We start from the raw sequence: 272,500 nt of genomic DNA, 5'->3' as shown, positions 1-272,500 counted from the left end.
TTGGATACTGTGAACACGTTTAGCTAAAAAGACTGCCGCTCCAGTTTAAGCGTTTATTGTTGTTTCTGCAGTTAAAAAGACAAAGTTGACCATCCTGGCCATACTTTCGTTATTTTAATAATTTCTTTATTTTTATTTTATTAATTGATCACTCAGGGTGATCTAATTTAACTATTTGTGACTTGTGTTTTGAATATTTGTTCCCCTGCACTTTAGGCATTTTGCACACATTTGTTCTGCTTCTTGTGGTTTGATTCTGACTTATACTTTTATAATAAATAAAAATACAAAACGAAATATTATGTTCTTAATTGTTGAATATTTTTCAGTGCATCGATGTTGCGCTGTAGGCCTACATAGAGCATGCTCGTACAGGCAATTCAGCCGATTTAATTTGATTTGCATGTGAAATGCAAATCCTATCTGCAGTGTGGCCTTTCTGCAGTTATTTATGTTATTTCTTAGTTTTATTGATCCAAAATGTTTTTATACATTTTCTTCTATATCTTTGTGTGATGTTCTGTACATCGCGGCTTTAAAATGTTAAAGCCCCGCCCCCGCCCACACATGATTCGACTATTAGTCGACTATAGGCAGGACCTGACGAATCTGATTCGACTATGAAAATCCTTAGTCGGGGACACCCCTAATATTTTGCTTTTGACATTTGAAATTTAATCAGAGAAATCATAATTTAAACAAACTAAAACTAAATTTAATAAATATGAATTATTTTAATACAATTTTTAATATAATAAATTGCCACTTCTCAAGATAAAACTTTATATAATTTTTAGATTTTAAAATATTATATAACAAAATGGCATATAAAATACAGCATATACAGGTCCTTCTAAAAAAAATTAGCATATTGTGATAAAGTTCATTATTTTCCATAATGTAATTATAAAAATTTAACTTTTATATTTTAGATTCATTGCACACCAACTGAAATATTTCAGGTCTTTTATTGTTTTAAAACTGATGATTTTGGCATACAGCTCATGAAAACCCAAAATTCCTGTCTCAAAAAATTAGCATATCATGAAAAGGGTCTCTAAACGAGCTATTAACCGAATCATCTGAATCAACTAAAAAAGGGTCTCTAAACGAGCTATTAACCGAATCATCTGAATCAACTAATTAACTCTAAACACCTGCAAAAGATTCCTGAGGCTTTTAAAAACTCCCAGCCTGTTTCATTACTCAAAACCGCAATCATGGGTAAGACTGCCGACCTGACTGCTGTCCAGAAGGCCATCATTGACACCCTCAAGCAAGAGGGTAAGACAGAAAGAAATTTCTGAACAAATAGGCTGTTCCCAGAGTGCTGTATCAAGGCACCTCAGTGGGAAGTCTGTGGGAAGGAAAAAGTGTGGCAAAAAACGCTGCACAACGAGAAGAGGTGACCGGACCCTGAGGAAGATTGTGGAGAAGGACCGATTCCAGACCTTGGGGGACCTGCGGAAGCAGTGGACTGAGTCTGGAGTAGAAACATCCAGAGCCACCGTGCACAGGCGTGTGCAGGAAATGGGCTACAGGTGCCGCATTCCCCAGGTCAAGCCACTTTTGAACCAGAAACAGCGGCAGAAGCGCCTGACCTGGGCTACAGAGAAGCAGCACTGGACTGTTGCTCAGTTTTGCATGTCATTCGGAAATCAAGGTGCCAGAGTCTGGAGGAAGACTGGGGAGAAGGAAATGCCAAAATGCCTGAAGTCCAGTGTCAAGTACCCACAGTCAGTGATGGTCTGGGGTGCCATGTCAGCTGCTGGTGTTGGTGCACTGTGTTTTATCAAGGGCAGGGTCAATGCAGCTAGCTATCAGGAGATTTTGGAGCACTTCATGCTTCCATCTGCTGAAAAGCTTTATGGAGATGAAGATTTCATTTTTTCAGCACGACCTGGCACCTGCTCACAGTGCCAAAACCACTGGTAAATGGTTTACTGACCATGGTATTACTGTGCTCAATTGGCCTGCCAACTCTCCTGACCTGAACCCCATAGAGAATCTGTGGGATATTGTGAAGAGAAAGTTGAGAGACGCAAGACCCAACACTCTGGATGAGCTTAAGGCCGCTACCGAAGCATCCTGGGCCTCCATAACACCTCAGCAGTGCCACAGGCTGATTGCCTCCATGCCACGCCGCATTGAAGCAGTCATTTCTGCATAAGGATTCCCGACCAAATATTGACTATTGAGTGCATAACTGAACATAATTATTTGAAGGTTGACTTTTAAAAAAAAAAACACTATTAAAAACACTTATTTTATTGGTCGGATGAAATATGCTAATTTTTTGAGACAGGAATTTTGGGTTTTCATGAGCTGTATGCCAAAATCATCAGTATTAAAACAATAAAAGACCTGAAATATTTCAGTTGGTGTGCAATGAATCTAAAATATATGAAAGTTTAATTTTTATCATTACATTATGGAAAATAATGAACTTTATCACAATATGCTAATTTTTTTAGAAAGACCTGTATATATGTGTGTGTGTGTGTGTGTGTGTGTGTGTGTGTGTGTGTGTGTGTGTGTGTGTGTGTGTGTGTGTAAATTGCCATCTTTTGTAAACAAATATTTAATATAATAAATTGCCATTTCTTAAGATAAAACATAATTTTTAGGTTTTATATATATTATAAAATAGTATATATTTTGCACTAAAATTATAATAACGTGTGTGTAATATATATATATATATATATATATATATATATATATATATATATATATATATATATATAAAATTGTATTTACATTTATTATAATAAATTGACATTTCTTAAAATACAACTTTTATATAATATTTATCATTTATATATTATATTATGACAATACAACATAAAAAAACTGTGATATATATATATATATATATACACTACCGTTCAAAAGTTTGGGGTCGGTACGATTTTAAATACTTTTAAAAGAATTCTCTTCTGCTAACCATGGCTGCGCTTATTTGATTAAAAATACAACAAAAATCAGTTATAGTATTAAATATTATTCCAGTGTAAATCAGCTGTTTTCTGTGTGAATATATAGTAAAGTGTAATTTATTCCTGTGATCAAAGCTGAATTTTCAGCATCACCAGTGTCAGTGTCTTCAGTGTCAAATGATCCTTCACAAATCAGTATAATATGAGGATTTGATGCTCAAGAAACATTTATTATTATTATCAATGTTGAAACAGTTGTTGGTCTGTCAGTTGTACAGTTTTTTGATGAATAGGGTTAGGGTTAGAATCTTTTGTAACATTATAAATGTCTTTACTGTCACTTTCGATCAAATTAATTATTCCTTGATAAATAAAAGTATTGATTTCTTTCCTTCAAAAAATAAAAATAAAATTCTCACTGACCCCAAACTTTTGAACGGTAGTGTATATATATATATATATATATATATATATATATATATATATATATATGCACACAAACACATGTACATACACACACACAGGAATGAATTAGTTATTATTAACAGCTACTAATTTAATACAAATATTTAAATTAACCTGATGTCCTTGTCTTGCAGTAGATTTGTTTATTCACAGGTTAAATGTGACTCTGTTTTGATGCGTTTCATTTCTCTTCTGTCTTCAGAGTCAGTTCATCGAGCTGTGCAAGACTCTCTACAACATGTTCAGCGAAGACCCGAGCGAGCAGGAGCTGTATCACGCCACCGCCACGGTCACCAGTCTCCTCCTGGAGATGGGAGAGGTGGGAAAACTCTTCAACTGTCCCAACAACAAGGACAACGAGGAGGAGGAGGAGGAGGACGACGACGAAGAGGACGACCGCATCCCAGTGCGCATGAGCAAGCGAGAGAGAGCGAGACACAAACCTAGCGATCCCGAGATCAACTCCTGCATCACGGGCCCGTTAGACATCATCAAACCAGAGGATTCGTCACCCAAAGACACGGGCACGTCCTCCGCCATGCTCATCTCAGACGACGAGACCAAAGACGACACGTCCATGTCCTCGTACTCCGTCCTGAGCGCCGGCTCCCACGAGCTGGACGATAAGCTTCAGTGCGAGGACATCGCGGACGACACGGTTCTCATACGCAACGGCGGGACGCATAGAGGAGCGGTGCATCATGGGAGAGGTGGTCTCCCTCACAGCGCCAGCGTGGATAAGGACTGGGCCATCACGTTCGAGCAGTTCCTGGCCTCTGTGCTCACAGAACATGCCCTGGTCCAGTACTTCGAGAAGCCCGTCGAGATCGCAGCAAGAATTACCAACGCCAAGAACGTTCGCAAGGTGGGACAGCAACACATGTCCGTCAGTGACTATGAGATCTCGCTATCAGGCTAACGTGCCACAAAAAAACTATTACCCCTCCATTTTACAAACTGTAGTTCATCCAAAAATGAGAAATCCAGCATCATTTACTCAGTCATGTCGTTCCATGATTTTTTATCTTCTGTGAAACACAGTTATTTAGTGGAAAGTTAATGCTAGTTTTTTACCCACACAATGACAGTAAATGGTGACCATCTCCATCAAGCTAGAAATTGACAAAAAGCACCATAAAAATTGCTTTTTCTTAAAGGGATAGTTCACCTAAAAATGAAAATACTCGCCCTCGTGTCATTTCAAACCCGTAATATTTTAGATCACCTTCGGAACACAAATGAAGGTGTTTCTAATGAAATCGGAGAGCTTTCTGTCCCTCCATTGACAGGCTACGCAACTTCGTCGCTTCATAAAGTTCATAAAGAGATCGTAAAACTAATCCATATGAATTGAGCGGTTTAGTCCGAATTTTCTGAAGAGACTCGATCGCTTTATATGATGAACAGATTTAATTTAGATTGAGTTCATGAATATATGTGAATAAAAGCCTAAATTCAATCTGTTCATCATGTAAAGCGATCGAGTCTCTGAAAAGTTTCTGAAGCGTCAAAGTTGTAGTTGCGTAGCCTGTCAATGGAGGGACGGAAATCATTAAAATATCATTAAAAATAGCTTTATTTGTGTTCTGAAGATGAACGAAAGTCTTAGGGGTTTAAAACGACATAAGGATAAGTAATTAATAGCATAGTTTTCAACTATCCCTTAAACCATACAATAGCAAATAACCACTTAAATTCTAGTTTGTTCCTCGCACAAACCTATTGAACGACTCGGATGTTTTGTAATAATAATTCATTTGGCCACTTTTATTGTCATTAGGAGGTCAAAATCTCCAGTCCCCATTAACTTGCATTGTATGGAAATGAGCAGCATGGACATTCGGCTAAATATCTCCTTTTGTGTTCTACCTTAAAAAGTCCAAATTTGGATCAACATGAGGGTCAGCAAATGATGAGAGCTTTCATTTTAACTGGCCTCCTGATTCATCTCCTCTAAACCAATAAATCAGAGCGAGACTTCAGAGGCTTCATGTCTGCGTGAGCTCGTTACGGACCGACTGTAACGAGTTTCCCCGCAGGCTCGTCATGTGACCAACAGAACGACCTTTTTACCTGTACAGAGTCTAATAGAGGAACTGTTGGATAATACAATGTGCTTGATGTACTTTATATACAGAAATGTTTACTAATAGTATCTAATACAGTTAGACTGTTTATCACAGTAATCGTGACTAGAATAGCTCACTAGTCTGAGAAAAACATTTTCTTAATCCGTATTTTTAGGTTGTGTTCCAATAAATGTATCTAAAAAAAAGTTTACTTGGGGAAACAAAACTGCGTGCAATCACATGAAAATATATTGAATTTATTCATTTTTATTTATTTATTTTTTTGGGAAAAGGATGAACCTCAATAGAAATGTTTAGATTTATGCTATACAAACAATGCCATTTTAAAACACATTTATTTGGAAGAACAATACAATTAAACGGCATACTTTAATATATATATCATATTCTCTGAAATAGCCTCGTGCAATCTAGATATTTTTACTTTTTAAAATAAGACAAAAATACAGATTAAGAGAATGGTTTTGTTTTTACAGTATAGTAAAGCATCTTTAATGTGAGAGCGTTCACTGGAATAATGGGGAAATGCGTACGTGAGGTTTAACTGGGACGTGAAATACTGGGATTGTTGGAACGATGTGCCACAAAATCACCTGTAATTTCCCAGATTTCTCGTTTCTCTCTTCTCTCACTTCCTTTGCACCTGCACTTTGGGTTTCTCTTCTTTGTAAAAAGTGAGAATGTTCGTAACCTGAAGTCTCCGATATGATGCAGTCCATCTGTGTATATTAATATCTGACGTTCACTGTTTATTATAGTGTATCCTGTACTGGTTTTCTCTTGCTGTGTTCTCACCAGGCATGATGTCTGTGCACCTTCTCCTAACTTTTTTTTTTTTTTTTTTTTTTTAAATAGACGAGTTTCTACTTTATTTTATGCTGCTGTTTTTAAGTTTCTGTTTTTTTATTGTGAATTGTTCAAATTGACCTGTAAATGATTCAGACCACTTCCCGGAATTAAACGTATAAAAGGAAACGTCCTGTCCTGTTGTCAGACACTCTTCAGTTCTGTTTCATTTGCTGCTTGGCGTTTCCGTGAATGAGGTACAGAAAGTGGTGTGAAACTATTAAAAAGCAAGTAAATCGTCTCGGTGAAAGAACCTTTAGGAAGTGTTTTTGCTCCATCTCAGGTCAACCAAAAGTTTTACCCAAGTTTTTGAGACATGCTTAATGTCATTTAAGACCCCGGTTGATGTGGTTTCATTGTTTTTGATCAATAAATCTTAAACCGAAAAAAAAAAAGAAAAAAAAACATTTGTAGTGAAATTCTGTAAGTTTAAATAATTTTTATTTTTTTACATAGAATGGGTAAGAACAGAGATTTAGGCTGAATAAAGCTTCCTTTTAACCTTTAAACTTTTCGGTGGACAGGGAACGCAAAGTTTCTGGGGGACATTGTATGTCTCTGGGGGACATTTTATGTCTCGGGGGACAGGGAACACAAAGTTTCTGGGGGACATTTTATGTATCGGGGGACAGGGATCGCAAAGTTTCCGGGGAACATTTTATGTATCGGGGGACAGGGATCGCAAAGTTTCCGGGGGACATTTTATGTCTCGGGGGACAGGGATCGCAAAGTTTCCGGGGGTTTATGTCTCGGGGGACAGGGAACACAAAGTTTCTGGGGGACATTTTATGTCTCGGGGGACAGGGAACGCAAAGTTTCTGGGGGGACATTTTATGTCTCGGGGGACAGGGAACGCAAAGTTTCCGGGGAACATTTTATGTATCGGGGGACAGGGATCGCAAAGTTTCTGGGGGACATTTTATGTCTCTGGGGACAGGGATCGCAAAGTTTCTGGGGGGACATTTTATGTCTCGGGGGACAGGGAACACAAAGTTTCCGGGGGACATTTTATGTCTCGGGGGACAGGGAACACAAAGTTTCTGGGGGACATTTTATGTCTCGGGGGACAGGGAACGCAAAGTTTCTGGGGGGACATTTTATGTCTCGGGGGACAGGGAACGCAAAGTTTCCGGGGGACATTTTATGTCTCGGGGGACAGGGATCGCAACGTTTCCGGGGGACATTTTATGTCTCGGGGAACAGGGAAGGCAAAGTTTCTGGGGGGACATTTTATGTCTCGGGGGACAGGGAACACAACGTTTCCGGGGGACATTTAATGTCTCGGGGGACAGGGAACGCAAAGTTTCCGGGGGACATTTTATGTCTCGGGGGACAGGGATCGCAACGTTTCCGGGGGACATTTAATGTCTCTGGGGACAGGGAACGCAAAGTTTCTGGGGGACATTGTATGTCTCTGGGGGACATTTTATGTCTCTGGGGGACAGGGAACACAAAGTTTCTGGGGGACATTTTATGTCTCGGGGGACAGGGAACGCAAAGTTTCTGGGGGGACATTTTATGTCTCGGGGGACAGGGAACACAGTTTCTGGGGGACATTTTATGTCTCGGGGGACAGGGAACGCAAAGTTTCCGGGGGACATTTTATGTCTCGGGGGACAGGGATCGCAAAGTTTCCGGGGGACATTTTATGTCTCGGGGGACAGGGATCGCAACGTTTCCGGGGGACATTTTATGTCTCGGGGGACAGGGAACACAAAGTTTCTGGGGGACATTTTATGTCTCGGGGGACAGGGAACGCAAAGTTTCCGGGGGACATTTTATGTCTCGGGGGACAGGGATCGCAAAGTTTCCGGGGGACATTTTATGTCTCGGGGGACAGGGATCGCAACGTTTCCGGGGGACATTTTATGTCTCGGGGGACAGGGAACGCAAAGTTTCTGGGGGGACATTTTATGTCTCGGGGGACAGGGAACGCAAAGTTTCCTGGGGACATTTTATGTCTCGGGGGACAGGGAACGCAAAGTTTCCTGGGGACATTTTATGTCTCGGGGGACAGGGATCGCAACGTTTCCGGGGGACATTTTATGTCTCGGGGGACAGGGATCGCAACGTTTCCGGGGGACATTTTATGTCTCGGGGGACAGGGATCGCAACGTTTCCGGGGGACATTTTATGTCTCGGGGGACAGGGATCGCAAAGTTTCCAGGGGACATTTTGTGTCTCGGGGGACAGGGAACGCAAAGTTTCCTGGGGACATTTTATGTCTCGGGGGACAGGGATCGCAAAGTTTCTGGGGGACATTTTATGTCTCGGGGGACAGGGAACGCAAAGTTTCCTGGGGACATTTTATGTCTCGGGGGACAGGGAACGCAAAGTTTCCTGGGGACATTTTATGTCTCGGGGGAGAGGGAACACAAAGTTTCTGGGGGACATTTTATGTCTCGGGGGACAGGGAACGCAAAGTTTCCGGGGGGACATTTTATGTCTCTGGGGGACAGGGAACGCAAAGTTTCTGGGGAGACATTTTATGTCTCGGGGGACAGGGAACGCAAAGTTTCCGGGGGACATTTTATGTCTGGGGGGACAGGGAACACAAAGGTTCTCCGGGGACATTTTATGTCTCGGGGGACAGGGAACACAAAGGTTCTCCGGGGACCTTTTGTGTACCTCACAGACTCCAGCAGAAGGGTTGTCTTTTTCTGCTTGGTCATGCTGAGTGTGAGTGTGACGCTGCTGAGAGTCCTGTCCACTAGAGGCCAGTAGAGAGACGCTTTCTTCTGCACATGTTTGACTGAGTGTTTCAACTCTGCTGTCTGTGAGAGTTCAGGGCTGTAACGAAGGCTGTGATGTCCTGGATGAATACCCATGCACTCCCTGCTCTCTCTGTCGGGCCACCGCTGACGTTCAGAGGGTGTGAGTGGAGCCGTCCAATCAGACGCTAGTGTCCCCTGATCGTCCCAGCACAGGAGACACTTGGCACTCGAATAAAGACACCATGCTGTCTTCGTCAACAAGCCTTGCGTCATTACCTGGCAGAAACCCTTCTCTCAGCTTTAATTCCCTCAGCTCTTCTTTTCTCCGAATCAAACCCCCCTGTAAAGAAAGCTCTTTAACATGCTAACGCAGTGTCCCATCATTAACCTCTTGAAATGTCAGCTGTTTATCTGTTCCGGTTATCCGCTTACCTATCAAGGATTGTTTGATCTTTAACCTCCTATCTTTTGTACTCTCGATCCAAGTATTGTGCCATAGATTGTAAAGCAATACAAACAGTCAATCATCCCTGTACATTTTGTCGTTTATGAATTAACCAAAAATCAAAGTCTACTTTAATCTGCACACTCGAAAAGCAGCTCTCTGATGCAACTTAAGCGTCCGCTTCATTAATGCACTTGTGTGTGTGTGTGTGTGTGTGTGTGTAAACTGCATTTAAAACATGGTTATTCCTTCAGCCTTTGAGGTCAATATTATAAATGCTGTTTATTTTTTCAACATTCTTTCTTGTTTCTTTATGTATTTATATATTCATTAATTTATGCATTTGTTAATTTTTTCATTATTTATGTTCATTCATTCATTCATTCATTCATTCATTTGATCTAATTAATAGGTTAATTAATAATTTTTTACAAACCCAGCAAAAGGCAAGAATTTTTACTATTATGATTTATTATTAATACAGTAATAAAATATAACTATTATTCATAATAATAATAATTATTATTACTTTTGTTTTATTTTTATTATTTATACTTTTAATTTAAATATAAATTGATGGTCCATTTACACGACACCATTTTCAACTAAAAACGTAAAGCGTTTTATGCGTCTTGGCCGTTCATTTACACGACAACGGCCTGAAAACGCAAACTTTTGAAAACTATTGCGTTATCGTCTGTTGATTCGTCAAACCGTTCTCAAATAACGTGTAAATGAATTCGATGAAGAGCATGCCAGAATGAACGTGAGGCTTTATCTCCGCAACGAATTCTGACCAAACTTGGTGTGTGTTATGACACCCATGACCTGAGGTTACCTGCATAGTTTTGGCGCAGTGCCACCTAGTGGTCAGGAGATATGAAAAATGGCTATTTTTGCTTATAACTTTTGAAAGGTTTGCCAAAAATCACAACTGGTCACTGTTGATTTGGTGCAGCATGCCGAGTCGAACGATAACGATACATTCTTAATTGTTCGTAAAATGCGGATATTTTACGGACGCATTAAGCGCAGCGTTACAAAACTCTGAATGTGTCTTCGGCTCCATGCCCTGACACAGCACTCAAAGTTTCAGGGCAGCGCCACCTTGTGGTCAAAAGTTATAATGAAATTTCCAAAAATGCTGGTAACTTTTGATTAAATTAGCCTATTATAATACTGGTCTTAATAGATTCCTTGGCTCATGCCGAGAACATGGATACCAAGTTTGAAGTCGGCTGAACTTCCTGTCCGCCATTCTGATTTTCTTTAAAAACGTACTTTTACTCTTATTACTGAGCTGAGCCAAATGATCCGGTTCGGTTCCCTAAAAAGATCCGGAATTCCCATCATGAGGAAACAGCCTATTAGTCACGTGGGTTTAATGTGCGCTACGTCAGAATTTATTCGGCAAATGCATTTCTATCTTCCATTATTTGCATTAACTCTCAAAAACCACCTCAAGCGAAAGTAAAAACTTTTTTGCGAATTTTTTTTTTAACCAAAATATGACGTTTCCATCTCTCATTTCTGATGCGATACTTCAAAATGCGCATAAAAACAGGGTGATTGAAACATAGCTATTGTCATCTTACTCTGACCACACCATATCAATTTGGTCACAGCGCCACCTATCGGTCGAAAGTGATAAACCATTAAAATAATATCACTAGTGACTGTATTTATGATTTTTCAGCCATTTTGAATAAAATAATCTTAAAATGTATTTAATTGCTCATTGTCGCAGTTGGTTTGACACTCCCAGCCATGTTGGCATGTTTTATCCTGTTATTTGCCCCTGATAATTGCTGCTGCAGCTATATTTATTATTATTATTATGACCGTGTGGACCAGATTAACAGCCACCAGAACTGGACGTAACGTAAGTCTCAGTCTTGATGTACCTGTGATAAGCGGTGGTTCATGAGAGAGTCAGCAGATGCTGAAGATAATGATCCAGCTGCATCTGGTGGCTTTTGTCTGGGCTCTTGCATAAGGTGAAAGCCTGTTATCAGTCCTCATGAACTTCAGTCGCACCTTCACATGACTCAGATAAACATTAGACCACCGCTGGAGCGCTCGCGAGTGGGAATCACACCGTACAGTGAAGCTCAGATTAGATTGACAAAGACACTTTACTCTGTAGTGTTACGCTATATATTGATTTTTGAGTAGCTGATATGTTTTTCATTGCATTCAAGCAAACATGCAAAGCTAGAATATCCCCCTCCCTCTTTCAGTGAATTGGTTCTGACGGTTTTAGGAAATCGGTTCATTTCAGTGCATTGATTTGCTGGTTCATGACTGTCAATGGAATAATCATGACAAACGTGATTTTACTCCTGCTTTTGTTTTATGTAGCAAAATGTTTGGTTGAGTGATGTTAATCACAATTCACCATTTATACCATCTGATATATTTATTTATTTATTTATTTTGGCTAGGTTAAAGTTTAATGCTGTCACTCTAATTGTCTTTGTGCCAAAAAAATACTAATCTGTTTTTTTATTATTATTATATAATCTGACATTATCTGAAAGATATTGCTCTCTTAAAAAGCTTTGATTCAGTAAGCTACTTTAAAAAAAATAGTTGATCTGTATGAGATTAATATTTGTAATATTTATATGGTTATTTAAAAAATGAGGGTTTTTTGTAATGCAGTGGCAGAGAAATTAAATTTTAACAGTTGTTTATCTGTATGCATAATTATTATTATTAATAATAATATTGTTAATTATTATTGTCTTAATTATTCATAATATCTATATATTTAATTTAAATATACATTTAGCATTTATAGTTTTTGCTAATGCAGTGGAGGAGAAATCACAGTTTAATTCAATTTTAACCATTTAATTTTGTTCAAATTGAATGGTTGAATGTAGGATTATTAATAGTTAAAATTAATAATTATTATTATTTTGATTATTTATTAATAATATTTATATGGTTAATTGTAATAAAAATGTAGCATGTATAGTTGTTTAATTTATACTTTGCTAATGCAGTGGCAGAAATATCACAGTTCAATTTAAATAATTTTGAATTATAATAATAATTATTAATACTTGTATGTTTAATTTAAATATGCATTTATCATTTATATTTTTTTGGTAAAGCAGTGGCAGAGAAATCACATTTTAACGGTCCTTTGTTAATATTGATGGCTCAATTTAAAACCACATCTGCTCAAAGAACCAGAGAGGTCTTTGACTTTTAATGATATAAAAGTCTATAATTGGAGCACTTTTAGTTTTAGTGGGCATGCCATATTTGTCAAGGAACGTACAGGTTGTTACTATTGTGTTTGATTAGACTTGTGCAGTGATTGAATGTTCCCCTCCATCCGTTAAACAGAAATTTATAGACATTCCTAGAGGTTTGTTGTTTGGTTTCCCACCCTGCCATGAAGCCAATCATCTTTGAGACCCCGCAGGACGGTCCCGGCTCTACTATTGGCCGAGAGCGTTGTTGATCTCCTTCAATGCGTCTGCACTTTCATTATTAGCTATATGACAAACATCATCTCCAGTCAGCGTTGCAATGAACAGATATAATACTATCATATCATATATTATCATACTATCCTGTTTAAAGCTGAAGGGGATGTTTTTACACACCAACACGTTGTAATTGTAGTCATTCATTGATGCAAAGATTGAAGTTTTGGCCAGCTTTGTGTCCACTGAGTTATCTGAAAGGCTTGTTTATCTGGATGTGGGATGTTTTGGACTCTGTGCTGGAGGGTGGACTTTGTGTTGGCCAGTAATCGTTCCCAGAGAAACACCTCCCCGAGCGGAGGAGGGAAAAGCCCGTCTTGGAGAATGATATATAAAGAGGGAGCGAACCCGTCCTCTTCCCTCCAAAGCGCCGGTTTTCATCCTCACAGCCCTGTCACTCCATCAGACAGAGGAAATCACTCGCAGGTCAGTGTGTGTGTGTGTGTGTGTGTGTATAAATCAGAATATGAGTTTATAATCAAATATCAAAATTCTGAATAAATATGGGAAATATCATTATATTCTTTAAAATAATGTAATGTATTATTTGTAATGCTATTCATATTGTGTTATGAAAGTAGCTGCAATACTCTGATCTTTACCTGGAGATCATTTGCATGTGTTGTAAATATTTACACCGCCGGTTGAAAGCGCAAGTTTATATTTCTCATGATTTTACAAACTTTTTGATCAAAAGGCTCCTGCTGAAATGCTTGAAGTTAGTGCTGCAGACCATTATGAATTGTGCCTAGATATGAATTTATTTAAGAAATATGTTTAATGGATGAGTATGGAGTGTACTGTGCAACAAGTGTGTCATTTAAAAGCATCCCAGGATGCACCTCAGTTTTTCTCAAAGGTATGACTACTATATTAATGTAAACTGTGCAGGATGGTCATAATGAAGAATGTGTGTGTGTGACAGCGGTCAGTATGGTGGGTCTGAAGCCGACCGATGTTCCTCCTCCTCCGGTGGTGAAGGTCCTCAGTGCAGGAATGGCCGGCTGCATCGCGGATCTGGTCACCTTCCCTCTGGACACGGCTAAAGTGCGCCTGCAGGTACAGACGGGACGTCCCAGCACAGCCTCTGGACTCTGAGCTGATGCATTACTGTGTTTGCACCAATAATACTTCTATATATATTATTATATATAAATAATCTGGGTAGTTAGGAGTTTTGTTAATTAATTTATTTCTTTGTTTAATATTTATATTCATTTTTTCAAATTTGCATTAATAATATTTGTATTAATAGTTCAAATTGTAAAGATTTCTGAAGAATATATTATTAATATAAAAAATCAGTTTAAAATTATTATAATCTGTTCCTGAATATGACTATATTAAACGTTATATATAATACTATATATATATATATATATATATATATACATATATATATATATATATATATATATATAATTGTATTATTACATAATATATAATAATTTAAAATTGTTAATCTATTTAAAATTTATATATAATCTTTTCCTGCATATGATTGATTTAAATTACTATTTAAATATATAATATACTATATTATGTTTTTGCATTAATAATATTTTTATGAATATTACATAAATAATCTGGGTAGTTTTGGAATTTTGTCAGGTATTAACATTTAAAATTGTAAATGTTAAAATCTAAGGCACGTTTATAAAAGCTACTTGCATGTCTTAATTGAACCAAGAACTAATCCTGGCTTAATCTAAACCCTGTCTGTGCAACCAGCCCTATATATATATTAAACAAAAACACATTTTTGTTTTTAAAGTTGTGTTGCGATATTTCTTTCATTATTACATATACGTGCAACTCAAGTATTCCTCTGATCACCTGTATTGCCCCAGATCCAGGGAGAGAAGGCGGTGACGGGCGCTGCTAAGGGCATCCGTTACCGAGGTGTGTTCGGGACCATCAGCACCATGGTGAGAACCGAGGGCCCGCGCTCGCTCTACAACGGCTTGGTCGCAGGTCTTCAGAGGCAGATGGCCTTCGCGTCCATACGCATCGGCCTCTACGACAGCGTCAAGAGCTTCTACACGCGGGGCAAAGACAGTGAGTTCAGCTCTCTAACACACATCCCCGCACAGAGAAGGCGAGAGTACGATCTGTGCGGAGACGAGAGTGTGAGAGTGTTGGGATGAAGGTTTGGTTTTGGCCTTGCAGACCCTAACGTGGGCGTGAGGATCTTGGCAGGCTGCACCACGGGGGCGATGGCCGTGTCCGTGGCTCAGCCCACAGATGTGGTGAAGGTGCGTTTCCAGGCCCAGATGAACCTGCAGGGTGTGGGCCGACGCTACAACGGGACCATGCAGGCCTACAGGCAGATCTTCCAGCTCGAGGGGCTCAAAGGCCTGTGGAAAGGTGTGTATTCTGCCCCGAGAGAAGCTGTTACCAAAGCCCTACACTTTTATTAACTCAGACTCTGGCTAATATTGTATAGCCCCTTCAAGGGGGTCCTTTCAATCACTGATTGTAAATAACCTGAGCCACACATGCTCAAAACAAGACATTACACAATAACACAGAAAAACAAGAAAAAAACAAACTCAACAAGACATCATTCACAGCATGCCCCCCCCCCCCCCAAATTATACAATAAATTACATGAATACATTGACAATAATAATGCCTCATAGGGTATTCACATGACATTACAGCATTTTAATGAGCCCAAATTTACTACAATATCAATTAAAACATGTACATGGTGTCTTTAAGTATAAAAATAGTGCCAATTTAAATTAATGTAAAGATGTAATGGATTTCAATGACAATGGAAGGTTATTCCAGTCCATAGGAGCTTTATAACAAAACGCTCTTCTAGTGGTTCAATGGAGCACAAAACTCGCGGTTTCGATCATATTACGGGTTTTGATTCATGGAGCGGATAATTTTTTTGGATCAGCAAAAAAAAAAAAAAAGTAACGCTGCTTTCCATTTATTACTTAAAACTAGGGGTGTAACAATATATCGTGTCACAATATATCGCAATACAAAAATACATCAGTATGTATCGTGGATAGTGACAATCTGTATTGTGGATAGTTTCTGTGTGAGAAAAAAATTCAAGTTTACAGAGTTTTGGTGTCAGTACTACATTAAACTACTAACTATAATGTTGAATATAATGTTTAATAATGCAACTGGGGAATATTTGTGGGTCCTGATAATGCCAAATGTTACCAGTAAAAGTGGCCAACATTATTTTAAATATATCTAGTCAGTGACAGAGTGCAATATTCGTCTAAAATAATTCAGTATTTTCAGCTTCAGGATCATGAATATTGTTATTCTGGTGTCTCTGTTGTCCTGTGCTTTGGGTTTCCAGCACCAAGTCCAAGATATTCATTTACACCCACAATGTAACACCAAATTTAGCATTTTAATCAACAGTGCATTTTGTGTTAAACTTTTATCATATGTCTTGGAATATCGCATCGTGATATGTATCAAAATCGTGACCTGAGGGTATCGTTACACCCATACTTAAAGGAGAACTCCGGGCAATTTTTAAGTTAATCTTGATCGTTAGACCTTTGTGAGTACTGACTATAGGAAAAAAAACTAACCGGATTGGTGCTTGCTACGCGGAGCTGCGACCGCGAATGCCCAGAGCTCCCACCCAGCTAAAACGGCAGCTATGGGGGGATCGACATAAAGAGCGTTTTTGAGCCTCTTAACAGACACAAAATGCAATTAAAATGTCTGTCCAACATGAACAGGGACCCTACATGTGAACAAGATGTGTTTAGCAACTTAGCCATTGTTTCAACTCACCTAAATAGTCTTTTAGACGGCAAGCTGTAGTCTCGCGCTGCAGTCCAGTGCTGTAGCCGGAAAAGGTAAATAATGTCCAGGTGGGAGGAGCGTTGATCATGTGCGACGAGTTATGATCAGAGTTGCCTACAAGTGAAGAAGAAATGGCTCCTCCCACCTGGACATTGTTTACCTTTTCCGGCTACAGCACGGGACTGCAGCGCGAGACTACAGCTTGCCGTCTAAAAGACTATTTAGGTGAGTTGAAACAATGGCTAAGTTGCTAAACGCATCTTGTTCACATGTAGGGTCCCTGTTCATGTTGGACAGACATTTTAATTGCATTTTGTGTCTGTTAAGAGGCTCAAAAACGCTCTTTATGTCGATCCCCCCATAGCTGCCGTTTTAGCTGGGTGGGAGCTCTGGGCATTCGCGGTCGCAGCTCCGCGTAGCAAGCACCAATCCGGTTCGTTTTTTTTCCTATAGTCAGTACTCACAAAGGTCTAACGATCAAGATTAACTTAAAAATTGCCCGGAGTTCTCCTTTAAAGCAGCACTAAGTAGGAATTCCGTTTTTGTCAAACAGCGACCCCTAGAGTCGCTGTGGAGTACTTGTACTGTCGTGAATAGCACTCACTCAGAGATGGCTCGCACTCACGGCCGGATCCCCTCCCCCTGTACACCGGTACCTGTTCAGTAGGATGGATGCTGTAACGAGTGGAAATAAGGTGTGGCCCCTTTAAGAGCTGCGCGCGCCCTGTTTAACTGTCGGCAGTCTGTATTGTATGTGCGCCTCGAACACCACATGTATACGGCGCCGGGTTATTTCTGTTTGATGCTCATTTTATCAGAATTTTATCAGATCTGTTTTTTGCCGTAAAGCAATTCGTTACCTCGCGAGACCTGATATCACACGATACCTGATATGGGATATGGGACCCGCCGGCCCAAAGTTGCAAGGGTGGTTTTGCGGCTCACAGGCACCAGGGGGGTGCGAGACGACCACCATTCAACACGAAATCAGTAATATAAACATTACAATGACTCCAAAGCTGTTCGGTTCAGGTAAAAAAGTTACTTAGGTCACCTTTAAAAGACACTTTTAAGTTCTTCGATACTACAGCAAAAATGACTAGCCCAACTAATAAAGTTCAAACATTATTAAAGGCAAGTGAACCATCAGTAAAAAAAAGATCAAATACACTAATACAACAAAGTTACAAAGTAAGGTCTCAATAGTTTATTCAGATACAGACACGTGGGCTAATAATCAAGCCTAAATCTAAAATAACACTGTATAAATTAAAAATAGATCAATCTTTGTTAAAGCTGTGATCTGTTCTTTGATTAGGTATTTATAGGTTCTTGTCACTTTAAGACCTGATGCTTGGATCCAATATAATGATACGCATCCCATTTCCTTCTCAACAGATTAGTAATTTATAATCTATTTGTTCGCATCTTGAAGCACATTACATTTGAAAAAATGTATTTCCAAGATGTGCACAGCATATATTCAAAATATATTTGGGCCAAAATAATGTTCTTAATCCTAATTTGCATGTGTTTTTCTCATGCCAGCTCTGGCTTTGCTTAAGAAACAACAGCACTGAGTATATCTTATCTTATCTTATCTTATTTATGTGTGATTTGTGTGAATACAGGAACTCTGCCGAACATCACGAGGAACGCCCTGGTCAACTGCACAGAGCTGGTGTCTTACGATCTCATCAAAGAAGCCATTCTCAAACATAAACTCCTGTCAGGTAAGAGCCACGACTGAAAACTCACAGTACGCGAACCCTAAAAAAGCCAGTTGGATATTTCAATAAACAGGACGAGCTCTTTGATATGTCGCTCCCAACGGTCCTGTTCATAAAGCATAACATCTTGTTTTTATTTAGCATTTTTACTAAGCACATTCCCCAAAACTCAAAGCATATGCCAGCGTGTGACGGAGCCTCGAAATCAGGCCAAGAGTCCATAAGGCGACACAGCAGGAGCGTCTGTGATTGGTCAAAAGCTCACACGCCCTCCTTTTACTGTCCAACCTCCAATAACCAGTGTGGATCGTGTTGGAATCAACCAGTACAAACCACTTCCAGCAGATAAGATAGTACTGGTGCCCAGCTAACCATTACATGACATCAGCACATCTGTAGTGAAGGCCTGTGACAGCACCAGTCATGTCAGTGTTAACTTACACTACAATTAGAAATGCTACCTTGCCAACTAACTGAAATGGTTCCTTTTTTTTCTTTCAATTATCAACAAAGAATTTGAAATGTTTTAAAATAGTAAAATTACTCAAACCAAATATGAAATTACAAAACTACTAAAACTTCAAATGAAATTGGAAAATATAAAAATATATTTTTTAAATATATTTACAGTTTTCATTTTAATTTTAGTTAATTCTTTATTAAAAAAATTTTTTGTCATTTCTTATTTTTTTTTTTTATATAACTTTATTTATTTATTATTATTTCAATGAAATGATCGCATTATATTTTAGTTCGATAATGTTTTTTGTTTAATAATTTGTGTTTTTAGAGGATTTTATGCTACTAAATTATATGGAATAGTTATGATCCATGTATTACCTGAAAATTAATTTTCCAACTTGAGTCTGTCCTCCAAAGCTTTCAAGATTTATTACAGTTTAAGTTTGGTCTCTTTTTAAAGACGACACATTTCAGATTATTGCTGAAACAAACAAAAAAGGTTGTAGAAGTTTAAGTTTATCAGTATAAAAACTAGTATAATTAAATTTAAAATGATATTTTTAAATGATATATGACAAAGTATATATTTTTCAAAAAATATTTTACTCTTGAACTCTGAGAAAATCCATGCCATAAATCTAAACAAGTTGTGCTCCAAATTTGAGGTTGATATCTCCAAAAATTATTAGTAAGAGATTTTGTTTGGGAGACGTTTACCAAACGTTTGCACTAGATAAAATTTGTTTGTTTTCAATTCGTTTAATTTCCGATGCGGTCAAAAATGTAACCTTTTCAAAAGATGTGCATGATTTTTTTGTGTGTGTGTGTGTGTTCACATAGTAAGCGCCAAAACCTTTTCTAAGTTTCGTACCGTTCTGATGAAGTAAAAAATGCTACATTTTTCGTAAAAAAAATTTCGGTCAAAAATAACTCAACAACTCAAGAGGGTTAAACTAAATGAAAATGAGAAATGTTGCAATGAAATACATTTTTTTAATATTTCACTTTATTTCAGTTAACCTGTTATTGTACATTTAATGAATTTTTAAAATGTTTTAGTTAACTATAATAACTTGCACTGGACACATTGAACAAGAGCCTTCAAACACACACATATCAGTAATATGTATTCCTGTTTTTGCATCGCAGACAATCTTCCGTGTCATTTTGTGTCTGCGTTCGGCGCCGGTTTCATCACGACCGTGATCGCGTCCCCAGTGGACGTGGTGAAGACTCGCTACATGAACTCTCCTCCGGGTCAGTACAGAAGCTCCATCAACTGCGCCTGGACGATGATGACCAAAGAGGGACCAACCGCCTTTTACAAAGGGTGAGCGAGCACACACTAACACTGATCCTATCTGTCTTGCATGCCGTTTACGACTTATAGGGCCTAGTATACGACTGTGATCAGTGTAAAGGGCCGTACACACCGGGATGAATATCGGCGCGCGTTATTCGCCAGCGTTTTTCAACGCGTTTTTTGTGTTCACACCCAAGCAATTTTCGCTGACGATGAGCCGAGTGAACGTGCAAATTCATTCCCTGACATTAGATGGCGCTTAATGTAAAACAGGAATAGTCCTATGTTGTAGTCGCTGTCGCGTTTGTCATATAGTTCTTTATGTTCCGACACCAACGAGACCAGCAGCTCTACATTCATCTTGCCTTGCATCTTTCATCTTTCTCGTCTTATTTCTTCCCGGCAGTGTAGACGCTACTTGGCGTATATCTTCTTCGCCGTTACGTATGTGTGCTCGGCAAGACCGTTTTGTGTTTGAGCGCCCCCAAGTTGTGTTTTACTGTAACTTCAGAAGCTCCAGACACGTGAGCAAAAGCGCCAATCTCATTGGTCGAATAGTTTTTGACGCAAGGCGTCAAACCAAAAAAACGAACCCGCGGTGTTTTTAAATAAATGCCGTTTTTACGCGTGGCGTTTTTCGCGTCGGTGTGCACACTCACATTGGCGCCCTTTGTTTAGTCACGAGGCGTTAAACGTCGGCCTGGTGTGAACAGGCCTTTACATTACGAAATTTTATTGGAGACTACTTTCACATTTGCATCATGGTTAAATAAAGGGGTTACACTTTATTTCGATAGTCCACTTTAGACATTCTACTAACTATAAGTAACTTTTTAACTAAATGTCATCTAACTCTCATTACAGTGTAGTAGACTGTTAGGTTATGGTTAGGTGTTAGGGTTAGTAGAATAAGTTGACTTGTAGTTGCCAAGTCTGTTGGGGGTCCAACAAAATAAAGTGTCAGCAAATATTAAGCAGAAAGTCTACTAATCCTCTAATGAGAGTTAGCTGAGATGTAGCTGCAAAGTTACTTATAGTTAGTAGAATCTCTAAAATGGACTATCAAAATCAAGTGTTACCAATAAAGGTGAATAGTAATAAAACCGGATCTAATACTGTTTTTTTTTATAAGCACGCACTGAGGTTTTGTTGTCTGTCGCTTTAAATGCTCAAGCTCTTTGACAGCCAATCAGAATCCATCCTGCTTTAATGTTGTTATTGTTCATCAACTGGAAACAAAACTCATTTTGAAAGCGATTCCAACGATATTGTTTCTCTGTGCCGTTAAAGATGTGGTGTGACCCACAACCATTCTTTTATTAGAACGATTTTTGTTCTCGTTATAGTTAACAGACGAAACTTCTCTCTTTCTCCTCCAGTTTCGTTCCATCTTTCCTGAGGTTGGGCTCCTGGAACGTGGTGATGTTCGTGTCGTTCGAGCAACTGAAGAGGGCTATGATGATGTCCCGGGACAGATTCGAAGCCACCACGTAGAGGCTAAACTCAAACTCACATCCTTTCAAACACACGGACTCACACGAGCGGCTGTTTTAAACCCCTCTGGCGGGACGATGAAAACCAGATGCGCAGGCGCAGAAACTTCCACTTGCAGACTTCCGCTTTGATGCATCCCGTACTGTTGCCTGTTCAGCTTCCAATGAGCATTTACATCAGAATCAGATCATGATCGTCATCGTTTCTCCTTCAGGGCATTTTTCATGTATAAATAATTATGAAGCCACTGAACAACGATTGATCATCCATCACACATAATGAAATGAGAGGATATTCTGAACCTCATCACCCCCCTTGATACGTTAATGTACAAAATGTTTATGTAATATATTTATCTTTCCTCATTTTTTTAAGCAATTAGTGCTTTGTTTAAAGCAACCATTTACCTTAATGTTTATTTAACTCTAAAACTTTTCCAACATGTAACCCTGGAATGACCTAGAAAGTGAGATTGCCTCATCACTGGAAACCTATAAAGACACAAAGATACGCATGTATGCATCAATAAAACACCTTTATACACCTTCTGGATGTCTTTATGGGGACTGTGGAATATTAAGTTGTGATACTATGTGAAATAAGATTGATATTCAAAGAAATATGAGTTTACATTCGTAGAAATCTTTAGGCCTGCATTCATACTGATGCAAATCATTTTCGATATTTACAGTTAAAGATTTTTAATGTATTAATTGCTTTGTATTGTCAATGTGTGAAGAGCTTGTAACGAAACTTAAAAAACGAGACCTTCGTCACCTTCCCCGGATTCCTAGGTTGCCTATGAAAGCCCGTAGACTGTTTTTTTGAGGACTCGGGGGCGTTTTTGCCGGGAAAACAAAAAGGCTTTACGTTTACACGCACGTGATCGCTTCCATTCAATGGCGCATGAAATGAACAATATTCAGGATAATGCCGAAAGAGCGATTATTCTGTACTAATGTCGCTAGTGTCACGCAAAGAAGAGATTATTCAAACGGTCTCACATAGCCAGATATATTCTAGTCCCAAATATACCTTATAATCAAACTATCATCATCGTGTGATTTTACTTATTTACCTCGTCTGTTGACATGATGCCGGATAATTGCAGGGCTGGTCCAAACGTATCCATATCGCTATGATCAGATGCGTTCACCTCACATATTTACATGTTCATCTCTAACCGTCACTCTCGGCAGCGTGGACGGCGTCAGGATGTTCGTTAAATGTATATCGCTTCAAATGTATTTTAATAGAATTTTTATATAAAATAGCCTAGTATTTCAATCTAAAATAGAAATTCAATATAAATATATATTTATAAATAAATATATTATATCTATCTATAAATTATAGGAACGTCTGTCTGTCTGTTTATCGAATATCTCTCAAACCACTAGTCCGATGGATTTCAAACTTGACCGGTGTCTTGCTACGGGCACGAGTAAGTGCAGGGCCGAGTTTGACATTGTTTGGATTAGAAATGCAAAATATATTGTTAAATATGTCTGTAAAAGAAGCACACATTGAAGTTGTGGTTTAAAAATAAACATTCTGACAGCTAAACATTAAGTCAGCCACACTGTTTACTTCTGAAGTAATAAAATAGCGATTCTTTTCGAGAAATGTAGCTATTCTTTTCAAGGTTGTTATTATACAATGTAATTATACGTTTATTACAAAGTAATTATACATTGTTTACATTGCTATTATACATTACAATGTAATTATATTTATTACAATGTAATTATAGCCTACATTTAATACATTGTTATTACACATTACAATGTAAATATACGTTTATTACAATGTAATTATATATTACAGTGTTATTATACGTTTATTACAATGTAATTATACATTACAGTGTAATTATACATTTATTACAGTGTTATTATACATTTGTTACATTATTATTATTATTATTATACATTTGTTACATTATTTTGTTACATTATTTTTTTTTTAAAGTATCGATTCTTTTTGGAAAAAGTAGCGATTCTTTTTCAAAAAGTAGCGATTCTTTTTGGAAAAAGTAGCGATTCTTTTTGAAAAAAGTAGCGATTCTTTTTGAAAAAGTAGCGATTCTTTTTGAAACAGTAATGTAAAAAATGTAATTATACATTTGTGACAATCTTATTATACATGTATTACAATGTAATTATACATTTATTACAATGTAATTATACGTTTATTACAATGTAATTATACATTAATTACAGTGTTAGTATACGTTTATTACAATGTAATTATACATTTATTAAAGTGTTATACATTTGTTACATTATTATTATTATACATTTGTTACATTATTTTGTTACATTATCCTTTTTGAAAAAAGTAGCGATTCACAGTAGCGATTTAACTGAATCTGTAAGTCAGCTACACTGTTTAATTCTGAATTATATATTTTATTCTGGTGCGCTTAACGTTATCGTTTTCTCAGAGTTTAGGCTCCTGTGTAATAGTAGCCTAGGCTATTAAGCAACTCAAACATACCAAACCAACAATTACTAAAAACACACAAAAACTGATTTTGCACGGGCATTGCACTAGTAAAATAGAATTTTAATATAAAATAGATTTTCAATATAAAGTAGAATTTTATACATTTTAACAAAATTCTATTTACTTACGAAAAAGACCTTTAGCCCTATCAGGCCCTTGAATCCCGTTCAGTCTTCTTGTACATTATGTGTGCACGAGCAATGGCTGCAGTTTCACTTAACAGCCACCGGTGTCGCTAATAACAAGAGTTTATGAAATCTATATATAACCCCTTTTAATATCTATGATGTTCATTGGTTAAACTCATTTTTGTGACACAACAATGTAATAGCATTTTGCTTCTTAGCCAGATTTGGCACGATTTCAAATATGGCAGATTTTATGACCATATTTGTACATCACAGGATAAGTTAAGATCATCTAGTAAAGGAAAAAGGGTGAATACAAATGATTACATGAAATGGTGACCAGTTATAGGATGGAAGACGTGCAAAAAAATCATGAACTGCGTTAATTTCATTTTTTTTCAAAACTCTAATATTTTAACTAATTCTTATTGCCAAAGCTCTAATGAAAAGAAGCAAACATTGCGTAATAATGTTCAATCACTAATTTTATTCTTCAACATCAGGTATGAATCCAACACTATAAAATTAATTGGGTAATAAGGAATAAAAAGTCACATCTTCAAAACCAAACACCGTTTATAAATAAAACAACACAGTGTTACATTGACATTTGTGCATAAAAATGCTGTACTTTGGAATTGAGTTGAGGTCTGAATAATAATATTCACAGAACAGATTAGACATTAAATACGTGTTTATAGGCCACATCGAAGAATTGTGCAGAGGATAACGACGGGTGAGGGTTTAATACAACTTAAACGCATTTCGACAAGCAAAGAGGTTGAATCATCTGCATACAGAACGGAAACAACTTCCTAACATCTAATGAACAGAAACGTCAACTTCCTGAGATGGGTAAACATTAAGAAGCAGGAGTCATGTGTGCACGACCAAAACGTTCAAGTGTGACGGGGAAGTTTATAATATCACTTCTAAAGTATTATTAGTAATACTTGACAGTGTAAGTCTTTTCCCTGACCGGGTAAGTGTAGCTAAACAACCAGCTATGTACCCTTGATGTACACTTTACACAGTTGTTGCTTAATTATTTATATTCAAATAACGTTTCATGCACGTTGTACATTTCTCAACTAAAAACTATCATGAAGTCAATGGAAAAAGAAAACAAAATCAACTGTTGCGGTTTCCCATTGTCTTTGAAATGATGCTGGAATGCTGAAGTCACTTTTCCGGGTCCCCGCTCATGATGAGCGTGACCTCCGGCACCTGAAGTTGCCCTTTGACCTTGTCGTGAAACTTCTCTCTGTAGCGATTGAACTCCATGATGCTCTCCGGCTCCTCTTCCAACCAGAACTTATCGAACTCGTACGCCAGGTAACCTACAAACAGAGACAGAGGAAACACGAGACCTAAATTGAGAGGAGTTTCTGAGCGAAAAACAGGTCAAAAAAAAAAAAACCCCTTTTTTTTTTTTTTTTTTACATAAAAGAAACGTAAGCCTATTTACTGTAATATAAGGTGAAAATGTAATACTTTATAAGTAATATGTAATACTCAAATAAGAATAAATGCAGTATGACTTACGCACTTATGAAAAAAACTTTTTTACTCAACATAGACTTCACATTTCTGCTGAATTTAAAAATGTTTTTTTTTTACAGTATTTTTTTTTAAATATTTTTTTTAAAGTAACGAGAACGAGAAAACGAAGCAAAACAATATAGCAAAATATAATTTCTAATTTTTTATTTTGGAATGAATATTATTAGACCATGATTTTGACCAATTTTGTCTCTATCACTCTTCTAAAAAAAAAATGTAATACACTATTTTTAAACATTTCTATGGAAGTGATTTTATCTTGATATATTTTCAAATATAAATCTATCTATAACGTGTGTGTGTGTGTGTGTGTGTGTGTGCTCACAGTAGAACTGATGGAAGTCCTGCATTTGTGGTTTTCCAGAGACTGTGTTATAGAAATGAAGCTTCAGAGCGTCACTCTTCATCAAGCTGTACGCCATCTCAGTCAGATTGATGCCCACTATGGCATACGAGTACCTGCAATGACACAAAGAAATTACAACAGCTATCAATTTCACTAACTTTGTGAGTGATGATGCGGAGTAACACTGAGTGTATGCCGTAGAGGACTTACCCTAGTGTGGGGTGATTCGCATGTGACAGGACCTGTCGGGCCGCGTCGGTGTATTTCTCACTGAAAAAACTGAGGAAACAAAGAAAAGCATGAATGATCAAGGAAGCAACGGGATGAAAACATCCCCTTCCTGTAATTCATCATATTCAGAAAGGTTCCTCATACAGAAGGTTTGTGAGTCCCAGCATCCCCATCCCTCTGAAGTCAGTCTTCGGGTCATCGCCCTGAAAGCCGATGTCTCCCCACTGCTTCGTGATCCTCGATTCCAGCTTCTCTGACGGCATCAACAGCTCCCACAACTGGAGGAGAGCAAGCAAACACACACACACACACACACAGCAGTCAGAGCTGAAGCTCAAATCATAGTCCGGTATGATATCAGACTGTAAATCATGGATCACCTTCAGAAGCATGTTCTCATGTTCCTCGGCTTCAGAGTCGAACACCTCTTTTCTTAGTTCCTCAACCGCCTCAAACAGATTGTTATATCCGTTGATTTGCAACAAGCATTGACGAAGATTCACCTTAAACCTGTAAGAGATGTAAAACTGCTATTAGACCTAGATAATATCCACAACATACACATATCTAAAGTTCATTCTGTTTACAGCTGGTATTAAGATGCGTTTCGGTCGATCGGATCACAAGTGGACGACGCTAAATACAGGGGAAGAATGTCTTAATGTATGAATATTTATTAAAAAAATGCTTTGATATTAATTTTAATATTCATTTTGTTTTAATTAGGGAAAACTGATTATTTCCAACTAGATTTTTACATGAATACATTGCAAAATATTATGTTGTTGATCTTGTAGTTTCTGAGCAGTTTTTTTTTCCTTGAAATATTGTTATTTCAGATTAAAGGATAATTTTTTTTTTTTTATGTGTAATTTGTATTTTGAAAAAAGTTTGTTAACAATAAATATACTGTTAAAAACAAAATCTTACATAAACATTTAGCTACAAACTTGGCAACAGAGGCTATTTGGTCAAAATGATGGTTCCTATAATCAGAAAAATGACAGTTTATGCCGTTTCCGAGCAAAATATATACATTTGTATTTAATAATTAATAATGTTAAAAAAAAAAAAAACAGATAATCGCATATTGTGAACAAAATAAAAAATGTGAATGTCTTCATTCAGTTGGGAAAATAAACTTAAAAGTGAAGTTAAAGCAATCTTAATAGAGCCTCACTTAGGATTTTTCTGCTCCTTGATTCTCTTTTCCCGGATTATTTGAGCCAGATGGTCCTCCAATTCATTCTCCTTCAAAGACAAAGCTGCTCGCAATACCTGACCAAACACAAACGTTTAAAGTGCACTATAAAGTGAGTTAATCAGATCAATCTTGGCTAAAGATTGTGGTCCACATCAATGTTTAGCTAATACTCAGATAATAAAGTGTTGAAGCAAACAGATTGTCTTTACACATACCTTGCTTTTGGAGGACTTCAGAGAATACTCTACAAAGGAAGGCATAAACGACAGGTTTGCAAAAGTGATGCATGGCAATTCAAATACTGTCTTAAAAAAACACATTTCAACCAATTATAATCACTACAAACTGGTCACTGCATGAACACAACTTACATTTTTGGTTAAACGATACCTTGAAAGGGATAGTTCACCCAAAAATGAAAACTGTCATTATTTACTCACCCCCATGTCGTCCCAAACCCGTAAGACTTTCGTTCATCTTCAGAAAACAAATGAAGATATTTTTATCTTTTGTCCCTCCATTGACAGTCTACGCAACTACCGGTTTGACGCTTAAAAAATATCATAAAGAGATTGTAAAACTAATCCATATGAATTGAGAGGTTTAGTCCAAATTTTCTAAAGAGACTCGATCGCTTTATATGAAGAACAGATTGAATTTAGGCTTTTATTCATATATCGGTACCTCAGTGGTTCTCGCACGCCAAGCGACCATTGTGTGTGTGCTGATGAATGTTTATGTGAATAAAAGCCTAAATTAAATCTGTTCATTATATAAATATTTCACTCTTCAGAAAATTTGGACCCAACTGCTAAATTCATATGGATTTACGATCTCTTTATGAACTTTCTGAAGCGTTAAAGTGGTAGTTTGGAGGGACAGAAAGCTCTCAGATTTCATCAAAAAGATCTTGTGTTTGGAAGCTGAACGGAAGTTTCACCTGAGGGCGAGTAATGACCGAATTTTCCGTTTCGGGTGAACTATCCCTTTAACTATTTACCGTATATAAATTTTAAGGCATACACAAACAAGTCTAGTCCACACATATCCTCGTCGTCACCTATCTGTGATGTCCTCAGAGCTCCGGCTTTGCATCGGGCACAAATGCGCTGTAACTCGCATCTTCCAGTGAGAATCCGGAGGAAGCATTTCAGCCAGAAGCGCAGACAGGAGGAATAGAAACATTGCCAGATATACCCCAACATCCTCTGAAACACAAACATCACCCGTTAGTTTCAGTCCAACTACTGCACTTTCTCCCACATGTATTATTAGGCACACAACAGGAATGCAACGTACACAATATGGACACTTTCCATGCATTTTCTTAGACTGAACTGCATACAGCTCATGCACACAGCAGCTCTTACTGTCTCTATGTCTACACATAAATAATGTACACTTCATTCATGCAAATGAGCTGCTGATCCTTGTACTCGGTCAAAACAACAAGCATTCTGCTAGGAATAAGCATTATTAGTAATCTATTAATCAATAAGATCTGTGCATGACTGTTTACACTGTCCACCATCGAATCAGCCCTCAGAACTCACACAAAGCACACAAACTTTTCAACTACACGACTAATATAGCTTATACATAATCCAAAAATTATCCTTTAAGGATACCAGCCGGACAACAACACAACAGGTTGTTCATGCACGAGACATATTGGCCATCAAAAACACAAATAAGCCGCTTGAATTCAAGTTCAACTGATAACGCAATTCACATGACACTGCCTCCGTTTATACTGCTTCACGTTGAATCGCTGCTTTTTCTACCATTCAATAATATGTACTAAAGATGTTATAAAGTGCAGTAACTGTATGGATCACACTTACTAGCAGTCACTTCGCCCGGAAATGATTCGGATTGTTGCGCATGCGCAGAATAACCCAGAGGGCGCAAGTGAGCCTTTCTGTGACTTTTTATTCTCAATACATTTATCTTTACTATATAATATACATAGATCATTTAGAATATGTTATTTATATAAAAACTACACTTATCTGTTTGAAAAGTGTTAGAGTAAGAATCACTGATCTAGATTAGACCCGTCTAGACCTTATTCACAGCAGCGCCATCTTTAAAAAGCGAGGCTGAGAGGGATTGACATGAATCTCCTCAGTGGGCTGTACTGTTATTGAATGTGTTATTGGATTGTTCTGCTGACAAAACAATGCAAAATAATCTTTTCAAGAAATTTCAGTAGACAAAAAACTACAGACAACATGTGCAGAGGAAAATTATTAATAGTATGGCAATCCGTTTTATCTTAAAATGTTCCCAGCGCTACTCGTCGTAATTCCATTTTTACTAGTAAGAATTAAATAGCTCTCAAATTCAGTTGTTACTAGTAAGAATGCAATTACAGAGCTCTGCAATTATACAGATCGTTAATGTGTTTTCTTTGACCAGTAAAAATTGAATTAGTGAGCTCACTAATTGTTATTGTTACTATAAGAATTGAATAAGTGAGCTCTCTAATTGTAATTGTCAGAATTGAATTAGTGAGCTCTCTAATTGTAATGGTTACTAAGAATTGAATTATAGAGCTCTGTACAAATGAATGGAAGTCAATGGAGACATAATTTTTACTAGTCAATTTGTAGAGATCTCCAACAATTGATTAGAGTAAGAATTGACAATTGTGACTAGTAAGAATTCACCTGTAGAGCTCTCTTATTTAATTCTTACTACTAAAAATGCAATTTCAATGAGTAACGTTGGGAACATTTTAAGATATGGCTTGCCATAATCTGAGCTTTTTACAGCAGATGCTATTGAAAACATGTTCCCACATCCTTTGAATATCCAAAGATATTTTAATTGAGACTGCACTTACAAAAAGCAATTTAAGCTAATGAAAAATGTATAAACTGAGCATAACTAGTAAAATGTATCCACTTAATTTTACATAGTTTTGCATAAAGCCACCAATGATGGGGAAAGTTAATTGTAAAACTAATGTGTTAGCTATATTGCGTTATAAAAGTAACTCTGATATTGTGTTGTAAATTTAAAAGTAATGCGCAACTTCATAGTTACTAAAAAAAGACAAAGTAATTGATTACATAACCCAAACACTGAAAACAACAAAGTACAGAAAGCACTTCTTAGTTCAGTTCAGTTCTATTTTTTGGCGTGACAAGTCTTCTGTGAACAAAAATACAACAGACCAAACACAAACCAGTTTTTTACTAAAATAATTAATGAATTATAACCTAACTCAGGAAAAAAAGCATACAGGGAAACAAAGTAAATAGCTCACTAGTACAAATCAGGCCACTCACACACCCTGTGAAGTGCAGTGCATTTAGTGACAGACAAGAGTAACACCGTAACAATCAAAACTTGTGGTTCTCTGCATGTATTTTACTTCTATATCCATCAGGAGGCACTAGCGAGCTGAAGCGTAGTAATGGCAGGTCCAGAGAGCGGTGGCCATCTTTGGGGATCCTCATGGGTGGAGGTGGAGGTGGAGGCGGGAATCTGGACGGGTTCGCACCACTGCCGTCATCATTTCCGGTGTTATTGTTGTCATCGCCATTAGCAACAGCATTCACGACACTGCTAATGCTAGTTTTCTGACAGCGAAGCAGGAACACCCGCCTAAAGTGTCGACGGTATAGATAAAAGATCACCAAAAGCATCAGCAAGATGAGCAACACGAGCAGGCCACAGATGGCGTAAACACCCCGGAGGATTGTGGGAGATGTATCGTTACAGTCTAGAAAGTGAGTGGAGAGGAAAATTAAGTTATGAAAGGCAACAAGAGAACAGTTTTTGGGAAAATATATATTTTTTATTTAATATGAGAGCGGACTAATCACCCATAAACAGTGTGGACCTGTCAATATAAACTTCTGAATATCAGTCTCTTACCAGGTTCGGGAGACGCCGCGCAAACGCTCGCTCCCTTGCGGTAACCATGGAGACAGCGACAGGAGTACGAGCCAAAGTGATTCACACACTCGGCGTGAGCGTCACACACCACCATTTGTGTCTCACACTCATTGATGTCTGTTCAAACACACACAGAAATTGACAGACTGATTACCTCTAGACTAGTTCTTAAATGCAGTCTTATGAGAGTTTGGTGGCCCCAGTCACTAGATGAGTAACTTGTAAGACAAATCTTAGCAGTTTATGCAACCGGCCACGGGTTGACCTTTGGATCAACTCTACACCTCAGTAAGGAACTGACACAGCAATTGTCCTTCAGAGGTGTGTGTGTGCGCGTGCGAGTGAGTGTGCGAGCAAGTGAATGTGTGAGTGTGCGTGCGTGCATGAGCGAGTGAGTGTGCGAGCGAGAGAGTTTACGAGCGAGTGAGTGTGTGTGAGAGATGTTTCTTTGCGAGCGAGTGTGCGTGCAAGTGCGCGTGCGAAAGAGTATGGGGTTAGATTTCAATCACAATTCTGCGCGCGCAAGATCACATTTTGAGCGTGCAAAAGGGAATGAACTGAGTTTTGCGCGGAAATGTTCGTCTCGCAGATAAGAAAATATTTCGAGCGAACGAAAATCAATTTTGTATTTAAATTAAGTATTTGGATGTGCGCAGACGTTCTCTTTCGCATGTGCAGTTTCACTTTCTTACTCCTCTCATACCAGCCCTGAGTGCTCTCTAAGCGCAGAAGCTCGCTTGCTCAACACAACCCAGCGTTACAAAATGCCATAATTCCAGCCAATCAGAGATGAGGCTGCCAAATTCTGATTGGCTGGCTTGACAACCAATCACAAGACTCCCTGCATCACCAAATGTGGAAGAGGAAAAATACATGGTGGAAGATGTTTATGTGTTTGATTTGTTTAATCACTTGAACACTTCAATTTAAGTTCAAATGTCTAATCAAGTCGTATTATTACTGTAACCTACATAATGTCCCAGTGTTTCCTACACCTCAAGTGGTAGATCTAACTTCTTTCTGAACTGCAAGTTATGTAATTAACATTGAATATGAATGTGACCGAGCCGGGGTCTCAAATGTTACACGTTTTCAGAAATGAAGATGTACATACTTTTCCCCTTTTAGTGAGATAAGTGTGTAAAACCGGTACATCACTCGCATCAGAATAAAATAAATAAAAATAAATCATAAACGTAGAAATGCAATGTAATAACGTTAAAATAATAAATTTACTTTATCCTTGGAATTATTTAAACAAAAACATTCACAGCAGAGATGTTCTGTAAAAACCGTACTAAAAAAATATACTGTATATTCTTATAAACTATTTAGGATGGATAGTGTACACATTGGGATGCAGGCTTGTTCCCCTCACAAAAAAATAAAAATCTAACTATGCGAGTAATTATATAGACTTTTTTTATATAGATATAGATTTTCACACAGTTATATTTGCATGTTTGCATTGTTACCCACATGTCCCACCCACATTTTTTTTTTATGAGGGGAACAAGCCTGCATCCCAATGTGTACACTATCCATCCTAAATAGTATTTAAGAATATTTTTTTAACGTGTAACATTTGAGACCCCGGCTCGGTCACATTCATATTCAATGTTAATTACATAACTTGCAGTTCAGAAAGAAGTTAGAACTACCACTTGAGGTGTAGGAAACACTGGGACATTATGTACAGTAATAATACGACTTGATTAGACATTTGAACTTAAATTGAAGTGTTCAAGTCATTAAACAAATCAAACACAAACATCTTCCACCATGTACCGGTATTTTTCCTCTTCGACATTCGGTGATGCAGGGAGTCTTGTGATTGGTTGTCAAGCCAGACAATCAGAATTTGGCAGCCTCATCTCTGATTGGCTGGAATTATGGCATTTTGTAACGCTGGGTTGTGTTGAGCAAGCGAGCTTCTGCGCTTAGAGAGCACTCAGGGCTGGTATGAGAGGAGCAAGAAAGTGAAACTTTGCACATGCGAAAGAGAACGTCTGCACACATCCAAATACTTAATTTAAATGCAAAAATGATTTTCGTTCGCTCGAAATATTTTCTTATCTGCGAGACGAACATTTCTGCGCAAAACTCAGTTCACGCACATGTGAAATGCCCTTTTGCGCGCTCAAAATGTGATTTTGTGCGCACAGAATTGTGATTGAAATCTAACCCCATACATAGCTAGGTTTCTGAAAGCACAGAGGAACCTGAAAAGTCATGTGACAAGTGTGCGATCACCTTCAGTAGAGACCGATGCAATGACGCCCTGAGTTCTGCTGGTTTGGGATTTGATGGTTCTGTCCTGTAGCTCCTGCAGAGCCGACTGAAGATCCCCTACAGTGGCCTTCTGAAACCTCAGCCACACGATGAAGAAAACACCAGAACTCAACCTGCAAACAAACCCATGGATTGTGTGTCAGCAGACCTTCTAGAAGAAGCTCCCAGTGAACATGCTTCAGGAAGTGCTCACTTCTTCAGTCGTTTGAAGTCCAGGCTCTTCAGGGTGAGAAGTCCACACGCTTCTCGCATCTGTAAACCAATTTTGAGCCCAAAAGTAGCCAGAATGACAACAATATTCTTAATATATAAGGGAATCACAATATTTAGTGAATTTGTGTGACCCTGGATCACAAAACCAGTCACTAGTCGCACGGGTATATTTGTGGCAATAGCCAACAATACATTGTAAGGGTCAAAATGATCGATTTTTCTTTTATGCCAAAAATCATTAGGATATTAAGTAAAGATCATGTTCCATGAAGATATTTTTTACATTTCCTACCGTAAACATTAAAAAAAAATATATTTTTGTGAGTGGATGCCAGATTCCAGATTTTCAAATAGTTGCATCTCGGCCAAATATTGTCCTATCCTAACAAACATACAGTACATCAATGGAAAGCTTAATTATTCAGCTCAATTATAAATCTCAATTTTAAAAAATTGACCCTTGTGACTGGCTTTGTGGTCCAGGGTCACATATAAGGAATCATAATGGTGAGCATCACCATGTGCTCGAGAGCAGATCTGAGGGAAGAGGATCCTTCATGATGTCCAGGCTCCAGACGGACCTCGACACCCGCCTCCAGCAGCAGCTCTGAGTGGACAGATGATGTCACAGCAATATGCAGAACTTTGTTATTTTGATTTTAATGATAAGTGGCAGCTGAATGTTGAGGTTAATGTGGTACTCGGTCTGAAAGCACGTCTCACCGCCAGGTAAATGACTGTAGTGTGTGACATTTCCTGAGGTCTGCTGGTAGTGAGCTTTCTCTGTGGATGGAAACAACGGTTAATGCAAGAAAACCCAAGGTAAAGCTAAAATGTCTGGGTCATATTTAAAACTAATAATTATTATTACTAACTTTTTTAAACAATAAAATCATTAATATTGGTAATATTACCTTTTGGATGATGATGATGGATGATAACAACAATAAAAATGTATAATTATAATTATTAATAATAATGATTTTTTTATTATCTTTTCAAAACATGTTCTAATAAAATCATTAATATAGTTAATATTACCCCTTTGATGATGATGATAAAAATAATACATATTATTATTAACTTTAAAAAACAAAAATAATTACCACTTCGATGGTGATTACGTTTATTATTAATTTTTTAAACATTAATAAAATCATTTATATTACCCCTTGGATGACGATATTATTATTATTGTTATTATTAACAATAACAATAATTATGATTAACTTTTTATATATTAATAACCTCATTAATATTTTTAATATTACTACCCCTTTGATGATGAAAATAATAATAATCCACCAAATTCTGAATGAGATAAAAAATATGTATTATTATTATTGTGCAATATTAACCATATTCATTATTTTATACGCAATAATAAAATAATTAATAGGTAATATTACCCCTCGCATAATAATAATAATTTAGGCCATTTTTAATTTCTTTAAGTAATTTGAAAATGTTGGTGTGCTTGATTGTCATGAAAATAATTACAATAGGAAAACTCCCCAGCGATGGTCATAAAAGAGTCTCTCTTTATGCCATACCTAATGCTTTTTAGATGTAAAGAATGTAACTGCACCTTTAGATCTGCGGTGTAATTTGGGTTGTGCGTCCAGTGTGTCGCCGCTCTCAGTCCCTGTCGTCTCCATAGAAACGTCTTCCCCGTCATCCCGCTGTCCCACTCTCACCCACCTCACTTCCCCAACACCAGACGCCATTTTGGCTCTGTCCGGCTCGGTCTCATCGGAAGCGCGTGCTTGTGCGTCCACATTCCTGCGCGTGGCAGACGGAGAGCGAGCGACGGGTTTAACAGCTTCGGTCCAGATGTGTGGCATGCGAGTGTGTGCGCTGAGTGTGTCTGTGTGAGCAGCCTGGTATCTGGAGCGGATTCGAGACGGTCCACTTCCCGGTTGGTTTTGCTGGGTCTCAGGGGCCCACCGTCTAGCTCCTTCTTGTGACGTTGGAGAAAAATCATCATCATAGTATGCATCATCATCGGATGAAACCTCACCGTCGTAACCAGACGCTAGAACGCGAGGAGCTGAATCCATAGTTGAATCCGCGGGACTCTTTTCCCAGGATTCCCTTTTCCCATAATGGAGTTCATTAGTCTCTGAGGTGGTCCCGAACGCCCCTGACCCGGTCAGACCAGAAGAAGTGGTTAGGTTGTTCAGACCTGGCGGAGCATCCGTAACTGCATCCGCTTCATCTCCATCTAATGCTGCTTCTACCACGCCTATAGGGATGCATGGGAAGAGAAACACAGAGTGCAGCTGGTGTCAACATCTACACATCAGTCTACTGAAAAAATACAAATAAAAACTCACCTTCATACATACGTATTTATTTTTTATTGAAGAGGAAAAACATGCACACTAAAATCTATATATTCTATATAAAATATCTAAATATTTTCACTGAACATTAAAAGGCAATACATACACTCACCTAAAGGATTATTAGGAACACCATACTAATACTGTGTTTGACCCTCTTTCGCCTTCAGAACTGCCTTAATTCTATGTGGCATTGATTCAACAAGGTGCTGAAAGCATTCTTTAGAAATGTTGGCCCATATTGATAGGATAGCATCTTGCATTTGATGGAGATTTGTGGGATGCACATCCAGGGCACGAAGCTCCCGTTCCACCACATCCCAAAGATGCTCTATTGGGTTGAGATCTGGTGACTGTGGGGGCCATTTTAGTACAGTGAACTCATTGTCATGTTCAAGAAACCAATTTGAAATGATTCGAGCTTTGTGACATGGTGCATTATCCTGCTGGAAGTAGCCATCAGAGGATGGGTACATGGTGGCCATAAAGGGATGGACATGGTCAGAAACAATCCTCAGGTAGGCCGTGGCATTTAAACGATGCCCAATTGGCACTAAGGGGCCTAAAGTGTGCCAAGAAAACATCCCCCACACCATTACACCACCACCACCAGCCTGCACAGTGGTAACAAGGCATGATGGATCCATGTTCTCATTCTGTTTACGCCAAATTCTGACTCTACCATCTGAATGTCTCAACAGAAATCGAGACTCATCAGACCAGGCAACATTTTTCCAGTCTTCAACTGTCCAATTTTGGTGAGCTCTTGCAAATTGTAGCCTCTTTTTCCTATTTGTAGTGGAGATGAGTGGTACCCGGTGGGGTCTTCTGCTGTTGTAGCCCATCCGCCTCAAGGTTGTGCGTGTTGTGGCTTCACAAATGCTTTGCTGCATACCTCGGTTGTAACGAGTGGTTATTTCAGTCAAAGTTGCTCTTCTATCAGCTTGAATCAGTCGGCCCATTCTCCTCTGACCTCTAGCATCAACAAGGCATTTTCGCCCACAGGACTGCCGCATACTGGATGTTTTTCCCTTTTCACACCATTCTTTGTAAACCCTAGAAATGGTTGTGCGTGAAAATCCCAGTAACTGAGCAGATTGTGAAATACTCAGACCGGCCCGTCTGGCACCAACAACCATGCCACGCTCAAAATTGCTTAAATCACCTTTCTTTCCCATTCTGACATTCAGTTTGGAGTTCAGGAGATTGTCTTGACCAGGACCACACCCCTAAATGCATTGAAGCAACTGCCATGTGATTGGTTGATTAGATAATTGCATTAATGAGAAATTGAACAGGTGTTCCTAATAATCCTTTAGGTGAGTGTATATATGTATGTAAAATGTAAAAATGTGTATGTAAAAATTATATGTATGTGTTTTTAGATATCTTATGGAATACACAGTGTGTATATATATATATATATATATATATATATATATATATATATATATATATATATATCTCAGTATATATTCCATAAAATATCTAAAAAATAAATAAAATAAACAATTTAAAGATTTTTTACATAATAATATTAATTATTATTATTAAAATGAGAGCAAGCATTTTAGCATATTTAGCCCCTCCAAATTATTAAAATATTTTCAATGAAGAGGAAATAATTATATATATTAACATATATTTTATAAAACTAAACATATTTTTATAAAATATAAAAAAAATGTTATACAAATAATAATAATCTTAAAAATAAGAATAAGAGAGCAGAGATTTTAGCACATTTAGCCCCCAAAATATCTAAATATTTTAAATGGAGGAAATATTACAGCGGGATAGATAGATAGATAGATAGATAGATAGATAGATAGATAGATAGATAGATAGATAGATAGATAGATAGATAGATAGATAGATAGATAGATAGATAGATAGATAGATAGATAGATAGATAGATAGATAATGTATAGTATATGATATACAAGATATGCATATAGCATATTATATTCTTACAAACGATTTGACAGCACTTAATTCTAGAGAGTGAGTGTGTGTGTGTGTGTGTGTGTGTTATAAATAACTCCCTCACCATCAAACATGAGATCAGGAATATCCAGTGGTCCGAAAGCTTTATAGCGTCCGTAGAAGCCCCTGTAGGGGGCGGGCGGGTCGCCGTCGATGAGCAGCACCACCTGGACAGTGTTGGACACCGAGGTGTACCTGGCCTTCCTCCAGCACCTCTCCAGGACCCTCTGCCCCCCCGCAGCCGACGGAGACTCATCCAGGTGGATCTGATCGCTCTTCAGCTGACAGGAGTCCGGTGTCGTGAAGTCCTCCAGGTACAGGTCCACACGCTTCCCAGGATGCACCTGGATGGTCCAGTTGCACCACACGGCGGGGTTTGAGCACAGGTAGTCGGGGGAGAAGAACTCACCGCTGTCAGCGTGCAGGACCTGATGGCAGCTCCGCAGGGCATAGAAGGCGTATTGCTCTCGCCCTCCACCTGGAGAGAGAGAGAGAGAGAGAGAGAGAGAGAGAGAGAGAGAGAGAGAGAGAGAGAGAGAGAGAGAGAGAGAGAGAGAGAGAGAGAGAGAGAGAGAGAGAGAGAGAGAGAGAGAGAGAGAGAGAGAGAGAGAGAGAGAGAGAGAGAGAGAGAGAGAGAGAGATAAGCACACCTATCCCCCAAAATATTTTCATTAAAGAGTAACTCTACTGGCTATATAAAGGAATAAAAAAAGATAAATTAAAATAATGTTAATAAATACATATATTTATTTTACAAAATTAACATTTAATTTCATAATTTCTTTTTAGCTTTACCGTAATGTCTCACACAATGGTCATTATTAAATGACTCTTATTAAAAGGTTTAGTTCACACAAAAATATTAAATTCTCACTTACCCTCATGTCATTTCAAACCTATAAGACTTTCGTTCATCTTCGGAACACAAATGACGATCTTTTTAATGAAATCTGAGCGATTTCTCTCCCTCCATTGACAGGGTACGCAACTAAAACTTTGAATTGATATTAAACAGCTCAATTCCATATGAATTTATGAGTTTAGTCCAAATTTTCTGAAGAGACACGATTGCTTTATATGATGTACAGATATAATTTAGGATTTTATTCACATATAAACATCCATCAACTCACACATCAGTTGTGGTAAACTGAAGCTCAAGCATGTTCTCTTGACGTGCGTTACGCAGCACGTTTGAGCTTCTGTTTATGTCCGCTGATCAATGTTTATATGTGGATAAAAAGCCTAAATTCAATCTGTTCATCATATAAAGCGGTTGTGTCTCTACAGAAAATACGGACTTAACCGCTCAAAATATGGATTAGTTTTATGATCTCTTTACGAACTTTCTGAAGTGTCAAAGTGGCGTAGACTGTCAATGGAGGGAGAGAAATCTCTCAGATTTCAACAAAAAGATCTTCATTTGTGTTCCGAGGATGAACGGAAAGTCTTACGGGTTTGTAACGACATGAGGGTGAGTAAATAATGACAGAATTTTTTTATTTTTGGTAGGCTAAGTCTAAAGCAAGAGCGCCATATTTTCATTCGTGCAAAAAGTTCATACTTATCATGTAAATGTGACTGACAGCCGTTTACCTGCGAATGCGTGGCCGTCATTTCTGTTGATCTGCCAAAAACAGAGAGTATGAGAGAGATGTGAAGCGATCAGATGATTTATGATGACGAGTTACTCACCTCAGCACTGTTTATCAAACGCGTCAAATAGATTAATATCAGAAGAATACATCGAGTCATTTTAGAATTATGATCGTGAACTGTCTACGTTGTTTTCAGTTGTTTGTTTTAAAACATAAACGGAAGAAGCTGCCAGCATCACCTGTATTATATCTGCAGTTAATGAGATAAGTTTACCTGTCGCGCATGACGTAATGACATGCGACGCTCTCTGGATCCAACAGAGGGCGCTGCTCGATCACGTAGATGATAACGTAAGCATAATATGAATCAAGCTCTGAATCAACATGTACCAATGCTACATTTTTCTGAATGTCATAATCATTTGTTGTATTCATTACTTAAAAGCTCATTGTTTTTTGTATTAAATTATTACATTGTATACCTTTTTGCTAAACTGTGATTTTGTACATTTCAGAAATAGCCTACATAACAGTTACCTCTGATAACAGATCACTCTAAATTGTAATGTGGACTCGTGCATTTTCTGTAAAGCTGCTTTGAAATATGTATTTTGAAAAGCGTTAAACAAATAAATGTGAAGTGAATTTAAATATGACGATGATATCATAGCAAAGTGCTTGAAGAGAGTACTCTGAAAGTATATGTTCCCTACATGAAGATATATGTCGACTTTATTTTTAATCTTAAAGTAAGCTTGATAGTACAGCAAACGTTTGCTTTAAATATAGCCTCAAACTTGTGTACTTCTTTGGGTTTAAATCCCAGGTAATATCTCAAATAACCTGCAGTATTTTTGAATGAATTGTGAGGATGTGCCACCAGGATCATCATGTGATCAAAAATGACTTCCTGCTGCATCCGAAATCACATACTCTCTTGAGTAGGTACTAATTTTGAATAAGTAATTACTTCACAACCACTAAAGAAGTACGTTTTATATAAGATGTGTAGGATGAATGAATCTGGCCGTACTACCTTTGCCATGTTGTCATTATCATGTGCCCTACCAGCGCTTTACTGCCATTCACAAATCCTCTCCGTGGCCTCATGGGATAGTAAAGTGTCCATCATGCACACTTCAGAATCTCACCGAAAGTAGGAGGTTATCCGGGTACTTTTTGCCTACTCTTTATGAGTACTTAATTCAGACATACTTCTTTTGTCATTGTTTTTCGCCTATTATATAATAGGGAAGTATTCGATTTCACATGCAGCCATTGTTTTTTTGTTGTTTTTCATTTGTTTGTTTTCATTTGAAAAATATGACAAATATGGACACAGCAGAACTTTATTAGGATAAACCAGTCTATGGGATAAACACAAAACACGGAGTGCTTAACTGTGAAACGATAAAGACAAGTTTCACATATAAGGGTCAAGCCTGTTTCAGAAGGTTTCATTTTATCCATGATTAAAAATATGTGAACATGATTACAACTCATAGTGAACAACATACTGAACTTCACACTAAATATTTCACGGAAATCCCATCCTTAGAGCTCCCTATGGAGTTAACAGAGAATTATACTGTAGCCTAATGAGATTTGGCTAGACTTTGAACTTGTCTCATTCAGCTCTTTGTGTGTGTTGGACATTGCCCTACAACAATGGTCCAAAGGTCACAACTCACTTCAACAAACAGCACACAAATTAATAAAAACATCTAATATTGTTTGTTACAATACACACCTAACAAGTGTAATTGGCGATCAAACAAACAACAGCTTCCTGAGAATATGGAGGTTTAATGCAATAGAAGTCAAACAGCTCATTTCTGGTTTTCCCAAACACAAATAAATAAAAGCAACAACATAAAATGACACAAAATAAACCCTTTAGCTCATTCTAGTTATGAAAAAATACACTCTGATTTTTCACAATGCATCATATTTTAGTAATTGTGCGTAAATAAAGGCAGGAACTGTGTAAATGCAGCACAATCCCTCTGAGACGTTTAATGCACGATGTCTTTTTTAATACACTTCCTGGTCTCATTGTGAACGATTCATCGGTTCACATTATTCCAATGAAACTTGGACTTTCTTTAAAGTCCCCCTGTAGTCAATAATTGTATCTCTTAAAACTAATCTTTGATCACCAAAATTACATATTGGAAGCGTTTTTTCCTTGATTTTTTTTTATCATGCCTTTAAATATCTTGAATGTAACTCTTCTGTTGCTTCATTTAGTATAGGCGGTTCTATGAATATGCAATTGAGCCCTGCCTCCACTCACTCACAGCAGCTCAGAGATCCACTCGTTGACGATCACACGTTGATCTGATTGGTTACAAGGTAGTGTGTGACGTCAGAAACACCAGCGATTTCAAACTGTGTTTTTGAGACTGTCTTTGGTTCACTGCAGTTTTAAGCAGAAAATACTCAGCAATGAATTTACACATGGTTTGTCTTAAAGCATATTAAAAACACCACATAGGCATTTAAACAAAATTAAAAGCTTGATTTTCACCACAGGGAAACTTTTAAATATAACTTGCTCCACCCCTGAAACAAAGTCCCTTTCAGGTGGCATCACTGAGTCCCTCTCACTTTTAAACCCCGTCCTACTTGTTTTTTTAAACTTTGAATACATGCCGTTCCGAAAGTTAGACGGGTTGCGAATGCAATTTCTTGCATGACCGCTGTGTCGCACTGTAACAACTTGACACTGTCTACACTGAACGTGTCAAAGTAAAAGAGTTAGCATGTGTGGAGTACGTCAGCAATAGAACGGGACATCAGTATACAGTCGTTGTCTCTTCGGTGTAGACAGCATTACTGATTATAATGAGCTCTATTAGCTTTTGCCACGTCGCTTAGTGCCTTTCGTGTCCGGTGTAGACACAGTGGTACAGTTCACTTTAGGGTCATTTATCCAAGACCAGATCTTTATCATGTCCTGTGGGCTCCTGGGATGGACCAGAATCAAACTTTTGTAAGCACATGGATTCTCTCTGTTCTTCTGCTCAATGTCAAAGGTCTTGAAGCCCACGTGTTTCTCCGGTACCAGTCCCAGTCTCTGCAGACACATCCCCGTGAACACGTCGTCAATCGGGTACAACATGACCACACGAGAGATCTTTCTTAATCGCAGTCCCAAATTTCCTGAATACAGGTAGCCTCCGCCACCCGCGTATGGAGGGTAACCCCCCAGAAACACACTTTCAGGGATATAATACTTGAGGTTTTTGCTCCGGTGTGGGCCGGCATTAGTGATCACGTCACCAATAAACAGATCCTTTGTGCTGGACATCGAAAAGTTGCCTAGGTAGGTCAGAATATGGTGCGTGTTGACGAAAACGTCATCATCGCCTTTGAAGACGAATTGAGCAGAAGCGCAACGTGTCCCAAACCACTCCAAAAAAAGGATTTCTTTCAAGGTGAGATTGAAGAACGAGTCCCGGTAATCCCATTGCACAACGTCGCCGTACAACGCTGATTCGTGCTTGACCATATCCGACAAGTCCGGGAAGTGGTCCGTCGCAGTCGTGTTCCCAAGTAGGAAGACCGTGGCGATGCGCCGGCCGTCGAGGACACCAGCGCGACCCCATGATTCCCGGATGGCCTGCCGTCGGTCAAAATGTGGCGCAATGGACTTTATCACAAGCAAAAGGTACGGCGGTTCCAAACACACTTTGGGTGCATCCGTTATCAACGGGTACGTCCTACATCCCATGTACAATAGGAAATCCTGGAATCGCTGTGGTAGGGAACTGAAGTCTTCAATCTGTGTCAGCACTCTGTCGTTTGGCCGGCACGGACTTGTGCGATTCAGCCAATACGGGATTCCCTGAAAGTCACGAGGAAGCTCGCTGCCATTCGCAAGGGGCAGGTAGTAGATGTCGTCCAAACGCTCCTGCTCCCGATTCCAGAACGCCTTACTGACTTTTGTCATCTTCCAGAACACTTTGGGCATCATTTTCTCCCGCTTGGAGATGACCTGCTCCTTCCCGTAGCTTAGGGACACTTCCACCACGATGTAGATGAGGAAATTGGCTAAAATCAGCACTCCGAGCAGCTTGGTCCTATTCCAGTTGCTATTCATTTTGAAGATGCCCTGGCCACCTATAAACACAGAAGTAGATTCATTACCTATTGGGATACAGTGTGGAAACAGAGGTGTGGATGGTCTACAGAAAATGGTGGAGAAAGTGGGATGGGCAAACCTCAATGACCTTGAAAGTGTAGTACATTGGATAAAAAGTCAGTTAGTGTGGACTTCATCCCAAACAGAATGTGTTCAAACTAGTGCTGTCAGTTAAACGCGTTATTAACGGCGTTAACACAAATCCCATTTTAACGGCGTACATTTTTTTATCGCGAGATTAACGTTCTTTTTGGCCTAGCAAACTTTGTAGTTTTTTTCACATGCTGTTACAACAACTAGTAACGTTAGAAAAACTACAAGACCACACCGGATCTAGCTAGACCGGAAACAAAACAACAGGCACGCCGCACACACTTGTTTGGGCTTTTGAGCCGGCCAAATAGTATTAGGGTAACGTTACGTTTTGAGTGGATGGCGAGCGCGAGACGCCGAAATGGAAGAGTTTACTTTTAAAAAGTTGCCAAATGGTTCCATTGAATTCGCGTCAAACGCGTGAATGCACCAAATAAAATCAATTCGCGCGAATGAGGCGAATTCGGGTCTACCGCGACGCGGTAAACGCCTCATTCACGCCGCATGATCTCTAGACGCGTCTTTACATTGACTTAACATTGAAATCACTCGCGCCAGACGCTCTATTCGCGTTTGGTGTGAACGCACCATTACTGTTGTTCATTCTTTCTGAAATAAGAGGCTGGGTTGATGAGCCTCTAGTGAATAAAGAGCAGTGGCCTGACTGCTATGTTCAAAGAAAACTTGAGGAAAAAGAAAGTATTAAGCCATGGTTTAACTGCACTATAGGTCTAGTTTACCTTACATGTGCACTTTGTAATTTTATTTTGTATCGCCCTGTTTTGATCCCTTAGAAAGGGCTGTTTGTGTGACTAAAAGTATTTTTTCACCCTTTTATTGATGGACAGTGTTACATTGTGTAAAGATTATTTGCTCCAAGTGTAAATGTTAGTGTGAAATTAAACACTACAGTATATGCCAATGTTGTTTTCAATAAAAAAACATTTGCACAAAGCAAGCCAATCCACTTTTCCATGTTGATAAGAGCATTAAAATGAGAAAAAATAATGGGACAAAAAGAAATCAAGGGACATTTGTAATAGATAAAAATGTGCGATTAATTGCGAGTTAACTATGACATTAATGTGATTAAATATTTTAATCGTGTGACAGCACTAGTTAAAACCTCAACCATGAGAGCTCTTTGCAAAACCTTTACTGATACGGTGAATTAAGACTCTATTTACTGAATGACAGTGTGTTAAAATCATGAATATCAATTTTGATCTGTGACACTTACATACTTGGTAATAAATCTAATTTATTTCCACATATGTAAGTGGCCCAGGATCAGAATTGAAATCCATGCATTTATACACCAAGGACGATAACGATAAAGTTTTAATAATCATTCTAATTCTGAGAATAGGGAAGTCCTCAACTATTTTTTTTCCAGCTGATGAACTATAAAAACATTGAGAGTCAATCAGAATCACATGACTTTAAAGAGCTCGAGCATTTAAAGCAGCAGTGTGCGCTAATAATTAAGAAGACAAAGTTAGAATCACTGAACCTTTATTCTAGAGTCACTTGTCTTTATAATTATCGTTCTTGGTGTGAACAGACCTTTATTTTCTTAATGCAGGTTCCTGTTTTTATTATGCACCATTCATTACATTGTTGAATGTTATTTCAAATAAAAAACAATGTCACCCTAATAAAGGGACTTTCTCCATGCCACAAATTGCTCTTATTTTAATTTATTTTCTTTCTTTTTTTCATTAAAATAACTTTTTTAGCTTATTATTTAACATATTTAGAAAAAAACAGCAGCAAAATTGTCTGAAAAATTAATGTCCAATCATGTTGTGGGCCACATTTTAAACGTCATCTGAACAACTGTACAAACAAATGGATTTGAGTATATAACTAGAATTGAGCACTAAAGGTTTATGGTGTAAGTGCAGCACATTATTATATCTCAACCCAAAAAAAGACAAGTGAAAAGAGCTTCCTGGAATGGTACATCCAGAAATTAAACTCGTCATTGTTCACTCACCCATATCATTACAGCTCTTTTCTACATACACTCACCTAAAGGATTATAATTAGGAACACTATTAGGTCCCAAGCACACAATTATAATGTTCTCATTATGATTTCATGCAGCCTATATGACAGCACATGTTGCACTGAACTCTATTTTCCTTTTTTGAAGTGATTCTAATCATATTTCAAGCAATTCAAATTAAAACCATCATGGCGAACAGTTCGAATCTGAAGCGTTTCAGCTGAAGGAAATAATTAATTATTTATCTGCTTTAATATATCGGCCAAATTTAATGATAACATTAAAAATGAACATATATCGGCCCGATACCGATATGGTGGCCGATATATCGTGCATCCCTAAAAACAATAGCACAATTAATGACTTTTGAAGTCAAAATCATAGCATTGTGCATGAAAAAAATCAATTTAAGCCTTTCGACACACAAAGCTGAAGGCTTTCAGAAGGCTCAGAATAAAAACTATTTTTCTGTGTACCACAAAAACAGTAAAAACAGCAGCAAGTTTGAATTACATAAAGATGAGTAAAAACAGGACAGAATTTTAATTTCTGGATGAACTACTCCTTTAAGAAAGCGTCAGCTATAACATAGATGTCAGTAAAGCGTTAAAGTAACGGTTGGTCCGTGACTCACAGCGAGGGCATCTGCAGGGTAAGTCTAGGGTGAGATCCATGAGTGAATCCGGTGGGAAGCGTCCAGGGTTTCTCCTCCTGCGACTGTACCTAAACAGTAAGGGATGAACCTGCTGCATATCAGCCAATGTTTCATACCGAAACCAAGGTATCTCTTGATCACAGTCTCCACAGCATCCAAACATTCCCCTTTCAACCTGTTTTCTTCCTGATATGTCTTTCTTTCCTTAGTGCTATATGTCTTTCTTTCCATAGTGTTTAGTATCACCCTGAATTTCATGTAATGTCACAAGCTTCCTTCTCTCATTCCTCAAACACATCATGTGTTCCTCATGACACCAATTACAGATGTGCAGCGTCAGACTCTCGTGTGGCCAGACCTTTGACTAAACAGCTCTGGTATTCAGTTTATTTTGTCTCTCTAACCCCGGAAGAGACCGTCTGACTGGCACGTTAAGCAATTGATCCATAGTTTAGAGATGGTTTATGTAGTTGCAAAGCAAAATAGAGGCCAAAAGTCTATATTATGAGCCTCATGATATTCAGCCTCTAAACATTTTCAAAGATTTGACGTCAGCTTGTCATATTTTGCAAGCAATACGCATCAGATGGCATCACGTGATGTGTCGAAGACTAAACTCGAAAAAATGTATTGCAGGGCAACAGGTCCATTTTATGAGTGTAATTTGATCTTTTCCCAAGCATGACGTTACCTACACTCCAACAAGGAAAACTTTCCACACTGTGACTCAATGCTATCACTTCTCTAGACTTTTAAAGGGGTCATATAATGGTACATGCACTTTTTCAAGTTGATTGTACTGAAATGTGTGTTGGCAGTGCCTGTACACAACCATCATATAATGATAAAAATCCATCCAGTGTTGTTTTAATCTCCTTATATGTTTTTCCCTGCCTCAAATCGAGCCGTTCAACCGTGTGACGTCACACGCTCGGAAGCCCCTCCCACGATTGTTGATTGACAGCAGCGTTTCAACACAGACCCGCCCTGAGCGAGCTGTCACTGTCATCATAGTCCGCCATTGTTGATACGCTGGAGCAGAATGGCGTCTAAGCGATTGTGGTGTTCTGTTCTTGGGTGCAATAAGGAACACAGTCATTTTGATGTTCCTGAATCCGAACCGCTGAAGACGCAGTGGCTGAGTTTTGTTTTCGAAGGGAATATTCCCCACGAGCAACGTCAATGATTTCATGTTTGCGCGATTCGCGAATCTTTTCTCAGCAAACTGCTTTATAAACGAGGGTCAGTATAAAGCTGGTTTTGCTAAGAAGCTGCTCCTGAAAAAAGAATCGGTACCAGCTATTCGTGTTCCTGATGAACCTCCAGAAGAAGTGAGTGTAAAATTGTATTAACCTTTATTTTAATCATCGCTTCACGATGAATGCAGCTAAGGTTTACACTCAGGGTAAGTTACATTACGGCATGTTTTCTATGTACGACGTTCTCAATATAATTCATAATCCCACGTTTATAATGAACAATGCGTTATGGTTATTGTGTTATTACAAATTGAGTACGTATACATCAGTAAAAACATAGCGTTCGTACATCTCACTAAGTTACTCTACCCTGCCAGTACATACAAAGATAGATCAAAGTGACATTATGTTAACCAACCATTCAGAAACGTCCTGTTCGAGCCTTAATTGTCGAACTTCTTTGCGGCCGCCATCTTGTTCCGGGTGCGACTCCGGTTCAAACTGATACGGTTGCACAGATGTGTCCTCAGAGACTCCCGCTGCCATTCTTACTCCAAAATATACCCTCAACTGTTGTCAAGGCAACACTCCACGTGCGTTGTGTCAAAACGCCCGCAGAACAGAGAGGCGGAGTCAGTGAAGCTCATTATCATTTAAAGTCATATGCACTGAAACGGCCTGCTGAAAACAGAGCTGTTTTTGACCAGGTAAAATGAGTGTCTTCTTACAACACTAATGAAAATGTTTAATTCAAGTATATTACAAACTTTTCATTTAGACCCTAAAGAATCAAATTAACTTGTATGAAAATGGCATTATATGACCCCCTTTAATAGTTTTTTGGTGCAAGAGCTTATTAGCCGAGTCCAATCCAGACACAATCACACTCCCTCTCTGTCGGCTCAGCCCTCTTCTTTACAGGCCACATGCATGTTTCGTGCAGCATTTAAGGCCCCATCCACACTACTGCGTTTTAGTTTAGAAACGGATAATTAAAACGAATACGATCTCCATCCACACCAGCGTTTTATCTGCGTATTAGAATTGATCTCCGTCCACATTAAAACGACTGAAAACGCGGATCACGTGACCATTCACCAACACTGGGCATGCGCGTGCCGGTGTAAACACAACTTCATTGATAAAATTATCCCACCATGCTCTGGGTTAACCCCAAACCGACGCTCCATGTACGGTCAACGCCGCCGCTGCACACGGGAATTGTCACAGATCGCTCGAATAATAGCTTGACTCCGGCGCATGTAGGCAGTTACAGCGTTGTGAAATGCAGAATTTACTTGTACAACAGCTGCTAGCAAAGATACACGCCATGACTGATGACACCCAATCATAGAGCCGAGCGTGAGCCTCTACTACGTCATCGTTTCTAAGTCCTCCGTTTTGACCCGTCTACACTAAAACGCCCTCCGGAGAATCAAAACGGAAAACGGATCGGCAGCGTTTCTAAACTTCTCCATTTTGGGTCTCCGTTTTTTCCGTTTTAGTGTGGACGGGAGGTGCAAACGTAGCAAAAGGTCTCCGTTTTTAAACGAAAACGCAGTAGTGTGGACGGGGCCTAAGAGTGCTAACACATAAGTGACTGAGCAACTGCTAGATTGGCAATGGAAATCAGAATGCAACAGAGAAAAAGAAAAATAATTGAGAAAATCTGTAAATTTTACATCAGAACTAAAATGTTTTTAGGATGCAATCACTTTTTAAATTTAATGTCATACTAAAGTGTCACACACCATTACAGTAAAGTACACACATATTAATCTGTTAAAATACAGTTTTTTAAACAAACTGGGTGGTTTAAGAGGGGTGGTTGATTATGACTTCACTTTTCTAACTTTAGCTAGTGTGTAATGTTGCTGTTTGAGCATAAACAACATCTGCAAAGTTACAACGCTCAAAGTTTAAAGCAAAGGGAGATATTTTCTTTTAAAGAAATTGCTTTTTAAGGACTACAACAAATGGCTGGTAAGGACTACACAAGCGTCCTCCCGGGTTATTGACATCACAAACCCTAAAATTTACATAAACCCCACCCATGGAACACGATTTATAGATTATCATGACAGAATATGCTAATCAATGACTAGAAAATAACTACACATAAGCTACATAAATTCATCAACTAACCATTCAGAAATGTCCTGTTGCATTCTACATGTTGCCACTTCTTCTTGAGTCTCTCCATCTTTGTCTGACTCGGGTTTGAACATAAAAGGCTAAAAGTGTTTGAAATTATCAGTGCATGTCTGTGTGAGGTGAAAGGACACGAGCTGTTGAAGCTCCGCCTCCTGTGTCGGGAGCTGCAGCTCATTTGCATTTAAAGGGACACACAAAAACTGAGCGTTTTTGCTCACCCTCAAAAAGTGACAATTTTAACATGCTATATAAAAATATCTGTGGGGTATTTTGAGCTAAAACTTCACACACACTCTGGGGACATCAGAGACTTATTTTACATCTTGTGAAAAGGGCATTATACCATCCCTCTAAGTATTTTGTGATATAGGCTATATGATATCTGTAATAGAATGCGTAATAATTGCAATGTACCACCATTTCGTGCCCTGAGATAGTCTTTTCTTCTCTATCGTGAGTGAAACAACAAACAAATGTAAATAAAGAACAAATGTAGGGCGGGACTTGATTTTGTCCATCGGGAATTGATTGGATCATTGTGATTTGCTATTGGTCAATCACATGTGAGTGACACGTTGCACCAACAGGTTGTTTGTTCGGACAGTTTATTTGAACTAAATTTGAAAGCGTTTAGACCGAATTATAAGTTAACAACTTGGAACATGAAAAGAAAAACATTGCTACGTAAAGGCTAAAAAGGAGAAAATGTTGTTTTCCTTTAGATATATTTGTCTCTTTCTGAAAACTGTGATTTTTAAGGTGTAGTCAACTTCCTGGAGGCATAGACTAATGCTTCACTCTACTGTAAACAGCAATGAGGTGTGTGTGTGTGTGTGTGTGTGTTCATTAGATCTTGGAGTACACACATGTTGATACTCCTGTCATTCCAAGCACTTTCCACAGGCGTCATGGTTTATTCGCTAAAGCTCAGGTACCCTATTTATTTAAACAGTGTTGAAACGGTGAATGATCCTTAAAGCAATAGTTCACCTAAAAATGAAAATTCTGTATTTTTTCACCCTCGTGATGTTGTGGCAAATTCTCGATCTTTGGTTCAATTCTTCAAAGTCTGGTTCAGGTCTCAGAAGAAATCTTTCAGAGTCGAAGTTTCAGGTCTCAGAAGAATAACTTTATTGAGCAGTTCAACAAAGTGAGATGACGGCCACTCATCTGATCTTTCATGGGCCAGTGCTCTAGTCTTATACCTTTTTCTTATCTTTAGTATTCAATTAGCGTTTGTATTAGTATCTTTTTACACCATGGGCATCTGTATTAGTATCTTTTCACATAATGGGCATCTGTATTAGTTTTTCTTTTCACACAATGGACCTCTTGCTTTTAGCAGTCGTTTACTCAATGGACATCTTGTTTCAGTATCTTTTTCTTGGTGGTACATCGTTACATTGTATACAATATGTTTCTCTTCCAGTGCCTCCCAACACCTGCATCTGTGCTACAAGTCTTTTGGGTACTTTTCCACTCTCTTGTCCATGTCCTTATGTGCCCTATCCTCACATGCCCTGTGACCTAGTTTTTCTGCTTGGCATTACAGCATTCAGACCTGGTTTTCTCTAACATTACAGCATTTTATATTCAGACCCATGTATGAGACATGTATGAGACAAATGAAATTCCCCAACACATCCCCCCTTTGGGACTTTCTCTAGTCCCACCTTCAAACCGTTCTTACCCAGGGTGTGTGCTCATGAACAGATCTCTCTCTGCATTACCTTTCAAACATGGCCAACCTGGACCATCCAACTTTATCAATAGACCTTCATCATAAGGGCACACTCTGGAGGAAGAGTAAGACCAAACATCTCCACCCCCAATTGGCTAGAGTGGAGTAAAAGATCTCACCTTCCTGTCACATCATCAGTTTAAGGGGATGTTACTTCAGGTTATCAAACATTCAATAACACAATCACAGTGTATGAACTTGAATTCCAGCAGCTGTCCCACGTTGCCAGAGGAACTGCGCAGGCGCTTCCGGTGGCCTGGAGTGCTATCTGGGTTGCTCCATCGTTGCCAGAGGTGCCCAGGCCTTGCCTAGAGCGCTATCTGGTGTTGGAGCAGACAGCGGGTTTTTAAACCACCAGTTGAGTCAGCTCTTGTTTCTTCAACAGACGATGACCGCGCTTGCAAATAATTCCTCTTTTGCACTTATAACTATATACATGTTCCAATGGTCTAATGCATGTAAGTTCTAAATTTCTTGACTTGTTACAGGAATATATAAGGTATTCAAAAATATAAAAGTTTAGTAAGTGAATAAAGTGATTAATAGTAATAAAAAACATTCTTATCTTTTTCCCATTATTTCTTGTTGCATTACCTCGTACCACGGGCAATGACCTGCTTTAAACCTTCTATCGTCCCCTCTCAAACACATATTCATAATTGTGACAGTTAGTGTGATTATATATAAAATTTCTTCCGTATGATTATATAAGTAAAACATGCAAAAAGATTATATTGGTTATATGAGTAAATATATTCAGAAAATAATATGAGTAAATATATTCAGGAAATAAGGGCCCTTATATAAAACCAAAGGAATGTAGAAAAAACCCCTCTAACTAACTTCCTACTCTACCCATGCTCTAATTGTTCTAACTAATTTTATCCCCAAATCAAAATACACAGTGGGGCTATCTCCCTATCTTGTCAAAAACAGAGTAAAAAGGTTATCAAAATCAAAAGTAATTAAGGTACCCTTATTCCTTGCTTCTTCACCCAACCTTTCACAGGAAGTCATCCAGTTCGTCCAAGCCTGGGCCAATTGGATATACTCCTGAGTTGGTACATCCAATGTCAATGCCTGATGGTTTCACTGACACATTGATCATTTGTTTTGCAGCTGCACTGGCCAGCATGGATCTGAGAAAAGGCACAATACAGCAGAGCAGCACAAAAACAACACCAATAGTCACTGCTATTATTATTCCCACCTCAATAAGCCATTCTTTCCATGATCCAAACATGGAATCAAGTCAGTATCCTGATTGTAATATATGTTCTTATTTGGCGTTATCCATATTCAAGTCCTGCTGCTGCCTCGTCTCTAGCTTTAAACTCATATGGTATCCATCTTGGCTGTAACCTGTCTATAATAACCAACATGTATCTTCTTCCTCTTACTAATTCGGTCATGTCTTCACAATCCATCACTAGATGCTTAAAAGATCCTTCTGGAACTGGAATAGAGCCTATTGGGGTTGCTGTTCCTTTTCTGACATTATTTTTTGCACAAATTTCACATTCATTTAAAAAAAAAATTAATCTACCCTTGTTTGTAAGTATGGGGACCAAAATCCTTGTCTTTTAATCTTCCTTATCATTTCCCCCCTTCCACAGTGATCAAAACTGTGGGAATCCGGAATTAAAATGTTAAGTGATGGGGTGGGGGCTATCATGTGGCCTTCATGTGATCTTCATATATTGTTTGCATCTCTTGTCGCCCCCCTTTGCTGCCATAGGTATATCTCAGGTGGTGTTGCTATAGACTCCATTAGGGCAATACTTTCTACGGTGGGGAGAGGCTGGATCAGGACTTAGGGTGCCATTACAGCTAATTGGCATCCAGAGGCTTGTTTTCCATGCATATCAGCCGCATTGTTGCCTTTGATGACAAAGTCATTACCTTTCTTATGGGCCTGGCATTTAATTATGGCCAATTTTTTAGGAAACATCATAGCTGTAATCAATTTAGTAATTTGGTCTCCATGTTGAATTGGGGTTCCATCACTCTTTTTAAATCCTCTTTTTTCTTCCACACTGCACCGAATAAATGACATACGCCATGGGCATATGCAGAGTCAGTATAAATGTTGGCTGCTTTGTTTTTAGCCAATATGCAAGCTTCAGTAAGTGATTTAAGTTCAGCCAATTGTGCTGAGCAAGGTTTCTCACAATGTTGACTTATCACGAGAGTAAAATTATCTCCATCTTTTTGTACAACAGCAAAACCAGCATGGTTACCTAAGTGGTCTCTAAAACATGAGCCATCAACAAAGTAGTCTACGTCTGCATCAACAATTGGTGTTGATTCCAAACCTGGTCTCAGACGAGTAAAAGCTAGAGAGACAGAAACACACTTATGAGGTGTTCCTTCCCCCTCCAGCGGGACAAAATTAGCTGGATTTGTTGTGGTACATCGCTTTATCGTGATATCAGGATAAGTTGTCAATGTAGAATATGCTAAGCATCTGGCCTGTGTCAAAACAAATCGTCCTCTTTCTAATAATTCAGCAGTCTTATGATGAGTGTAAATAGTGTTTAAATCCTTGAGGCATTCTAATGTATGTATACTGTTTACCTTGGTAAGTGAAGGAAAAAAGGTGTCTGCTTTCTTCCGCTAATGGAACGCTGAAAAATGCAGAACAGAGATCAATCACAGTGAAATAATTAGCAGCAGGTGGAACATTCGTCAATAGCGTCGTGCACTAACCTCCACTTTGACTTGTTGGCTTTTTTAACTGGTAAAATTGGGGTATTACAATAACTGATTGTCTCAATCAGTACTCCTGCCTTAACCAATCCATCAATTGTTTTCTTTATCCCTTCCACTGCTTCACGTTTCAATGGGTATTGTTGCTTTCTTGATAATTTAACTCCTGGTTTAACTACAATTCTAATGGGGTTCTGATCTAACTAGGCCTACATCTGTGTCATGTTTTGACCATAACTGTGCAGGCACTTGTTGTTTCATTGCTGAGATAAGCTCATCCATTCTAGACTTCGCTTTTCTCTACTGTCTCAACTATCAATTTTGGAATCCCTACCATTTTGGTTGTGCAGATGATTTTAAGATGTGTCATATCTTTTGTTTGAAAAATGAAAGGGTTATCAGTGGCTTCCCAAAGCCTTCCTTCTGCCTTTAACATCATTGGGCCTAGATCTTGTGCTTGACTCCCCTCATTTATAAATAATGTAACATGTGGTACTGAATCATCTACTCTAAACCAAATATTAGTGAATTCACAGTGTTCAATTTGTAACGCTGCTCCCTCTGGTCCTACAATTATATAATTTGAAGTCAGACACACAGTCTGTCCTTTAGTTCCTTCTAACCACTCTTTTTCCATTTTTGGATCTCTAAGGGGATCATATCTCATTGTACAATGGAATTCAGTTTCTGGAGGAACTGGTTTCTGAAGTTGCTCTTTTATATATCTTCCCCATTTTTCAAGTGTATCCCCTACTCCCCAATCTATATTCCCTATCCAGAATATGTTTGTCTGTGGTTCTTGTTGCTCAGCTCTACCCATAACTGTCATCTGTTTTATATCTGCATTTTCTATGTATATCCCTTCAGGAGAGCACCATATCTGTAATTTTAGTTTGCATATCGCATCTCTACCCAACAAATTGACTGGCGTTTGATCTGACACTAGTACAGGAATTTTTATTTCAGAGTCTTTGACTTTTATGCTGACTGGGGCCTTCATTGGGATTAGCTGCGTCAGTCCCGAAAATCCTACTGTCTTGACATATTTTCCAGACCTGGGGAGGTGAGAGGCATAATTTGGGCTCAAGCATGTGAATGTTCCCCCTGTGTCAAGCATAATGGGTATTATCTTGTCCTCTATTTTAACCCGCAGCATAGGTTCTTGGTCAGCATTGGATGATAACATTGGCAGCTGACCCCTCCCCGTAGGATTTTCTGGGCATCCCTAGTATCCTTGGTCTGGACCACGCCATGGGTTGACGGCTCCTGATACTTGGTGCTGTTGATTCTGAGGTCTCTGTTGCCATGGTTGATTCATCTGATCTTGCGATTCACCTTGAGGCCATGGGTTAACTGGATAGAATCTCTTGGTGTGTCCAGGCTGGTTGCATCCCCAGCACATGACTTGTTGGTCTGGGATTCTCTGCTGGTTGTTGTATTGTCTTCCTCTTCCTGGCATTGTTCTGTTTCTGTTGTCTTGGTGTTCAGGAAGGTAGATCACAATGGGTGCACTTGGTTGTTGTGGTTGGCTGGCGTTATGCAGAGTGTTCTGACCCATATTGGCTGGTGCTTGCTGTACAACTTGTGGCACTTGACTTGGTATGTTCACAGCAGCCATCACTGCAGACTGATCTTCAACTTCCTTTACTGCAGCCTGTACTTTCTTCTTTTTACTAATCAGTTCATCCAGCTGTAGCTGAGTCAATTTTCTTTGAAGCTCTCTTTCTTGATTCTTCAGCTTTAGTTCATTCTTCCTGTACTGTTCCACTGCGTGAGCCACATGGTCGTTGAACTCCTTTAATGTCTTTGAGCCTAACCCGACCACATCTTCCAGCTTGGCTTTTACAGAGGGAGGCATGGCGTCAATTATGGCGGATCTGAACAGTGCTGTTATTACTGGATCCCGTTCAGGGTCTCTCTCCAGCTCTTGCTTCCACTTTCTTAACTGTCTTTGAACATAGGAGACTGGATTTTCTTCATCTCCTATTGGTTCTCCTTTTAGCATCTTCGGATCCATCTGAGTTTGATAATGTTCTCGAAGAGCCCGCCATATTGCAGCTCTGTGCCTGTCCAATGGTGTGGCATCCATCCTGATCGAATCGACTGCAGCTCCAAGTCCAGAGGCTTTAAGGATTTCATTAGTCTTTGCACTTCCAACGCTCTTTGCCAGCAGGGCCTTGACATCTCCAATGGCTAGTATCTTTCCCATTGTCTCTTCTTCCAGCAGTCTGATCCATTTGCCAGCCCCTTCATGTAGGTCAGGGAGGCGGGCTATCAGTCCCTCCAGATCTTGTCCTGCCCATGGCACGTACTGTCCTTGATGTCCTTTGATCAGGATGGGGCATTGTAAGAGATCTTCTTCCAGTTGTTCCTCTTCATCTTTATATGGACTCAGTTTGCATGCTGGTATCTCTCTCAGATTGTCTCCTCTCCTCCAGTGTGGTTCGCTTGGGGGTGCTTCTTCTAAAAGGAGGGTTCCAGACACATGCTTGTATTCCCTGTGAGGGCTGGCTGAATGAGATCTTCGTCTTTGATGTTCCCGAAGTCTCTGTTGGTCCCTTTTCATGGAGTCTCTTAGGAGTCTTCGCATGGCTTCAGCTTCTTGGTCGATCTGTTCTTTAGTTATCCGTATGTCTCGTTCTATTTCTTCTCGGTCAAGTCTGGCTCGTTGTTGTCTGTCAACCTCCACCTTCTTCCCTGTCTTTCCTCCGAGTTCCTGCAAAGCTTGACTTGCATGGAAATACGGGTTAGTCAATGTAGGGCTTCCGTGAGCATCAATCAGGTGTTTGAGGTCTAAGTCACTTCCCTGACTCCCCTCATGGCTAACAGCATCCCATCTTGATAAAATTAGAGGGTCACTCATGTCTGCAGCCTCTGCTCCTCTACAGTCCTGTTTCACCTTTCTTTCTTCTTCCTTCTCATTTTCAAAATTCACTTTGCCTTTTATAGCCACTGTTCCAGTCACTAGTGGGAGCTGTTTACCAGTCAAGTCATAGGATGGTGCATATGGGGGTGGGGTCTCTATTATGCTTTCTTTTTTCCCTACTCTCTCTCTAAGTTCTTTTATCAATTGTGCTCCCTTTTCTTTAAATAAATTTAACACCTCTTGTTCTTTTCCCCGTTTCTCATCTCTTTTCTTGCTCTTATCATGGGCTTTGTGATTTTTTATCAGAGCTCCCATTTCCCTACACATAGCCAAATCAAATGTTCCCTCTGCTGGCCACTTAGTATTTAATTTTTTGGTCCTTTTTTCCCACTTTTTTGACAAGGTTTTAATTGTATCCCTGCATATCGGATATTGTGATGCAAGCTGTTCTACAGGGGTCTCTTCTTGGGGTGACACCGAAGCCATTGTTTCAGCACCTAAATATTTGTACCCTACTCAATTAGTTTAAGGCACAATCACTTAATTTTCTACTTATGTCTAACAATTCAGGTATTTGTTTTGTTTTCTTAAAATATTTCAAAATAATTCGTATTGGTACCTTAGACAATGGCTTTGCGTCACTTCTTCTAGCTTGTTCTATGTACTGCGCCGCCAAATTATGTTCTCCCCCAGGTATATTAATTCAAAAGGCTGTGTTTTCCCCAAACCACTGGCCTCGTACAGTTATATCTCCTTCCCTATACAAATAAGTAAGAGATGGATTAAATTTGTTCAGGTGTGGCCTCAGGGTTTCAAGAGTTAACTGTTTTTTGATCACATTACGCCAATCCACTAAGGGCCATTCTTGCTCAAGCTGATCCAAGTTTGTTATCTTTGTCGATTTTTAAAGAGCTCACTTTTCCTTTGGTCTGTCAACTCCTGTCTCTGCCCTTCGTTATCTATAAACTCATTTTCTAACCAGAAGTGATTCTTAATGTCTTTGGTTAGTTTTAATGCCTGTTTAAAATCGTACGTCTTCGTCCTTTCTTTCTCTCTATATTCTCTTCTCCTCTGCCTCAGAATGATCTCTCACTCTGGTCTACATGTGTTTTCTTTTTTTCTTTTTTTTTTTCTTTTTTTTTTTTTTTTTTCTTTTTTTTTAAGATGTCAAAGAATAAAAAGGCTCTCCTTCTCTAAAGCTCTCCTTCTCTGTCACTTCTCTCCCTCCTTATTTCTTTATCTCAACTCAGATACACTTAGTTTGTTAGTATATTCATTCACACACCCGGGATTTCATTCACACACATACACATACATTCACTCGCTATTTGATATCTTATACTAAATGCGGAAAACAATGCTTCGTTACTCAGTTCTTGTCCAGCAAAAACTGTGTTTCTCTGTCTGGATCGCAGCGCTTACAGTCTGGCGAGTGGCCAAACAGTCGACACAACCAATTTCTTTGAATATTTCTCGTTCTCTGATATTTATATCTTTGTACTCTTTGTTCACTAATTTGATTTTTATCATCCATTTAATTAAAAATAAATTGTCCGCACACTTAAATTAAGCCAATTTAAACACCAAGCTTTGGTCAAAAGACCATCCTCAGGGCATCATCATCCATTTAATTCTCAAAGCTTTGTTTCTCCATAATTTTTTATTTTACTAACTTAAACTGTCACTTGCAGTTCAACTTTTTGACGGTAAGCTCAGAATTTTGACAAATGATTTGCTGATTGGCTATACGCCCAGATTGGCTGTACGCCCGGTTTGGCTGTACGCCCAGATTGGCTGTATGCCCGGTTTGGCTGTACGCCCAGACTGGCTGTACGCCCAGATTTGATCTGCAGTATATCTAAAAGTCCCCTTTTGTCTGTGTCTTCTCCTGAAGCATATTATTCTTGTACTTTTAATCAGTTTGTTCTATCTCAGTTATTTTATTCTGTTTCCTCAAAATCTATTAGTAATTTTTATTGAGTTGATGTACCTCGTGCATATATATATATATATTTAATTAACCTCTCCCTACACTGCCCTCCTTACCGCTCAGTTTTAGTAAAAATAACCAAACACTCAGTGCACTTTCTACATTTAAGACAAACAAAACATCCAGAACAAACAAACAAATAATAGACTAACAGCCCCCCAAGTGCACTACACACACATGCATTTTTCACGTTGCAACACTCACACCCACACGCACACACACGCTTCTCACGTTACCACACTCACACACTTTCACTGCTTTTCCTAATATACTAATAGACTTTACTTTGTGTCTAGAGGTTGTGTCTCTTTGTCAGGGTCACAGAGCTTGCAATCTGGCAGGTGACCAAACAAACGACGAAACCAATATCTTGGGATATTCTTTGCTTTATAGTTTCTATATTTCTGGGATTTCTTTTCGCCAATTAGATTTTTACCATCCATCAATTTCTTCAATTATTTTGTTAATTCATAGTTTGAAGCTTCTTATTCACTGTGCACAATTTTATTACTGTTGTTCTTTCTCCCTCAACTCAGTCTCTCTCTTAACAGTAGCTCAGGGGCTTTTTGGCAGTGTGCCCAGTTTGACTGCAAGGCCACTCCGTCTGCTTCTACAGTCAGAAGGCACCCCTTCTCTCTATCTGGGGAATTTTTACCTATTCTCTTAACTTTTTCTTTAAATTAATCACCTGTTTTGATCAATATTTTTATTAAACTGATATATTGTAATTCAATGTTCTCTCTTTTCTCTCTGCAGATCTTCCACTTTTTACGCTATCCCTCAGCCGGCACACTTTTACACTTAACAACACTAACAACAATTATAGCGTTTCTTTATCTTTGTCATTCATACAAGCAAATTCACAGCCCTTCTTGTGATCTGCCCCCTATAGCCCTTCTTATAGGGTTTTTAACATTCACTCAGGTAAAATACAGCCCTTCTTGTATTGTTACCCCCTGTAGCCCTTCTTACAGGTTATTTAACATTCACTCAGGTAAAACACAGCCCTTCTTGTGATTTTACCCCCTGTAGCCCTTCTTACAGGTTATTTAACATTCACTCATGCACTCATTCACACACATGCGCTTCTCCAGGACCTGAAAGCTCGACTCTTTCTCTTTTTAATTTAATTTATTCTTTTAGGTTCTTTTTGGTGGGGTCTTTTATTTAAGGCCGTTACCACCCAGGCGCTTACCAGGAGCCTCACAAAGCAAAAATATAAGCAAAAAGCTGCTTACCTTATTTTTATTGGCGCCTTTTGTTTTGTGAGACTTCTGTCAGCATGCCCACCGTGGCTACTCCGACCCCTTCTCCACTCCTGGCTGGCTCGCCAAATATGTTGTGGCAAATTCTCGATCTTTGGTTCAATTCTTCAAAGTCTGGTTCAGGTCTCAGAAGAAATCTTTCAGAGTCGAAGTTTCAGGTCTCAGAAGAATAACTTTATTGAGCAGTTCAACAAAGTGAGATGACGGCCACTCATCTGATCTTTCATGGGCCAGTGCTCTAGTCTTATACCTTTTTCTTATCTTTAGTATTCAATTAGCGTTTGTATTAGTATCTTTTTACACCATGGGCATCTGTATTAGTATCTTTTCACATAATGGGCATCTGTATTAGTTTTTCTTTTCACACAATGGACCTCTTGCTTTTAGCAGTCGTTTACTCAATGGACATCTTGTTTCAGTATCTTTTTCTTGGTGGTACATCGTTACATTGTATACAATATGTTTCTCTTCCAGTGCCTCCCAACACCTGCATCTGTGCTACAAGTCTTTTGGGTACTTTTCCACTCTCTTGTCCATGTCCTTATGTGCCCTATCCTCACATGCCCTGTGACCTAGTTTTTCTGCTTGGCATTACAGCATTCAGACCTGGTTTTCTCTAACATTACAGCATTTTATATTCAGACCCATGTATGAGACATGTATGAGACAAATGAAATTCCCCAACAGTGACATTTTAGATACATATGGATTTTTTTCCCAACACACATTTTATTTTTTATATTCAACAGATAGGCCTATAATTTCTTTACAATGAAAGAAACAAGAAAAAGCCAAAAGCACCATAAATGTGGTCCATAATGTATCCACTTTATTCAGCCATATAGCTTTATGTGAGAAACAGACTGAAATTTTTACCCAAAATTTCAAATATGTTGCAGGTTGGACATCAATAAAAAATATTATTGGTTCTCAAGCCAAATTTCCTGATGTCCAACTAGCTGCATATTTTTATTTTTTTCACATATGGGTCATACAGATTATGTTATCACATGCTTAATTTGCGGGTGGGACACGTCCCCACCCCTTTTTGCCAGTGTTGATGTAAACATCTCGCTTCACAGATATAATGCAAAACATATCCAGATGACGTTAATTTATAGATATAGTAGATGTAAGAATGAAACTATCACATTAAACATTAGTTCTCAATACACTATTGAAATTGATTTCTGGGCATTGTAATGGTTTTTTTTTTTCTACAATTGTTTTTGAACATATCTGATATAGCATTGTATTAGCAGCAACATTCAGTGGTCACTGTAGATGTCGAAGGATCTATGTAAAAAGTCTTTAATTGTACTTTTGTTTTCCACAAAATAAATAAACTCATACAGCTTTGGAAAGACAAGATGCGAGAAAATAATTATTAAAGTTTCATTTTTGGGGCGAACTAACTATCCTTTTAAGGATTTGGCAGATAGATAGATAGATAGATAGATAGATAGATAGATAGATAGATAGATAGATAGATAGATAGATAGATAGATAGATAGTTAGATAGTTAGATAGATAGTTAGATATACAGACAGACACACAACAGTTAGAAAGATGACAGACAGACGGATCATAGATCGATAATTTGTTGAAATTAATAATAAAACGATCAAACTTTTATTTCCCCTTATAAATAAAGTGACTAACAGACCTAAATTAAAACATTAATATGCAGTAGGCTAGTCTATATACGATCACCATCGTTATTTTTTAATTCAATAGACGGATTCTATCTATTTAGGCATTTTATTTGTCCTAACTCGTAACTCAATCTAGTCTGATTTACCTGTACATGTAGGTACGTGCAGTTGCGACTCTTCTCACCTGTATAACAGCGACTCACAACTGATGTTTCTTCAAAGAAGGGACATTTTCCTCTGTCCTTTGCTCTTAGTCCACCGAACGGAACCTCTGTTGTTTATTTCTTTAGGAAACTTGAAAGTCCGGTTTACAGTTAGTCTCCCATGCTAGCCGTGCCAGAGAGCGGTACCGTGTGTACTCGAGCAGCAGGTCAGAGTCTCCTCAGACCACGGCCGCGCGCACGGGCACGGGCACGCACGTGCACTGTGCACAGGTTGAGCTATGCCAATGCAAATTTTGTATAATCTCACAAACAGAGTTAAGCACGGCGAAAACGCCCGTTACTATTTGCGATGTGCACAAATTATGTTTAGCTTTACATGTACTGATATCAACAGGTTTGGGGGTGGGGTTAGGGTTGATATCATCACCTGCTTATTTACTACTGTGTCTACTCTACAAGATGTCCTCAACGAATGTCTCTCTCTCTCTCTGTGTGTGTGTGTGTGTGTGTGAATTCCTCAGATTACTGCCTAAAACTTGCCTCAGGTGACAGGGTAACAAACCCATTTTCTTCACCTTGAAAGCACATTATACATATACACTTAATGTGTATGATAACCCCATTCAGTTAGGCCTATTTGAACTTATTTCATACCTTTAACTCCAATTGTAGTGACCAGCTGGGGATTTTGAACTCAAGTTTTCAAAAATTAAACTTAATCAGTTGTCTTGACTATGTGTGAGTTGAAACAAAGGTTATTTTCAAGTTGAGTTAACTCATGTTTTTCAAGGCAGATCAACTTTAGTTTCTAAGTTTAACCGATTGGAAATGCAAAAAATGCAAAACATGCAAAAAATGGCCAATAATGAAGGAATGACATTTAATTAAACATTTCAACACTTTTTCTTTGTCCCACTATACGCCCTATAGCAGTCATTTTAAAAATATTTTCTGCATTACGTGGAAGGAAAACATTTTATAGTCTATTTCTTTTTTATGATTCACTTATTTTGAAGAATTCCTTAAATGGCTTTGTTACCTAAAAGCAGTGGGATATGAATGCAGCCACCATAAACAATATTGCAAGTATCATGTAATTTTATTTATTGATATATTTCACGTTATTAAAGTATTTAATTTTTAAAGTTACTTTTAGTATTTATACCTATGCTAAGTAAAAGTAAAATTAAGCATAGGTAATGTATTAAAGTCGCCCTCTGCTGTTTTTAATATTAGTATTCTGACAGCAAATGTTATAGGCACTCAATTTCACTACAAATATAATATATTCTTTGCTATTTTTATTTTAGTAATGAGAATCATTTAAAGTAAGAAAGATCAAATGTTTTTTTGTTTGTTCAAATCAAATATTCTCCTGATATTTGTTAGTCCTATCTCAACCTAACAGTATTCTATTCTATTCTATTCTATTCTATTCTGCACAATAAACCCAGAGTGGCAGCATTAACAGTTGGTTCTGTCAGTATCAGGCTTGTAAAACGAACAAATGACTCAGTTTTCGAATGAAATCATTAGTTAGCAGCACATTCACATAAGAGCGTCAGCTTCTGCCTCAATGTTTAAACTTGCGCACCGTCATAGGTTTCTTCTGAGATGTTTACCTTGCTTCATTCATCACTAGTTAACTCATTTGATACTTTTCAAAGGCCACAATTACACCCATTGTCTTCTCATCTGAATAATTGATTGGTTGTCCACCTGCTCATAGGCTGTTTAAACCACACATTTGTTGTAAATGACAGAACGAGGACCATCTGTTTGAGGTCGAGCAGCAACAAAAGCACACTGATGTGTTTGGTCTATGATGTCTGGTTCACGTCCAGATATTCACACCTGCGCGACCCGAGACACGTCTCAACCCGTTCACCTGATGGGTGTTAACGCTTCTTAAATATTTAAACAGAATGGGTGGCATCACAGTTCATCAGTCTCGAAACACAGGCAGAATAAAAATAAAAGATAAAGGTGTACAAAGTAGCATCCAAAATTTAGCAACATCAAAAGTCAGTGAATGTTGTCTTTATATCTTTATAAAATAAGACATTTTTATATATAAAAACAATTATATGAGATTATATGATTATATGAGGTTGGCAATTTTATTTTCTAACAATAAACACTGAATAAAAGTAAAATAATATATATTTTATACAAAAAATTGGCATTTAAAACTAGCTTTTTGTGTGTGTTAAATTATGGTTTATCTAAAATATATATTTTTTTACAACAAACAAATGGCATTTGTATCATAATAGACACTTATTTTTATCCTAATCATGAACAACACACCATTTTTCTTTTTTTAAATATGGGAACAGTGGTCTTATCTATAAATAAGTATAGATTAACAACATAACTTCGATTTGACTTTCAGAATAATGACCTTCGCTCAAAAGCACAGCCGTAATAAAGACGGATCATGATTGTAGTATATATCTGCTGTTCCTAGAACACGAAATCATTTCGCACACATAATAAATATTAACTCGCACACATCAAGAAGATTTACAGGTCCATGTCAGATCATTCAAGGTTATTACTTCATTTAGTTATTAAGTGACTATGTAAAAGCACAATTATCCCTGTGAAGTGAGTAAGGGAGTGTTCACACTTGGCAGGTTTGGTTCAATTTATGTCACACTTGTAGTTCAGTTTGCTTGGTTCGTTTGGTCCGGACCAAAAAACAAACATTTAGTCCTGGTCCTCTTAGCGTTCACATTGGCAATTTAACACCGAACCTAAAGGCACAGGGATACATTCACTACCTGATTGGTCGGCTTTTATTACGTCTATTTTGCAACGGAACTTACCGAACATCCAAAACAACGCAATGTGGTTCTGATGCCTACAGTACCGAACTGAGACGAGCAACATCGCGACTATGACGAGAAAAACAGGAACGCTTGAGCTTTCTGTCCTTTTTATGGTCGCGTCTTGTGACATCACGTCCTATTTTTGGTTTGTTTACATGTGTTTGGTCCGTGTTGTGTTCATATTTCAGTCGAACCGCACCAGAGTTGGTTTGGAGGCAGCGTTCACACTTATTCAAATGAACCGCACTAACAGACCAATCACACCAGAGTTCGCTTTGATCCAACCAAACATGCCAAGTGTGAACACGCCCTAAAATGAACTCTGGTGCGATTGCTCTGTTAGAGCGGATCATTTGAATAAGGGTGTATTCACACCTGCCTTGTTTGGTTCGATTGAATCGAACTCTAGTTCGTTTCCCCCCTTGGTGCGGACCTTTTGGGCAGGTGTGAATACAGCAATCGAACTCGGGTGCGGACCAAACAACCGAACCGAGACCCAGCTGAAGAGGTGGTCTCGGTACGGTTCCTAACGAACTCTGGTACGGTTCGTTTACGGTGTGAACATGAACCGACCCAATTGCAAGAAAGCACTGCGCCTTTGAGTGAACAGGCTTCCGTAGTCGGAGTTGCGTTATGGGAAAGTGATCTGTTGTAGCCTACATTTGATAAAATGAGTCGTGGTTTGACCTGGAGCTTCGAAGAGACGAGCTGCCTTATTAACATTTGGGCAGATGCCCATGTAGCACAGAATAACACAAAATTAGTAAAAGAACAAATATTGCAGTACGAAATATCTCCATGCTGAGCCTTTTTTGCACTTCCTGACTTCCCTACTTGAGAATCCTTGTCCAATGAATGGACGACCTTAGCACACGTGTGGTTTTGTTGACAAATTTTGGTTCACTTGCAAAAAGAGCAGTGTGAAAGCGAACCAAAAAAAAAAAAAAAAAAAAAAAAAAATTGAGATATGAACACAACACGGACCAAACACATGTAAACAAACCAAAAACAGGATGTGATGTCAGTGTGACTGTGTGAACGCTAAGTGAACCAGAACTGAATGTACCATTTTATTTTTTGGTCCGGACCAAAAGAACCGAACTGCAAGTATGAACACACCCTTAATACACAGAAAATAAATCCTGAAAATAGGGACTGCAAAAAACTGCATGGCACTAGCAATGCCAATGTCATCATGGGTTTGGCTCCCGGGGAACTAATACTCAAAAAATGCAATGTAAGTTGCTTTGGATAGAAGTGTCTGCCAAAATGCATTAAAGATTGCAAAAGTATTTACTTAATGCTCAAAAGTAAAGGAAGTATTTCTGTATTATAAAAATTCAAACGAGTATGGACTACAAATGAGTATGTTTACGTGATGAAATAAGTGGGTTTGTCGGATCAATGAAACTGGCTCTTTCAAAGTGTTTACCCTCAAAAGCAGATTAGCTCAAGATATGACTTAGACAAACGTTCATAATGTGTGTAAAGGGTTTGCGGTGGTTGCTAGGATTTGAGTAGAGCTTTCAAAACACGAGGAAGACTTTGGACGGGCCCATTCAAGCGCATCATTCACAATGTTCCTGTGTCATGTACGAGCCCCTAAAGGGAAAAAATTAGGATGGGAGATTTTCTTTTTCAAAATCTTTTGTCTTCCCTCGCAAAGATTCAGGGGCTCGTAGTCACGTCTATCAAACTATATTAGTGGAAAACTAACACTGAAATAATACAGAACCTAAAATACTGTGAGAGGAACACTTTTTTTTAATAAACTCACAGATATCAAAGTTTGAGGTTTGACAATGATTATTTATGATGAAAATAACAATACAGCACTTAAACACACATTCTCTCTCTCTCTCACACACACACACACCTATGAACACGCAGATAAGCTCTAGCTGCGATGCACGACGCTGTCGATGCTCTCCTGAAGCTCTGCCATCTTCTTCAGCACCAGATTCACCTTCTGCTCATCAAACTCCAAACACACAAACTCAGAGCTCTGAAGTAGAGAGAGAGAGAGACCGTTTACATTCAGTATGAATGGTGAGGCTGAAGTGACCCAAAATCATTTTCAACAACACATGACGTGTAATATCAGAGCTGCTGCTGACTCGGCTGTTGCAGAGTCCACCCGCATCCACCCAGCGGTGTCAGATTCACTGCACGGACAACACTCTAAAAGTAGAGAATCGACATCAATCCTCGGAATTCTGCACTTGTCATTTAGAATCAATAAATAGAATGTTTTTAAATAATCAGATTCCAGTTTTCCTGGAATTCTTGATTCTGATTGGTCAGTCAGCATTCCGTGAACAGGTTTGTTTGCACAGTGATGCTGGACTGTTCATCATTGTCTGAACTGGTTTCCTACTGAGTTTCTTATCCCTCATATCACTTGTGAACCAATTTTATGTCCATCAAATCGCGTATTGAGTAGGTACTACTATTTGAATTTGAATTTACTTCATGTAGAAAAAGTTTGTTCTATATAGTATGAATATGGGTAGTATGAACGAAATTCTGTCGTACTACATACGCCATGTTGTTAAAGTCACGTGACCCACCAGTTACGTCGCTTCACCTCCATTCATAAATCAGATACTACTCTGTTGGTGTACTGTTTTTCACATGCAGTAGGGAAGTATTTGTTTCGGACAAATACCATTTATAACATACCATTTATCTTTTTTAAAAATGGGAACAGTGGGCTTATCTATGGAAGATTGTTTCCGCCACTGAATTAAAAAAATAAAATAATAATTGCAACTTTTTATCTCACAATTGCGAGATATAAAGTAGCAATTCTGAGAAATAAAGTCGCAATTGCGAGAAAAAAAGACTTTATAACACATAATTGCGAGTTTATACCTCGAAATTCTGACATCTTTTCTCAGAATTGTGAGATATAAACTCGCAACTGCCAATTCTAAGGAAAAATAAAAGACTAATTTTTTTCCTCTCAGAATAGTTTATATCTCACAATTCTGACTTTATAACACACAATTGCGACTTTATATCAATCAATTCTGACTTTATATCTCGCAATTCTGACTTTATAACACGCAATTGCGACTTTATATCAATCAATTCTGACTTTATATCTCGCAATTGTGAGAAAAAAAGTAAGAATTGTGAGATAAAAAGTCGCAATTACCTTTTTTATTTTTCATTCTGTGGCGGAAACAAGCTTCCATACAGGAGAGTTAGTAGATTAAATTAACATTGGAGGATTTGACCTTGAAAAACTGTGTGTACTGACGTCTTTCCGCGGTTAAAACAACATTCCTTCTGATGTTCATTCATGTTTATTTGACGCTATAAATTAACTAGAAGGAAGAGATGATCGGTTCACGAGCAGCTTTAACTGAGCGATCTGTCACGACACATTAAAGAGACGAAACTGTATTTATTGTTTAAATTTCTTTTAAAATGACCAAATTTGAAAGTTGAGACTTTGTATCATAAAGTAACCTGCTCTGTCCTGTCTGTCGACTTTAATTCATGCAATTCTGACTTTACAACACGCAATTGCGACTTTATATCAATCAATTCTGACTTTATATCTCGCAATTCTGACTTTATATCTCGCAATTCTGACTTTATATCTTGCAATTCTGACTTTATATCTCGCAATTCTGACTTTATAACACGCAATTCTGACTTTATATCTCGCAATTCTGAGAAATAAAGTCAGAATTGCGAGATGTAAACTCGCAATTGTGAGAAAAAAAATCTGAATTATGAGATAAAAAGTTCCAATTACCTTTTTTATTTTTCATTCTGTGGTGGAAACAAGCTTCCATACTTATCTATTCTCAACATAACTCTGATCTTTGATTCTGGGAAGTATTTGTTTCGGACGCAGTGCATTTCCTGGGAAAACCATGAACTTAAAGTACATTTAGCCTACAAACTGGCATAGGTTCTGATCAGTATGCCTTAATTACAGGGCAGCAACAAAATAATGTGTTAAAGCTTTTTTTTTGTTGGTAAAAATGATCCAGAAGGGCAGAAGAATGGGACTGACAAGAAGAATGGGACTGATGAAGAGCGGGAATGACATCAGATGACATCAGCAGCAGATCATTATGACATCATCAGTCGCCGAAGCGGCTTCTATGCAGTGTCTCATTCACACACAACAGAACCAGAGCATAATATAACCCTAACCCTGAACTAACCTGCAACTTTAACACTACTTGCACTGGTGTCTCCTTCAGGAAAGGCAAATTTACCCAATATATAAATACACTACTGTTCAAAAGTTTGGGGTTCGTACAATTATTATTATTATTTTTAAAGAAGTCTGCATTTATTTGATCAAAAATACATTGAAAGCAGTATAATTATGAAATATTATTACAATTTAAAACAACTGTTTTCTATGTGAATATATGTCAAAATGTATTGCTGTGATCAAAGCTGAATTTTCAGCATCATTACTCCAGTCTTCAGTGTCACATGATCCTTCAGAAATCACTCTAATATGATGATTTGATGCTCAAGAAACATTTCTGATTACTATCAATGTTAAAAGAAACAGTTGTGCTACTTCATATTTTTGATAAAACTGTGATAATATTTTTTATTCTGGATGAATAGAAGGTTTAAAAGAACAGCATTTATTTGAGATATATAACATAAATCTTACTGACTCTAAAACTTTTGAATGGTAGTGTATGTACACATTAACAATTATAATTAATTACATAAATATTTCATATTGTTCATTGATAATTCATGTTTGTTCTTAATACATTATTGACTAATGTCAATTTATGTGACTGGCATTATTAAACATGTATTAGTACACACAGAAAATAACCCTAGATTAATAAGACAAGGAAATACATGAACCTAGATTAATAGATGCAATAAAAGTTGTGTCCATTATTGGGTTATGCAGCAATAAATAAACCTTATAGTGAAGTGCTACCAGGTCCCAAATACTGGTGATCGGTTGAAAATACTGAGGAGTTAAAGGCAATAGAAGCAGATTCCAAAACGAGGAACACACACAAGAATAATTGTAATTTGACCATCGGGTGCGGATCCTTAAATCAGAGAAAATGATTGGGGCGGGTGGATGATTTGTATTTAGCTGCGGATTCGGGTGACGTTGGAGCTCATCCGCGTACTCTAAAGCAGTCAGACTCTGCCAGGCGTTAACAGCTCGGGGTGAAAACGGCTAACGTGGTTTATCAAGTTAGTGGTATTACCTCCTGCATATTCCATTTGTGCGTGACATGAGCGCGTCTTCTCCAGGTCGTGCTTACCAGGTTGTTCATAAAAGCCGAAATATGCCCCGATGTAGGCTTTTAAAGTAGTTGGAGCATTTTTTAGTACTTTCACTCGCGTCTCGCCTCCCTCTGCTGTTGTATGCTACCGCGACAAAGCACACACGCCACAAATGACGTCAGAAAAGCGTCAGTACATTATAATCGGTTATGGTCTATTACTGAACCGATACCAAATCGTCCTCGTCTGCATCATGATGCATCGTAGAAACGATTAATTTTGACACCCCTACCGTGTCGGTGTCCAGTGTCTGTGCCGGTGTCCAGTGTCCGTGTCCAGTGTCCAGTGTCCGTGCTGGTGTCCAGTGTCCGTGTCCAGTGTCTGTGCCGGTGTACAGTGTCCGTGTCCAGTGTCCAGTGTCCGTGCTGGTGTCCAGTGTCCGTGCCGGTGTACAGTGTCCATGCCGGTGTACAGTGTCCGTGCTGGTGTCCAGTGTCCGTGCCGGTGTACAGTGTCCATGCCGGTGTCCAGTGTCCGTGCTGGTGTACAGTGTCCGTGTCCAGTGTCTGTGCCGGTGTACAGTGTCCTTGTCCAGTGTCCAGTGTCTGTGCCGGTGTACAGTGTCCGTGTCCAGTGTCCAGTGTCCGTGCCGGTGTACAGTGTCCGTGTCCAGTGTACGTGCCGGTGTACAGTGTCCGTGTCCAGTGTCCAGTGTCTGTGCCGGTGTACAGTGTCCGTGTCCAGTGTCCAGTGTCTGTGCCGGTGTACAGTGTCCGTGTCCAGTGTCCAGTGTCTGTGCCGGTGTACAGTGTCCGTGTCCAGTGTCCAGTGTCTGTGCCAGTGTACAGTGTCCGTGTCCAGTGTCCAGTGTCCGTGCCGGTGTACAGTGTCCGTGCCGGTGTACAGTGTCCATGCCGGTGTCCAGTGTCCGTGTCCAGTGTCTGTGCCGGTGTACAGTGTCCGTGTCCAGTGTCCAGTGTCCGTGCTGGTGTCCAGTGTCCGTGCCGGTGTACAGTGTCCATGCCGGTGTACAGTGTCCGTGCTGGTGTCCAGTGTCCGTGCCGGTGTACAGTGTCCATGCCGGTGTCCAGTGTCCGTACTGGTGTCCAGTGTCCGTGCCGGTGTACAGTGTCCGTGTCCAGTGTCTGTGCCGGTGTACAGTGTCCTTGTCCAGTGTCCAGTGTCTGTGCCGGTGTACAGTGTCCGTGTCCAGTGTCCAGTGTCCGTGCCGGTGTACAGTGTCCGTGTCCAGTGTCCAGTGTCCGTGTCCAGTGTCTGTGCCGGTGTACAGTGTCCGTGTCCAGTGTCCAGTGTCCGTGCCGGTGTACAGTGTCCGTGTCCAGTGTACAGTGTCCGTGTCCAGTGTCTGTGCCGGTGTACAGTGTCCTTGTCCAGTGTCCAGTGTCTGTGCCGGTGTACAGTGTCCAGTGTCTGTGCCGGTGTACAGTGTCCGTGTCCAGTGTCCAGTGTCTGTGCCGGTGTACAGTGTCCGTGTCCAGTGTCCGTGCCGGTGTACAGTGTCCGTGTCCAGTGTCTGTGCCGGTGTACAGTGTCCGTGTCCAGTGTCTGTGCCGGTGTGCAGTGTCCTTGTCCAGTGTCTGTGCCGGTGTACAGTGTCCGTGTCCAGTGTCCAGTGTCCGTGCCGGTGTACAGTGTCCGTGTCCAGTGTCCGTGCCGGTGTACAGTGTCCAGTGTCTGTGCCGGTGTACAGTGTCCGTGTCCAGTGTCTGTGCCGGTGTACAGTGTCCGTGTCCAGTGTCCAGTGTCTGTGCCGGTGTACAGTGTCCGTGTCCAGTGTCTGTGCCGGTGTACAGTGTCCGTGTCCAGTGTCTGTGCCGGTGTACAGGTTCCGTGTCCAGTGTCTGTGCTGGTGTACAGTGTCCAGTGTCTGTGCCGGTGTACAGTGCCGTGTCCAGTGTCCAGTGTCTGTGCCGGTGTACAGTGTCCGTGTCCAGTGTCTGTGCCGGTGTACAGTGTCCAGTGTCCAGTGTCTGTGCCGGTGTACAGTGTCCATGTCCAGTGTCCAGTGTCTATGCCGGTGTACAGTGTCCGTGTCCAGTGTCTATGCCGGTGTACAGTGTCCGTGCCGGTGTACAGTGTCCGTGCCGGTGTACAGTGTCCGTGTCCAGTGTACAGTGTCTATGCCGGTGTACAGTGTCCGTGTCCAGTGTCCAGTGTCTATGCCGGTGTACAGTGTCCATGCCGGTGTACAGTGTCCGTGTCCAGTGTCTGTGCCGGTGTACAGTGTCCGTGTCCGTGCCGGTGTACAGTGTCCGTGTCCAGTGTCCAGTGTCTATGCCGGTGTACAGTGTCTATGCCGGTGTACAGTGTCCGTGTCCAGTGTCCAGTGTCTATGCCGGTGTACAGTGTCCATGCCGGTGTACAGTGTCCGTGTCCAGTGTCTGTGCCGGTGTACAGTGTCCGTGTCCAGTGTCCAGTGTCTGTGCCGGTGTACAGTGTCCGTGTCCAGTGTCTGTGCCGGTGTACAGTGTCCGTGTCCAGTGTCCAGTGTCTGTGCCGGTGTACAGTGTCCGTGTCCAGTGTCCAGTGTCTGTGCCGGTGTACAGTGTCCATGTCCAGTGTCTATGCCGGTGTACAGTGTCCGTGTCGTTGTACAGTGTCCGTGCCGGTGTACAGTGTCCGTGCCGGTGTACAGTGTCCGTGTCGGTGTACAGTGTCCGTGTCCAGTGTACAGTGTCTATGCCGGTGTACAGTGTCTATGCCGGTGTACAGTGTCCGTGTCCAGTGTCTATGCCGGTGTACAGTGTCCATGCCGGTGTACAGTGTCCGTGTCCAGTGTCCGTGCCGGTGTACAGTGTCCGTGTCCGTGCCGGTGTACAGTGTCCGTGTCCAGTGTCTATGCCGGTGTACAGTGTCTATTCCGGTGTACAGTGTCCGTGTCCAGTGTCTATGCCGGTGTACAGTGTCCATGCCGGTGTACAGTGTCCGTGTCCAGTGTCCAGTGTCTATGCCGGTGTACAGTGTCCGTGTCCAGTGTCCGTGCCGGTGTACAGTGTCCGTGTCCGTGCCGGTTTACAGTGTCCGTGTCCAGTGTCTGTGCCGGTGTACAGTGTCCGTGTCCAGTGTCCGTGCCGGTGTACAGTGTCCGTGCCGGTTTACAGTGTCCGTGTCCAGTGTCTGTGCCGGTGTACAGTGTCCGTGCCGGTGTACAGTGTCCGTGTCCAGTGTACAGTGTCTGTGCCGGTGTACAGTGTCCGTGTCCAGTGTCCGTGTCCAGTGTCTGTGCCGGTGTACAGTGTCCGTGTCCAGTGTCTGTGCCGGTGTACAGTGTCCGTGTCCAGTGTACAGTGTCTGTGCCGGTGTCCAGTGTCCGTGTCCAGTGTACAGTGTCTGTGCCGGTGTCCAGTGTCCGTGTCCAGTGTACAGTGTCTGTGCTGGTGTACAGTGTCCGTGTCCAGTGTCTGTGCCGGTGTACAGTGTCTGTGCCGGTGTACAGTGTCCGTGTCCAGTGTCCGTGCCGGTGTTTGTGTCAGTGTCCATGTCCGTGTCGTTGTCCAGTGTCTGTGCCGATGTCTGTGTCCAGTATCCGTGCCAGTGTCCATGCCAAGTCCGGTGTTCATGTCCAGGTCCAGCATCCCTGCCGGTGTCCGTGTCCAGCTTCCCTGCCGGTGTCCGTGCCAAGTCCAGTGTCCATGTCCGTGCCGGTGTCCGTATATCCATGTCCGTGACGGTGTCCGTATCCATGTCCGTGCCGGTGTCCGTATATCCATGTCCCGTATATCCATGTCCGTGCCGGTGTGGTGTCCGTGTATCCATGTCCGTGCCGGTGTCCGTGTATCCATGTCCGTGCCGGTGTCCGTGTATCCATGTCCGTGCCGGTGTCCGTGTATCCATGTCCGTGCCGGTGTCCGTGTATCCATGTCCGTGCCGGTGTCCGTGTATCCATGTCCGTGCCGGTGTCCGTGTATCCGTCCGTGTATCCATGTCCGTGCCGGTGTCCGTGTATCCATGTCCGTGCCGGTGTCCGTGTATCCATGTCCGTGCCGGTGTCCGTATATCCATGTCCGTGCCGGTGTCCGTATCCATGTCTGTGACGGTGTCCGATTTTTGATCATGGATAATAGAATAGTCTCCACAATCTGCTTTTTAAGAAATATCGTAGTATCGTGCAACAGTGTATTCTATCAGTTCAGTTCTGGCGCTTCTGTCTCAACATACTGTACATACATGCGACATACATTCACATCACATGTTATGGTAGAGCTAGAGTTACACTCACGGGACACTGCAATTCACAAAAGTTGAGCATGTGATTTAAAGCCTTGCCGGTTACACATTTCATTCGTGTGCTGATAAGCTGTTCTAACATGCGCTTTTCTGAGCGCGTAATGTACACCCAAGCGCATACATAAGTATCAATGTATAATTTATACAGTTAAGTCTATGTACTGTAGTGTTTTATATTTATATTTGTTCATTCAATTTCTTTCTTGAATACTTCTGTTAAATACACCACCTGTAGCTGAAAAAAAAGCAATGTTTATTTCATTTGTATATTATATGTACACTCACCGGCCACTTTATTAGGTACCCCATGCTAGTAACGGGTTGGACCCCCTTTTGCCTTCAGAACTGCCTCAATTCTTCGTGGCATAGATTCAACAAGGTGCTGGAAGCATTCCTCAGGGAGTTTGGTCCATATTGACATGATGGCATCACACAGTTGCCGCAGATTTGTCGGCTGCACATCCATGATGCGAATCTCCCGTTCCACCACATCCCAAAGATGCTCTATTGGGTTGAGATCTGGTGACTGTGGAGGCCATTTTAGTACAGTGAACTCATTGTCATGTTCAAGAAACCAATTTGAAATGATTCGAGCTTTGTGACATGGTGGAAGTAGCCATCAGAGGATGGGTACATGGTGGCCATAAAGGGATGGACATGGTCAGAAACAATGCTCAGGTAGGCCGTGGCATTTAAACGATGCCCAATTGGCACTAAGGGGCCTAAAGTGTGCCAGGAAAACATCCCCCACACCATTACACCACCACCACCAGCCTGCACAGTGGTAACAAGGCATGATGGTTCCATGTTCTCATTCTGTTTACGCCAAATTCTGACTCTAACATCTGAATGTCTCAACAGAAATCGAGACTCAGACCAGGCAACATTTTTCCAGTCTTCAACTGTTCAATTTTGGTGAGCTCTTGCAAATTGTAGCCTCTTTTTCCTATTTGTAGTGGAGATGAGTGGTACCCGGTGGAGTCTTCTGCTGTTGTAGCCCATCCGCCTCAAGGTTGTGCGTGTTGTGGCTTCACAAATGCTTTGCTGCATACCTCGGTTGTAACGAGTGGTTATTTCAGTCACTGTTGCCCTTCTATCAGCTCGAACCAGTCTGGCCATTCTCCTCTGACCTCTGGCATCAACAAGGCATTTCCGCCCACAGAACTGCCGCTCACTGGATGTTTTTTCTTTTCCGGACCATTCTCTGTAAACCCTAGAGATGGTTGTGCGTGAAAATCCCAGTAGATTAGCAGTTTCTGAAATACTCAGACCAGCCCTTCTGGCACCAACAATCATGCCACGTTCAAAGTCACTCAAATCACCTTTCTTCCCCATACTGATGCTCGGTTTGAACTGCAGGAGATTGTCTTGACCATGTCTACATGCCTAAATGCACTGAGTTGCCGCCATGTGATTGGCTGCTTAGAAATTAAGTGTTAACGAGCAGTTGGACAGGTGTACCTAATAAAGTGGCCGGTGAGTGTATATGTCATGTATATCTTTGCTCTTCTCTTTTAATAACAAAGAAAATAATGACAAAGTTTTTTATCTTCGCCACTTTGGCCCAAATGTCTGCAATTTTATTTTATTTGATATTTTGTTACCTTGTAAGGCTTTGTTTTTAAATAGGGACATTACTTTGGCTGTAATACTCAGTCACTTGCAAAATAGTAAAACCAACATGGAAAAGAATCACACGATATATATATATTTGCCATATCGCCCAACCCTAATGTCAAGCCCCTTTTGTTTAGTCACAATAGCCATATCACATAACCTGTAACCACAGCTAAAGTAAATATAATTACATCGGAAAGCACAATTGACAACGATTTTTTAATAAACAAGCTTTTTAATTTTATTTTAATTAAGGTGCAAATTCATCTGTGCAATCTAGTTGCTGGAAAACAGAAACATGATCTGATATCTCACACTACGGATGTGACAGACAACTAGGCAACAGCTCCATCCTGAAAAATGATGAAGGCGTTTAGGTTAGAAAATGCCATTTTCACTCTTTTTAATAACTGGATTATACACTATATAACCATATTGGACTGTGGATGTGTGAAAATCTCGTTTCCTTCTTGCCGGCCAAACACAACACGGCACTGAGAATGATTCGTGGTTTTATCATGCAGTAATTGATCTCGTGACCCAGAATGAAGAATCAATCTCCTCTTTTAGCATCTTTGTGGCCGTGATGAGGGACCCTTATGCTCTCCAGCTGCTCCGAAGAGAATTGAATACCCAACAGTCCCCTATTCTCTGAGCATGAATCATACGGCCTGTAATGCAGCTCTCTGCACACGGCACCAATGACACCAAACAATCAGAGCACTCAGACAAACACAAACAGTCTGAGAGCCACTTACAGCTGATAGGAGGATCCTCTTACAGTGCACAATGTGCATTCACACAAAAATACGAATAAATTATTTATCGTATAAAATGTCTATCGTTAGAGATTTTGCTATATCATGTATATCACAGCATGCAAATATACACGTACCTCAAAACTGCTGACACTTTAGTGAGATGAAACGCATGAAAGAGACAAAAGAGATGGACTTGCTTGATGTTAAAAGGAGTTATTAAGTGCAATAAGTCGTAAAAAACAACTCGAGTGCTCGCGCTGAATGGCACAGTAATGGTTCAATGGTTCACAAAACTCACGGTTCGGATCATATTATGGTTTTTGCGTCACGGGTCAGACAATTTTTTGGATCAGCTAGAAAAAATATATTTTGGGGGTGGTTGGGGGGGGGGGTAACTTTAGTTTCCATTTATTACTTAAAGCACACTTTAAGTACTCCTATACCACAGCAAAAACTACTAGTCTAACTAATAAACTAATAATACATTTAATAAACTTTAAACTAACTTTAAAGTTCAAACACTCTTAAAAGTGAACAGTCAGTACAAAATAAGAACAAATAGACAAATCACAAGCATAGATAAATACAACACCCACCCACAAAATAAATAAATCAAAAGAATAAGAAAATCAAAAAGAGAAAAGAAGGCTGTCATTCTCGTCATTCTCGTCTTGCCCCGCTAAGGTTAAATGATAACATACAGCGGATATTTCGGATAAGCATCTAAAATTTGCAAACGGAAAAAAACTTGATTGGAAAGAGCGGATGATGATCGGAAAGATTTAACGGCCGAGTAATGGCGGCTAATGTCACTAATGGCTTTCTGTTTCCTGTAACCCAGACCTCTTGATATCAGGGGAAATAAAGACATGGATTAGAGCGCCATCAAAACCTCATGCAGTTCAGGAACATTTTGAGGACTTTGAACGGGCTACACACTTATGCTTATGAGGGTGTTTCTGTAAATAACAAACAGTTTATTATATGATGTCCAGTGTGATATATCAATTTAGAGGTGTGTGGATGGAAAAAACTATAGTTTTACTGTAATAGTGACAAATAAATGATTGCTAAATTACTGAAAATTCATAAATGAATGACTAAAATTACATATATAATAAACAAATGAATATAAATCTATAAATGTAAATTTAATATAAATGTAAACGCATATATATAATATACAGTAATCAACATTTGAAGTGGATCAAAACCTTTCATCAAAGTTATACGTGAATTACAACAAAACTCTTTGATGAACTTTTTTGATCCACTTCAAATGTTGACTACTGTAATAAATAAACTATAATATAAATGCAACAAAATGTATTTATTTTATTAATATTACATCATTAATAATCAAACCCCAAGGTGGTAAAAAGGAATTTACATTTTTAGAGTGTTTTTCCACTTACACTGCAGAGTAGTATATTTTCATAATTATTAAGTTGGCTTGTGAGAGCCAACTTACTGATGTTGTACTTAAACTTAATATTATTATTATTCTTCTTACTCAAAATTTACAACTCTAACTCCTCCTAGAGCTTTAACTCCACATACTCCAAACTCGGCACGGACACTCAAACTGTTCTGACTCGGTATGCTATATCTTTTCTAACTGATCGGACTTACGGTTTTCCTAAAAATGACGATCAAAGTCGGAAAAAACTCCCATTGACTTTACATTGCGGAATCTTCAGATTTTCAAACTCCCCAACTGTCAAAAATTCAAATGTAAATCCCTTGAAACCCTAGACTGAATCAAACTGCCATTCTATACACTATATGAGCCAATGAGACTCATTCAAACTCATAAACTCATCTATCTATGACACTTATCCATCTATCTATCTACTTTAAACTAAATTAAACTTCAAACTAAATTAAACTTTAAACTTCAAACTAATTTAAACTTCAAACTTATTTAAACTTTAAACTTCAAACTTATTTAAACTTTAAACTTCAAACTAATTTAAACTTTAAACTCATAAACTCGTACACTTATAAACTCATACACTTATAAACTCATGAATTCATACACTTATGAACTCAAACTCATAAATTAATAAACTCTGAACTCTTACTCATTTAAACTTATAAACTCTAAACTCATAAATTCATACACTTATAAACTCATGAACTTATAAATGCATTAATTCATACACGTATGAACTCTCATGAATTCATACACTTATGAACTTTTAAACTCATAAATAGTTCACCATAGCAAACACCCAGAACACTCTAGCAACTGCATAGCAACCACCCAGAACACCCTAGAAACCAACTGAAATACCTTAGAACACCCTAGCAACACCATAGCAACCACCCACAATACCTTAGAACACCCTAGCAACCACATAATATACCTTAGAACACCCTAGCAACCATACAGAACACCCTAGCAACCACCCAAAATACCTTAGAACACCCTAGCAACCACCCAAAATGCCTTATAACACCCTAGCAACACCCTAGCAACCACCCAAAATACCTTAAAACACCCTAGCAACACCATAGCAACCACCCAAAATAGCTTAGAACACCCTAGCAACCACCCAAAATAACTTAGAACACCCTAGCAACACCATAGCAACCACCCAAAATACCTTAGAACACCCTAGCAACACCCTAGCAACCACCAAAAATACCTTAGAACACCCTAGAAACACCCTAGCAACCACCCAAAATACCTCAGAACATCCTAGCAACACCCTAGCAACCACCAAAAATACCTTAGAACACCATAGCAACACCATAGCAACCACCCAGAACACCCTAGCAACCACCCAAAATACCTTAGAACACCCTAGCAACCACCCAGAACACCCAAGCAACCACCAAAAATACCTTAGAACACCCTAGCAACCACCCAAAATACCTTAGAACACCCTAGCAACACCATAGCAACCACCCAAAATACCTTAGAACACCCTAAGAACACCCTAGCAACCACCCAAAATGCCTTAAAACACCCTAGCAACACCATAGCAACCACCTAAAATACCCTAGAACACCCTAGCAACCACCCAGAACACCCTAGCAACCACTCAAAATACCTTAGAAACCACCTAGCAACCACCCACAACACCTTAGCAACCCACTAGAAACACCCTAGCAACATTTAATTACTTGAAACTATACTTTGAACTTTAAACTATTTAAAACTTTAAACTACTTTAAACTACTTTAAACTAATTTAAACTTCAAACTACTTTAAAATTCAAACTTGTTTAAACTTTAAACTACTTTAACTTTCAAACTAATTTAAACTTCAAACTACTTTAAAATTCAAACTAATTTAAACTTTAAATTAATTTAAACTACTTTAAACTTTAAACTAAGTTAAACTATAAACTACTTTAAACTAATTTAAACTTTAAACTAATGTAAACTTCAAACTACTTTATACTTCTTCAAACTTTGCGGTCCAAACTTTCACAAGCCAACTTAAAGTTTGTCTCGACGAACTTTTTCTAGTTAATTATGCTTTCCATAGATATTCAATGTAGCAGTTTCAGGAAAACCGTCATCATGGAAAGCACAGCTGTGCAGTTACAGAAGATGAATCAAAACCTCTGAACATCTGTCAGTCAACAAGAATTTACCTGTGCCATGGTATCATTTGAATAAAAATAACTTTTCTCATTTCACCTGCAATTTGGACTATTATACATAAATACAATAGGCCAGTTTGCATTACACCGACTGAATAAATAGTGCTTATACAACACTTGTCCGGTGGGTAGTTAATGCACATGCAACAACATGCCGTGCTGTCGACTCGATTATACTAATTATTGGTGCAAAAAAACATAAAAACAATGTAAGCTATGCAGTTCCCAGAAGATGATTCAAAACCTCGGAACAGCTGTCAATCAAGAATGAAAAAATGTACCTGTACCATGTAATAAAAATGTCAAAACTGGTATGAAATATTTTTTTGGGCTTAAGAAAAACTTGATACTTAATATCTTCTATATTAGCTTCTACCTAAATCTTGCTCCTTCACTAATGCAAAATAATTCCACTACAGTATAATGCTATTTGTTTAAAATCAATGTAAACTCTTAAAATACTCTCAGATTTCAACTTTGAGGTTTTTCCACATACTTTTCTCCACACACACATCGCTGAACTAAGTCCAACATGTCACAACTACGTACCAATGTGCAGTACAACACAGACAGGTGTGACTTCATTTTTTTGGGGCATGTCTACACATATTCATAGGTGTGTGTGCGGTTACACCAGGCCGAGAACCCACATTTCCCAAGTGTCAAAAGTGATCATCATCAATACTCTCAGGCTTTGTCCGCACTAATACATTTTCATTTGAAAACACATTTTGTCTCTCCGTTTTAGCCTTTCATTCACCATGAGGTATTCAAAAACCTTAGTTATGTGTATTAATGTATATTACACCGGCATTGTTGTGCCTGCCATTTACTTTCAAAGTGTTACTAGAGATTAATGTTCCTTTGTAGACTTTTCATATTGAATTCCTCGCAATTGCTGTCCAGCCGCAAAACATGATGACAATTGACCGTTCGCAAAGACCCGCCCCCTTTAGTTACTGTTGCTATGTCCGACGAGCCACGCCGCTCTCACGCCACACAACATGTTCTCGCGCAGTGAAAAATACATTGCGGACTAAAGAGGAAACTGACAACGCGTCGACAGACAGGACAGAGCAGGTTACTTTATGATACAAAGTCTCAACTTTCAAATTTGGTCATTTTAAAAGAAATTTAAACAATAAATACAGTTTCGTCTCTTTAATGTGTCGTGACAGATCGCTCAGTTAAAGCTGCTCGTGAACCTATCATCTCTTCCTTCTAGTTCATTTATAGCGTCAAATAAACATGAATGAACATCAGAAGGAATGTTGTTTTAACCGCGGAAAGACGTCAGTACACACTGTTTTTCAAGGTCAAATGTTAATTTAATCTACTAACTCTCCTGTATGGAAGCTTGTTTCCGCCACAGAATGAAAAATAAAAAAGGTAATTGCGACTTTTTATCTCACAATGCGGACTTTTTTTCTCACAATTGCGAGTTTACAGTCAGAATTATAAAGATATAAAGTCAGAATTGTGTGATCTAAAGTCGCAATTGCGTGTTATAAAGTCAGAATTGCGAGATATAAAGTCAGAATTGATTGATATAAAGTCAGAATTGCGTGTTATAAAGTCAGAATTGTGAGATATAAAGTCAGAATTGATTGATATAAAGTCAGAATTGCGTGTTATAAAGTCAGAATTGATTGATATAAAGTCGCAATTGCGTGTTGTAAAGTCAGAATTGCGTGAAATAAAGTCGACAGACAGGACAGAGCAGGTTACTTTATGATACAAAGTCTCAACTTTCAAATTTGGTCATTTTAAAAGAAATTTAAACAATAAATACAGTTTCGTCTCTTTAATGTGTCGTGACAGATCGCTCAGTTAAAGCTGCTCGTGAACCTATCATCTCTTCCTTCTAGTTCATTTATAGCGTCAAATAAACATGAATGAACATCAGAAGGAATGTTGTTTTAACCGCGGAAAGACGTCAGTACACACTGTTTTTCAAGGTCAAATGTTAATTTAATCTACTAACTCTCCTGTATGGAAGCTTGTTTCCGCCACAGAATGAAAAATAAAAAAGGTAATTGCGACTTTTTATCTCACAATGCGGACTTTTTTTCTCACAATTGCGAGTTTACAGAGAGGATTATAAAGATATAAAGTCAGAATTGTGTGATCTAAAGTCGCAATTGCGTGTTATAAAGTCAGAATTGCGAGATATAAAGTCAGAATTGATTGATATAAAGTCAGAATTGCGTGTTATAAAGTCAGAATTGATTGATATAAAGTCAGAATTGATTGATATAAAGTCAGAATTGCGTGTTATAAAGTCAGAATTGTGAGATATAAAGTCAGAATTGATTGATATAAAGTCGCAATTGTGTGTTATAAAGTCAGAATTGTGTGATATAAAGTCGCAATTGCGTGTTATAAAGTGAGAATTGCGAGATATAAAGTCAGAATTGATTGATATAAAGTCGCAATTGCGAGATATAAAGTCAGAATTGATTGATATAAAGTCGCAATTGCGTGTTATAAAGTGAGAATTGATTGATATAAAGTCGCAATTGCGTGTTGTGAAGTCAGAATTGTGAGATATAAAGTCAGAATTGCGTGTTATAAAGTCAGAATTGATTGATATAAAGTCGCAATTGTGTGTTATAAAGTCAGAATTGATTGATATAAAGTCGCAATTGCGTGTTATAAAGTCAGAATTGTGAGATATAAAGTCAGAATTGATTGATATAAAGTCAGAATTGCGTGTTATAAAGTCAGAATTGATTGATATAAAGTCGCAATTGTGTGTTATAAAGTCAGAATTGATTGATATAAAGTCGCAATTGCGTGTTATAAAGTCAGAATTGCGAGATATAAAGTCAGAATTGATTGATATAAAGTCAGAATTGCGTGTTATAAAGTCAGAATTGATTGATATAAAGTCGCAATTGCGTGTTATAAAGTGAGAATTGCGAGATATAAAGTCAGAATTGATTGATATAAAGTCGCAATTGCGTGTTATAAAGTGAGAATTGCGAGATATAAAGTCAGAATTGATTGATATAAAGTCGCAATTGCGAGATATAAAGTCAGAATTGATTGATATAAAGTCGCAATTGCGTGTTATAAAGTGAGAATTGATTGATATAAAGTCGCAATTGCGTGTTGTGAAGTCAGAATTGTGAGATATAAAGTCAGAATTGCGTGTTATAAAGTCAGAATTGATTGATATAAAGTCGCAATTGCGTGTTATAAAGTCAGAATTGCGAGATATAAAGTCAGAATTGATTGATATAAAGTCGCAATTGCGTGTTATAAAGTCAGAATTGCGAGATATAAAGTCAGAATTGATTGATATAAAGTCGCAATTGCGTGTTGTGAAGTCAGAATTGTGAGATATAGTCAGAATTGATTGATATAAAGTCAGAATTGCGTGTTATAAAGTCAGAATTGATTGATATAAAGTCGCAATTGCGTGTTATAAAGTCAGAATTGATTGATATAAAGTCGCAATTGCGTGTTATAAAGTCGTGTTGTGAAGTCAGAATTGTGAGATAAAGTCAGAATTGATTGATATAAAGTCGCAATTGCGTGTTATAAAGTCAGAATTGCGAGATATAAAGTCAGAATTGCGAGATATAAAGTCAGAATTGATTGATATAAAGTCGCAATTGCGTGTTATAAAGTCAGAATTGCGAGATATAAAGTCAGAATTGATTGATATAAAGTCGCAATTGTGTGTTATAAAGTCAGAATTGCGAGATATAAAGTCAGAATTGATTGATATAAAGTCGCAATTGCGTGTTATAAAGTCAGAATTGCGAGATATAAAGTCAAAATTGATTGATATAAAGTCGCAATTGCGTGTTGTAAAGTCAGAATTGTGAGATATAAACTATTCTGAGGGGAACTATTCTGAGTTTTTTCCCTTAGAATTGGCCTGATAACTCGCAATTGCAACTTTATATCTCACAATTCTGAGAAAAGATGTCAGAATCTCGAGATGTAAACTCGCAATTATGTGTTATAAAGTCAGAATTGTGAGATAAAAAGTCGCAATTATTTTTTTTATTCAGTGGCGGAAACAAGCTTCCATACTCCTGACTGCTTAGTTGGACAAAAATTCGGCTGATGGCGGATTATGATTGGTCAGATTGCCTGTCAATCAAACTCCCTGCGAAAGATCAATTGCGTTTTGGACCATGCGATTGAGAGTGCAGCCTGGACACAACAGTGTGTGGTGGGATATTTATGAATGTGATATTTTGATAAGAAAAGGATTGTGCCAGAAAAATAGCGTGAGAACTTTAATACATCTGCTCTCTCTCTGTATCATCTCGTGGGATTTCATTACGTTTTACGCAAGTGAAGTAAGGTGATTTAAAGTCATCATGAAATCAAAACTGACCCGATTTACTTTGTTAGCGCACATTGCTAGTCTTATGGTGGCCGATTAATCTGTGAAAATGTTGTTTGTCGTAGTAATCTTTAATCAAAACCGTAAAAAAATGTGCTTCTGCTCTGGAATGGCATTCCTTCTTTTGGGTTGAGTATCTCTAACCACTTCCCTCCAACCGTCAGTCTGCTATGAGCGAGGGATGGAGAGGAGGTGCGCTAACGTAAAACCTGCCCTCTATTCAATATTCGGTTTCACTTGGAAATACGTCACAACACGAAAGTGGGTTGCAACTTCCAGTTCATTAACTTTAAGCATTTTCCCTGTGGATTAGAAACACACACTTCCCTGATTTTAGCATGCGGAAAACATGCTTAAGTCGAGCTTATAAAACATTGCAGTGTGGAGATCAACCCCTCACTTCTCACCTCTCCGGTGCGGCCGAGCTCTTTCATGATCTTTCGAGTTCATTCAGAAACGAAACACCGAAACTATTTTCGTTGGCAAAATATGACAAAAACAGGGAATATTGTGTCTAAAATGTAAGTATATTAAAGGGTTCGCTCACCCCAAAATGAAAATTAGGTCAGTAATTACTCGCCCTCATGTTGTTCAACCCCCGTAAGACTTTCGTTCATCTTCGGAACACAAATTAAGATATTTTTGATTAAATCTGAGAGCTGGATCACTCCTCCATAGGCTTATAAGGGATCGAAACTGACCGGCCCAGAAAAGTTATGAAAGACATCGTTAAAATAGTCAGAGTGACTACAGTGGCTCAATCTTAAGTTTATCAAGCGACGAGAATACTTTTTGTGCGCAAAAAACAAACAAAAATAACGACTTCTAGGAGTGATCCAGCTCTCAGATTTAATAAAAAATATCTTAATTTGAGTTCCAAAGATGAACGAAAGTCTTACGGGGTTGGAACAACATGAGGGTGAGTAATTACTGACATAATTTTCATTTTTGGGTGAACTAACCCTTTAACTTCTTGTTCATTAAACTGAAAATCACATTTGTGAATCATGCTGATATTTGAAGAAAAAACAGCACTCTTCGTGCGATATTGAATAACTATATTAAATTATATAAATATAAAAGACAAACAGAGGTAATTTTGCCCTTTATCTTGAATATTGAGGGCATTCTAAATGCATTTTAATAAACTAAATCACACAGTGAAAGCGTAGACTTTAAATGCTCACACACAGTACTCTAACCTACTAGACTACACATAGTGTGTGATGTATGTGTGCGCTCTCTAGGTGTGTTTTTGTAAAGTGAGGGACATACTCGATATTGTCAGATCGCACACCGTTAAAACAACCATCACGATATTATCGTAGACGATATATATATCACACACCCATTGTAGACGTAGCCTCAGCCAAACACACTTCCCTGATTTTAGCATGCAAAGACATGCTAAATTCAAGCACCAGAGCTGGGCGGTGAAAAAAAACCTCTTTTGTGCTTTTAAAACACTGCAGTATGGAGATCATAACTTGAACTCTCATTTCTCACCTCTCCGGTGCGGCCGAGCTCTAGCTCCACCAGTGCCACGGGGCTGTTGGACACCTGCCCCCTGCTGGCGGACGTGTGCAGGTCCACCCTCCACTTCAGGCCCCTGAGGCCCGGCTCCCAGCGACTCTGAGCCAACAGACTCTCTCGCACCCGCGTCCGGTGGGTCTTCCAGAAGCGTCCCAGAGCGGCCGCCTGCTCCGGGCTCACGCCGCCGCCACCCTGCCTGCGCGTCTGCGCCGTGAGGAACGCTTCCAGCTGAGTCTGATCCATGTCCGCTGATGCCATGGACTGCAGGAGGGACAGACAGATCAGCTTATATGGGGGTAGTATGGGATGAATGCTGATATTTGGCATTTTTAATTATCAGTATCGGCCGACAAGTTTTAGTGTTTGGCTGATAGGAGTCAGACGCAGACTTTTATTTTGACAGCGCTGAAGACGCAGATACACAGGAGCTCATTCTCCGTCTTCATTTGATTACCGTCTTCGTTTAACACTAATGTACACTATAATCTTCTCTCATATGACCTGTTATTTCCCAATGTTTCTCAGGTCTGAACAGAGCTTGGGAAAGACAGATTTAAGTATAATCCCTGTGTTACTTGGAATAACCTGCTAAATATTTTAAAGTTGCTCATGGTCCCATCACTAAATTAATTTAAGTTACTTTCGCGATATAACGTAACGTTATATGTGATAATATAAACTGGATCTTATGTTATTTGTTGCTGCCTTCTTTGACAAGTCACTGTTTAAAAGTAATTTTGCATATGTATGGAAAATTAGACCGAATATTAGACAGAACTACTAAACAAAATGAACAGTATATGAAATGTATTATAGAGTTTGCCTTACTGTTAGTAAAAATAACAATATTGTAACTTTTTTTAAACTATTTCTTTATTTGAAAATTAGGATAACAGAACCAAAACGCTTCTAAAGTATAAATCTGTTTATTTTACATATTTAAAAGAGTATTTTTGTATATTTATTTGTAAATTATTATCCAATTATTTGTAATTTAGTAATTATGTAAAACAAATATAAATCTTATTGCAGCCAGCAATTGTTATGCATATGAGTTATTTACTATCTTTAGATTACCACATAATATGAGCTTTATAATATCAGCCATCAAAAAATCCATAACGTCGATTAGTATACCGTAGTTTACACTGAATACTACCTGAATGAACGCATTGTGGAATGATACACGTTCAGCAAGTGACATCTAACGACCTGACAAACTAGCATTGGTGCTGCAAGAAATCTGCTGCTCTCTAGCGGTGGACAGACAATGCAATCTACACCGGCATTTAGTTTTAAACAATTAAAGTTCTCTATGAAATGTTTCCGTTAGTATTTTGGTGCAGAAATATCAATAAACGTCCCCGTTATAATGTAAAACTCGTATAGTGAGTGAGTGTATACCTTGAGAAGCGACCTCATCTTGTCATGCAGCGCGCGGAACTCGTCCTGCGTCGTCTCGGCGTAGAGCTCATTCTTCAGAAACTCCTCTGTGATTTCTGTATTGCCGTAATAAAGTCTCTGTGTGATTCCGTTCAATAAAGCGCTCACACATCGCTGGCTGTCCGCGTCAGCCATGTTGGATGTTGACAGGGCGTCATGTGATCGGCGTCACGCGCAGCGCGCGTTCACTTCCGGTGTTTTTCTGTTTAATATTTACCAGAACCGTTAAATATGATATACACATAATCCTCCTGGGACCCAGGAATAGACTTTTGTCCACTATAATGTCCACTACAATGGACAAAAGTCCACTACATTATATTTTAGTGAATTTATCTGACACCATACACGTCACAGTTTAATGCTGCGTTCCAGGCAGGTTTTTGAGCACGTAAATCACGACTTCAAACCACGACTCACGACTTTGTAGCATTCCAGGCCAGTCACGCCAAACTACCTGAGCGCAATATACATACTTATTTTTTCAGACACATAACATTGTAATACATAATCGTGTGTATATACATACTTATTGTTTCAGACACATAACATTGTAATACATAATCTTGTGTTGTGTGTATTATTATCATTATTATTATATTATTATTAATTTGACTGCAACGTTATATTGTCCTAAAGTGTATTCTCACTGTGTACCGCCTGCAGAAACACTGCATCCGTAGGGGCTGCCATTGTTGTTTTGTATGGTTTTGCGGGCTATGTGACGTCAGAACTCGTAACTGGGAGTAGGCTACATCGATCTAGTACGAGTTCACGGGTGGGAAGTCACGGGTTTGACTGCCGTTTCAGTGCACTTTCACGGGTATAAGGTTGGAAAAACACGGGTTACAGGTTGCCTGGAACGCGGCATTAGTCTGGATCTGCTGCAAAGAGTTTTACCATGACAACAACTTCTCCTTGATCTTTAAAAAGACTGACTTAATTTAGTGATCAAATGTACCACTCTATTGGAAATATGATAATATTTCGTAATTATTATTTAAATATGACTTTTTTATTGTTTGACATAAATCAACATCTCAAGAAAATAATCGTGTTTCTTATCAAAATATGACTTTCTGTTATGAAACAAGGCATTGATTTTATACGTCACTGTAGAGACCCCTGGGGCCGCATAAACCGCTTAGACTAGTCTTACAAGTTAGTCATTGATTTTTTTTTTCATAACTTTTTTAAGTCAGTTACATAAAAACGTACATTGGCCTAATTTGATACCGAAAAGTAAGACTAACGTCCCTTGACTAACTGCTGATGGGTCATATTAGATCTTAAGACACAGCCTTAACATAATGACTAAGTTTATGCAACTGGCACAGGACATAAATCATGTTTATCAGGCATTTTGGGAGACACAACAAGTGAATAGGGAAATAAATTATAAATCAATATTCCTATGAAATATTAGATATTATTATGAAAATGTTTCCAATTATTACACCCTTTATTACACTTCTTTTTTCATAGCATGTTGGCCCAAGAACACATTGATATGCAAATTAGATACAGCTTTTACCCACATATTGGATAAAGGAAGATGGTATATCAATTAATTCCATTATATCTTTCAGAACATTGTTGAGAATCATCTTTATACAAAGATTGGTTTAAAATAAAAAACCTGAAACCTAAAAATTGATTGGGCAATGAAAAAAAATTCCCATTGTTTTTGCCAGAGGCTACATGTCATTTCATGTCATTTTATGACATGAAGTCTTGGTGAACTGAGTCCTAGTGTCCTCTACAGAGGATATAGCATAACATGAATAAAATATATTTTTTCAAAAACGTTTTTTTCTACATTTGTTTCTTATGCACTAAACATAGATCATAGATGCTTCGCTGCCTTTGATATCCCACAATCCTGTGCGTTCCATTTTGTGACAGTTGAGCTAAAAAAATAAATAAAGATGGTGTCTGAAAGGTGCGTTTGATTGTCAGTTTGTGTGTAAATGTACGTTTTTCCACTTTTGATGTCATTTCTAGCGAGAAATTACTATTGTAGTCATTAAATATTCACTTAGTTTTCACCAAAGCTCTCTCTACTTTGCTGTAGTAGATCATTAAACCGTTACGTTGCCTGTCTGAAATCAGTTTCGTGTGGTACCTTCGTGCGCACACAAGTCATTGCCTGATAATTTTCCAAATAATTTTTATAATTTATAAAAAAAATAACCCCTTGCAGCCATAGTTTTTAAGAGTACGAATTTGATCAAGTAGCCTTATTTTCAGTTCAACCCTTCCAAAAGATCGACCTAAGGAAAATACTTTAAAAAAAGGAGTTATAAAAATGTAATGGTCCTACGGCAGCATTTTTCTATTTAAAATGGAAATGTTACTGTGAATGTGTGTGTTTCTGTACAGAAATTTCAAAAGCCGAAAAGAGGCGCATACAATCAAACTGTCATCAGTATGGATAGTGGGATGAATCAACAGCACAAGTGCAGAAAGAAAGGTCATTTTGAGTATTACAATTTTGTAATTTTTTTAATGATAAAGTGACCATATATAAAATGCAAGGAACAGAGATATTTTCATTAAATGCTTAGATAAAAAATGTAACAGCAATAAAGTGCTTTAATACACAATTTAATACAACATTTTTAAGAGTCTTTAGATATTTAAACTCACACAGTTGTCAACCCTTATTTGACCCAATTACCATTCAATGAAAGTTACCAGATGTACACTCAGTGAAATACAATGAGGGAACAACAAAGCGGCACCCGTTCACCAACAACATCCCCAAGCTGTAACACATAGAATACAGGCACATTCAGGCATGATTTGATTTCTTAAGCCTATTATGTCTAACATTTAATAATTAATTACTCTGATTTTGTCCTATGAAACAAAAACACTAGTAATTACAGTACACTAGTTGAACTTCTGTTCAACATGTCATGCAACATGTTGAAAATTGGAATATATTAAAACATACATAAAGCTACTCAATAAGCAAAACAACCCCTAAATATTATTTGTTCCATAAAATATTACTAAAATATATTACTATATACTTATTTTTTATATATATTTTGTGTATTATTATAATTAGCATGTATTTCTCAAAAGCATTGTGAGCTAAGTTGATCGGAGACACCATTAGTGGCAATGGTTCGATCTACTAAGGTTTACATGGAAACGCAGCATAATTACTACAATCATAAAGTCTTACAAAAATACTTACATCATCTTCAAATCAGAGGGGTTGACTTTGGGTTTAGGTACCCTGTTACAAAAGAAGGCACAGACTCATGAATGTTATATTTAGTGAAGATATACTTCTTATAGTTAAAATTTCTTTAATTTGCTAACAATTTATTAAGGTGTAAACACATTTGTTAATATACAGAACTATCATAAATAAAATAATTTTATCCTATTTTGAATTAAAGTTTTAAAACACTCTGTAGCTAAAATAAGATTGTAAGCATGTTTTTGTGTTTTGTTAATGTGTTTGTTTGAGCTTGTGCGTACTTACAAGTAAGTATTTGTGTTCATCAGGGTTTTCAGGCAGGCAATGTCATCTGTGATGTCATCATCCAAAAAAGCTTTGGTAGAAAAAAAGTTAAAAGTTCATATTTATATCTGTATTTAGTAAAAAAAAATTAAAACATTTGATATGTTTTTTTCCCTCTAACTTACCAGAGCATTTCATGTTGCAAATATTGAATGATGGCACCAGGCCGGAATCACAGGCCCACTGATCACTGAGCTGAAACACTCCATACAGGCGCCAGACAGGCCTCTTTGGCTCCTTCTCAAAAATGGGCTTTGGGTAAAAAGGGAAATTCTCATGGGGTTTGGGTAAAAAGGGAATGTGACGGCGGCGTCTCTGGGGTGAGGAACTCCTTGGGGGGATGATTGTGCGAGGCTTTGATTTTGTGGTGGGCCTTGTTGTTGAGCCAGTGGTGAGGCTTGTTGTTGAGCCTGTAGTGGGGCTTGTTGTTGAGACTGTAGTGGACTCTGTGGTGGGGCTTGTTGTTGAGACTGTGGTTGGGCTTGTTGTTGAGACAGTGGTTGGGCTTGTTGTTGAGACAGTGGTTGGGCTTGTTGTCGAGACAGTTGTTGGGCTTGTTGTTGAGACAGTGGTTGGGCTTGTTGTTGAGACAGTGGTTGGGCTTGTTGTTGAGACAGTGGTTGGGCTTGTTGTTGAGACAGTGGTTGGGCTTGTTGTTGAGGCAGTGGTTGGGCTTGTTGTTGAGACAGTGGTTGGGCTTGTTGTTGAGACAGTGGTTGGGCTTGTTGTTGAGACAGTGGTTGGGCTTGTTGTTGAGACAGTGGTTGGGCTTGTTGTTGAGACAGTGGTTGGGCTTGTTGTTGAGACAGTGGTTGGGCTTGTTGTTGAGACAGTGGTGGGGCTTGTTGTTGAGCCTGTAGTGGACTCTGTGGTGGGGCTTGTTGTTGAGCCTGTGGTGGGGCTTGTTGTTGAGCCTGTGGTTGATCCTGTGGTGGGGCCTGTGGTAGGGCTTGTTGTTGAGACAGTGGTTGGGCTTGTTGTTGAGACAGTGGTTGGGCTTGTTGTTGAGAGAGTGGTGGGGCTTGTTGTTGAGCCTGTAGTGGAGTCTATGGTGGGGCTTGTGGTGGAGCCAGTGGTGGGGCTTGTTGTTGAGCCTGTGGTGGAGCCAGTGGTGGGGCCTGTTGTTGAGCCTGTGGTTGGGCTTGAGGTGGAGCCTGTGGTGGGGCCTGTGGTGGGGCTTGTTGTTGAGCCTGTGGTGGAGCCAGTGGTGGGGCCTGTTGTTGAGCCTGTGGTTGGGCTTGAGGTGGAGCCTGTGGTGGGGCCTGTGGTGGGGCTTGTTGTTGAGCCTGTGGTTGATCCTGTGGTGGGGCTTGTGGTGGGGCCTGTTGTTGAGCCTGTGGTGGGGCTTGAAGTGGGACTTGAGGTGGAGCCTGTGGTGGGGCCTGTGGTGGGGCTTGTTGTTGAGCCTGTGGTTGATCCTGTGGTGGGGCTTGTGGTGGGGCTTGTTGTTGAGCCTGTGGTGGGGCTTGAAGTGGGACTTGAGGTGGAGCCTGTGGTGGGGCTTGTTGTTGAGCCTGTGGTTGATCCTGTGGTGGGGCTTGTGGTGGGGCCTGTTGTTGAGCCTGTGGTGGGGCTTGAAGTGGGACTTGAGGTGGAGCCTGTGGTGGGGCCTGTGGTGGGGCTTGTTGTTGAGCCTGTGGTTGATCCTGTGGTGGGGCTTGTGGTGGGGCCTGTTGTCGAGCCTGTGGTTGGGCTTGAGGTGGAGCCTGTGGTGGCGCTTGAAGTGGGACTTGAGGTGGAGCCTGTGGTGGGGCTTGTTGTTGAGCCTGTGGTTGATCCTGTGGTGGGGCTTGTGGTGGGGCCTGTTGTTGAGCCTGTGGTTGGGCTTGAGGTGGAGCCTGTGGTGGGGCTTAAAATTGATCCTGTAGTGGGACTTGTGGTGGGGATTGAGGTGGGTCTTGAGGTGGAGCCTGTGGTGGCTCTTGTGATGGAGTCTGTGGTGGAGCCTGTGGTGGGTCTTGTGGTGGAGCCTGTGGTGGGACTTGAAGTGGGACTTGAGGTGGAGCCTGTGGTGGGGCTTGTTGTTGAGCCTGTGGTTGATCCTGTGGTGGGGCTTGTGGTGGGGCCTGTTGTTGAGCCTGTGGTTGGGCTTGAGGTGGAGCCTGTGGTGGGGCTTAAAATTGATCCTGTAGTGGGACTTGTGGTGGGGATTGAGGTGGGTCTTGAGGTGGAGCCTGTGGTGGCTCTTGTGATGGAGTCTGTGGTGGAGCCTGTGGTGGGTCTTGTGGTGGAGCCTGTGGTGGGACTTGAGGTGGCTCTTGTGGTGGGGCTTGTGGTGGAGCCTGTGGTGGCTCTTGTGGTGGGACTTGTGGTAGGTCTTGTGGTAGGACTTGTGGTGGGTCTTGCGGTGGAGCCAGTGTTGGGTCTTGTAGTTGATCCTGTGGTGGGGTTTGTGGTGGTACCAGTGGTGGGACTTAATGTAGGCTTTAAGGTAAAGATAGATGGCTGTAGTGGGGTGTCATCAGGCTTGTCCTCAGTCATGGTTTTAATACAGTTGGTGTTGAATTCTGAGTCTTTGGCCTTGCAGACAACTGCCTCAGATAGAAAGAAACAGATGGAAGAAGGTAATGAAGGTTTTAGAAGCCATTATGTGACATGTCAATATGGCATCTGAAGACTGAGCAAGAAAAAAAGGGAATTTGAAAGAAAAGTTAATCTATTACTCACGTCTAGCTACAAGATCTTTCGTGTCCATGTTTTCTCCCATGACCTTAATCTCATGAAACCGAGCTGCCTCCAGCTTTGCCTTCAGCTCACATTTCCTGAAAATACGTCCCTCAATCACACTGGACACCAGCAGAACCAGCGCCAACATGGCCAACATCTTCACTGGGTTTACGCTCTTCATCTCTCTCCTCTCTGATGTCTGGAGATTAAACAAGGAAAGTGAAAGCAGAGATAAATTTAAACGTTTTGTTAGCCCTCTCATACCTTTTTGCTGAAGTACATCTATAAGTCGGTTTGTATTTTGCTATATTCACTTATAGTTACTGAGAATTCACCTTAATGTGATTGTGTATCAAGCTTCTTTTGATGCTTTTTCTTGTAAATGAAATGAAAAAATAGCAGATTTTAGCTCTATAAACATATATATGGTCAAATAGATTAAAAAGTATACATTTTTCAGAAATATTGAAAAATGAAATATTGAATAAAGAAATATTGTTTGTTATTAGACAAAGTACATCTGTAAACAATTTGAGCAAAGAACCTGCAATCATACAAGGGCAAAAACCATATTTTAATTAGTCTTACCAGACGTTTTGTTGTTGGAGATACAGATGAATGAGAATCTTTAAATGTTCCTCAGTCTTCACTGTCTGTGACCCATCAGACTTATATATGTTAGAGTTGCCTCCACCTGCAGCTGCACCTGTGCTTTTGGTTCGTCCCACCATTATTTACTTTTTTACTAAATTATTTCAACATGTTCCAGAAAAGGGTGGGCTCTCCCTGCTGAGTTTTGGTTCCTCCCAAGGTTTCTTCTTCATCCACCCAAACCAACCGTTCTGGTGTTTTAAGGCACTATATTCTGTAAAACCGTTTTTGGAACAAAGAAAACAGCTTAGGCAGGTTGAGTTACTTCCTTTGAATTCTGCTTGACTTTAGATCATGATGTTTGGTTGCGCAAAACACACACACAACCAAAATAATTCAAATTAAAACAAGAAGGTAATTGATCTTTTACAGCTGGATATCCAAACTGCACTGCTCATATGTACTGTGAAAAGCTCTATACAAATAAATGTGAATTGAATTGAATATAATAGAGCACAAGAATAATCAAGAGGAGAAGATAAAAAAAAAATTGAGCTTTTAAATCTTTACTGTTTTCTTCTTTGGGTGGATTTGTCATCAGGGTGGACCTGACAATTTCATGTCAAGCCTGTGAATAAGACAGTTCATTAGTGGTTTTGCTCAAGGCACCGTCATTTGAATAGCTCTTTCTAGAAAGAAACAATGGTTTTGACAGATTTAAAAACATTGAAGTTTATAAAACCTCCTGCATGGGACCTATAAGAATAAAAATAATAATAAAAACATTTTTGTACAGCACTTTTCATACATGGAATGCAACTCAAAGTGCTTCACAAGCATAAAAACAAATTTCAATGTCAATATAAAAAATATTCGAAAACAAAAGGTTCACAATGTAAAATAAAGAAATTGGCAGTAGTTTGACCTCAATATATCAATATAAAATATAAATAAAACGTATTTTAAATTTCTTTATAAAACAACTTTATGAGAATCAGAAGGTAAAATAAAACATAAAACAGACTTACACAACTCCAGTCCACACCATATTGTTATCCTGATTAGCAACTTTAAAAAGATATGTCTTGAGTAACCCTCCCTTTAAAAATATGAATGCTGCTATCCTTTTTAAGCTGGCTGTTATTAAACCTCTTATTAAAAAAACTGCAACTTGATCCTGGAGAATTAGTCAATTACAGGCCGATCTCGAATCTACCCTTTTTATCAAAATTACTAGAAAAGGCAGTATCCTCACAACTATGTTCCTTTTAAGAAAGAAATGGTATCTGCAAGGTTTCCAGTCAGGATTTAGACCTTACCATACTGAGACAGCTCTCATTAGAGTTACAAATGATTTGTTCTTATCATCCGATCGTGGTTGTATCTCTCTATTAGTGTTACTCGATCTTAGTGCTGGATTTGATACCATCGACCACAACATTCTTTTAAATAGACTTGAAAATTCTGTTGGCATTAGTGGAATTGCACTAGCATGGTTTAAATCATACTTATCTGACCGTTATCAGTTTGTAGCAGTAAATGAAGAGATGTCTTATCGATCAAAAGTTCAGTATGGCATACCACAAGGCTCAGTACTAGGATCGTTGCTGTTCACTCTGTACATGCTAACCTTGGGAGATTTCATTAGGAAGCATGGCATTAGTTTTCACTGTTATGCTGATGATACTCAGCTCTATATTTCTTCGCGCCGTGACGAAACGCACTAATTCACAAAATTAACAGAATGCATAGCTGATATAAAAATGTGGATGACTAGTAATTTCCTACTACTTAATTCTGAAAAAACAGAGATTCTAATCATTGGCCAAAAAACTTCCTCACTTAATAACCTAGAATACTGTCTAACACTTGATGGCTGCTCTGTCAAGTCCTCATCGTCGGTTAGGAACCTGGGTGTGCTCTTTGATAGCAATCTTTCATTTGAAATTCACGTTTATGTAAAACCGCATTCTTCCATCTTAAAAATATATCTAAATTACATGACATATCAATGAAAAATGCGGAACAGTTAGTTAATGCGTTCATGACCTCAAGGCTAGATTCACGTCTTCAAGTCCTTCACGTCTATTGCGATCTCAAAATTCTGGCCAGTTGATACCTAGAATATCAAAATCAACTGCTGGTGGTAGATCATTTTCCTATTTAGCACCTAAACTTTGGAACAGTCTCCTTAACGTTGTCGGGGAGGCAGACACACTCTGTCAGTTTAAATTTAGACTAAAAACACATCTTTTCAACCTGGCATACACATAGAACATTATACATTTCTATTATTCAAATCAGTTAAATGATTATTAGGGTACATAGATTAGGTCAGGCGGAAACTGGGACACTTCCTAAAACACCCGATGTACTCGTTACATCATAAGAAGAATGGCATTTACGCTAATGTTAGTCTTTCCATTTATTCTGAGGTTTACTGAAGTCAGCCGGATCCGGGCCGTATCCAGATCAGACAGTGTACCTGCGCCTGGACACGTCCACAACGCATCCCTGAAGTGCCAGCCTCATCAGCCCTCTGAAGGCCTCATCGACACCTTACCAAACTCATCTCCATACCGGCGTGATGACTCCGACCTCCAACCAGATGGAACTGGAAAAATATTGTGAAAATTCTGATCTAATCTGACTTCTGACTTGTAATGTTGCCTGAATCATAATCATACACTGTTCGTTCATTGGCCAAAGGAGAACTGGCCCCCGACGGAGCCTGGGTTCTCCCAAGGTTTTTTTCTCCATTCTGTCACCTGAGTGAGTTTTGGTTCCTTGCTACTGTCGACTTTGCTTTTGGCTTGCTTAGTTGGGGACATTTAATATTCCAGACTGATCTCATGAAATGGCGTATGTATGACACGCCAATTCGTATTTCCATTTTTGGCGTGCTATCAACACGCATAATCGCTTTTCAGCGTGTTTATCAACGCTGTTGACTTAACGTTACATTACTGTATATATAAATATATGACCTACCCCAACCCCGTCCCTAAACCTACCCGTCACTGGGGTTAATACCATTTATGAGTCTTCCCCTACCATCCTAGGAAAAAAAATATCGCTCCCCAGATGTAGATCTACATTTTGCTTAGTTTCGCTCGGACATTTAACGGTGTGTACATACACGCGGAATCACTCGGACATTTAACGGCATAGACATACACGCAAAAGATGACGGTTCGTTTCGGCGTGCACATACACCTGGATAGCTCAAAATGCGTATAGATAACACGCGTATGTTTGTGCGTGTATGTTTACGCAAAGTCATGATGTCATGTTGAATATTCAACAATATTATTGATCTGCCTTACTTCAGGTGGACGATGACGCAATTTTCTTCTAGAAACAAACTTGTATTATTTTCATGTTATCATATTATATATATTATACATATAGTATATATATTGTATAAATAAAGGTGACTTGACTTGACTAGCCTCTTTCACTTCATTTGGTAGGCAATTCCAAATTTTTGGAGCATTGTGGCTAAAAGAAGTACCACCAGATCATTTATGATTTACTATAATGTGTCAAAACAAAAGACCAGCATTAAAGGATCTTAAACTACGATTTGGGACGTATCTCGACAGACAGTCTGAAATGTATAGAGGTGCCAGATTATTTAATAAATGGGTTTTATAAACCAATAAAAGATCCTTAGAATCAATTCTTTGATGAACTGGTTAACCAATGCAATTCCATTAAAACTGGTGTAATGTGCTCTCTGCTTTTTAAATTCATTAGTACTGCTGCATTTTGTCAATTGTAACTTCACTATAGAACCCTTAGGCAACATAGCATTACAATAATCAAGATGAGTAAAGATAAAAGCATGAATGAGTTTCTTAGCATCATCCAAAGATTAAAAAAGGACGAATCTTGGCAATATTTCTCAGATGCAAGTTTTTGTCACTTGATTAAAGCAGCACTAAGTAGGAATTCCGTTTTTGTCAAACAGTGGAGTACTTTTTGTCGCTGTGGAGCACTTGTACTGTCGTGAATAGCACTCACGCAGAGATGGCTCGCACTCACGGCCGGATCCCCTCCCCCTGTACACCGGTACCTGTTCAGTAGGATGGACGCTGTAACGAGTGGAAATAAGGTATGGCCCCTTTAATGGTGCGTTCACACCGGACGCGAATAGCGCGTCAGGCGCGAGTGATTTCAATGGTAAGTCAATGCAAAGACGCGTTACGCGCGTAAAAAAATCCTGCGGCGCGAATGAAGCGTAGAGCGCGGCGCGGTAGACGCGAATACGCCCCATTCGCGCGTCAAGTTCGCGCGAATGGGGCGAATTGAGCGTCTGGCGCGTTAAGCGCGTTACGCACGAATGATTTAGTTAGTGCTATTTGTGCATTCACGCGTTTGACGCGAATTCGCGTCTGCCGCCCGAGTTGAAAAATCTGAACTTCTGCGTCAATTCGCGCCGCGTTAACCAATCAGGAGCCTGGCTGCTTGCTGCTGTCACTTGGTGAAGTATCTGGATGCTTCAATAAATTATTTTGTAATATATGACTGTGGTTCTAATGCACAACAAAGCAAATATTTTATCACATAAAACTTGATTTCAATATATGAGACATATTCATTTTGTATTGAATGCTATTTATTCCATATCTAGATTATATGAAATATTATTATAATGTAAAGACAACCAACATATAAGTTCGTGTCTGGACAGTGATGTGTGAGAGAGAGAAAAAAATCACAGTACAGATTAATCACTTTTGGAGGCTGGCTTCATTTATTATCAAAACAAAAATAAATGACAGATTAGGTGGATGCGGGCGAAGGTAAACCTCGCGCCGGGATGTAGAGCGCGGGCTCGACAGGCATAGACCACTCGAGGCCGAGGGCTTATACGGCCTACGCTGTCCCCGTCAGCGTCCTCACCGTTAGGTCCACCAAACCTAGCTCCTGGAGCAAATTGTGAAACTCCTGAAACCCTCCGGAGGCTCTGGTGGACCCGAGTACAGCGACGATGCCCCTACGCAGCTGTTTCTGCTCTCCAGAGCATATACGAGCGGTGACTCTCTCGAATAATGCTTATGCTAATGCTCGATAAACATTTAAAAAGATGGCCGCCAACGGGTTTCGAAACTTTCGCCTCCGGATTTCGCCTTTCGCCTCACCCTTGCAACTTTGGGCCGGCGAGCCGCCGGCCTCAGTGTTAGGAAGTATCGTGTGATATCAGATCTCGTGAGGTAACGAATTGCTTTACGGCAAAAAACAGATCTGATAAAATTCTGATAAAATGAGCATCAAGCAGAAATTACCCGGCGCCGTATACATGTGGTGTTCAGCTCTTACTGTGCGTTCACACCGGACGCGAATAGCGCGTCAAATTCGCGTCTACCGCGTCTGGTTTGACGCTTGACCACTTTGTGTTAATTCGCGTGTCAATGGCGAAATTGACGCGCGTAAAAACAAAAGTTTGAAGCGAAATTGACGCGCGTCAATTTCGCCATTGACACGCGAATTAACACAAAGTGGTCAAGCGTCAAACCAGACGCGGTAGACGCGAATTTGACGCGCTATTCGCGTCCGGTGTGAACGCACAGTAAGAGCTGCGCGCGTCCTGTTTAACTGTCGGCAGTCTGTATTGTATGTGCGCCTCGAACACCACATGTATACGGCGCCGGGTAATTTCTGCTTGATGCTCATTTTATCAGAATTTTATCAGATCTGTTTTTTGCCGTAAAGCAATTCGTTACCTCACGAGATCTGATATCACACGATACTTCCTAACACTGAGGCCGGCGGCTCGCCGGCCCAAAGTTGCAAGGGTGGTTTTGCGGCTCACAGGCACCAGGGGGGTGCGAGACGACCACCATTCAACACGAAATCAGTAATATAAACATTACAATGACTCCAAAGCTGTTCGGTTAAGGTAAAAAAGTTACTTAGGTCACCTTTAAGTGCATTTCTGTCCTCTGTAGATGGCATCTTAAATTGGCATTGTAAAGTTTTTAGACAAAAAAAAAAGCGAATGTAAATTTATGAAAACTGTTTTTATATTGACTGATTTTCTCAGTTCTCGCACATGCGTCGTGGCGCCCTCACTCAGAGGCCCACACAGAAGAAAATGACTAGTTGAATGAAGTCGTTATTTTGCGCACAAAAAGTATTCTCTTCACTTGATAAACTTAAGGTTGACCCACTGTAGTCACTTGGACTATTTTAACGATGTCTTTACTAACTTTTCTGGCAGCCTGTTACCTATAGCAGCCTGAAGGAGTGATCCAGCTCTCAGATTTCATCAAAAATATCTTCATTTGTGTTCCGAAGATGAACGAAAGTCTGGAACAACATGAGGGTAGCTAATTAGTGACATAATTTTCATTTTGGGCTGAACTAACCCTTTAAGTGAGCAAAGTGTGATTTTCCTTGATGAAAGAACATTTAAAATGATACTTCTTAACACTATTGTCACCTTTATGTTTAGTTTTGTTCATTGACTTTCAGTGTGTTCATTGTCACGTGTTTCCTTGTTCAGATTCCCGCCACTCATCTGTCTCCTTGGTCTCCGTCATTAGTTCGTGTCAGCTGTGTGTAATTAATCGTCCTCGTTTTTCGTTGTTCACCACTTAAGTTGTTCCTTCTTCTGCACTGCTTGTTCGGTCTACGTTGCGTTTAGTGTGTGTTGCCCATCTTTTCCTAGTATTTTTTGTATTACTCTCTTTAAACTTCGTATTGGAACTTATGCTTTATCTTCGTATGCCTTCCAGCAACCACCCGTGAGTGACAGTTTTAGTGACTAAACAAACAGTTGCCTATAATTATGAGTTGCTGAATAGAAATAAAGGTGTGGGAGTTGGGTAGTTGGCAAATCATAAAATATGTTTTGAGTTGATCAGGGTTGAACTAGGTTTTGCTACCTCAAGAAACCATGTTCATAAAAAAAAACATTGTTCAACTCCTCTAGATATTATGCCAATCCTGATGAGTAAGAATAACTATCTTATTTCATAACGTGAGTGACTGGGTTAGTGGAATCAAGCAGTTAGATAGGCTATTTGTATTATATATGATTTTAGAATTTAAGAAAGATTTGTGAAATAATTAACATCATGACAATTACGATAAATAAGAAAAATAGCACAAAATCGACGTTTCAGCCACTGTAAAAATTATTATTGAAATCTACTCAATAAAATTGTGGCAACAGATTACAAGCAATATTAGTAATTAAGGACAGTGCTGCTATAATTAATAAAATCAACCTAACTCAGAAATTGGGCTCTATATGAGTTCAGTGATTCAGGTCAAATGATTGTGAAATGATGATTATGTTAAAACATAATCAACACCATCAGATCACCTTTTCTATTTGTTCAGCTGGCTGTTATAACTCAGCAGCCAAACAAAATCTAAAGTTAATGATTTTAAGGGTCAAGAGACCAACTAAAACGAACACTGATCACCATAATGGTGACTTAAAAATGACAGTTTTCTCCTTCAGTGATTCTGCTTGTTAACATCAGGTGTCTTCAATTGTACTCATTTAAAATGATTAACTTTTAAGGAGTTATTTTGATTAATTATTACTCAATTCTAATTTGTTCAGTAATTGAATGCTTGGCTATAAAGAGATGTGTCTTTAATCTAGATTTAAATTAGGATCGTGTTCAATTTAATTAATATTGCTTGTAATCTGTTGCCACAATTTTATTGAGTAGATATAGCGTATTCATTTTTACAGTGTAGGCCTACTGATAATTTTTTCATGATCTGGCCTAAAGGGCATATTATCTGTCAAATAATGAAATAACTGATGGATACATCTGAAGATAAAGGTATAAAAATAAAAAATAAGCAATGTACACCAGTCTCAATAGCAGTTGCAAATGTATTTCTATTAAATACATTTTCAGTGAACAGATGAAATGAATACATTTACATTTATCAGATTATTTTATCCAACGTGACTATTAGTCAAGTACATTATAGGAGAATTTAAGTATATTTGTACCCTTATGAAAACTAACCATGGTTTTACCACAGCATTTGCTGTAAAACCATAGTAGCTAACAAAATGAACCATGGTTTCACAACAACCCAGGTTTAACCGTGGTTTCAAAACCTATGGTTATAGTCATGATTAACATAATTTTACTCTAGTATTACAGCAATAATAGTTGAACCACGGTTTGGGGGGAAAAAAACATGGTTGGTACAGTTTTACCATAGTAAAACCATAGTGCTTTTCACGATACAAATAGTTTCAAAGCAGCTTTACAGAAAATGTATGTTTAAGGTTACAATCGCAAAATATCCTTTAATCCGTCAGAGGTGACTGCTACTCACTGGAGAGCATCTTCTGGCAACAAAATAATGCCCATAAGATAATACAAGTCATGTTCAGTTTAACAGACAAATTTATGCTATCCTTCATCATTTTTAAAGGGCAAGTTTGCAGATTTTCAACCCGCTATTGTTACAATGATGGTAATATGTAAATTAATAATGTTTACTCTTTCTCTGAGTTACGTGTGCTGAGATATTCCTGTTTATTTGTCAGCAAAACTGTCATGCAAACCTTCCCTTTAAGACAATTTGCCCGGTTTCACAGATGAGGCTAGTCCCAGACTAAAATGCATGTTTGAACTGTCTTAACTGGAAGCAACTTGCACTGACATATCTTAAAATATGTCCGTCCCATTGTTTTGCCTCAAGATGCACACCAGTAATGTTTTTTTTCTTCTAAAGTACATTTTAAAAAGCTACTAAGATGATGATCGTGCACTTTTTACTATTTCATCACATATAACTGCAGTGCAAGATTATGAGATGTGTTAATTGAATGCTTGGCTATAAAGAGATGCGTCTTTAATCTAGATTTAAATTAGGATCGTGTTTCTGGGCCCCAAACATTATCAGGAAGGTAATTCTAGAGTTATGTCAGCATTTTTATATTTGAATACTATACATTCTTACAATACAAACGTCCTAAACATTTCTGAGTATTATCAATGTTGTAAACAGTTGTGCTGATTAATATTTTTGTGTAAACCAGTGTAACAGGTAACAGCCCTCTCTCCAGGACACTCTCTCCTAAACTAACCTAACCTAACCTAACCCTATCATTGTTAAATGATTCATTGTTAAATAGACCCAACATATAAACAACATATGTTTACTGTTCAAAAGTTTGGGTTCAATGGGTTCATATTTTTATTCAGCAAGGCGGATTAAATTGACCAGGGGGCTGTTCCATAAATGAAGCTTAGAAAAGCGGGGATTAAACTCCAAAACCGGACTTGAATGAGCCTAACAAATAAGTTGGGGCTAAGGTTCCATAAAAGGTAATTGAAGTTCACGCAATCTCACTAATTTGATCCAGGTTTATCTAGTCTAGATAATTGCGTGTGCACGCGTTTCTGAAGCAGCCCTAGAGGTCGATCGTGGATCAAATCGATCCACCATCAAACAGCGTATATTTTGTGCTGTTTTATGCGTTTGTGATATGTTTTTTTCCCCTCAGTGCAAAAATGACATTTTACAGTTATATTCTCCCTCTGTAAATGTTAGAAAGTCGTGCAAATGTATCTATTTTGCTGCTAATCTTCATATTGAACGAGCGCTGCTGCGCGCCAAATAGGAGCGCAATAATTCTGACTAAAATATACATTTTGCTTGGAAAATTAATATGCGATATTTTATAACACTAGAAATATCTTCTAATTATAATAATTTCTCTTTAGGATGTTGGATAAGTTGCAGTGAACTTCTAGCTCATTACACATATATTTTATACATAAAAAACAGAAATTGAACAGAAGTAGCCTAATTCTGTAACGGTCACCAGCTGGAGTCCCCTTGAGAGCCACCAGAGGGCACTCCAGATAAGACTATTATCACTCACAAACTACATTTCCCATCCTCACTGCCCGGATTAACCATCAGTTATCACTGATCACATTCACCTGTACCTCATTCTCTGATTGCATTCACCTGTGTCTCATCATCCTGTTAGTCTGTCTATTTATACCAAGTTCATTCATTCACTCACCGCGAAGTCTTGTTTTAGTGTCACACTGCAATTCTGAGCATTCTCCCCGTTTTCTTGACCAAGGTCTTTTTGGATTTCTTGCCTGTTTTGGATTACTCTTTTGCCTCTGACCCCTGCCTGCTTTGTGTGTTTGTTTGTACGGACTGCCTGCCTGTGTTTGACCTTGCCTGTTTTGGATTACCCCTTAATAAAACTGCATTTGGATTCTCCACCTTCGTGTCTCGGAGCAGTTTCGTGACAGAAGACTTCGCCAAAATGGATCCAGCAGATTGTCTCATCCACCTTCGCCAAGGTAACCGTCCGATTGAGGATTTTGTCAATGAGTTTTTTGAGCTTAGCCGTGGGTTGAACTTTAATGATGCTGTCTTAAAGGACATTTTTCGCCATGAGCTTATTAACTACCTCATGCCTGACAATACCCCTCACTGGACTCTAGATCAATATGTTGACCTTGCCATTTTACTGAGCGGCTCAATTTTTACTGTGGGTTTGGTGGACGAGGAGACCCGCAACCCCACAGTACCAGTAAAGTCCGAGCCTGAGCTTCACGTCAGCCACGTCCAGCCAGAGCTTCACGTCAGCCACGTCCAGCCAGAGCTTCACGTCAGCCACGTCCAGCCAGAGCTTCACGTCAGCCACGTCCAGCCAGAGCTTCACGTCAGCCACGTCCAGCCAGAGCTTCACGTCAGCCACGTCCAGCCAGAGCTTCACGTCAGCCACGTCCAGCCAGAGCCCTCACCGCTGGCCGCGTCCAGTTCAGGGTCTTCACAGCTCCACGTCCAGTCTGCCCAGCCAGAGTCAGTTCACGTCTCACCTGCCTGGCCTGGGAATCATCACGTCTTGCTAACCATCAAGCCAGCCACTGGATCGGTCTATGGACGTACAGGACCGGTTTCCAGCGTGGGCGATCCCCCGCTTATGTCTGCACGCGCTGCCAAGAGGGCCATCGTTCAAGGGTTCAGTTCTGCTGATCCAGAGACTGTCCACGTCACGTCTGCACAGCCAGAGACTGTCCACGTCACGTCTGCACAGCCAGAGACTGTCCACGTCACGTCTGCACAGACTGCATTGCTGTCAGTCACGGAAGCCCTGCGGATCACAAAAGCTGCTTCCAAATCATCAGTTCTCATTCTACTGGACCTGTCTGCTGCCTTCGACACTGTGAATCATAAGATCCTCTTGTCCGCCCTCTCATCACTGGGCATCACTGGAACCTCCCTCAACTGGTTTGAGTCCTATCTCACAGGTAGGTGCTTCAAGGTCACATGGAGAGGTGAGGTATCCAAAGCACATCAACTGACCACAGGGGTTCCTCAGGGTTCAGTTCTCGGACCGCTCCTCTTCTCCATTTACACCACATCACTGGGACCCATCATACAGGCACATGGTTTCTCTTACCATTGCTATGCTGATGACACCCAGCTCTACCTCTCATTTCAACCAGATGATCCCACAGTAGCTGTACGGATCTCAAGCTGTCTGGCTGACATCTCGGCATGGATGAAGGAACATCACCTGCAGCTCAACCTGGCAAAGACTGAGCTTCTCGTCCTCCCTGCCAATCAGTCTCTACAGCACGACCTCACTATCCAGCTAGATTCTTCCTCAATCACCCCATCAAGGTCGGTCAGAAATCTTGGAGTAATCTTTGATGATCAGCTGACCTTCACAGACCACATTACAAAGACAGCTCAATCATGCAGGTTTGCTATGCACAACATCAGGAAGATCAGGCCTTTCCTAACTGAGCATGCAACACAACTTCTCGTCCAGGCCCTGGTCATTTCTAGGCTTGATTACTGCAATGCTCTTCTGGCTGGACTTCCATCATGTGCAACTAAACCTCTACAAATGATCCAGAATGCTGCAGCTCGTCTTGTCTTCAACAAACCCAAAAGGGCCCACGTCACTCCTCTGTTCATCTCTCTGCACTGGCTACCACTCGCTGCTCGCATCAAGTTCAAGGTGTTGACACTTGCTTACAGATTGACCACAGGATCAGCTCCCTCCTACTTCCACTCACTACTACAAGTCTACATCCCTACCAGAAGCCTACGATCAGTCAATGAGCGACGGCTCGTGGTACTATCACAGCGGGGCACAAAATCACTCTCCAGAACATTCTCATTCACGGTTCCATGCTGGTGGAATGATCTCCCCACCCTCATCCGGAATGCAGAATCCCTGACAGCATTCAAAAGACAACTGAAAACTCATCTCTTCCGGGAGCACTTAACATAACATAAAAAAAAAAAAAATCCTTTCCTCTAAATCCTCGCTTGCCTGGCTTATGCTACTCCGAGCTATGTCTGAACTTTGTATTTTGAGCACTACTTGCGTTGTTTTTGCCTCTTCACGATGACTCGCTTGGTTTAGTCCTCAGTTGTAAGTCGCTTTGGATAAAAGCGTCTGCTAAATGACTAAATGTAAATGTGCACAGCCAGAGACTGTCCACGTCACGTCTGCACAGCCAGAGACTGTCCACGTCACGTCTGCACAGCCAGAGACTGTCCACGTCACGTCTGCACAGCCAGAGACTGTCCACGTCACGTCTGCACAGCCAGAGACTGTCCACGTCACGTCTGCACAGCCAGAGACTGTCCACGTCACATCTGCACAGCCAGAGACTGTCCACGTCACTTCTGCCGAGCCAGAGACGCTCCACGTCACTTCTGCCGAGCCAGAGACGCTCCACGTCACTTCTGCCGAGCCAGAGACGCTCCACGTCACTTCTGCCGAGCCAGAGACGCTCCACGTCACTTCTGCCGAGCCACTGTCTACGGACAAGATGGCCGCCTCCGAGCCTGTGTCTACGGACAAGATGGCCGCCTCCGAGCCTGTGTCTACGGAAAAGATGGCCGTTGTCACAGAGTCTGTTCCTGTTCCTAAGCCAGAGACGCTCCACGTCACTTCTGCCGAGCCACTGTCTACGGACAAGATGGCCGCCTCCGAGCCTGTGTCTACGGACAAGATGGCCGCCTCCGAGCCTGTGTCTACGGAAAAGATGGCCGTTGTCACAGAGTCTGTTCCTGTTCCTGAGCCAGAGTCTGTTCCTGAGCCGGTGTCTGTTCCTGTACCGGAGCCAGTGTCTGTTTCTGAGCAGGTATCAGTTCCTAGTCCTGAGCCAGGGTCTGTTCCAGAGCAACTGATGACTGTTCCTGGGGGGATGCCTGCTCCTGTTCCGTGGCCGCCCGAAGGGAGGTCTCCGCCATGGTTGCCCGAAGGGATGTTTCTGCCCTGGCCACCTGAATGATTGTCTCCGCCGTGGCCGCCCGAGGGTTCTTCACCGCCGTGGCCGCCCGAGGGTTCTTCACCGCCGTGGCCGCCCGAGGGTTAATCACCGCCCTGGTCGCCTGCACAGCCTGCTCCGCCCTGGTCGCCTCCACAGCCTGCTCCACCGCAGTCTCCAGGTCCTCTTCCGCTCCACGGGCCTGGCCCTCCATCCCGCCCCCAGGTCCACCTCCGCTCCACCTCCCTCCTGGACAATTTGAGGAGCGTCTGGAATCCGCTCCTTAAAGGGGGGGGTATGTAACGGTCACCAGCTGGAGTGCCCTTGAGAGCCACCAGAGGGCACTCCAGATAAGACTATTATCACTCACAAACTACATTTCCCATCCTCACTGCCCGGACTCACCATCACTTATCACTGATCACATTCACCTGTACCTAGGGCTGGGCGATAAAACGATAACGATAATTATCGCGATATAATTTTTCTCGATAAAACGATATCAAGAGGTCGATAAATGTTCGATAATGTTTATGCGCCAAAAGCGGAACGAAACTCATTTGAACCGCGCGCGCCTCCCGGACTGTTTATCCGCTCGGCTCAAAGTCCAAACGGCAGCGCAGCGCGAGCTCACCTCTATGGAGCTCACTAGCAGACGCGTTTACTCTGATCGTCTCGCTCACGAGATCCAGTGAGAAGCGCTTGAGTTCAGCGAAGAACACAAATGTTTAAAGGCTGATGAAACACCGCTGACAAACAGGAGAAACACTGCGCGCAACAATACAGTCAGAATCTGAATTGATACTGAATCCATTTAGCCTACCATGGATTTACTGTAAGGTTAGCCTAGTGATATTAACTGCACCATGAAATGTGGGATATACATATTGAATTGTAATTTGTATAATATTATTAATGTAGACAATGTATTAAATGGCTAATGGAATATAATTATAGTATTTAATAATGTATTTAACTGTTAGGCTACTGTTTTTCATACAAATACCATAGAAACCATAAAGTTACATTTTGCCATGATAGTGAGGTGCTATAAGTTAGGCTATGCCTGGTTTTATCTGTGGTTATCATGATCTAAATGCATGGTACTGGATGACCAATGGTTAATTTTAATAAAACTCAAACAGTCAGAATATTACATTTTACCAAATAAAAATGTGTTTTTTTAAACAGATGTTACTGTTTTTGTTAATGAACATAAATTTAACAGAGTAGTATTGGCTTGAGTTAGTATGCAGATTTACTGTCAACTCACTGTCAAATATGCATTTCGAGACAAAACATGTAATTTGAATATTGCAGGCTGCACTGCAAACTGTGCTGAAGAAATATTTTTCTATTCAGATATTAATTTTGTTAAGGAAAAATGACAAATGTTTGAATGTTCTACCTCAGATTTGTGAAATGTTCACCTGTTTGTCAAGTGTTTGTCATGATATGTTCTGACAGTAAAAAGTTAAAACCACAATTAACGCTCTGGTTTATACAACTTTCACTTAGGAGCAAAAATCTGCCTTTAAACTTGAAAGAAATAAAGATTTGACATTTATCGTGATAATTATCGATATCGACTGATATATAAAAAAATATCGTGATCATTTTTTTGGGCCATATCGCCCAGCCCTACCTGTACCTCATTCTCTGATTGCATTCACCTGTGTCTCATCATCCTGTTAGTCTGTCTATTTATACCAAGTTCATTCACTCACCGCGAAGTCTTGTTTTAGTGTCACACTGCAATTCTGAGCATTCTCCCCGTTTTCTTGACCAAGGTCTTTTTGGATTTCTTGCCTGTTTTGGATTACTCTTTTGCCTCTGACCCCTGCCTGCTTTGTGTGTTTGTTTGTACGGACTGCCTGCCTGTGTTTGACCTTGCCTGTTTTGGATTACCCCTTAATAAAACTGCATTTGGATTCTCCACCTTCGTGTCTCGGAGCAGTTTCGTGACAAATTCAGGGAAGATTTTTTTTAAGAAACTAAATATAAAGATACAAAATATAGTTTTGGGTATAGGACCTATGCTACTTTATAAAGATGATATATACTTATTTAGAATGCTGAGAATTACAGCTTTTAATGCAATAATTTTTTGAGAAAGCAAGAATCCCCAGTTTTAAATGAGTGGTTAGATTTAGTTTCTAAAGTACATTATGGAGAGGATAACATTAAATTAAGAACAAATGTATACATTTTGAAAAGATATGTGCAACTCTAAAATCAAAGAATATTCCATAAAATAAAGGAATATATATTGGCCTACATTAACTACATTTTTATGTAACCTTCCCTTTTATTTGTAGTTATTTGTTATTTTATTTACTTATTTAATATTGAATATTTGATATTTAAATAATATTACTTGAATAACTATTAGGAATTATGTGTCATTCATTATAAGAGTTTGATATATGTGAATGTTATATTTTTATTAATATTTTTTTATTGTTTTATTTATATGTATGTGTTGGTATTATCACAAAAGAAAAAAAGTAGAAGGAAAAATAAGGAATATTTATTGGGGGAAAATATGATGTCTTTAAAGGAACTGTCCATTTGTATAATTGTGTTAAATGTGTTTGAATTGGAAGACATAATAAAGTACATAATATATATATATATATGAGACAGTGTAGAGAAAGAATTCTCTGATAACCGAGGCACTCCTTAATTAAAATGTCTTTATTACAAAAATGACATGTCCTAAACGGACAACTTTAAAACGCCTTATATATATGTGTCTATATTGTCTATATTGTAGCCTTATTTAAGTTGATTTTCTGTATACTGTGTATTTATAAAGTCCAATAATGGTATTAGAGACTGTCAGTGGTAATATCATTGTGTTCTTGTCGGTCAGTGTTGAGGATCTGTGTAACAACTGAGGCTTAGCCTGACAGTTAGCCTGCCCTGGACCAGGCTAGTTTCCCAGCATAAGTTGCCAGGGTAACTGAGTTTGAACCTTTTTAAGTTTGATTAATGAAACCGAATCTACCAAAAATAAGCCTGACTAACCAAAATAAGCCTTGCTTATACTCTAATCTTGGTTTATGGAACAGCCCCCAGGTGGATGGTTACTCAAGAATTCACTTTACTGGGCCTGGGACAGACAGAACTGGGACAAACACGACCAAAAGCTGGTTAGCGTACAGTGCATCACGTTGCTTAAGATGCCAGCAGCGAGAGATATGAGACTCTGCTCATATACATTTTTACAAAGTGATCGTGAACATATAGTGGAATAAAACTCAGAATAAAACATACATTAAAGAAAATATAAATCACTGTCTCTGTTCTCATTTCTCTTATCACTTCACATAAATACAGAGAAACTATAAACTTAAGTAACCATCATTTTACATATTTTTGTATAAATGAAATACTGAAAGTGAAGAACGCTGACCTAAAATGGCGCAGTTACACAGTTCAGCACGTGTGTGCACATAGCACGTGTGTTAATGCTAACACTAAATTTAGCTAACATATTTTTACACAGAACATGACAAATCTGAATAAAACATAGCTGGGACAAACACGACCAAAAGCTGGTTAGCGTACAGTGCATCACGTTGCTTAAGATGTCTTAAATGAAAATAAACAGAGAATCGGAGTTCACATGCAGGTTAACACACACACTCTCCATTTTATCATCGCAATTCGCAAATAACACATTTGACTCGACTGACAGAACTAGTAACTGACAGTCAAATGAAGTAAACTTGTGTGTAATATAAAAGTCCTACCTTTGCACTTGAAAACTATCTAAACTCAGTTTATATGAAGCACCGCTTATTAGCGACTTACCAGCAGCGAGAGCTAGCTATAGCTATGTTTCCATCCACACGTTTTTATCCGCATTAAGTGATATCGAATGAAAAATGCCTTATGGAAACAGTAAAATTCGATTGAATTTCATGAATATCGACTCAAATGAAATACGATCGGTCTCATCGGATTTTATCTTGATCGATAAACGGCTTATGCGATAAACGCGGATGGAAACGGTATTATGGTGCGATCCATTTTGCCTAGTAAAACTTTGTTCGCAAATGTTGGCTTGAATGTTGTGCAATTCGGTGAGAAATTGAATGGAAACACCTTAACATGTCTCAAATCAATTCGATATACCAATTTGATCGCAAAACAGCATGTGACGTCATTACGCACAGGTTTTTATCCGCTTTAAAGCCATTTGATGGAAACACACTTTCACCAGCTTTATTCGCATGAGGTTTTTTACCGAACTTCAGATAATTCGATTGACAAGTGGATGGAAACATGGCTATATGAGACTCTGCTGGTGGTGACGACGTAGCTCCGCCCGCAATATCACGCACACAAATACGAGTGACGCAACAGCCAATGTCGAGTTTTCCCAATTAATGCATGAATTTAACAGCGTTATTTAAACTCTGCTACATATATGTATTTTTTTCATACATTTTATTTTCTGCCAGTTAAACATGCTGCAATAAAAGAAAAATAGCACACTTCTCAACAAGCTGCATGTCATGTGCCTCCACAGTCGTGTGGTAAATCAGAAGAAACCAGCACAAGTCTATTTGTGTGGATTGCTAAAGTAAACCGTATTGGTGTAACATTAATATTTCACTTTCAAATTGTTATATAAAACCATCTAGATAAGATATAATCCCTGTTTATCGTCCAGTGTAACCTTTGATTTGTCCTATGATGTTGGTGTTATAAATGTAAAGTTGGTTCTAATCATTTTGAAGCAGTGTTAATATTTGACATTTTGATTGTGTTGGCAATAGGAACACAGTGTAATAGATAAAAACTTTTCTGAGTTATCCAGCAGTGCAGAGTGTGAAATATTCATTGTTTTCATGTATCTTTACAGAAGTCATATTTGAGTTAAAGGCTATCTTTGAGAGATTTTTAATATAAATATGCATTACAAATACAAGCCTAAAATGCAACACTCAATGTTATACAATGTAATAGGATTCCTTGCTCAATCTTTCTACCAAAGGGTCCATGGCCTAAAAAAGGGTAAAGACTCCTGATATTGATAAGGTATAAACTAAGAAAAAAGTAATATATATTTAAAACTGTAGTTTTTTTTTTTTTTTTTTTTTGAAATGCAGTAATTGTTGGTTACACTCTGATTTGGGATGTTAGCTTTTACTGTTGTATTGGTCTATATAAACTATTGCATGAGAAGGTGTGGTGGTACAAACTCAAAACAAGGCCAGTAACAAAATCTGAGTTCAAGACATCTCAAATATCCTTAAATAAACTTGTAACATCAACTTCTTTCCAGAAGATCACTCCCACAGCACTCCTCATTATTGGCCTTTATGAAGCACCTTTGATACTTGATTACACCAGAGAACAACTGTTTATGGCACACAATAAGGAACAGCTCAGAGGGAGAAATTACACAAGGAATATTCATTCTCTTCCCTCAAAGACTTCATAATACAGGCGGCACTGACAGTGAATTATGGAAAAGATGGATTTATTCTACATTTTATTTATTTTAGCCTGTCTTCATGTCCACAATGTAAGGAGTAATATTGGTAAGTCAGAATTCATTCATAACCGGCGGAAGTTCAAATGTTTGGATGGGAGGCAGAACTTTGCTGACATGATGACGCTGTTGTTTATCAAAAAATAAATCTGACAATGTACATCAAGATTTTAATATCTACCTACCTGTTGTTTAAAAACATGTTTTACAGGACAAAGGTTTTTTAATGAAGTAAAATGCTCGTCAGGATTTAGTGTTGATCTGTTTACATTTCCTATATTTAATATACACTGTATATTAAATATATTTTACCGTAAAATATAGAACTATATTTTAGTACACACTGTTCAGCTCACTCTCATTCTACATTCTTTAAATTGCTGCAATCTCGACAAATAATTGATGTACATAAAGAGAAGATTTGAGGATGGCAGTTGAGCCATGTCACTAAACCATTTCAGCAAAATTTCAGCATTTCAGAACAATTTTTAACTGAATGCTTAATTTGTCTTATGTTGTCTTTTATCCGTTTATTAAGTGAAACCAGTGACCGTCTCAAACACAGAGGTATGTTTAATTACACAATAGCATAATCCAATCATTCAATAAAACATAAATCATTATAAAAAAAAAAAATTATTTAGCAAATAAACTTTCATTATAAAGTCATTTGTGCATTTCAGATAAAAAATACCCGGGAGTTAGAAGTTCAGAATGTCAATGACAATCCTCCGATCTTCCAGAGTAAAACATACAGTGCCACAGTGTCAGAGGTGTGTGTAATGTCACATCTTTAAACAGCAGAAGTGTGTTTAGTCACTCAGAGACTTACATCTCTTTGTAAACTGTCTTTTGCTCCAGGCGACAGCTGTGGGTTCAGATGTGCTCAGGGTTATAGCGGAAGATGCAGATGTTTCTCCAGAAAACAACAAAATTATATATTCTATACTGGTGAGTCTAAACTGAGTCTAATGTAGTAATTGATGTATAACTAACATAATAGGCTTTCACAAAACTGAATTACTGGTGACCGTGACATGTTCCAGGAAATACATTTAACTTGGACTGGAATTTGCTACTTGCTATTGCAAAAAAGCAACGGAAAAGACATGTTAATTGCTTAACAGTATGCACCCCTATATACAGTGGAAAACTGTAATAGCTCTCACGGGACATTTCATGTAATTTTTACAGTAAAATACTGTTAAATGTATGGATTTTGGAAGTACACTTTAAAAAAAAAAAACCTTACCGTTGCATTTATCGTACCTTACCGTAAAAAAATACGGTAGCAATTTTTATGTTTTACATCAAATTTACGGTAAAAACTGGCAGCTGTGGTTGCCAGTACTTTACTGTAAAAGAATACGGTAGAAATATTTATGTTTTACAGCATTGAACTAAAGTTTACGGTAAAAAACTGGCAGCTGGTTGCAAGCGATTTACTGTAAAAAATATGGTAGTAATATTTTAGGTTTTGAAAAACAGTCTCTACCAGTTGATCTACGAACGAACGCCGATCCAAGCCTACTGTTCGCGCTCACCTTATCACAACTTATAGCTCGTTCACATCTCACCAGCGCACTTGGATCGGCGTTCGTAGATCAACTGGTAGAGACTGTTTTTCAAAGATGGCTCCTGTCTGTATACGCGAAGTTGACTGTATGTTTAAAATATCTTCTTATTAAACTGTCTGGACACTGACAAAGTTCTCAATGCTTCGGTTTGAAGGTAGGGACCCTCATTATGCTACCGTGTTAGTGTGGGGCTATTTTGAGCCTTGTTAGTGGTATTAACAAGCGATTTTTATTTGTCATTACACTATGCCCAATATACTACCGTTATACTAGCTTTATAGGCTAAACTGTTTTTAGAGATAAAACTATTTACATTCGATAATCATGAAAACAAATCTCAGATAACGGTTGACTAGGTAACAATGTGTAATTAGACCAAAGGTTCATTTTGCGCCGGAGTTCTCCTTTAATATTTCAGGTTTTATGGCATTGAACTTCAGTTTATGGTATATACTATATATACAGTAGATACAGTAGTTCAAACCTTTTTTGCACACAACGTTTTTAAAATTCTTCAGATTATTCTGAATTAAATTCAGATTCACAACACTGATTGATCACATGCTGTAGAAGCATAGGGCTACTACCATCAATAATGTAAAATTAATGACCCATATAATGAAAGATAAGACTCTATATGAGCTCAGTGAATCAGTCCATTACATGATGATTATGTCATTATCAAGCAACATCACCTGTCTCTTCTTCTCTCTGATTTTCTTGCCATAACCAACGTGTCTTACAAACATAGTTACAGCAGCCAGAGATATACTAATGTTACTAGTCAAGGGTCAAGAGCCCAACTAAAGAAAACACTGATCACCATCATGGTAACTTCAAATGAAACAATAAACCATCAACATCTAAACCTCTGTTAATTCTCAAACATAACTGTAGACGTCTGACAGAAATTAAGTAAATCTGATTAGTAAGTGAGGCTGGTAATGCTGTTTGTGGAGTTGTTTAATCCTCCTCTGCTGAGATCTTCAGAGATTTAATGTTTTTTCTCTTCAGTTGATCTAAGGCTGTGGCCGAAATCAGTTGCAGTTTTTGTGTTTCTGCTCGTTGCTTCTCTTTTTTCTGTTCTTGTTGTTTCTTGTCCAGAATTCCCTACGTGAGACTTCACATTTGATGTGATTTCATTTAAATAATTATGTTTCTTCTTAGTTTTTGTTATCAGTTATATACATTTGGGGTTTATATTACATTATATATTGTTTAATGAATATTAATGGCATTATTTTGGAGTCATGTGTGTGTCACCCTGATGTTTTGTATTTGTGTGTATGGCTTGATGGTGATGAACTTTGAATCATCATGTGGTTTTCTTTTATTACCGCCTGTATTATTATGGTGGTTATCAGAATATTACAAAGATATAAAACAGAATTTATTACTTTAGTGAAATTGAATTATAACATATCGGTTCATGAAATATAAGGGTTGTCCCTTGAAAACTAAAAGGTTACTACTGTTTTTTTTATGGTAAAGTACTGGGAACCACAGTTGATGTATTTTACCACACATTTAAGTCCTGCTGATGTTTTTTTTTTTTTTTTTTTTTGCCGTAATTGTAAGTCTAAAGTAAGGTTTCTACCATATTTTTTTAACGGTAAAATACTGGCAACCAAGCTGACGTTTTTTTTACAGTATATTTCACAGTTTTTTTTACATTGTGTTTTTTTTTCTTGCCCGTAATTTTAAGTCCCGTATAAAACATAAAAGGTTGCAACCATATTTTTCACGGTAAAATATTGGCAACCACAGCTGCCGTTTTTTTACCGTAAATTCAAAAAGTTTTTTTTACAGTGTGGACAAAATGAGTGAGTGCACAATTAATCAATATTTTTGGTCCAATTTTCACAAAAGAGAAAAACAAAATTTAAGACATTTCAATATTGTTAGGTATGGACAGATGCAGCTGCAGATAAGGCAGCTTTATTAAGCCAAACAGTACAAAATCCAACAGGCATAATTCAGAACAGGCAGAGGTCAGGCGATCAACAAACAATATAACACAGTAGAGGCAAAGAACAATATCTCCAAAGAGATACCAGTATAAAATCAAAAAAGCAAGAGAATACAGATCACAAAAATACAACATCACAACAACATGGAATGAGCGTATACTTCACAAAGAGTGTGAAGATGTGAGTCTCTTTATATAGGGTATTTGAGTATGTGTGTGAATTGATATCAAGTGTGTGATCTGAATTTGAGTGTAATAATGTTTGGTTTGTGTTTTCTTATTTAAATTACATACCCCTGACAGCCTCCAGCACCAGATGAACTTGAAGTGAGAAGTGACGGATACATCCGTTTGACACAACCTCTGAACTACGACAATGCTCAACAGCACATCTTCACCGTGCAAGCTAAAGTAAAGACAAACTCTCTGACATCCTAACCTACATTTTACTAACTATTGTTCTTAAGGAATAATTTGCCCAAGAGTAATAATTATGTCGTCATTTACTCACCCACATGTTGTTCCAAACCTGTACACACTCAGAAAATAAAGCGGGGCGGTACCCTTTCAAAAGATACACCTTTGACCTTTTTTACTCCTAAAGTTTGCATATTACTACCTTGAAGATACATAATACCTGTTGAAAGGGTGCCACTCCATTGCCCTTTTTTTCCGAGAGTGTAGGACTGACTTTCTTCTGTGGAAAACTAAAGCAGATGTTTAGTATGATTGTCCAAACTGCTTTTTCCCATACAATGAAATATACATTTTTGGATGAACTATAATTTAAAGGTAGATAGTAATACAAACCCTATGTTTATTTGCAGGATATAGGAGATCTCAGTGACACCACAACAGTTACAATAACAGTTGAAGATTTTGACAATCTAAACCCTTATTTTGATCACAGTCTCTACAAGGCATCCATTAAGGAAAATCAGGTAAATGACGTCATGATCGACATTTAAACGCATGTCTGACCAAACAAATGAAACCCTCCATGTCTTTTCTGTCCATGCACAGGTAGGACAGTTTTCAAACGTCACTCCTGAGGCCATAAAAGCTCAAGATGGCGACACGGGCATCAACGAGCCTGTAGTTTACAGCATAAAATCAGGTGCTATTAACAGAAGATTTCTAGGTTACACAAGTACTGAGTAATATTGAGTAACTACATGTACTTACTATAGGGTTAGGGTAGGATTATGGATTGGTTTAGGGTTAGTTGTATGTAATTATGCCTAATTTACTGTTATTACTATGGTAAGTACATGTAACAAGGACACTAAAATAAAGTGGTACCGATTTACTCGTTTTTTGATAGGCAGTCACGACTTGTTAGATCAGGCATTCTGCAGACTTTAAATCAGACATGAAAATAAAGTGTTGTAAGATTACATTTATTTGAATGAATTAGAGAGAGAGAGAGATGTGTGTGTGAATTACCTGCGTCAGTGCAGCATCTCTCTACTATTAAGGAAGCTGTGAGTTTAATTACATCAAAAACAGCAATGTTACCACCTTCTTGCTGAGTAATGCATAGCGATTCAGTAGCAAAGCCATTTTATTAATAAAAGTCGCGGGCAGCTTTGACAGCCCGATCTCACGGCAATTCGTACGAATTTTACTAGGTGGCTAATTCGTACTAATTCATACGACCTCACTCGTACAAATTCATACAATTTTTGCTAATTCGTACATATTTTACGAGTTACCAAATTCGTATGAATTCGTACGAATGACCTACCCCTGACCCTGCCCCTAAACCTACCCATAACGTGGGTTTAGACAAATCGTACAAATTCTTTCGAGTGAGGTCGTATGAATTAGTACGAATTAGCCACCTTTTAATCACTCGTACGAATTCGTACGAATTGGTCGTGAGATAGCGTTGGCTTTGACAAGTTTCTGTGCTCCTGAATGTTTCTGTGTGTGCACAGCATGATCTCCAATCTCTGTGTGCAAGTGATGTGTGTGATTCTGATTCAAGTTTCTGATAATAAAACGGCAAATATCCACATTTCTGTTCCAGTCCTTCCAAATGAATATCAGAGCAACTTTGACATTGATAGAAAAAGTGGAGTCATCTCTGTGAAAACAGCACTAGACAGAGAGGAAATCGACCAGATAACTGTTCACATTCAGGTATCAGACGTTTCTGAAGACATTCATGAATCTGAAGAATTTCAGTATTTTGATAATATTTTCTAATCAGTGTTTCCTTTTGTAAATAGGCAACTCAGCAGTATGATGCCAGTAAGACTGCTAACGCTGTGGTGTCCGTCACCATTGAGGATGTGGATGACAAACCTCCAAAATTTGACCAGGATGAGTACACCGTATCTATTCTGGAAAATTCACCACAGTATCAGTTGGTTCTTCAGATTACAGTCACTGATCTAGACATGGTACTGTACTGTTGTTCCTGAAATGGTGACTAAAATGGTGAAACTCATGAAAACTAGGGGTGGAACGGATCGCAGTTGATTCGTGATCCGTACGGACCAGGCCCCACGGTTCGGCACGCGTGTGATTTGCAGATTAACTGCCAAATTGAACCATCATAGAGTGAAAGTTTATAATTTGGACAGCCAATTTACACATTCAAACAATTTTAAACGCAGAAGAAGAGGCGAAAATCGGGACTCACAGTTGCACACAGTTGAAGTGCACGCACAGAGAGAGAGAGGGACGCATTTCAGATAGCGTTAGAATCATAGATATCCATAATAAAGGCTAGATGTCTCGTCTGCGCTGCTGGCAAATGGAGGTCGACGTCTGCACCTGGCGGCCATCTTGTCACAGGCAGCTCGCTCACTCGTAACATTGTTTTAAATAACCATAACTTGCTCAATTTTCTACCGATTTTCAAACGGTTTGGTTTGTTATAAACGTCAGAGATGTAGTTATGATACTGCAAACGTATGAATAATAAGTGTATAAATAAATAATCATCCAGAATTATAGCCACGTTAATAACGTTTGTAAGAAACCAAACCGTTTGTAAATCCGTCAAGATTTCAACGAGATAAGAGTATCTGTGATCGTGCTGATCACTCATCTTACATCAGGTACCACAGAGCCCGCCAGAAAGCTTGCCTGTGACAAGATGGCCGCCGGTGATGATGATCCTTGCCCTTAAACGGACACATAAAAAGAAAATTATGTCAAAATACCCGTCTAAATGCCCGTCTCGCCACGGATTCTCTCGTTTATGTCGTAAGTGAATAGTTGAGAAAGAAGACGGATGTTTGTCAGTATTTTGTTCAGTGCAGTCGGTCTTAAAGTGACAGACAGCACACACCTAATAGGCTATTCCTACTGCTGTATGTGTCATTAATATTAATAAAACAACAAAATACAACTTTAACAAAGATGGAACTATATTTAATTTCTATAGTGCACAAATAGTGTTATTTTACATTTAGGCCTAATTATTAATTTCTGTACCTGAATATACTGTAAGACTTTTGTAACTCTGTTATTTATTAGGTATTCATCTCTGCTTGTAATTTGTATATTTGTCTTTATTTTATTACTGACTGTTCACTTGTTTTAAATATTGTGTGAACTTTATCAGTTAGGCTAGTAGTTTTTGATGTAGTAGCTCAGAGGTTTTTTAAAGTCTAAGACAGTGACTTACCCAATGGCACCCAAACACCGTCAATGATCTGAACCGTGAATTTTGTGATCTGTTCCACCACTAACGAAATCTGTCAAGAAATGTCTGGTTATATTTGACATTTTTATTGAAATGTGAAGTTTAGAAATGCAAGTAGACAAGACATAACACTTAAATCTCTTTTCTAACTCTCCAAGTCTTCAACCTTAAAACTGTTATAAACTAAGTTTTTGTCAAGTCAACATTCCAAGTTTTTATGTACTTAGCTTTTCTAGTTTTCTCTCCGATCAGGGTGGGTTCTCTAAAGGCCACTTTATCATGGTTAGCGATACCTTCGTTATCAACAATCAAGGAGTAATATCACTCCGGGGCGATGCTTCCTTGGATAGAGAAACTGTAGACAATTACATCCTACAGGTACAAAGCAATCACATTAATTTCTTAAATCCAACTAGTTACAAAATGTTCAGGATGACTATTCACTCTGAATGGGATGCTTGCATTGTCTTTCTCAGGTTGTAGCTGTAGACCAGCCTGTCGATGGTTTAAGCTCCACAGCTCAGGTCATCATCACTGTTCTGGACGTCAACGACAACAACCCACAATTCCTTCCTCTCCCAGAGCCCATTGAGATTCAGGAAGGTGCGTACACACCCTCATCACCTGGAGAGGTGTGCAAAATCTCAGCCACAGACGCTGACATTGGAGACAACGGTCGTGTCACCATCACTACTTCCTCACACAGTGAATTCTTCAGCTTCAGAGAGGTGAGGACATAAACCTATTGACATGACAATGTATTGTTAGATGTTCAGATCTTCCTTAATTTTCTAAACATCTATTCCTTTATTTCATTCCTTCAGGATGGGACTCTACTAGCTATCGAGGAGCTGGATCGAGAGACACAGGATGTGTATGATGTGGTCATTGTTGCTATGGATCATGGGATGCCACAGGGAAATGTAATTTGTAATGCGACTGTGTACTTCAATGCAGTTTTTAGTCTCTTCATGGACTGCAAGTGGATATTGCAAATGTAGAAAAAAAAGTCACTGAACTATCAAAGAACTTTCTCGAAATGCAAGCTCCAATCTGTTCATTAGGCTTTATATACGGTAGTCAGAGTGTAAATATCTGCCAGGATACAAATTGTGACAAATTACAAATGACAAAAAATACAAATTCAAAGCTCTGGATATCTGATACTAAAGCTAAACTCTACAGGAAAGTGGATCTCAAGGCCAGAGTTGAGAACCCCTGCTACAAAGGTTACAAATGACACATATAGCAAACCAGAGGCAGAATTATTTATTTATTTTGCTCTGTAGATCCAACAGTGTTGATATTCAAAGCTCTTGATACCTGATACTAGTACAATCCTTAATTTAGATACTAGACATTGCAAATATGAACTTTTGGTCTGCACTACAAAGGGTTGCTTGGGTTCATTTTCTGCAGAACATCACCACAGTGAGGGTCAGTATCACAGACGTCAATGACAACGCTCCAGTTTTCAGCTCTGACACCTACAGCAAAAGCATTCTGGTTAAAGACGCCAAGGTTGGAGAGGTGCTGCTGACGCTCTCGGCCACAGATAAAGATGCTGGAAACAACGCGCTAATTAGTTACAGGTAAGCTTAAGACTAAACTCCCATTTCTTTAGGATCAATAATATGAAGGATAAACCATGAACACACTTACATAGATCACTACTTTAAGACAGATGCATGAATGTTGTCTTTCTGTAGTTTCTCTGAAGGCTCCTCAATAGTCGCATTGGATGCTGACACAGGAGACATCACTTTGACCTCTGACCTTAGCGAGGTCACAGAAGACACGCTGCTAAACCTCACTGCTATAGCGACAGATCATGGAACACCACCAGAATCTGATGAAGGTTTGGGCTTAGTTTGCGTAATTCCTTTAGTGAATCTGGCGTTAAAACAATGCAGATAATGTGGGCAATTCTTATTGGGAGCCATTAATTCCCCCTTCAGTATTCAAATCTTATCTGATAAACAAGTCAAGATTAACATCTTTCTTCTCTCTGTAGCCGAAGTCTTGATCTACTTCAAAATTGCTCCTTTCACTGAGAGTGTGAGTTTTGAAAGCTCCTCCTACAAGTTCACAATAAAGGAGAATGAACCTGAGACCTCAATAGTGGGCAAGGTCAAGTCATTAACAGGAAGTCCACTGGCTACAGTCAGCTATAACATGAAGTCACACAAGCATGTCTTCTCTGTGGATGGTGAGGGAACCATAAAAGCTCTGAGACCGCTGGACAAGGAGGAAGAGGAGTGGTACATCCTCACAGTAGAAGCCATAGACTCCAGAACTCCTCCAAACACTGCAGAGACAACGGTACTATCCTTACTTAAAATTAAGGCCAGAAACAAACTCTACACAAGTACACAATTTACATTAATACATATACATATATATATCAGAATGCAATGACACAAGCTTGTGCAGCTACAGGTGTTAGAAGTGTTTGCATTCCCATACTTAGAATAGAGTATGTTTCTGGCCTAAGTCTTACTTTTCAAGCACATCAAAGTCAAAGTTTCTCTTCTTAAAAGAAAGCTGCCACAGGGCTCATTTATATTTGACTTTCCTTCTCTCACAATCTTCAGGTCAGCATTCAGGTTGAGAACGTGAATGAAGGTCCTGTGTTTGACGCTGAAATATATGAAGCAGAGATTTTCAGTATCTCTCCATACAAATTCCCTATAGTGAAGGTCCAGGTGAGTGTGGCTAGGCATAGACATCAGATATAAATGCAGTGGATGTACTCAGATCTATTTTATAATTAGTGGTGTTCGCGAAGGCAAACATTACTGTTACAATTGTTACTGTTTTGTCTCCTGACATATACAATTTGATGTCTGAAATGTTTTCCCCAAAGCAGCTCTTAGAAAAAAGGTTCAGTGAGGTTTTATTTAGAACCCTAAAATTCCTTACTCAATTTTAAAGAACCCTTCATATTTAAGGAGAAATACTTTCATGTTTAACAGGTTATTAAAAAAATTCTGTTGATAACTTATGTTTATGAGCTGCTTACTTTAAAAAATATAATTAATATTAAAAACTAAATCCATAAAATGATCCCCTGATGGGATCCCCTAAATGGTTTGAATGAAGTGCCTGACTTTTTTTTTTTTACATTTGATTTCATGATTTTATTGTAGTTAAACTGGTTGAAATGTGTTGGTGTGTTCCTCAGGCATTGGACCCTGATGTGGGCGAGAGCTCAGAACTGCAATATTCCCTGCTGGAGTCCACAACTCTGCTGGATGTGGAGGCAAGTACTGGTCAGGTCTACGTACTGGATGCATCCACATTTGGAGGCAATCTGTTCACCTTTCAGGTTAAAGCCACTGATAAACATGGGCTGTTCATGACTACAACACTACAGGTGAGCAGAAACAGAGAGAAAAAAGAGAAAGCTTTTGTAAGTTCAAATGACCAATGGCATTTTGATTGAGACCTTTACAAAGACGGGCTTCTTGTGTTTGCCACATGCAGATCGAAGTAAAACAAAGTTTTGACAGCATCGCAGTCATTTCCCTAAACCGGCCCATATACATAGTGGAGAAGAATATACCAGAGATGGAAGAGTGAGTAATCTATGTTTGTTATTGAAACTTGCACGTGTTATTAAGACAGAATAAGAGCATTTCCATTTGTGAAGTGTTAATGTGCTTTGAGCTAAGAGTGTAAATGGAAACATGTTTAAGAAATAATTCAGCCACAAATAAATTTAAAAATGAATTATTTTACTCACCTCATGGCATTCCTAATCTGTGTGTTCTGCTATGTTTTCACTGAAACACAAAAGAAAATGTTCATACAGCTCTTTTCCATACAATGTCATACAGTAAAGACCATTTCAAATAAGACAAAATAATTGTTTTTTTTCTGTTTTACAAATTGGACTGAATTGGTACTTCTCACCTGCTCTTATTGTTCTATAAACCATCTGATAGTGTGTTTTTTCCTCAGTTCCATGGGGAAAGTTTTAGGCTGGACTGTGAAAATCCTCAGTGTGAGAGCTGAGGATGGGAATGAGAAGCGCACCATTCTTAGAGAATCTACTGCCAAGACTTACGTCAGTTTCATCGCCATGGACTCCAGTGGTGCGCTCATCCAAGCCACGGTGGTCAAAGAGTAAGTTGAACTAATATCAGTTTATTCAGACTAATCTGTAAAAAGATTATGTGGAAATGTTTAATAGCTGATAGCCTTGTGGTCAGTGCTCCGATTCGTTTTAAAACTGATCTGAGATCTGATCATCTGAATACATTAATTTTCATTTTAACTTGTCTTTGACTGATCACGAGGCTCCTATCACATCCTGAAATGTTAACCTAATGTTTTTGAGTAATTTATCAAACTTCCCTGAGCTTCCTCTCAAACCAAAAACAGGAGAAAAGGGTTAGGGTAACAGAGGTAATTGTCTATATACCTGAGACCGTCGCATACACCCGTACACAATCAAAGATACTTTGGTGTAGCCCCCTGTGGTTTTGTATACACTTAAATTTAAAGTAACGTTTACTTCAGGCAGAGGTATGGCCACTACTACAGATATAAGTCGACCAACATTACTTCTCTTATAATAGTTTTGGATTGGCTATGCCATGGTTTCCCATGTACACTTATCTAAAGTAACATTAAATTAAAACAGAGGTAAGACACACCCAAATTTAGGTTGGTCAAGCAGCATTTTGCTAGCCTGACGTCGTCATACTCAGATTCTAGTCAGAATGTGAGTGATACTGCTCCATTGGGCTGTGATTATGGGTCGTGTTTCAATTGAACCAGGAAAGAAAATGCCTCTGCACTCAATTGGATAGACCGAAACCCGTAGGAAGGACCGCAAAACATTTTTCCGATCGACAAATGCATTGATCACGGTTCTCCGTTCCTCTTTTAAAATGAATGCGCTGTCTACATCTTCTATAACAGACGCGATGGCTGAATCTACACATCTAAATTCTCCAGCGGCAGCCATTCTTTGTTGAAAACGAATTCAACCCAAGCGCTCTTTGGTGATGTGGATGATTACGTTACGGTTGATCATCTGATTTTGCGGTAACATACGAATCCGTTTAATCTACTTGGGAAAACAATTTCAGAGCAAATCAGAATGTTTACAATTTTATTATGTCAGGTAAATGTATCATGCCAATTTCATAATCAGTTCAAAGATAATCAATACAATAACATCAAAATGCTCAGAGATAAAGAGTAAAGATGTAGGCTAAACCCGACATTTAGAAAAATACATAATGCTGAAGTCTTTGAGGTCCTTCAACATTATGGGCTGATCTGAGTTACAGAATCGCGCCGAGCCTCTTATTGCATTTCTTTAAGTACTCAGACCGAGACATTTGCTAACAATGGGAATTTGCATTCAGAGTTTACACCTTTTGGGAGCAGAATGCCATTTGCCTGGAAGACACACCCTCCTCTGCGTGCAACTTATTTCTAAACTGTTAAAAACTTTATTACCTTTTAGTTTACTTCTTTGGGAATGAGACCTTTGTACCAGTCACACTGAGACATTTCAAAAGATACCAAACATGTATAGTGTTGTATGATACCGTAATTGTTCACATTAAACCATATAGATTTTTTGGGTGAATTTCAGGTGATCTCAGCACGATAGAGAGAGGGAACGGGGGAATGGGGGGTCAAGCGAAAGAGATGTAAATTAGGATGATGCTTAGGTGAGACTTGCGTCTCGAATGGTGATGCTAATTTCACAAGAGAGAGTTCAAATGTTAATTTCTAGAAAGGTCCTTTGTCTTCTCAGGGAGTGATCGTTCCTTACATATTTTCTTACATATGTAATTATAATAAGGATGAGAGTGTTATGGGCAGCATCTGAAATATCTTCACTCCCACAGGAAACTGAACAGTAAGAGCGAAGATTTAACATCTGAACTGCAGAAGGTTTTTGGACCTGGTTTGGTAATCAAAGTGGAGGACAGTTCTGGAGACTCTGGAGAATCCAGTCAAACCATCAAATACGCTCTCATCGCTGTCAGTGTTGTGCTGGCTGTAGTCAGTGTGACTTCAGTGGTGATGATTGTCTATCTTGTCAAGTAAGATATTACTGGCCATGTAACTGCAGTTTCATCTATCTATCTATCTATCTATCTATCTATCTATCTATCTATCTATCTATCTATCTATCTATCTATCTATCTATCTATCTATCTATCTATCTATCTATCTATCTATCTATCTATCTATCTATCTATCTATCTATCTATCTATCTATCTATCTATCTATCTATCTACCTATCTATCTATCTATCTATCTACATATCTATCTATCTAATATGTAGTGGGTGTGTGCGTGTGTAAGTGAGTGAGTGAGTGAGTGAGTGAGTGAGTGAGTGAGTGAGTGAGTGAGTGAGTGTGTGTGTGACAGAATAAACTATGCTGTGGTCAAATGATTTGAAAATAATTCCTAATTGAAAAATAAACTTGAGTCAGAATAGATTTTCTTTTATTTGATTGATTTAAATTGTCTGTTCTGTTTCACCTGGACTGCCAGTAGTAGGTACAGCTTTCCTAAAATGCCATAATGTGTTGTCTTTATAGTGATAAAATGTTTCATGTTGAACATTGCTTATGTTTTAGGGGTAATTTTTTCAAAGTGAAGCAAATTAATATGTTTGTTAAATTAGTTATAATACATCTTTTTGCTGCCTCAGGGAAGAGGGCACAGATGAAACTGAAACTGAAAGAAGACACAGTATTGACCACGTTGCTGACTTTAACACGTAAGTGCCAAAATATTGTTAAATATCTGATACAAATAGTTTGAAAAGATTGTTCTCAAATACAAAATATGCATCAGTTACAATGTTTTTATCTGCATTGATTTGTTCTGAGATGTTTGACTAAACATGTTTCTTCTTTTGTTAACAGAGACCAAGAACTAAGATAGGTAAAGCCCCCTGCTGTAACAACAAACTCATATAATTCATTAAGTATCTAAATTCTTATTTATAATTTTGTCCTATATGTATTCTGTTTTCTAGGATGAGGATAGTAACAGATCCTGACAGACAATCTGAGAATGGAAGTGATAATCGTGGAAACAGCATCTCTGCCCTCTGAAAACACCCTGATGGATCAAAGCTCCTCACTTCCTCTCAGTGGTGTACAAGACTTAGTGAAATGCCTTTTGTAGGCAGGCAGCATTTTTAAGGTTGACATGGACGAAAACACCATCGGGTGACAGAAATCAGGCTCTGGGCTTCAGCATTACAGGATTAACATCTCTGATCATGTGTCCTCAGTTCCAGGATCAGCCATCATGTGACTCATACAATGACAAACTCAAGTCACAACCAAGCGGCAAACTTCCGGTCTCTCTCTTGAATCCAACACGGAAGTGACTTAAACTGCAATTCATCGACTGGCCGCTAGAGACAGCTGTTAAGACACATGTAGCACTGTAGTAGAGCAAACAGGAGAGATGGTGCTGGATACGCCACAGTCATTGGATTGATTCCCAAGGAATACAAGAACTGCCAAATTTGTAAATGTAAATAAATGTATATTTTTTAAAATATAGCCTCTTTGTCTTTAATTCACATTTAGCATTTGGTAAAAAATAACAAACATTAAAAATGTTTAACATATTTTGTTACATTTCCAGATAAAATATCAAATAAAATAAAAACAAGATCCTACAATTACTTCTTTGAAGTGACCATCACATTTAAATTTTAATAATGGTCTCATAAAAGGGCCCTTAATGAAGGGTTTGGTTTGGAATTTTACTTCACATAACACACATTCACCAAATTGTCCAATTGTTATTTTTGCTGATGTATTCATGTGTATTGGGTTAAATGGTGGAAGAAAAGTTTGCAACATTTGTTTTATGAAAATGTGTCTTACACATTTCCTTTGGGAAGATTTCTTATGTGTCTCATAAAACTGTGAGTTAAGTCTATCTATATAAGAATAATTATGTAACAGTGATAAGATGACAATAAAGTAACTAATATGCATTTTTACACAGACCACAACTACTGTGATTGGTCAGGATGGAATCTGTGGTAGCTTTGTATTCACATTCAGAATTAATAGCCTGGAAGCTTTTAATGAAAGCAGTGAGACTGATAAAACACAAACACTTTGAGAAGACCACAACAATAGATGTTAATATTGATTAGGCATGTGGAACTAAAGGTTGTTGTTTTTTAAGTACACGGAACAAAGACTTTTACAACTCCTGGAGGGAAACAACACATGCAACAGCACCCTCTGCATGTCAGGAGGAGCAGAGTGCGTAAAAATTCAAAGACATTTATCTATAGACTACTAGAGCATCATATAGAAAAACAAATAAAAAGCAGTGCATGAGAATGCAAAACTTGCTCTGTGTAAACCGGCCCTAAGGCAGCTCCCTATGGGAGTAGGCAGTAAGGCAACTTGCTAGATTTAGGAACAGAGCAAATACTCCCAATCACGGGCGTCAAGTGCAACTACTCTGAGTGTGTGTGATCGCTAACTCCATACTAAAAGACTTGCTCCCTTTTTCCATCAGAAAACGAAAGACACATATAATACAGATTTCTAAATGTGTGTTTAAATATATAATTTTATGTTAAAAAAATAACTGTGCGCACATAACACATAAATCATAACTTCATTGCTGGTCAATGAATCGTAACTTTTTAACCTTACATATTTATTAAACTATAAAAATTATTTATTCAAACTTGTATATCTTATTCTAATGAATATATTTCAACAGGGTTACATTAACTACATTCGTTCCGAACCAAAATCGATCAACTAAGATCCTTATGCGTGCATGACATCGATCCTGTGATGTGACTATTTTGCGGATACGCACATTGCGATATCGATGCTAAAACGTTATATCGTGCTGCCCTAATCATGTTTTCTATATTACCAGAGATAGAGAAAAATCCTACTCCAGTATATACGTGTCCCCAAAAATGTTGGTACTCAAAAGCGCTTCCCTCCACGTTTTCAGGTGCGTATCATTCATTTTTACCACTCATGCGCACCAGTTATGTGCACCCCTGGATATAGATTGCAGATATGCTGTCCGAAGCAGGCCTGTCAACCAACTCAGTGATGTATGTAATATAAACACAGCTCGCAACTATTCCCTGAATAGAATGGGAACATATGTGAAAACTAAAAGCAAAATCACCACATGAATGAGCGTATTATTTTGCTGTTTTTCTTCCTTTCTTTCTTCTCTTTTTTTACACACTCATTACAGAATGAGCCAACGATGGCTCTGTAACATCCAGTTTATAAAATCGAACAAAAGTGTGAAGTGAAGCCTAACTTGTTGCCGCACAAATGTCCTGAACTGAATGCCCTTAAACAGTGCCCATGAGGTAGCCATACCTATGGTAGAATGAGCTCTCAGCCCTTCCGGAGAACTGAGACCCATTTTATTATAACCTAGCTTACACTACCCAGTGGGACAGGTGCTGATGTGAAATAGGTTTACCCTTATAAGAATCAGCCCATGAATCAGCTCTTCCTTAGTATCTTTGTTCTGTCCACATAGTGAAGCAATGCACGGACAGGGCAACGGAACAATGAAGCCGCTCTTCTTCCGATGAGGAAAATCCCAGCGGATGAAAAGCCAGTAAATCCACCTGGTTACAGACTTGAGCTGATTCACTCACTTTAGGGACAAATGCTGGATTAGTTCTGAGTCACCCTTGAGTAATCACAGTGAACAGCCTATACGAGTTATGAACCAACAAAGCATGAAGTTCTCTAACCCGCCTCATGGTCAAAAGAGCCAATAATAAAGCAACCTTTAGAGAAAGGAGCTTTAAATCAACACTCCCTATGGGTTCAAAAGGGGTCTAATGACCACGGACAGATCCCACGGCGGAATCAGCGAACCCTGTTCATAAGCCGCACACCTCTTGTAAACCTGCATACGAGTGGATTAAGTGTCTCAGTCAATCCCCACATTGCACACAGAAATCGCGGCAAGATATACCTTTATTGTAGAAAAGGATCTTCCCTAGTCTGAAAGCTCCTGCAGAAAGCATAAGACATCCGCAACCAGACAGAGGAAAGGTAAAACGTGTTGGTGCGCACACCATTGCTCGAACACATTACATTTCCATTCATAATGGTTTCAATCATCCTCGAAGATAAACACGTAATGTTTAAGTGTAACCTCTCACGGGGAGGAGCCACTTTGTCTGGGGCTGGGTGAAAAATCTCCCCTCGTGCTTGTGAGAGGAGGTCCTTGCACAACGGGAGAGGCCAAGGCAGGTCGCACAGGAGTTGAATTATCTCCATCAGCCACAACTACCCTGGCCAGTTCGGGGCGATCAGTATTACTGAGTGACTGTACTCTCCAGAGGTGTAAAGTCCAGGTTCAGAAAGTAAAAGTCCTCAGTATTTTGTTCCAATCACCTGGATTTGTTAATTAGCACAGTTTTTCAGCCAGGAGATATAACTAATTAGTGAAATCAGCTGGCTGAGTTCATGGGTGGAATAAACATATGGCAGGACTTTTACTTTCTGTCCCCTGGACTTTACACCTCTGGTACTCTCTTATGGCGGCCATACACTGTGCGATTTTCGTCCGATTTTGAGCCGAATTCTGACTCGTGCGACTCTTTTTCGGGTCGGACCGATTTTCAGCTTTGTCGTGCGTCGTGCAGTGTTCGTGCAGTGTACAGGGAGAAACGAGAGGCGATTAACCTCTCCCGATCGACAATCGGATGGTCGGATGAATTTCTGGCATGTCAGAAATTTGTTGTCGCTCCTCGTGACTATATCGCACAGTTGAAGCAAAGCTACGAACCGATTGCCCTAAGCTCAGTGGTTTTTCCCCCACTGCGCCTGCGCGAAAACAGAAGTTTAACCATTTCATCTGCAGCAAAAATAAAATTAAAATAAAAACGAAAAGATATAATTTTTGTATATTAAAATAATACAAAACATTTGCTGACCACTCTCGGGACTAATGAGAGCCCGAAAGAAACTGTCCAAAACTTGTATAGGCTGTGCCCTGATAGGCAAACCTGAGGAATTTTCTGTGTGCCGGCTAGATGTCTATGTAAATCTTCTTTCAGATCGACTGATGTACACCAGTCTTTGGGACGAATATAATGACAGACTTTTGAGCGAGAGCATTTTGAATTTGTACTTTCTGAGGTGTTTGTTGAGGTCCCGCAAATCCAGATTGTCTCAGCCCACTGCCTGGATGCACAGGGAATGAGTTTATTATTTTCACACCACACATGTCCTTTTGAAAACTGCCCTCTACCCTCCATTGTTTGTAACCCCGTGGGAGGAGGGGGGAGAAAGTCTCTGTGGGGCACTGAGGGAACCGGTGCCAACTTCACAACTGAAATGGCCATAAGATAAGTTGCTCTTTATTATATAAAATCATCAGCATAACATAATAATAATAATCTTTCTTAAATGTATGTACAGTGTTTATTGTGTGTGATCTTTGACTTGTTCTGTAATGTCACTAAAATGCTGCTGTAATAAATATAACGCTGGTTCTGATAAACAAGGCTCATATGACTAAGCAGTGATAAGTGTCAGGGTTATGTTCTGTGTTGTCTGTCTTCATTTTTGTTCACCTTCTGTTTGCTCATTTTCAGTTGACCCAGTTTTTCCATGTTTCTTTATATCATCTCCTCCACCTGTCCCTTGTTTTTCAGCTCATTAGTCCTCGTTTGGTTCAGTATTTATTGTCCTATGTTTCCTGAGTTCTTTGTTCTCTCTGAACATTAGTAAAGTTTTGTAAGCCTGTTTCTCTGTATCTCCCTGAGTTGTTTGTATTAAAGACTGTTCTCTTGATATTTCGTCTTCGTGAGTATACTCTCGCAACATTCTGTGACAAAAAGATTGTGTTGACAGTAGAAACATGGAATAAAGGATATAGATTTTATATATATATATATATATATATATCGTTGATATAATTGCTATTCATGTTACAGTCATTATTAGGATGATCACTTCCTCAACATCCTATTTTGTTTTAATGAGCGATTGACTCTTCATTCTTCTTCTTATTATTACCTCACCCACTTACTAAATAAGTAAATAAACTGATGTGAAATATTGACTTGAGTTGAAATTATTCCGTTATATGACAAGAAAGAATGTGAAGTGATACAAGAGGCACGAGTACAGTGTATGAGATTGGTTGCCAGGGGCAACAGCCAAATATGCAGTTCAGAATGTTGTGATTGACCAATCAGAATCAAGTATTCCAGAGGGATCATCATAATAAACAAGAATAGACCTGGATTTCTGAACCCTTTGCATAAGGAGGAGTGGTAAGATTAAATAGGTTTAAAATCTCAGCTATCCTCTGATAAACTCATAACATGAAACTGCTTCCAGAAAAGCCCTCCCACATTACTCCTCATTACTGGCCTTTATGAAGCACCTTTGATACTTGCTTACACCAAACTGTTTATGGCATACAATAAGGAACAGCTCAAATGGAGAAATTACACAAGGAATATTCATTCTCTTCCCTGCCAGCCTTCATAATACAGGCGGCACTGACAGTGAATTATGGAAAAGATGGATTTTCTCTCTATTTTATTTATTTTAGCTTGTCTTCATGTACACAGTGCTAGGAGTGTTATTGGTAAGTCAGAATTCATTCATAACCAGCTGAAGTATACATTTTAAATTCAAACATGTCGATGTGAGGCCTAACTTATTTTAAAAAGATATATCTAGTTACTATTTATATTATTTAGTTTTATCCATTGTCTACTGTTAAAAAAAAAAAAAATTACAGGACAACAGTCTTCTAATGAAGTAAAATGCTTGTCAGGATTTAATAGGAAACCACTTTATTCTGTAATATGTGTTTAATATTATGATATGAAATGATTTAAGATTAAATTACATGAGTAATATTCATTTTACAATCATAAATCAGAATGACAACCGTCTTTTCACTTTGTCACCATCAGCATAATAAAAATAATAATGAAAAATTTAAATTAATTTTAAAACTGTATGCTCGTTTAAATTGTAATACATCTTGTTTTTACTGTATTGTGTGATTTAGTGTATTTTGTGCTGCCATTTTGTGCTTTATGCGGTTTGTTAAGTCCTCAAACCAATGACTTGTTTGTGTTTAAGGTACTTTACCTATAGACTGTGCAGCTGGAACCAATGGCAGAATTGGGAACATCCAGGAGGGATATGAAGGTGAGAAATGTCCACAATATCAGATGCTTATTTTCACATTTGCAAGCAAAAAAATAAAAATAATAATTAGGAGCAAAAATGTAATTACTTTATTTCAATGTAAATTATATTGGAATTGATTTGTATTGAAACAGCTTAAAATAATCAGTGTTGGGAAGGTTAATAGGTTACAGATTACAAGTTACCCTATTTAAAATGTAATAAGTAGTGCAACTATTTCAATTACTATTTCAGTACATCAATTAGTTATGTACTTTAGTACTAAAGTAATGTAACAGATTACATTTGATTACTTTTCTAATCAAACTAATTTTCATCACTCGTCATGGTGACAGAATAAAGCCTAAAGAACCAATCAAAAGCATCAGAATAGCATCGCTTTACTAAACAGCCTTATAGCAAGAGACATTGTGCATATTAAAAACAGGCAACGTAACAAATTAATATAATTCAACATATTCTTAGCTTTTGACAGAACATATTAAGATATAAACCCCTTTGAAATCGTTAACATTTTCTTAAGTAACTAATTTAATTACACATTTTGTTTCAGTAACTGTAACCGATTACAGTTACATTTATTTTGTAATTAAATTAAGTAACTCAGTTACATGTAACTAGTTACTCCCAAACAGTAAAAATAATTGATATTTGATTAAAAAAAATCCTCTGTAGTCATTTAAAATTGCTTGTGAATATAAACAGTAGCAATGCAAGAACAATTCTGGCATTATCTAGCATTTATGTTTAGATTGTGTGTCAGAATATGTATCTGATCTGGCCTTCAGGAGTTGTAGAGATTATCACTAATATTGGACCTGATGATCGTCTGGTGCTGGAGTCATACCTCTTTCCCATTGGTGTAACATATCTGGAGCTGATTTACTCTAATGAAGACTCAACCCATACGGTGCGAACCGTCAAACCACTGGATGCTGATGCACTAAAGGAGGTTTGTTCCTCACTGATCCACATATACACTGAAAAAAAATGTTAAAATGTTTTGTCAGTTCAACTTCGAATATGTACTTCATGTGGTAACATCTACAAAAATTGTTTTTGTTGAAATTAAATAAATTATTTAAAGGTACAATAATGTAGGATTTTTCGCCACCGGGGTCGCTAACCTCTTACAATAACAAAGGCGTATATTGATGACGCAAAGCATTAAGCGGAATTATGGATCTTGTCGTCAAGCTGATGGATCTTTTATGGATGCGTGAATACAGTGATGTTTTTAACATGACTGGTGTGAAGCAGGGCGCGATTGCTAATGAGAGACGTATACCAGCGCCACACACACGCGAGTCCCGCGGATATAAAGGAATAAGGACATTTCATTCTACCGAACTACACGCAAGTGCTGTATTAATACTCACACATGTCAGTATATTAGAGGAATTAAAATTGAGGTAACGCAGCGCTGTTTCACTTGCTCTAACAGTTACACGATCACACTAAACGGCATTTGAGTGTGTTGAATGTTGTTAGTTAGGTTGTGTGTTGGCTGTATGAGACTAGCAGTAAGCTAGGTCAACATTAGAATAATATACAGATCATATTCTAACATTTCATCATGTTGAACGAAATAACATTGATTAGTTTTATGTAACGTACATTTGCTCACCAGTCTAATAAAGTACATGCAACACTCGCGTCTCTGTCGAGTCGAAGTTAGTCGCGGACGTAGAGCTCTCGGCATCTCCAAAAATGTTGATCTTCGTTTTAGTCCTCTTTTTGTCTCAAAGTCTGCTTGCCATGGTCCATAATGATTGAACAAAACAACAACAGCGTGAGCGTCCTGCTAGGCATAACCCAGTTGTCCACGTCTGTCGCCATGGTTACTATGGCAGTACGAGCGGAAACCGGGGGTAACGCGGATATGACGTCATTGGCTGGCGACTCCTCACCCCTGCTCACCAAGGGGGTAATCCATCGACCGGAAGTTGAAGTCGGCCGGGTGCCGCCATCTTGTAGCAGAACTTCACTTGCGTTAGCATTTCCATTGACTCCCATTCATTTTGGCGTCACCTTGACAGCGAATAACTTTACATCTGAGGCGTTTAAAGACTCCATTTGTCCATTATTTATTTCTAAAGAAACACGACAATGTATAAAAGGCTCCATTACCTTCTATGTTACGTTATGGCCCCGTAGAAACAGATTTAGTAAAAATAGGCTAACGTTTGCGTCATAACCACTCGACTCTCTGTCGCGCTGTACAGAAATTACCGTATAGACAGAAGTAGAAACTCGCGCGCAATCGGGGGGACGTCGAGGCATAAAGTCAAGGGAGAAGCCCATAGAGAGTTGTAAAGCTGCTCCTGCTGCGAGCTCATGGACAGCTAATACTCACGATCTCCGGCTCTGCAAGTTTCGGAAGGGAATGATTCAGATTCCTCTTGGCACAGCTACTAGAAGATTAACGTCTGTCAGACAGGTTGCCCACGTCATCAAGCTTAGTTTGAGTCGGTTTGAGTCTGCGCGTCAGGAACGGAAGTGCTCAAAAATCGCTAAAAATGGGCTTCAACTGTCTCAACTGAGTTCCAATGAGATGGCTCTGTCCACTTCTTTTACTGTCTATGCTGCTCACACGCCCCGTTTCCTTGGATAAAATCGCAATTTTCTCACGATTTACAAATAGTTGGAAACATTGGGGTAAGTATTAGTAACAACATTAGTAAGTAATCAACTTAACAAAATATATAACATTGGCCTAGTGGTTTTGGGATATTTTACTACAAAAATCGTACATATTGTACCTTTAAGATTACTGATTATTATTGAAAAATAAGGTTTTACTGTAGCATAGCAGATATAATCTGATTTCTCCAGCTACTTAAAGGGGTCATATAATGGTACATGCACTTTTACAAGTTGATTGTACTGAAATGTGTGTTGGCAGTGCCTGTACACAACCATCATATAATTTTAAAAATCCATCCAGTGTTTTTGTTTTAATCTCCTTATTGAGAATAAGGAGTTACGTCACAATCTTTTCACGCAGCGTTGCATTCCGGGAAGGCGTCACCATCTTAGGAGGATACGCTATCCGTTACCATGGTTACTTCGACAGTGAGACCAAGAGAAATAGCGAAAGAGAGACAGCGCGGCTTATAGTATTTGTTTACATTTTAGCGATACGCCGCAGTTTCTTTGGAAGATATGGAGAAGGAAGAGAAATGAAAGGGGTTCTATCGAGAGAGACTAAATAACAATGCTAGCCAGCTTTATTTAGAGAAATTGCTAGTAAATAAACTGACAGCAGCAACAGCGAGCAAAGCATGATTTCAAAAGCAACACATTTCAGCACAGTTCGCCTTTTATTTAACACAAACGAACGAAATTAATACTCTGTTCTTCAACTAGAGTTGTTTAATTTGTTATAGATATATCTGTACCGTGAATTGTTTTAAAAAGACACTTTTTTTAATGACGTACGACTCACATTGACAGGGGAATGTCCGATCTGTCCGCTTAACGTTGCACGGCAGGTGCAAATGCACGTATCTGATTCATATCAGGTTTATTTCCACATATGAATGAGGCCTGAATGAAACATAAAGTATGACTGAACTCTCACAGTTTAACGTTACAGGTTTGGGGCGGTTTCTAAGTCTTGCACCCAGCCGCAGCAGAATTGTTCATAAGCTTCTAATGACTTAAAGCTTCTGAACTCTTGCGTTGTGTAGGCACTAGGCAGTAACGTTAGGCACGATACCATAAACCAGGTAATTGACTATGTCAGGGTATGTGAAAGGTGGTAGTGCTTTGGGTCTTTCGTCCATTCTGTAGCAGGTCGTACGGGTCCATGTTGTTGATGTCAAGTAGTTTCTCTAAATAACGCTGCTTGGTGTTGTTATAGAGGGGTTTCACGACGCGTCATCAATCCGGAAGTCGGCCATTTTGGAGGCACAGAACGTAAATAATGCCACTGAACTGAATGGACTCGCAAATTTGGGTGATTATTGCTGCTAAAAAATGGTCGAGTTTTGGTCTGTACCAATCAGTCACATCGGGAAAAAACATGTTGAGTGCTATAGACTGTCAAAAGTTAAAGAGAAGAGTGCAAAAACGGATGAAAGAAGGCGTTTGTGGTTGAGAGAGGTACAGCATCAGCTACTGGCGCGCTGGACTACTGGAGGCTGGTATGTAGCCTACTGCTTTTTCCCCACGCTCGTCTGCGCCGGTTTCAGAAATAATAACGTTACTTTTCTGCTCGTCCGGCAATTTGCAACAACACAGCATTGTTTCGGCAGTGACTTTCAGCATGTTTCCTATAAATGACGTTTGCATTTTAAGACATACCACGCGAAATCCGACCGTTCAGACTGAGGCTGATGTCCTGATATGTGATTTGAATAGGATTTCAAACCACATATGGATGTAACTTGAAACGGATTTCATGTGCTTTTTTGGACTGACAATCTGAACGTATCCTATGTCGGGATAATAAATAGATGGAAGAATTGCAGTAATGTTACGTGCTAGAGAAGCTAACTCGTTCGGATCTTTACCACATATTAACTTTAGTTTGTCAAAAAGTTGCGCTCTCTCCTGCTTCCCAAGTCCTTCTCTAAATGATTTCGCACCTACCACGTGTTTTTTCCGTGGTTTATTAGTGTAACAATGTGTTCAGTAGTACATAAACAGTGCAATCCATGCTGTTGTTTACATCCGAATGCCTCCATAATGGCCGCGCATCCGGGTTACCGCCCAGAACGTGAAGTTGGTGAAACCCCTCTATTTAGTCTCTCCCGATAGAGCCCCTTTCCTTTTGCTTCCCCTTCTTCATTTATTCCCAAGAAACCTGCCTTATCGCAAAAATGCAAACAAATATCAAGCTGCTCTCTCTCTCTATCGCTATTTCTCTTGGTCTCACTGTCGAAGTAACTATGACAACGGATAGCGTATCCTTCCAAGATGGCGACGCCTTCCCACAATGCAACGCGGAGTGAAACGCGTGACTTCACATTCTCATTCTCAATATGTTTTCCCGTCTCAAATCGAGCCGTTCGACCGTGTGACATCACACGGTCGGATGCCCCTCCCACGATTGTTGATTGACAGCAGCGTTTCAACGCAGACCCGCCCTGAGCGAGCTGTCACTGTCATCATAGTCCGCCATTGTTGATACGCTGGAGCAGAATGGCGTCTAAGCGATTGTGGTGTTCTGTTCTTGGGTGTAATAACGAACACAGCAGTCATTTTGATGTTCCTGAATCCGAACCGCTGAAGACGCAGTGGCGGAGTTTTGTTTTCGAAGGGAATATTCCCCACAATCAACGTCAATGCTTTCATGTTTGCGCGAATCATTTCTCACCAGACTGCTTATAAACGAGGGTCAGTATGAGCTGGTTTTGCTAAGAAGCTGCTCCTGAAAAAATAATCGTTACTAACTATTTGTGTTCCCTCTGCACCTCCAGAAGAAGTGAGTGTAAAGTTTTATTAACCTTTATATTAATCTTATGTTAAAAAAAGTTTTTCATGACCATTAGTTGTAACGTCAATCTGTCAATGAACTAACGTATACATCAGTAAACACATAGCGTTCGTATCTCACTAATCTACCCTGCCAGTACATACACAAATAGATCAAAGTGACATTATGTTAACCAACCATTCAGAAACGTCCTGTTCGAGCCTTAATTGTCTAACTTTTTTACGTCCAACATCTTGTTCCGGTTCCGACTCCGGTTCAAACTGATACGGTTGCACAGATGTGTCCTCAGAGACTCCCGCTGCCATTCTCTCTCCAAAATATACCCTCAACTGTTGTCAAGGCAACACTCCGGGCCTTTCTCAATCTGTGTTCTTGTCTGTACTTGTGTCCTTGTGTTCTTGTGAAACGTCATCTTTTGGGGCCCAAGTACTGTCCCAATACACAAGTTTGCATTTTGGCAAGAACAGTTAAAAATCCCGGATGTGTTCTTGACACGCCCATTTTACCGAGGATGCATCGGTTGGTAACTTGTGTGAACTTGACGGCAGAAATATCCCAGCATTCAATTCGGCATTCGAGGAAGGAGAGGCAGGTCAATACAGTATTTCGTTTTTCTACAATTACGCACACTATTTCATCACTAAATTCACTTCTGAGAACATTTGATGCGAGAAATCAACTGTGTAGATTTCAAATATTGGCATTTTTACGAAAATGTATGGCTAATCGAAAATGTGCTCAAACGTTTTCGGAGGTGAGAATCTCCATGAGATTACTGCGTGTGTTACGTTAGCTAGCGAGCCAACCGGCCAGTTTGCTCACAGACTCGTTTTACCCCACAGTCAAGAGACCATTGCAGCCTGGCTGTTATCGTCAATAATTCTCGTTATGTTTGGGTACTGCAGACGGTGTCTGTGCGGGGGTATTATTGCGCAATACCAGCAAGAACACATCGTCTCAAACTGTCAGCAGCGTTCTGTGTGCTCGTCACCTTGTGAGTTCATTCTTCCAAGAACAACTAGCAAGAGCGTTCTCCCCAAGAACACAAGTCCGTTCTTTGCATTCTTGGTTTTGAGAAACACCCTCCACGTGCGTTGTATCAAAACGCCCACAGAACAGAGAGGCGGAGTCAGCGAAGCTCATTATCATTTAAAGGCATATGCACTGAAACGGCCTGCTGAAAACAGGGCTGTTTTTGACCAGGTAAAATGAGTGTTTTCTTACAATACTAAGGAAAATTTTTAATAAAAGCATATTACAAAGTTTTCATTTAGACCCTAAACATTATTTTTATTTTTTATTTTAAGATTTATTTGACAGGGACAAATGCATAAAACATTGCTTTATAATAAATACAAAGTAGATGCCACGCATACAGGTTTCTAGCCATGACTAATTTGCAACCCCTGTCCCTGGTTAGGCTTATGAAATAAAACAGAAATTACAGAGTATTGAATGTAAGATATGTAACTATTAAAAGACATACAACAAATACATCCCATACATGAAAAAAAATATGGGCTTAAGTAGATATAAAACTATAAAACAATCTGGCAGATTTAACAATACAAAAACACAAAAGGCTGCATATGCGTGCTAACATTATGCAACATTATGTTTGTATGCATTGTGTTGTATCCTGTACAGTCAGTGTTCACAAAGTTGTTTCTGTTTCAGCCATTGCTTTAAATGTGTATTAAAAACCTTGAGTTCTGTCAATGTTTTAATTTCAGATGGTAAAGCGTTCCACAAATGTATGCCTCTTACTTAAAATGATGTCTGACCAAATGTTGTTCTACGTTTTGCAGCTATACAGTTTCCACTTATTGTGCCTCTAGTTCTTATTCCGCTTTTTTGTTTCTCTACTAGTTGACAGAATATTTCTGGTGCAAGGTTGTTTACTCACTTAAAAGTTAGTTTTAAAAATGAAAAAACTGACAAAACTGTCGAAACTCAATATATTATGCTTCCTTAGAATGATGCAGTGATGCCATCTTACAGATTTCTGGTCCATTACTTTTAGTGCCTGTTTATATAATGACCTAATGGGTGTAATTGTTGTTTGGTTGGCCTGACCCCACACAGTTATGCAATAGGATAAATGAGAAAATATAGAATGCATAAACTGCTGTGCTGCCTTAAGGGGTATATATTGTCTTATTAATCAGAAGCAGTTTAGATTTGTCCTGACAGTTCTGCATAGTTTCTTTACATGTCTATCAAACTTAAGATGAGAATCTAAAATAACCCCTAAAAATTTAAATTCATGTACCTCATCTCATTATCATCAATCTTTATTCTAAAATTTTCATTTACCTTTCTTTTTATTGAAAAGCACATAGAGACTGTCTTATCATAGTTTAGGGTTAGATGATTATTTCGGAGCCACTGTGATACCCCATCCAGTTCTTTTGAAAGCATCTCAGCTGCAATCTAAGGGGTTTTTGCTGAGACATATATAATTGTATCATCTGCATACATTTGGCATTTAACCCCTTTGCAACTGTCATTTAAGAACTGTCAGGAAGATCATTTATATATAAACTAAAAAGTAAAGGGCCTAAGATTGAACCTTGTGGAATTCCGAATCGACAAGTTTGGACAGATGACTGGGCGGAATTTATTTTAACACACTGCTGCCTGTGTTCGAGATACGATCTAACCCAAGTTATTGCATCATGTGACAAATTACAATTTTGCAATTTATTTAAAAGAATTTCGTGGTTAACAGTATCAAAGGCTTTTTTCAGGTCCAGAAACAATGCCCCCACTACATTACCTTTATCTAGTGACTGTTTTATCATTTCAGTGAGGTAACAGTTTGCCAACTCTGTTGAGTACCGTGGTCTAAACCCAAATTGTTTGGCGTGTAGGGATGATTACTTTCAAGATAATCAACAAGTTTTTGATTATCATTTTGATATGATGTTGACAATATCAACATCATATCAAGTTTTTGATTATCAACATCATTTTTGTTCATATTAATAAAAATGGCATTATATGACCCCTTTAAGTTTGATATAATCTTTTTTCTTTTATATGATGAAAGTTCTTTTCCACCATGTAAATACACTAAAAAAAATGTATTCATTACCCTTTCTTTACATAGTTTAATTTACATTATTTTATACATTTTTGTTTGTCCAACCTAATTTTAAAATTAATACAGAGGCTTCATTTTCAATCAAGTCGTGTCATTCATCATTATACACAATGTATAATGAACCACTAAGTAAAGACAGGTGTCAGTACTCTATACTGCCCTCTAAAGGTCTGGTGTAGTCGTAGTGCACATGTGTCAATTGTGTCCGTCCTGAGCTTTATTGGAAATTGTATATTAGATCAATGTAACTCAGTTAAGTTAAAACAGTATTCCCTTGTTTTATGTTACATAAACCTGATTGAATTAGGTTACAACAAAATTAGAATTTATAAGTAGAATCAGGTAGAAATACCTCCTTAAAGCAACAACTACACATTCACTTTTTTACAGTATATATATATATATATATATATATTCTCAATTTTAATATCTTTAATGGGGTTTAAACAATAGACCCTACTGACTAATTGTTTAGCAAGGCAAAGTTAATTGTATTAAATTTTATTTTTTAAATTCATAAAGATAGAAAGTGCCACATGTCTCTTTGTGTGTTTTATTTCTTCTAGTCAGGAGGGGTTTTGTATTATTCACTCACTTGCCCAAACTGGTTGGTAAGTTTAAACAATAACATTATTAAATTATTCAATAAGACAAAGTATTATAGAAATAAAGATTCAGCACATAAACCTTCACTATAAAGTCTTCATTTTCCATGTCAGCTGAAAAACATCAGGACGTTAGAAGTTCAGGATGTCAATGACAATCCTCCGATCTTCCAGAGTAAAACATACAGCGCCACAGTGTCAGAGGTGTGTGTAATGTCACATATTTAAACAGCAGAAGTGTGTTTGGTCACTCAGAGACTCACATCTCTTTCTTTTACTCCAGGCGGCAGCTGTGGGTTCAGATGTGCTCAGGGTTATAGCAGAAGATGCAGATATTTCTCCAGAAAACAACAAAATTATATATTCTATACTGGTAAGTCATGAATGAATCTCATATTTTTTATATAATATCATACTAGGCTTCCACAAAACTGCATTACTGGTATCAGGCACTAGATATAGTTACATTTTCAACAGGACTGTTAATCAATTATAGTATTTAATCATACCTAATCTCATGGGTTTTTAAAACATTTTTATTCATGCAAATTCTTTTAAAGGAAAGGTAACTAAATAATAGATTTAATTAGTCAGTAGCACAGCTTGTGTCCATGATTTCATTTGTATTCATCACCTCATCTTCATTAACAGCCTCCAGCACCAGATGATTTTGAAGTGAGAAGTGACGGAAACATCAGGCTGAAACAACGTCTGAACTACAACAATGCTCAACAGCACATCTTCACCGTGCAAGCTAAAGTAAAGACAAACTCTCTGACATCCGACTAACCTCCAGATTACTTTGATCACTAAACTCCATAGAATTGCTTTGTTAGTTTATTCTTTAAAGGAATAGTTCACACAAACGCCGTCACTGTGTAATCACTCGTAGAACACAAAAGCAAATATTAAGCAGAATGTCCAAGCTGCTTTTTCCATGAAAGTAGATGACACAAATTACACAATTTTCATTTTTGAATAAACATTTGTAATAAAACACTGTTTTTTTGTTTGTATTTTTGCAGGATATAGGAGAACTCAGTGACACCACAACAGTTACACTAACAGTTGAAGATTTTGGCAATCGAAACCCTTATTTTGATCACAGTCTCTACAAGGCATCCATTGAGGAAAATCAGGTAAATGTCGTCATGATCAATATTTAAACGCATGTCTGACCAAACAAATGAACCCTTCATGTCTTTTCTGTCCATGCACAGGTAGGACAGTTTTCAGAAGTCACTCCTGAGGCCATAAAAGCTCAAGATGGCGACACGGGCATCAACGAACCTGTACTTTACAGCATAACAGCAGGTGCTGTAAACAGAAGATTTGCAACACACTTAAATTACAATAAACACAATCCTAAACATTGTGGAAAGCCTTTCAGGAAGTGTTGAAGCTGTTATAGCTGCAAAGTGTGGGCCAACTCCATATCAAACCCTACGGATAATGAATGGGATTTAATTAAAGTTAATGTGCATGTAAAGGCAGATGTCCCAAAACTTACTATAGCAATATAGTATTAGTTATGGATTTGTAAATTATATTTTACAATTAAATACAATTTTTTAGACTATTTTAGCTCCATAATAAACAGTTGTGGCACTTGAAGATATTCACTTTAGGGCTTTCCATTAATAATCAAAGGTGATTGTCTAATGTTTTTATCTATTATGTTTAGATTCTTAATATCAGCGGAAATGCATTCTGTAGTCTACTAAAACACCGCCTGTACAGTCATTCAAAGCTAATGTTGTGTGCATGTCTTGGTTCATTTGTGACAAACGCATGCTCTTGATTTGCATGTAAAAATCAACTGGGCTCAGTGGAACTAACATGTCAAGATTAACATCTTTCTTCTGTTTGTAGCCGAAGTCTTGATCCACTTCAAAAATGCCTCTCTCACTGAGAGTGTGAGTTTTGAAAGCTCCTCCTACAAGTTCACAATAAAGGAGAATGAACCTGAGGCCTCAATAGTGGGCAAGGTCAAGGCATTAACAGAAAGTCCACTGGCTACGGTCAGCTATAACATGAAGTCACACAAGCATGTCTTCTCTGTGGATGGTGAGGGAACCATAAAAGCTCTGAGACCGCTGGACAAGGAGGAAGAGGAGTGGTACATCCTCACAGTAGAAGCCATAGACTCCCGAACTCCTCCAAACACTGCAGAGACAACGGTACTGTTCTTACTTTAAACTAAGGCCAGAAACAAAGTCTACACAAGTATTCAAACGCCAACGCTTGGCAAACAATTTTTTCTTGTGCATAGTTACTGTAACAAGCGTTCTTGATTTACTGTAGTGGTAACAAATCAATAAATCAGATGTGTTATTATTTGGGTAGCTAGCTTTACTTTTAACTAGTTTAAATTTGACAGTTGTAGACAGTAGAAAATGTATTTTAATACTCTGACACATTTCAGAATGCAATGACACAAGCTTGTGCTGCTAGAAGTGTTTGCGTTCAGATACTTATGTAGAGTATGTATCTGGCTTAAGTCTTACTCTTCAAGCATGTCAAAGCCAAAGTTTCTCTTCTTAAAGAAAGCTGGCACAGAGAATTTGACTTTCTTTCTCTCACAATCTTCAGGTCAACGTTCAGGTTGAGAACGTGAATGAGGCTCCTGTGTTTGACGCTGAAATATATGAAGCAGAGATTTTCAGTATCTCTCCATACAAATACCCTATAGTGAAGGTCCAGGTGAGTGTGGCTGGGCATAGACATCAGTTATAAATGCAGTGGATGTAGTCGGATCTATTATATAATTATAATTTCTAATTAGGGGTGTTCACTAAGGCAAACAGTTTTAGTTCTAGAGTAAATGTGAACATGCCACTGGCACAAAAAAAGATTCAATATTTCTCAGAATGAATAAAAACAGTGAAATGCAAACTCAGAATATTACTAAAACCTGCAATAATTAAATATGTTAAATTACACAAATATACTTTATGTATTTAATCTCACTTTATTAACAAATGTTTATGCTGCTGACATTTGATGATCTAGTTCAACTATTCAAATAAGCAAAAACGATTTTAGCTAAGCTGCTATCTGCCAAACTATTACTAAAATAGTGAACTTACCAACTGAAAATTCATGACCAAGCTCAGAATAGCTCGTGGTTGTCAATAAACTAGAATTATTAATCACAATTGATTTTATTGTAGTTAAACTGGTTGAAATGTGTTGGTGTGTTCCTCAGGCATTGGACCCTGATGTGGGCGAGAGCTCAGAACTGCAGTATTCCCTGCTGGAGTCCACAACTCTGCTGGATGTGGAGGCAAGCACTGGTCAGGTCTACGTACTGGATGCATCCAGTTTTAGAGACAATCTGTTCACCTTTCAGGTTAAAGCCACTGATAAACTTGGGCTGTTCACGACTACAACAGTACAGGTGAGCAGAAACCGATTAAAAATACAATACTAAAAGAATGAAATGCTGCTCAAAAAACAGCATCAAAAGGAGCATGAATGGCATTTTGATTTAAAAAAGGTGCAGGAACAATAATTGCAAATATAAAGTTATTGTGTTTGCCACCTGCAGATCGAAGTGAAAGAAAGTGTACATCGTGAGAGTGTCACAGTAATCTCCCAGCCCGTATACATAGTGGAGAAGAAGATACCAGAGATGGAAGAGTGAGTAATCTCTGTTCGTTATTGAAACATTGTGTTACTGAGACAGAATAAGAGCATTTCCATTTGTGAAATTAAATGTTAATGAGTTTTGTGCAAAGAGAGTAGGTGGAAACATATTTTTCTCTTGTGCTGTGTTGAAAATCATTTACCTAATTTGGTGTTCCCAGTCAAAAATGACTGGCCTTTTAGCACAGGTTTTGTATTTCTTGTTGGAACTGATTGTTTGCAGGCCTCATTGATCTGAGCTTATGCACCTCAGTGTTTGAGAGAAAAAAAGTTCACATTTAAGCTTATTCACCTGAAAAAAATCTGTTCTGCATAAGCTCAGGTCAATGAGGCCTACGATCAATCAGTTCCTAAAAGCAAATACAAAACTGTTGCTAATTGATAGAAAATAAAATTGATAAAATGATTGAATCCAATATTTGTCAATAACATTGCATAAAGAAAGATTTATAAGCAATTTTTGGCTGGTCATTTTTGACCAGGAACACCACAAGTGTAACAATGTCATCTTAAGTCACATAATTTACTTTGTCTGAAATTTACACCATTATTTACTGAAAATTTCCCTTCTAGTGAGATATTATGTCAGGGTATCAAATTAATGAATCGGATCGATCATGAGAAAAACATTGTTTTAAGCCAATTCTTACCAATTAATTTTTTTGCCTTTTCTGTTTTACAAATTTTGCATTGGTACTTCGTTACCACCTATTATTGTTCTACTGGGATTGCCCCTGCATATTGTGGTGGCAAACAATTTTACATAACGGAATAAGAGACAAACATGTACCAATTGTCTTTAAAGGCTATTTATTTTCTTGCAAGAAAAGGCCAGCAGTCATACAGTCACACAGGGGTGCGTTTCCCAAAAGCATCGTTAGCCAACAATGGTCACAAGTTCCATCGTTATCAATATAGTTCAACGAGTCGATGTTTCCCGAAACCATCGTTCCAACGAACATTTGCAAACAGCATCACAAAGTTGTGTGGTTGGAATGACAGCTCTCGAGCTGTGGTTAGAAGCATAGTTTCTAAATTGCATGACATGTGGACTTAATATATATCCATATCTTGAGCAAAATAAGCAAGCTGGCATTCAGTACAACCTGTGTCTTTTATTTAGAAAACATACAAATGGCATTTACTTCTTTGAGTTTGTCAAGAGATTCAAAGCACCATTTTTGAAGAATGCGCATGTGCAAACGTGCTCTACTATGTAAGAACGAGCCTATGATTGAAACTGGAAATAAAGCGAAATCATTAGCCCTGTATATAATAATAATAATTAATGCCAACGGCATTAAGACTAACACTTCAAATTCACTCACTGCCTATCTTGCTCGATTCAGGCCTGTTGTTTTGTCTCTGAAGGCACAGCCAACTACAATCTAAACATTCTCACGTGCTCTACTACTTTTCGAGTCTTGTGTCTATCCGGTCAGGTCATGGTGTACAGACATAGTCAAGGATAGTCACACAACAGTGATGTTCCCATCCTCCTCCTTTGTTCACAAATTTGACTGGGCTCTCTTGATAATGTTTATGGTGACTTAGCCAATCTGTCGCTTTTTCTATGCTGTCAAGTCTATTATTTTACATTTATCATTCTGACCACACATATTTACATTTAGACTATATATTTCCTCATATTTCTAGACAAGGGTTTGTAACCCATATAGACATTAGTTCAATATCAACACTTCTATAAATTGTGTCTTGCCCATAAGTCAACCAACATCATGGTCCTGATATAAATTAAGAAATGCTGTTACTGTCTCCACCTACTGGCTTTTGAAAGTCCATTTCCATTAGCTCTTTATCTATAATCTTATTTTCTTCAGGGTGTTGTCCCCTGGCATAGTTGCAGACACTTGTCACAATGAAAAACAAGCCATAAAATGAATGAATGCGGTTTCTGGTGGGTGGTATGAAGGAACTCACATTTCTGGGTCAGACTGCCGTAACTTCTCACAGCTCATCCCCCCCATCGGCCCTGTATGGTGGAGACTAAAATGAGACAAAGTTACTGATCCTAAAATAAACTAGTCAAAATGTCACTTCTATAGGTCTGCATTATTTTAAAGACTTCTTTAAAGTCATTCAGTTTTACTTTTAAAACATTTAAATACAAATTGCCCTCTGAATGGCAACGATTTCTTTTAACATCTCCTTGTCTATGATTTTCAACTGAAACAGTGTGCTTTTCTATAAATAGCTTGTTAACACTTATGACACAGGCTCATATAACAGCTTTTAGTTGACATTGAATGAGACTTTCAGGCATTTAGAACTGATACTCTGTCTTTTCTTGTAACAATGTCCTTCTATATTTTAACTCTATCTCAGCTTAAGACATCTTTGCCAGAAATTACATGTTTTCAATACAAACATAATTTTTATATATTTTTGCAACTCACATTTATTGGAGGCATTATTTTATATCAACCTGTATTTCATCAATTTTTCATCAAAAACTATTTTTTTTAATTATTATTATACAGGTCCTTCTCAAAAAATTAGCATATTGTAATAAAGTTCATTATTTTCCATAATGTAATGATAAAAATTTAACTTTCATATATTTTCGATTCAATGCACACCAACTGAAATATTTCAGGTCTTTTATTGTTTTAATACTGATGATTTTGGCATTCAGCTCATGAAAACCCAAAATCCCTGTCTCAAAAAATTTGCATATTTCATCCGACCAATAAAATAAGTGTTTTTAATTTAAAAAAAAGTCAACCTTCAAATAATTATGTTCAGTTATGCAATCAATTGTCAATACTTGGTCGGGAATCCTTTTGCAGAAATGACTGCTTCAATGCGGCGTGGCATAGAGGCAATCAGCCTGTGGCACTGCTGAGGTGTTATGGAGGCCCCGGATGCTTCGATAGCGGCTTTAAGCTCATCCAGAGTGTTGGGTCTTGCGTCTCTCAACTTTCTCTTCACAATATCCCACAGATTCTCTATGGGGTTCAGGTCAGGAGAGTTGGCAGGCCAATTGAGCACAGTAATACCATGGTCAGTAAACCATTTACCAGTGGTTTTGGCACTGTGAGCAGGTGCCAGGTCGTGCTGAAAAATGAAATCTTCATCTCCATAAAGCTTTTCAGCAGATGGAAGCATGAAGTGCTCCAAAATCTCCTGATAGCTAGCTGCATTGACCCTGCCCTTGATAAAACACAGTGCACCAACACCAGCAGCTGACATGGCATCCCAGACCATCACTGACTGTGGGTACTTGACACTGGACTTCAGGCATTTTGGCATTTCCTTCTCCCCAGTCTTCCTCCAGACTCTGGCACCTTGATTTCCGAATGACATGCACAACTGAGCAACAGTCCAGTGCTGCTTCTCTGTAGCCCAGGTCAGGCGCTTCTGCCGCTGTTTCTGGTTCAAAAGTGGCTTGACCTGGGGAATGCGGCACCTGTAGCCCATTTCCTGCACACGCCTGTGCACGGTGGCTCTGGATGTTTCTACTCCAGACTCAGTCCACTGCTTCCGCAGGTCCCCCAAGGTCTGGAATCGGTCCTTCTCCACAATCTTCCTCAGGGTCCGGTCACCTCTTCTCGTTGTGCAGCGTTTTTTGCCACACTTTTTCCTTCCCACAGACTTCCCACTGAGGTGCCTTGATACAGCACTCTGGGAACAGCCTATTTGTTCAGAAATTTCTTTCTGTCTCACCCTCTTGCTTGAGGGTGTCAATGATGGCCTTCTGGACAGCAGTGAGGTCGGCAGTCTTAACCATGATTGCGGTTTTGAGTAATGAAACAGGCTGGGAGTTTTTAAAATCCTCAGGAATCTTTTGCAGGTGTTTAGAGTTAATTAGTTGATTCAGATGATTAGGTTAATAGCTCGTTTAGAGACCCTTTTCATGATATGCTAATTTTTTGAGACAGGAATTTTGGGTTTTCATGAGCTGTATGCCAAAATCATCAGTATTAAAACAATAAAAGACCTGAAATATTTCAGTTGGTGTGCAATGAATCTAAAATATATGAAAGTTTAATTTTTATCATTACATTATGGCAAAATAATTAACTTTATCACAATATGCTAATTTTTTGAGAAGGACCTGTAGATCTTTCCTTCAAAAGGATTTCCTTAAGACTTCAATCTTTCAAACTTCTTTTTTACTCTTATTCTTTCTCTGACAAAACGTTATTATCATCATATTAAACACTGATTTACTTTCAAATACACATTAACACCAGAAATTTGTGTGTTTTACACTTTTCTGAGTAGGCATTTAAAATGACGTGCTAAATGGCCCTGCTGACCATAATTAAAACACTCTCTGTCATCTGGTGAATTCGTTTCAGCCTTAACTACAGCATCAGACACTTGCCTATAGTTTGATCATTTTGAGCTTGCAAACAGCTACAACTTACTTCACACCATTGAAGCAGTGTGTCCCAATCAGGAATGCAAACAGAGCTGATAAGCAGTTCTCTGTATTCTTTTGACAGCATCTGTGTGTGTTTTCTCAGATCCATGAAGAAAGCTTTAGGCTGGACTGTGAACTCTGACTGTAAATCAATAATATTTTAATCAATTATAAAATTGATCTACAGTACATTAATTTCCATTTTAACTCCGACTGCCCACGAGGTTATTAGTTTTTCAACCATGTTCATGCAAAAATACCAGTAAGGGATGTGAATTAAGTGCAAGTGCATGATCACACATAACGTCACAATACAAAGAAATGTACATTGAAAAGTATTCTCCCTCAAAATTATGATTTATGTACAAATGAATGAATACTTTACACAGGTGCAATAACAAAAAATATACTCTTCAGATTTCCCTCTGGCTTTCTTGCCTGAGTTACATCTATATAATAAGGATGAGAGTGTTATGGGCAGCATCTTAAATATCTTCACTCCCACAGGAAACTGAACAGTAAGAACGAAGATTTAACATCTGAACTGCAGAAGGTTTTTGGACCTGGTTTGGTAATCAAAGTGGAGGACAGTTCTGGAGACTCTGGAGAATCCAGTCAAGCCGTCAAATACGCTCTCATCGCTGTCAGTGTTGTGCTGATTATAAGCATTGTGGTTATTTTGTCGCTGTCTGTCTATCTTGTCAAGTAAGTTATTACTGTTTTAAACTGGCCTAAAAAGAATTCCTAAATGAGAAATACATTTAAAGTCTGAAGTTACTGTTATACAGCTTTCCTAAAATGCAGTAATGTAATGCCAGTTATCTTCGATGTAATAAAATGACGTTTGACTCATATTTTAGGGGTAATTTTTGTGAAGACAATTAATATGATTGGTCAATTAGTTATAAAAAATATTTTTCCTGCCTCAGGAAAAAGGGCACAGATTCTGACACAAACAGCTCAACTACTGGCTGTGATTTACTCGAAAGGAGATGTAGTATTGGCACTCCTGCTGACTTTAAGTAAGTGCATTTCGTAACTCATTTGTGAAAATACAAAATATGCATCAGTTATATACGTTGGTTTGTTCTGAGATGTTTGTTTGACTAAACATGTTTCTTCTTTTGTTCCAGAAACCCAGAATCCATAGAGGTAAAACATCTAACTGTAATGACAAACTCAGAGTATAATTCATTAAGTATATTTTTTTGTACCATTCAATTATAATTTTGTCATAAAACATGGAATTTAAATTCTCATTTATATTTTTGTCCTATGTGTGTTCTGTTTTCTAGGATGAGGATAGTAACGGATCCTGACAGACAATCTGAGAATGGAAGTGATAATCGTGGAAACAGCATCTCTGCCCTCTGAAAACACCCTGATGGATCAAAGCTCCTCACTTCCTCTCAGTGGTGTACAAGACTTAGTGAGATGCCTTTTGTAGGCAGGCAGCATTTTTAAGGTTGAGTTCCCTACATGGACGAAAACACCATCGGGTGACAGAAATCAGGCTCTGGGCTTCAGCATTACAGGATTAACATCTCTGATCATGTGTCCTCAGTTCCAGGATCAGCCGTCATGTGACTCTCACAATGACAAACTCAAGTCACAACCAAGCGGCAAACTTCCGGTCTCTCTTGAATCCAACACGGAAGTGACTTAAACTGCAATTCATCGACTGGCCACTAGAGACAGCTGTTAAGACACATGTAGCACTGTAGAGCAAACAGGAGAGATGGTGCTGGATACGCCACAGTCATTGGATTGATTCCCAAGGAATACAAGAACTGCCAAATTTGTAAATGTAAATAAATGTATATTTTTTTAAATATAGCCTCTTTGTCTTTAATTCACATTTAGCATTTGGTAAAAAATAACAAACATTAAAAATGTTTAACATATTTTGTTACATTTCCAGATAAAATATCAAATAAAATAAAAACAAGATCCTACAATTACTTCTTTGAAGTGACCATCACATTTAAATTTTAATAATGGTCTCATAAAAGGGCCCTTAATGAAGGAATTTGGTTTGGAATTTTACTTCACATAACACACATTCACCAAATTGTCCAATTGTTATTTTTGCTGATGTATTCATGTGTATTGGGTTAAATGGTGGAAGAAAAGTTTGCAACATTTGTTTTATGAAAATGTGTGTTACACATTTCCTTTGGGAAGATTTCTTATGTGTCTCATAAAACTGTGAGTTAAGTCTGTCTATATAAGAATAATTATGTAACAGTGATAAGATGACAATAAAGTAACTAATATGCATTTTTACACAGACCACAACTACTGTGATTGGTCAGGATGGAATCTGTGGTAGCTTTGTATTCACATTCAGAATTAATAGCCTGGAAGCTTTTAATGAAAGCAGTGAGACTGATAAAACACAAACACTTTGAGAAGACCACAACAATAGATGTTAATATTGATTAGGCATGTGGAACTAAAGGTTGTTGTTTTTTAAGTACACGGAACAAAGACTTTTACAACTCCTGGAGGGAAACAACACATGCAACAGCACCCTCTGCATGTCAGGAGGAGCAGAGTGCGTACAAATTCAAAGACATTTATCTATAGACTACTAGAGCATCATATAGAAAAACAAATAAAAAGCAGTGCATGAGAATGCAAAACTTGCTCTGTGTAAACCGGCCCTAAGGCAGCTCCCTATGGGAGTAGGCAGTAAGGCAACTTGCTAGATTTAGGAACAGAGCAAATACTCCCAATCACGGGCGTCAAGTGCAACTACTCTGAGTGTGTGTGATCGCTAACTCCATACTAAAAGACTTGCTCCCTTTTTCCATCAGAAAACGAAAGACACATATAATACAGATTTCTAAATGTGTGTTTAAATATATAATTTTATGTTAAAAAAAATAACTGTGCGCACATAACACATAAATCATAACTTCATTGCTGGTCAATGAATCGTAACTTTTTAACCTTACATATTTATTAAACTATAAAAATTATTTATTCAAACTTGTATATCTTATTCTAATGAATATATTTCAACAGGGTTACATTAACTACATTCGTTCCGAACCAAAATCAATCAACTAAGATCCTTATGCGTGCATGACATCGATCCTGTGATGTGACTATTTTGCGGATACGCACATTGCGATATCGATGCTAAAACGTTATATCGTGCTGCCCTAATCATGTTTTCTATATTACCAGAGATAGAGAAAAATCCTACTCCAGTATATACGTGTCCCCAAAAATGTTGGTACTCAAAAGCGCTTCCCTCCACGTTTTCAGGTGCGCATCATTCATTTTTACCACTCATGCGCTCCAGTTATGTGCACCCCTGGATATAGATTGCAGATATGCTGTCCGAAGCAGGCCTGTTACCCAACTCAGTGATGTATGTAATATAAACACAGCTCGCAACTATTCCCTGAATAGAATGGGAACATATGTGAAAACTAAAAGCAAAATCACCACATGAATGAGTGTATTATTTTGCTGTTTTTCTTCCTTCTCTTTTTTTACACACTCATTACAGAATGAGCCAACGATGGCTCTGTAACATCCAGTTTATAAAATCGAACAAAAGTGTGAAGCGAAGCCTAACTTGTTGAGCACGAATGTCCTGAACTGAATGCCCTTAAACAGTGCCCATGAGGTAGCCATACCTATGGTAGAATGAGCTCTCAGCCCTTCCGGAGAACTGAGAGCCATTTTATTATAACTAGGACCGGGACTCGATTAAAAAAATTAATCTAATTAATTAGAGGCTTTGTAATTAATTAATCGAAATTAATCGCATTTTAATCGCATAAATATTTGACCTGAGAACTGTGAGAAGTATTTTTTTTCACATGGATTTTTAGTATACCATTGAATAATGACTGCATACATAAGCTTAAGCAACAAAATATTGTTTATTTTTGTTCAACCAAGTCCAGCAGACCAGTGCAATTTTTGCCATTAAGTGTAGCAATAGCATATTGCAACAAAATAGCATATTGCTACACTACACTAATAGTAATAGCGAATTCCTTGTTGCATAGCTTGCACACAACCATGCTCTTATCGACGCGTCCATCCGTTCGTTTTTTGTAACAACATTTCCCAGCCACCGGCCAACCAAAGCAATCTCGTCAGCTTCTTCGTCATGAACGCTAGTTGGTGCGCCAGTATAATCGGTCCGCCGAAACTCATCCAGTGAGAAACGTTCCGCGGTGCAAAAATAAGTGCGATTAAAAATAATTTTTTGTGTAATTAATTAACGCGTTAAAGTCCCGGCCCTAATTATAACCTAATATAATAGCTTACACTACCCAGTGGGACAGGCGCTGATGTGAAATAGGTTTACCCTTATAAGAATCAGCCCATGAATCAGCTCTTCCTTAGTACCTTTGTTCTGTCCACATAGTGAAGCAATGCACGGACAGGGCAACGGAACAATGAAGCCGCTCTTCTTCCGATGAGGAAAATCCCAGCGGATGAAAAGCCAGTAAATCCACCTGGTTACAGACTTGAGCTGATTCACTCACTTTAGGGACAAATGCTGGATTAGTTCTGAGTCACCCTTGAGTAATCAATAGTGAACAGCCTATACGAGTTATGAACCAACAAAGCATGAAGTTCTCTAACCCGCCTCATGGTCAAAAGAGCCAATAATAAAGCAACCTTTAGCGAAAGGAGCTTTAAATCAACACTCCCTATGGGTTCAAAAGGGGTCTAATGACCACGGACAGATCCCACGGCGGAATCAGCGAACCCTGTTCATAAGCCGCACACCTCTCATAAACCTGCATACGAGTGGATTAAGTGTCTCAGTCAATCCCCACATTGCACACAGAAATCGCGGCAAGATATACCTTTATTGTAGGAAAGGATCTTCCCTAGTCTGAAAGTTCCTGCAGAAAGCATAAGACATCCGCAACCAGACAGAGGAAAGGTAAAACGTGTTGGTGCGCACACCATTGCTCGAACACATTACATTTCCATTTATAATGGTTTCAATCATCCTCGAAGATAAACACGTAATGTTTAAGTGTAACCTCTCACGGGGAGGAGCCACTTTGTCTGGGGCTGGGTGAAAAATCTCCCCTCGTGCTTGTGAGAGGAGGTCCTTGCACAACGGGAGAGGCCAAGGCAGGTCGCACAGGAGTTGAATTATCTCCATCAGCCACAACTACCCTGGCCAGTTCGGGGCGATCAGTATTACTGAGTGACTGTACTCTCCAGAGGTGTAAAGTCCAGGTTCAGAAAGTAAAAGTCCTCAGTATTTTGTTCCAATCACCTGGATTTGTTAATTAGCACAGTTTTTCAGCCAGGAGATATAACTAATTAGTGAAATCAGCTGGCTGAGTTCATGGGTGGAATAAACATATGGCAGGACTTTTACTTTCTGTCCCCTGGACTTTACACCTCTGGTACTCTCTTATGGCGGCCATACACTGTGCGATTTTCGTCCGATTTTGAGCCGAATTCTGACTCGTGCGACTCTTTTTCGGGTCGGACCGATTTTCAGCTTTGTCGTGCGTCGTGCAGTGTTCGTGCAGTGTACAGGGAGAAACGAGAGGCGATTAACCTCTCCCGATCGACAATCGGATGGTCGGATGAATTTCTGGCATGTCAGAAATTTGTTGTCGCTCCTCGTGACTATATCGCACAGTTGAAGCAAAGCTACGAACCGATTGCCCTAAGCTCAGTGTTTTTTCCCCCACTGCGCCTGCGCGAAAACAGAAGTTTAACCATTTCATCTGCAGCAAAAATAAAATTAAAATAAAAACGAAAAGATATAATTTTTGTATATTAAAATAATACAAAACATTTGCTGACCACTCTCGGGACTAATGAGAGCCCGAAAGAAACTGTCCAAAACTTGTATAGGCTGTGCCCTGATAGGCAAACCTGAGGAATTTTCTGTGTGCCGGCTAGATGTCTATGTAAATCTTCTTTCAGATCGACTGATGTACACCAGTCTTTGGGACGAATATAATGACAGACTTTTGAGCGAGAGCATTTTGAATTTGTACTTTCTGAGGTGTTTGTTGAGGTCCCGCAAATCCAGAATGTCTCAGCCCACTGCCTGGATGCACAGGGAATGAGTTTATTATTTTCACACCACACATGTCCTTTTGAAAACTGCCCTCTACCCTCCATTGTTTGTAACCCCGTGGGAGGAGGGGGGAGAAAGTCTCTGTGGGGCACTGAGGGAACCGGTGCCAACTTCACAACTGAAATGGCCATAAGATAACTTTTTTTCTGTGAACAATTGCCATGTTCTACTCTTTTATTAAAAAAAAATCATCAGCATAACATAATAATAACAATCTTTCTTAAATGTATGTACAGTGTTTATTGTGTGTGATCTTTGACTTGTTCTGTAATGTCACTAAAATGCTGCTGTAATAAATATAACGCTGGTTCTGATAAACAAGGCTCATATGACTAAGCAGTGATAAGTGTCGGGGTTATGTTCTGTGTTGTCTGTCTTCATTTGTGTTCACCTTCTGTTTGCTCATTTTCAGTTGACCCAGTTTTTCCATGTTTCTTTATATCATCTCCTTCACCTGTCCCTTGTTTTTCAGCTCATTAGTCCTCGTTTGGTTCAGTATTTATATAGTCCTATGTTTCCTGAGTTCTTTGTTCTCTCTGAACGTTAGTAAAGTTTTGCAAGCCTGTTTCTCTGTATCTCCCTGAGTTGTTTGTATTAAAGACTGTTCTCTTGATATTTCGTCTTCATGAGTATACTCTCGCAACATTCTGTGACAATAAGATTGTGTAGTAGAAACATGGAATAAAGGATATAGATTTTTTATATATATATAATCTGAGTTACCGAGCAGTGGAGGGTGTGAATTATTCATCGTTGATATAATTGCTATTCATGTTACAGTCATTATTAGGAGGATCACTTCCTCAACATCCTATTTTGTTTTAATGAGCGATTGACTCTTCATTCTTCTCCTTATTACCTCACCCACTTACTAAATAAGTAAATAAATTGATTTATTGACTTGAGTTGAAATTATTCCGTTATATGACAAGAAAGAATGTGAAGTGATACAAGAGGCACGAGTACAGTGTATGAGATTGGTTGCCAGGGGCAACAGCCAAATATGCAGGTCAGAATGTTGTGATTGACCAATCAGAATCAAGTATTCCAGAGGGATCATCATAATAAACAAGAATAGACCTGGATTACTGAACCCTTTGCATAAGGAGGAGTGGTAAGATTAAATAGGTTTAAAATCTCAGCTATCCACTGATAAACTCATAACATGAAACTGCTTCCAGAAAAGCCCTCCCACATTACTCCTCATTATTGGCCTTTATGAAGCACCTTTGATACTTGCTTACACCAAACTGTTTATGGCATACAATAAAGAACAGCTCAAATGGAGAAATTACACAAGGAATATTCATTCTCTTCCCTGCCAGCCTTCATAATACAGGCGGCACTGACAGTGAATTATGGAAAAGATGGATTTTCTCTCTATTTTATTTATTTTAGCTTGTCTTCATGTACACAGTGCTAGGAGTGTTATTGGTAAGTCAGAATTCATTCATAACCAGCTGAAGTATACATTTTAAATTCAAACATGTCGATGTGAGGCCTAACTTATTTTAAAAAGATATATCTAGTTACTATTTATATTATTTAGTTTTATCCATTGTCTACTGTTAAAAAAAAAAAAATTACAGGACAACAGTCTTCTAATGAAGTAAAATGCTTGTCAGGATTTAATAGGAAACCACTTTATTCTGTAATATGTGTTTAATATTATGATATGAAATGATTTAAGATTAAATTACATGAGTAATATTCATTTTACAATCATAAATCAGAATGACAACCGTCTTTTCACTTTGTCACCATCAGCATAATAAAAATAATAATGAAAATTTTTAATTAATTTTAAAACTGTATGCTCGTTTAAATTGTAATACATCTTGTTTTTGCTGTATTGTGTGATTTAGTGTATTTTGTGCTGCCATTTTGTGCTTTATGCGGTTTGTTAAGTCCTCAAACCAATGACTTGTTTGTGTTTAAGGTACTTTACCTATAGACTGTGCAGCTGGAACCAATGGCAGAATTGGGAACATCCAGGAGGGATATGAAGGTGAGAAATGTCCACAATATCAGATGCTTATTTTCACATTTGCAAGCAAAAAAATAAAAATAATAATTAGGAGCAAAAATGTAATTACTTTATTTCAATGTAAATTATATTGGAATTGATTTGTATTGAAACAGCTTAAAATAATCAGTGTTGGGAAGGTTAATAGGTTACAGATTACAAGTTACCCTATTTAAAATGTAATAAGTAGTGCAACTATTTCAATTACTATTTCAGTACATCAATTAGTTATGTACTTTAGTACTAAAGTAATGTAACAGATTACATTTGATTACTTTTCTAATCAAACTAATTTTCATCACTCGTCATGGTGACAGATTGTATCCTAAAGAACCAATCAAAAGCATCAGAATAGCATCGCTTTACTAAACAGCCTTATAGCAAGAGACATTGTGCATATTAAAAACAGGCAACGTAACAAATTAATATAATTCAACATATTCTTAGCTTTTGACAGAACATATTAAGATATAAACCCCTTTGAAATCGTTAACATCTTCTTAAGTAACTAATTTAATTACACATTTTGTTTCAGTAACTGTAACCGATTACAGTTACATTTATTTTGTAATTAAATTAAGTAACTCAGTTACATGTAACTAGTTACTCCCAAACAGTAAAAATAATTGATATTTGATTTAAAAAAATCCTCTGTAGTCATTTAAAATTGCTTGTGAATATAAACAGTTGTAATGCAAGAACAATTCTGGCATTATCTAGCATTTATGTTTAGATTGTGTGTCAGAATATGTATTTTAATCTGGCCTTCAGGAGTTGTAGAGATTATCACTAATATTGGACCTGATGATCGTCTGGTGCTGGAGTCATACCTCTTTCCCATTGGTGTAACATATCTGGAGCTGATTTACTCTAATGAAGACTCAACCCATACGGTGCAAACCGTCAAACCACTGGATGCTGATGTACTAAAGGAGGTTTGTCCCTCACTGATCCACATATATACTGAAAAAAAATTGTTTTTGTTGAAATTAAAGAAATTATTTAAAGGTACAATAATGTAGGATTTTTCGCCACCGGGGTCGCTAACCTCTTACAATAACAAAGGCGTATATTGATGACGCAAAGCATTAAGCGGAATTATGGATCTTGTCGTCAAGCTGATGGATCTTTTATGGATGCGTGAATACAGTGATGTTTTTTACATGACTGGTGTGAAGCAGGGCACGATTGCTAATGAGAGACGTATACCAGCGCCACACACACGCGAGTCCCGCGGATATAAAGGAATAAGGACATTTCATTCTACCGAACTACACGCAAGTGCTGTATTAATACTCACACATGTCAGTATATTAGAGGAATTAAAATTGAGGTAACGCAGCGCTGTTTCACTTGCTCTAACAGTTACACTATCACACTAAACGGCATTTGAGTGTGTTGAATGTTGTTAGTTAGGTTGTGTGTTGGCTGTATGAGACTAGCAGTAAGCTAGGTCAACATTAGAATAACATACAGATCATATTCTAACATTTCATCATGTTGAACTAAATAACATTGATTAGTTTTATGTAACGTACATTTGCTCACCAGTCTAATAAAGTACATGCAACACTCGCGTCTCTGTCGAATCGAAGTTAGTCGCGGACGTAGAGCTCTCGGCAAAAATGTTGATCTTCGTTTTAGTCCTCTTTTTGTCTCAAAGTCTGCTTGCCATGGTCCATAATGATTGAACAAAACAACAACAGCGTGAGCGTCCTGCTGGGCATAACCCAGTTGTCCACGTCTGTCGCCATGGTTACTATGGCAGTACGAGCGGAAACCGAGGGTAACGCGGATATGACGTCATTGGCTGGCGACTCCTCACCCCTGCTCACACGCCCCGTTTCCTTGGTTAAAATCGCAATTTTCTCACGATTTACAAATAGTTGGAAACATTGGGGTAAGTATTAGTAACAACATTAGTTAGTAATCAACTAAACAAAATATATAACATTGGCCTAGTGGTTTTGGGATATTTTACTACAAAAATCGTGCATATTGTACCTTTAAGATTACTGATTATTATTGAAAAATAAGGTTTTACTGTAGCATAGCAGATATAATCTGATTTCTCCAGCTACTTAAAGGGGCCATATAATGGTACATGCACTTTTACAAGTTGATTGGACTGAAATGTGTGTTGGGAGTGCCTGTACACAACCATCATATAATGATAAAAATCCATCCATTGTTTTTGTTTTAATCTCCTTATTGAGAATGAGGAGTTACGTCACAATCTTTTCACGCAGCGTTGCATTCCGGGAAGGCGTCACCATCTTAGGAGGATACGCTATCCGTTACCATGGTTACTTCGACAGTGAGACCAAGAGAAATAGCGAAAGAGAGACAGCGCGGCTTATAGTATTTGTTTACATTTTAGCGATACGCCGCAGTTTCTTTGGAAGATATGGAATAAGGAAGAGAAATGAAAGGGGTTCTATCGGGAGAGACTAAATAACAATGCTAGCCAGCTTTATTTAGAGAAATTGCTAGTAAATAAACTGACAGCAGCAACAGCGAGCAAAGCATGATTTCAAAAGCAACACATTTCAGCACAGTTCGCCTTTTATTTAACACAAACGAACGAAATTAATACTCTGTTCTTCAACTAGAGTTGTTTAATTTGTTATAGATATATCTGTACCGTGAATTGTTTTAAAAAGACACTTTTTTTAATGACGTACGACTCACATTGACAGGGGAATGTCCGATCTGTCCGCTTAACGTTGCACGGCAGGTGCAAATGCACGTATCTGATTCATATCAGGTTTATTTCCACATATGAATGAGGCCTGAATGAAACATAAAGTATGACTGAACTCTCGCAGTTTAACGTTACAGGTTTGGGGCGGTTTCTAAGTCTTGCACCCAGCCGCAGCAGAATTGTTCATAAGCTTCTAATGACTTAAAGCTTCTGAACTCTTGCGTTGTGTAGGCACTAGGCAGTAACGTTAGGCACGATACCATAAACCAGGTAATTGACTATGTCAGGGTATGTGAAAGGTGGTAGTGCTTTGGTCTTTCGTCCATTCTGTAGCAGGTCGTACGGGTCCATGTTGTTGATGTCAAGTAGTTTCTCTAAATAACGCTGCTTGGTGTTGTTATTTAGTCTCTCCCGATAGAGCCCCTTTCCTTTTGCTTCCCCTTCTTCATTTATTCCCAAGAAACCTGCCTTATCGCAAAAATGCAAACAAATATCAAGCTGCTCTCTCTCTCTATCGCTATTTCTCTTGGTCTCACTGTCGAAGTAACTATGACAACGGATAGCGTATCCTTCCAAGATGGCGACGCCTTCCCACAATGCAACGCGGAGTGAAACGCGTGACTTCACATTCTCATTCTCAATATGTTTTCCCGTCTCAAATCGAGCCGTTCGACCGTGTGACATCACACGGTCGGATGCCCCTCCCACGATTGTTGATTGACAGCAGCGTTTCAACGCAGACCCGCCCTGAGCGAGCTGTCACTGTCATCATAGTCCGCCATTGTTGATACGCTGGAGCAGAATGGCGTCTAAGCGATTGTGGTGTTCTGTTCTTGGGTGTAATAACGAACACAGTCATTTTGATGTTCCTGAATCCGAACCGCTGAAGACGCAGTGGCTGAGTTTTGTTTTCGAAGGGAATATTCCCCACAATCAACGTCAATGCTTTCATGTTTGCGCGAATCATTTCTCACCAGACTGCTTATAAACGAGGGTCAGTATGAGCTGGTTTTGCTAAGAAGCTGCTCCTGAAAAAAATAATCGTTACTAACTATTTGTGTTCCCTCTGCACCTCCAGAAGAAGTGAGTGTAAAGTTTTATTAACCTTTATATTAATCTTATGTTAAAAAAAGTTTTTCATGACCATTAGTTGTAACGTCAATCTGTCAATGAACTAACGTATACATCAGTAAACACATAGCGTTCGTATCTCACTAATCTACCCTGCCAGTACATACACAAATAGATCAAAGTGACATTATGTTAACCAACCATTCAGAAACGTCCTGTTCGAGCCTTAATTGTCTAACTTTTTTACGTCCAACATCTTGTTCCGGTTCCGACTCCGGTTCAAACTGATACGGTTGCACAGATGTGTCCTCAGAGACTCCCGCTGCCATTCTCTCTCCAAAATATACCCTCAACTGTTGTCAAGGCAACACTCCGGGCCTTTCTCAATCTGTGTTCTTGTCTGTACTTGTGTCCTTGTGTTCTTGTGAAACGTCATCTTTTGGGGCCCAAGTACTGTCCCAATACACAAGTTTGCATTTTGGCAAGAACAGTTAAAAATCCCGGATGTGTTCTTGACACGCCCATTTTACCGAGGATGCATCGGTTGGTAACTTGTGTGAACTTGACGGCAGAAATATCCCAGCATTCAATTCGGCATTCGAGGAAGGAGAGGCAGGTCAATACAGTATTTCGTTTTTCTACAATTACGCACACTATTTCATCACTAAATTCACTTATGAGAACATTTGATGCGAGAAATCAACTGTGTAGATTTCAAATATTGGCATTTTTACGAAAATGTATGGCTAATCGAAAATGTGCTCAAACGTTTTCGGAGGTGAGAATCTCCATAAGATTACTGCGGGTGTTACGTTAGCTAGCGAGCCAACCGGCCAGTTTGCTCACAGACTCGTTTTACCCCACAGTCAAGAGACCATTGCAGCCTGGCTGTTATCGTCAATAATTCTCGTTATGTTTGGGTACTGCAGACGGTGTCTGTGCGGGGGTATTATTGCGCAATACCAGCAAGAACACATCGTCTCAAACTGTCAGCAGCGTTCTGTGTGCTCGTCACCTTGTGAGTTCATTCTTCCAAGAACAACTAGCAAGAGCGTTCTCCCCAAGAACACAAGTCCATTCTTTGCATTCTTGGTTTTGAGAAACACCCTCCACGTGCGTTGTATCAAAACGCCCGCAGAACAGAGAGGCGGAGTCAGCGAAGCTCATTATCATTTAAAGGCATATGCACTGAAACGGCCTGCTGAAAACAGGGCTGTTTTTGACCAGGTAAAATGAGTGTTTTCTTACAATACTAAGGAAAATTTTAAATAAAAGCATATTACAAAGTTTTCATTTAGACCCTAAACATTATTTTTATTTTTTATTTTAAGATTTATTTGACAGGGACAAATGCATAAAACATTGCTTTATAATAAATACAAAGTAGATGCCACGCATACAGGTTTCTAGCCATGACTAATTTGCAACCCCTGTCCCTGGTTAGGCTTATGAAATAAAACAGAAATTCCAGAGTATTGAATGTAAGATATGTAACTATTAAAAGACATACAACAAATACATCCCATACATGAAAAAAAATATGGGCTTAAGTAGATATAAAACTATAAAACAATCTGGCAGATTTAACAATACAAAAACACAAAAGGCTGCATATGCGTGCTAACATTATGCAACATTATGTTTGTATGCATTGTGTTGTATCCTGTACAGTCAGTGTTCACAAAGTTGTTTCTGTTTCAGCCATTGCTTTAAATGTGTATTAAAAACCTTGAGTTCTGTCAATGTTTTAATTTCAGATGGTAAAGCGTTCCACAAATGTATGCCTCTTACTGAAAATGATGTCTGACCAAATGTTGTTCTACGTTTTGCAGCTATACAGTTTCCACTTATTGTGCCTCTAGTTCTTATTCCGCTTTTTTGTTTCTCTACTAGTTGACAGAATATTTCTGGTGCAAGGTTGTTTACTCACTTAAAAGTTAGTTTTAAAAATGAAAAAACTGACAAAACTGTCGAAACTCAATATATTATGCTTCCTTAGAATGATGCAGTGATGTCATCTTACAGATTTCTGGTCCATTACTTTTAGTGCCTGTTTATATAATGACCTAATGGGTGTAATTGTTGTTTGGTTGGCCTGACCCCACACAGTTATGCAATAGGATAAATGAGAAAATATAGAATGCATAAACTGCTGTGCTGCCTTAAGGGGTATATATTGTCTTATTAATCAGAAGCAGTTTAGATTTGTCCTGACAGTTCTGCATAGTTTCTTTACATGTCTATCAAACTTAAGATGAGAATCTAAAATAACCCCTAAAAATTTAAATTCATGTACCTCATCTCATTATCATCAATCTTTATTCTAAAATTTTCATTTACCTTTCTTTTTATTGAAAAGCACATAGAGACTGTCTTATCATAGTTTAGGGTTAGATGATTATTTCGGAGCCACTGTGATACCCCATCCAGTTCTTTTGAAAGCATCTCAGCTGCAATCTAAGGGGTTTTTGCTGAGACATATATAATTGTATCATCTGCATACATTTGGCATTTAACCCCTTTGCAACTGTCATTTAAGAACTGTCAGGAAGATCATTTATATATAAACTAAAAAGTAAAGGGCCTAAGATTGAACCTTGTGGAATTCCGAATCGACAAGTTTGGACAGGTGACTGGGCGGAATTTATTTTAACACACTGCTGCCTGTGTTCGAGATACGATCTAACCCAAGTTATTGCATCATGTGACAAATTACAATTTTGCAATTTATTTAAAAGAATTTCGTGGTTAACAGTATCAAAGGCTTTTTTCAGGTCCAGAAACAATGCCCCCACTACATTACCTTTATCTAGTGACTGTTTTATCATTTCAGTGAGGTAACAGTTTGCCAACTCTGTTGAGTACCGTGGTCTAAACCCAAATTGTTTGGCGTGTAGGGATGATTACTTTCAAGATACTTTCAACAAGTTTTTGATTATCATTTTGATATGATGTTGACAATATCAACATCATATCAAGTTTTTGATTATCAACATCATTTTTGTTCATATTAACTTGAACAAAAATGGCATTATATGACCCCTTTAAGTTTGATATAATCTTTTTTCTTTTATATGATGAAAGTTCTTTTCCACCATGTAAATACACTAAAAAAAATGTATTCATTACCCTTTCTTTACATAGTTTAATTTACATTATTTTATACATTTTTGTTTGTCCAACCTAATTTTAAAATTAATACAGAGGCTTCATTTTCAATCAAGTCGTGTCATTCATCATTATACACAATGTATAATGAACCACTAAGTAAAGACAGGTGTCAGTACTCTATACTGCCCTCTATAGGTCTGGTGTAGTCGTAGTGCACATGTGTCAAATGTGTCCGTCCTGAGCTTTATTGGAAATTGTATATTAGATCAATGTAACTCAATTAAGTTAAAACAGTATTCCCTTGTTTTATGTTACATAAACCTGATTGAATTAGGTTACAACAAAATTAGAATTTATAAGTAGAATCAGGTAGAAATACCTCCTTAAAGCAACAACTACACATTCACTTTTTTACAGTATATATATATATATATATATATATATTCTCAATTTTAATATCTTTAATGGGGTTTAAACAATAGACCCTACTGACTAATTGTTTAGCAAGGCAAAGTTAATTGTATTAAATTTTATTTTTTAAATTCATAAAGATAGAAAGTGCCACATGTCTCTTTGTGTGTTTTATTTCTTCTAGTCAGGAGGGGTTTTGTATTATTCACTCACTTGCCCAAACTGGTTGGTAAGTTTAAACAATAACATTATTAAATTATTCAATAAGACAAAGTATTATAGAAATAAAGATTCAGCACATAAACCTTCACTAGAAAGTCTTCATTTTCCATTTAAGCTGAAAAACATCAGGACGATAGAAGTTCAGGATGTCAATGACAATCCTCCGATCTTCCAGAGTAAAACATACAGCGCCACAGTGTCAGAGGTGTGTGTAATGTCACATCTTTAAACAGCAGAAGTGTGTTTGGTCACTCAAAAACTCACATCTCTTTCTTTTGCTCCAGGCGACAGCTGTGGGTTCAGATGTGCTCAGGGTTATAGCGGAAGATGCAGATGTTTCTCCAGAAAACAACAAAATTATATATTCTATACTGGTAAGTCATGAATGAATCTCATATTTTTTATATAATATCATACTAGGCTTCCACAAAACTGCATTACTGGTATCAGGCACTAGATATAGTTACATTTTCAACAGGACTGTTAATCAATTATAGTATTTAATCATACCTAATCTCATGGGTTTTTAAAACATTTTTATTCATGCAAATTCTTTTAAAGGAAAGGTAACTAAATAATAGATTTAATTAGTCAGTAGCACAGCTTGTGTCCATGATTTCATTTGTATTCATCACCTCATCTTCATTAACAGCCTCCAGCACCAGATGATTTTGAAGTGAGAAGTGACGGAAACATCAGGCTGAAACAACGTCTGAACTACAACAATGCTCAACAGCACATCTTCACCGTGCAAGCTAAAGTAAAGACAAACTCTCTGACATCCGACTAACCTCCAGATTACTTTGATCACTAAACTCCATAGAATTGCTTTGTTAGTTTATTCTTTAAAGGAATAGTTCACACAAACTTTGTCACTGTGTAATCACTCGTAGAACACAAAAGCAAATATTAAGCAGAATGTCCAAGCTGCTTTTTCCATGAAAGTAGATGACACAAATTACACAATTTTCATTTTTGAATAAACATTTGTAATAAAACACTGTTTTTTTGTTTGTATTTTTGCAGGATATAGGAGATCTCAGTGACACCACAACAGTTACACTAACAGTTGAAGATTTTGACAATCTAAACCCTTATTTTGATCACAGTCTCTACAAGGCATCCATTGAGGAAAATCAGGTAAATGTCGTCATGATCAATATTTAAACGCATGTCTGACCAAACAAATGAACCCTTCATGTCTTTTCTGTCCATGCACAGGTAGGACAGTTTTCAGAAGTCACTCCTGAGGCCATAAAAGCTCAAGATGGCGACACGGGCATCAACGAGCCTGTACTTTACAGCATAACAGCAGGTGCTGTAAACAGAAGATTTGCAACACACTTAAATTACAATAAACACAATCCTAAACATTGTGGAAAGCCTTTCAGGAAGTGTTGAAGCTGTTATAGCTGCAAAGTGTGGGCCAACTCCATATCAAACCCTACGGATAATGAATGGGATTTAATTAAAGTTAATGTGCATGTAAAGGCAGATGTCCCAAAACTTACTATAGCAATATAGTATTAGTTATGGATTTGTAAATTATATTTTACAATTAAATACAATTTTTTAGACTATTTTAGCTCCATAATAAACAGTTGTGGCACTTGAAGATATTCACTTTAGGGCTTTCCATTAATAATCAAAGGTGATTGTCTAATGTTTTTATCTATTATGTTTAGATTCTTAATATCAGCGGAAATGCATTCTGTAGTCTACTAAAACACCGCCTGTACAGTCATTCAAAGCTAATGTTGTGTGCATGTCTTGGTTCATTTGTGACAAACGCATGCTCTTGATTTGCATGTAAAAATCAACTGGGCTCAGTGGAACTAACATGTCAAGATTAACATTTTCTTCTGTTTGTAGCCGAAGTCTTGATCCACTTCAAAAATGCCTCTCTCACTGAGAGTGTGAGTTTTGAAAGCTCCTCCTACAAGTTCACAATAAAGGAGAATGAACCTGAGGCCTCAATACTGGGCAAGGTCAAGGCATTAACAGGAAGTCCACTGGCTACAGTCAGCTATAACATGAAGTCACATGAGGATGTCTTCTCTGTGGATGGTGAGGGAACCATAAAAGCTCTGAGACCGCTGGACAAGGAGGAAGAGGAGTGGTACATCCTCACAGTAGAAGCCATAGACTCCAGAACTCCTCCAAACACTGCAGAGACAACGGTACTGTTCTTACTTTAAACTAAGGCCAGAAACAAAGTCTACACAAGTATTCAAACGCCAACGCTTGGCAAACAATTTTTTCTTGTGCATAGTTACTGTAACAAGCGTTCTTGATTTACTGTAGTGGTAACAAATCAATAAATCAGATGTGTTATTATTTGGGTAGCTAGCTTTACTTTTAACTAGTTTAAATTTGACAGTTGTAGACAGTAGAAAATGTATTTTAATACTCTGACACATTTCAGAATGCAATGACACAAGCTTGTGCTGCTAGAAGTGTTTGCGTTCAGATACTTATGTAGAGTATGTATCTGGCTTAAGTCTTACTCTTCAAGCATGTCAAAGCCAAAGTTTCTCTTCTTAAAGAAAGCTGGCACAGAGAATTTGACTTTCTTTCTCTCACAATCTTCAGGTCAACGTTCAGGTTGAGAACGTGAATGAGGCTCCTGTGTTTGACGCTGAAATATATGAAGCAGAGATTTTCAGTATCTCTCCATACAAATACCCTATAGTGAAGGTCCAGGTGAGTGTGGCTTGGCATAGACATCTGATATAAATGCAGTGGATGTAGTCGGATCTATTATATAATTATAATTTCTAATTAGGGGTGTTCACTAAGGCAAACAGTTTTAGTTCTAGAGTAAATGTGAACATGCCACTGGCACAAAAAAAGATTCAATATTTCTCAGAATGAATAAAAACAGTGAAATGCAAACTCAGAATATTACTAAAACCTGCAATAATTAAATATGTTAAATTACACAAATATACTTTATGTATTTAATCTCACTTTATTAACAAATGTTTATGCTGCTGACATTTGATGATCTAGTTGAACTATTCAAATAAGCAAAAACGATTTTAGCTAAGCTGCTATCTGCCAAACTATTACTAAAATAGTGAACTTACCAACTGAAAATTCATGACCAAGCTCAGAATAGCTCGTGGTTGTCAATAAACTAGAATTATTAATCACAATTGATTTTATTGTAGTTAAACTGGTTGAAATGTGGTGATGTGTCCCTCAGGCATCGGACCCTGATGTGGGCGAGAGCTCAGAACTGCAGTATTCCCTGCTGGAGTCCACAACTCTCCTGGATGTGGAGGCAAGCACTGGTCAGGTCTACGTACTGGATGCATCCAGTTTTAGAGACAATCTGTTCACCTTTCAGGTTAAAGCCACTGATAAACTTGGGCTGTTCACGACTACAACAGTACAGGTGAGCAGAAACCGATTAAAAATACAATACTAAAAGAATGAAATGCTGCTCAAAAAACAGCATCAAAAGGAGCATGAATGGCATTTTGATTTAAAAAAGGTGCAGGAACAATAATTGCAAATATAAAGTTATTGTGTTTGCCACCTGCAGATCGAAGTGAAAGAAAGTGTACATCGTGAGAGTGTCACAGTAATCTCCCAGCCCGTATACATAGTGGAGAAGAAGATACCAGAGATGGAAGAGTGAGTAATCTCTGTTCGTTATTGAAACATTGTGTTACTGAGACAGAATAAGAGCATTTCCATTTGTGAAATTAAATGTTAATGAGTTTTGTGCAAAGAGAGTAGGTGGAAACATATTTTTCTCTTGTGCTGTGTTGAAAATCATTTACCTAATTTGGTGTTCCCAGTCAAAAATGACTGGCCTTTTAGCACAGGTTTTGTATTTCTTGTTGGAACTGATTGTTTGCAGGCCTCATTGATCTGAGCTTATGCACCTCAGTGTTTGAGAGAAAAAAAGTTCACATTTAAGCTTATTCACCTGAAAAAAATCTGTTCTGCATAAGCTCAGGTCAATGAGGCCTACGATCAATCAGTTCCTAAAAGCAAATACAAAACTGTTGCTAATTGATAGAAAATAAAATTGATAAAATGATTGAATCCAATATTTGTCAATAACATTGCATAAAGAAAGATTTATAAGCAATTTTTGGCTGGCCATTTTTGACCAGGAACACCACAAGTGTAACAATGTCATCTTAAGTCACATAATTTACTTTGTCTGAAATTTACACCATTATTTACTGAAAATTTCCCTTTGTAAGAAAAAATGATGTAGATGTCGAAGATCTCAAAAATGAAGTTTATTACAGCATAGCAGTGGCAAGGGACACGAAGCACCTTGGGTTCACCGGCGTCAGAATGAACCCCGAACTCATCCCAGCGTAAACATTTTATACCGTCTTACATCTGTCTTCCCCCTCAGCATGTAAATGAAGCTCTCTCTCTGTGTCCATGTCTTTGATATTCTTTCAAATAAGAATGGCCAAATGTTTAAGGTGATAACATCTCTTTGAAGCTCCCTAATCAAGATGGTTTCTGAATACCCGCTGTCATTCCCACGCTATAGGTAATAAACGTGACTCTGTGATACTTTTAAGATTGTAAGGAATTAATTCTATGATAAATAAGCTCTTTTAAGTGAAGGAACATTTCAATATATCTATATTGGAGTGGAAGTTGGATCGGAGCAGACTATAATTTCTTACAGACCCCCCTTTGATGCTCTTGGCCCATAAGTAGCATCACATCCACTCCCTTTTCCTAAATAACACCTCCCTTTCCTGGTGGGCAGGTGCCCAGTGGCGGTGCCATCCTGGCTTAGGTTGTCCCCCTATGGCCATCGGAGAATCTTACCCGTCATAGGAATGACACCTCATGCACACTGGTTACAGCTCTACTTCACTTGAGCAGAATTATCATAGTTGGTGTTAAGAATTTTTTTTTTTTTTTTTGGAAAAGTATTTCTTGGGTTTGAGAGAGGTAATCAAGAACCATCACATCCAACGGGAACGTCCAATTTTGATCATAGAATTATCTTCAACCTGACGTTTCAACATGGAACACATACAGCATAACATAATGTACTGACTGATAATAAGAATGCATACATACACATACAGCTGTTTTAAATGTTACATTCCAAATTAAACCAGCAAAGGCAATATCTAAATCTCCATCATGCATTTGTTTTGCCAAAATCTTTGTCTTTTTCTTCAAGGCCTTGTTGGGCTCACAATGTGTATCAGTGATGTTAGCATATTGTTTTAGTTTTGATCAATTCAAACAATCAACAATCAATAGACTGTGTGTGTGTGTGTTTGTGTGTGTGTGTGTGTGTGTGTGTTTTCATTTTGTCATGTGTTTTGTGTCCATTTTCTCAGTGTGGGCATCCTTTATCCACATGTGTGCATCCAATAGACAATAATATATCTAATGTGAATGAGTATGCATATATTTGTCTCTTCATGTGCAGGACGTCTGTGTCTTTGCGCATTTCTTAGAGTGGGTATGTCTTCTGCCCACTTGTTTTCCATCTATGTGCAAAGACTGCTGTCCGTAGTCTCTGAAATGGTTTGATCTCTTCTTGTTTCTTTTCTCATTGTCCATTCTTTTTCACATGGACCATACTGTAAGTCCTTCTAGAAGAAGCAGTCACTGGTGTTGTTCAAGTCTGTGTCTCTTCATCAGTTCCATCCATCCCATGGTGGGTCTCAGGGTTTCTAAGTCTTTTAGGTCTGGAGTTCTGGATCTTGCAGGTCTGGAAATCTCTGTATTGTGTTCTTTTTCTTGAGGAAATCCCCTGGCTCCACTGGTTCTACTTCCTTCTCGTCCTTCAAACGACCATGCCATCTTTCTCCAGGAGGTTTACACGTTTCAGACTAAACATCTTGATGCTTATCTGAAACAATTATCAAAAGAAGAGGTTGCCCCCCTTTCCCCCACAATCATCTTTTCACATTCAAACATCAAAGTCACAGAAGTTTAATCTCAAAACATCAAACATCTGTAATGTTTTTTTTTAATTATTTCTAAACATAATGCCATCAAAACATTTATTATAAATTACACCTACATAGCAATGCTAATAAAACATGTTCCACAAATCATAAAGAATCACCCCCCTTTTGATAGTAAACCCTTTTCTAAAATGTGTTACTATCATAAAACTAATTCTAATTTGCATCAGCATCTGCTTGTGACTGAGCTACAGTCTTGTTGCTCATGCGGTGATATGTTTGACAAGGTGTGAATCGCTTCTTTATTTCCTTGCAACAGTTCCAACTGGGTTTCTAAATTGCCTATTTTCTTGAGCAAACCACGATAGCCCATCTTTCTTTTGTGTGAAAAGTGACACTGTCTTGCCTTGTGCCCCATCAGTCCACAAGCAAAACAAACAACTTCCTGATCTTCCTTTCTTTTCTCCAAACAGTGCCTTGCAATGTGACCATCCTTTCCACATGCATGACAGACAAAGCTTTGAAGAGGTCTCTCATTGTCTTGACAATGTCTAGCAATGTGACCAGCTTTTCCACATGCATAGCAAAGAATAACACCTTCTGAATTTAATCTTGTAAATCTCCTTGGTCTATGATGGAAACCATTAGACAATGTAGTAGAACATTCTCTCCCGCCAAAGGCAGCAACTGGATGTCTAGATTTGGCAGTTTTCATTTGACTATTTTCATTAGCATTATTGTTGTAAAACTGTGTCATTTTACCAATAATGTCATTATATTCAGAGAGTGGTGTCACAAGCATTGTCACAGCAGACCGGGTGAGTGGGTCACATTTGTTAATCAAGGCAGACTTGAAACTGACATCATTCTTAGTAATATCAGGATTCCCACTGAAAGTTTTAAACATCTCCAATAATCGTTCTGAAAATGCAGCTGGATGCTCCCCTTTCCTCATGTGCATTTCAGATATTTTATCCCAATTAACTGACATCACACCTAAGACTTCAAGCAGTGCCTTTTTCCTCTCTGACTTATTAGCCTTTCGGTCCTTTACTTTCTGAGTTAAGGCTCCAGACAAAGTGTCAGGCAAGCACATTCTCAACAAAACGCATGCATCACCATCTGTTAAATTGTACACTTCAGCATATTCCTCCAAGTTTTTCAGAAAATCTAGTGGATCTTGTTTGACAGGATCAAATCTACCAATATTATTGATCACAGTTTCTAGTTCAGTTGGATTAAATCCTCGGACTATGGTAGAGGTTATTGGTTCTTCTCTTCCTTCACTAGCACGTATAGCGGTAGTACTATGGACTGGTGCCATGGGAAATCTGACTCTACAGTCTGAGTATTGGCTACTAAATGACTGAGAATCTTTTTCCCAACCCTCAGCTCTGTCTTCCTGCAAATCTGGCATTTCTGGAACTGGGTTACACAATGTGACACCTAATAATGTCTTACTACAGTTTTTCTCAGTTGTGCCACTCTTTATCATAAACTGATACGCTGCCTTTGCTTCCTCCAAATTGTTGGACAATGTTTCCACAGATGATTTAAGCAAACTATTGTTTGTTCTCAGAAGTGCAATCTCATTCTGCATCTTGACCTTTTCTTCTTTCCATATCATGTCACTAGCCAGGTAATTTTTGGTAGAAATTACCCCAACACTGAGTCGCTCATTTTCAGCCTCTAACTCATCTAGTCTCCTCCTCGTTACTTTGTATGAAGCAAAAAGTGCTTGAAGCGCATTAGCAATTTTCCCATTTTTGTTCTTAGGCATTTTGGGATCATTTTCAAACTTAGAGATAGCCCACTTGTACGGTTTATCAACAATATTCTCTATTCCATCAAACATTCCCTGAGAACCATGTTTAGCAATGTATTTAAGAATAATTTCTTCCATTTTCAAAAGTCTTATCGGGCTTTAGAGTATCTCGTGATCTAATTGTTATTCACAAAGTCTGATTTTAAATAACTACACGTTATCTAGTTCCTTTAAGATATCCGTTAGTTTAATTATTCACAGCTCCAGTACTTCGGACGCAAATGAACAAAATAGCCACACTACCCGAGGCTTAACTTAACCATGGCCGCAGTCCTTTGGACCTTAAATTTCACTACACAAAACAGTTAAAAAAAACACGTCACAGTACGTCGGACAAAACCACACTACGTCGGGTTTTATGTTATTTTCTTAAAACAGTTTACTTATCCACAGTACTTCGGGCTTAAACAATATTTATAAAATTTAAAACACTGCCACAGTACGTCGGGCAAAACCACACTGCTTCGGGTTCTTGTTTTACATTTCACAGAGCCACAGTGTTAGATTTACTAATCTACTACACTATAAAACACAATCGTTGTGAAATAATTCTGTGACCACACTGCGTCGGGTCTATTCAATTACTTTAGAATTTCCTCAGAATTATTACAACTTTCACAATCGGTTTCAAATAGGCTGCATACACTTTTGTGTCGGTTACTTTAGAAACAACTGATCTAATATAATTCTGCCACCTCACTACTTCGGGTTGATTCAATTACTTTAGGATCTTAACAGAATTTATAAGAGACCAACACAAAGTTTCAGTTACTTTAGAAACTTTACACTTAAGCACTTTGTTTCAACTACTTTAGAAACAACAATTCCAAAACAACTCTGCCGCCGCACTGCTTCGGGCTGATTCAGTTCCGTTAGAATCTTAAACAAAATCGTACAGAATAGGCTTAACAACTCCTCCTGCTAATACTGAATAAACCAAATTCTCTTCTGTCCTTAAATTTTCCTTTTCTAGATTTTTTTAAACGAGGGGTTTCCTGACAAAAAAACAGCATAAATGAAAGTAAACAGCTTTCTTACCTTTCCCCACTTTTTGTTGGAAACTCCTGGAAGGGTGGCTCGCCAATGTAAGAAAAAATGATGTAGATGTCGAAGATCTCAAAAATGAAGTTTATTACAGCATAGCAGTGGCAAGGGACACGAAGCACCTTGGGTTCACCGGCGTCAGAATGAACCCCGAACTCATCCCAGCGTAAACATTTTATACCGTCTTACATCTGTCTTCCCCCTCAGCATGTAAATGAAGCTCTCTCTCTGTGTCCATGTCTTTGATATTCTTTCAAATAAGAATGGCCAAATGTTTAAGGTGATAACATCTCTTTGAAGCTCCCTAATCAAGATGGTTTCTGAATACCCGCTGTCATTCCCACGCTATAGGTAATAAACGTGACTCTGTGATACTTTTAAGATTGTAAGGAATTAATTCTATGATAAATAAGCTCTTTTAAGTGAAGGAACATTTCAATATATCTATATTGGAGTGGAAGTTGGATCGGAGCAGACTATAATTTCTTACACCTTCTACTGAGATATTATGTCAGGGTATCAAATTAATGAATCGGATCGATCATGAGAAAAACATTGTTTTAAGCCAATTCTTACCAATTAATTTTTTTGCCTTTTCTGTTTTACAAATTTTGCATTGGTACTTCGTTACCACCTATTATTGTTCTACTGGGATTGCCCCTGCATATTGTGGTGGCAAACAATTTTACATAACGGAATAAGAGACAAACATGTACCAATTGTCTTTAAAGGCTATTTATTTTCTTGCAAGAAAAGGCCAGCAGTCATACAGTCACACAGGGGTGCGTTTCCCAAAAGCATCGTTAGCCAACAATGGTCACAAGTTCCATCGTTATCAATATAGTTCAACGAGTCGATGTTTCCCGAAACCATCGTTCCAACGAACATTTGCAAACAGCATCACAAAGTTGTGTGGTTGGAATGACAGCTCTCGAGCTGTGGTTAGAAGCATAGTTTCTAAATTGCATGACATGTGGACTTAATATATATCCATATCTTGAGCAAAATAAGCAAGCTGGCATTCAGTACAACCTGTGTCTTTTATTTAGAAAACATACAAATGGCATTTACTTCTTTGAGTTTGTCAAGAGATTCAAAGCACCATTTTTGAAGAATGCGCATGTGCAAACGTGCTCTACTATGTAAGAACGAGCCTATGATTGAAACTGGAAATAAAGCGAAATCATTAGCCCTGTATATAATAATAATAATTAATGCCAACGGCATTAAGACTAACACTTCAAATTCACTCACTGCCTATCTTGCTCGATTCAGGCCTGTTGTTTTGTCTCTGAAGGCACAGCCAACTACAATCTAAACATTCTCACGTGCTCTACTACTTTTCGAGTCTTGTGTCTATCCGGTCAGGTCATGGTGTACAGACAGTGATGTTCCCATCCTCCTCCTTTGTTCACAAATTTGACTGGGCTCTCTTGATAAAGTTTATGGTGACTTAGCCAATCTGTCACTTTTTCTATGCAGTCAAGTCTATTATTTTACATTTATCATTCTGACCACACATATTTACATTTAGACTATATATTTCCTCATATTTCTAGACAAGGGTTTGTAACCCATATAGACATTAGTTCAATATCAACACTTCTATAAATTGTGTCTTGCCCATAAGTCAACCAACATCATGGTCCTGATATAAATTAAGAAATGTTGTTACTGTCTCCACCTACTGGCTTTTGAAAGTCCATTTCCATTAGCTCTTTATCTATAATCTTATTTTCTTCAGGGTGTTGTCCCCTGGCATAGTTGCAGACACTTGTCACAATGAAAAACAAGCCATAAAATGAATGAATGCGGTTTCTGGTGGGTGGTATGAAGGAACTCACATTTCTGGGTCAGACTGCCGTAACTTCTCACAGCTCATCCCCCCCATCGGCCCTGTATGGTGGAGACTAAAATGAGACAAAGTTACTGATCCTAAAATAAACTAGTCAAAATGTCACTTCTATAGGTCTGCATTATTTTAAAGACTTCTTTAAAGTCATTCAGTTTTACTTTTAAAACATTTAAATACAAATTGCCCTCTGAATGGCAACGATTTCTTTTAACATCTCCTTGTCTATGATTTTCAACTGAAACACTGTGCTTTTCTATAAATAGCTTGTTAACACTTATGACACAGGCTCATATAACAGCTTTTAGTTGACATTGAATGAGACTTTCAGGCATTTAGAACTGATACTCTGTCTTTTCTTGTAACAATGTCCTTCTATATTTTAACTATCCCAGCTTAAGACATCTTTGCCAGAAATTATATGTTTTCAATACAAACATAATTTTTATATATTTTTGCAACTCACATTTGTTGGAGTCATTATTTTATATCAACCTGTATTTCATCAATTTTTCATCAAAAACTATTTTTTTATTATTATTATTATTATACAGGTCCTTCTCAAAAAATTAGCATATTGTAATAAAGTTCATTATTTTCCATAATGTAATGATAAAAATTAAACTTTCATATATTTTAGATTCATTGCACACCAACTGAAATATTTCAGGTCTTTTATTGTTTTAATACTGATGATTTTGGCATACAGCTCATGAAAACCCAAAATTCCTGTCTCAAAAAATTAGCATATTTCATCCGACCAATAAAATAAGTGTTTTTAATTTAAAAAAAAGTCAACCTTCAAATAATTATGTTCAGTTATGCACTCAATTGTCAATACTTGGTCGGGAATCCTTTTGCAGAAATGACTGCTTCAATGCGGCGTGGCATGGAGGCAATCAGCCTGTGGCACTGCTGATGTGTTATGGAGGCCCAGGATGCTTCGATAGCGGCCTTAACCTCATCCAGAGTGTTGGGTCTTGCGTCTCTCAACTTTCTCTTCACAATATCCCACAGATTCTCTATGGGGTTCAGGTCAGGAGAGTTGGCAGGCCAATTGAGCACAGTAATACCATGGTCAGTAAAGCATTTACCAGTGGTTTTGGCACTGTGAGCAGGTGCCAGGTCGTGCTGAAAAATGAAATCTTCATCTCCATAAAGCTTTTCAGCAGATGGAAGCATGAAGTGCTCCAAAATCTCCTGATAGCTAGCTGCATTGACCCTGCCCTTGATAAAACACAGTGCACCAACACCAGCAGCTGACATGGCACCCCAGACCATCACTGACTGTGGGTACTTGACACTGGACTTCAGGCATTTTGGCATTTCCTTCTCCACAGTCTTCCTCCAGACTCTGGCACCTTGATTTCCGAATTACATACAAAACTGAGCAACAGTCCAGTGCTGCTTCTCTGTAGCCCAGGTCAGGCGCTTCTGCCGCTGTTTCTGGTTCAAAAGTGGCTTGACCTGGGGAATGCGGCACCTGTAGCCCATGTCCTGCACACGCCTGTGCACGGTGGCTCTGGATGTTTCTACTCCAGACTCAGTCCACTGCTTCCGCAGGTCCCCCAAGTTCTGGAATCGGTCCTTCTCCACAATCTTCCTCAGGGTCCGGTCACCTCTTCTCGTTGTGCAGCGTTTTTTGCCACACTTTTTCCTTCCCACAGACTTCCCACTAAGGTGCCTTGATACAGCACTCTGGAAACAGCCTATTTGTTCAGAAATTTCTTTCTGTCTTACCCTCTTGCTTGAGGGTGTCAATGATGGCCTTCTGGACAGCATTCAGGTCGGCAGTCTTACCCATGATTGCGGTTTTGAGTAATGAAACAGGCTGGGAGTTTTTAAAAGCCTCAGGAATCTTTTGCAGGTGTTTAGAGTTAATTAGTTGATTCAGATGATTAGGTTAATAGCTCGTTTAGAGACCCTTTTCATGATATGCTAATTTTTTGAGACAGGAATTTTGGGTTTTCATGAGCTGTATGCCAAAATCATCAGTATTAAAACAATAAAAGACCTGAAATATTTCAGTTGGTGTGCAATGAATCTAAAATATATGAAAGTTTAATTTTTATCATTACATTATGGAAAATAATGAACTTTATCACAATATGCTAATTTTTTGAGAAGGACCTGTAGATCTTTCCTTCAAAAGGATTTCCTTAAGACTTCAATCTTTCAAACTTCTTTTTTACTCTTATTCTTTCTCTGACAAAACGTTATTATCATCATATTAAACACTGATTTACTTTCAAATACACATTAACACCAGAAATTTGTGTGTTTTACACTTTTCTGAGTAGGCATTTAAAATGACGTGCTAAATGGCCCTGCTGACCATAATTAAAACACTCTCTGTCATCTGGTGAATTCGTTTCAGCCTTAACTACAGCATCAGACACTTGCCTATAGTTTGATCATTTTGAGCTTGCAAACAGCTACAACTTACTTCACACCATTGAAGCAGTGTGTCCCAATCAGGAATGCAAACAGAGCTGATAAGCAGTTCTCTGTATTCTTTTGACAGCATCTGTGTGTGTTTTCTCAGATCCATGAAGAAAGCTTTAGGCTGGACTGTGAACTCTGACTGTAAATCAATAATATTTTAATCAATTATAAAATTGATCTACAGTACATTAATTTCCATTTTAACTCCGACTGCCCACGAGGTTATTAGTTTTTCAACCATGTTCATGCAAAAATACCAGTAAGGGATGTGAATTAAGTGCAAGTGCATGATCACACATTACGTCACAATACAAAGAAATGTACATTGAAAAGTATTCTCCCTCAAAATTATGATTTATGTACAAATGAATGAATACTTTACACAGGTGCAATAACAAAAAATATACTCTTCAGATTTCCCTCTGGCTTTCTTGCCTGAGTTACATCTATATAATAAGGATGAGAGTGTTATGGGCAGCATCTTAAATATCTTCACTCCCACAGGAAACTGAACAGTAAGAACGAAGATTTAACATCTGAACTGCAGAAGGTTTTTGGACCTGGTTTGGTAATCAAAGTGGAGGACAGTTCTGGAGACTCTGGAGAATCCAGTCAAGCCGTCAAATACGCTCTCATCGCTGTCAGTGTTGTGCTGATTATAAGCATTGTGGTTATTTTGTCGCTGTCTGTCTATCTTGTCAAGTAAGTTATTACTGTTTTAAACTGGCCTAAAAAGAATTCCTAAATGAGAAATACATTTAAAGTCTGAAGTTACTGTTATACAGCTTTCCTAAAATGCAGTAATGTAATGCCAGTTATCTTCGATGTAATAAAATGACGTTTGACTCATATTTTAGGGGTAATTTTTGTGAAGACAATTAATATGATTGGTCAATTAGTTATAAAAAATATTTTTCCTGCCTCAGGAAAAAGGGCACAGATTCTGACACAAACAGCTCAACTACTGGCTGTGATTTACTCGAAAGGAGATGTAGTATTGGCACTCCTGCTGACTTTAAGTAAGTGCATTTCGTAACTCATTTGTGAAAATACAAAATATGCATCAGTTATATACGTTGGTTTGTTCTGAGATGTTTGTTTGACTAAACATGTTTCTTCTTTTGTTCCAGAAACCCAGAATCCATAGAGGTAAAACATCTAACTGTAATGACAAACTCAGAGTATAATTCATTAAGTATATTTTTTTGTACCATTCAATTATAATTTTGTCATAAAACATGGAATTTAAATTCTCATTTATATTTTTGTCCTATGTGTGTTCTGTTTTCTAGGATGAGGATAGTAACGGATCCTGACAGACAATCTGAGAATGGAAGTGATAATCGTGGAAACAGCATCTCTGCCCTCTGAAAACACCCTGATGGATCAAAGCTCCTCACTTCCTCTCAGTGGTGTACAAGACTTAGTGAGATGCCTTTTGTAGGCAGGCAGCATTTTTAAGGTTGAGTTCCCTACATGGACGAAAACACCATCGGGTGACAGAAATCAGGCTCTGGGCTTCAGCATTACAGGATTAACATCTCTGATCATGTGTCCTCAGTTCCAGGATCAGCCGTCATGTGACTCTCACAATGACAAACTCAAGTCACAACCAAGCGGCAAACTTCCGGTCTCTCTTGAATCCAACACGGAAGTGACTTAAACTGCAATTCATCGACTGGCCACTAGAGACAGCTGTTAAGACACATGTAGCACTGTAGAGCAAACAGGAGAGATGGTGCTGGATACGCCACAGTCATTGGATTGATTCCCAAGGAATACAAGAACTGCCAAATTTGTAAATGTAAATAAATGTATATTTTTTTAAATATAGCCTCTTTGTCTTTAATTCACATTTAGCATTTGGTAAAAAATAACAAACATTAAAAATGTTAAACATATTTTGTTACATTTCCAGATAAAATATCAAATAAAATAAAAACAAGATCCTACAATTACTTCTTTGAAGTGACCATCACATTTAAATTTTAATAATGGTCTCATAAAAGGGCCCTTAATGAAGGAATTTGGTTTGGAATTTTACTTCACATAACACACATTCACCAAATTGTCCAATTGTTATTTTTGCTGATGTATTCATGTGTATTGGGTTAAATGGTGGAAGAAAAGTTTGCAACATTTGTTTTATGAAAATGTGTGTTACACATTTCCTTTGGGAAGATTTCTTATGTGTCTCATAAAACTGTGAGTTAAGTCTGTCTATATAAGAATAATTATGTAACAGTGATAAGATGACAATAAAGTAACTAATATGCATTTTTACACAGACCACAACTACTGTGATTGGTCAGGATGGAATCTGTGGTAGCTTTGCATTCACATTCAGAATTAATAGCCTGGAAGCTTTTAATGAAAGCAGTGAGACTGATAAAACACAAACACTTTGAGAAGACCACAACAATAGATGTTAATATTGATTAGGCATGTGGAACTAAAGGTTGTTGTTTTTTAAGTACACGGAACAAAGACTTTTACAACTCCTGGAGGGAAACAACACATGCAACAGCACCCTCTGCATGTCAGGAGGAGCAGAGTGCGTAAAAATTCAAAGACATTTATCTATAGACTACTAGAGCATCATATAGAAAAACAAATAAAAAGCAGTGCATGAGAATGCAAAACTTGCTCTGTGTAAACCGGCCCTAAGGCAGCTCCCTATGGGAGTAGGCAGTAAGGCAACTTGCTAGATTTAGGAACAGAGCAAATACTCCCAATCACGGGCGTCAAGTGCAACTAATCTGAGTGTGTGTGATCGCTAACTCCATACTAAAAGACTTGCTCCCTTTTTCCATCAGAAAACGAAAGACACATATAATACAGATTTCTAAATGTGTGTTTAAATATATAATTTTATGTTAAAAAAAATAACTGTGCGCACATAACACATAAATCATAACTTCATTGCTGGTCAATGAATCGTAACTTTTTAACCTTACATATTTATTAAACTATAAAAATTATTTATTCAAACTTGTATATCTTATTCTAATGAATATATTTCAACAGGGTTACATTAACTACATTCGTTCGGAACCAAAATCGATCAACTAAGATCCTTATGCGTGCATGACATCGATCCTGTGATGTGACTATTTTGCGGATACGCACATTGCGATATCGATGCTAAAACGTTATATCGTGCTGCCCTAATCATGTTTTCTATATTACCAGAGATAGGGAAAAATCCTACTCCAGTATATACGTGTCCCCAAAAATGTTGGTACTCAAAAACGCTTCCCTCCACGTTTTCAGGTGCGCATCATTCATTTTTACCACTCATGCGCTCCAGTTATGTGCACCCCTGGATATAGATTGCAGATATGCTGTCCGAAGCAGACCTGTCAACCAACTCAGTGATGTATGTAATATAAACACAGCTCGCAACTATTCCCTGAATAGAATGGGAACATATGTGAAAACTAAAAGCAAAATCACCACATGAATGAGTGTATTATTTTGCTGTTTTTCTTCCTTCTCTTTTTTTACACACTCATTACAGAATGAGCCAACGATGGCTCTGTAACGTCCAGTTTATAAAATCGAACAAAAGTGTGAAGCGAAGCCTAACTTGTTGCCGCACGAATGTCCTGAACTGAATGCCCTTAAACAGTGCCCATGAGGTAGCCATACCTATGGTAGAATAAGCTCTCAGCCCTTCCGGAGAACTGAGAGCCATTTTATTATAACCTAATATAATAGCTTACACTACCCAGTGGGACAGGTGCTGATGTGAAATAGGTTTACCCTTATAAGAATCAGCCCATGAATCAGCTCTTCCTTAGTACCTTTGTTCTGTCCACATAGTGAAGCAATGCACGGACAGGGCAACGGAACAATGAAGCCGCTCTTCTTCCGATGAGGAAAATCCCAGCGGATGAAAAGCCAGTAAATCCACCTGGTTACAGACTTGAGCTGATTCACTCACTTTAGGAACAAATGCTGGATTAGTTCTGAGTCACCCTTGAGTAATCAATAGTGAGTAATCAAAACTGGGGCTGGGTGAAAAATCTCCCCTCGTGCTTGTGAGAGGAGGTCCTTGCACAACGGGAGAGGCCAAGGCTGGTCGCACAGGAGTTGAATTATCTCCATCAGCCACAACTACCCTGGCCAGTTCGGGGCGATCAGTATTACTGAGTGACTGTACTCTCCAGAGGTGTAAAGTCCAGGTTCAGAAAGTAAAAGTCCTCGGTATTTTGTTCCAATCACCTGGATTTGTTCATTAGCACAGTTTTTCAGCCAGGAGATATAACTAATTAGTGAAATCAGCTGGCTGAGTTCATGGGTGGAATAAACATATGGCAGGACTTTTACTTTCTGTCCCCTGGACTTTACACCTCTGGTACTCTCTTATGGCGGCCATACACTGTGCGATTTTCGTCCGCTTTTGAGCCGAATTCTGACTCGTGCGACTCTTTTTCGGGTCGGACTGATTTTCAGCTTTGTTGTGCGTCATGCAGTGTTCGTGCAGTGTACAGGGAGAAACGAGAGGCGATTAACCTCTCCCGATCGACAATCGGATGGTCGGATGAATTTCTGGCATGTCAGAAATTTGTTGTCGCTCCTCGTGACTATATCGCACAGTTGAAGCAAAGCTACGAACCGATTGCCCTAAGCTCAGTGTTTTTTCCCTCACTGCGCCTGCGCGAAAACAGAAGTTTAACCATTTCATCTGCAGCAAAAATAAAATTAAAATAAAAACGAAAGATATAATTTTTGTATATTAAAATAATACAAAACATTTGCTGACCACTCTCGGGACTAATGAGAGCCCGAAAGAAACTGTCCAAAACTTGTATAGGCTGTGCCCTGATAGGCAAACCTGAGGAATTTTCTGTGTGCCGGCTAGATGTCTATGTAAATCTTCTTTCAGATCGACTGATGTACACCAGTCTTTGGGACGAATATAATGACAGACTTTTGAGCGAGAGCATTTTGAATTTGTACTTTCTGAGGTGTTTGTTGAGGTCCCGCAAATCCAGATTGTCTCAGCCCACTGCCTGGATGCACAGGGAATGAGTTTATTATTTTCACACCACACATGTCCTTTTGAAAACTGCCCTCTACCCTCCATTGTTTGTAACCCCGTGGGAGGAGGGGGGAGAAAGTCTCTGTGGGGCACTGAGGGAACCGGTGCCAACTTCACAACTGAAATGGCCATAAGATAAGTTCTACTCTTTATTATATAAAATCATCAGCATAACATAATAAAAACAATCTTTCTTAAATGTATGTACAGTGTTTATTGTGTGTGATCTTTGACTTGTTCTGTAATGTCACTAAAATGCTGCTGTAATAAATATATCGCTGGTTCTGATAAACAAGCCTCATATAAGCAGTGATAAGTGTCAGGGTTATGTTCTGTGTTGTCTGTCTTCATTTGTGTTCACCTTCTGTTTGCTCATTTTCAGTTGACCCAGTTTTTCCATGTTTCTTTATATCATCTCCTTCGCCTGTCCCTTGTTTTTCAGCTCATTAGTCCTCGTTTGGTTCAGTATTTATATAGTCCTATGTTTCCTGAGTTCTTTGTTCTCTCTGAACGTTAGTAAAGTTTTGCAAGCCTGTTTCTCTGTATCTCCCTGAGTTGTTTGTATTAAAGACTGTTCTCTTGATATTTCGTCTTCGTGAGTAAAGGATATAGATTTTATATATATATAATCTGAGTTACCGAGCAGTGGAGGGTGTGAATTATTCATCGTTGATATAATTGTTATTCATGTTACAGTCATTATTAGGATGATCACTTCCTCAACATGATCTTGTATCATCCTATTTTGTTTTAATGAGCGATTGACTCTTCATTCTTCTTCTTATTATTACCTCACCCACTTACTAAATAAGTAAATAAATTGATGTGAAATATTGACTTGAGTTGAAATTATTCCGTTATATGACCAGAAAGAATGTGAAGTGATACAAGAGGCACGAGTACAGTGTATGAGATTGGTTGCCAGGGGCAACAGCCAAACATGCAGTTCAGAATGTTGTGATTGACCAATCAGAATCAAGTATTCCAGAGGGATCATCATAATAAACAAGAATAGACCTGGATTACTGAACCCTTTGCATAAGGAGGAATGGTATCAAGATCAAGTAGGTTTAAAATCTCAGCTATCCTCTGATAAACTCATAACATGAAACTACTTCCAGAAAATTCCTCCCACAGCACTCCTCATTATTGGCCTTTATGAAGCACCTTTGATACTTGCTTACACCAGAGAATAACTGTTTATGGCATACAATAAGGAACAGCCCAGGGGGAAGTTACACAAGGAAATTCGGAATATTCATTCTCTTCCCTGCCAGCCTTCATAATACAGCGAAACTGACAGTGAATTATGGAAAAGATGGATTTTCTCTCTATTTTATTTATTTTAGCTTGTCTTCATGTCCACAGTGCTAGGAGTGTTATTGGTAAGTCAGAATTCATTCATAACCAGCTGAAGTATACATTTTAAATTCAAACATGTCGATGTGAGGCCTAACTTATTTTAAAAAGATATATCTAGTTACTATTTATATTATTTAGTTTTATCTATTGTCTACTGTTAAAAAAAAACTTTTTTTTACAGGACAACAGTCTTCTAATGAAGTAAAATGCTTGTCAGGATTTAATAGGAAACTTTATTCAGTAATATGTGTTTAATATAATGATATGAAATGATTTAAGATTAAATTACATGAGTAATATTCATTTTACAATCATAAATCAGAATGACAACTGTCTGTTCATTTTGTCACCATCAGCATAATAAAAATAATAATGAAAAATTAAAATTAATCTTAAAACTGTATGCTCGTTTAAATTGTAATACATCTTGTTTTTACTGTATTGTGTGATTTAGTGTATTTTGTGCTGCCATTTTGGGCTTCAAGCTGTTTGTTAAGTCCTCAAACCAATGACTTGTTTGTGTTTAAGGTACTTTACCTATAGACTGTGCAGCTGGAACCAATGGCAGAATTGGGGAAATCCAGGAGGGATACGAAGGTGAGAAATGTCCACAATATCAGATGTTTCTTTTCACATTTGCAAGCAAAAAAATAATAATAATAATTTGCCTGGGAAAACCCAGACAATTTCCGGCAAATTTAGATTGGCTCTGAAAGTTAGTCTGGCAAAGAGCTCATTCAAGCCCATTTCCAATCCGCCGAAATCGAGGCACCAATCAGAAACGTTGGGGCGGGCTTTACACGATGACGACAGCGCTGGGATTTTGAAGCAGATTTTGTAGCCTACATTACAAAGATGGATGCCGCCGTCGAACATCACTCGTTCCAATCAGCTATCGCGTCTGTTTTAAGCGATTTGAATGTTTCATTTTAGTTAAAAACCGAGCAAAGAACAACACTCGGAGATTCTCCGCCGCTCTGCATACGTCATCTCCTTCATCGCTCTGATTGGGTTTAGGTCTATCCGCGACGTCCGTTGGTGACGCCCCTCTGGAAATGATTTGTCTATGACGCTATGCCAGACCATAACTCAGCTACAACTGAGAATGGTCTGGTTTTAACCAGGCTAAATAATATTAATAATAATTAGGAGCAAAAATGTAATTACTTTATTTCAATGTAAATTATATTGGAATTGATTTGTATTGAAACAGCTTAAATAAAATAATCAGTGTTGGGAAGGTTACTTTGGAAATGTAATAGGTTACAGATTACAAGTTACCCTATTTAAAATGTAATAAGTAGTGCAACTATTTTAATTACTAAATAGTTATGTACTTTAGTACTAAAGTAATGTAACAGATTACATTTGATTACTTTTTTAATCAAACTAATTTTCATCACTCGTCATGGTGACAGAATCAGGCCCGCCCACAGAAATGACTGGGCCCCTGAAAAGGTCCAGTGAATGGGCCCTCCCCAAATCTGCAATAGGCTACTTATATCGTGTGCAGGGGCGTCACTAGGATTTTCATTTTAGGGGGGGCTAAGCTCCCAATATGACTTTTTTTTTTTTTTTTTATTATTAAAAAAAGGTAACACTTTAGTTTAGGATCTAAAGCTCACTATTAACCATTTTCATTACCATGCAAAGGCACGGTTTTATAATAACTGTGGTCCCAAATGTGAGGTAGGGCAAAAAGGGGGGTTCTAGGTCTCCCCGAGAACTCGGATCTACATATGTGCATTTTAAGATGTTCTGAAGGCCAAAAAACTTGGATAGTGGGGGCAGCTGATTATTTTTCTCTCCTCATCAGCATCACACTCTTTTTCTCTTTGTTTTTATCTTGCCCAGCTGAGCTTTGACTGATATAGGCTTTTCATTTTTGTCTGTCAGTGAAGAAAGTAAACATAGGGTCAACTGATAGGTTGATTTTGCCTATAAATCATTTTCTCCGACGCGTTTATTTACTGAAAGCTACTAAAGGTAATTAAGTTTATCAAATGCATTCACAATATGTAGGCTACACATTCATTATTGATCTTATGCCTAATACAGGGCCGTAGACAGGGCTTTATAATCACAGAGGTCCTAAATTTGAGGTTGGTAGGGGGTTCAAATTTTTTATTTCTCGATGTGCATTTCAAGACGTTTGAAGACCAAAAAAAGATAAGAAATAGCTTTAAAACCATGTCAGTGGGCAGTAGATTATTTGTCAATACCTGCTCTCTTCTCATCTCCATCACTCTTTCTTTTTTTCTCAGTCTCTTCATCCCTTTCTCTTCCCCTCCTAAAGCTGAGCTTTTTTAATTTACTAAAGGCTACAATTTGTATTATATTCTCAATATGTACACATTCATTATTAATCTTGTGCCTAACATGATGAAAACGGCTTTGTTAATGTTTCTTGTTAACTAATTATTACATTACACGAGTCACGTTACATAGGCCTATTTTCAGTTCAAAATGGCGAAATTAGACAAAACTATTAGTTTGCCTGATTATTTTTTTTCATTCGTTTAACATTTATGACCTAATAAAAAGTAAAATATGAAATGTTAAGTTTAGCTACTTACATCTCATCTCGCACTTGACCGTACGCGTCGAGTCACACTGTTAAAATTCGCGCTCAGCAGCGTCTGTGAACATAAAGCCCGCCTACTTTGATTGATTTGATTGGTCATCTCAAATATTCTGACATTGACGAGCAGTGACAGACCAATGAGGATCAGATTAACACACACACACGAACACACACACCCTGTCCTCTGTTTCTGACGACGTGCTCTCTGCTCGGCGCAGCTGTGGATTGAAGATGAAGAACGCGCTGCTGAATCTGATTATAATGGTGTGTTCACACCGAACGCGAATTTAATTATTTGCGCGAGTAGATTACATACAAAGTCAATGCAAAGACGCGAATAGACGCATCATTCGCGCCGGGCGTCGCGAATGACGCGAATTGGGCGACGCGTTTGCCGCGAACGTCTTCCGCACAAGTTGAAAAATTTGAACTTGAGTGGAAGATTCAAGCGTCTAACTAGACGCGTATTTGACGCTCTATTCGCGTTCGGTGTGAACACACCATAAGGCTGCCACTCTGCAGTGCAGAAGCAAATTCCATCCTATCTTCGATATGTTGGAATAGTTTTAGCCGGACAGTTCACATGACAACTGCTGTAAATGACATGAAATATTCGTCCTGATAAGGCCTCATTAGATAATTTACAGGACGATTTCAGGCAATCGATTGCTTCAATCACACTGGGGAGGTGGTGAGCAATATGTCTTACTTTTTCTTTTACTGTCTATGGTCTTACCGCGTCAATTCGCGCACTCCATCGTGTGTCACTCACTTGCGCTGCTGACCGCGAACTGGCGCGAAGCACTGGCGTTTTGACTTTGCGTTACGTACAACAAAAATTAGCATACTCAGACCATTTTCAGGAGAGAGGGGTGTTTCATTATGACACAGGCTACATTTTACTCAAGCAACATTAAATAAAATGCATTTTTTTCTCATTTTCTACAATAAATGGTGCTATTTTGGTTAAAAATAAAATATGGTAACCTTTGCTTATATTTAGGATGAACATAATTATTGCTGGACTGCATGGGCCCCCCCTAGCGGCTGGGCCCCAGAAAACGTTCCCCTTTATCCCCCCTTATGGACGGCCCTGGACAGAATAAAGCCTAACGAACCAATCAAAAGCATCAGAATAGCATCACTTTACTAAACAGCCTTAAAGCAAGAGACATGCATATCAAAAACAGGCAACGCAACAAATTAATATAATTCAACATATCCTAGCTTTTGACAGAACATATTCAGATATAAACCCCTTTGAAATCGTAAACATTTTCTTAAGTAACTGTAATTTAATTACACATTTTGTTTCAGTAACTGTAACCGATCACAGTTACATTTACCGGTATTTTGTAATTAAATTACGTAACTCAGTTACATGTAACTAGTTACTCCCAAACAGTAAAAATAATTGATATTTGATTTTAAAAAAAAAACCCTCTGTAGTCATTTAAAATTGCATGTGAATATAAAGAGTAGCAATGCAAGAACAATTCTGGCATTATCTAGCATTTATGTTTAGATTGTGTGTCAGAATATGTATCTGATCTGGCCTTCAGGAGTTGTAGAGATTATCACTAATATTGGACCTGATGATCGTCTGGTGCTGGAGTCATACCTCTTTCCCATTGGTGTAACATATCTGGAGCTGATTTACTCTAATGAAGACTCAACCCATACGGTGCGAACCGTCAAACCACTGGATGCTGATGCACTAAAGGAGGTTTGTCCCTCACTGATCCACATTTACACTGAAAAAAAATGTTAAAATGTTTTGTCAGTTCAACTTCGAATATGTACTTCATGTGGTAACATCTACAAAAATTGTTTTTGTTGAAATGAAATAAATTATTTAAGATTACTGATTATTCTTGAAAAATAAGATTTTACTGTAGCATAGCAGATATAACCTGATTTCTCCAGCTAAGTAAAATTACTTAAGTTTGATATAATCTTTTTTCTTTTATATGATGAAAGTCCTTTTCCACCATGTAAATACACTAAAAAATATTCATTACCATTTCTTTACATACAATTTAATTTAGTTTAATTTACATTATTTATTACATTTTTGTTTGTCCAATCTAATTTTAAAATTAATTTACAGAGGCTTAACTTTCAATCAAGTCGTGTCATTCATCATTATACACAATGTATATAATCAACCACTTAGTAAAGACAGGTGTCAGTACTCTATACTGCCCTCTATAGGTCTGGTGTAGTCGTATGTGTCAAAATGTGTCCGTCCTGAGCTTTATTGGAAATTGTATATTAGATCAATGTAACTCAGTTAAGTTAAAACAGTATTCCCTTGTTTTATGTTACATAAACCTGATTGAATTAGGTCACAACAACAAAATTAGAATTTATAGGTAGAATCAGGTAGAAATACCTCCTTAAAGCAACAACTACACATTCCCTTATTTACAGTATATATATCTATTTTTTCAATTTTAATATCTTCAATGGGATTTAAGCTTAAGTTAATTGTATTCGATTTTATTTTTTAAATTCATAAAGAAATGAAGTGCCACATGTCTCTTTGTGTGTTTTATTTCTTCTAGTCAGGAGGGGTTTTGTATTATTCACTCACTTGCCCAAACCCGTTGGTAAGTTTAAACAATAACATTATTAAATTATTCAATAAGACAAAGTATTATAGAAATAAAGATTCAGCACATAAACCTTCACTATAAAGTCTACATTTTCCATTTCAGCTGAAAAACATCAGGACGTTAAAAGTTCAGGATGTCAATGACAATCCTCCGATCTTCCAGAGTAAAACATACAGCGCCACAGTGTCAGAGGTGTGTGTAATGTCACATCTTTAAACAGCAGAAGTGTGTTTGGTCACTCAGAGACTCACATCTCTTTGTAAACTGTGTCTTTTGCTCCAGACGACAGCTGTGGGTTCAGATGTGCTCAGGGTTATAGCGGAAGATGCAGATGTTTCTCCAGAAAACAGCAATATTACATATTCTATACTGGTGAGTCATGAATGATTCCCATATTTTTTATATAATATCATACTAGGCTTCCACAAAACCGCATTACTGGTATCAGGCACTAGATTACATTTTCAACAGGACTGTCAATCAATTAAAGTATGTATCATACCTAATCTCATGGGTTTTTTAATAATTTGTATTCATGCAAATTCTTTTTAAGGAAAGGAAACTAAATAATATATTTAATTAGTCAGTAGCACAGCTTGTGTCCATGAATTACATTTGAATTCATCACCTCATCTTCACTAACAGCCTCCAGCACCAGATGATTTTGAAGTGAGAAGTGACGGAAACATCAGGCTGAAACAACGTCTGAACTACAACAATGCTCAACAGCACATCTTCACCGTGCAAGCTAAAGTAAAGACAAACTCTCTGACATCCGACTAACCTCCAGATTACTTTGATCACTAAACTCCATAGAATTGCTTTGTTAGTTTATTCTTTAAAGGAATAGTTCACACAAACTTTGTCACTGTGTAATCACTCGTAGAACACAAAAGCAAATATTAAGCAGAATGTCCAAGCTGCTTTTTCCATGAAAGTAGATGACTCAAATTACACAATTTTCATTTTTGAATAAACATTTGTAATAAAACACTGTTTTTTTGTTTGTTTGTTTTTTGCAGGATATAGGAGAACTCAGTGACACCACAACAGTTACAATAACAGTTGAAGATTTTGACAATCTAAACCCTTATTTTGATCACAGTCTCTACAAGGCATCCATTGAGGAAAATCAGGTAAATGATGTCATGATCAATAATTAAACGCATGTCTGACCAAACAAATGAAACCCTTCATGTCTTTTCTGTCCATGCACAGGTAGGACAGTTTTCAGAAGTCACTCCTGAGGCCATAAAAGCTCAAGATGGCGACACGGGCATCAACGAGCCTGTAGTTTACAGCATAAAATCAGGTGCTATTAATATAAAAGTCCTAATATAAAAAACCTCCACCTGTTTCCAAAATTTATATTTCCAAAAGCACTTTAGACACCTAATAATACACTTCTATTTGAATAAATACGTGTACTCATATTCTATATTAAGTTTCTGATAATAACACAGCAAATATCCACATTTCTGTTCCAGTCCTTCCAAATGAATATCAGAGCAACTTTGACATCGATCAAAACAGTGGAGTCATCTCTGTGAAAACAGCACTAGACAGAGAGGAAATCGACCAGATAACTGTTCACATTCAGGTATCAGACGTTTCTGAAGACATTCATGAAAACCATTAGGTTGATGTTATGAATCGGAAGAGATTATATTTTCTATTCATGATTTCCTTTTAAATAGGCAACTCAGCAGGATGATGCCAGTAAGACGGCTAACGCTGTGGTGTCCGTCACCATTGAGGATGTGAATGACAACCCTCCAAAATTTGACCAGGATGAGTACACCGTATCTATTCTGGAAAATTCATTACAGGATCAGTTGGTGCTTCAGATTAAAGTCACTGATCTAGACCAGGTACAGTTCCTGAAAACATCACTGTCTGTTTGTAAAGTAATATAATTATTGAGAGATTCGAGGCTGCTGTATTGTGAATAAGTCACGGCGGAAGGGCGTTGGCCTCCTGCCTACAATACCTTCAGCCGTGACTTATTCACAATACAGCCCGTCCTCGATTACCTTATTGCTTTTATAAAAAAGGTTACCACACAATTGAAATATTAAAACCAAAAATGTACATATTAAATGTTACTTTTTAAAAGTAAATTCATTAAATGTTATCTTTCCACTTACACTTCCGTGACAGTAAATGGCAAGAGAATGTCATAACATGCCTCATCTTGTGGAGCTCAAATATAAACCGAAAATAGTTCACATCTGCTATCCTTTTTTAAACACCATATATGATATCTTCTCATACACATATCTGCTTATCTCTCAGCATGAGAAAAAAGAATTAGTTTAAAACAGACCGATTCGCTGCACAATGCGAGTTTGAGACGTCATAACAGTGTAAATTGATGGACATACAGTAAAAATACATGAAACGGAAAACTATTAAATACAGTCATGTTACCTCCGCACTTCGGAAACTGTGGGCTTTGACACAGACATGCGCACACATCAACATATCTCCCATAAGAGAAGACTCTTCCTGACAGCAGGAAGGGCGTGGCCTCAAAATGAAAGGTAACATAACAGTAGCAGAGGTCCCTCATAATTCATTACATAAATAATAAACAAATAATTTAGCTGAAATACATAACACATGGAACTATATTTATTGTTAATTTTGCTAAGGATGGTTGCAGGTAAAATGTCTCGGTTACGTATGTAACCCTCGTTCCCTGAAGGAGGGAATGGAGGCTACACGTCGGGTCAGTGAACCGCTGAATTGGGATCTTGCAAAACGGCAAATTTCAGCGCCCTGCATAAGCTGTGTTTGGTCCATGTACAGGCATTAAGCACGGACGGGACAGAGCAAAGCTAGGGCTGGGTCTGCCTCCTTCAGGTGAAGCGCTTGCAGGTGCACTACCTGCTCCCAAAAGGGAGTGGTTAAAACCTTGGGCACAGTACTCATGAGTACTGTCTTTATCGACAGGATTTTTAATTCAGCTGTTTGCCGTGAACACTAGAGACAAATCCCAAGAGGGTATAGAGGTGGGGCAAGGCATCAACTGCATTGTGATGTGTGGCAATCAAGGCAACATACACTTTCAGGGTGAAGGGAGCCAGCCTTCGCTCCAACCCATGCTGCGTGAAGTAAAGCACAGCCCTGATTGGGCATCTCCAGTGGTCTCCCCATTGGGAAGAACACCACTCAACGAATAGGTTCCACTTCACCACATAGAGGGGCCTCGTAGAGGGGGCCAGTGCGTCTGTGCCGAGGGTCCCATTGGTCAGGGTAGTAAAACAACTGGCAATGCGACGTGTCCGGAGAGGCAAACAGATCTACCTGTGCATCTCTGAACCACTTCCAAATCAGCTGGACCGCCTGGGGATGAAGTCTCCATTCTCCCAGAAGCGCAGGCTGTTGTGAGAGCTCGTCGGCTGGACGATTGAGCACGCCTGGGATGTGAATTGCACAAAGCGATCTCAGATGCTTCTGACTCCAAAGGAGGAGATGGCTGGCAAGTTGCATCATGCGAGGGGAACGTAGACCACCCTGGCGGTAGAATTAGTTTAATGCAACGGTTGCAGTGCTGTCCTTACAGACCAGTACATGCTTGCCATGGAGCAGCCCTTTGAGGTTGTGCAGCGCAAGACGTACTGCTAGCAACTCGAGGCAGTTGATGTGCCAAAGCAGTTGTGGACCCGTCCACAGACCTGAGACAACATGCCAGTTGTACGTGGCCCCCACCCGGTGGCAGAGGCATCCGTGAAAACCACAGAATGCCTGGACACTTGTTCTAGGGAAACTACTGCCTGTAGAAACGAAGGGTCCAACCACGGGCAGAAGGTTTGGCAACGGGGTAATGGAAACCCGGCATGTGCCGATCTCTGCCACACCCATCTCAGAACGTGGCCGTGTTGAAGCGACCTCATATGTAGCGGCATATCTGCGCCATTACTGTGGCTGCAGCTGCCATATGCCCCAGGAGCCTATGAAATAATTTGATTTGGGCCACTGTCCTGCCTTTGAATGAATTCAAGCAGTTCAACGCTGACTGTACACGCCAGTCGTCGAGGTAGATGAGAATGCGAACAACACGTTCTCTCAGAGGAACAATGGCCACCTCCGTGACCTTCGTAAAGACGCGAGGCGACAGGGGCAGCCCGAAGGGGGAGGACTTTGAACTGAAATGGCCGCCCTTCGAACACAAACGATAGAAACGGTCTGTGCCAAGGGAGAATCAAGCCATGAAAGTACGCCTCCTTCAGGTCGATCACTGGGGACGTGGGCATTAGAAAATGTGTTTCTGTGTCAACATTTTGAACGGGAGCTTGTAAAGGACCCGATTCAAAACTCAAAGGTCCAAGATCGGTCGTAACCCACCACCTTTCTTGGTTACAGTGAAGTACGGGTGGCCACCACATCCAGAACTAGAACAGGGAATAGGCAAAGGATGTATTTGAGGTTGATTTCAACACGCGATGGTCATGTTCCCACAATGTAAACATGACGCATCCACAAACGCTCCCTCAATGTGCTTAAGACCCAGACACGAGAGGCAGTGATCATGACCATCAACCGGAGCAAGATGATGACCGCATCCACAAACACACGGGCGAAATGACATCTTTAAAAAGACACAGATATCACACCTGTGCATACAAGCAGGGAATAGTGCAGCCCGCTGTGTGCTCTCACAACTCTTTGAAGGCACAACCTCTCTGAAGAGCTGTGAAAACAGCTGTTAGAAATGCTCTTTTTGAAGTTCACGTTCTCCACTGAGTGCCCCGTCACACCAAGACCAACCGAGAGGCACCTTCCAGGAAGAGCAGTCGACTCGCAGTAGAACACTTGTCTGTGAATTTGGCAAAGCAGAACACATGTAGCGCTCGGCTCCGAAGAGAAAGGCAAATATGCGATGCATCTGCTTCCGTATTTATACCCGCGGAGCGTTGAATGCAAAACCAGCATGCCAATGTGCATTGGCTCATTTAGTTACACTCGAAGTGGATTTGTCTCTCAAGCAAGATCCCAATTTGTCGGTTCACTGACCCGTTGGCTGTTGGGAGTGACCGACTTAAAAGGAACTAACCATTTTATAATCCTTAAACTTCTGCATTTCCAAATGTAACTCTTATAGTATTCAAGCAACATCCACCAAAGTCTGTCTGTGTAGAAACTGCCTAGAAATGCCCTTGCAACCTCTCAAAATAATTTAGCAACAACCTAACAATAACCAGAAAACACTAGCAACCACATATCAACACCCTTCTTATAAACACCCTGCTTGTTCTAGGTTGTTGCAATGTCGTTTCCATGCACGGGTAACTCATCACTCTTGCATGGTGACCACATAGCAACTACTCAGAACACATTTGCATTTTCTTAGTAACCCTCAGCTACCCAGAACACTCTAGCAACAACTTAAAACACAGTAACATCTTAGCTACCCCAGCAACAAATTGGTAGAATTCCCTACCAACTACTCAAAACAGTTTAGCAACAGCTTAGTCATGGTAGTATACAAGGAATATCTCTTCTAACTGCGCAAGTATGTAAACTACACAAGATCTAAATAACCTTCAGATTAATCATGTAAAGTTCCATGCAAGGTTTTGTCAAGCTTATTTTTTTTTATGTACTTACCTTTTTTAGTTTTCTCTCCGATTAGGGTGGGTTCTCTAAAGGTAATTTTATAATGGATAACAGTACCTTCGCTATCAACAGTCAAGGAATAATATCACTCCAGAGAAACGCTTCCTTGGATAGAGAAACTGCAGACAATTACACCATACAGGTACAAAGCAATCACATTCATTTCTTAAATCCAGCTATTTACAATATGTTCAGGATGACTATTCACTCTGAATGGGATGCTTGCATTGTCTTTCTCAGGTTGTAGCTGTAGACCAGCCTGTCGATGGTTTAAGCTCCACAGCTCAGGTCATCATCACTGTTCTGGACGTCAACGACAACAACCCACAATTCCTTCCTCTCCCAGAGATCATTGAGATTCAGGAAGGTGCATACACACCCTCATCACCTGGAGAGGTGTGCGAAATCTCAGCCACAGACGCTGACATTGGAGACAACGGTCGTGTCAACATCACTACTTTCTCTTACAGCAATTTCTTCCGCTTCAGAGAGGTGAGGACATGAACCTATTGACATGACAATGTATTCTCAGATATTCAGATCTTATTTAAATAAAAAAAAAATAAAAAAATTTCATTCCCATTGTTAGGATGGGACTCTACTAGCTATCGAGGAGCTGGATCGAGAGACACAGGATGTGTATGAAGTGGTCATTGTTGCTATGGATCATGGGATGCCACAGGGAAATGTAATTTATTTTTATTTGTATGATTTCCTTGATGCAACCTTGTACTTCAATACAGTTTTGAGTCTGTTCATGGACTTCAAGTGCATATTGCAAGTGTAGAAAAAAATCACAAGAACTATCTTGAAATGCAAGCTCCAATCTGTTCATCAGGCTTTATGCAATATATTTAAGTCAGTGTAAATATGTGGCAGGATACAAATCTTGTTCCAAAAGTATCATGGAACCAAATTTTTAAAACACTTTTTAGGGTTTTGTTTAAGGCACAACGTAGCACATAATCTAGATGACATAGAACAGGGGTAGGCAAATTTCTTCCTGAACGGAGAGGATCTTCGCCTGGTCTCAGAATTCAAATACCTTGAGGTAGTCCTTGACTCAACACTTTGCTTCAAAAGTCAAGTAAAAAAAGTAGCAAAGGTTGTCAAATTTAATCTTCAAAATTTTTGGCACATTCGAAATAATTTAACTATGGGTGCTGCTAAAACATATTTTTATTCGATGAATGTTTCTCATTTTGATTACTGTTTGACAACTTGGTCTCTTGCTTGCCCCACAACACTTAAAACCATAGAAAGTCTATATAAAAAGGCATTAAAAACATTAGGTAAAAAACCACTGTCCCACCACCACTGTCAAGTGCTAAAAAAAACATAGATTATTAGATTTTCAAAATTAATTAGATTAATTTGAAAATGGCCTGTCTGATATATAAGGTCCTTCACTCCCTCGCTCCGCCATCTCTGAAGGACTTCATTAAATCGAAAGAAATTTCTCTAAGGACCACACGAGCCTCTACTAGTTTAGAGGAGGTCCTGTCTGTCCGGGGTGGGAACCTGTGGAACAGTCTTCCTCGAACACTAAGAGAATGTACCACATATAGCTCGTTTAAAGTCCAGCTGAAAAAAATGGCTATGGGCAAATCAAAGCTGCACACACTAGTATGTATGTTTTATCCTTTTTTTAAATTGTCTTGTTGTAACGTGTATATGGATGAGTGTTTTGTGAAATTGAATGTAGTCTTGTGTGAATATTGTATATAGGATTTAGCTAATTTATGAATTGACTGTAGATTTAAAATTTTATTTTGCAATGTTTTGTGAGTTCTATGATCCTAGTCCGTGGGACTAAGGATGGAAATTAGCCTTTGGCTAAAATCCGGCATTTTTACATGCATGTACTCCATGTTATGTTCATTAAAATGCACTGTCCCAATAAAATAAAATTAGAAAAAAAAAAAGGTTGAGAAGCCCAGCAATAAAGGTTACATACCAAAATGACACATATAGCAAACCAGAGGCAGATGTTTTTTTTCATTATTATTATTATGCGCAGATGAACTAAGTAGGCTACTATTGACAAACATGTTGCACTGTGGATCCAACACTTTGTCAATATTCAAAGCTCTGGATATCTGATACTAATCCTTAGGCTAGATACTAGACATTGGAAATATGAACTTTTGGTCTGTAATACAAAGGGTTGCTTGGGTTCATTTTCTGCAGAACATCACCACAGTGAGGGTCAGTATCACAGACGTCAATGACAACGCTCCAGTTTTCAGCTCTGACACCTACAGCAAAAGCATTCTGGTTAAAGATGCCAAGGTTGGAGAGGTGCTGCTGATGCTCTCGGCCACAGATAAAGATGCTGGAAACAACGCGCTAATTAGTTACAGGTAAGCTTAAGCTAACTAAACTTCCATTAGGATCAATAATATGAAGGATAAACCATGAACACACTTACCTACATCCCTCCTTTAAGACAGATCCATGAATGTTGTCTTTCTGTAGTTTCTCTGAAGGCTCCTCAATAGTCGCATTGGATGCTGACACAGGAGACATCACTTTGACCTCTGACCTTAGCGAGGTCACAGAAGACACGCTGCTAACCCTCACTGCTATAGCGACAGATCATGGAACACCACCAGAATCTGATGAAGGTTTGGGCTTCGTTTGCATAATTCCTTTAGTGATTCTGGTTTTAAAACAATGCAGATAATTTGAGCAAATAAACAATTCTTATTTAAACCTTATTCTTCAATATTCAAACCTGATCTGATAAACATGTCAAGATTAACATATTTCTTCTCTCTGTAGCTGAAGTCTTGATATACTTCAAAATTGCCTCTCTCGTTGAGAGTGTGAGTTTTGAAAGCTCCTCCTACAAGTTCACGATAAAGGAGAATGAACCTGAGGCCTCAATAGTGGGCAAGGTCAAGGCATTAACAGAAAGTCCACTGGCTACGGTCAGCTATAACATGAAGTCACACAAGCATGTCTTCTCTGTGGATGGTGAGGGAACCATAAAAGCTCTGAGACCGCTGGACAAGGAGGAAGAGGAGTGGTACATCCTCACAGTAGAAGCCATAGACTCCAGAACTCCTCCAAACACTGCAGAGACAACGGTACTGTTCTTACTTTAAACTAAGGCCAGAAACAAACTCTACACAAGTGCACAATTTATGTTCATACATAATGTACTATAAATATAAATATAAAATGTGTTAATGCTTGCTTTATCCCCCATTAAAGCAACACTGGCAATGCAATTTGCATCACATTTGCATTCTGACACATTTCAAAATGCAATGACACAGGCTTGTGCCTCTAGAAGTGTTTGCATTCACATACTGTACTTACATAGAGTATGTTTCTGGCTTAAGTCTTACTCTTCAAGCATGTTAAAGGCAAAGTTTCTCTTCTTAAAGAAAGCTGGCACAGAGATTTTTGACTTTCTTTTTCTCACAATCTTCAGGTCAACGTTCAGGTTGAGAACGTGAATGAGGCTCCTGTGTTTGACACTGAAATATATGAAGCAGCGATTTTCAGTATCTCTCCATACAAATTCCCTATAGTGAAGGTCCAGGTGAGTGTGGGTGGGCATAGACATCAGTTATAAATGCAGTGGATATACTCAGATCTATTTTATAATTAGTGGTGTTCACTAAGGCAAACATTACTGTTACTGTTGCTATTGCTCATACTAAGGGGCTAGTGATTTGTTAAGACCCTTGACCCTAAGTAATACATTTCGGCATCCCTTGTAGCTCATCCCATGCCATCTGTGCTATGAACATGAATGATTCCGCAAATCACAGGTCTTATTAAGAAGATGTATGCTGGTATTATTCAAAGTGATCAGACCATGATTCATGTTTTTGACCATGTTTTTGTAGTAAATGTGGTTGAAATGTGGTGGTGTGTTCCTCAGGCATGGGACCCTGATGTGGGCGAGAGCTCAGAACTGCAGTATTCCCTGCGTGAGTCCACAACTCTGCTGGATGTGGAGGCAAGCACTGGTCAGGTCTACGTACTGGATGCATCCAGTTTTAAAGACAATCTGTTCACCTCTCAGGTTAAAGCCACTGATAAACATGGGCTGTTCACGACTACAACACTACAGGTGAGCAGAAACAGAGATAAAAAAGAGACTGCTTTTGAAAGACTCTTTCAAATTACCAATTGCATCTTGATTGAGAGAACAGTGAAACAGAGTAGTCAATCCAAAGATTGCGTTCTTATGTTTGCCTGCAGATTGAAGTGAAAGAAAGTGCACAACGTGACAGCGTAATCTCCCTAAACCAGCCCTTATACATAGTGGAGAAAAAGATACCAGAGATGGAAGAGTGAGTAATCTATGTTCGTTATTGAAACATGTTATTGAGAAAAAATAAGAGCATTTCCAGTTGTGAAGTGAAGTGTTAATATGTTTTTTTGATATAAGAATGTAAGTGGTGGAAACATGTTTAAGGATTAATTAACCCAAAATAAATATAAACATGTTACTCACCCTCATGGCATTCCGAACCTGTGTGCTGCTGTGTTTTCATTGAAACACACAGAAAAAAAATGTTCTTAGTTATTTTTTCATTAAGACCAAAAAAGTAAGACCCATTCACTATAAAAAAGTAGTGCATATGACTTGGGTATTTCCAAGTCTTCTGCATAATTTACTTTGTGTATATAACAGACTAAAATATATGCCATTATTTACAGAAAGCATCTTCTCTACTGAGCGGTTAACTCGGGGTATTTTGTGTTCTATACACCATTGTGTATTTTTTCCTCAGTTCCATGGGGAAAGTTTTAGGCTGGACTGTGAAAATCCTCAGTGTGAGAGCTGAGGATGGGAATGAGATGCGCACCATTCTTAGAGAATCTACTGCCAAGACTTACATCAGTTTCATCGCCATGGACTCCAGTGGTGCGCTCATCCAAGCCACGGTGGTCAAAGAGTAAGTTGAAATAATATTAGTTTATTCAGACTGATCTAATGTGAAAGCTGATGTGCAAATTTATAAGTAACATGTTTACTATAAGTTTTAGTCAGTTTTTAATCAGTATATAATTTTAATCAGTTCTAAAAAAAAGATCTAAATACATTCATTTTTATTTGAACTCTGGCTGCCCAAAAGGCTATTGGTTTGCCAATTATGTTTGTGTAAGAATACCAGTAAGGGATTTGAATTATGTGACAAGTGCTACAATTGCATGATTGCACAAACTTGTAACATCAATATGCAGATATGTATCCACCTTGAAAAGTATTCCTCCTCAGAATTATGATTTATAAAGGTTTACAAATCCAAAATATATATATTTATGAATACTTTACGTAAGTGCTTTAACAAAAGTATAAGCTATAAATATGAAAAAATTTATCTATGTGCATTAACAAAAACATATACTCTTTAGTCTTCACATTTCCCTCGGGCCTGCTTGCCTGAGTTACATCTATAATTAGGATGAGAGTGTTATGTAGTAGGGAGGTTAAGCCCAAAAAATAGGCCTTTGACTTCAAGTCATGATGCAAAGGTCTCCTTTGGTATGGAAGTACCTTAGGGTCATACAAATAAATTTATCCTAAGACACAAGTGAGATCACACTTTGTATCAGAAATAAACATGTTTTTTTCAAAAATGGCCGCCAATGCGCCGAAAATACTCTAGAGCCCATATCTTTGCTTCTGTTATCGCTATAATGACAAATTTGGTGTCAAAGTGTACATTCTTGGGGTCAAGGAATCCAATAAAATTGGTTTCAAGTTTAAAAAAATAATAATTTTCCCCATACCATGACAATTGGGGGTAAATATGCACATTTCACATAAAAATTGTCATCAGAGTGACTTTACTTATCTTTTCGTTCAAAAACTTTAATTTTGTATTTAAGCAGTGCAGCTACTTCTGTACATTACATTTGTCCTAAGTAGCATGAGATTTCGACCAGTCAGGAGTAGCCTATAGCATATCAGTTCCTGCAACAACACATCCCATCTGCACCAGGAGCTGTGACAGCTGTTGAAGGTCAGAGGTGACAGGTTAACACTTTGAGGTTCGTATGACTTTCTCATTAAATAAATTTTTTTTTTTAATGTTAGATAACTAATAAATAGCTAGCTAGTTGACTATGGAAAAAAAAACCTTAGAGGGAAAACCTCTTTTCTCAAGAATACTGAAGCCAAAAATTATCCTTATAATTTGTATTAATTTAAAACACACTTGCTGCAGCTAGCAGACCTAGGCGAGGCAGCTCGCGCGCCTATTGGATGCTATGCGGCAACTGCTGCAACCTATCGAGGCACTGCTCGTGACGTAAGCACCAATGAGTGGGCGAATGGGCGTGGCTTATGCCTATATAAGCCAGAGCTCGATAAGATGCTCCTTGGTTTTCATCGACTGAAGCGAAACCAGATGGTAGCACAAGCACGGCAGGGTTACGCAACACTCATTCCCTCTTCTAGAGAGAACCGAGGTTACGTTAGTAACCGTGACGTTCTCTTACGAGAGTACTCTCGTGTTGCGTAAGCTAGCTTACGCTACGGGAATCCAATTTAAAACGCCGTGCGTGCTAAATCTACCACAACACTGACCCAAGGGCGAGCGCCCTGAGTTCATATGATATGGGGATATAAAAAGCCGACATTGGGAATGGGCTTAATAAGAATGATATAAGGTAAACGTGGTTACCTTAAATGCATAGAGGGTGCTTAACACGGTATAACAGTCAGGGGAGGCAATAGCCTGCCTGAACTGAAAACTTTGCAGTCCGCGGAACCGAGTCCGGCAGAACTGAGCAGATAAACTAAACTGACAACAGTCTAGCTTGGAGCGCGGGAACTTCCAGGTTATAGAACCCTATAAATGTAGACAGAGAGGCCCAGCCTGCCGCCATACAGATATCGTGAAGGGAAATCCCACTGGACCAGGCCCATGAAGAGGCATGCCTCTAGTGGAATGAGCTCTGACGCCCAGAGGGCAACGAAGGCTCTTAGATGTATAAGCCAGTGAGATAGCGTCCACTTTCCACCTGGAAAGGCTATGTTTCGAGGCAGCTAGACCTTTAGATCGGCCACCAAACGAAACAAATTGCTGTCCTGACCGTCTGAAAGCAGCCGAACGTTCCAAGGGCCCTAACCAGGCAAAGGAGATTCACGTCAGACTCGCTGTCAGATCCGAAGAGAGAATGTCAGATTGAAGAGGCGGTGGTACCAGTACCAGTCGGTCGCCTTCCAAGGTTTCAGAGCTGCGACGCATTTCTGATTGACCCTGAGGCGAAACAGATCGGAGGCCCAAGCTTGAGACGGCACTCGTGCTTTCAGCCACCACTGCAGTGGGCGCATGCGAAGCAGACCCAGCTGGAGTACTGATGATGATGAGGCCATGAGGCCCAGCATCTTCTGAAATCTCTTGAGCGGGACTATAGTGCCGCAATGTTCATTATGCGCTCTGGCGATAGTCGCGCTGTCATTGACAGCGAGTTCAGCTCTGTGCCCAGAAAGGATATTTCCTGGCTCTTCGCCCAATTGACTGTGAGACCAAGATTCTCGAGGTGTTCGAGTAATATGGTCCTGTGTTCTATGAGCTCTGAATGAGATCGAGCTAGAATCAGCCAATCGTCCAAATAGTTCAAAGCTGGCATTCCCTGAAGTTTCAGGGGCGCGAGAGCCGCGTCCATGTACATCATAATATACAGGATGCCAGGGACAGGCCGAACGGTAGGACTGTGTATTGATATGCCTGGCCCTCGAAGGTGAATCTCAAAAATCGCCTGTGACGAGAGAATGTCAGACTCGCTGTCAGATCCACAGAGACTTGTGCTCTGAAAGGAGTGGCAAGTACTTTGGGGACATAATCATGTCTTGGTTTGAGGATGACCTTGGAGTCATTAGGCCCAAACTCAAGGCACGACGCACTAACAGAAAGTGCGTGTAAGTCACCCACCAGCTTGACTGAGGCGATAGCCACCAGAAAGGCGGTTTTCAATGAGAGATACTTAAGGTCCACAGACTGTAGAGGTTCGAAAGGGGCACCCTTCATGGCCTCCAGGACCAAGGAAAGGTCCGAGGGGGGGCGAGGAGGGTTCATCCTTCTAGCTCCCCTGAGGAAGCGGACTACAAGGTCGTTCCTACCCAGTGACTGGCCATGCGAATGTTTGACAAACGCAGCAATAGCCGCCACATATACCTTGAGCATGGATGGGGATCTACCCTTATCCAAGAGCTCCTGTAGGAAGGAGAGAACCTCCGACACCCCACAATCTTGTGGATCCAGGTTGCGAGCTGAGCACCAACCTGAGAACACTGACCACTTGGAACCATAAAGCCATCTAGTAGAGGGCGCTCTAGCTTGCGTAATCGTGTTTAACACTCTGTCGGGGAGACTGATGGGTACCCGTTGATGGCCCACACATGCAGAGCCCAAAGCTCGGGTCGTGGGTGCCAAATCGTACCCCCGGCCTGTGAGAGGAGATCTCTCCTCAATGGGACAGGCCACGGAGGCAAGCTCTGAAGCTGCATCAGCTCCAGAAACCAAACTTGGTTCGGCCAGAACGGAGCTACTAGAAGTACACAGGAACCGTTCTCCCTTATAGGCTTGATTACCTGTGGTAACAGCATGATCAGAGGGAAAGCATAGAGAGGGCGGCTGGGCCAGTGATGGGCAGCCCAGCCGCCAGTGATGGGCTGGGCCAGTGATGGGCTGGGCCAGTGATGGGTGCTGAACCCATACAAGGATGCGTTCTGCCAGTGCATGAAGGTTCCGTGATCTCAGACTGCCCTGGCGATTTATGTAGGAAACCACCGACATGTTGTCCGTGCGGACAAGGACATGGTGGCCCTTTAGAAGGGGAAGGAAGAACCGCAAGGCGTTCTCGACCGCCTTCATCTCTAGACAGTTTATGTGCAAGCTCTTTTCTTGGCTTGACCACAGGCCAAAAGTCGGTCTGCCCTCAAAGAGGGCGCCCCAGCCCGAATTGGAGGCGTCTGTCGAAACCACTATCAGTTTAGAGATTACTCCCAGGTTTACACCTGTCTGATACCAGTCGACCGCCTTCCAGGGCTCCAGAGCTGTGACACAGTTCTGAGTTACCTTGAGACGTAAACGACCGGATGCCCATGCTCGACGCAGGACCCACGTCTTCAGCCAGTGCTGTAAAGGGCGCATGCGAAGCAGACCTAAACGAAGAAATTATTAAGTTGTGAATGGACTGTGTGTTTGGCATGCGTTTTTTAATAAAAAATTGCATACTTCACCTCCAATTGTCATGTTAAGGACAACATTATTGTTTTTTAGTCTTGGAACCTATTTTATTGGACTCCTTGACCACAAAAATGTACCCGTTGATACCAAATTTGTCATTATAGCTATGACAGAAGCAAAGATATGGGCCTCTCAAGTATGGTCGGCGGCCATTTTTAAAAAATGTGTGTATATAAGATACAAAATGTGATCTCACTTGTGTCTTAGGATAAATTTATTTCTATGGCCCTAAGGTACTTCCATACCAAAGGGGACCTTTGCATCATGACTTGAAGTCAAAAGTCACTTAACCTCCCTACTAATGGGCAGCATCTGAAATATCTTCACTCCCACAGGAAACTGAACAGTAAGAACGAAGATTTAACGTTTGAGCTGGAGAAGGTTTTTGGACCTGGTTTGGTAATCAAAGTGGAGGACAGTTCTGGAGACTCTGGAGAATCCAGTCAAGCCGTCACAATCGCTCTCATCGCTGTCAGTGTTGTGCTGGCGGTAATCATTGGGACTTTAGTGTTGACGATTGTCCATCTTGTCAAGTAAGTTATTACTGGCCATGTAACTAACTAACTATCTATCTATCTATCTATCTATCTATCTATCTATCTATCTATCTATCTATCTATCTATCTATCTATCTATCTATCTATCTATCTATCTATCTATCTATCTATCGTGTGTGACAGAATAATAACTAACTTTTCAACTAACCTGAAAATAATTTCTAGTTGAAAAATAAGCTTAAAGTCAACTTGAAATCAGGATTGATTAGATTGTCTGTTCTGTTTCACATGTACTATACAGCTTTCCTAAAATGCTGTAATGTAATGCAGTTATCTTTAGTGATAAAATGATGTTTCATGTTGAACATTGCTCATGTTTTAGGGGTATTTTTTTCAAAGTGAAGAAAATTATTATGTTTGGTAAATTAGTTATAATACATATTTTTGCTGCCTCAGGAAAAAGGGCACCGATTCTGACAGACAGAGTTTAAATACTGCCGTTGATTTACCTGAAAGGAGACACAGTATTGACCGCCTTGCTGACTTTAACACGTAAGTGCAAAAATATTGTTAAAGGTCTGATACAAATAGTTTGAAAAGATTGTTCTCAAATACAAAATATGCATCAGTACCATGTTTTTATCTGCATTGATTTGTTCTGAGATGTTTGACTAAACATGTTTCTTCTTTTGTTAACAGAGACCAAGAACCAATAAAGGTAAAGCCCCTTGCTGTAACAACAAACTCACAGAGTATAATTCAAGTATCTAAATTCATATTTATAATTTTGTTCCACATGTTTTGTGTTTCCCAGGATGAGGTTACAGAGAAATTATGACAGAGAATCTGAGAATGGAAGTGATAATCGTGGAAACAGCATCTCTGCCCTCTGAAAACACCCTGATGGATCCAAGCTCCTCACTTCTTCTCAGTGGTGTACAAGACTTCATGAACTTATGTCTTGATTAAGTAACATTTATAGCCCTAATCCTAAACTTGAGGTGTAGGCATAAGGGTTGAGTTCCTAACATGGAGGACAACACGAGCATCAGGGCTTCTTAAGACAGAAATCAGGCTCTGGGCTTCAGCATCACAGGATTAACATCTCTGATCATGTGTCCTCAGTTCCAGGATCAGCGTCATGTGACTCTCACAGTGACAAACTCAAGTCACAACAGACACAACACAGGGCGAATTCCCTTCAAAGAGACGAGCATCACTCTGCTCCACTCATTACGCATTACTGTCTCATAGTGGCTGTCTGGATCACCCGACATGAAGCCAGACGTCACTGACACTTTATTCTGAATTGAAATGTTATTTAAAAACAGAATTCAAACTGAAAAATACAGATGTTAACTTTGTTAAGACACATGTAGCACTGTAGAGCAAACAGGAGAGATGGTGCTGGATACGCCACAGTCATTGGATTGATTTGCAAGGAATACAAGAACTGCCAAATGTGTAAATGTAAATAAATGTTGTTGTATTTGTTTTTATATGGACTCCGTGTCTTTAATTCACATTGATTTGGCATTTGGTAAAAAACTAACAAGCATTAAAAATAAGATATTTAGTTAAATTTCCAGATAAAATATCAGATAAATTGTTCTAATAATTGTATAATTACTTCTTTGAAGTGACCATCGCATTTAAATTTCAATAACGGTCTCATAAAAGGGCCCTTAATGAAGGAATTTGGCTGCTTGCTTTGGTTTGGATTTTTACTTCACATAACACACAGTCACCAAATTGTCTAATTGTTACTTTTACTGATGTATTCAATTTATGTGTATTGGGTTAAATGTTGGAAGAAAAGTTTGCAACATTTGTTTTATGATGTATGTTACACATTTCCTTTGGGAAGATTTCTTATTTGTCTCATTAAATTGTGAGTTAAGTCTGTCTATTCAAGATGACAATAAAGTAACTATGTGTATTGCATCTAGCAGACCAGCACTACTGTGATTGGTCAGGATGAAATCTGCAGTAGCTTTGCATTCAGCTTCAGAGTGAATATAATAGAGCCTGGAAGCTTTTAACATTAACATCTATTGTTGTGGACATCTCGAAGTGTTTGTGTTTAATCAGCCTCACTGCTTTCATTGATTAGGCTTGGGTAGGAGATACACACATCTCTATGTAGAACTAAAAGGTGTTGGTTTTTTTTCAGTACACAGTACAAAGACATTTTTACAGACCATATCCTGGAGCACACCCTCTGAAGGTCAGGCGGAGCAGAGTGCGTACATTCAAAGACATTTATCTAGACTAGAGCATCTTTAGGCCCCCTTCCGGTCGACCACCATAGGACCTTATTTCGGAAAAATATTATATGGTAGTCAATGGCGAGAGGCAACAAATATTTTGATCTCGTTTGAATTGTGCCCTGAATTACACATGATGTTTGTCAATTTAAAAGATACATTATAAAGTCAAGAAAGTCGCAGTTTGGTGTAAAACTGTTGAGGTATAAGACTGTGAAAATACGTAATTACAAAGACTACAAACCCCAAAGGCGCACATTTTCTCTCAATGAATGAAGCTAACTTTACTGAAGCTACGTCTGTCATTTTTTCAATAGTCCTACGTTATAATCGTAACGTTACGCCGTCATGCCTGAGTGTTTTGTACCAGACTGCACACACACGAGCAGCGGATCTCGCTCGTTGTTTCGCTTCCCGGGAGATGTAGTTCATTGAGCGATTTTCACATAAAACTAAATGTCACTCTTCTGTTTTATGACAAACTGCGACTTTCTTGACTTTCATAATTATCTTTTAAATTGACAAACATCATATGTGTAATTCAGGGCACAGTTTAGACGGAATAAAAAGATAAGCTGTCTCTCACTATTGACTACCATACATATTTTTTTCCGAAATAAGGTCCCAGGAGCCGGTGTTCTGTCAATGTAGCATAGGCTACTTTGTCAGAATAGCATACCGGAAGTTGAGTTTTATAGCGGGGTCTGTCAATTTAGCCTACTTTGTCAAAACAGCATTCCAGTGTTTGTGAAGGGTATGTTGATAGCCCCTGGTTTAATAAAAATACAGTTTATAAAGGGGTATGCTGTTTTAAAGCCCTGGTTTAATAAAAAATACAGTTTATAAAGGGGTATGCTATAATAATAAATAATACAAAATATGAACACGTGCACATTCCTGTTAGTATTATAGACGTATTTTGATGGTAATATACTGACCGTGAATCCTGAATTTCGAGGAGTATTTCCTTTGGCTTTGCTTCTGCCCTTTATTTAGCTCTGCAGGGTATGAACCCTTTAAAAGGTAATTGAAAATTTCCTCCCACTTATTTTCAATGGTTAAACTACAGTTAGCAGAAAAATAAGCATTAATCATTTAAAAGCAAAACATTAGTCGATGTGTTTAATCTCGGTCAGATGGCGCCAAACGCTAGAACCTCGAGTTAACACCATTTAACGTTTTAACACGACATTACGTGACTTTACGACTCCACTTGCTAAAAATAATATATCGAAAACGTCTGTCAACATTTCTTGTGATTGTACAAGGCATGCAATTAGGTAATGTGTATATAATATGCGATATAATGCACCAACACTTACCGCTTCTAATCTTAGGTATGCTGAAATGATGGTTTAAATTTAACGCATTCCACAAATTTCACTGCTGCGCATGCGCATTAACCGAAGGTATCCCATTCTGATGGGTATGGTCAGAGAATGTCTAATATGGGTATGGTGTTCGTCAGAACACCTGTTGCGGAGGGGAGGGACGGCTCTCTATATAGAAAAACAAATAAAAAGCAGTCCATGAGAATGCCAAACGTGCTCCGTGTAAACCGGCCCTATGGAGCGGTGAGCTCAGCTGTCTGTTAATTAACTGCGTCTTTAACGGACAGCTTTTACTGTCGCTTAGTTATGTGCATCCTGTCACAGTTTAAGCTGCCCTGTCAACCATCTTGTCACAGTTAAAATCCTCCACATTTCATTTAATTTCCTACCATTTCGGGGAGAAATGTAGCTGAATGGACGGAAAATATGCGAATTGGGACGCAGCAATTAGACATACAAAGACGATGCACTCCTATTCTGACTGGGGGAGAAACTGCTACGCGCATTATGGCGCTGAATGCCTCCCGCCTTCTAAGTAAAACAGCCAATCGCTGATTAGTAAAGTAATTGACCCTTCGCTAAGCCACGCCCGAAAACCGCCACTGGCCAATCGTGGCTTAGCAACCGTAACTAGGCGCGGGAGGTCTGTCAAGCTTTTGAGCGAGGGAAACATGCCGACGCATTGTGCGTATGGATTGTGCAAATCTGATACCCGGTATTCTAAAAGTTTGGACGGTGGAGTGGCATTTTTTCTCTTCCCGAAACCTAAAAGCCAAAGGGGAGAAATCCCGGGCGTGGATCAAGCAGTGTGGAGACCCATTCACAACTAAATGTCGACAGGATTAACAAAAAAAAAAAAAATGCTTATTGCTTGGAAATAATGGCGGTTCTCTGTTATTAATGCATATATTTGAGCGTAAAATAAGACGATTAAAGGCAAGACGGAGGCTCACTGACATACTTTAAAATATATTTCAGCATTTTGTTGTAACTTTACCCCAATCCGATCGCGGCTCTCCCGGTGTTAGATTGATGGATAAACTGTTTGATTTGTAATTATTAGATTATTTTCACATTTCACTTACTCTGCTGTGCATGAACATAGCTGTTCAATTTGTGTGTTTCCCATGTGAATGGTCTGCTAAGGAGGCGGCTGCTGCTTGCGCTGGGACCTAACGTTATAGGCTTTAGCTTCAATTTTGATGAAATTATTCTCTAATCGGTTGCATATTATGTCGTGGATATATCCCTCGAATGCATACTGCTGTCCCTTTTGTCTTGCTCTCACAGATATTTCACCTGTTCGCCAAAAATGACTAATTATCTCCTTGGGAATGTCTGACACCGGTGCATTCACACTGTAATAGACGTGGCAGCCGCGAAAGCTTGACAGGCGTAGCAACAGTAACTAAGGAGGGCGGGGCTTAGCGAAAGGGTCAAGTGCGTCACTGCAGCTGCCGTTAAAAGCTCCGGATCCCATAGAAACCTACATTCACATTGACTGGTCTAGCCTGAAAAATAAGCCTTTTTAACGTTATTTCAGCATTAAAAACAACATTTGGGACAGTTAACGTCAGATTTTGTTGCTGATTTGATATATGTTGTTTAATAGCTGGGTTTCAGTCACGTGATTATGATGACGCGCGAAATTCAGATGGAGGGCAGGGAGTGAGGAGCGCAATGGACGAGATGGAGGAAAGTCCGTACTGTACTACTTTACACGCTATTACAAGAGAAAGATATAAACAAAAAATCAAACATATGTTGGACGTGATCCTTACGTTATGAAGAGAAGCGATTTTTCAACTGGATTTAAAGATTTTCCTGCCATCGAGGCGGTAGATATCAGCAACTACCTCGTCTTACAGACATACTTTGACTTTACAAAGTTCGGAAACGTTGCACGTTACACAAACATAGCCACTTAAGTTGTATTAACTCACCTTTGATGAAGTGATCACTGCACACACGGGCATTTTCCCATTCGGCTCCTCCCGACCGCAGACGTAGGTTTGCAAGCTGTTTTTCCGGAGTTTTTCGGTCAATTTCTTGCATTTTCCCCCCATATGAACAACAACTTTTGGTACACGATAAAAAACTCATCGTGGTTTGATCAATTTAAGTAACCATAAACAATGCAAAACATAGGCATTTTGAGTTTGTTATAGTGCTTTCTAAATACCGCAAATCACTTCCTGCCCTCCATTTGCATTTCGCGCCATAGCAACGCAGTGGAGTGACGTCATATGAAAACAAGCTGTTAGTTTGTAATAAGAAAGCTTATAGAAGTGAATAGAGACCTACCAAGCTTTGCATGAACAGTTTTGCTCCTTGATATTGTTAGTCCCAGCCTCCGTCTCGATTAATAGGATATGTGTAGTCTCCCTGAAGAGGGGAACATAGAAATATTACAACGACAGACACTAGTTGCGTTTCCCTCAAACTCTGTATTATGAGTAGTACAAAATTACTATAAAATGCATAACAACTTGCATATAACAATATTGCATTCTCAAGTGACCCATATTCTATCTACTGTCAAAACACATAAAGCATAAGTAAGTTCAAATGCTTAGAGAAAATTTTATATTAAAGAGTCAAGGGTCAAGAGCACAACTAAAGCAAACGCTAACCACCATCATCGTGACTTTAAAATACAAAATATGATTTCATTAAAAAGGAAATTACATAAAGTAAATCTGGTTAGTTTTAAGTGTAGCTAGTAGTAAGTGTACGGCCATGCATTTCACCTTTTTGTTTGGTTAATTCCAACCAAAATTCAACGACTGCCCAACGTTGGAGCTTGACGTCAAACAAACATTGGATTTCCATGTAAATCCTCCATTGGATTTAGACATCAACCCCATTTTCAACCAAAATCCAACGTCTGCCCGACATTGTAGTCTATATCCTGTACCTGCTGGGTTATTATTTAGGAAGAAATCATGTAAGTGTAACGGTCATAGTTACAAAATTAACTCTGATAGGATGATCCCTTCCCCAACATGATCTTGTATCTTTAAATCATCCTATTTTGTTGTTATGAGCAGTTTTATTATCCTTCCTATTAATCCGCTCACTTACTAAATAAGTAAATAATTCAAGTTAAAATGATTCCATTATGTGAAAGAAAAAGAGTGTGAGGTGATACAAGAAGCCAAGTAAAGGTCAATAGCAAAGTCTATCGGTTAAAAATCTCAGATATCCTCAAATTAACTTGTAACATGAAACTATTTCCGTACAGTCCCTCCCACATTACTGGCCTCTATGAAGCACCTTTGATACTTGCTTACACCAGAGAATAACTGTTTATGGCACACAATAAAGAACAGCTCAGAGAGGGAGAAATTACACAAGGATTATTCATTCTCTTCCCTGCCAGCCTTCATAATACAGGGATTCATAATCAGGGATTCATAATTCACTGACAGTGAATTATGGAAAAGATGAATTTATTCTCGGTTTTATTTATTTTAGCTTGTCTTCATGTCCACAGTGCTAGGAGTGTTATTGGTAAGTCAGAATTAATTCATAACCAGCTGAAGTATAAATTTTAAATTCAAACATTTGGATGTGAGGCTTAACTTACTTTGATAAGATAAATCTAGTCCTATATATTTAGTTCTAGCTGTTGTCTACTGTTAAAAAGCATCTTTTACTTCCAATAAGGTAAAATGCTTGTCAGGATTTAAAAGGAAACCGCCTTATTCAATAACATAAGGGAAATGATTTAAGGTTGGTCTAGCATTACAGCATTTAATAACAAGCTGGAGCAATTATTAGTTGGGATGAATGAAAATAAAGTGTCTATAATTTGCGGGGACTATAAATCTTTTGAATGTGTCTAATCATACTGGTAGTTTAGATTTTCTTGATTTAATGTATAGCAGAGGTCTTTATCCTACCATTACTAGGCATAGTCGAATAAATTCCAGTTGTGCCACATTAATTGATAACATTTTTGGAAATATATTTGAAAAAACGGTCAAAAGTGGTCTTTTGATAAATGATACAACTGATCATTTACCGATATTTATTACTTACCTCTGTGAAGTAAAAATAAATAGTAAAGTTATTAGGTTAAGAACGGAGGAAAGACTAAATAGAATTAGGGATGATCTTGAACAATGGGACAATGTTTATAGTACAAATAATGTTAACCCTTGTGTTCTGTTCGATTTCTGTGTACACCCTTTATGGACCGGGTCAAATTGACCCTAATTGGATTCAATACAATTCCTCAAAAATCACACTATGAAAAACAACAAAGATTTAGATACAAACTGTAAACTTTTAATATCAGCATTTGTCAAACATTACAAAAACATTATATCTGAAAATATGATTTATGAAAATGTTTTTAAAACATTTTTTAAAACAGTTTAGTTTTGACAAAATTGGAAAATAAACAGTATACTGATTTTTTTGCATATATTTTTTTTCCTTTTTTTTTTTTTTTTTTTTTACATTTTATGCTTTGAACATCCTAACTGAACAAAAAAAATTGCAGTATAATGAAATTTTTTCATTTTCCTAAGTTAACTTTCCCTAGTTTCCTAAGACCTATATTTTCCTAGTTTCATTATTCACTCACAGGGAAGTGAGAAACCAAACATAACAAAAACATACATCAAATAAATGTTTTTTATTTATTTTTTGGCTCTGTGAAGCTGCCTTTGAAAATCCTACATAAAAGTTTTGGTTAAAAGCTAGGTATTTTAGATTTTTTGAATATTGAAATGAGAGCTTATTTTACTATCTGTGTCTGATAAAGATTTTCATCTGTAATTTGCAAATAATTCTGAACACTGTAATTTTAGCTTTTTCAAGTGTGTTTGGTTAGGGTTAGAGCACTTTTAGATGCACTTGCACGTTAGAACTGGAGTTGAAGTGCCCTGACATACAGAAAATAAATGTTTTTATTTTGTGTCTGTACAGTTGCTTTTGAATGGCTGCCTATGAGGGTCAAATTGACCCGCGAACATCACGAAAGTAACAGTAATTTTTATTTGTATATGTCAAAACACATCAGCATGTTGAAACTTTGCATGCATGTTCATCATGATAAATGAGAAAAAGTCACAAAATATCAAGAAAAAAAACAAAGGTTAACCAGTATTTCCAACAACTTGAAAATCGAAACGGGTCAAATTGACCCGCAACATAACACAAGGTTAATAAGGCTTATGATTTTTTTTTTTTTAAGTATCTATGATTATATAATAAAAAAAATTCAATTAAAATATTGAATGATAAAGCAAGAAATAATAAATAAAAAACTTGGTTAACGAAGGGTATATTGAAATCGTGTAAAAAGAAGAATAAGCTTTTTCGGGACTTTGTAAAATATCGGACTGTAAATGCAGAAAAATAATATAAAGCCTATAAAAATAAGCTGACTACTATAATGACACGTGCAAAGAAAGATTATTATATAAACTTGTTGATAGATAATAAAAGTAATGTCAAAAGAATGTGGAAAGTCTTAAAGGGATACTCCACCCAAAAATGAAAATCGGGTCATCATTTACTCACCCTCAAGTTGTTGCAAACCTGTATGAGTTTCTTTCTTCTGCTGAACATAAAACAAGATATTTTGAAGAACTTTGGCACCATTGACTTCCATAGTATTTTTTTATTTCTACTATGGAAGTCAATGGTGCCAAACAACTGTTTGGCTCCAATCGTTCTTCAAAATATCTTCCTTTGTGTTCAGCAGAAGAAAGAAACTCATACAGGTTTGCAACAACTTGAGGGTGAGTAAATGATGACAGGATTTTCATTTTTGGGTGGAGTATCCCTTTAAGGGAGGTTATGGGCAGTGAAATGAATTATTGTCAGCCATTATACTTAATGAATGAACAGAACGTCGAGATAAGTGGTGGAAAAATGGCTGATGAATTTAATTCATTTTTCTGCAATGTTGGTCCAAATCTTGCCAAAACTATACCACTACATAATGAAAATAAAAGCTGGACAGGTGAAAGCAGAGTCATGCAATCTCTTTTTGTTGATGAAGTTAGTGAGAGTGAAATTATTTCTACTGTCTCTAAATTAAAAAGTAAACATTCATGCAATAGTGATGGCTATATGTATATTGTTAAAGAAACTATAAGTTGCATTAGTAGACCATTATAATATATAATCAATTTGACTTTTAATACAGGTTTTTTTCCAGATAAAATGAAGGTGGCTAAAATGATTCCGATTTTTATATCTGGTGATAGGCATAGTCTCACAAATTATGGGCTATATCTTTGCTTTCTCAATTTTCAAAAATTCTGGAGAAGCTTTTTGTTAAAAAATTGGATTATTTTCTTGAAAAACATTCTTTGATACATGATAATCAGTTTGAGTTTCGAAGCACCCGCTCAACAGCTATGGCTTTGATAAAAATCACAGAAGACATTACTACAGAATTGGAGAATAAAAATTACACAGATGGTGTTTTTATTGACCTTAAAAAGGCCTTCGACACTCTTGATCATGGTATATTGATATCTAAATTACAGACATATGGATTTAGAGGTGTAGTATTAAACTGGATTATTAGTTACTTAGAAAATAGACAACAATATGTAGGCCATGAATCTAAGTTGGAAATAATACAGTGTGGAGTCCCTCAAGGCTCTGTGCTGGGGCCTAAATTATTTCTGTGATGAATCAAAGATTTTACGTTTTAGTCTTTTTGCGAACGATACTAATTTTTTTTGTATCGGGGAAGAACATAAAAATATTAATGAAAACTATTGAACAAGAATTGGTCCTACTTCAGAAATGGTTTAATAAAAATAAACTGTCGTTAAATTTAAGTAAAACAAAATTTATGTTGTTTACAAATCAAAAATGCCCTGAAAATGTTCGTTTGACTTTAAATGGAATAACTATTGAGAGAGTGTCAGAATTTAGGTTTTAGTACTCATTGACGAAAATTTTTAATGTGTCACACTACTGCAAGGATGAAGACACAGAGAATGACGTTAACAGGTTTTATTTTAGACACTGTATGCAACTCCTGAATACAGGACGAGCTTCGAGATCCACACAGGGGAACACAGGAGAAGACTTGAACTTGATGCCGTCTAGTCGATACTGGGAATAGCTGACCACTGGAGTCCTGGTTAGAGATCCGAGAGTTACACTGGAGAACACAGAGAGGCGGTTTGGAGAATCCCGGCGAATCACCGCACACAGAGGCTGCTTGGAATATACACACACACTGAGAGGTTAGTGTAGTAGAAGGACAATACTTGCTTAGATATACAGAGATTTCTGGAACCAGACTGAAGAATAAGAACCCGGAGAGTCACTGGTTTCAAAAGACGAGACCTGACAGTGAGCTGTAAACTGATTGGGGTTTATATGCAGAGTTGGAGTGGTAAGTGAAGTGATGAAGGTGCAGGTGTGGTAAATCAGAACTCTGGTGATTGCGATCGGGACCAGGTGTGTTGGGTTGAAGCTGGCTGGGGTGTGTCGTTGGGTGAATCCGTGACAGTACCCCCTCCTCCACGGCCAGCTCCTGAGGGCCATAGACCCCGACGACGAGGGCGACCCTGTGGACGGGGGGCTGGACGATCCGGGTGGTCACGGTGGAAGTCCTGGAGAAGTATGGGGTCCAAAATGTCGTCTCGATGGACCCAACAGCGTTCCTCAGGTCCAAACCCCTCCCAGTCCACGAGGTACTGCAGCTGACCCCCTCGTCGTTGGGAATCCAAGATGGTGCGGACCTGGTATACGGCTTCGTCTGTGGGGTCCACCGGAGGAGGAGGGGGCACTTCGCCAGCTTCGGCTTCTGTGGAAGGGGAAGAGAGAGGTGCAGTGTAAGGTTTTAACAAGGAAACATGGAAGGTGGGTGCAATCCGGTAGTGACGGGGTAGTGCAAGTCGATACGTGACTTCATTGACCTGCCTCAGCACCGCAAATGGACATATGAACCTGGGACTCAGTTTACGGGAGGGCAGTCGGAGGCGGATATCCCTGGTGGAGAGCCACACCAGCTGGCCAGGAGTGTAGTGGGGTGTGGGTCTTCGACGTACATCGGCCTGTTGTTGGAACCTCCGTACTGCCCCTTGAAGATGGACATGGGCTGAGTCCCAGACCCTCTCACTCTCGGTGAACCAGTGTTGGACCGCAGGAACGTCCGATGGTTCGCCTGTCCATGGGAACAGAGGTGGTTGGTATCCCAGAACGCACTGGAACGGCGTCAAGCCTGTAGATGTTTGGCGTAGAGAGTTCTGGGCATACTCTGCCCATGGGAGGTACTGATCCCAGCGGTCCTGTGCGTCATGACAATAGGTTCTCAGGTATCTCCCGATCTCCTGGATCTTACGCTCCGCTTGGCCGTTGGATTGAGGGTGGTACCCCGAAGTCAGGCTGACCGATACTCCTAGAAGCTTGAAGAACGATTTCCAGACTCTTGACATGAACTGTGGTCCCCGATCCGATACTATATCCTCTGGGATTCCGAAGTGGCGGAAAATCTCGGTGAATAACATCTCTGCTGTCTTGAAGGCTGTGGGAAGTCCGGAGAGGGGAATCAATTTACAGGACTTGGAAAATCTGTCAACGACCACTAGAATGCAGGTCTTGGAGTTGGATGGTAGATCGGTAACAAAATCCACGGCGAGATGGGACCAGGGTCTATTCGGAATTGGTAGAGGCATAAGCTTCCCTTCTGGGAGACGTCGAGGTACCTTGGCCATAGCACAAGCAGTGCACCCCTGCACGTAACGGGAGGTATCCTGGGCCATGCCGGGCCACCAGTAGCGTTGTTGGAGAAGTGAGAGGGTTTGTTGGTTGCCTGGGTGTCCAGAGCCCGGAGAAGTATGCACAGATTCTATGAGGGAAAGGCGGAAGTTGGTAGGTACGAAAATCTTCCCCTCAGGACCCCCCGGCGGAGGAGGTTCGGCAAGGGTGGCGTCGGCAATGAGTTCATCGATGTTCCACTGGATGGGACTGACAAACATGGCTGGAGGGAGTATGGTTTCGTTGATTTCAGGAGAGGTTTCGGATTGATGAAGGCGTGATAGAGCATCTGCTTTGAGATTCTTGGAACCCGGGCGGTAGGTAACTGTGAAATTAAAGCGTGTGAAAAAGAGAGCCCATCGAGCCTGGCGAGGATTTAATCTTTTGGCCTCCCGGAGATACTCAAGGTTGCGGTGGTCTGTAATCACTTGGAATGGATGGTTGGCTCCCTCCAGCCAGTGTCTCCACTCCTCTAACGCTAATTTAATGGCCAAGAGTTCTCGATTACCGACATCATAATTCTGCTCCGCCGGGGACATCTTGCGTGAAAAGAAGGCGCATGGATGGAGTCGTGGAGGGGTCCCCTGCCGCTGTGAAAGAACAGCTCCAACTCCGTTGGTGGACGCGTCCACTTCCACTATGAACGGGAGATCAGGATTTGGATGACTCAGAGTAGGAGCAGAACAGAAGGATTTCTTCAAATTCTCAAAGGCCTCGGAAGCTTCAGCAGACCAGGTTAACTGTTTGGTACCCTTCTTTACCATGGATGTTACTGGAGCGCAGATCTTACTGTAATCGCGGATGAACCGGCGATAAAAATTGGCAAAGCCAAGAAAACGTTGCAGCTCCTTCAGGGTCTGGGGTTTAGGCCAGTTGATCACCGCTTCTACCTTATTCAGATCCATAGAAATGCCGTCTGGTTGAATCACGTACCCCAGGAAGTGAATGGATTCTTGATGGAACTCGCATTTTTCTAACTTCAGGTACAGTTGGTACTCACAGAGGCGTTTAAGGACTTGCTTCACCTGTAGTACATGTTCATCGAGGTTGGAGGAGTAGATTAGGATGTCATCAATGTAGATGACCACAAACCGATGGAGCATATCTCGGAATATCTCGTTCATAAAGCCCTGGAAGACTGCTGGACTATTCGACAGCCCGAACGGCATAACCCGATATTCATAGTGCCCAGCGGGAGTGATAAAGGCAGTCTTCCACTCATCGCCTTCACGTACACGAACCAGGTTGTAAGCACTTCTCAAATCGAGTTTGGTGAAGACCCGAGCTGAACGGAGCTGTTCGAGAGCCGAAGGTACCAAGGGCAATGGATATCTGTACTTGACGGTAGAAGCATTAAGGATGCGGTAATCGATGCATGGGCGAAGTCCTCCGTCCTTTTTCTCGATCGAAGAAGAAGCTTGAGGCGGCAGGGGACGTAGAAGGACGAATGTATCCTTGGCGTAAGGCTTCCTCCACATACTCCTCCATGGCCTTCTGCTCCGGGATGGACAACGGGTAGATCTTCCCATGCGGTAGAGTGGCCCCAGGCAGCAGGTCAATAGCACAGTCCCATGGCCTGTGAGGTGGTAGTGTGGTGGCGAGTTGTTTACTAAACACGTCCTGGAAGGCCCGGTATTCAGGAGGAATCTGGTGAGAAGAATCTGTGACTGGACTTTCGACGGAGGTTGAACCCAGGACTGCAGTGACAGCGGATATGGTGGCAGTGGATTGTTTCTTGACAGGATGTAGACAATGCATTTTACAGTGATCACTCCAACGACGTACTTCTCCAGAAGTCCAGCAGATGTCAGGCGAGTGTTGATTAAGCCACGGGCGTCCCAGGACGATATCTGCTGTGGAGCCCTCCAGTACCAGTAAAGAGCATCTTTCTTGGTGTAGACAACCGATGGAAAGGTGTATTTCGGGACTGCAGTGCTGAATACTTCTCTTACAAAGGGGTTTTCCAAGGATGGAGTGTATACTCAGTGGTTGATTTAATCGTCGACGGGGAGTTTGCAAACGGTTGAGTAGTGAAGCTGAAATGAAGTTCCCCGCCGCGCCAGAGTCAATCAGTGCTTTCGCTGGAATAGAGTGTTTCAAATATGTTATTAAGACCGGAGTTTGTTTTAGGTTTAACACTGGAAATGGTAGATCTACCGTACTCACCGCCGAACGGCTGGGACGGACGGGACATTCGACACGATAATGTCCAGAAGCACCACAGTAGAGACATAGGTTATTGGTTCGACGTCGGTTACGTTCAGATGCAGTTAAACGTCCTGTATCGACTTCCATGGGCTCAGGTACTGGAGGGCTTATGGACGAGGAGATCTGAGGAGGACGTGCAGAGGAATTAAACAAACATGCAGTGCGATGCTGGGCTATAAGGATCGAGCGTTGGATGAGTTTTTCAATCCCGATGGTGTCATCATAGATGGCCAATTGTAGCCCGACATCTGAGTTGAGTCCTTGACGATAAGCGGTCATCAAAGCGATTTTGTTCCATCCGCTGCTTGCCACGATTGTCCGAAACTTCAAAGCGTAATCTGAAACAGAGGAGGTGCCTTGTCGTAGGCGAAACAGCTGATCATGAACGGAGATGGCACTAGAAGTTTGAGAGAATACAGTGCGAAAATGTTCAAAGAATCCATTTAGAGACTGTAATGCGGGTGCATTCGATTCCCAGAGAGCTTGAGCCCAGTTTAATGCTCGACCCGAGAAATTATAAAAGCAATTTTGGCTCTTTCAGAAATAAACTGAACAGCGTTTACCTCCATGTAGAGTTTGCATTGTAGTAGAAATCCATTACACTCCTCCTCGCCTGAATATGAAGCTGGTTTGGCCATGGGACTTACTGAGGCAGGTCGGTAGTTCTGAAGAGCGTGACGGAATTCCGTGAGGGATTCTTGAAGCGATTGTTGCGGAGCGACGGCTGCATTAACAGCGGCATCCATAAACGGCTGGGGTGCGGCGGCAGCGTGTGCGGCGGCGCCCAGAGAGGTTTCGGTGGATGCAGCGGGGATCTCAGAAGCTGAGGAAGCTTGCATGGTGTGTGGTCAGGTCTTGTCACACTACTGCAAGGATGAAGACACAGAGAATGACGTTAACAGGTTTTATTTTAGACACTGTATGCAACTCCTGAATACAGGACGAGCTTCGAGATCCACACAGGGGAACACAGGAGAAGACTTGAACTTGATGCCGTCTAGTCGATACTGGGAATAGCTGACCACTGGAGTCCTGGTTAGAGATCCGAGAGTTACACTGGAGAACACAGAGAGGCGGTTTGGAGAATCCCGGCGAATCACCGCACACAGAGGCTGCTTGGAATATACACACACACTGAGAGGTTAGTGTAGAAGGACAATACTTGCTTAGATATACAGAGATTTCTGGAACCAGACTGAAGAGTAAGAACCCAGAGAGTCACTGGTTTCAAAAGACGAGACCTGACAGTGAGCTGTAAACTGACTGGGGTTTATATGCAGAGTTGGAGTGGTAAGTGAAGTGATGAAGGTGCAGGTGTGGTAAATCAGAACTCTGGTGATTGCGATCGGGACCAGGTGTGTTGGGTTGAAGCTGGCTGGGGTGTGTCGTTGGGTGAATCCGTGACATAATGGAAGTCACACATATCTTATGAAGAAATAAAATTTGTAAAAACATTGCCGTTTTGAGTAAAGTAAAGTCTATGTTAAATTATAAGGCAATGAGAATCATATATTGTCCCTTTATTTTGCCATATTTGATGTATTGTTTGGAGATATGAGGTAATTCTTATTTCACTAATTTAATGCCCTTATTTATTTTGCAAAAAAGGGCCATAAAAATAATTAATAGAGTTACTCCAAGAGAATATACTACAGGACTGTTTCTGGAGTCAGGACTACTCAAATTGAAGGATTTGGTTGCTTTACAAACTTTATTAGTTGTTCATAAAGCAAAACACTGCCTGTTACCGCATGTACTGCAAACCCTTTTTACTGTAAATAGTGAGACAAGCAAAATGACTTTTGCTGGAAATACCCTCAAACTAATGTGCGTTTCAGTTTCTGGTGTGAAAAGATGGAATTTTTTAGAAAATTATCTAAAATGTTGTTCAAACATTCTACAATTGAAATACAAGTAGAAACAGAAGATACTTAATTTATATAAAGATTAATGTGAAAATTGATCAAATTATAACAACAATAATGGTCTCGTTGATGTTTTTGTTGCTAGAGTTGTCATCATTGCATCATTGTTGTTTTTGTTTGTTTAGTGTTGTGTAAGCAGAATTAATAAGAAGATTTTTTTTTTTAAATGGAAAATTGTTAAAATTGAAAGTAGATTATATCTGGTCTATTTTGTTATTTTGTGTTGTTGTTATCTTTTGTCATGTCGGTGAGGCCATCTAATTTGTAATTTTTTTTATTATAAGAATGGGGTAGGAGTTTATACGATTTTTTTTCTTCATCCTACTCCTGTTCTTCTTGTCATGGAATGTACTTTTGTTGTGTTTGTTGGATTTGTTAAATTGCTGTTGTGGCATTTCGTGTTGCATTACCATGAAAAGAGAATACATAAATAAATTAAATGAAATGAAATATTGGAGTAATATTCATTTTTCAATCCGAGAATGACAACTGTCTGTCCACTTTCCATAGCATATCAGTAAAAATAATGGAAATTTAAATAATTTTTAAAACTGTATGCTATTGTTTACATTTTTATTCATCTTGTTTTTACTGTATTGTGTGATTTAGTGTATTTTGTACTACCATTTTGGGCTTTAAGCTGTTTGTTAAGTCCTCAAACCAATGACTTGTTTGTGTTTAAGGTACTTTACCTATAGACTGTGCAGCTGGAACCAGTGGCAGAATTGGGGAAATCCAGGAGGGATATGAAGGTGAGAAATGTCCACAATATCAGATGCTTCTTTTCACATTTAAAAGCAAAAATAATAATAATAATTCAGGAGCAAAAATTTAGATTATTAGAGACATAAAATAATTGATATTTGATAAAATAAAATAAAATCCTGTGTGGTCATTTAAAATGCAATTGCTTGGGAATATTATGGAGTAGTAATGCAAGAACAATACTGGCATTATCTAGTATTTATGTTTAGACTGTCTGTCAGAAGAATATTTAAATATCTGATCTGTCCTTCAGGAGTTGTAGAGATTATCACTAATATTGGACCTGATGATCGTCTGGTGCTGGAGTCATACCTCTTTCCCATTGGTGTAACATATCTGGAGCTGATTTACTCTAATGAAGACTCAACCCATACGGTGCGAACCGTCAAACCACTGGATGCTGATGCACTAAAGGAGGTTTGTCCCTCACTGATCCACACATATATACAGAGAGAGAGAGAGAGAGAGAGAGGAGAGAGAGAGGAGAGAGAGAGAGAGAGAGAGAGAGAGAGAGAATCTCATTCCATTTTCTCAATTTTTATATCTTCAATGGAATTTATCATTAACTACAAACAAACAGCTATAGCTACTGACTGACTGTCAACCGTTGCCCATTCTGGCATAGTTGGTAGTATTACATTTTAATTTTTTAATCTGATAAAGAAATGAAGTGCCACATGTCTCTTTGTGTGTTTTATTTCTTCTAGTCAGCAGGGGTTTTGTATTATTCACTCACTTGCCCAAACCCGTTGGTAAGTTTAAACAATAACATTATTAAATTATTTAATAAGACAAAGTATTATAGAAATAAAGATTCAGCACATGAACCTTCACTATAACCGTCACTTCATTTTCCATTTCAGCTGAAAAACATCAGGACATTAGAAGTTCAGGATGTCAATGACAATCCTCCGATCTTCCAGAGTAAAACATACAGCGCCACAGTGTCAGAGGTGTGTGTAATGTCACATCTTTAAACAGCAGAAGTGTGTTTGGTCACTCAGAGACTCACATCTCTGTCTTTTGCTCCAGACGACAGCTGTGGGTTCAGATGTGCTCAGGGTTATAGCGGAAGATGCAGATGTTTCTCCAGAAAACAGCAATATTACATATTCTATACTGGTAAATCATGAATGATTCCCATATTTTTTATATAATATCATACTAGGCTTCCACAAAACTGCATTACTGGTATCAGGCACTAGATTACATTTTCAACAGGACTGTCAATCAATTAAAGTATGTATCATACCTAATCTCATGGGTTTTTTAATCATTTGTATTCATGCAAATTCTTTTTAAGGAAAGGAAACTAAATAATATATTTAATTAGTCAGTAGCACAGCTTGTGTCCATGATTTCATTTGTATTCATCACCTCATCTTCATTAACAGCCTCCAGCACCAGATGATTTTGAAGTGAGAAGTGACGGAAACATCAGGCTGAAACAACGTCTGAACTACAACAATGCTCAACAGCACATCTTCACCGTGCAAGCTACAGTAAAGACAAACTCTCTGACATCCGACTAACCTCCAGATTACTTTGATAACTAAACTCCATAGAATTGCTTTGTTAGTTTATTCTTTAAAGGAATAGTTCAAACAAACTTTGTCACTGTGTAGTCACTCGTAGAACACAAAAGCAAATATTAACCAGAATGTCCAAGCTGCTTTTTCCATGAAAGTAGATGACACAAATTACACAATTTTCATTTTTAATAAACATTTGTAATAAAACACTGTTTTTTTGTTTGTTTGTTTTTTGCAGGATATAGGAGAACTCAATGACACCACAACAGTTACACTAACAGTTGAAGATTTTGACAATCTAAACCCTTATTTTGATCACAGTCTCTACAAGGCATCCATTGAGGAAAATCAGGTAAATGACGTCATGATCAATATTTAAACGCATGTCTGATCAAACAAATGAAACCTCCATGTCTTTTCTGTCCATGCACAGGTAGGACAGTTTTCAGAAGTCACTCCTGAGGCCATAAAAGCTCAAGATGGCGACACGGGCATCAACGAGCCTGTAGTTTACAGCATAACAGCAGGTGCTATTAACAGAAGATTTACAACACACTTACATGACACGAGTCCTAATATAAAAAACCTCCTCCACCGGTTTCCAAATAAAGTTTCTCTGTAGATGTGTGAGAGCTAGAGTGAAACACTGATTTTAATTCTGATAATACAGAAAATTCCACCAAACTATAGTCAAGCACAGTAATTGTGATAAAACAAGTACTTTAGACTGCTAATAATACACTTCTGTTTGAATAAAGAAATATAGTCATATTCTAAATTAAGTTTCTGATAATAACACAGCAAATATCCACATTTCTGTTCCAGTCTTTCCAAATAAATATCAGAGCAACTTTGACATCGATCAAAACAGTGGAGTCATCTCTGTGACAACGGCACTAGACAGAGAGGAAATCGACCAGATAACTGTTCACATACAGGTATCAGACGTTTCTGAAGACATTCATGAATCTGAAGAGGGTTTCAGTAATGTGTTTGTTTATATTTTCTATTCACGATTTCCTTATAAATAGGCAACTCAGCAGGATGATGCCAAGAGCGCTAACGCTGTGGTGTCCGTCACCATTGAGGATGTGAATGACAACCCTCCGCAATTTGACCAGGATGAGTACACCGTATCTCTTCTGGAAAATTCCCCAAAGGATCAGTTTGTGCTTCAGACTAAAGTCACTGATCGAGACCAGGTACAGTTCCTGAAAACATCACTTTGTAAAGTAGATCAAATAAACACAAAAATAAAAAACACAGACTTGCAAACATTAAAATGGTAAACTATTTTTAAACACCAAAAATGATGATCCAATCATCCAGAGCTCCCAACAACTTAAAAACACTTAGCAACCATTTAGCAAAACTCTAGCAACCACTCATTAACAAATTCAAACACCTTAAAGGGATAGTTCACCCAAAAATGAAATTTATGTCAGTAATTACTCGCCTTCATGTTGTTCCACCCCGTAAGACTGTCGTTCATCTTCGGAACACAAATTAAGATATTTTTGATGAAATCTGAGAGCCGTCTCACTCAAAAAGTGTTGTTGTTTTTTTGCACACAAAAAATATTCTCGTCGCTTGATAAACTTAAAGGGGTCATATAATGGTACATGCACTTTTTTAAGTTGATTGTACTGAAATGTGTGTTGGCAGTGCCTGTACACAACCATCATATAATGATAAAAATCCATCCAGTGTTTTTGTTTTAATCTCCTTATGTTTTTCCCTGCCTCAAATCGAGCCGTTCGTTTTTGTGACGTCAATAAAACGGACGCCCCTCCCACGATTATTGATTGACAGCAGCGTTTCAACACAGACCCGCCCTGAGCGAGCTGTCATCATAGTCCGCCATTGTTGATACGCTGGAGCAGAATGGCGTCTAAGCGATTGTGGTGTTCTGTACTTGGGTGTAATAACGAACAGAGTCATTTTGATGTTCCTGAATCCGAACCGCTGAAGACGCAGTGGCTGAGTTTTGTTTTCGAAGGGAATATTCCCCACGATCAACGTCAATGCGTTCATGTTTGCGCGAATCATTTCTCACCAGACTGCTTTATAAACGAGGGTCAGTATAAAGCTGGTTTTGCTAAGAAGCTGCTCCTGAAAAAAGAATCGGTAGCAACTATTTATGTTCCCCTGCACCTCCAGAAGAAGTGAGTGTAAAGTTTTATTAACCTTTATATTAATCTTTGCAAATCGCGAAAAAAAGTTTTTCATGACCATTAGTTGTAACCTTTTTGTAACGTCAATCTGTCAATGAACTAACGTATACATCAGTAAACACATAGCGTTCGTATCTCACTACTCTACCCTGCCAGTGCACACAAAAATAGATCAAAGTGACATTACGTTAACCAACCATTCAGAAACGTCCTGTTCGAGCCTTAACTGTCCAACTTCTTTGTGGCCGTCATCTTGTTCCGGGTGCGACTCCGGTCCGGAGTCAGCAAAGCTCATTATCATTTAAAGTCATATGCACTGAAACGCCGTGCTGAAAACAGAGCTGTTTTTGATCAGGTAAAATAAGTGTTTTCTTAAAATACTAATGAGAATTTTTTATAAAAGTATATTACAAAGTTTTCGTTTAGACCCTAAAGAATCATACTAGCTTGTACAAAAATGGCATTATATGACCCCTTTAAAGGGTTAGTTCACCCAAAAATGAAAATGATGTCATTAATGACTCACCCTCATGTTGTTCCAAGCCCGTAAGACCTCCGTTCATCTTCGGGACACAGTTTAAGATATTTTAGGTTTAGTCCGAGAGCTTTCTGTCCCTCCATTGGAAATGTATGTACGGTATACTGTCCTTGTCCAGAAAGGAAATAAAGACATCATCAAAGTAGTCCATGTGACATCAGTGGGTTAGTTACAATGTTTTGAAGCATCGAAAATACATTTTGGTCCAAAAATACCAAAAACTACGACTTTATTCAGCATTGTATTGTCTTCTGGTTCTGTTGTCAATCCGCGTTCAGTGACGCTGCTGACGTAAGCTGCTGCTGACGTGTTATCTGGTGCGTCCGCGTATTCGGGTTCAAATAAATATGGCTGGGCTTGGGTGAGAGCTGTTTTACACCCTGACAGTATATGTGCCAGTGTTCCCTTTTGCCCACACAGCTTGCAGTTAGGATCTTCCCTCAGCCCCCATACATGTAAGTGTGCTGGCGAAAGGAAAGGTGTCATGGACAGATCACAGGAGGAAGGAAATTTGTTAGGGCTCCAGCCGCCACAGCTCTTGCTAGGAGATCTTGCACTTGGGAAGATCCCATTTTGTCCATGCGCCCTGGGATCCTTGTTCCACTGCCCTTGCCATCCGCCTTTCCTCCTCACGGCCCCGCACCTCAACCTGAACCATCTCCTGCCTGCTCTTTACACCTGCGCTTCTCCACTGCTGGCAGAGCCGAGTCCTCTCCGTCCGACGCAAGGGCTTCCAAGGATGTCTCGCAGCCTCAGAGCACTCACAGCCTGCTCTACAGCTGTACTGGTAGAGCCCATTTGCCTCCAGACCTGGTTGTGACCCCTACTGGCCTCACCAGGTCGTCTTTGGAGTCTCTGAGGCTAAGTAAGACTCTACACTTTGCCACCTTAAACTCCTCTATGACGGAGGACAGGGGAAGTGACCAAATGTAGAGGCCCACTGAAGAAAAACTTGGGGGAATCCCCAACCACCTTCTGATACAAACTTCCATTTAAGTTTTGTCAAGCCAACATTCAAAGTTTGTTTTGATGTACTTACCTTATCTAGTTTTCTATTTGATTAGGGTGGGTTCTCTAAAGGTCACTTTATCATGGATACCAGTACCTTCGTTATCAACAGTCAAGGAGTAATATCACTCCGGGGCGATGCTTCCTTGGATAGAGAAACTGTAGACAATTACACCATACAGGTACAAAGCAATCACATTCATTTCTTAAATCCAGCTATTTACAAAATGTTCAGGATGACTATTCACTCTGAATGGGATGCTTGCATTGTCTTTCTCAGGTTGTAGCTGTAGACCAGCCTGTCGATGGTTTAAGCTCCACAGCTCAGGTCATCATCACTGTTCTGGACGTCAACGACAACAACCCACAATTCCTTCCTCTCCCAGAGCCCATTGAGATTCAGGAAGGTGCGTACACACCCTCATCACCTGGAGAGGTGTGCGAAATCTCAGCAACAGACGCTGACATTGGAGACAACGGTCGTGTCACCATCACTACTTCCTCACACAGTGAAATATTCAGCTTCAGAGAGGTGAGGGAACTTACGAGGAAGGCAGCTGTCACTGTGCCTACAGTGCATGATATCATGATTTTATAAATATGAAATTGTAATGTCAATGTTTAGATCTAATTTATTTTGTTAAAAAAACGTGCTTATTTCATTCACTTGTAGGATGGGACTCTCCTAGCCATTGAGGAGCTGGATTGGGAGACACAGGATGTGTATGATGTGATCATTGTTGCTATGGATCATGCAATCCCACAGAGAAATGTACAGCAATTACATCTATTCATTTGTATAATTGCATGATAGAAATATGTGTAGTTCAATTCACTTTGCGATTGGAACATTCTGTGGCATTTCCTACCCAGATTTACAAAAAAAATCCAAAAATGACTGAGCACATGGCAGACAAAAAAAAAAAAACGTATGTATGTATATATATATGTATATATATATATATATATATATATAAAGCATGCCAATTATATATCTATATATATATATAATCTTATTGGCATGCTTTATGCATACTGTATCTGGAAGGTTGTAAAGGGTTTTATCTGTCTGCCAGCATAGAAAGTTGATTCCAATGAAGAACTAGTTGACTGATTGGCCATAGCTTCAGGTAACCTGGGTACCTAATAATAGTTCAATCCTTACAAGTAAACTACTGTTAATTACAGACATTAAGTTAGATACTAGACATTGCAAATATGAACTTTTGGTCTGCACTACAAAGGGTTGCTTGGGTTCATTTTCTGCAGAACATCACCACAGTGAGGGTCAGTATCACAGACGTCAATGACAACGCTCCAGTTTTCAGCTCTGACACCTACAGCAAAAGCATTCTGGTTAAAGATGCCAAGGTTGGAGAGGTGCTGCTGATGCTCTCGGCCACAGATAAAGATGCTGGAAACAACGCGCTAATTAGTTACAGGTAAGCTTAAGACTAAACTCCCATTTCTTTAGGATCAATAATATGAAGGATAAACCATGAACACACTTGCCTACATCCCTCCTTTAAGACAGATCCATGAATGTTGTGTTTCTGTAGTTTCTCTGAAGGCTCCTCAATGGTCGCATTGGATGCTGACACAGGAGACATCACTTTGACCTCTGACCTTAGCGAGGTCACAGAAGACACGCTGCTAAACCTCACTGCTACTGCGACAGATCATGGAACACCACCAGAATCTGATGAAGGTTTGGGCTTAGTTTGCGTAATTCCTTTAGTGAATCTGGCGTTAAAACAATGCAGATAATGTGAGCAATTCTTATTGGGAGCCATTAATTCTCCCTTCAGTATTAATATTTGATTCAATGATTTCTTCTGATTTCTTCTCTCTGAAGCAAAAGTCTTGATCTACTTCAAAATTGCCTCTCTCACTGAGAGTGTGAGTTTTGAAAGCTCCTCCTACAAGTTCACAATAAAGGAGAATGAACCTGAGGCCTCAATAGTGGGCAAGGTCAAGGCATTAACAGGAAGTCCACTGGCTACGGTCAGCTATAACATGAAGTCACACAAGCCTGTCTTCTCTGTGGATGGTGAGGGAACCATAAAAGCTCTGAGACCGCTGGACAAGGAGGAAGAGGAGTGGTACATCCTCACAGTAGAAGCCATAGACTCCAGAACTCCTCCAAACACTGCAGAGACAACGGTACTGTTCTTACTTTAAACTAAGGCCAGAAACAAAGTCTACACAAGTATGCAATTTATGTTAACAGGATAATTACTCACCTTCATGTCGTTTCAAACCCATAAGACCTTTGTTCATTTTCGATTCACAAATTAAGATATTTTTGATGAAATCCGAGAGGTTTCTGACCCCACATAGGCAGTAAAGTCATTGCAAATTTCAAGGCCCGAAAGGTATAAAGACATTGTTAAAATAGTCCTCCAGTGACTCTACTTTTTGTGTACAACCCCTCGAGGGAAAGATGAATTTAGAAATGTACAGAGACATCCTTGGTGAAAACCTGCTCCAGAGCGCTCTGGACCTCATGGGCAACGGTTCATCTTCCAACAGGACAACAACGATAAGCACACAGCCAAGATAACAAAAGAGTGGCTATGGGACAACTCTGTAAATGTCCTTGAGTTGCCCGGCCAGAGCCCAGACTTGAACATCTCTGAAGAGATCTAAAAATGGCTGTGCACCGACGCTCCCCATCCAACCTGATGGAGCTTGAGAGGTTCTGCAAAGAAGAATGAGAGAAACTGCCCAAAAATAGATGTGCCAAGCTTGTAGCATCATACTCAAAAGTCAGGGTTTTTTTTATATTTTTTTTTTATAAATTTGCAAAGATTTCAAACAAACTTCTTTCACGTTGTCATTATGGGGTATTGTTTGTAGAATTTTGAGGAAAATAATTAATTTAATCCATTTTGGAATAAAGCTATAAAATAACAAAATTATTTTTAAAAAAAAGTGAAGCGCTGTGAATATGAATACTTTCCGGATGCACTGGAGTCACATGGACTATTTTGTTGCCTATGGCTGGTTCAGAAACTCTCGGATTTCATCAAAAATATCTTAATTTGTTTTCCGAAGATGAACGAAGGTCTTACAGGTTTGGAACGACATGAGGGTGAGTAATTAATGACAGCAATTTCATTTTTGGGTGAACTATCCCTTTAATGCATAAATTGTATATCAAAATGCAGTGACACAAGCTTGTGCAGCTAGAAGTATTTGTGTTCACATACTTACAGTATGGCCTAACTATGGTTTCTGGCCTAAGTCTTAGGCTGAATCCGAAAACGCACCCTAAACCCTCAACCACCATTCCCTACATCAGTCCACTAATATGTTCACTTGAAGGAGTGAATGAAAACGAGTGCGTGAATTCGGACAGCCATTGAGTGTACATCGGTTGTACACTCGTTATTGTGGTGCAATATGGGATTAAATAAGTGCACTCAATATCGTCCACTATGGTTTCGGACACCCCTACAAATGGCTGTCCCTTCAAATAATGCCCTATTTGAGGGTATAGGGGGCGATTTCAGATTCAAACTTACTCTTCAAGCATGTCAAAGCCAAAGTTTCTTTTCTTAAAAGAAATCTGGCACAGAAAATTTGACTTTCTTTGTGTCTCTCTCACTATCTTCAGGTCAACGTTCAGGTTGAGAACGTGAATGAGGCTCCTGTGTTTGTCGCTGAAATATATGAAGCAGAGATTTTCAGTATCGCTCCATACAAATTCCCTATAGTGAAGGTCCAGGTGAGTGTGGGTGGGCATAGACATCAGTTATAAATGCAGTGGATGTAGTCAGATCTATTTTATAATTAGTGGTGTTCACTAAGGCAAACGTCACTGTTATTGTTGCTATTGCTCATACTAAATGGCTAGTGATTTTTTAAAACCCTCAAAATGTATTAATTAAAACTAAATCCATAAAATGATTCCCGGAAGGGATCCCCTAAAAGGTTCTATGTATATGAAGTGCCTGATGTTTTTTTTACAATTAATTTTTTTGTAGTAAATGTGGTTGAAATGTGGTGGTGTGTTCCTCAGGCATCGGACCCTGATGTGGGCGAGAGCTCAGAACTGCAGTATTCCCTGCTGGAGTCCACAACTCTGCTGGATGTGGAGGCAAGCACTGGTCAGGTCTACGTACTGGATGCATCCAGATTTGGAGACAATCTGTTCACCTTTCAGGTTAAAGCCACTGATAAACATGGGCTGTTCACGACTACAACTGTACAGGTGAGCAGAAATTACCAATGGCATTTTGATTGAGAATAGAGCAGTAAAACAGAGCAGTCAATGCAAAGATGGACTTCTTTGTGTTTGCCACATGCAGATCAAAGTAAAACAAAGTGTACATCGTGACAGCGTCTCAGTAATCTCCCTAAACCAGCCCGTATACATAGTGGAGAAGAAGATACCAGAGATGGAAGAGTGAGTAATCTCTGTTCGTTATTGAAACGTGTTATTCAAGGGGCACTTGGCAACTATTTCAACTTAATAAAACCGTTTAGAAATCATTTGAATGGTTCAATAACCTGTTCTGGTGAGAATGGTGACTTTCCCCGCTCCCCCCAGCGTTCCCAGGAGGAAAACCAACCTTGCAACATGGGGACTAACGTCCCGGTAAGAAGCTCCACATGATAAAGTTGGCCGGCTCCGATAATAACAAATGCACATGAGCAGCGGTAGAAAGCGGGAGGAAGGTGCCGCAAGTGAGTTTTTTTTATGACAGTGTTGTGAAAATATACGCCGCACAGCTGTAGGGGGAGCTCGATGAGAAAACACGTGACAACAAAAGTGAAAATCAGCGAAGAAATGACTAGAGTTGCCAAGTGCCCCTTTAAGACAGAATAAGAGCATTTCCATTTGTGAAGTGTTAATGTGTTTTGAGCTGAGAGTATAAGTGGAAACATGTTTAAGGAATAATTAACCCAAAAATAAATTTGAAAATGAATTATTTTACTCACCCTCATGGCATTCCTAACCTGTGTTCTGCTATGTTTTCAGAATTAATCTTTAAGAGTTAATCTTCTTTAAGCGCAACTGAGCAACTGTATCTAAAGTACTGTAAAAGAGAGAGTTAAAAGTTTCGGTCGCAATTTCAAGTTCTTCTAAGCTATCTGGGATCCTGAGATGATGAAACTGATCAGGAAGATTATTAATAAAGCAATCTTTAGTGGCAAAATTGATAGGAGTCAGCTTTGCAGCCTTGGCTAAATGAAGTTTACACAAGACTAGATAATGTCATCGCTCAGTTGCAGAATTTCAACAGTATCAACATTGATTCCGTGTGATAATATTAGATCTAGAGTATGATTACGACAATGAGTTGGTCCTGACACGTGTTGTCTAACTCCAATAGAGTTAAGAATATCTTTAAATGCCAATCCCAATGCATCTTTTTCGTTATCTACATGTATATTAAAATCACCAACAATTAGGACTTTATCTGCAGCCAGTACTAACTCTGATAGAAAGTCAGCAAATTCTTTGATAAAGTCTGTATGGTGCCCTGGTGGCCTGTATACAGTAACCAGCATAAATCTCAAATGTGATTTATCATTTACACTATATATTGTTAAATTAAGCACCAATACTTCAAAAGAATTATATTTGAAACTAGATTTCTTAGTAATTCTGAAAATATTACTATAAATTACAGCAACACCTCCCCCTTTGCCTTTCAGACGAGGTTCATGTTTATAACAGTATTCCTGGGGGTGGACTCATTTAAAGTAATGTCAATGTTTGGTTTTAGCCAGGTTTCTGTCTTTTTTTATTTATTTTTTTTATTTACTTGTTTACAGACTAAAATAAGACAAGCCTCAAACCCCCCGCCCACCGCAATCACTCCCCCATGCATTCATACCACAATCACAACCACAATCATCCACACATTCATCGTGTTGTGACAGGAAAGCAAACTATAAATAGAAAGGAAGCACAAAGCAAACAATAAATCAAATAAATGATAAATTAGAATAAATCAATAAACAAAATACAATACAATTAGCAAAACTTTAAGAAAGTACACCTAATATTTATATCTCAAGCAGACATTCCATTTCTTTTCATGCTCAGTTATTCTGTTGTTATTTGTTGCTATAATTGTTTCCAGCATATACTGATGATAAACTCTATTCTTAAAGTTTTTTATACATAAATTTGATATAGTTTTAGCTTTAAAAATAAACATTTTACCCATCAAGATAATCATATTCAAAAAATGTGTGCATTTACCCTCTATGACACATAACAAAATATTCTGAGGTGTGATTCGTAAAATAATATCCATAGACCTTAACCATAACTGTATACTGACCCAAAACTTATGAAAAAATAAAAAATAAATGCATCAAGTCCTCCTCCTCATCCCCACAGAACCTGCAACAGGGATCCTTTTCGATCTGCCATTTGAATAAAGATTTTTTTGTTGCAATAATTTAATAAGGTTTCTGTCTTACACAGCACATCTAGGTTATAGTCTGTAATCATATCATTAACAATAAGTGCTTTTGAAGTAAGGGATCGAATATTCAGCAACCCGAGCTTTATCATTTGCTAATTTGTATTATATCTGTTTTTTATTTGTTGAACATCAATTACATTTTTACATAAGATGGATTTGGAAGTTTTTTGTATGTCCTAATTCAGGGAACAGACACAGTCTCTATATTATGATATCTAGGTGAAAGAGTCTCTATGTGATGGGATTTATCTGACCTTGGTGACGTGAGACAGCTGGCAGACGGTCGGTTTAGCCAGTCTGTCTGCTTCCTGACCTGAGCCCCAGATTGTCATGTTTGGTCCTATACACCGTCTGAGTGTGTTTTTTTCCTCAGTTCCATGGGGAAAGTTTTAGGCTGGACTGTGAAAATCCTCAGTGTGAGAGCTGAGGATGGGAATGAGATGCGCACCATTCTTAGAGAATCTACTGCCAAGACTTACGTCAGTTTCATCGCCATGGACTCCAGTGGTGTGGTCATCCAAGCCACGGTGGTCAAAGAGTAAGTTGAACTAATATCAGTTTATTCAGACTAATCTAATGTGAAAGTTGATGTGCAAATGTTTAATAGCTGATAGCCTTGTGGTCATTGCTCTGACTGTAAATCAATTATAATTTTGAATTGCTCTGACTGTAAATCAATTAAATTTTGATTCGTTTTAAAACTGATCTGAGATCTGAATACATTAATTTCCATTTTAACTTTGACTGATCACGAGGCTATCGCTTGCTGCTCCTATCACATCTTGAAATAAACTAAATGTCTTTGAGTATTTTATTATTGCAAAAGACTGACTTGCCGTTAAATAACAAATATTGTATATGAACTATCCCTGTCCTACATATATATATAGTATAGTAACTATAATAGATTTTAGAGTGCATTTTTATTATTTAAAATTAAAAACCTTCAATATCTGGTTGACTGATCTAGCACTATGTTTCCACTATGGTCCAATATTAACGCTGGGTTGCCAAATAACCCAGATATTTTTGTTTTTAACCCAGCGTTTTTTAGAGTGTGGTTTACCAACCATGTTTGTTTAAGGATACTAGTAAGGGATGTGAATTATGTGACAAGTACAAGTGCTGCAATTACATAATTGCACAACCACATCATCGCAATACACAGAAATATATCCATCTTGAAAAGTATTGTATATATTAATACATTATGTAAGTGCATTAACAAAATATAAGATTTTTATATGAAAAATGTATAAGTATGTGCATTAACAAAAATATACTCTTCAGATTTCCCTCTGGCCTGCTTGCCTGAATTACATCTATTAATCATAATAAGGATGAGAGTGTTATGGGCAGCATCTGAAATATCTTCACTCCCACAGGAAACTGAACAGTAAGAGCGAAGATTTAACATCTGAACTGCAGAAGGTTTTTGGACCTGGTTTGGTAATCAAAGTGGAGGACAGTTCTGGAGACTCTGGAGAATCCAGTCAAACCATCAAATACGCTCTCATCGCTGTCAGTGTTGTGCTGGCTGTAGTCAGTGTGACTTTAGTGGCGAAGATTATCCATCTTGAAAAAAAGTAAGATATTACTGGCCATGTAACTGCAGTTTTTCTATCATCTATCTATCTATCTATCTATCTATCTATCTATCTATCTATCTATCTATCTATCTATCTATCTATCTATCTATCTATCTATCTATCTATCTATCTATCTATCTATCTATCTATCTATCTATCTATTGTTTGGTGAAGTAGTTATATAATACACATTTTTGTTGCCTCAGAAAAAAGAAAAGGGGGACAGATTCTGACAGACAGAGTTTAAATACGGCCATTGGTTTACCTCAAAAGAGAAGCAGTATTGACAAACTTGCTAACTTTAACACGTAAGTGCAAAAATATTGTTAACTATCTGATACAATCAGTTAAACTTATTTGTGAAAAGATTGTTCTCAAATGTTTTTGTTACCATGTTTTTATCTGCATTGATTTGTTTTGAGAAGTTTGACTAAACATGTTTCTTCTTTTGTTAACAGAAACCCAGAATCCAGAGAGGTAAAACATCTAACTGTAATGACAAACTCAGAGTATAATTCATGAAATACCATTTTGTCATTTAACATGGAATCTAAATAATTATTTGTAATTTTGTTCCACATGTTTTGTGTTTCCCAGGATGAGGTTACAGAGAAATTATGACAGAGAATCTGAGAATGGAAGTGATAATCGTGGAAACAGCATCTGCCCTCTGAAAACACCCTGATGGATCAAAGCTCCTCACTTCTTCTCAGTGGTGTACAAGACTTCATGAACTTATGTCTTGATTAAGTAACATTTATAGCCCTAATCCTAAACTTGAGGTGTAGGCATAAGGGTTGAGTTCCTAACATGGAGGACAACATGAGCATCAGGGCTTCTTAAGACAGAAATCAGGCTCCTGGGCTTCAGCATTACAGGATTAACATCTCTGATCATGTGTCCTCAGATCCAGGATCAGCCGTCATGTGACTCATACAATGGCAAACTCAAGTCACAACAGACACAACACAGGGCGAATTCCCTTCAAAGAGACGAGCATCACTCTGCTCCACTCATTACGCATTAGTAGCCATGTTTCCATCCACTTGTCAATCGAATTATCTGAAGTTCGGTAAAAAAACTCATGCGAATAAAGCTGGTGAAAGTGTGTTTCCATCAAACGGCTTTAAAGCGGATAAAAACCTGTGCGTTATGACGTCACATGCTGCTTTGCGATCAAATTGGTATATCGAATTGATTTGAGACATGTTAAGGTGTTTCCATTCATTTTCTCACCGAATTGCACAACATTCAAGCCAACATTTGCGAACAAAGTTTTACTAGGCAAAATGGATCGCACCATAATAACGTTTCCATTCGCGATTATCGCATAAGCCGTACATCGATCGAGATAAAATCCGATGAGACCGATCGTATTTCATTTGAGTCGATATTCATGAAATTCAATCGAATTTTACTGTTCCCATAAGGCATTTTTCATTCGATATGACTTAATGCGGATAAAAACGTGTGGATGGAAACATAGCTACTGTCTCATAGTGGCTGTCTGGATCACCCGACATGAAGATAGAAAACCTGTCACTGACACTTATTCTGAATTGAAATGTTATTTAAAAACAGAATTCCAACTAGGGATGTAAACAATTAATCGACGATCGATTAATTGTCGATAATACATGAATCGATCAAACTTATCGATCATCAAATGACTAAATGTTAAGACAGATGTAGCACTGTATAGAGCCAACCCGATCACACTAAATGCGTCTCTATAGCACGCAGTGTGTTTATCGTGCAATTTATATGCGAAAATGAGTTTTTACATGCATAGGATACGCATGGGTTGGTTAGGGTAGGTATAGTAGTGGTGTGGGGTGCGTGTGTTTTATACGTTTGGGTAGAATTAGGGGTGTGGGGTGCGTGTATATTACACGCAAATGAACTGCGTATCAAATGCACGCGAAAACTGCGTATCATATGCACGTAAAAACTAATTTTCGCGTATAAATTGCACGATAAAACACAATGCGTGCTATAGAGACGCATACAGGCTGGTAGAGCAAACAGGAGCGATGGTGCTGGATACGCCACAGTCATTGGATTGATTCCCAAGGAATACAAGAACTGCCAAATGTGTAAATGTAAATAAATGTTGTTGTTTTTGTTTTTATATGGACTCCGTGTCTTTAATTCACATTGATTTGGCATTTGGTAAAAAACTAACAAGCATTAAAAATGTGTTATGTTAGAGATATTTAGATAAATTTCCAGATAAAATATCAGATAAATTGTACTAATAATTGTGCAATTACTTCTTTGAAGTGACCATCACATTTAAATTTCAATAACGCCCGGTCTCATAAAAGGGCCCTTAATGAAGGAATTTGGCTGCTTGCTTTTGGATTTTTACTTCACATAACACACAGTCACCAAATTATCTAATTGTTACTTTTACTGATGTATTCAATTTATGTGTATTGGGTTAAATGTTTGAAGAAAAGTTTGCAACATTTGTTTTATGATGTATGTTACACATTTCCTTTGGGAAGATTTCTTATTTGTCTCATTAAATTGTCTGTCTATTCAAGATGACAATAAAGTAACTATGTGTATTGCATCTAGCAGACCAGCACTACTGTGATTGGTCAGGATGAAATCTGCAGTAGCTTTGCATTCAGCTTCAGAGTGAATATAATAGAGCCTGGAAGCTTTTAACATTAACATCTATTGTTGTGGACATCTCAAAGTGTTTGTGTTTAATCAGCCTCACTGCTTTCATTGATTAGGCTTGGGTAGGAGATACACACATCTCTATGTAGAATTAAAAGTTTTTTGATTTTTTTTAAGTACTCAGTAAAGACATTTTTACAGACCATAACTCCTGGAGGGAAACAGCACATGCAACAGCACCCTCTGAAGGTCAGGCGGAGCAGAGTGCGTCAACATTCAAATACATTTTACGATCATCTGTAGGCTGTATAGAAAAACAAATAAAAAGCAGTGCATGAGAATGCCAAACGTGCTCCGTGTATTTAAGCTGCCCTGTCAACCATCTTGTCACATGTAAAATTCTCCACATTCCATTTAATTTAATTTCCTACCGTTTCGGGGAGAAATGTAGAGAAATGGACGGATAATATACGAATTGGGACGCAGCAATTAGACATACTAAGACGTTGCACTCCTTATTTACATCTGAATGGGAGAAACTGGTTTACGCGCATTATGGCGCTGAATGCCTCCCGCCTTCTAAAAGAGCCAATCGCTGATTAGTAAAGTCATTGCATCATTGCAGCTGCCGTTAAAAGCTCCGGTTCCTATAGAAACCTACATTAAGCCCTTTTAACGTTATTTCAGCATTAAAAACAACATTTGGGACAGTTAATGTCAGATTTTGTTGCTGATTTAAAATATGTTGTTTAATTGAGAGTCCAGCTATCAGCCCGAAATACAGACTTTATGGACACTTTTCTATCCCATGATCCTAATGAGGCCACAGGACTGGAGAGGATTTGTAAATGGCAGTGAAGTGAAGTACTGTAGCTGGTAGGTCACGTGACAGTAACACCATGGTGTATGTAGTACATTCGAATTTCATTTATACTACACAACACACATTCATTCTATAACATAGGCTACTTTTTAACGGCCACAAAGTTCACATTCAAATGTAGATCATACCTAACGCATACTTTTAGCCTAAAAGTATGCGTTTTCGGACACACCATCACTGTCCTGCAGAATTTAGCTCCAACCCTAATCAAACTCAACTGAAGCAGCGAGAAAGGTAAGTTATAGGTGGAGCCTGGGCTGTGTTTGAACCAATACCCTCATTCACTATTCCCTACATTACTCTACTTATATAGTCCACTTGAATGAGAATGAAAACGAGTGAGTGAATTCGGACAATGAGTGCGCCAGAAGGCCCGCCGCTTTATAGTTGTGCTTGCTGTTTAATAAGATTTATCTTGAACTGTCATGAAAACTGCATATATAAACCTTAATTAAACAGTTTAATAATCTATTTTAAAAAGGATTTTATTCCTGTATGATGTTACGCTGTTGCCACATTGGACCAGCGGTTTGGAAAATGGATGGATGGATGATTCAGCTGCAGGCGCATCTTCTGGCGAGACATGGGAATTAATTTGACGCGACCGTTACAGTGCATTATGGGTATTCTCTGACTGCATGTTGAGCGTACGGTTGTACACTCCTTATTGCTGTGCGTTGTGGGATTTAATGAGCGCACTTGAGATAACAAACAAATGGCTGTTCCCTCAAGTGCCCTATTTAAGGGTAAATGGCGCAATTTCGTAGCCTGGGAAAACCCAGACAACTTCCGGCAAATTTAGATTTGCTCTGAAAGTTAGTCTGGCAAAGAGCTCATTCAAGTCCATTTCCAATCCGTCGAAAACCCGGCACCATTCAGAAACGTTGGGGCGGGCTTTACACGATGAGAACAGCGCTGGGATTTTGAAGCAGATTTTGTAGCCTACATTACAAAGATGGATGCCGCCGTCGAACATCACTCGTTCAAATCAGCTATCGCATCTGTTTTAAGCGATTTGAACGTTTCCTTTTAGTTAAAAACCGAGCAAAGAACAACACTCGGAGATGTTTCTCCGCCGCTCTGCATACGTCATCTCCTTCATCACTCTGATTGGTTTTAGGTCTATCCGTGACGTCCGTTGGTGACGCCCCTCTGGAAATGATTTGTCTATGATGCTTTGCCAGACTATAACTCAGTTACAACTGAGAATGGTCTGGTTTTAACCAGGCTAGCGATTTCAGACACAGCCTTGGAGATTTCTAGCCTGGTTGCCAGCCCGAACCCCGCCCACAACATTTTATGGTCAGGAAGTTCGGTCTGGACTCGGTCCATTGAGGAGTAATTATGATCGGTTCAGAAATCGTCGGGCCAATCAAATTTCCAGGGCGGGCTTTATACGATGATGGACAGATGATCTGCAGTTACGTTTTCATCCCGTTATCAAAGAGCGCTTGGGTTGAACTGGTTTCCCTCAGAGATGACTGCCGCTGGAGAACTGAGATGTATAGATTCCGCTTTCGCGTCTGTTGTAAAAGAAATCGACAGCGCATTAATTTTAAAAGACGAACAGAGAACTGCAATCAAGGCATTTGTCGATCGGAAAGATCCGTCCTTCCTACAGGATTCGGCAAAAGTTGATTTTATCAGCTGGCTCCGATGGTCACTAAGAAGATGGGACGCAATGAAAACCCTGTGGTCGTGGTGGTTTCTCCTTTGGTCGCACTCATGGAGGACCAAGTAAAAGAAGCAACACTCATTTTACTACTTCCAGCGTGCGTGCAGTTGAGTTCTGTTGACAACTATGCGTAGCTCAACATATTGCATTGCTCTGATTGGTTGTAGGTCTATCCAATTGACCCTTCGCTAAGCCACGCCCGAAAACCGCCACTGGCCAATCGTGGCTTAGCAACCGTAACTAGGCGCGGTCTGTCAAGCTTTCGAGCGAGGGAAACATGCCGACGCGTTGTGCGTATGGATTGTGCAAATCTGATACCCGGTATTCTAAAAGTTTGGACGGTGGAGTGGCATTTTTTCTCTTCCCGAAACCGAAAAAGCCAAAGGGGAGAAATCCCGGGCGTGGATCAAGCAATGTGGAGACCCATTCACAACTAAATGTCGACAGGATTAACAAAAAAAAAAACGCCTATTGCTTGGAAATAATGGCGGTTCTTTGTTCATAATGCATATATTTGAATGTAAAATAAGACGATTAAAGGCAAGACGGAGGCTCACTGACATACTTTAAAATATGTTTCAGCATTTTGTTAATCGACAGTGGACGGCCTACTAACGTTACCCCTGTAACTTTACCCCAATCCGATCGCAGCTCTCCCGGTTTTAGATTGATGGATAAACTGTTTGATTTGTAATTATTAGATTATTTTCACATTTCACTTACTCTGCTGTGCATGAACATAGCTGTTCAATTTGTGTGTTTCCCATTTGAATGGTCTGCTAAGGAGGCGGCTGCTGCTTGCGCTGGGACCTAACGTTATAGGCTTTAGCTTCAATTTTGATGAAATTATTCTCTAATAAGTTGCATATTATGTCGTGGATATATCCCTCGAATGCATACTGCTGTCCCTTTTGTCTTGCTCTCACAGATATTTCACTTGTTCGCCAAAAATGACTAAATATCTCCTTGGGAATGTCTGACACCGGTGCATTCACACTGTAATAGACGTGGCAGCCGCGAAAGCTTGACAGGCGTAGCAACAGTAACTAAGGAGGGCGGGGCTTAGCGAAGGGTCAATTGAGTGCAGAGTTTTTTTTCCCTGGTTCGGTTAAGACACGCCTCATAATCAAAGCTATGGAGCAGTATCAGATTCACATTCTGACTAGAATATGAGTATGACGAAGTCAGGCTAGGAGATCTCCAAAACGGGGTGGGAGATCCAAAATAGGGCGTGGTTCCTCCCATTGACAGACAGGCACATGACAAGCATGCTTTCCCCCCCAACCCAGTTCTGTTCAAACTCCACCCTAGAGCAGATTCTAAAGATTTCATTGGTTATGAATTTCAGTGCTGATTTCCTACACAATGCTATGCTACAACAAATGCTAACCCCTAAACGTACCTTAAAACCTAAACTTAACCAGTGAAATTGACTGCAGGGCAGGTTTTTTGTGTTGAACAGCGTGCTAAAGAAAATGGCAGTTTAGGAGATAATCAGTTAAGATTATGCAACATGAGATCGCTGAGCCGGGCCATCCATATAGCATATTTTATTAATTTTCATTTTAGACCAACTAGAAATTAAGTTTAATTTGTGAACTTTTATTTTGAAAAATACATTTACGACGATTGACTGAAGCCAGAGCCAATGGAGAAAGTCTTTGCGCGTGGAGACTCCGCCCCCTTTCAGAGGTTCTGCCCACTTTAGGAGATCTCCGGTCTGCAGTTATACCAACTCGGAAGCAGCCAATCAAGATCTTCAGGATCACTTGAAAACACACAGGCGGGTTTGCTGAAGCAGGTTGAAAAAACTCTGCAGGACAGTGGCTCTGCGGGAGCAGGGTTATAGTCCTCTGCACTCATGCATAAACTAATCCATTTACTGTCCAATCCTGCTCCTGGAGAGCCACTATCCAGCAGAGTTTTGATCCCTTCTTCCAGCAGATTAAGAGACACTAAATTGATTTTTTTTCACACTTTTTTTCATCTGCATGCCAAAAAAACAACATTTAAACTTTTTTATATATATCATCATAAGATATAACAATCTTTTATGTACAGTGTTATTGCGTGTGACCTTTGATTCGTTCCGTGATGTCACTAAAAAGTTGCTGTAATGAATATGACGCTGGTTCTGATAAGCAAGGCTCATAACTAGTAAGCAGTGATAAGATTGTGTTGGCAGTAGCAACATGAAATAAAGGATATCGATTTGTTTAGTTATCAAGCAGAGCAGGGTGTGAATTATTCATTGTTGTCACATATCTTTACAGCCTGTTCAATTTCAGGCCAAAGTCCAGCAAAAAGGTCTTTAGATTTATGGCAATGGATGAGTGCTTATTATTAAGGAAGAAATCATGTAAGTGTAACAGTTGTTACAAAATAAACTCTGACAGGATGATCATTCCCCAACATGATCTTGTATCTTTAAATCATCCTATTTTGTTGTTATGAGCAGTTTTATTATCCTTCCTATTCATCCGCTCACTTACTAAATAAGTAAATAATTAAAGTTAAAATGATTCCATTATGTGACAGAAAAAGAGTGTGAGGTGATACAAGAGGCCAAGTAAAGGTCAATAGCAAAGTCTTTCGGTTTAAAATCTCAGATATCCTCAAATAAACGTGTAACTTAACTATTTCCGTACAGTCCCTCCCACATTACTCCTCATTAGTGGCCTTTATGAAGCACCTTTGACACTTGCTTACACCAGAGGCCATAACTGTTTATGGCATACAATAAAGAACAGCTCAGAGGGAGAAATTACACAAGGATTATTCATTCTCTTCCCTGCCAGCCTTCATAATACAGGCGGCACTGACAGTGAATTATGGAAAAGATGGATTTACTCTCTATTTTATTTATTTTAGCTTGTCTTCATGTACACAGTGCTAGGAGTGTTATTGGTAAGTCAGAATTCATTCATTCATAACGAGCTGAAATATACATTTTAAATTCAGACATTTGGATGTGAGGCCTAACTTACTTTTATAAGATAAATCTAGTTCTATATATTTAGTTCTAGTTGTTGTCTACTGTTAAAAAGCATGCGTTTTACAGGACAACGGTCTTCTAATTAAGTAAAAGTCAGGATTTAATAGGAAACTGCTTTATTTAATAATATAAGTGAAATGATTTAAGATTAAATGACATGAGTTTGAACATTGGAGTAGTTTTCCAATCAGAGATTATAATGACAACTGTACCATCCATGTCACCGGCATATCAGTAAAAATAATGGCAATTAAAATTAATCTTAAAACTGTTTGCCCATGTTTAAATTGGATTTCATCTTGTTGTTACTGAATTGTGTGATTTAGGGCATTTTGTGCTACCGTGGTGTGTTCAGGCTTTAAGCTGTTTGTTAAGTCCTCAAACCAATGACTTGTTTGTGTTTAAGGTACTTTACCTATAGACTGTGCAACTGGAACCAGTGGCCAAATTGGGGAAATCCAGGAGGGATATGAAGGTGAGAAATGTCCACAATATCAGATGCTTCTTTTTACATTTGTAAATGATTATTTCAATATTTTTATTGAAACAAAATAATTGATATTTGATCAAAAACCCTCTGTGGTCAATGTCTGTGGTCAATGCATTTGCTTGGGAATATTACAGGAGTAATAATGCAAGAACAATACTGGAATTATCTAGTATTTATGTTTAGATTGTTTGTCAGAAGGATATGTATTTAAATATGGATCTGATCTGTCCTTCAGGAGTTGTAGAGATTATCACTAATATTGGACCTGATGATCGTCTGGTGCTGGAGTCATACCTCTTTCCCATTGGTGTAACATTTCTGGAGCTGATTTACTCTAATGAAAACTCAACCCATACGGTGCGAACCGTCAAACCACTGGATGCTGATGTACTAACGGAGGTTTGTCCCTCACTGATCCACATTTATAGAAAGAGAGAGAGAGAGAGGAGAGGATATATATATATATATATATATATATATATATATATATATATATATATATATATATATATATATATATAAGTAATTATCTCATTCCATTTTCTCAATTTTTATATCTTCAATGGAATTTATCATTAACTACAAACAAACAATAGCTAGTTGGTTGGTAGTATTACATTTTATTTTTTTAATCTCATAAAGAAATGTCACATGTCTCTTTGTGTGTTTTATTTCTTCTAGTCAGGAGGTGTTTTGTATTATTCACTCACTTGCCCAACCCCGTCGGTAAGTTTAAACAATAACATTATTAAATTATTTAATAAGACAAAGTATTATAGAAATAAAGATTCAGCACATAAACCGTCACTTCATTTTCCATTTCAGCTGAAAAACATCAGGACGTTAAAAGTTCAGGATGTCAATGACAATCCTCCGATCTTCCAGAGTAAAACATACAGCGCCACAGTGTCAGAGGTGTGTGTAATGTCACATCTTTAAACAGCAGAAGTGTGTTTGGTCACTCAGAGACTTACATCTCTTTGTAAACTGTCTTTTGCTCCAGGCGACAGCTGTGGGTTCAGATGTGCTCAGGGTTATAGCGGAAGATGCAGATGTTTCTCCAGAAAACAACAGAATTATATATTCTATACTTGTAAGTCACGAATGATTCCCATATATTCTATATAATACTTACACAAAACTACATGTATCAGTCACTATATGGAATTTAATTGTAAGTTGAATTTCCAAAAGGGCTGTCAATCAATTAAACATTTAATCATGGCAAATTTCATGTTTTTTAGTTTTTTTTTAGAGTTACTGTTTTGATACTTACAGATTATTTTAAACGAAAGGAAACTAAATAATATATAATTAATCAGTAAGTGTTTCATCTTAATTTATCATTTCATCTTCATTAACAGCCTCCAGCACCAGATGATTTTGAAGTGAGAAGTGACGGAAACATCAGGCTGAAACAACGTCTGAACTACAACAATGCTCAACAGTACATCTTCAGCGTGCAAGCTACAGTAAAGACAAACTCTCTGACATCCGACTAACCTCCAGATTACTTTGATCACTAAACTTCAAACTTTCTGGGGGGGGGGGGGTTCCATACAATGAAAGTGGATGGGGACCAGGAACAAATTACAAAATTTTCATTTTTGGATGAACTATAATTTAAAGGTAGATAGTAATAAAAACCTTATGTTTATTTGCAGGATATAGGAGATCTCAGTGACACCACAACAGTTACAATAACAGTTGAAGATTTTGACAATCTAAACCCTTATTTTGATCACAGTCTCTACAAGGCATCCATTGAGGAAAATCAGGTAAATGACGTCATGATCAATATTTAAACGCATGTCTGACCAAACAAATGAAACCTCCATGTCTTTTCTGTCCATGCACAGGTAGGACAGTTTTCAAACGTCACTCCTGAGGCCATAAAAGCTCAAGATGGCGACACGGGCATCAACGAGCCTGTACTTTACAGCATAACAGCAGGTGCTATTAACAGAAGATTTACAACACACTTACATGACACGAGTCCTAATATAAAAAACCTCCTCCACCGGTTTCCAAATAAAGTTTCTCTGTAGATGTGTGAGAGCTAGAGTGAAACACTGATTTTAATTCTGATAATACAGAAAATGCCATACTATAGTCAAGCACAGTAATTGTGATAAAACAAGTACTTTACACTGCTAATAACACACTTCTGTTTGAATAAAGAAATATAGTCATATTCTAAATTAAGTTTCTGATAATAACACAGCAAATATCCACATTTCTGTTCCAGTCCTTCCAAATGTATATCAGAGCAACTTTGACATCGATCAAAACAGTGGAGTCATCTCTGTGACGACGGCACTAGACAGAGAGGAAATCGACCAGATAACTGTTCACATACAGGTATCAGACGTTTCTGAAGACATTCATGAATCTGAAGAGGGTTTCAGTATTGTGTTTGTTTATATTTTCTATTCATGATTTCCTTATAAATAGGCAACTCAGCAGGATGATGCCAGTAAGACGGCTAACGCTGTGGTGTCCGTCACCATTGAGGATGTGAATGACAACCCTCCGCAATTTGACCAGGATGAGTACACCGTATCTATTCTGGAAAATTCACCACAGGATCAGTTTGTGCTTCAGACTAAAGTCACTGATCTAGACCAGGTACAGTTCCTGAAAACATCACTGTCTGTTTGTAAAGTAATAATTATTGTGAGATTCAGCCCCAAAAATGCATGAGAAAAGAACTTACTAAGTGACTTCTTCTCTAGGGAGGATTTGTAGGAACATTCCGGATTATTCCAGAATCCGTACCTTTTTCCATTAGGCCTGATGGAACAATTCTGGTGAAAAGTTCTGCGGACCTAGACAGAGAAACCACACCCAGCTTCAGTTTTCAGGTAACAATGAGACTCATTTTATCATTATCACTATGATTCTTCAGAAATTAAGAATTATAATGCAATCACACTGTGTTACACAACTGCGTAATAAGCAATATGGCAATTTTCTCTCCAAAAACTAAAGGTTGAAGCACAAGAAAACCCTCCTTCCACCAACAAAGCAACAGCAGATGTGACCATCGTCCTGCTGGATGAGAATGATAATAGTCCACAGTTTACAACTTCTAAGTATCAGGGCAAAGTTTTCGGCAATCAGACTACTGGAATGCAGGTTGTCAAGGTGATAAATCAATGTTTTGTTGAGTCATTTAATCGTTTTCCAGCCCAATCAATATTTGAGTACATTTCTGGAAATTATGGAACCATTATGTCATTATAAGATGACTACTAGACCATAAACATTGGAATAAAGTTATTAATTGAGCATACTGTACATACAGGTCGAAGCAACAGACCTGGATGAAGGTCCAAATGGTGAAATCAGCTACTCCGTTGAGTTTGGAAATGAGGATGGTTTTTTCGGCATTAATGAGAATGATGGGGCGATTACGCTAGTTAAAATAATCCCACTCGTGGACAACAGAATCCTTCAGTTTTCACTCTATGTGACTGCAAAAGATGGTAAGTTATCATTTTATGGAGGTATACCTGGCTGTGGATACTTTCCTGTTGGCTTAAAATCCACTGCACTGCCTTTTCATACATTTAGGGGGCGCTATAAGCAGATCGACTTCTGCAATGGTGGATGTCAAGGCACCTGGAGATTCTCATCCTCAGTTCCTTCAGAAGATCTACCAGGGGAAAGTAGAGGAGGATCAGTCAGAGGCAGACATTGTCAAGGTCCTAACAGCACAAAGAGTTTCCTTATAAGATCCTCTATTCAGAGGGACTGGCCCTGTAACTGATATACAAACATTTGATGACAACAAAATGGTCTAAATGACAACCAGCGAACTGACGAATCTTTATTTAAAGAATTACAAACAGATAGAGATATTTTATGTATCTGCTCAGTCTGAGGACACATGCAAAAATGGAAAACCCTGGCCACTTGGCGGCGCTATAACAGGAAAAAACATGGAACACTTTGGAACAATGTTCGATCTATTTTAAATTTTGCAAAGTTTTTTGTCAAAGCTCTCACAAGGGTCTATGCTGGGGTTCGTCAAATTTGGTCCTGGAGGGCCAATGCCCTGTAGAGTTTGGCTCAAACCCTGATCAAACTCACCTACCTGTGATTTTCTAGTGATACTGATTAGCTTGCTCAGGTGGGTTTGATCAGGGTTGGAGCTAAACTCTGCAGGGCATTGGCCCTCCAGGGCAAGATTTGAAGAACACTAGTCTATGAGGACAGTCCCATATCTAAAAATTAAAAATTCTGTCATTATTACTCACCTTTATGCTGTTTCAAACCCATGTTCGTTTTCTGTGGAATGCAAAATGAGGAAAGTGCTTTTTTTTGTTTTCCAATATCAATCTCCAAAAAGAACATAAAAAACTCCATAAAAGGACAATCAAAGTAGTTCAAACGACTTGTGCATTATATTCCAAGTCTTCTGAAGTTATCTGACAGCTTTGTGTAACAGACTAAAATAATTATCATGTAATTTAGCAAGTAATCTTTCTCTTTCAATGTTTACCATTTTTGAGTTCTCACATACAAGTAACAAAGACAGTGGAAATCTGGTAAACAGTCTAATCATGAACCAATGTGTACTCTTCCATTCACAGGTGGACTTCCTGTCCATTGATCCTATTGTTCCTGTCACCTTAACAGTTGATACTAATGCCGACAAGTTCTCCATAAACCAGGCTACAGGTGTTCTCTCGACCAAAGTCAAACTAGACTTTGAGGACGAGAGCAGCTACACTGTGCAGTTGTCGATAACGGATGGAACACACCGAGACGAGGCATCAGTCCTGGTTGAGGTGCTGGACATCAATGACAACAGTCCAGTGTTCGAAAATCCCCCTGCTACTGTCTCAGTACCAGAGGATCTCAAGGTGGGAGATAATGTAACATCGGTAACAGCCACAGATGCGGATGCAGGGTTTAATGGAGAAGTGCGGTACACTCTCCTGGGAGGTACTGGGAGGTTTAATGTTGACCAAGAAACAGGAGTGATATCACTAGCTGATCCCCTTGACAGGGAGACCCAAGATACATACCACTTAGTGATCACTGCCCAAGATCAGGGTCGCCCGTCACGTTCCACCACCACCAATCTGGATATCTCCGTGACTGACATTAATGACAATGCTCCCATATTTTCCAATCAACTGTATAAGACCACAGTGTCTGAGCATGCTGAAGTAGGAACAACTGTGGTAGATGTCATGGCAACAGACAAAGACGATGGTCCAAATGCTGTCGTGACCTATCACATTGTCAAACAGGAGCCTTCTTCAACACCACCCGTCTTTACCATTGAAGCAGAGTCTGGTAGCATAATCCTTGCTGAAAAGCTGGATTATGGCAAAGCTAAGAGCTACACTCTAGAGGTGGAGGGACAAGATGGAGGAATCCCTGTTCTCACTGGCAGTGCTACTGTAACAGTGCAGGTTGAGGACGTTAACGATAAAGCTCCTGTGTTCAGTAAGGACCAGTACAACGTGTCCGTCTATGAAAACCTTGCAGGTGGAACTGCTCTGGAATCTTTGGAGGTTACAGATGAGGATGAGGTGAGAAGAAAAGCAGACGACACAAGACCTAAATAACCTTCAAATTAACAAGCCTACGTTCCAAATCTGTTTTTATGTACTTACCTTTTCTAGTTTTCTCTCCGATCAGGGTGGGTTCTCTAAAGGCCACTTTATCATGGTTAGCGATACCTTCGTTATCAACAGTCAAGGAGTAATATCACTCCAGAGTGACGCTACCTTGGATAGAGAAACTGAAGACAATTACATCATACAGGTACAAAGCTATCACATTAATTTCTTAAATCCAGCTATTTACAAAATGTTCAGGATGACTATTCACTCTGAATGGGATGCTTGCATTGTCTTTCTCAGGTTGTAGCTGTAGACCAGCCTGTCGATGGTTTAAGCTCCACAGCTCAGGTCATCATCACTGTTCTGGACGTCAACGACAACAACCCACAATTCCTTCCTCTCCCAGAGATCATTGAGATTCAGGAAGGTGCGTACACACCCTCATCACCTGGAGAGGTGTGCAAAATCTCAGCCACAGACGCTGACATTGGAGACAACGGTCGTGTCATCATCACTACTTCCTCTTACATCAAATTCTTCAGCTTCAGAGAGGTGAGGACATAAACCTATTGACATGACAATGTATTGTCAGATGTTCAGATCTTCATTCATTTTCTAAAAATCTATTCCTTTATTTCATTCCTTCAGGATGGGACTCTACTAGCTATTGAGGAGCTGGATCGAGAGACACAGGATGTGTATGATCTGGTCATTGTTGCTATGGATCATGGGATGCCACAGGGAAATGTAATTTCCTTTTCTTTGTATGATTTGTGATGTGAATGTGTACTTTAATACAATTTTGTGATTGTACTGATTACATTGCCATAGTTCCCAAAGTGCAGGTATACATCTAGCAATATAGCTAGCATTCTAGAGAACATAGAACAGGGGTAGCCAACCCTATTCCTCGAGGTCTACCTTCCTACAGACTCTTGTTCCAACCCTGCTCCAAAACACTTGGCTGTTTTTTTTTAAGTTATCATGAACATCTCAATAAGCTGGTCCAGGTGTGTTTGATTATTGTTAGAGTTAAACTCTGCATGATGGTAGCCCTTGGATTAGACAAACATTCGAGTTTGCTCTAAAGCAGGGGTAGCCAACCCTGCTCCTGAAGAGCTGCCTCCCACAAGAGTTGAGCTCACCCTAAACAAACTCTCCTGGACCAGCTATCCAGTGTGTTTAGGATTATTTAAAAACTAAAGGCAGGTGTGTTGGAGCAGAGTTGGAACTGAACTCTGCTGAAAGGTTGCTTACCAGGATCAGAGTTGCCTACCCTTTCTCTAAAGCAGGGGTGTCTAAAACTGCTAATGGAGAGCTGATGTTCTGCAATGTTTAGCTTCAACCTGCCCCAAAACACTTGATTTGATGTTTCTAATAATCCTGAATACCTTGATCAGGTATTCAGGATTATAGGTGTGATTGATTAGGGTTGGAGCCAAACTCGTCATGATGTTAGCCCTTGGATTAGACAAACATTTGAGTTTGCTCTAAAGCAGGGTAAGCCAACCCTGCTCCTGAAGAGCTAATTTCCACAAACCCAACCCTAAACAAACTCGCCTGAACCAGCAGTCCAGGGCCTTCAGGATTACTTAAAAACTACAGGCAGGTGTGTTGGAGCAGGTTTGGAGGGGCTAAACTCTGCAGGATGGTAGCCCAGCAGGAGCAGAGTTGCTTTAAAGGTTTTATTTATTCTAGATTCTGGATGTATATTTAGATTTATCCCTAAATGACACATATAGCAAACCCCAGGTAGTTATTTTTAATGTCACACAGATGATCTACTACTAAGTAGGCTAACAAAGATGTTGCACTGAGGATCCAACGGTCAAAATTTAAAACTATAGATACACGATACTACAATCCTTAAGTTAGATACTACACATTGCAAATATGAACTTTTGGTCTGCACTAAAAAATGGTTGCTTGGGTTCAATTTCTGCAGAACATCACCATAGTGAGGGTCAGTATCACAGACGTCAATGACAACGCTCCAGTTTTCAGCTCTGACACCTACAGCAAAAGCATTCTGGTTAAAGATGCCAAGGTTGGAGAGGTGCTGCTGACGCTCTCGGCCACAGATAAAGATGCTGGAAACAACGCGCTAATTAGTTACAGGTAAGCTTAAGACTAAACTCCCATTTCTTTAGGATCAATAATATGAAGGATAAACCATGAACACACTTACCTACATCCCTCCTTTAAGACAGATCCATGAATGTTGTGTTTCTGTAGTTTCTCTGAAGGCTCCTCAATGGTCGCATTGGATGCTGACACAGGAGACATCACTTTGACCTCTGACCTTAGCGAGGTCACAGAAGACACGCTGCTAACCCTCACTGCTATAGCGACAGATCATGGAACACCACCAGAATCTGATGAAGGTTTGGGCTTAGTTTGCGTAATTCCTTTAGTGAATCTGGTGTTAAAACAATGCAGATAATGTGAGCAATACTTATTGGGAGCCGTTAATTCCCCCTTCAATATTCAAATCTTATCTGATAAACAAGTCAAGATTAACATCTTTCTTCTTTCTGTAGCCGAAGTCTTGATCTACTTTAAAATTGCCTCTCTCACTGAGAGTGTGAGTTTTGAAAGCTCCTCCTACAAGTTCACAATAAAGGAGAATGAACCTGAGGCCTCAATAGTGGGCAAGGTCAAGGCATTAACAGGAAGTCCACTGGCTACGGTCAGCTATAACATGAAGTCACATGAGGATGTCTTCTCTGTGGATGGTGAGGGAACCATAAAAGCTCTGAGACCGCTGGACAAGGAGGAAGAGGAGTGGTACATCCTCACAGTAGAAGCCATAGACTCCAGAACTCCTCCAAACACTGCAGAGACAACGGTACTATTCTTGTTATGACATGGGAAGCTAGCTAAAATACATGTTGAGTAGTTGACCTTTAGAAAACAACACAACACAATTGCCACCATAGCACTTCTGGATGTAACCGAGAATTGTTGTACTTTTGTTGTATTATGAATTGTGTTCTGACACATTTTAGAATGCAATGACTCAAGTTTGTGAAACTAAAAGTGTTTGCATTCACATATTTGCATAGAATGCGTTTCTGGCCTAAGTCTTGCTGTTCCAACACTTAAAGTCAAAGTTTCTCTTCTTAAAAGAAAGCTGCCACAGGGGTCATTTATATTTGCATTTGACTTTCTCTCACAATCTTCAGGTCAACGTTCAGGTTGAGAACGTGAATGAGGCTCCTGTGTTTGACACTGAAATATATGAAGCAGAGATTTTCAGTATCTCTCCATACAAATTCCCTATAGTGAAGGTCCAGGTGAGTGTGGCTTGGCATAGACATCTGATATAAATGCAATGGATGTAGTCAGATATTTTTTAAATATAGTGTTTTTTTAAACTAAGGTAAGCATTACCATTTTTATTGCTTACAAGTAGAGTTAACACCCTAGCATCATGGCAGTTTCTTCAGGTTTTTTGGTGTCTGAAATAGTAGCTATTGGCATCTAAGCTACTATCCATCTAATTTTCCAAATGGAAATACACAACAAAGCACAGAATTGTATATATTCAAAGGAACAGACTGGACAAATTGTTAATTGCAATTAATACAATGTATTTTTTTGTATTTACGTAACTGGCTGAAATGTGGTGGTGTTTCCCTCAGGCATCGGACCCTGATGTGGGCGAGAGCTCAGAACTGCAGTATTCCCTGCTGGAGTCCACAACTCTGCTGGATGTGGAGGCAAGCACTGGTCAGGTCTACGTACTGGATGCATCCAGATTTGGAGGCAATCCGTCCACCTTTCAGGTTAAAGCCACTGACAAACATGGGCTGTTCACGACTACAAAAGTACAGGTGAGCAGAAACAGAGAAAATAAAAGAATGCTTTTGTAAGACCAATGGCATTTTGATTGAGAATGGTGCAGTAGAACAGAGCAGTCAATGCAAGGAATAAAATTAAAAGATCAAAGATCAAAACACAAAGCTCTTGTGTGTGCCACCTACAGATCACCGTGAAAGAAATTGCAAGTGACAATACCGTGGTCATCTCCCTAAACCAGCCCGTGTTCACAGTTGAGAAGAAGACACCAGAGATTGAAGAGTGAGTAGGAGAATTGCCATTTCCAATGGCAATGCCGACTTTTCATCGGCAAATGCAGACAACAAACTAGCAACCACAAAACAATACCACCTAGAACACCACATATGTGCTACAAACCACTCAAAACATATTAGCAATTGCAAAGCAACAACCTACCATCAGTTTCTTCAAAGAATATAAACAGTTTGGTCTCAGAAATAGCAGCTATTAGCATGTAAGCTGTTAGCCATCAAACTTATCAAATGGAAAATTATATATTAGAGTTTAGCCCCCGGTTTCACAGAAAAGGCTTAAGCCTAAAGTCCCAGACTAAAATGCATGTTTGAGCTGTTAGCTGAAAGCAACTTGCACTGATGTTTCTTAAAATATGTTAGTTCTATTGTTTTGTCTCAAGATGCACACCAGAAATATTGTTTTCCAAAGGCACGTTTATAAAAGCTACTTAAATGTACTAATTGAACTAAGGCCAAATCCTGGTTTAATCTAAGCCCTGTCTGTGAAACCAGGCCTAGAAGACTTGGAATGGTGTGCATGCGTCTTTTTTGGAGAACCAATCATATTTGAATTAATCGTTCTTTTGAGCGAGTTCTTTACAGCTTCTTGTCCCAGTTCCCAAATAAGACTGAATGATTCATTTGGTGTGTTTTTCTTCAGTTCCATGAAGAAAGTTTTAGGCTGGACTGTGAAAATCCTCAGTGTGAGAGCTGAGGATGGGAATGAGAAGCGCACCATTCTTAGAGAATCTACAGCCAAGACTTACGTCAGTTTCATCGCCATGGACTCCAGTGGTGTGGTCATCCAAGCCACGGTGGTCAAAGAGTAAGTTGAACTAATATCAGTTTACAAGGAAATGTGCAATCTGCAATATATTCATAAAGAACTCATGTTTTTTAACAAAAACACGAGCTTCACACTTCTGCTTTTAAACCCTCTGGCCTGCATGTCTACTAGGTTTCCATTGTAGATAATGTACAAGACGTTATTTTGAGGGATCTGAATTATGTCGACTCCCACAGGAAGCTGCAGAGTAATCACAACGATGTAAAAGTGGAGCTGGAGAAGGTGTTTGGTTCCGATTTGGAAATCAAAGTGGAGGAAAGTTCTGGAATCTCTGAAGATTCCGAAGGTTCCAGTGATGCAGCCGTCATCGCTCTCAGTGTTCTGCTGGCCATAAGCATTGTGGGACTTATCGCTCTGTTGACTGTCTATCTCGTTAGGTAAGTTATTAGAAGGTGTTTTTTTTTCTTTGGATTTCAAACATGCTGTCTGGTTTACACTGAATAACCATAGTCCTGGTGACCTGGAAATCTTTTCTTAAGGAGAAATAACAAACAAAGTCAAAAACTAAACAACTGACCCATTTACTTTAACTCTTTCCCCACCGTTGGCAAGATTCCGCTGCCAAGATGCTATACTGAAATAGTACAAGCAACTTGGATCTAAAAACAAGCTAAGATGATCTGCATAAAACAGGAGGAGCGAATAAAAGTTGCTCACGCCCCAGATAGTACAAGCCTATTTGATGTGATGTTTACATCTGGAAGACGTATTTTTAAGAGTGTTTGCTCATCTGCAATACGTCTATAGGACGTTTCCTGTCAGATATCAAATAGACGTTTAGAAGATGTCAGTTTAACATGCATTCTAAATCATTACATCTTAAAGACATCTTCTAAACGTCTATTTGACATCTGACAGGAAACGTCCTATAGACGTATTGCAGATGAGCAAACACTCTTAAAAATACGTCTTCCAGATGTAAACATCACATCAACTAGGCTTGTGCTATCTGGGGCACAAGTTAGCTAACGTCATCATCAAACATTCAACAGCATATAAATCAGCCGAAAGTTGCAGAGAAAAATGTCGAAATCACAAAGAGGAATACGACTGTGAAGCTTTGGGGTGTTGAAGGACTCCATCTATGTTTTGATCGTAAATCTGAATTCGATCTGGACAAAGTCTTTGAGAAAAATGGATCTTTCTCAGTTTTTTTTCTTTTGATATACAGTATACCTACAACAAAATAAAATATTTGTGAATTTTTAAAAAATGCTGGCGCTGACTAGCAACTCTTTTAGTAAATGCTGGGGGGGAGGAGTTAAAACATGCACGTCATCCTAGAGGTTTGCATTCTTTAATCAAAATGTGATAACTTGCCATTTCTGATGGATAGACCCAAGTCCCGTCTTACATATATGTTGTCTTGTTGAAGATCCTGTAACATTCAGAAATGTCATGTTACAGAAGTGACTTTCTTGTTGACTTTGAACATTTTACAAATACTCATTCTTTTAGTGGTAAACTTTTTTTTTAAGTGGATCCTTTTTTTTTTTTTTGCTGCCTCAGGATGAAGAAAATGAAGAACACAGATTCTGACAGAGAGCGCTTCAATATTGGCGGAAGTTTTCACTTTCACAGGTAAGTGCCACTATTGTTAAAGAGCAGATGCAAACAGTTACTCTCATACTTGTTAAAATTTTGATTTGAAATACAAAATGTGCTTGAGTTTTGTTCCGAGATGTTTGACTAAACATGTTTCTTCTGTTAACAGCAGAAAACAAGAAGTCAAAGAGGTAACGTTAAAGCACTCGATTTAGATGACCTTGCTAATGACAAATCAATGAAGTCGAATTCTGACAATATTCAGGTTGTGGAATTGAAAAGCTTCACGTTAAAAATGTTCTGTTTTTCAGGTTAAGTTTAATAACAGGCCCGATTCTGAAAGAGATTCTGAAAATGACATAAATTTGAAAGCCGGACCCAGCATCTCTTCCCTCTGAAAACACCTCGATGGATCAAAACTCCTCCATCCCGCTCAGCACAACACTTCACGAGGTTCACAATTAATTCTGACACACTGTTGTAAAACTTTTATCAACCGCGCTATTAAAGGCTATTCCAAAAAAAGATTCAAACTAATCCCATGACGCATTGTGACAAGATGGAGAGAAATGTTGAATATAAATATATTTATTTCAGTGAATGAAAATTAACAATTAAAAGTTCCATAGCCAACATTTTTGCGATGTATTTTTGTTAACATTAGCTTAGCAACATGCTAACACTAGTCGAGTCTCCTATGCACTTCTTGTGTCGCTGTCTATGCAGAACTTTCCACTTCAGTAAGAGAAGGACACTGACTCACCTGGTTTTGGAAGAGCAAATATCTCCTTTTGTATAGATATATGTACATTCAACTGCCTTGAATTTTGCTAATTCATTTTTTTTAACGTGGTCTTTCACAAAGAGACATCCTAAAACTTGTTTACGAATAATAGTAGGCTTTTGCACTTTAACCATCTAAGCTATGATTGTGTATCAAAATTGTGTAATGCTTTTAAATTTGCATCTTTGACATAAATATCCATCAGAACTCATTAAAAATGTTTCTTAATAATTGTGCGTGCGTCCGTGTGTGTGTGTGTAATTACCACAGACCAATCCACAACCCTCACTTTAAACGTGCAGATCTCCTGAAGATTTGGGCTGTGTTCAGAATAGCACACTATTTCTAGAGTATCATTTAGTACGGCATAATAAATGCCAAAATGTGTAGTATACAAACTTTTTACATTAATCTGATCTGAATGGCAAACAAGCATTTCTGTCTGAATGCAACATACTATTATTTGAAATGTTTATCATTGCATTTACAGCATACCGTTTTGTTTAAAAAAAAAAAAAAATAATAATAGGAAGTATGCAGTGTACACTATATAGCTAATATTCTATTCCGAACGCAGCCATCTTAGTTACACTCACAACAGAAAGAGAAAAAAAAACATTCCACAACCTGCTTTTTGGACTCGGTTCATAATTAAATCATATTAAAATTTTATTAAGTTATATCCTATATTAAAATAAATGAAAACAGAAAGACTGAGAGAGAAATCAAATACAGAGAACGCAAGAATGACATCCAATAGATTATGGAATGTATTTCGGTAAATAAAATAGAGCTCCAACTGTTCCATCAAATGTGCAATATTCCGGCCACAAATGATCTGAGCCTGAAAAGAGCACCGTAAGTTTCTATATACACAACGTAGGTATATATATATACAGCAGATTTATATATACAGTATACTGCGCTTGAATGGATATATACTGTATACATATACCTTACAGAAACATATATATATATACATATATATACATATACATATATATATATATATATATGTATATATATTTTAACCATCTCATTTACAAAGCCAGGCAACATCTAGAAGATTCTTTACAGAATCAAGGTTCTTGTGGTTCGTTCTTTCTTTTCAATATACAAAGTAAACATAGTTTTTGATATCCACCACAGAGAAAAAAAACCCACAGCAAGGCCATTTCAGCCTCACGTCTGTAAGTACAAAACTGGCACAGAAGACAATCGTAATTTTAATAATAATACACGTGAATAAAAACGCAAAATTAAATTATGCACTGATGGGACTAAAATGTTGTAAACCTTTTCCCTGTTTCACTGCAGGCTCGAAAACAAACCACTTCAAAACAAATAAACCAACACAATTACGGCTTAAAAAAGAAAACAACCGCCCTTTGACGAAAATACGCTCCAGCTGATATCGTTCGCTTTTCGTTCTGTTCAATTAATGTGGAGCTCAGTTGGTGAAGAGCAAGGCCAAAGGGTGGAGAAAAAAAAAAAAAAGAAAAAAGTTGACAAATCGGACTTCAATTACTCTTTAAAAAGACAAAACTGAACAGCATGGCGAACGGAAATGGTGAAATGCGAAAAAGGAGGGATGTGAAAAGTAACGTCACAATGCCGAGGGGCGTGTCCCTCCTTTTCCGTTCGAAAGTTTGGCAACCACCCCGATAGTGGCCTCGACTGTGCGTGACAGCATCTCCAGGGAATCCTGCATGTGGGCGTGGCCACAGCCGCCTGACTCCGCCTCCTGGAGCGAGCAGCTCCGCCCCTCAGAGGCTTCCGGCAAACTGGACAGTAAAAGCACCGAGTCGGCGGAAGTGGAGGGAACTTCCTCTCTTTCTGGCTCCGCCTCCTGCTCTTGCGGTTCCTTCCTCCCATCTTCCTCTTCCTCCTCCTCTCTTCCCGCTATCTGCTGCGGAGCTTCGTCCGCTCGGCCGAATGCTTCGGGAAGAGAGGAGGATGACGACGAAGACGAAGATGATGACGATGACGAAGCGTCCATTTTCTTCTCCTCGAGGGACGCGCTGTCGGGAGAGGGCGGGTCGTTTTCCGTTCCCGGGTCGATGAGGGAGGAGTCTCGGGTTTCAGTGTCCGACGTGCTGGTGGGCGTTAACGCCTCCCCGGGCTCCGCCTTCTGCTCGGAGCAGGGAGCCAATGAGGAGGAGGATGAGGAGGAGGGAGCGTCTCCTGCACGATCGTCAGCACTGCTGCTCACTCTCCGACGCTTCACTGGAGTCACACCCTCCTCTTCCGCTGAGGAGGACAGCAAAGACAAAATGAGGCATTTTTAATGTGTGATTAATGCCACGTCTCATTTCAAGCGTCTTTGAGTACCTTGAAAATCAAATCCCTTTATACATATATAAATTATTAACTAAATAGAATAGGGGAAAGAGAAAAAGAAAGGAAAGGGGGAAAGAGAGAGAGAGACACAGAGAGAGAGAAAGAGAGAGAGACAGAGAGAGAGAAAGAGAGAGATAAATTAAATAAATAACCAAATGAAAGGGAGAGGTAGAAAGAAAATAAATGTATTAATTGCATATATACTAATAAAACATTCAATGGTGCTATTTAAATAGAAGAAACAGAATATATAATAATAAAACTATACATAATGTCAATAATGTAGATCAATACATGTGTACACATTCACACATTCATAAACAAACATTTACACATTCATAAACAAATTATATTAAACAAAATACTATTATTATTAATATTATTAACAAAAAATACAGCTTTCTGTCATTTTAAATTATTGTTATTCGTGTAAATTATTGTTTAAAATGTGCTTTTGGTAATTTAACAAAATAAATAATTATTATATTTTACATCAAATAATTCAAAGCCATCATGAACAAGAAATGCATACTCCCTTTTTGTGCCCCTAGATGTTGCTACCAATTTATTAAATAACTAATTATAATTATTATTATTTTGATGTTGTTATTACTATTATTATGATTATTATATTTCAGATAAAAAAAAAATTCAAAGCCACAATGAACAAGAAATCCCTTTTTGTGCCCCTAGATGTTGCTACCAATTTATTAAATAATTATTAACAATAACAATTCTTCTTCTTGTTGTTGTTATTGTCATTATTATGATTATGATATTTCAAATAAAATAATTCAAAGCCATGATGCACAAGAAATGCATACTTATCGATGCAATTTTGTCAAATGCATTTTTGTGCCATAAAAAAATAATAAAATCCCCATCATGTGTTGCTTTTGAATGATTTCATTTAGAATATAATAATATTAATAATAGATTATGTAAGTGTGTTTGTGTATGTTGAGACCTTTGGCTTTGCGCTCCTTGGCCTCCAGCTCTAGTGTTGCGCGGTGCTGAAGACACAGTCTGCACTTGGACAGCAGCTCCTGTAGAGCGGGACCCAGAGCCGGATCCAGATGCTGAGGGGTGGACACGGACAGCACCAGCAGCAGCGCTCGCAGGTCCTGCAACACACACACACACACCATGAGGGAAGAGCGAGAGAGCGCTGGCACAGGCGCGAGGAGGGAGCTGTACTGACCGCGTTTAGGAGGCTGCTGGTCTTGCTCATCTCTGCTCTCTGATTGGTCAGCTCAGGCTGCAGGCTGTGGTACTCGTTCAGAAGGTTGGTCACCAACACGTTGACGAGATTCGAGCAGCTCTGGCCTGATAACACCTGCACCTGCACCTAAACACACACACACACCGCAGCAGGACAGGGTCAGTGTCACAGAGCAAAGGAACCACTTTTACAAAGTAAGCTTAACTCCGGGTTAAACATGTCACCTTTGAAATTATAACGTTGCACATAAATTGTGCATTATGGCAAAATGAGTTTTTGCAGCATTGAATAAATTAAAAAAAAAAAGTCTAATCATTTCAGAAAAATGTATTCAACATATTAAGGCGAGACACAACAGGTGAATAGGGTAATTTTTTTAACTAGCAGATATCACCATGAAACATTCCCAGTTGATTACCTGCATTAAGATGAGAAAAAAATGTATTACAAGTTTTCTGTAATTTAATGTTTAAATATGCAAATTAGGCATTATCTAATTAACCTGTTAAGCACTGAAGCCATTTTTGAGTTGTTTTGTCTGAGAGACACACATAAAAGTGAAGACTCATAACTCCAAAACTGTAACAAGGAGAGTCAAAAGGGAGGTATTGTTTGATAGAACACTTTTCAAATTTTTTGAAAATATAAATTACATTACATTTGGACATTCTCCTGCTGAGAAACTGCTGATAAAAGACAAAAATATATATAATTTTATTATGATTTTGCATATATTTCTTGTTTGACATGGAATAACTCTGGAAGGAAATATGGTAGCTCAAAAATTCTTTTTTGGTAAAGTCCCTCTACAGGTGACCTGCATCTGGATCAAATTTTGTGGTGATTGCATAAAGTATTCAGAAGTTACAGCATTCTGAACAAAGGTAGCCTTTTTGTTTAGTCCTCACACATTTGAAAGGCAATAAAAAATGGTTGTTTTCTGAGTGACACACAAAACTAAAGACTCATAACTCCAAAACTATAGCAAGGAGAGTCAAAAGGTAGGTATCGTTTGATAGAACACTTTTCATTTTTTTTGAAAATATAAATTACATTTGGACATTTTCCTGCCAAGAAACTGCTGATAAAAGACAACAAATAAATATAATTTTTATTATGATTTTGCATATCTTTCTTATTTGACATATAATAACTCAGGAAGTAAATAAGGTAGGTGGAAAATTCTTTTTTGGTGAAGTCCCTCTACATGTGAGCTGCATCTGGATAAAAGTTTGTGGTGATTGGATAAAGGAATCAAAAGTTACAGCATTTGGAACCAAGCCAGGCTTTTTGTTCAGTCATTGACGCCCCCTAATGGGCATTTTTAAAATTGTTCCTCCATGGAGAATATCTTGTCATAAACGCAATAGATTATGTTCATTGTGGGCTCATTTTAATTGTAATAGTATGCTGTAAAAAATGATGTGCCATTTTCAACGATCTGTGAATGTTTCATGAGCTGTATTATGTTTTTGGCAATTGCAGTACATAGTACAGAAAAGTATTTTATAGATTATGAAAAAAATAAATTCTATTTATCAGCAAATTACTAAGCAATACTTAGGAGATGTTCAAATTGGCTACATTCACTGTAAAGTTCAGACTCTAAGCTTTCAAATGACACCTATTTTGTGTTAATCAAGGCAATATTTTTGAAAAATATGATAATTAATATTTTCGCAGCCAGGTGGCCCCCGCGGGCGGTGCCGTCAGAGTTAGAGGGACTACTCAGCAGTCGTTCAGAGTTGATCGAAGTGGTTAGATGCTTTAAAAAGCTGAGATTCTAAGCTTTAAGATGATACATATTTTGTGTTATCCCACGTTTGAAAAAAGCACGGATGGCTCCAGGAACATTGGAAAACACATTGCATCCCGGAAAGATGAGAGACATGTTTTTTAGCCAAGCATGCATCACTTCGTGAGGTATATCTCACGATCAACGCAATGGATTATGTTGTGTTTGGCCTCTTTGTAATCGTGAGAATCTGTTGTCAATAAAGATGTTCGATTTTTCACAATCCATGCATGTTTCATGGAGTTATGAGCTGAAACGTCACATCAAAACAACATAGCATCGCTGCTACTGCTACTTCATTGGTGCGCATAGTGCAACGTCATGTGTTAGAAGTCCATAAGGAATATCTTTAGATCTGAGTGATGGATTATGGTGAGTTTGGGCTCTTTTTAATCTTAACAATCTGCTGTAAATAATGATGTGCCATTTTACACGATCTATGCATGCTTCATTGAGTTATGAGTGAAATCGCGGCATTAGTGCTCCATCTATATACAAGGCTCTATGTGCGCCTGTGGGGGTTCGAGTGTCACAACTCCATTAGGAATATCTTAAGATCTGAGTGATGGATTATGCTGTGTTTGGGCTCTTTTTAATCGTGAGAGTCTGCTGAAAATAATGATGTGCAATATCCTACGATCTGTGTATGTTTCATGAAGTTATAAGCGAAAAACCAACGCGAGTGCTTCACCAGTATATACTTGGCTAGGTACGTCTGTGGTATTTTTTGTGTTGGAACGCCATGAGGAATATCTTTAGATCTGATTTATGGAATATATTGACTTTGGGCTCTTTTTAAATCGTGAGCTCCTGCTGTAAATAACGATATGTCATTTTTCATGATCGATGTATCTTTCATGAAGATACGAGTGAAAAGGCCAAGTCTAAGCTACCTTGCTTGGCTACGTGCGTCTGTGGATTCTCTTTGTGGTAGAAATCCATGAGGAATATCTTTAGTTCTGAGTGATGGATTATGTTAAGTTTGGACTCATTTTAATCGTAAGAATCTGCTGTAAATAATGATGTGTCATTTCCCACAATGGGAGTATGTTTAATGAAGTTACAAGTGGAAATGTTTCTTAAATTATGCATCCTTATATGATTTACATATGGGTCTCTTGAGGGGCTTCTTGTACAAAACCTCACTCAAGTTTAGTAAAAAGCCCAAAACAATTATGCTTGTTGTATTCTACTCATTGAGACCTTTCAAATGACATATGGCACATGACTATCTGAGCTGTATGATGTATTTGACATATTGTAGTATGTAGTACAAAAAAGTACTTCATAAATTATGAAAACATTTTTTTTCTATTTATCAGCAAATAACTCAGCACTACTTAGGAAGTTATCGAATTGGCTACATTCATTGTAAATTTCAGACTCTAAGCTTTCAAATGACACCTATTTTAAGTTGATCAAGGTAATATTTTTGAAAAATATTATTATTATTTTTTATCGCAGCCAGCTGGCGGTACACTCCGTTTTAGAGGGATTACTCAGCACTCGTTAGGAGTTGATCAAAGTGATTAGATGCATTAAAAAGATTCTATGCTTTAAAATGATACCTATTTTGTGTTATTCCATTTCAGTGGTTGCTTAGAAATTACTGCTGTCCGGTACTGGGGGCGCTGGTTATTAACAGGTTAAATATGCGCTAATTTGCATATATTTCAAAAAATGAAATCTGAGTATTGGATAAAGCCAGGTTCAAAATTATTTTTTCATTGTGTTCACATATTAGATGGGGAAAAAATTACAGAGGGATTTATGGATATCTACTTTTGTTATCCTGTAAATCAGAATATACTGTCAATAGCCTTAAAAAATATATTTTTGCCATGTTTTTTGGAATAAAATGTTATATAAATCAGGCTAGGAATAATATATTTACAAATCCCTCTGTAAATGCCTTCATAATATAACTAGGTACAAGACTGGAAAGTTTGGTGTATAGATAGTGGAGATTTCGGACTTGGAGAATGAGAGAAAAGTCATTTTGAGAAAACGGGCTTTAAAGATTTAGCATCAGCCAATGAGATTGCGCATTTGCGCCCTTTTACTTTCACGATTGGTTGCTGATAAAAAGGAAATGACCATATTTGGATCCGACAGCATTGTACGAGAGAGAGCTTTCTAACAGTGTGTGTAATGACAGGGTGCAGACAGCGATCGCGGCGCAGCGGGATGATTTATATCGCCAACTTTTGAGGAATTAATGAGAAATCTACAGACGCAAACAGACAAAGCGTAGTAAAATGTGTAAATGTGTATTTCTGACTTTTTTTCACCACAAGTCTGAAAGACGACATGTTATTGAAGACAAATATCCCAAAATCTCAAAATTGACCAGTGCAAAAAAAAAGGAAAAGATAAATAGGAAAAATGTTATTCCTATATTGACTGTTGAATTTTTCACGCACAGAACTGATCAATCAGAGTCAAGTGCTGGAGAGAGTCGTGTCGTGACTCCAGGTGTTGAACAACCCATTACACTCACACTGTGTGAGGACTAGAGTAGATATGTCTGTGTGTACCTTGTGTAAGAAGCAGGTGAGGAACGAGTAGGCGATGTTGTTGTTGAGGAAGTTCCTCTCGTCCATCAGGATGCATTTCATGTATTCTCCAAACGCTGGATCCTCACACAGCAGCTTCACACACGACTGAGCCATCGCACACTGACAGAGAGAGAGAGACGTCATGACACACACACACACACACACACACACACACACACTTCTGACTGGATGAGGCTGCTGTGTTTTCATAGTTATGTGTCTGAAGAATCTGCTGCTTGAAAAACCCATATAACGCATCATCAATCTGAGATGATGTAGAGATGCATGTGCATAAAAATGATTATTATTAACATTTAAAACGTATACCTTGTTAGGAATGCTTTCGATGTGTGATTGATGTTGTGTCTCATAAAAGTGTGTTTGAGTTCCTTAAAAAGAGCTCTATAAATAAAATGCATTATAATGATGTGCATACTATTATATAAATATATATTATCATTATTATTAATAATACAAATATTGTATTCTGTTAAAAATTGTTTAAAATGTGCTTTTGGTGATTTGTAAGATGTATAATAAATGCATAATCTCCCTAATAACACACACCTAACAATAAATAAATACATAAATACAATTTATTTTTTAATTTGTATGATGTATAATAAATGCATACTCCTGTTTGCTCTCCTAACAATAATAAAACAAATATATTAACGCGTAATACTCCCTTTTGCACTATTAACAATAAAATAAATAAATACATTATATTATTAATTTAAAGGATGTATAATAAATGCATACTGCCTTTTTCACCCCTAAAAAAATAAATAAATGCATAATAATTATTCATATTATTATAAATATTAAATAAAATATAAGATAATCATAATAAAATATACAATTTGTAACTTAAAAATTCAAAGCAATGACAGATTTTAGCACATTCTCAGGCACTCCACATCCCATCATGCTCAACAACACCTCTTACCTCTAGTGTCTTATTGCTTTAGTACGTGTGTGTGTGTGTGTGTGTGTGTGTGATGACCGAGAAGGTTTTACCTGAGATTGAGCAAGTTCTGTCCAGAGTTTGGGAAAGAGAGCCAGATGTAGAGGAAGTCCTTCATATGCGATCAACACACCTGCACACAGGTAAACAAACACCATCAGCACAAATACACACACACACACACACACACACTCAAGAGAGATTTAAGAGCGCGGAGAGAGAGAGAAGCGTTCTTACTCAGTTTCACCAGAGTCTCTGTGAACTTCTCACAGTTGATGGCGACTCGACAGAGCAGGTGAATGAACTGATGATACGACAGGAAGTAGTCCAACAACATCCTGTCATACACCTCATCTTTACCCTACAGGAAACACACAAACACACTCTATGAACAACTGAAGCTCAGCTTGTAAAGCGGTCCACTGGTTGGTCTCACACACACCTTGCTGGTCTCCACCATTGAGGGCAACAAGCACATGTTGAGCTCGGGTCTGGGAGGACGAATGTTGTTCTTCCCGCCCATCAGCTTGATGTTCTCTCTACAGGGCAGATACGGCCCAAACGACACTATACAACACACACAAATACTGTTATACCATGTGGTGACCATAGCATTATCATTTATTAATTGTTTTTAACGCCATGTCAACAAGAAGGCTAAAGTCATACAATTAACAAAAAAGTTATGGTATATAAAAAATGTTAAATCAAGACAAATGTTAGACACTAAACCCATAAGAAAAAATGCTGCTTGAAATAAAATAAAAATATCAATAATACTAAAATAACATCGCACTGAATAAAAAGTTGTAAGTACGCAAATTGGGAAGCCACTCGTGTGAATCTCCTAAATGGATCCTAGTAAAACAACTTAATCACACCTAGATTTGAAAGTACTAAAAAGGTTTTTCTTATACTTGGATTTAATTCATGTAACGTATGTCTATGGCGGCTGCAGGAGGGACTCACTGGGGATGTTGCTGTGGTGGTACGTGCAGTGGTTGTGCTGCAGGAAGGGCACGAGTGTGTGCAGGAAGTCATGAGGGCTCAAGAGCACCAGCTCCTTCAGCACATCTGAGGACCAACACACACACACACGTTCAGATCATCACACTCGGGGGTTATTTCTAAAGCAGTGCTTGTGTTTCGTGGATGTGGCGACTCACCCAGACAGGCGTTACGCAGCTCTGGCGGGCTGTAAGAGTTCAGCAGCGTCAGCAGTTTATGGGCAAAATCAATCCTCTCCTGCCACTGGATCAGAGCCTGCTTCACATCTACACACAGACACAAGCGATCAGTTATTGACATTACATGTACAAGTGCATTATGGGCAATTGAAACCTTTGGATTGGATGTCAAGATGTATTATGGGTAATGGGCTACTTGAGTATTGATGCTTCAGGTGGGTTAAAGGTAATGAGTACTTTTGTACTGCAGGTTAAGGTGTATTATGGGTAATGAGTACTTTTGTATTGAACGTTAATGTGTATTATGGGTAATGAGTACTTTTGTACTGCAGGTTAAGGTGTATTATGGGTAATGAGTACTTTTGTATTGAACGTTAATGTGTATTATGGGTAATGAGTACTTTTGTACTGAACGTTAATGTGTATTATGGGTAATCCTATAACTCCAGTTTAAGTGAGTGGTGTATTGTGGGTAACGTACTACCTTTACGTTGTAAGTAGGGTCGCGTTGCCTTTAAAACAGACAGGAATATGGACAGCAGCTCCACTAGATCACCGGTCACATGACACGCGGTGGCCTCATGGTACATCATGTGCAGGGTGTTGAAGGACTGCAGACACAGAAATTTTCAGTTGTACACGACGGTCCATTAAAATATGCAGATGAATGAAGAAAGTGACTGAAGAGAGCATGAATACCTCAGTCATGAGGATGAGTCCTCTGTTGAACACCACCAGCAGTCTGTCCTCATCGTTCTCCAGCAGGATACGGAAGGCACTGAGAGCACACAGAGTCTTAGGGTACATTTACACGACAACGATATGGTTAAAACAGGGGCGTTTTTCCTTTGAGTTTTCCGCGTACAGACGACACCAGTGTCAAAACGATCGAATCTGCAAAAATGACTAAAAACACTGCATTCTGCTGCCAGGCCATTAGATGGCGATGAAACACTATAGCCTGAACATGTAAAACGCATGTGCATGACATCATCGTCTTCACCAAGCGTGCCGCACAAGCACTGAAAAGTGAAGCCAAAACGTCTCGATCGCCCCCCGGTGGCCGGTCCTAGTATAGGTCATAAGCCCCGCCTCCCCATGTTATTCAACGGCACGTGAGACCAACTAAACAATTACATTACACTTCAAATATCGTTTTTCCAAAGATGGTTTCTGTCATTAACGGTAGTTTTTATCACGCTGATGTAATTTCAAGAGTTTGTTTTTAAAATAATTTTGTTTTTAGTTCGTTATTTGATGCGGTGGTCGTGACGTCATGATTGACAGCTGTGATTGACAGGTTCTCTGAGTGAAGTAGTCACTGAAGCACCAACAGACTTTTTTTTCGGGATCTTCGGAGGACTGAGGAGATTGGAGCTTTAAATTTTATATCTAAATTTCTATAATTAATTTTAAAAAAGTGTAGGAGCGTGTGCTTGGGATTGATTCTGCGAGAGTGAGGGCAGGGCCTTGATTTCACGGCTTTACTTCCTGCTCACTACTGCGCATGTCTGGTCCCGAGATCGCTTCTGCACAGACTTCTGACCAATGGAAGAGAGCGAAGGGGCGTCGTCCATCTTTTTTTACAGTCTATGGTCTTCACAGATTTGCGTTTTTGTAGTTTACATGGAGATCGTTTTCAAAACTTTCCGTTTTCAGGCCCCCAAAACGCCGTTGTCGTGTAAACAAACGGTCAAAACGCATAAAAAGTTTTACGTTTTTACATAAACAGCCCCTAAGTAGGAACGCAAATGGCGTGTAAAACGTTCTGTGAGTCTTTAAAGAGCGTGTGTGTGTGTGTGTGTGTGTGTGTACCTGATGAGCGTGGTCCAGCAGGAGCGTCCGTCCAGACAGCGCAGGTAACAGCTGATGGTGGTCTTCTTGAACTGCTTCACGTCCTCCAGCTCTTCCTCCCTCATATCAGGCCTCTGAGCTACAAACAACTGCATCAGGTTAAACAACTCCTCCACCGCCTGCAGAGAAACAACAAACAGTGTTACCTGACGGAACTGAATTAACCTCAGTAATAGATGAAGCGTAACTTCAGACATCATATTCCTTCAGACACTCTTCATTAAAATAGGCTTAAAAAAAAAAAAAAGGTCAATGAATTTTTCTTAACTTTCAGAAAATGTTGTTAGTACATTTCAGGAGGTCAAACTGAATGCAGCATTATTATACACACAGTCTTATTTTATTCTATTCTACATTTTACTTTGCCACCCTGTTATCAAAATTTGGGAGACATCTACACAGAGTTTAAACACTGATTTGTTTGATTTCATTATTTTCTAGCAATACCATTAATTAGAAATATATATAATATACATAACAAAATGATGATTCTGCATTAAATTGACCATTTATAATGTGGTCATAAAAGTTTTATTTCACATAAAGGCTTTCAAAGAATCCTAATCCAAATATTTTTATGAGCAGCACAACATGTTTTCAACATGGATAATAATCAGAAATGTTTCTTGAGCAACAAATCAGCATATTATACTGATTTCTGAAGGATCATGTGACTGGAGTAATGATGCTGAAAATTCTGCTTTGATCACAGGAATAAATTACATTTTACACTATATTCAAAAAGAAAACAGTTCTCTAGAAGAGACTCTTTCATCGTCAAAACATTAAAAATTTTGACCAACTCCAAACTTTTCAACACTAGTGTAGTTACTGATAAACTTCCCCATAAGTTAAAGTAAAATACACGTTTCTTCTGTTCTCCTTGGTAACGTCAGCACTCACCCCCGGGTACTGGCTGGCGTGCGGCGTGAGGTTTTTGAAGGCCCACTGTATGTTCTGGTGCGACGCCAGCTGGCGGGTGAAAGCGGGCGACTGCTCACAGCACATGCGCAGGATGGCGTAGTACGCCGGGAGCATCCCGCGGTTGAACAGCACCACCTCCTGATCGTCGTGATCCGCCAGGATGTAGTTAAAGGCGATGTTTTTAGTGACCACAGGGTTTTGGACGATGAGACGCACGTTCTCACTGCAGTCCACGCAGACGTTATACCAGAAGGACAGAAGAGCCTGCTTGTTGTGATTAGTGGCGATGGCCGGCTCTGATAACTTGGGCTGTGTGAGAGAGAGAGAGAGAGATTTCATTTATGTTATAA

The 272,500-nt window shown here is 38.9% G+C and overlaps 11 protein-coding genes and 3 long non-coding RNA genes across 21 annotated transcripts in view; 6 read left to right on the top strand and 8 right to left on the bottom strand.

Moving 5' to 3' along the window:
* The window catches only part of tbc1d9 (TBC1 domain family, member 9 (with GRAM domain)), a 57,002-nt gene extending 52,475 nt beyond the window's left edge, over window positions 1-4,527 (top strand). The window contains exon 21 of the mRNA XM_056247208.1: window positions 3,607-4,527. Coding sequence (XP_056103183.1) covers window positions 3,607-4,323 — 717 coding nt within the window. The 3' untranslated portion in view covers window positions 4,324-4,527. The remainder of the gene's footprint in view (window positions 1-3,606) is intronic.
* An 8,794-nt stretch (window positions 4,528-13,321) lies between these two features.
* Window positions 13,322-21,858, top strand: ucp1 (uncoupling protein 1). Its single transcript, XM_056247223.1, has 7 exons — window positions 13,322-13,428; window positions 13,928-14,061; window positions 14,853-15,060; window positions 15,172-15,369; window positions 18,429-18,530; window positions 20,139-20,319; window positions 21,672-21,858. Exons 2-7 carry the CDS (start codon window positions 13,936-13,938, stop codon window positions 21,784-21,786), a joined length of 930 nt encoding a protein of 309 aa, XP_056103198.1. The 5' UTR covers window positions 13,322-13,428; window positions 13,928-13,935; the 3' UTR covers window positions 21,787-21,858.
* A 3,031-nt stretch (window positions 21,859-24,889) lies between these two features.
* Window positions 24,890-29,673, bottom strand: elmod2 (ELMO/CED-12 domain containing 2). Its single transcript, XM_056247224.1, has 9 exons — window positions 29,611-29,673; window positions 28,827-28,974; window positions 27,982-28,010; window positions 27,743-27,840; window positions 26,943-27,072; window positions 26,707-26,840; window positions 26,542-26,610; window positions 26,311-26,444; window positions 24,890-25,762 (listed from the first exon to the last, which is right to left on the bottom strand). The coding sequence occupies exons 2-9, from the start codon at window positions 28,969-28,971 to the stop codon at window positions 25,605-25,607; spliced, it is 897 nt and encodes a 298-aa protein (XP_056103199.1). The 5' UTR covers window positions 28,972-28,974; window positions 29,611-29,673; the 3' UTR covers window positions 24,890-25,604.
* Window positions 29,674-31,070: 1,397 nt separating this feature from the next.
* Window positions 31,071-40,386, bottom strand: zgc:66455 (uncharacterized protein LOC393502 homolog). Its single transcript, XM_056247214.1, has 10 exons — window positions 40,207-40,386; window positions 40,108-40,138; window positions 38,576-38,989; window positions 35,769-36,425; window positions 34,904-34,963; window positions 34,699-34,787; window positions 34,161-34,219; window positions 33,929-34,080; window positions 31,655-31,792; window positions 31,071-31,499 (listed from the first exon to the last, which is right to left on the bottom strand). The coding sequence occupies exons 1-10, from the start codon at window positions 40,264-40,266 to the stop codon at window positions 31,117-31,119; spliced, it is 2,043 nt and encodes a 680-aa protein (XP_056103189.1). The 5' UTR covers window positions 40,267-40,386; the 3' UTR covers window positions 31,071-31,116.
* Window positions 40,387-42,003: 1,617 nt separating this feature from the next.
* Window positions 42,004-63,090, bottom strand: b3gnt2a (UDP-GlcNAc:betaGal beta-1,3-N-acetylglucosaminyltransferase 2a). Of its 5 annotated transcripts, none has more exons than XM_056247217.1 (3): window positions 62,741-63,090; window positions 46,995-47,103; window positions 42,004-44,234 (listed from the first exon to the last, which is right to left on the bottom strand). In XM_056247217.1, exons 2-3 carry the CDS (start codon window positions 47,032-47,034, stop codon window positions 42,967-42,969), a joined length of 1,308 nt encoding a protein of 435 aa, XP_056103192.1. In that variant the 5' UTR covers window positions 47,035-47,103; window positions 62,741-63,090; the 3' UTR covers window positions 42,004-42,966. The 5 variants fall into 5 exon arrangements, with proteins under 5 accessions (XP_056103192.1, XP_056103191.1, XP_056103193.1 ...); XM_056247216.1 differs by having other exon boundaries at window positions 62,779-63,090; XM_056247218.1 differs by having other exon boundaries at window positions 46,995-47,083; window positions 62,779-63,090.
* A 4,248-nt stretch (window positions 63,091-67,338) lies between these two features.
* On the bottom strand, window positions 67,339-88,590 carry commd1 (copper metabolism (Murr1) domain containing 1). Its single transcript, XM_056247207.1, has 3 exons — window positions 88,383-88,590; window positions 86,952-87,239; window positions 67,339-67,597 (listed from the first exon to the last, which is right to left on the bottom strand). Exons 1-3 carry the CDS (start codon window positions 88,554-88,556, stop codon window positions 67,490-67,492), a joined length of 570 nt encoding a protein of 189 aa, XP_056103182.1. The 5' UTR covers window positions 88,557-88,590; the 3' UTR covers window positions 67,339-67,489.
* A 2,514-nt stretch (window positions 88,591-91,104) lies between these two features.
* On the bottom strand, window positions 91,105-93,360 carry LOC130082349 (mucin-2-like; the record flags this gene model as incomplete). Its single annotated transcript, XM_056247196.1, has 5 exons — window positions 91,105-91,189; window positions 91,630-91,671; window positions 91,924-91,993; window positions 92,088-92,852; window positions 92,997-93,360. Coding segments are annotated over 5 exons (1,326 nt in total), but the record flags the coding sequence as incomplete, so codon positions are not given.
* A 1,012-nt stretch (window positions 93,361-94,372) lies between these two features.
* On the bottom strand, window positions 94,373-95,334 carry LOC130082362 (uncharacterized). The gene is made up of 3 exons (XR_008806763.1): window positions 95,218-95,334; window positions 94,630-94,828; window positions 94,373-94,493 (listed from the first exon to the last, which is right to left on the bottom strand). It is a non-coding gene; the product is annotated as an uncharacterized LOC130082362 (long non-coding RNA).
* Window positions 95,335-113,886: 18,552 nt separating this feature from the next.
* On the top strand, window positions 113,887-128,139 carry LOC130082358 (cadherin EGF LAG seven-pass G-type receptor 1-like). Its single transcript, XM_056247206.1, has 21 exons — window positions 113,887-114,034; window positions 114,524-114,552; window positions 114,669-114,758; window positions 114,847-114,936; window positions 117,835-117,942; window positions 118,359-118,472; window positions 118,555-118,648; window positions 119,564-119,676; window positions 119,766-119,939; window positions 121,445-121,570; window positions 121,669-121,920; window positions 122,017-122,115; window positions 122,612-122,784; window positions 122,902-123,050; window positions 123,207-123,514; window positions 123,787-123,897; window positions 124,377-124,568; window positions 124,679-124,770; window positions 125,156-125,320; window positions 127,066-127,263; window positions 127,882-128,139. The coding sequence occupies exons 1-21, from the start codon at window positions 113,959-113,961 to the stop codon at window positions 127,952-127,954; spliced, it is 2,826 nt and encodes a 941-aa protein (XP_056103181.1). The 5' UTR covers window positions 113,887-113,958; the 3' UTR covers window positions 127,955-128,139.
* Window positions 128,140-153,117: 24,978 nt separating this feature from the next.
* Window positions 153,118-208,763, top strand: LOC130082361 (uncharacterized). Its single transcript, XR_008806762.1, has 2 exons — window positions 153,118-153,170; window positions 208,421-208,763. It is a non-coding gene; the product is annotated as an uncharacterized LOC130082361 (long non-coding RNA).
* Window positions 158,957-208,763, top strand: LOC130082357 (protein dachsous-like). Its single transcript, XM_056247205.1, has 25 exons — window positions 158,957-159,112; window positions 159,618-159,686; window positions 160,476-160,639; window positions 191,868-191,912; window positions 192,021-192,110; window positions 192,201-192,290; window positions 192,564-192,671; window positions 192,941-193,054; window positions 193,137-193,230; window positions 193,406-193,518; window positions 193,616-193,789; window positions 197,557-197,682; window positions 197,781-198,032; window positions 198,130-198,228; window positions 199,731-199,903; window positions 200,019-200,167; window positions 200,325-200,632; window positions 200,983-201,093; window positions 201,439-201,630; window positions 201,762-201,853; window positions 202,298-202,462; window positions 207,103-207,300; window positions 207,721-207,816; window positions 207,964-207,982; window positions 208,079-208,763. Exons 1-25 carry the CDS (start codon window positions 159,037-159,039, stop codon window positions 208,100-208,102), a joined length of 3,141 nt encoding a protein of 1,046 aa, XP_056103180.1. The 5' UTR covers window positions 158,957-159,036; the 3' UTR covers window positions 208,103-208,763.
* Window positions 208,764-214,281: 5,518 nt separating this feature from the next.
* On the top strand, window positions 214,282-258,940 carry LOC130082356 (protein dachsous-like). 4 transcript variants are annotated; one of them, XM_056247202.1, is made up of 30 exons: window positions 214,282-214,375; window positions 246,386-246,454; window positions 246,705-246,868; window positions 247,151-247,195; window positions 247,295-247,384; window positions 247,473-247,562; window positions 247,834-247,941; window positions 248,134-248,247; window positions 248,329-248,422; window positions 248,718-248,830; window positions 248,924-249,097; window positions 249,205-249,333; window positions 249,461-249,616; window positions 249,777-249,957; window positions 250,046-250,176; window positions 251,068-252,018; window positions 252,128-252,253; window positions 252,352-252,603; window positions 252,700-252,798; window positions 253,997-254,169; window positions 254,287-254,435; window positions 254,592-254,899; window positions 255,237-255,347; window positions 255,696-255,887; window positions 256,040-256,134; window positions 256,789-256,953; window positions 257,151-257,351; window positions 258,484-258,555; window positions 258,689-258,710; window positions 258,831-258,940. In XM_056247202.1, the coding sequence occupies exons 1-30, from the start codon at window positions 214,300-214,302 to the stop codon at window positions 258,915-258,917; spliced, it is 4,737 nt and encodes a 1,578-aa protein (XP_056103177.1). In that variant the 5' UTR covers window positions 214,282-214,299; the 3' UTR covers window positions 258,918-258,940. The 4 variants fall into 4 exon arrangements, with proteins under 4 accessions (XP_056103177.1, XP_056103178.1, XP_056103179.1 ...); XM_056247203.1 differs by lacking the exons at window positions 246,386-246,454; window positions 246,705-246,868; window positions 247,151-247,195; ... (4 more) ...; window positions 248,329-248,422; window positions 248,718-248,830 and adding exons at window positions 224,424-224,492; window positions 224,759-224,922; window positions 225,213-225,257; ... (4 more) ...; window positions 226,471-226,564; window positions 226,863-226,975; XM_056247204.1 differs by lacking the exon at window positions 214,282-214,375 and adding an exon at window positions 245,715-245,891 and having other exon boundaries at window positions 258,692-258,710.
* A 151-nt stretch (window positions 258,941-259,091) lies between these two features.
* On the bottom strand, window positions 259,092-259,515 carry LOC130082355 (uncharacterized). Its single transcript, XR_008806761.1, has 2 exons — window positions 259,279-259,515; window positions 259,092-259,247 (listed from the first exon to the last, which is right to left on the bottom strand). It is a non-coding gene; the product is annotated as an uncharacterized LOC130082355 (long non-coding RNA).
* Window positions 259,516-259,947: 432 nt separating this feature from the next.
* On the bottom strand, window positions 259,948-272,489 carry usp34 (ubiquitin specific peptidase 34). The gene is made up of 13 exons (XM_056247200.1): window positions 272,130-272,489; window positions 271,188-271,345; window positions 270,072-270,150; window positions 269,857-269,983; window positions 269,352-269,459; window positions 269,155-269,259; window positions 268,628-268,752; window positions 268,423-268,546; window positions 268,239-268,318; window positions 267,198-267,338; window positions 262,845-262,991; window positions 262,611-262,767; window positions 259,948-261,553 (listed from the first exon to the last, which is right to left on the bottom strand). The coding sequence occupies exons 1-13, from the start codon at window positions 272,487-272,489 to the stop codon at window positions 260,910-260,912; spliced, it is 2,355 nt and encodes a 784-aa protein (XP_056103175.1). The 3' UTR covers window positions 259,948-260,909.
* Window positions 272,490-272,500: the final 11 nt, after the last annotated feature.

Source organism: Rhinichthys klamathensis, unplaced genomic scaffold (assembly GCF_029890125.1).
Source record: "Rhinichthys klamathensis goyatoka isolate OS25496 unplaced genomic scaffold, OSU_Roscu_1.1 h1tg000044l_1, whole genome shotgun sequence".
Taxonomy (NCBI): Eukaryota; Metazoa; Chordata; class Actinopteri; order Cypriniformes; family Leuciscidae; genus Rhinichthys; species Rhinichthys klamathensis.
Note: the sequence above shows the minus strand (reverse complement) of the source record. Positions and strands in the feature narration are given on the sequence as shown.

Coding starts and splice junctions, on each gene's coding strand:
- elmod2 (XM_056247224.1), bottom strand. CDS start 28,971: ATGTTGGGGTATATCTGGCAATGTTTCTATTCCTCCTGTCTGCGCTTC. Junction 26,841..26,942: donor ATGAGAACATGCTTCTGAAG/GTGATCCATGAT, acceptor GCTCTCCTCCAG/TTGTGGGAGCTGTTGATGCC. Junction 26,445..26,541: donor GCGAATCACCCCACACTAGG/GTAAGTCCTCTA, acceptor GTGTCATTGCAG/GTACTCGTATGCCATAGTGG.
- LOC130082356 (XM_056247202.1), top strand. CDS start 214,300: ATGGAAAAGATGAATTTATTCTCGGTTTTATTTATTTTAGCTTGTCTT. Junction 249,958..250,045: donor CTATGTGACTGCAAAAGATG/GTAAGTTATCAT, acceptor TCATACATTTAG/GGGGCGCTATAAGCAGATCG. Junction 255,888..256,039: donor TCACGACTACAAAAGTACAG/GTGAGCAGAAAC, acceptor TGCCACCTACAG/ATCACCGTGAAAGAAATTGC.
- commd1 (XM_056247207.1), bottom strand. CDS start 88,556: ATGGCTGACGCGGACAGCCAGCGATGTGTGAGCGCTTTATTGAACGGA. Junction 87,240..88,382: donor AGATGAGGTCGCTTCTCAAG/GTATACACTCAC, acceptor TCCCTCCTGCAG/TCCATGGCATCAGCGGACAT. Junction 67,598..86,951: donor AGCTCGGCCGCACCGGAGAG/GTGAGAAATGAG, acceptor TCTCTACTTCAG/AGCTCTGAGTTTGTGTGTTT.
- ucp1 (XM_056247223.1), top strand. CDS start 13,936: ATGGTGGGTCTGAAGCCGACCGATGTTCCTCCTCCTCCGGTGGTGAAG. Junction 14,062..14,852: donor CGGCTAAAGTGCGCCTGCAG/GTACAGACGGGA, acceptor GTATTGCCCCAG/ATCCAGGGAGAGAAGGCGGT. Junction 20,320..21,671: donor CCAACCGCCTTTTACAAAGG/GTGAGCGAGCAC, acceptor TTTCTCCTCCAG/TTTCGTTCCATCTTTCCTGA.
- usp34 (XM_056247200.1), bottom strand. CDS start 272,489: ATGAAATCTCTCTCTCTCTCTCTCACACAGCCCAAGTTATCAGAGCCG. Junction 268,319..268,422: donor AGAGACTCTGGTGAAACTGA/GTAAGAACGCTT, acceptor ACCTGTGTGCAG/GTGTGTTGATCGCATATGAA. Junction 262,768..262,844: donor CCAGCAGCCTCCTAAACGCG/GTCAGTACAGCT, acceptor TGTGTGTTGCAG/GACCTGCGAGCGCTGCTGCT.
- LOC130082358 (XM_056247206.1), top strand. CDS start 113,959: ATGGAAAAGATGGATTTATTCTACATTTTATTTATTTTAGCCTGTCTT. Junction 114,759..114,846: donor ACAGTGCCACAGTGTCAGAG/GTGTGTGTAATG, acceptor CTTTTGCTCCAG/GCGACAGCTGTGGGTTCAGA. Junction 121,571..121,668: donor TAGACAATTACATCCTACAG/GTACAAAGCAAT, acceptor TGTCTTTCTCAG/GTTGTAGCTGTAGACCAGCC.
- b3gnt2a (XM_056247215.1), bottom strand. CDS start 47,178: ATGTTTGGATGCTGTGGAGACTGTGATCAAGAGATACCTTGGTTTCGG. Junction 44,235..46,994: donor ACCCTGCAGATGCCCTCGCT/GTGAGTCACGGA, acceptor CTGTGTTTATAG/GTGGCCAGGGCATCTTCAAA.
- zgc:66455 (XM_056247214.1), bottom strand. CDS start 40,266: ATGACTCGATGTATTCTTCTGATATTAATCTATTTGACGCGTTTGATA. Junction 36,426..38,575: donor TCCTGATCTCATGTTTGATG/GTGAGGGAGTTA, acceptor GCATCCCTATAG/GCGTGGTAGAAGCAGCATTA. Junction 34,081..34,160: donor GACTTCAAACGACTGAAGAA/GTGAGCACTTCC, acceptor GTTTGTTTGCAG/GTTGAGTTCTGGTGTTTTCT.
- LOC130082357 (XM_056247205.1), top strand. CDS start 159,037: ATGGAAAAGATGGATTTTCTCTCTATTTTATTTATTTTAGCTTGTCTT. Junction 191,913..192,020: donor TCACTTGCCCAAACCCGTTG/GTAAGTTTAAAC, acceptor TTTCCATTTCAG/CTGAAAAACATCAGGACGTT. Junction 200,168..200,324: donor ACCACCAGAATCTGATGAAG/GTTTGGGCTTCG, acceptor TTCTCTCTGTAG/CTGAAGTCTTGATATACTTC.